Source organism: Pristiophorus japonicus, chromosome 24, assembly GCF_044704955.1.
Source record: "Pristiophorus japonicus isolate sPriJap1 chromosome 24, sPriJap1.hap1, whole genome shotgun sequence".
Classification (NCBI taxonomy): domain Eukaryota; kingdom Metazoa; phylum Chordata; class Chondrichthyes; family Pristiophoridae; genus Pristiophorus; species Pristiophorus japonicus.
The window spans coordinates 19,830,747-20,119,104 of record NC_092000.1 but is presented as its reverse complement, the minus strand read 5'-3'; the positions used below and the strand labels follow the sequence as shown (position 1 = coordinate 20,119,104).

The following is a 288,358-nucleotide window of genomic DNA, read 5'->3' as shown; positions in this document are numbered from 1 at the left end:
GGGCGCCTAGAAAAAGAGGTGCTCGACCTGGAAGCCCGTCTCGGTCAAGTCGTCCAGGACCCAGCCCTGCGGACGGTGTACGAAGCGAAGAGGGCCGCGCTGAAGGACCTGCAGCTCGTCGGGTCCCGAGGCGCGTTCGTGAGGTCGCGGATCCGGTTCCTGCGGGATCTGGACCGCGGCTCCCCCTTCTTCTACTCGCTGGAAAAAAGGCAGAGTGTCCGTAAGCAGCTCTTGACGCTGCTGGCCGACGACGGCTCTCTCGTCTCGGATCCGGAGGGCGTCAACAACAGGGCCCGTGAATATTACGGGGCTCTGTTCTCTCCGGATCCGTCCAGCGAGGAAGCGCGTAGAGTTTTGTGGGAGGACCTGCCGAAGGTCAGCCCGGAGGGCGCCGAAAATCTGGAAGCTCCGCTAAGCCTGGCGGAGCTGACCGGTGCCCTCGCCCGGCTCTCGAGGGGAAAATCTCCGGGGCTGGACGGGCTGACCGTGGAGTTCCACAGGGCATTCTGGGACGTCCTGGGGGGCGACTACGCGCGGGTCCTGGGGGAAAGTCTGGCGACCGGGGAGATGCCCCTCTCTTGCCGCAGGGCAGTCATCGTCCTGCTGCCTAAGAAGGGCGATCTCCGCCTCCTTAAGAACTGGCGCCCGGTCTCCCTCCTCAGCACAGACTACAAAATCTTCGCCAGGGCGATGTCTGCTCGCCTTGGTGCCGTGCTGGACCACATGATCCACCCCGACCAGTCCTACACGGTCCCGGGCCGGACAATCCACGATAACATCCATCTGGTCCGGGACCTCATCCATTGTTCCCAGGAGGCTGGTCTGTCGGTCGCCTTCCTATCCCTCGACCAAGAGAAGGCGTTCGACAGGGTAGATCACGACTATCTGCTCGGAACTCTGCGCGCTTTCGGGTTCGGGACGCATTTCGTCGCCCGGATCCGACTTTTGTACGCCGCCGCGGAGTGTCTGATTAAGGTTAACGGGTCCTTGACGGCGCCCCTTCGCTTTAGGAGAGGGGTGCGCCAGGGATGCCCCATGTCCGGCCAGTTATACGCCGTTTGCGTGGAGCCTTTCCTGCGCCTCTTACGGACGAGGTTGACGGGACTGGCTCTGCAAGGGCCGGGCGTGGAGGTCGTCCTCTCGGCTTACGCCGATGACGTGCTCCTCGCGGTAGAGGATCCCGCTGACCTGCGGAGGATGCGTGAGTGCCAGGAGATTTACTCGGCCGCGTCCTCCGCCAGGATCAACTGGGAAAAAAGTTCCGGACTCCTGGTGGGTCAGTGGCGGGTGGACTCCCTGCCGGAGGAGCTCAGGCCTTTTGCCTGGAGCACGACCCATCTCCTTTATCTGGGAGTCTACCTTAGCCCCGACGAGGGAGCCTGGCCGGCGAACTGGCAGGAGCTGGAGGCCAAGGTCGCCACTCGCCTAGGGCGCTGGACAGGACTGCTCCGAGTGCTGTCCTACAGGGGTCGAGCGCTAGTCATAAACCAGCTGGTGGCCGCAATGCTGTGGTACCGGCTGGTCACTTTGACCCCTCCCCCTGCGTTTGTCGCCAAGATACAGAAGAAGCTGGTGGACTTCTTCTGGAACAACAGGAAGCACTGGGTCTCTGCCGCGGTCTTGAGTCTCCCGCTTGAGGAGGGCGGTCAGTCGTTGGTGTGCGTCAGCGCCCAGCTCGCGACTTTCCGTCTTCAGACCCTGCAGAGATACCTTTACGTCGAGCCCCCTCCTACGTGGCGTGCTCTGGCGAGGTATTTCTTCCGCCAGCAGCGCGACCTCAATTATGACACGCAGCTCCTGTTTGTGAACTTGGGGGGTGCCAGGACCGCCCTCCGGGAGCTGCCTGTCTTTTACAGGGAACTCATCAGGGTCTGGAACAAAGTCTCCACCAAGCGCAGCTCTCCGCCGGCTGGAGTGGCGGCCGTCCTGCAGGAACCGCTGCTCGGGAATCCGTACCTCCACGGCCGAGGTTTTATGTGGCGGTCGGAAGAGAGGGCTGTGGCTGGTGAGGTGACCAGGGTCAGGGACCTGCTCGATGGCGGAGGAGCGGGCTGGATGGCGCCAGACACGCTGGCGCGGCGCCTAAATTCTGCCAACGTCCGCCACGCGGCCGATGCCATCGAGTCGCTAAAAACAGCTCTGGGCCCTGACTCCGTTAGGTGCATCGAGGAGGCTCAAGCACGTGGGGAGATCCCGTCCGAACTGACCCCCGTCCGGACGGAATTCCTCATCGGCGCCAAACCCCGGAACCTCCCTCGGGGGCCGGCGCCTCACAACTTGAGCCGCCTCGGGGAAATCCCCTCCGTGCCTTTCAGTTCCGCGCGGAGGGGTTTCCTGTACGGGCTGCTCCTGCACACCCTCAACTTTGCCATCCTCGCCGGCCGTCCGGACACGCCATGGCGTACCATCTTGCCGTCCGGAGGAGGCGGGGGTCCCCGATGGAGGGCACTCTACGCAGGGGTCCTCCCACTATTCATCGGGGACTTGGCCTGGAGGGTGGTGCACGGAGCAGTGCCGTGCAACAAATTTTTAAGCCGGTTCACGGACTCCCAGGCCGCCTGCAATTTCTGCGGTCTGGAGGAGTCCGTGTTCCATGTTTTTATTGAGTGCACAAGGTTGCAGCCCATGTTCCATTATTTGAAGGGGCTGCTCCTGAAATTCTGGCTGCACTTCAGTCCCACTCTCCTGATCTTTGGGCACCCTGTGCGGAGGGGAGCGGGTAGGTCCGAAGGCCTCCTCGTAGGACTGCTCCTGGGCACGGCCAAGGGTGCCATCAGCCGGTCCAGGCAGCGGGCGGTCGAGGGGGTCGTTCAACCTGACTGCCTGCCTCTCTTCCGCTCTTACATCCGGTCCAGGGTGTCCTTGGAGATGGAGCAAGCGGTGTCCACCGGTACGCTCGCGGCCTTCCGCGAGAGGTGGGCACCGGAGGGACTGGAGTGCATCATCACGCCCGGCAACCAAATTTTAATTTGATTTTACGTTTTTTAAGTTTAATTTGTTTTAATTGCCGGTGCTTTTAGTGTCCCCCTTCCCTTTTATAGGGGGCACTGGGGAAAATTGTGATTTTAGTGCCCAAAAAAAAACCAAAAAAAGAAAAACACAAAAAAAAACAAAAAAAAAAGGGGGGGAAAAAAAAAGGGCCTTGTAAATGTCTGGAGTGTCACCCAGGTCGGGTGGCACCGTTTAATGTTTTATGTTTTGCAGGTGAACTCCAAAAAGAGTTTCATGCACAAGGACCCCCAGGTCCCTCTGCACCACAGCATGTTGTAATTTCTCCCCATTCAAATAATATTTCCTTTTACTGTTTTTTTTCCCAAGGTGGATGACCTCACACTTTCCGACATTGTATTCCATCTGCCAAACCTTAGCCCATTCGCTTAACCTATCCAAATCTCCTTGTAGCCTCTCTGAGTCGTCTACACAACCCGCTTTCCCGCTAATCTTAGTGTCATCTGCAAATTTTGTTGCACTACACTCTGTCCCCTCTTCTAGGTCATCTATGTATATTGTCAACAGTTGTGGTCCCAGCACTGATCCCTGTGGCACACCACTAACCACTGATTTCCAACCGGAAAAGCACCCATTTATCCCGACTCTCTGCTTTCTGTCCGCCTGCCAATTCCGTATCCATGCTAATACATTTCCTCTGACTCCGCGTACCTTTATCTTCTGCAGTAACCTTTTGTGTGGCACCTTATCGAATGCCTTTTGGAAATCTAAATACACCACATCCATCGGTACACCTCTATCCACCATGCTCGTTATATCCTCAAAGAATTCCAGTAAGTTAGTTAAACATGATTTCCCTTTCATGAATCCATACTGCGTCTGCTTGATTGCACTATTCCTATCTAGATGTCCCGCTATTTCTTCCTTAATGATAGTTTCAAGCATTTTCCCCACTACAGATGTTAAACTAACCGGCCTATAGTTACCTGCCTTTTGCCTGCCCCCTTTTTTAAACAGAGGCTGCTTTCCAATCCGCTGGTACCTCCCCAGAGTCCAGAGAATTTTGGTAGATTATAACAAATGCATCTGCTATAACTTCCGCCATCTCTTTTAATACCCTGGGATGCATTTCATCAGGACCAGGAGACTTGTCTACCTTTAGTCCCATTAGCCTGTCCAGCACTACCCCCCTAGTGATAGTGATTGTCTCAAGGTCCTCCCTTCCCACATTCCTGTGGCCTGCAAATTTTGGCATGGTTTTTGTGTCTTCCACTGTGAAGACGGAAGCAAAATAATTGTTTAAGGTCTCAGCCATTTCCACATTTCCCATTATTAAATCCCCCTTTTCATCTTCTAAGGGACCAACATTTACTTTAGTCACTCTTTTCCGTTTTATATATCTGTAAAAGCTTTTACTATCTGTTTTTATGTTTTGTGCAAGTTTACCTTCGTAATCTATCTTCCCTTTCTTTATTGCTTTTTTAGTCATTCTTTGCTGTTGCTTAAAATGTTCCCAATCCTCTAGTTTCCCACTAACCTTGGCCACCTTATATGCATTGGTCTTTGATTTGATACTTTCCTTTATTTCCTTGGTTATCCACGGCTGGTTATCCCATCTCTTGCCGCCCTTCTTTTTCACTGGAATATATTTTTGTTGCGCACTATGAAAGAACTCCTTAAAAGTCTCCACTGTTCCTCAATTGTGCCACCGTTTATTCCTTGTTTCCAGTCTACTTTAGCCAACTCTGCCCTCATCCCACTGTAGTCCCCTTTGTTTAAGCATAGTACGCTCGTTTCTGACACAACTTCCTCATCCTCAATCTGTATTACAAATTCAACCATACTGTGATCACTCATTCTGAGACGTCTTTTACGAGGAGATCGTTTATTTTTCCTGTCTCATTACACAGGACCAGATCTAAGATGGCTTGCTCCCTTGTAGGTTCTGTTACATACTGTTCTAAGAAACAATCCCGTATGCATTCTATGAATTCCTCCTCCAGGCTACCCCGTGCGATTTGATTTGACCAATCGATATGTAGGTTAAAATCCCCCTTGACTACTGCCGTTCCTTTTTCACATGCCTCCATTATTCCCTTGATTATTGCCCGCCCCACCGTGAAGTTATTATTTGGGGGCCTATAAACTACGCCGACCAGTGACTTTTTCCCCTTACTATCTCTAATCTCCACCCACAATGATTCAACATTTTGTTCATTCGAGCCAATATCATCTCTCACAACTGCCCTGATATCATCTTTTATTAACAGAGCTACCCCACCTCCTTTCCCTTCTTGCCTATCTTTCTGAATCGTTAGATACCCCTGTATGTTTAATTACCAGTCTTGGCCACCTTGCAACCATGTTTCTGTAATGACCACCAAATCATACCCATTTGTAATGATTTCTGCCGTCAACTCATTTACTTTATTTCGAATGCTGCGTGCATTTAGGTAGAGTGTTTTCATCCTAATTTTTAAACCATGATTTTTAGTTTTGACCCCTCCTGCAGCCTTTTTATATTCAGTGGCCCTTTTTGCTTCTTGCCTTTGGTTTCTCTGCCCTCCACTTTTACTCATCTCTTTTCTGTCTTTTGTTTTTGTCTCCTTTTTGTTTCCCTCTGTCTCCCTGTATTGGTTCCCATCCTCCTGCCATATTAGTTTAACTCCTCACCAAAAGCACTAGCAAACACTCCCCCTTGGACATTGGTTCCAGTCCTGCCCAAGTGCAGACCGTCCAGTTTGTACTGGTCCCACCTCCCCCAGAACCTGTTTCAAAGACCCACGAATTTGAATCCCTCCCTGCTGCACCACTGCTCAAGCCACCTATTCTTCTGTGCTATCCTGCGATTCCTACTCTGACTAGCACGTGGCACTGGTAGCAATCCCAAGATTACTACTTTTGAGGTCCTACTTTTTAATTTAGCTCCTAGCTCCTTAAATTCGTCTCGTAGGACCTCATCCCTTTTTTTACCTATGTCGTTGGTACCAATGTGCACCACGACAACTGGCTGTTCTCCCTCCCCTTTTAGAATGTCCTTGACCCTTGCACCAGGGAGGCAACATACCATCCTGGAGTCTCGATTGCGGCCGCAGAAACGCCTATCTATTCCCCTTATGATTGAATCCCCTATCACTATCGCTCTCCCACTCTTTTTTATGCCCTCCTGTACAACAGAGCCAGCCATGGTGCCATTAACTTGGCTGCTGATGCTCTCCCCTGGTGAGTCATCTCCCTCAACAGCACTCAAAGCAGTGTATCTGTTTTGCAGGGGAATGACCAGATGGGACCCCTGCACTACCTTCTTTGTACTACTCTTCCTGCTGATCTTCCATTCCCTATCTGGCTGTGGATCCTTCTCATGCGGTAAGACCAACTCACTACACGTGCCACTTATGTCATTCTCAGCATCGAGGATGCTCCAGAGTGAATTCACCCTCAGCTCCAATTCCGTAACACGGTCCGTCAGGAGATGGAGACGGATACACTTCTCACACACATAGTCGTCAGGGACACCGGAAGTATCCCTGAGTTCCCACATGGTACAGGAGGAGCATATCACGTGACCGACCTCTCCTGCCATGCCTTAACCCTTAGATACACTTAAATTGGTAATAACAATGTTACAGTTTACTTACTGATATAAAAATAAAAAGAAAAGCTACTTACCAATCACCAGCCAATCACTTACCCCATTGGCTGTGACGTCACCTTTTGATTCCTTTCTACTTCATTTTTGCTTTCTCTCCCGCTGTAGCTGCACCAGTCCCGCCTTTTATAGGCCGCTCCGACGCTGCTCCCGCCTCTCCCCAACTGCCGCTGGTACTCGAGCTCCCGCTGGGCCTTTTATAGGCCGCTCCGACACTGCTCCCGCCTCTCGCCAACTGCTGCTGGTACTCGAGCTCCCGCTGGGCCTTTTATAGGCCGCTCCGACACTGCTCCCGCCTCTCGCCAACTGCCGCTGGTACTCGAGCTCCCGCTGGGCCTTTTATAGGCCGCTCCGACGCTGCTCCTGCCTCTCACCAACTGCCGCATTATGAAGAAAGGTTGAGTAGGTTGGGCCTCTACTCATTGAAATTCAGAAGAATGAGAGGTGATCTTATCGAAATGTATAAGATTATGAGAGGGGTTGACAAGGTGGATGCAGAGAGGATGTTTCCACTGATCGGGGAGACTAGAACCAGAGGGCATAATCTTAGAATAAGGGGCCACCCATTTAAAACTGAGATGAGGAGGAATTTCTTCTCTGAGGGTTGTGGATATGTGGAATTTGCTGCCTCAGAGAGCTGTGGAAGCTGGGACATTGAATAAATTTAAGACAGAAATAGACAGTTTCTTAAACGATAAGGGGATAAGGGGTTATGGAGAGTAGGCAGGGAAGTGGACCTGAGTCCATGATCGGATCAGCCATGATCTTATTAAATGGCGGAGCAGGCTCGATGGACCGTATGGCCTACTCCTGCTCCTATTTCTTATGTTCTTATGTTCTTATGATACTGCAGTGTATTTAAATCGGCTCCCCCCCTCCCCTATGGTTGAGTTGGTGAAGACAAACGACAGCTACACCATCAACACCAGGTGATTCCAGCTTTGATTCTCAGTCTGTGCCATGAAAATAAACAAAAGAAAGACTTGCATTTATATAGCGCCTTTCACGAGTGTAGTCGCTGTTGTAATGTGGTAAATGCAGCAGACAACTTGCGCACAGCAAGCTTCCACAAACAGCAATGTGATAATGAGCAGATAATCTGTTTTTGTTGTATTGATTGAGGGATAAATATTGGCCAGGACACCGGGGATAACTCCCCTGCTCTTCTTCAAAATAGTGCCATGGGATCTTTTACTGAGAGAGCAGAGTTGGTTTAAGGTCTCATCCAAAAGACGGCACCTCCGACAGTGCGGCACTTCCTCAGCACTGCACTGGGAGTGTCAACCTGGATTTATGTGCTCAAGTCCCTGGAGTGGGACTTGAACCCACAACCTTCTGACTCAGAGGTGGGAGTGCTGCCCACTGAGCCGCGGCTGTAGGGGGCATGGGGAAGGGCTACCTTTGGCCTCAGTGCCCTTGCGTGAGAAAGGTAAAGCAGTCATCCAGGGTTCCAAGTCCTACTTGTCGTCCAGTGACCAGCGCCAGAGAGTCTCGTGACATGGATGTCAGTCGAGGGCAAAGTCGAGATTGAATGCGATGCCTCATGTAGTCGAGCAGCCCTTCAAAGCTCAACTGGGCCCAGCTCGCGCACGGTGAACGGTTGCTGGGAGCGAGTTGCCGGAAGAAAGGTGGCTGATACTCCCAGGAACAAAGGGAAAAGTTTCAATCCTTTCGGGATGGGAGAAAATGAGGAACAAAACGGCAAAGAATACAAACCTCGGGAAACCGTGCATCAGGAAAGAGGTGTGTGCCAAGTTTCCACACCATAGGTCAGTGCTTTCATTGTGTCAGTGCATATTTAGAATGAATGGACGCAAAGCAGATGTTATCAGGCAAGCGAACAGAAAACTGCCTTTGGCAATGCAAAAAGATAGAGCCCAGTATAATATGCATTTGGCAGCGTAAACAAATCTCTGACCTCAGCGAGACATTTGTTTGCGCTTCTGTTTTCCTCTGACATTTATTGCATTTGGTTGTTCGGTTAATCTTATCCTGCACGAAGGTATTCAGAACGTTGTAGGAATTGGATGTCCCAGCCCCATCCCAACCAATTAGTTTATTTTAAAATGATTTGGGCGGAGAATTGAGGTCCGTTTTCCTGTGTTCCACCCCTGGGGAAGGCGCAGTTCCTGGGCGCAAGGCAGAGGAACAAAGGGGCGGAGTCCACCGATGGTCTGCTTGCATTGGCCTGGGGTTGCCGTGATTTCCCACGAGGTGAGGGTTAAGGGGCAGACGGGGGGAGGAAGGGTCCTGGCAGGGTAGGGGGTGGGAGCAAGTCTGCTTGTGCCGAAGCAGATGCAATGTCTTGAACCGCGTTTGAATGAGGCCACAGCTGGCAGAACATCGTCTCGCTCGTCAGTCAGTACAGCCGACGGGGGTGAGGTCAATACAGGGGCATGATATTAGAATAAGGGGCCGCACAATTAATACTGAGATGAGGAGGAATTTCTTCTCTCAGAGGGTTGTGGATCTGTGGAATTCGCTGCCTCAGAGAGCTGTGGAAGCTGGGTCATTGAATAAATTTAAGACAAAGATAGACAGTTTCTTAAGCAATAAGGGAATAAGGGGTTATGGGGAATGGGCAGGGAAGTGGAGCTGAGTCCAAGATCGGATCAGCCATGTTGGTATTAAATGGCGGAGCAGGCTCGAGGGGCCCTATGGCTTATTCCTGCTCTTATTTCTTAGGTTCTTAAATGGGCAGAAGCATGGCTGTTAAATGCAGAGAAGTGTGAAGTGATGCACTTTGGGAGGAATATGGCAGGACAATACACTACAAATGGCATGACACTAAAAGTGTAGATGAGCATGGAAACCGAGGTGTCCTTTTTCACAAATCCTTAAACGTGGCACGGCAAGTTGACAAGGTGGTTACAAAAGCGTATGGGTTATTTGGATTTATAAATTGAGGAATAGAACATAAAAGCAAAGCGATCATGCTCGAACGTTATGCCTCAGCTGGAGCATTGTGGGTAATTCTGGCACCACATTTCAGGAAAGATGTAAAGGCCTTAGCAAATGTCTGGAGGAGGTTTCCCAGGATGAGATGAGCGACTTCGGTTATGAGGCTGGAAAAATTCGGACTGTTCTCCTTGGAACGGAGACAGTTAAGAGGTGACCTAATAGAGGTTTTCAAGTTGATGTAAGGTTATGATAGAGTAGATCGAGAAAAGTTATTCCCTCTGGGTGAGTGGGTCAATAATCAGGGGTCATAGATTCAAAATCATTGGAAAAAGATCTCGAGGGCAGAGGAGGAGAGATTTTTTTCACTCGGAGAGTTATCGGGATCTGGAACGCTCGGCCTGCAAAGCCAATGGAAGCCGATTCCATAAATAATTGTAAAAGGAAGTTGGACATATGCTAGAGGGTGAGGATCGTCACGGGGTTGTGTGTGTGTGTGTGGGAATGTGGGGCTAAGGACAAAGGGTCTCCTTCCGTGCTTAGGGTATGGAGAGAAAGCAGGAAAGAGGTACTGAGGTGAATGATCAGCCATGATCTTATTGAATGGTGGTGCAGGCTTGAAGGGCCGAATGGCCTACTCCTGCACCTATGTTCTATGTTTCTACGTGCTGTACATTTCGATGATTCCCCAAAGACCACAGGAAGTGATTATCAGAGTAAGTCAAAAGGGGGCGAAATGGCCTCTCGCCCCGATTTTGGGCAGTAACCTCCCCGTGGTAGGGCTTTTATCGGCCAGCCCGGAAGTGCCGCGGAATTGGGCCGTGGGCCCCTCACAGGAAGCGGAGTGCAGTCTCCGGCGCTGTCTCCGTCGCTGTCTCCGGCGCTCCGCTTACGTTGAGGGGCGCTCCCGGGGTGGTAGAGCGGCACTGGGCACAGTACGTGGCGGAGCAGGCCAGTGCTGCACGGCTTAACGCGCTACAATGCCCCTCCCCCTCCATTAAAGGGGAGAGCCGCTGCACACTCTGCAGGTCCAATGGTGACCGCCACCGGGCCACCAGGGACACTTTAGACCGGGCCGGCACCCCAGCACCCGAGACGGAGTTCCCCGGCTGCACGATGGCGGCCCAATCAGGCCAACCCAAGAGTCGGTCGACCAGCAAAGATGGCGGCCCGAGGCGCGAAAGCCCTCCCCTTTAAAGAACGCACCGGGAGCGGAGGTCCTCCGGCTAGGCGACCCGCGAAGCTGACGTGGACATCCGCCTGCGCCAGTCTGGCGGTCCGCAGGGGAAATCTCACCCCTCCGCGGAGCGTTATGGGGTCGGCGGTGAGGGCTCAGTGGGCACGGCGACGATGTCATCGTTGATTGCGCGCCGGCCCAGGGCGCTAACCGCGGGACGTGGCGCTGCCAGGACAGTCCCCCTCCCAGCCCCCCCGCAAACCGCCGGGGCAATTTCCCAGGAGGCAGTAGCGCCCCCCCCCCCCGGCAAAAACTGTATTGCACCTCATTAGCACCCCTCAGAGACGCGAACAGGGCCCAAAAATGGGTCAATTACGCCCCCAAAGATTTACAGCATCAAGTCGTTTGAGAAATACTTAAAGCAAGAAACAACTGAAAGAACGAGAGAGCAATCTCTGTTACACAAATCTGTTACACTTTAAATATTTCAGTCTGATATCATAGGACAATAAAGGTTTTCAACATATTCGATCTCCCACCCTTGGAACTTGAGCACATAAAATCAGGCTGACGCTCCCAGTGCAGTGCTGAGGGAGTGCCGCACTGTCGGAGGTGCCGTCTTTCAGATGAGACGTTAAACTGAGGCCCTGTCTGCTTTTTCAGGTGGATGTAAAAGATCCCATGGTGACTATTTTGAAGAAGAGCAGGGGAGTTATCCCCGGTATCCTGGGACCAATATGTATCCCTCAATCAACATAAAAAAAACAGATAATCTGGTCATTATCATATTGCTGTTTGTGGGAGCTTGCTGTGTGCAAATTGGCTGCTGCGTTTCGCACATTACAACAGTGACTACACTCCAAAAAGTACTTCATTGGCTGTAAAGTGCTTTGAGACGCGCGGTCGCGGTGGTCGTGAAAGGCGCTATATCAATGCAGGTCTTTCTTAGTTTTTTTCTTTCAATCCCAATCTAATCCCACTGCCGCACTCTCTCCACATAGCCCTGTCTTAATCCCAAACTAATCCCCCTGCCCCCATTGAAAACTCAACGAAAATAAAAATGGGGAGAGATGTAAAACAGGCTGCCGACTCGCTGTCGTCCGTTTAACTATCGCACAAAGTCAAGGTCGACCCCACTGTGCAAAACAATTTCTCCTGACCCCTCTCCGGGATCTCTTCGGAACAATTTTAATTTGATGGTCCCTCATCACTTACTCCCCAAGCTGCTAGTCTTTGTCTAGTCACTCTATCAAAATCCTTTGTGGTTACTCTTCTCCAATCCAATGGAAATAGCCTTAATATCTCAGTCTTTCTCCTCATGGTTTTCATCTCTGGTGAATCTATATTGAATGTCTCTCTATGGTTTCATAGGCATCCATTGGGAGTATAGGCACACCAACGTCAGCATTCTTTCTCAGGTCAACATCCCCAGCATCGAAGCACTGACCACGCTCAATCAGCACCAATGGACGGACCACATCATCCGCATGCCCAACACGAGACTCCCAAAACAAGTGCTCTACTCCGAGCTCCGTCACGGCAACCGAGCCCCAGGCGGGCAGAGAAACGCTCTCAAAGCCTCCTTGAAAAAGTGCAACATCCCCACCCACACCTGGGAATCCCCGGCCCAAGACCGCCCAAAGTGGAGGAGAAGCATCCGGGAAGGCGTCGAACACCCTCGAGTCTCTTCTTCGCCGGGAGCACGCGGAAACCGAGCGTAAACAACGGAAGGAGCGCACGGCAAACCCAAGCACCCCACCCACCCGTCCATCCAACCGCCGTCTGCCCCACCTGTGACAGAGACTGCAGGTCCCGCATTGGTCTCATCGGTCACCTGAGAACTCCTATTAGTGCGGAAGCAAGTCATCCTCGACTCTGAGGGACTCTCGAAGAAGAGGAGATGGTTTCAGTGATATCTTTGTTGGATTATAGCACATTTGAACTGCCAAAACTTACCCAGTGTTAGGTAAATGTAGCTGGATCGCATGGTTCTTTCTCACCCTCTCCGTGGAGACTTCGCAGAGAGCCCGATGACACTTTCAGTTGCTCAGCGCTGGCAAAGATCCTCTTTAAACCCAGCTGTAAGTCACACCCAGGAACGATGGTTGTGGAGGGAGAATGAAAAATAAATGGAAAGAGATTGCACAGTTAGATATTGATTTTAATCTCGAGGTAAATGAGCTAATGCTTACTTCCTCATCACACACGTTAAATACAACAGAAAGGTAACCATAGCAACTTGCATTTATAGAGCACCGTTAATGTATAGCACCCGGCAGGCCACATTGTCCGCGTGCCAGACACGAGACTTCCAAAGCAAGCGCTGTACTCGGAACTCCTTCACGGCAGGCGAGCCAAAGGTGGGCAGAGGAAACATTACAAGGACACCCTCAAAGCCTCCCTGATAAAGTGCAACATCCCCACCGACACCTGGGAGTCCCTGGCCCAAGACCGCCCTAAGGGGAGGAAGAGCATCCGGGAGGGCGCTGAGCACCATAAGGAGATATTAGGACAAAGGTGGTAGGTTTTAAGGAGCATCTTGTTTGAAACTCGGGGGCGGGCGGGCGGGGGGGTGGGGTGGGGGGGAAGAAGCACTTTTCAAAACGGGTGCAATTTTGGTCGCAGTTTGCGCCGAAATCGCCGATTATGTCCACCGCCCCAAATATAATGTCTATTGGGGTCAAAGTTCACCCCGTCCCTCAGTGCTCACACCATCTGCAGCTTGTGAGTCAGAAGAGGATGTGGGACGAGGGAAGGAGGATTCGGCAGCTAGCTACCCTTATCATCATACCAGCCCCGCCAATGGCCACGACTTCAGCAACATCCCTTGCCCTGATGGCCAACATCGTCTCCTCCATGGGGAATAAGACATGCAAGCGCGTTTGTCCTCCTCCAGGTCTTTCCACTGTTTTTGCACTACCTTCTCCTGCTAGAAGAGGGAAGTGTGTCAGTGAGTGTCCTGCTATAATTTTGGGTGGTGTGGCTGTCATAAGAACATAAGAAATAGGAGCAGGAATAGGCCATTTGGTCCCTCGAACCTGCTCCACCATTCAATATGATCATGGCTGATCTGATCATGGACTCAACTTCACTTCCCCGCCCGCTCCCCATAACCCTTGACTTCTTTATCATTCAAAAACCTGTCTATCCCCACCTTAAATATATTCAATGACCCAGCCTCCACAGCTCTCTGGGGCAGAGAATTCCTAAGATTCACCACCCTCTGAGAGAAGAAATTTCTCCTCATCTCCGTTTTAAATGGGCGACCCCTTATTCTGAAACTATGCCCCCTAGTTCTAGATTCCCCCACAAGGGGAAACATCCTCTCTGCATCTACCCTGTCAAGCCCCCTCAGAATGTTATACTTTTCAATAAGATCGCCTCTCATTCTTCTAAACTCCAATGAGTAGAGGCCCAACCTGCTCAACCTTTCCTAATAAGACAACCCCTTCATCTCAAGAATCAACCTCATGCACCTTCTCTGAACTGCCCCCAATGCAAGTATATCCCTCCTTAAATAAGGAGATCAAAACTGTACGCAGTACTCCAGGTGTGGTCTCACCAATACCCTGTACAGTTGTAGCAGGACTTCCCTACTTTTATACTCCATCCCCTTTGCGATAAAGGCCAACATTACATTTGCCTTCCTAATTACTTGCTGTACCTGCGCACTAACTTTTTGTGTTTCATGTGTGTCATGGTTGAATAGTTACCAGTGTGTGCAAATTGTGAGATGTGAGGCTTCCAACAGCTAAGTGTGTGAGGGTGAGGAAAAGCATATAAACTGAAGGGTTGAGTGCTGATTGGTCGAGAATGTTGGTAGGTGAGTGAAGGGGTGGAGTGAATGGAGCAGTGGTTGAGGCTAATTCTGCAGTTGGTAGGATATGTCACTATGCCAGTTGAGGATGAACTCACTGCTCTTGTTTGGTACTCAGTAAATTTTGTGGGGAAAGTGCTTGTGAATAGGGTGAGGGCAGAATTGGGTTTGGAGCTGCCCCCGTAGTCAAAAAGTCCATCACTATTTACTGTTTCGGACTCACGCAATATCAATTTGGCCGTACGGGAGGGGAGCCTGTGGCTGCAAAGGGTACCATAGCAAGACACAGTGGGGGGAGAAATTGATTTCTGTAATGTCTGTTTTTTAGACGTTACGTAGCCTCCTCACGCTCGCAAATGGCGTCCAAGATGCGCGCGCGCACTTTCTATGGGCAGCACGCCGGACGCCATCTTGGTAAAGGGGTTTGTACACACAGGTACCTAACCATCACCGGCAGCATGCAAAGCAGGCAAATTATGATGTCAATCAGTCTGAAATGAGCTGTCAGATGTGGGTGTGAGACTTGTAATAGTGCTACGCGTGCGAGGCTGATATAAAACTTGCAAATTTTGGGGTTGAGTCCTGATTGAAACATAGAAACATAGAAAATAGATGCAGGAGTAGGCCATTCGGCCCTTCGAGCCTGCACCACCATTCAATAAGATCATGGCTGATCATGCAACTTCAGTATCCCTTTCCCACTTTCTCTCCATACCCCTTGATCCCTTTAGCCATAAGAGCCACATCTAACTCCCTCTTGAATATAGCCAATGAACTGGCAACAACAACTCTCTGCGGCAGGGAATTCCACAGATTAACAACTCTCTGAGTGAAGAAGTTTCTCCTCATCTCAGTCCTAAATGGCTTACCCCTTATCCTTAGACTGTGTCCCCTGGTTCTGGAACATCGGAAACATTCTTCCTGCATCTAACCTGTCCAGTCCCGTCAGAACTTTATATGTTGCTATGAGATCCCCTCTCATCCTTCGAAACACCAGTGAATACAGGCCCAGTCGATCCAGTCTCTCCTCATGTGTCAGTCCTACCATCCCGGGAATCAGTCTGGTGAACCTTCGCTGCAATCCTTCAATAGCAAGAACGTCCTTCCTCAGATTAGGAGACCAAAACTGAACACAATATTGCAGGTGAGGCCTCACCAAGGCATTGTACAATTGCAGTAAGACCTCCCTGCTCCTATACTCAAAACCCCTAGCTATGAAGGCCAACATACCATTTGCCTTCTTCATCGCCAGCTGTATCTGCATGCCAACTTTCAATGACTGATGTACCATAACACCCAGGTCTCGTTGCACCTCCCCTTTTCCGAATCTTCCGCCATTCAGATAATATTCTGCCTTCGTGTTTTTGCCCCTAAAGTGGATAACCTCACATTTATCCACATTATACTGCATCTGCCATGCATTTGCCCACTCACCTAATCTGTCCAAGTCATCTTGCAGCCTCTTAGCGTCCTCCTCACAGCTCACAACACCACCCAGTTTAGTGTCAGCTGCAAATTTGGAGATATTACATTAAATTCCTTCATCTAAATCATTAATGTATATTGTAAATAACTCGGGTCCCAGCACTGAGCCCTGCGGCACCCCACTAGTCACTGCCTGCCATTCTGAAAAGGACCCATTTATCCCAACTCTCTGCTTCCTGTCTGCCAACCAGTTCTCTATCCACATCAGTACATTACCCCCAATACCATGTGCTTTGATTTTTCACACTAATCTCTTGTGTGGGACCTTGTCAAAAGCCTTTTGAAAGTGCAAATACACCACATCCACTGGTTCTCCCTTGTCCACTCTACTAGTTACATCATCAAAAAATTCCAGAAGATTTGTGAAGCATGTTTTCCATTTCATAAATCCATGTTGACTTGGATTGATCCTGTCACTGCTTTCCAAATGCGCTGTTATTTCATCTTTAATAATTGATTCCAACATTTTCCCCACTACTGATGTCAGGCTAACCGGTCTATAATTCCTTGTTTTCTCTCTCCCTCCCTTTTTAAAAAGTGGTGTTAGATTAGCTACCCTCCAGTCCATAGGAACTGATCCAGAGTCGATAGACTGTTGGAAAATGATCACCAATGCATCCACTATTTCTAGGGGCACTTCCTTAAGTACTCTGGGATGCAGATTATCAGGCCCCGGGGATTATCGGCCTTCAATCCCATCAATTTCCCTCACACAATTTCCCGCCTATTTCATGAAGACAGAACCAAAATATTTGTTCAACTGGTCTGCCATTTCTTTGTTCCCCATTATAAATTCACCTGAATCTGACTGCAAGGGACCTGCATCTGCAAGGGATTGAGAGCTTTTTCTGGTAGGTATGTAGAGAATTGAGCCGGGGATGAGGCTAGTGGTCGATAGGGTATGACATTGGAAGATGAACTCACTCACCTTGACAACTCATATCAGATCGTTAAACTTCTTCCTGCACTGCATCCATGATCTTGGTGCAACAATCCGTTGCTACTTCTTCCCACTGCCTCCTGACCATCCGTCTGCAGGGTCTCCTGCCCCTCTGTGGATACCGGATGACACTCCTTCTCTCCACTTCTTGCATCAAGACCTCTAGTGCATTGTCAGAAAATCTTGTTGCTCGCTCTCTCTGCAGGTGGAGCCACTTTGAAAAAAATCATCAAAAGTAATTAACTTCCACTTCCAGCAGTCACAAGGCACCTCCCCTTTAAGAGGTGCAGGCTGCCTTTAAGTAGCACTAGCCGCTCACGGTATTGGGCCCCCTGCTGATGCGTGCTGCTGGCAACGCATTTACCGAGCGCGGGTTAATCGTGAACCGCAATCCCCACACCCATTTTTGGGTCTTAGCCAATTTAACCTCTAATTTGTTTTCAGTGGTGATGGTTGAGGGATAAATATTGGCTCGGACACTGGGGAGAACTACCCTTCTCTTATTCAAACAATGCCGTGGGGAATCCGTCCACTTGAGAGAGCAGACGGGACCTGGGTTTAACGTCTCATCCGAAAGACGGCACCTCCAACAGTGCAGCGCTCCTTCAGCACTGCACTGAAGTGTCAGCCTAGATTGTGTGTAGGAATCTCAAGAGTGGGACGTTCTGATTCCTACTACAATGACTGGACTCGAAAAGTACTTCATCGGCTCTTAAGCGCTTTGGGACATCCTGAGGTCGTGAATGGTGCTATAGAAATGCAAGTTCTTTCTTTCTTTGTCGACTGTCTTTCTCAATGCTTTGTGATCTGCAAATGTTGCAAATTTGCCCCTATTGTGGAAGTTTTAAGATCGCCTATTTCCACACGTAACATCGCCCGTCTCCACCCCTGCCTCAGCTCATCTGCTGCTGAAAGCCTCATCCGTGCCTTTGTTACCTCTAGCCTTGACTATTCCAATGCACACTTGACTGGCCTCCCTTTCTACCCTATGTAGACGAGACAAGATCCAAAACTCTGCTTGAATCAGATGAACCTGTTCTACAGTTCTAGCCCTTACACGGATCTTGGTATCATCGGCAAATTTGCAAATTGTGCTGCCAACCCCTGAATCCAGATCATTAATAAAAATAGTAAAAAGCAACGGTCCCAACACTGATCCACTGGTGACCGGTCTCCAAACAGATCCAAATCCATCGACAACTACTCTTTGCCTGTGTCCTGTCAGCCAGTTCCTTATCCAGCTCAATATATTTCCACTAATGCCAGAGGTTCTGATCTTTTAGAGAAGCCTCTCGTGCGGTGCCTTGTCAAAAGTGTCATGTATGTACATAATACGTTTTGTAGGCACTAGATGGCGTCATTGTTGGAGGCCTATGGGCGGCACGCTAATGGTGAAGCCCAAGTACAAAAGGCCAGCCATTTTGTGTGTTCGGCACTTTGGGCCTAATAAAGCTAAGCCAAGGTTGTACCTTTTGGAGTTAAGCAGTACTCAGTCTTACAGTTATTGCATACATAACATTTGGCGACGAGAGTACAAGAATCTTTGCATGAAAAATGAGCACGATTGATTTGCTAGAGCAATTCGTGGAGGGGGAAGATTGGACAGATTTTGTGAGCCGTTTGAGTCAGTACTTCGTGGCCAACAAAACAGAAAGGGTTGGCGACGCAGATCTGCGCCGGGCCGTGATCCTCACGGTGTGCGGTCCAAAGATTTATGGTCTAATAAGGAATCTACTCATGTCTGCGAATCCAATAGAGAAAACATATGAAGAATTGTGTACACTGGTACCGGACCACCTTAAGCCAGACGACGGCATCATCATCTCGAGATACAGATTTTATACACATATCCGATCGGAGGGCCAGAGCGCGGCGGAATTTGTTGCTGACCTGAGACGTCTAGCGGGACCGTGCAAGTTCTGGACGGTGTTGACAGACATGCTGCGGGGCTTCTTTATTATCGGCATCAACCACGAGGTGATCCTGCGCAAACTTCTGGCGGTGGAGGAGCTGAACTTAAAAAGAGCCATCCAGATCGCTCAATCGTGCAAGACAACGGACAGGAGTCTAAAGCAAATATCGGTTGAAAACCGAACCTCGGCAAGTACTGTAAATGTGATTGATTCGCCGTTCGGCAGAACGACACATGGCAGAGCCTATCCGGCTGTGTACGCAAAAAACCCAAAGTCCGCCAGCGGGAATTCATCTGATGTCTCCGTGTTGGCGTTGTGAGGGAAATCCCGGCACCAGCAGTGCCGATTTAAGCAATATAGTTGCAAGGGCTGTCTGAGAGTGGGGCATCTCCAGAGCAAGTGTCCGCAGATGAGCAAGCGTGCTGCTACATACCATGTGGAGGATGATGGTCAGACTAGCGCGGATCCGGATACGCACTCCGAGATACCAGAGGAGGAAGTGTATGGACTGTACTTGTTCCTAACCAAGAGTAAACCTCTAATGATAACTGTGAAGTTTAATGGGACACCAGTATCGATGGAACTGGACACGGGGGGGGAGTCAATCGATAATGAGCCAGAAAGCATTTGACAAACTGTGGGATACTAAGTCTGTGAGGCCCAGGCTGGGCCCAATAAATGCCAAGCTGCGTACGTACACCAAGGAACTGATAATGGTGATTGGCAGAGCAAACATTAATGTGTCGTATGACCGTGCGGTTCACGAGTTACCGCAGTGGATTGTTCCAGGCAATGGCCCAACGCTGTTCAGCAGGAACTGGCTTGCAAAACTCAGATGCGACTGGAACGACATAAAGGCGTTGTTGTCAGAGGAAGACACGTGCCCAAGTACTGAGCAAGCTCCCCTCGCTTTGAACGGGGTATCGGCAACTTCACGGGAGCTAAGGTGCAGATCCACGTTGACTCAGATGCAAGACCAGTCCATCGTAAAGCTCGGGCAGTTCCATATCTGATGAGGGAGAAGGTCGAAATCAAACTGGGCAGACTCCAACGTGGAGGGATCATATCACCGGTTGAATTTAATGAATGGGACAGCCCCATTGTTCCTGTGCTGAAAAGTGATGGCACAGTCAAAATCTCTGGAGTTTACAAGGTTACGATCAACAGAGTTTCGAAACAGGATCAGTACCCGTTATCAAAGGCTGATGACTTGTTTGCAATGCTAGCTGGGAGGAAGTCGTTCACAAAACTGGACTTGACATCGGCCTACATGACAGAGGAGCTGGTTGAGGCGTCGAAGAGACTTACGTGCATTATCACGCATAAAGGACTGTATACTTACCACAGGTGCCCTTTTGAAATTCGCTCGGCTGCAGCAATATTCCAGAGGAATATGGAGAGTCTACTGAAGTCCGTTCCCAGAACCGTCGTGTTCCAAGGTGACATCCTGATCACAGGTCTTGACTCCAAGGAACATCTGAACAAGCTGGAAGAGGTCTTACTTCGCCTGGACAGAGTGGGATTCAGACTGAAACGTTCGAAGTGCTTCTTCATGGCACCGGAGGTCGAATTCCTTGGAAGGAGAATTGCATCAGGCCTACAGACGTGAAAACCAAGGCCATCAAGAATGCACCCAAGCCGCAGAATGTGACGGAGCTGCGTTCATTCCTGGATCTACTCAACTACTTTGGTAACTTCCTACCTAAATTGAGCACCTTATTAGAACCATTGCACATGCTGCGAAGAAAAGACGACAACTGGGTGTGGGGCGCATTGCAAGGCAGAGCTTTTGAGAAAGCCACCAATCTGCTTTGCTCTAACAAGCTGCTGGTACATTATGACCCATGTAAATGTTTAGTATTGACCTGTGATGTTTTGTCATATTAAATTGGTTGCGTACTCCAACAAGCCAATGAGTCAGGGAAGCTTCAACCTGTCGCGTATGCTTCAAAAGGTTTGTCTAAAGCAGAAAGAGCCTACAGTATGTTCGAGAAAGGAGCTTTAGCGTGTGTGTATGGTGTAAAAAAGATGCATCAATACCTGTTCAGTCTTCGGTTTGAACTAGAGACAGATCACAAGCCGATTTCACAATTCTCTGAGGTCAAAGGTATCAATACCAACGCTTCATCTCGCATCCAGAGGTGGGCGCTGACATTATCTGCCTATAATTATGTTATTTGCCACAGACCTGGCACAGAGAATTGTGCCGGCGCTTTGAGCCGGTTGCCATTGCCCACACCGGAGGTGGAAATGCCGGCGGACTTATTGTTAATCATGGATGCTTTTGAGAGTGAAGGAACCCCTGTCACGGCTCAACAAGTTAAGACCCGGACCAGCCAGGACCCGATTTTATCGAAGGTGAAGGGTTGCATCCTCAAAGGTAATTGGTCTGCCATACCCAAGTAAATGTGCGAGGACACCAAACCTTACGTTCGTCGCAAAGACGAACTGTCTGTTCAATCGGATTGCATATTGTGAGGTTATCGCGTTGTCATGCCCAAGAGACGGAGAGAGAAATTTATACTTGAGCTGCGCAGCACACACCCTGGCATTGTAATGATGAAGGCCATCGCCAGGTCCCATGTATGGTGGCCGGGAATTGATTCTGAGTTGGAATCATGTGTGCATCAGTGCAACACTTGCATGCAGCTCAGCAAAGCACCAGCAGAATCGCCGCTGAGTCTGTGGTCATGGCCGTCTAAACCATGGTCCAGGATCCACATAGACTTTGCAGGTCCCTTCCTGGGGAGGATGTTTTTAATTGTGGTGGATGCACATTTGAAGTGGATAGAATGTACAATCACGCCATCCAGCACGTCCACAGCCACCATTGAGAATCTCAATGTCATGTTCGCGACACATGGTCTGCCTGACAGCGGTGAGTGACAACGGGTTGTGCTTCACCAGTCAGGAGTTTCAAGACATGTTCAGTGGAAACGGACTTTCAATCCCTGACATGGCCACTGCCACTCCCACCAGGTCCGCCACCCAGCCACCAGTCACAACAGACTCTGAACACTCACCCAATGCTGGGTTTCAACTGAGACGGTTAACCCGGGAGCGTAAAACACCGGACCGTCCAAATTTGTAAAAGACTGTGTTAATATCTCAGAGGAGGCTATTGTCATGTATGCACATAATAAGTTTTGTAGCCACTAGCTGGCGTAATTGTTGGAGGCCTATGGGCTGCACGCACATGGTGCAGCCCAAGTATAAAAGGCCAGCCATTTTGTGTGTTAGGCATTTTGGGCCGAATAAAACAAAGCCAAGGTTGTACCTTTTGGAGTTAAGCAGTACTCAGTCTTACAGTTATTGCATACGTAACAAAAAGCTTTGTGGAAATCTAAGTAGACAATGTCTACTGGGCTTCCCTCATCCACCAACTTTGTAACTTCTTCAAAAAATACCATTAGATTTGTGAGGCATGACACCTTTTTTATGAAGCCATGTTGTGTGCCCCGAATATGTCCCACCCTATCCAAGTGTTCATATATTGCATCCCTTATGATTCTTTCAAGCATCTTACCTAGTACTGATGTTAAACTGATGGGCCTATAGTTACCCGGGCCTGCCTTGTCACTTTAAAAAAAAATGAGGACTACATTAGCCTCCTTCCAATCTGTAGGAACCATTCCAGAGTGCAGTGAGCTGTTAAACATACAGCCCAGGGGTTCGCACAGCACGTGTCCCATCTCCCGGAGGGCCCTCGGTGGATATCGTCCGGCCCTGCTGCTCCGTCTATTTTTAAGTTCTTAAATCTTTCTAAAACAATAAGCTTATTTATGTGAATGTTACTGTTACATTTAGAATAACTCCACAAGACTGAGTACTGTAAGCTTAAACTGATGTGACCTTCGTCTCTTTATTGAAACTCCAGAGTGCCTGAGCAGCATGGCAGACAACCTTTTATATTCGTTTGTACGAGGTATGCAGGTGACCCTTGGGTCTCCAACAGGTGCGCCCTCTGGTGGCAAGTCTTACACAGTTATAATGTTTACATACATAACATGGCTCCCCCCCCCCCCAAAAGTCTTTGATATAAGTTATTTATAAGTTGAGGCAATCCGGTGCCCTTCGCTCCCTGGTTGATCGCCCGAGTTCAAACCCTGGCATGGGTGAGTTGGTCGGACCATTGCTGCACTGCAGCATGGCTGGTCTGACAGGACTGTTGGGCATCGTAGGTTCAGCCTCGTGATTGATGGCGAGGTCAATTGCTGGTTGGGTGTGTGTTGGTGGATCAATGATGGTGATGTCCTCTTCAAGTTGTTCCTGGTTGTCAGTGAATCGCAGATGGGTCTGATCCAAATGCTTGCTGCACGTTTGTCCATTATATAGTTTAACAATAAACACTCTATTCTCCTCCTTGGCTAAGGGACTGCCAGCAACCCATTTGGGACCATGACCATAATCAAGGACAAACACAGGGTCATCAACCTCAATGTCACGCGATGCAGCCGCGCGATCGTGGTACATGTTATGCTGGTGACGCCGGGTTTCCACATGATCATTGGACTAAGGAGAGCCTGGTTTTGAGTGCTCTCTTCATTAACAATTCTGCTGGCGGAACCCCGGTAAGCGAGTGGGGTCGCGTCCGGTAGCTGAGCAGAACCCGAGATAAACGGGTCTGCAGGGAGTTGTCCGTCATGCGTTTCAAGCTCTGCTTGATGGTTTGGACTGCCCGTTCCGCTTGACCATTGGATGCGGGCTTAAACGGGGCAGACCTGACATGCTTGATGCCATTGCGGGTCATAAACTCATTGAATTCAGAGCTGGTGAAATAGGGTCCATTGTCACTGACAAGGCCATGAGTGGTGAACATGGCCCGGAGGCTTTCAATGGTGGCCGTGGATGTGCAGGATGACATGATTACACATTCAATCCATTTAGAGTAAGTGTCCACTACTACTAAGAACATCTTTCCTAGAAAGGGGCCAGCAAAATCTACGTGGATCCTGGACCACGGTTTGTAGGGCCCTGACCACAGACTCAGTGGAGCCTCCCTTGGTGCATTGCTCAACTGTGAGCAAGTGTTACATTGGTGTATGCATGACTCCAAATCCGAGTCAATGTCGGGCCACCAAACATGCCACCTGTCGATAGCCTTCATCATGACTATGCCTGGGTGGGTACTGTGTAGGTCACATATAAATGTTTCCCTGCCTTTTTTTGGCAAAACCACGTGATTACCCCAAAGATACAATCTGACTGGATGGACATTTCGGTGAAATGGCTTAATTTCGTCTTGCATTTCCCCGGGAACAGCCGACCAGCTCCTCTTGAGGACGTAACTTTTTACTAGTGATAGCATAGCGTCCAGGCTAGTCCAGGTCCTGATCTGGCGAGCCATGATGGGTGACCCCTCGCTCTCAAAGTGGGTTGCGCCATTTCCACCCCGGTGGTGGGCACTGGTAGCCGACTGAGGGCATCAGCACAGTTCTCTGTGCCTGGTCTGTGGTGGATAACATCGTCATAAGCGGACAATGTTAGTGCCCATCTTTGAATGCGGGATGAAGCATTGGTGTTTATACCTTTGCTTTCTGAAAACAGCGGAATGAGCGGTTTGTGGTCGGTTTCAAGCTCGAACCGGAGTCCAAATAGGTATTGGTGCATTTTCTTAACCCCATTTACGCATGCTAATGCCTCTTTCTCGACCATATTGTAGGCTCTTTCAGCCTTAGATAGATGATATGTCCTTACTATACAGTATAAATGCACACGAGGCCCATACTTGAGAGAAGGTCACTCTGATCAGTTACCTTTATTACCAAGACCTCAAGTGATGAAGGTGGGTGGAGCTTCCCCTTTTATACCTGAAAGTCCAGGTTAGGAGTGTCTCCCACAAGTTCACCCCCTTGTGGTCAATGTTCTCAAGGTGTACAACTTAGGTCAGCTTATACATGGGTTACAATGATAGTTGAATACATGACAATAGACTTCTACACGCATATGCAACCGGTTGCAGTTTGCCTGATACATTGGTTTGCTGCAACACACACTTGACCCCGTACAAAGATGCATCATAAGCTAGCATTAAACGTTTACACGGGTCATACAGTGCGAGTAACTTGTTCGAGCATAGCAGGTTTCTGGCCTTCTCAAAGGCTGTCTTTTGCGATTTATCCCAAACCCAGTCATCACCCTTACATAGCAACATGTGCAATGGTTCCAGCAAAATGCTCAACCTGGGTAAAAAGTAAACAAAATAGTTGAGGAGTCCCAGGAACGAACGCAGCTCCATCACATTCTGTGGTCTGGGTGCATTCTTGACAGTCTCCATCTTTGAGTCTGTGGGTCTGATGCCGTCTGCCGCAATATTTCTCCCCAAAAATTCGACCTCTGGCGCTAGGAACACAAACTTGGAGCATTTCAGCCTGAGTCCCACTCTGTCTAGTCGACTTAGAACCTCTTCCAGGTTGTGCAGGTATTCGATGGTGTCACGATCGGTGATCAGAATGTCATCTTGAAACACCACGGCGCGCGCAACCGATTTCAGCAGATTCTCCTTGTTCCTCTGGAAAATGGCAGCAGCCGAGCGAATTCCGAAAGGGCACCTGTGGTACACGAACAGTCCTTTGTGCGTATTGATGCACGTCAATCTTTTCGAAGATTCAGCCAGCTCCTGTGTCATGTTAGCGGAGGTTAGGTCCAACTTGGTGAACGACTTCCCCCCTACTAACGTTGCAAACATGTCATCCACCTTGGGCAGTGGATATTGGTCCTGTAATGAGTCTCGGTTGATCGTTACCTTATAGTCTCCACAGATTCTGACCGTGCCATCGCTTTTCAACACCAGAACAATTGGGCTGGCCCACTCGTTGAACTCAACTGGCGATATGATTCCCGCTCGTTGAAGTCTGTCCAGTTCGATCTCGACTTTCTCCCTCATCATACATGGAACCGTTCGGGCCTTGTGATGAACAGGCCGTGCATCAGGCACTAGATGGATCTGCACCTTGGCGCCTGTGAAGTTGCCGATGCCTGGTTCAAATAGCGACGGAAATTTGCTCAGCACTTGAGTGCACGAGGCGTCATCCACCGAAGACAATGCTTTGATGTCATCCCAGTTCCATCGAATCTTTCCTAGCCAGCTTCTGCTGAACAGCGTTGGGTCACCGCCTGGTACAATCCACAATGATAGGTCATGCACAGCTCCATCGTATGATACCTTCACTGCCGCACTGGCATGAACTCTTTGGTGTAAATGCGCAGCTTTGTATAAATCAGGCTCAGTTTTGTTCCTTGTTGCCCCACAGTTTCTCAAAAGCCTTCTGCCTCATAATTGACTGACTCGCCCCCGTGTCCAACTCCATGGAAACTGGAATGCCATGCCATTTATTTTGACTTTCAGCATTATAGGAGGGCTCTTGGTGGTGAAAGTGTGTACACCTCTTCCTCGGCCTCGGGTTGAGTTGCCTCTCTTACTCGTTCAGTGTGATCCGCGCCGGATCGATCATCCTCTGCCGACTCTGCCACGTTTGCACATTCGCTGGAGGTGCCCCATTGTTTCGCAGCCTTTGCACACATAGTGCTTGAATCGACGTTGATGGGCTCTGTGATTAACCCTGCAGCGCCAACATGGTGTTAATGGATTCGCAGTCACGCCCCACGGCGGGCTGTGAGTCATCCTAGGTCTTGCAGCTGCAGACGTGAAGGCCCTGCCATGTACAGTTCTGCCTGCTAACAACGTTATTTTATGCACAGTACTTGCCGGTGAGCTTCGATGCTGAGAAGATATCTGTTTAGTATTGGCGTTCGTGGACATGAAAGCCTGGGCTATCGTGATGGCCTTGTTCAGGTCTGGGGATTCGGCAGACAGCAGCTTGCGAAGAATGACCTCAAGGCTGATTCCAAGCATGAAAAAGTACCGCAGCATTTCTCCCAAAAAACCAAGTCGCAAGGTCCCGCAAGGCGTCTTAGGTCGGCGACATAACTCGCCACGTCCTGATCCTCGGAGCGGCGGTGCGTATAGAAGCAATACCTGGCCATTAAGATGCTCTCCTTCGGCTTGAGGTATTGCCGAACCAGCGTACACAACTCTGCATATGTCTTTTCCATTGGTTTCATCGGTGCTAGCAGATGCTTGATGAGGCCGTATGTTGTAGACCCACAAACAGTGAGGAGAATCACCCTGCGCTTGATCGCTTTATCGACCCTATCCAGCTCGTTGGCCACGAAGTACTGGTCGAGGCGTTCAACAAAGGCTTCCCAATCAACACCCTCTGCAAATCGCTCAAGAATACCAACGGCAGCCATAACCACATGAAAGTTCGTGATCTGTTACTCGTCGCCAATTGTTACGTTTAGAATAACTCCACAAGACTGAGTACTGTAAGCTTAAGCTGATTGACCTCAGTCTCTTTAATAAAACTCCAGAGTGCCAAGGCAGCATGGCAGACAACCTTTTATACTCTCTTGCATGAGGTGTGCAGGTGACCTTTGGGTCTCCAACAGGTGCGCCCTCTGGTGGCAAGTCTTACACAGTTATAATGGTTACATACATAGCACTGGTCCTCTTCATTCTTGGGCTCCTGTGGAGGCTCTTGCTGGAAAGGCTCCTCTCCCAGTATTTGGAGAGGGGGGGGGGGGCGTCATCCCTCATCCCTGCCAAGCAGGTCTCTGCAGCCCACAGGCCTCCACTACCGAGTCAGACCTGAAAGTCCACCAAAGGTGTGTCAAGACCTCTGAGCAGCACTCAGCAGATTTAATGGAGCCAAAACAATAACAAGCTGTATTAGCGAAGAAACGGATCCGATCGCGGCAATACTCCAGCGGTGTCGCATGTGTGCACCGAGTGAAAGATGGCGCAAGCGGGGGTGGGGGGAAGGTGGGGGGGGCACTGCCTGAAAAAATCCTCGCTTTCTGCAGCTCAATATCGCTGGCGTTTTTCAGTGGCCCGCCCGCTGATGAGGTCACTGCGGCACAAATGCCTTTACCGCGGCTTCACCGCGCCGATTCCGGCGAAAGTGCGCACTGCTCAAACCGCCCCACCCCCCCACCCCCCGAGCTGAATATGGCTCGGGGAGGAAAAAACACCCGACTGTGGCGGCCAATCGATTCTGCCGATCGGCCGCCCAAACCCTGCGGTAACGGTCTCTTCAGGGTCACTGAATTTCGGCTCCAGGGTTTTGAATATAAAAATGAATGATTCAATTTCATTTTTCGATGTTTGAAAACTCTTACGCTGGTAAACGTAAGCTATGCGCCTACTTTAAACAGGCATAAGAGTTTGAAAGACATTCGCTAATCAAGAGTTGGGCAAGTAGCCCAATCTCTGCCTTCTCCCGGGGATGTGTGTGATCATTCAAAAGAAAATTTGACAGATCGGAAAAGCCGGTTCTCTCGGCGCGGCGCATCGCGCACTGATAAATCAGCATTTGTGAGAGCTCGCCAGGACTGTGCGCACATCGTACGCACCCAGAGAGGCCGCAATTCTCGGCCCAATACCTCTTTATGTGTCTCGGTGTCAAATATTGTCTGATTACTCTCCAGTGGAGCACTTTGGGACGTTTAACATGGCTGTATAACTGACACCTGGGAGTCCCTGGCCAAAGACCTCCCTAAGTGGAGGAAGAGCATCCAGGAGGGCGCTGAGCACCTCGAGTCTCGTCGCCAAAAGCAAGCAGAAATCGAGAACAGGCAGCGGAAGGAGCATGCGGCAAACCAGACTCCCCACCTGTTGTGTATGCAATAACTGTTGGACTGAGTACTGTTTACTGTATAACCTTGTCTCTGCTTTATTAAGGCCCAAAGTGATTAATATATAAAATGGCTGGCCTTTTATACTTGGGCTGCACACACATACATACATGACACCACCCTCCCTTTCCTTCAACCACTGTCTGCCCCACCTGTGACAGAGACTGTAATTCCCGTATTGGACTGTTCAGCCACCTGAGAACTCACTTTTAGAGTGGAAGCAAGTCTTCCTCGATTTTGAGAGACTGCCTACGATGATGATAAATGCAAGTTGTTGCTGATGTTCAGTGGTCCTGGGGAAAGAACACGCTAGAGTTGGAGACCACATGATTCACATCGTATTCAGAGGAGCTGCTCTCAGCCTGAGAATTGGAAGAGCGAGTTCAGATTAAGCAGCTATGCAAAGCAGCTGTTAATGAGGATATTATCCTCCAGCAATTACTCAGCTTTCTGTTAAATGAGGAACAGCTAGCCAATTCATGAGGCGAAGGTAGTTTTGCATATGCAAAATTAATAGCAGTACAACAGTGTTAAAGCCTGCCTTGCTGGATTGAAAATAGCATCATAGTCTGATGTAGCACAGAAGGAGGTCATTTGGCCCATCGTGCCTGTGCCAGCTCTTTAATGGAGCTATGCACTTAGACCTACTCCTCGGGTCTTTACCCATAACTTGATCTAAACCATTTATGATTCTTGTAATGTATTTGCTTCATGGGGTTCTTTGCTTAAGAATTCACAGCAACACATTGCTATTAAGAACTAGTTGGTTTATTAGCAAAAGGTTCAACAATCACACTACACATTACCAGTTCATCCACCAAGCTCACAACCACCGCTGATGGTCGAGAGGGAGAGAGAGAGAGAGAGTGTGTACACCTAGCAGCATGATAGCTCCTCTATTGTTCCGTAATTCTAACCAACTGGACTCTCTCTTTGACCCCTCAACTACATCATCCCTCTCCAGTGCTATAATAATTTCCTTGATCAATATTGCCACCTCTCCTTTTGTTCCTTCCCTTTCGTTCTTGAGTACTTTGAACTCTGAAAACTGGTGAATGATTAATGATGTAATGATCTCACATGCAAGACAAGAGGAGCGAGCGGAAGAGGCCAAATCAGTGCAACAGGAGCTGGGACACAAACCTGGAGTTGCACAAAGCAGACCTGGAGGTGTACACATTTGGCACATCGTAGGACTGAACAGGCTACGTGTGTGAGGCCTGTTGGGTGGGTTATGTTCATGACCTTCTAACGAAAGGTAATCAACCTGTAACTAACTTTGTTTCTCATTGAAAGAAAGAAAGACTTGCATTTATGTGGCGCCTTTCATGACCACTGTAATGTCTGTAAGCCTTGTAATGTTTGTAGCCCCACACTGTGGATGTGGACATATTGTGTACTACAACTGCAGAGTTAATAATAAACAGAACCAGGCAGATTTCCGGAGGCTTCCGAGAGAGCTGCCTGTCATGTAGGAAGCTGTGTGTGCTTGTGCTCTGTGAATATATCACATTTGGCGGCGAGATGGGATTTTTTCGGATGATTTAAAGCTTAAATTTTGTTGGTGAAGGATTCAGCCAGCCGACAGAGAGGCTTTGGAAGTTTCTGTCTTTGGAAAAAGCTAGAAAATCCGAGGTAAAATAAAGCACATGGTGTGAACAGCTACAGATTAAAATGGCAGGTGTAATCGGACATTTGGGGGAATATAGACATGACCAGGAACGTTTTAAAGCATATGTGGATCGGCTAGAAATGTACTTCACTGCAAATAACATAATCGAAGTTCCAGGCAATGCAGTCCAAAACCGGCTGAGTTGGAACATAAGAAAGCGATCTTCTTACCGGAGACGGGTCCGGGATTATACGAAACCCTTATAAATCTGCTTGTACCTGACGAGCCAAAGGACACAATGCTTAAAGAGATTTTAACAAAGCTGGAGCAGCACTATTACCCCAAACCGTTAGAAATTGCTGAAAGCTATCGTTTTGGGATTCGGAATCAAAAGACTGATGCTTGTATCAGTGATTACATCGTAGCATTAAAAAAGCTATCGATGCACTGTAATTTTGGAAACTTTCAAAACCAGGATCGTTTTGTTTGTGGGATGAAAAATGATGCGATCAGAAGGAAGTTATTAACGATGGATGACTTGACTTTTGAGATTGCTTGTCAGACAGTGAGGTCGATGGGCATGGCCGAACAATATTCCCGAGAATTAAATAATAATTACGGTCATCAGTCAACCGAGGTAAATCATCTGCAGGTTCAACGTAAAAGACGGTGGGGGCCCAAAGTCTCAGAAAGTGGAAATTCGAACAGAGCGTCGAAGTCATGCTATAGGTGCCTGGGACAACATTGCTCAAAGTTGTCCACACGTGAAGGCAGAGTGTTTCTTCTGCAGGAAGACTGGGCATCTTGCGAAGGCATGCCGACTGAAGGGTAAACCTGCTTCCAAAGCTATGAGTCCAGCGTTCAAAGCTATGAGTAGAAATCCCAAGAGACTACTTAGCATGGAAGAACAACAACAGGACGAGGAGATGTTAGAGTTACACGTCATTAGGAGCATGAGGTTAACGGACAGCGATTCGGAAAGCATCAAAATCCACATAGATGTTGCGGAATTCAAGATACCAATGGAAATTGACACGGGTGCATCTGTGAGTGTAGTACCAGAGTCACTGTACCTCGACAAATTGCGTGATTTTCAACTGGAGAAATCCAAGATAGAGCTGTGAGGCTACTCGGGAGAGAACATTCCTGTGGTAGGTCGTATCACCGTACCGGTGAAATATAAAGATCAATTTCAGAACTTGCCTCTAATAGTAGTGAAAGGAGAAAAGTCTGCCTTACTAGGAAGAAATTGGTTGAGCTCACTGAAGCCGGATATGAGAGATTTTCTGTGTGGAAGCGAGATTTTCATCAACGGATGAGGTTATCAAGAAGTATCCGAAGGTGTTCTGCGAATCGGGCAGTCCGATCCAAGGCTTCAAGGCGAGTGTCAGGGTACAGAAGGACGCTAGATCGGTTTACTTCAAGCCACGTCCCGTACAATATGCACTCAAGGAGAAAGTTGAGCAAGAGCTAAAAAGACTAGAGACTGAGAACATTATTTGTAAGATAGATCGATGTAATTGGGCTACACCCATTGTTGTTGTACCTAAGTCCGATGGTAAGGTAAGATTGTGTGGTGATTATAAAGTAACCGTAAACCAGGTTCTAGAGGGTAATGTCCCCAATACATTGCCGAATATAGAAGATTTGTTCACAACACTGACAGGTGGTCAGATCTTCTCAAAACTGGATCTTATGAATGCCTACTTACAGCTTGAACTAGATGAGGAGTCCAAGTCATGTTTGACTATAAATACTCATCTAGGTCTGTATCAATTTAATAGGCTACCATTTGGAGTGTCTTCCGCCCTTGCCATATTCCAAGGGGTGATGAACCAGATTTTGCAAGGTATTGAAGGGGAAGTATGTTATTTGGATGACATACTAATTTCAGCACCAAATAGGCAAATTCATAATAACATATTGAATGAAGTCCTCAAACGGCTAGAGAAGCACAGAGTATGAGTGTCTGCTCGTAAGTGTGAGTTATTTAAAAACTCAGTGGCGTACTTAGGGTACAGAGTAGACAAAGATGGTTTACATCCAACCATGGAAAAATTGGATGCAATTAGAAATGCACCCACTCCCAGGAATGTCACTGAACTTCGTTCATTCTTGGGTCTTTTGAATTATTATGGGAAGTTCCCACTAAATTTGGCTACAGTATTACATCCACTGAATGAACTATTGAAAAAACAGGTCCATTGGAAGTGGTCAAAAGAATGCGATACAGCATTCAAGGAGTGTAAAAGCAAATTGGTAGAGAGCACCATGTTAGTTCACAATGACTTAAGGAGATTAAGCTAGCATGTGATGTCTCTCTATATGGAGTTAGGGCAATGATTTCTCATGTATCAAGTAGTGGGGAGAAGAGACCAATTGCTTTTGCTTCACGCACTCTCAGTGCCAGTGAGAGTAATTATGCGCAAATTGAAAAGGAAGCTTTGGCATTAATTTTTGGGGTCAAGAAGTTTCATAAATTCTTGTATGGTCGTAAGTTTACCATCGTTACGGACCATAAGCCCCTAACAGCAATCCTCCATCCAAAGTCCCCAGTTCCAACATTAGCTGTAGCCCGAATGCAGAAATGGGTTTTGATTTTGTCAGCATATACATATGATATTGAATACAGATGATCAGCTGATCACAGTAATGCTGATGCAATGTCTAGATTGCCTTCCCCATCACAAGTTACACCCGATAGGGAAGAAGTGTTTTATTTTTCATACATTGATGAACTGCCAGTCACAGCTGAAGAGATTGGTAGAGCAACCAAACGTGACCCAGTGATGTCAAAGGTGTATGAGTATATTGCAAATGGATGGCCAAACCAGGTAACAGACAAAGATGCACATCCATTCTTCATTCGTAGGAATGAATTATCAGTCGATAAAGATTGTATCATATGGGGTACAAGAGTGGTTATACCAAATAAATTCAGGTCCAAATTATTAGGAGATCTCCATGACCAGCACCTGGGAATGTACTTGACCAAGAGTTTTGCACGCAGTTATTTATGGTGGCCAGGTCCCGATAAAGAGATAGAGTACATCATGAGTCAGTGTACGACATGTCAATTGGTAAGCAAGCAACCACCACCAGTACCATTACAGCCATGAAAGTGGCCTTCCAGGGTATGGCAAAGGCTACATATTGATTTTGCTGAGTTCGAAGGACAACAATTGTTCATTGTGATTAATAGCCATTCGAAGTGGGTTGAGGTGTTTCCAATGTGGAAAATAACAACAAATAAAACATTGGACATTTTACGAACATTATTTTCTTCATTTGGCCTCCCTGAAGAAATTGTTTCGGATAATGGACCACAATTTCGTTCAGAAGAATTTGCACAATTCACGAGCAAAAATGGTATGAAACATACCAAGGTTCCACCATACTATCCTGCTTCGAATGGAGCAGCAGAGCGCACTGTACAAATTGTAAAAGGTGTCCTCATAAAAAAATGTTAGATCCAAATCCAAGGAAACGACAGTTGTCATTGGATCACAAATTGGCTAATTTTTTGATTACATATCGAAATACTCCTCATACAACTACTGGTAGAACACCAGCAGAGTTGTTTCTCAAATGACAGCCACATTGTGAAAACCAAATTTGGCACAGTCCATAGAAGAGACACAATTAAGACAGAAAGAGAATCATGATAGAGGTAGAGTAAAAGAGAGAAGTGTGAAATTAAACCAGAAGGTGAGAGTGAAGAACCATCACCATAAATGGTTAAAGTGGTTACCAGGAAGAGTGCTGAAGATATGTGGTCCTCGCATATATTTGGTAAAGATGTTTGATAATGGACAGGTTAGGTTTGTTCATATTGATCATATTTTACCTACAGACATGGAAGGAGTTGAAGGTGGGAATGATTCAATTATTTCTGTCTCATCAGATATTTTTGATACACCAGTAGCAAATCCTAAATCCAATGTCCTGGAAACAAATCCAGGAGAGAATCAGAATGAAAGTCTGAGTCCGAGTCAGGAAAACAAAGAGCCTGAAGTTAGAGTGAGTTCAAATGAAAATCAAGGAAATTCCGTGGAGGAAAACATTCCTCAGGATGAGCCTCGAATGAGTTTAGATTCGAGACCATGTTTGGAAGATTCTGTTCGAGAGCGAAGGTATCCTCTTCGAAACAGAAAACAAGTGGTAAAGTTAAATTTGTAAATATGAAAAAAAAAAGTTTATATCCTGCGTTATGTAAAAAAATGAAAGTTATGTATGATGTTTGTTGTAATAACTTCTTCATTAAGGAGGGACAAGTGTAATGTCTGTAAGCTTGTAATGTTTGTAGCTCCACACTGTGGATGTGGACGTATTGTGTACTGCAACTGCATCGTTAATAATAAACAGAACCAGGCAGATTTCTGGAGGCTTCCGAGAGAGCTGTCTGCCATATAGGAAGCTGTGTGTGTTTGTGCTCTGTGAATATATCACAACCACCGAATGTCGCAAAGCGCTTTACAGACAATGAAATATTTTTCAAGTGTGGTCACTGTTGTAATGTGCGAAACGCGACAGCCAACTTGTGCTCAGCAAGCTCCCACAAACAGCAATGTGATAATGACCAGAGAGTCTGTTTTTGTTATGTTGATTGAGGGATAAATATATCGGCCAGGGCACCAGAGATAATTCCCCTGCTCTTCTTCGAAATAGTGCCACGGGATCTTTTACGTCCACCTGAGAGAGCAGACAGGGCCTCGATTTTAGAGGCAACAAAGGCATGGATGAGGGGTTCAGCAGCAGATGAGCTGAGGCAAGGGCGGAGACGGGCGATGTTGTGGAGGTGGAAATAGGCGGCTGTAGTTATGCTGCGGGTACGTGGTCGAAAGCTCATTTCAGGGTCAAATATGATACCAAGCTTGCGAACAGTCTGGTTCAGCCTCAGACAGAAGATGGGGAGAGGGATGGAGTCAGTATCTGGGGAACGGAGTTTGTGGCGGGGACTGAAAACAATGGCTTCGGTCTTCCCAATATTCAATTGGAGAAAATTTCTGCTCATCCAGAACTGGATGTCGGACAAGCAGTCTGGCAATTTCGAGACCCTGGAGGGGGTCGAGAGAAATGGTGGTGAGGGTGTCAGCAGCGTACAGCAGGGCTTGGGCCTCCAAAGGTCTGCGCTCTGCCTTGCAACGCAGATCAGCTCGTGTAGCCAGGTGGCCCACCCCAGCTTTGCCAATGACCCTGTCCCTGGGATGTGGATCAGGGCCTCTGGCCATGGTTGAGGGCTGAGCTTCTCTTCCTCACTGACAGAGAAAGACTGCAGGATTTCCCAGCCCTTGTACGAGACTCGAATTCAAAATACTGTCAGGGGTTCATTTGGGCTGGAGGAGGGAAGATACAGAGGGTGATAGAGAGAGAGAGAACGGAAGGGAATGGAGAAGAGGAGAAAGAGAAAAGTGATGATGGAAGAGAACTTGAAGGAAATATCGGGGATGACTATACAGAACAGAAAATGGCTTACTGCTGAAAATGATGCAAATGAGTTTTAATGTATTTAGTTACTATTTAATTAGCTGCCAGCAGCACTTACATGTCAATCATTCAATGAGGAAGTCGACTATACCTGCCATCAGACTCTGAGCTTTAATGTTAACTGTTGCATGATCAGCCATGATCATATTGAATGGGTGTGCAGGCTCGAAGGGCCAAATGGCCTACTCCTGCACCTATTTTCTATGTTTCTATGTTATCTCAGGGCTCCGATCAGTGCAGGTAGTTTCAAAGCAGAAGCAGGCCATAGATATTGAGCCTTGTGCAACAGAATGTTTACTGTTCCTGCCCCCCTCGTCCCCAGCCAGACATTGGCTTCCCTCACTGGTTTCATACACAACATTACCATACAGCACAGAAGGAGGCTATTCGGCCCATCGTGCCTGTTACGTCCATGTGATTGAGTACTGTAAACGTGAGTAAGTGTAACCTTAGTCTTTTTATTCGAACTCCAGAGTACTGGTACAGCACGGGAGACCTGCTTATATACAGTGCTCCCAAGGGATGCTGGGATCCCTTGGGACTCCAACAGATACGCCCTCTGGTGGCGGTAGAATGCTGGTTACATAGGGTTGTATACATAACATCACTCCCTCCCAAAGTCAATAGTACACTTATTTACAGAGTGAGACGATCTGGGACTTTTCGCTCCCTCGTCGATCGTCTCAGTATAAATGCAGGTGCAGGTGAGTTGGTTGGTTCTTCGCTGGGCTGCTGGGGATGATGAGTTCAACTTTGTGGTCACCTGTGATGTCGGTTGTCACTTGTGTGTGTGTCGGAGGGTCGAAGTTGGTGGTGTCCTCTTCAGGTTGCTCGTGGCTGTCTGTGAATCGCAGTTTGGTTTGGTCCAAATGCTTTCTGCATGTTTGTCCATTTGCGAGTTTGACCTGAAACACCCTGCTCCCTTCTTTGGCTATAACAGTGCCAGCAAGCCATTTGGGACCATGTCCATAGTTGAGTACAAATACAGGGTCATTGACTTCAATATCGCATGACAAATTTGCGCGATCATGGTACATGCTTTGTTGATGCCGCCTGCCCTCGACGTGATCATGGAGATCAGGGTGGACGAGAGAGAGCCTTGTTTTGAGCACCCTTTTCATGAGCGAGTGGGGTCTGGTGCAGCAGCTGAACAGGACTCGGGACAGGCGGGTCTGCAGGGAGCCTTCCGACGTGCGTTTCAAGCTTTGCTTGATGGTTTGGACTGCCCATTCTGCATGGCCGTTGGATGCGGGCTTGAACGGGGCAGATGTGACGTGCTTGATCCCATTGCGGGTCATGAATTCCATGAATTCAGCACTGGTGAAGCACGGCCCATTGTTGCTGACAAGGACATCAGGCAGGCCGTGCGTGGCAAACATGGCTCGTCGGTTTTCGATGTTGGCAGTGGACTTGCTTACAGACATTATTATACAGACATTATTACACATTCAATCCACTTTGAATAAGCATCTACAACAACCAAGAATATTTTGCCTAGAAACGGGCCAGCAAAGTCAACATGGACCCTAGACCACGGTTTGGAGGGCCATGACCACAAATTTAGTGGTGCCTCCCTGGGTGCATTGCTCATTTGAGAGCAAGTGTTGCATTGGCGCACGCAAGACTCCAAATCTGAGTTGATGCTGGACCACCACACATGGGATCTGGCTATAACTTTCATCATTACTATGCCTGGGTGGGTACTGTGTGGATCGCGTATGACCGTTTCGCTGCCTTTCTTGGACAAAACCACGCGATTACCCCACAAAAGACAATCCGCATGTATGGACATTTCATCTTTACACCGCTGGAATGGCTTGATCTCTTCCTGCATCTCCGCTGGGATGCTGGACGAGCTCCCATGGAGGACACAGCTTTTTACAAGGGACAGTAAAGGATCCTGGCTGGTCCAGGTCCTGATCTGGCGGGTCACAACGGGTGACTTTTCGTATTCCAAATGCATCCATCACCAAGAGCAATTCTGCAGGCTGTGCCATTTCCACCCCAGTGGTGGGCAATGGTAGCCGACTGAGAGCATCAGCGCAGTTCTCTGTGCCTGGCCTGTGGCAAATTACATAGTTAAATGCAGACAGCGTGAATGCCCATCTTTGGATGTGAGCGGAGGCATTGGTATTGATATGTTTGCTCTCTCAGAATAGCGTTATGAGCGGCTTATGGTCAGTTTCTAACTCGAACTTAAGCCCAAGCAGATACTGATGCATTTTTTTTACCCCGTAAACGCATGGCAGAGCTTCTTTTTCAATCATGCTGTCGGCCCTTTCGGCCTTGGACAAGCTCCTGGACGCATAAGCGACCGGTTGCAATGTTTCCGATTCATTTGCTTGGTGTAACACACCACCTGACTCCATACGAAGACACATCGCAAGCTAGCATGAAAGGTTCACAAGGATCATACAGGACAAGCAGTTTGTTGGAACATAACAGATTTCGAGCTTTCTCAAAAGCTGTCTCTCATGATTTCCCCCATACCCAGTCATCTCCTTTGCATAGCGATACATGTAGAGGTTCTAGCAAGGTGCTTAACCCGGGTAGGAAAGTACCAAAATAATTGAGGAGTCCCAGGAACGACCGCAGCTCCGTCACGTTCTGTGGTCTCGGCACGTTCTTGATGGCCTCCGTCTTGGCGTCGGTGGGTCTGATGCCGTTTGCTGCGATTCTTCTCCCTAAGAACTCGACCTCGGGTGCCAGGAAAACACACTTTGAGCCTTTCAACCTGAGTCCCACATGATCTAGCCGACTTAGAACCTCTTCCAGGTTCTGCAAGTATTCGATGGTGTCCCGACCTGTGATCAATATGTCGTCCTGGAAAACCACGGTGCGCGGAACCGACTTTAGCAGGCTCTCCATGTTCCTTTGAAAAATAGCCGCGGCTGATCGAATCCCAAACGGACATCTATTGTAGATGAACAGACCTTTGTGCGTGTTGATGCAGGTGAGGCCTTTCGAAGATTCCTCCAGCTCCTGTGTCATGTAAGCCGAGGTCAGGTCCAACTTAGTGAATGTCTTTTCTCCTGCCAGTGTTGCAAATAGCTTGTCTGCATTGGGTAGCGGGTCCTGCAGCGAAAAATGGTTAATCGTTACTTTATAGTCCCCACAAATTCTGACCATGCCATCGCCCTTGAGAACCAGAACAATCGGACTGGCCCACTCGTTGAACTCCACCGGCGCGATGATGCCTTCTCATTGCAGCCTGTCTAGCTCGATCTCCACTTTCTCTCGTATCATACCTGGCACCGCCCGTGCCTTCTGGTGGATGGGTCCTACACCAGGAATCAAGTGGATCTGCATCTTCGTCCCCGCGAAACATCCGATGCCTGGCTCAAACAACGACGGAAACTTGCTCAGAACCTGGGCACATGAGGCATCGTCGACAGACGAAAGTGCTCGGATGTCATCCCAGTTCCAGCGGATTTTTCCCAGCCAGCTTCTGCCGGACAGTGTGGGGCCATCTCCTGGTACTATCCAGAGTGGGAGTTCGTGCATTGCTCCAACATAGGAGACTTTTAGTACTGCGCTGCCAATAACAGGGATCAGCTCTTTTGTGTAAGTTCTCAGCTTGGTGTGAATGGGGCTCAGCTTGGGCCTTTGTGCCTTGTTGCACCACAGCCTGTCGAAGGCCTTTTTGCTCATGATGGGCTGACTCGCACCCGTGTCCAATTCCATGGATACTGGAATTCTGTTCAGTTCAACTTTTAACATGATCGGTGGACATTTTGTGGTGTAGGTGTGTACCCCGTACACTTCTGCCTCCTCGGTTTGAGTCTCTAGTTCAGTTTGATCTGCCATGGATCGGTCTTCCTCTGCAGCGTGCTAGTTTGCAGGGTTTGCAGCTCGTCTGCAGATTCGCTGGAGGTGTCCCATTGTTCCACAGCCTTTGGACACATAGTGTTTGAAGCGGCATTGATGGGCTCAATGATCACCTCCGCAGCGCCAACAAGGTGTTAACTGCCTCGCATTAACGCTTGATGGCGGATTCTGAGTCATCTGAGGTCGTGCAGCTGCAGGCGTGTACATTCCGCCATATGTATTCCTGCCTGAAAACAATGGTACTTTGTGTACAGTACTTGCCGAAACATCTTTATGCTGCGAAATTTGTTTGGTGTTATTGCTGGTGGACATAAATGCCTGGGCTATCGTTATGGCTTTGCTCAGGTTCGGTGTTTCAACAGTCAATAGTTTGCAAAGGATAACCTCATGGCCAATGCCAAGCACAAAAAAGTCTCTTAGCATTTGCTCCAGGAATCCATCAAATTCACAATGTCCTGCAAGGCGCCTTAGTTCGGCGACGTAGCTCGCCACTTCCTGGCCTTCAGACCGTTGACATGTGTAAAATCGATACGTGGCCATCAGAATGCTCTCCTTCGGATTTAGGTGCTCCCGGACCAGCGTACACAGTTCTTCATATGATTTCGTTGTTGGTTTCACCGGAGCAAGAAGATTCTTCATGAGGCCATCGGTTGTTGCCCCGCAGGCGGTGAGGAGGATTGCCCTTCATTTGGCAGCGTTCTCATTCCCTTGCACCTTGTTGGCCACAAAGTATTGGTCGAGTTGCTCCACGAAGGCCTCCCAATCATCTCCTTCTGAGAATTTCTCCAGGATACCAGCAGTTCTCTGCATTTTCGCATGATGGTTTGTTATCTCGTCGCCAGTTGTTCATTGAGTACTGTAGTCATGAGTAAATGTGACCTTAGTCTCTTTATTCTAACTCCAGAGTGTTGGTACAGCATGGGAGGCCTGCTTATATACAATGCTCCCAAGGGATGCTGGGATTCCTTAGCACTCCAACAGATACGCCCTCTGGTGGCAGTAGAGTGCTGGTTACATAGGGTTGCATACATAGCAGTGGCTGTGCCAACTCTTTGAAAAAACTGCCCACTTAGTCCCGCTTGCACGCACTTGTGTCAGCTGTGGCTCAGTGGGTAGCCCACTCAGCCCTGAGTCAGAAGGCTGTGGGTCCAAGTCCCACTCCAGGGATTTGAGCACAAAATCTAGGCTGACACTCCCAGTGCAGTGCTGAGGGAGTGCTGCACTGTCGGAGGTGCCATCTTTCAGATGAGACCTTAAACTGAGGTCCTGTCTGCTCTCTTACGTGGACGTAAAAGATCCCATGACACTATTTCAAAGAAGAGTAGGGGAGTTATCCCCAGTGTCCTGGGCCAATATTTGTCCCTCAAACGACATAACAGATTATCTGGTCATTATCACATTGCTGTTTGTGGGAACTTGCTGTGCGATAGTTGGCTGTCGCGTTTCCCACATTACAACAGTAACTATATTCCAAAAGTGCTTTGAGACATCCGATGGTCATGAAAGACGCTATGTAAATGCAAGTCTTTCTTTCTTTTCCCATAGCCCTGTAAATTGAAGTATTTATCCAATTCCCTTTAGAGAGTTACTATTGATTCAGCTTCTACCAACCTTTCAGGCAGCATGTTACGGATCATAACAACTTATGCTGTAAAAAAAATATTGGCCAGATATTGGCTCTCTCACTGGTCCCACAGACAACATTGGCCAGACATTGGCCAGACATTGGCCCCCTCACTGATCCCACTGCCAACATTGGTCAGACATTGGTCAGACATTGGCTCTCTCACTGATCCCACAGACAACATTGGTCAGACATTGGCCAGACATTGGCTCTCTCACTGATCCCACAGACAACATTGATCAGACATTGGCTCTCTCATTGGTCCCACAGACAACATTGGCCAGACATTGGCTCTCTCACTGATCCCACAGACAACATTGGCCAGACATTGGCTCTCTCACTGATCCCACAGACAACATTGGCCAGACATTGGCCAGACATTGGCTCTCTCACTGGTCCCACAGACAACATTGGCCAGACATTGGCCAGACATTGGCCCCCTCACTGATCCCACTGACAACATTGGTCAGACATTGGTCAGACATTGGTCCCCTCACTGATCCCACAGACAACATTGGTCAGACATTGGCTCTCTCATTGGTCCCACAGACAACATTGACCAGACATTGGTGAGACTTTGGCTCTTTCACTGATTCCACAGACATTGCAGATAGATGCTGTGCCTCTCTTGTAATACTTGGTTAGCCATCCATTGCTCTTCCTTTTCTTCTACCCGCCAATGGTCCCGGCCTGCTGATGGTCTTGCAGGCCGGGGCCGCCCCGATTTCCGGGCCCCTTGATTTCCTAATCTTCATTGATTAGATTGTCCCATCAAATTAATTCTTCACCAATACACAGTGGGTGTGGCACATTCATGTTGGCTTTTTTGTCACTTTGACTTTGGGCTGCAGTGCAAAGCGAGTGATGCCGAGTGATGGAAGGTCGACGGCTGTGAAGCCAGGTCGTTGATTGCAGTGCGGGGTGAAGGAGCGGCAAGAGTTTGTAGATGGAAGTGACCGGGGCCCAGGAGAGGTGAGTTTGTGGCTCAGAAGAGGCAAGGGCCCAGGGGTAGCACGGGCCAGCCCACACTGAGATATATGCGCGCGCGAGGTCCGTGCAGCAGACCTGGTCTCCAGTCATCTTGGTTAATCCTTGCCACTAGACCAAGACCGAGCTCTGTCAAGCCCGTGTGGTGGCCTGTGTGCAACAGGAAATTAGGGACACGTGCAATAAGGGTAGAGCAGTTATAATGGGTGACTTTAATCTGCAAATTGATTGGGTTAACCAAACTGGTAGCAACACTGTGGAGGAGGATTTCCTGGAGTGTATAAGGGATGGTTTTCTAGACCAATATGTCGAGGAACCAACTAGAGAGCAGGCCATCCTAGACTGAGTCTTATGTAACGAGAGAAGAATAATTAGCAATCTGATCGTGTGGAGCCCCTTGGGCAAGAGTGATCATAATATGGTAGAATTCTTCATTAAGATGAAGAGTGACACAGTTAATTCAGAAACTAGGGTCTTGAACTTAAAGAAAGGAAACTTCGACAGTATGAGACGTGAATTGGCTAGAATAGACTGGAGAATGATACTTAAAGGGTTGACGGTGGATAGGCAATGGCAGACATTTAAAGATCACATGGATGAACTGCAACAATTGTACATCCCTGTGTGGCATAGAATAAAAAAGGGAAGGTGGCTCAACCGTGGCTAACGAGGGAAATTGGGGAAAGTGTTAAATCCAAGGAAGAGACATACAAAGTGGCCAGAAAAAGCAGCAAACCTGAGGACTGGGAGAAATTTAGAATTCAGCAGAGGAGGACAAAGAGTTTAATTAGGAGGGGGAAAATAGAGTCTGAAAGTAAGCTGGCAGGGAACATAAAAACTGATTGCAAAGCTTCTGTAGATATGTGAAGAGAAAAAGATTAGTGACGACTAATGTAGGTCCCTTGCAGTCAGAATCAGGGGAATTCATAATGGGGAACAAGGAAATGGCAGACCAATTGAACAAATACTTTGGTTCTGTCTTCACTAAGGAAGACATGACTAACCTCCCGAAAATACTAGGGGACCGAGGGTCTAGCGAGAAGGAGGAAGTGAGGAAAATCCTTATTAATCAGGAAATGCTGTTAGGGAAATTGAAGGGATTGAAGGCCGATAAATCCCCAGGGTCTGATAGTCTGCATCCCAGAGTACTTCAGGAAGTGGCCCGAGAAATAGTAGATGCATTGGTGGTCATTTTCCAACATTTCATGGACTCTGGTTCAGTTCCTATGGATTGGAGGGTCGCTAATGTAACCCCACTTTTTAAAAAAGGAGGGAGAGAGAAAACAGAGAATTAGCTTGACATCAGTAGTAGGGAAAATGCTGGAATCAATTATTAAAGATGTAATAGCAGCGCATTTGGAAAGCGGTGACAGGATCAGTTCAAGTCAGCATGGATTTATGAAAGAGAAATCATGCTTGACAAATCATCTAGAGTTTTCTGAGGATGTAACAAGTAGAGTGGATAAAGGGGTAACCAGTGGATGTGGTGTATTTGGACTTTCAAAAGGCTTTTGACAAGTTCCCACATTAGTGTGCAACATTAAGACACATGATATTGGGGGTAATGTATTGACGTGGATAGAGAACTGGTTGGCAGACAGGAAGCAAAGAGTGGGAATAAACGTGACCTTTTCAGAATGGCAGGCAGTGACTAGTGGGGAACCGCGAGGTTCAGTGCTGGGACCCCAGCTTTAAAAATATACATCAATGATTTAGACGAAGGAATTGAATGTAATATCTCCAAGTTTGCAGATGACACTAAGCTGGGTGGCAGTGTGAGCTGCGAGGAGGATGCTAGGAGGTTGCAGGGGGACTTGGACAGGTTAGGTGAATGGGCAACTGCATGGCAGATGCAGTAAAATGTGGATAAATGTGAGGTTATCCACTTTCGGGTCAAAAACAGGAAGGCAGTTATTATCTGAAAGGTAACAGATTAGTAAAAGGGGAGGTGCAATGAGACTTGTGTGTCATGGTACATCAGTCCTTGAAGATAGGCATGCAGGTACACCAGGCAGTAAAGAAAGCAAATGACATGCTGGCCTTCATAGCAAGGGGATTTGAATATAGGAGCAGGGAGGTCTTAATGCAGTTGTACAGGGCCTTGATGAGACCACACCTTGAGTATTGTGTGCAGTTTTGGTCTCCTAATCTGAGGAAGGACATTCTTGACATTGAGGGAGTGCAGCGAAGGTTCACCAGACTTGTCATCGATGCAACTGTCATTGTAACCCATGTATAAGCTGACCTAAGTTGTACACCTTGCGGATGACACTGAGTTGGGCGGCAGTGTGAGCTGTGAGGAGGATGCTACGAGGCTGCAGAGTGACTTGGACAGGTTGGGTGAGTGGGCAAATGCATGGCAGATGAAGTGTGGTGTGGATAAATGTGAGGTTATCCACTTTGGTGATAAAAACAGAGAGACAGACTATTATCTGAATGGTGACAGATTAGGAAAAGGGGAGGTGCAACGAGACCTGGGTGTCATGGTCCATCAGTTATTGAGGGTTGGCATGCAGGTGCAGCAGGTGGTTGGGAAAGCGAGTGGCATGTTGGCCTTCATCGCGAGGGGATTTGAGTACGGGGGCGGGGAGGTGTTGCTGCAGTTGTGCATGGCCTTGGTGAGGCCACACCTGGAGTATTGTGTACGGTTTTGGTCTCCTAACTTGAAGAAGGACATTCTTGCTATTGGGGGAGTGCAGCGAGGGTTCGCCAGACTGATTCCCGGGATGGCGGGACTGACATATCAAGAAAAGCTGGATCAACTGGGCTTGTATTCACTGGAGTTCAGAATAATGAGAGGGGATCTCATAGAAACGTTTAAGGTTCTGACGGGTTTAGGCAGGTTAGATGCAGGAAGAATGTTCCCAATGTTGGGGAAGTCCAGAACCGGGAGTCACAGTCTAGGGATGGGGGGTGGGCCATTTGGGACCGAGATGGGGAGAGGCTTCTTCACCCAGAGAGTGGTGAACCTGTGGAATTCTCTACCACAGAAAGTTGTTGAGGCCAATTCACTCAATATATTCAAAAAGGAGTTAGATGTAGTCCTTACTACTAGGGGGATCAAGGGGTATGGCGAGAAAGCAGGAATGGGGTACTGAAGTTGCATGTTCAGCCATGAACTCATTGAATGGCGGTGCAGGCTCGAAGGGCCGAATGGCCTACTCCTGCACCTATTTTCTATGTTTCTATGTTTCTATGTGACACTGACCACAGGGGGCGAACTTGTGGGAGACACTCCTAACCTGGACTTTCCGGTATAAAAGGGGAAACTCCACCCACCGTCTGTCTCTTGAGGTCTTGGTAATAAAGGTAACTGGTCACAGAGTGATCTTCTCTCAAGTATGGGCCTCGTGTGCATTTATACTGTCGTGTAAGGACATATTATTGGCGACGAGAAGCTGGGATTTAAACCACGCGAGCATGGCCACTAGCAGCACAGAAGAGAGGTACTGTGTTGGTGATGATTGGGACGACTTTATTGAGAGACTACAGCAAAGTTTTGTCACTAAGGAATGGATGGGACAGGATTCGGCCGACAAACGCAGGGCTCATCTCCTGACGGTTTGTGGATCCAGAACGTACTCCCTGATGAAGGACCTTCTAGTGCCAGAGAAGCAGTAGGACAAGACGTTCGAAGAGCTCAGTAAGTTGATCGGGGAACACCTTAAACCAGCGAGCAGCATGCACATGGCGAGACACCGGTTTTACACACACTGGCGGCGAGAAGGGCAAAGCGTTCCTGACTTCATGGCAGATTTCCGGCGACTGGCGAGCCTATGTAAGTTCCCAGATGAATGCAGAGCGGAGATGCTGCGAGACTTTTTTATTGAGGGCATCGGGCATGCTGGGGTTTTCAGGAAACTGATTGAGACCAAAGACTTGACCTTGGAAGCGGCGGTTCTGATAGCCCAGACATTTATCTCAGGGGAGGAAGAGACCAAAATGATTTATGGCAAAAATCTTGGCTCAAATGCAGCAAACAACCAGGTAGTCAACATTGTTAACGCGGCACACAGTTCTCTAGGCAGACAAGGGCAATCGGACATGCCCCAGCATGTAGTCGAACCCAAAGGGGGAATTGAACAGAGACAATGGCTAGCTGAACGGCGATTCATGCCATCGCAATGGACAATGCGACCAGTAATGGGGCCATCAACACCTGTTAATGGTGCGCTTAAGGACAGTTACAGAGACAGTCAGAGATGATCGACTGGTAATGGACCTTTTGTTTCCAACAACGGGGCCTCTAGCTCATGCTGGAGGTGTGGAGGCAAACACCCAGCCAGAGCTTGCAGGTATTAGCAATATAGCTGCAGAAACTGCAACATCAGCGGTCATTTGGCACGTATGTGCAGGAAGCCTGCAGCCAGGCTGATGTACAAGGAGGACGGGCCCGATGTAAGCCCTACGAGGCCAAATGAATACTGGGGGAAATTGCTAGAAGCTGAAGTTCAGCGAGTTCATGTGGAGCACATAAACAGTTCATATACCAGGACGCCACCGATAATGGTGAAAGTGGTTCTCAATGGCATCCCAGTATTAATGGAGCTAGACATGGGGGCCAGCCATTCTCTGATGAGTATCAAATAGTTTGAAAGGTTGTGGGTGTCCAAGGCCAGGAGGCCAAAATTATTGCCGATTGACGCATTGCTACGGACGTATACAAAGGAGATCATTCCGGTGCTAGGCAGCGCCATGGTAGTCGTGACCCACAAAGATTCGGAGAACAGGTTGCCACTCTGGATTGTCCTGGGGAATGGTCCCGCACTACTGGGAGGAGTTGGCTTGCTGTCATGAACTGGAAATGGGGCAATGTCAATGCAATTTCTTCTATGGAGCGAGTATCATGCTCACAGGTCCTGGACAAATTTGACTCATTATTTCAACCTGGCATCGGCACTTTCATGGGGACCAAGGTATGATTCACATAAACCCGGATGCCAGTACACCACAAGGCCAGAGCAGTGCCGTACATGACGCGGGAAAAGATAGAATGCGAATTGGACCGCCTGCTGAGGGAAGGCATCATCTCGCCAGTCGAATTCAGTGACTGGGCAAGCCCGATTGTGCCAGTGCTCAAGGCGGATGGGTCAGTCAGGATATGTGGTGATTACAAGACCACCATCAATCGGGTGTCACTCCAAGACCAATATCTGCTACCGAGAGTGGAGGACATCTTTACGACGCTATCCAACGGCAAACTTTTTTCAAAATTGGACCTGATCTCAGCTTACATGACCCAGGAGCTGGTGAGTGAGTCAAAGAAGTTGACCACCATCACGAAACACAAGGGGTTGTTTGAGTACAACAGATGTCTGTTCGGGATTCGTTCGGCCGCCGCGATCTTTCAGCGAAATATGGAAAACCTCCTCAAGTCGATTCCAAGGACGGTGGTTTTTCAAGACGACATCCTCATCACAGGTCGCGATACTGAAGAACACCTCCACAACCTGGAGGAGGTGCTACACAGACTGGACCAGATAGGGCTGCGACTGAAAAAGGCGATGTGCGAATTCTTAGCTCCAGAGGTAGAATTCCTGGGGAGGAGGGTAGCAGCAGACGGGGTCAGATCTACTGCATCCAAAACGGAAGCGATCCAGAGAGCACCCAGACCCCGTAACACGACGGAGCTGCGGTTGTTCCTGGGGCTCCTGATCTATTTTTGCAACTTTATTCCCAAATTGAGCACACTGTTCGAGCTGCTACGCAAAGGTCGCGATTGGGTCTGGGGGGAAAGCCAGGAAAGGGCTTTTGATAGAGCACGCAATTTGTTATGCTCCAACAAACTGTTAACATTATATGACCCGTGTAAGAAACTAGTTTTAACGTTCGATGCGTCGTCCTATGGGATCGGGTGTGTGTTGCAGCATGTGAATGCCAATGGTCAGTTACAGCCAGTAGCTTATGCCTCGAGAGGTCTGTCCCGGGCAGTAAGGGGCTACGGGATGGTAGAAAAGGAAGAGCTAGCATGTGTATATGCAGTAAAAAAAATGCACCAGTACCTGTTTGGCAGGAAATTTGAGCCGGAGACAGATCACAAATCTCCCTTTTGACCGACAACAAGGCCATAAATGCGAATGCATCGGTCCGCATACAGAGGTGGGCACTTACGTTAGCCGCCTATGACTACACAATTCGGCACAGACCGGGCACTGAAAACTGTGCCGATGCACTCAGCAGGCTACCACTAGCCACCACTGAAGGGGCAGCGGAGCATGATGCTGAGATGGTCATGGATGTTGAAGCTTTCGAAAGTGAAGGCTCACCTGTGACAGCCTGTCAGATTAAAGTCTGGACAAGTAAAGACCTGCTACTGTCTTTAGTTAAGAAATGTGTCCTGAATGGGGACTGGGCAGAAACATATGGGGCATGCCCTGAGGAGTTTAAACTGTTTCATATGCGCAAGGATGAACTCTCGATTCAGGCCGATTGCCTACTGTGGGGAAACCGTGTAGTTATGCCCCAGAAGGGCAGAGAGATGTTTCTCAGAGAACTTCACAATGAGCACCCGGGCATTGTGATGATGAAAGCAATTGCCAGGTCACACGTTTGGTGGCCAGGGATAGATGCAGACCTGGAACTTTGAGTTCGCAGGTGCAACACGTGTGCTCAGCTGGGCAACACACCCAGGGAAGCCCTCCTTCGCCCCTGGCCATGGCCCGCCAAGCCATGGTCACGCATCCATGTGGACTACGCAGGTCCTTTCATGGGAAAAATGATTTTAGTTGTAGTAGACGCCTGCTCCAAATGGATTGAATGTGCCATTTTAAATTCAAGCACATCCTCTGCCACGGTAGAAAGTCTACGGCAATGTTCGCCACCCATGGTCTACCGCACGTCTTGGTCAGCGACTATGGACCGTGCTTCATGGCAGGCAATGGAATCAACCATGTCAGAACGGCACCGTTCAAGCCGGCCTCAAACGGCCAGGCGGAACGAGCATTGCAGATAATCAAACAGGGGATGCTAAGAATCCAAGGGGGTTCCCTACAAAGTTGCTTATCATGCCTCCTGTTGGCCAATAGATCCTGACCACACTCACTTGCAGGGGTTCCACCCGCAGAGCTGCTAATGAAAAGGATGCTCAAAACCAGGTTATCCCTTATACACCCTGCTGTGAAAGAAATTGTTGAGAGCAGGCGTCAGTCACAATGTGACTACCATGACAGGAATGAGAGGCCGCGATGTATTGATGTCAATTATCCTGTTTTTGTCCTTAATTACGCTGCAGGGCCCAAATGGCTTGCAGGCACTGTGATTGCCAAAGAGGGGAATAGGGTTTTGGTAGTTGAACTTACCAATGGACAAATCTGCTGCAAACACGTGGATCAAACTAAAAGGAGGTTCAGCAACCCCATAGAAGAAGCAGAGGAAGAACACGACATAAAGTTTACTCCATCACAGGTGACCAAACACCGGAACCAAGTGGAGGAGAGCCCAGTCACTGTGGGCAGTCCGGACAGGCCTGAGGCACCGCAAACAGCAGACACTCAGGCCAGCGCCCAACAACCGGAGCCCCAACTCAGGCGCTCTACAAGGGAGCATAAACCACCAGAGAGACTTAACCTGTGATCCCAATAAGACTTTGTGGGGGAGGCGATGTCATGTATTCAACTGTCATTGCAACCCATGTATAAGCTGACCTAAGTTGTCCAGCTTGAGAACACTGACCACGGGGCGAACTTGTGGGAGACACTCCTGGACTTTCTGGTATAAAAGAGGAAGCTCCATCTACCGTCTGTCTCTTGAGGTCTTGGTAATAAAGGTCACAGAGTGATCTTATCTCAAGTATGGGCCTCGTGTGCATTTATACTGTCTAGTAAAGACATATTAAGACTTATTCCCAGGATGGCAGGACTGACATATGAAGAAAGACTGGATCGACTAGGCTTATATTCACTGAAATTTAGAAGAATGAGAGGGGATCTTATAAAAAATATAAAATTCTGACGGGATTGGACAGGTTAGATGCAGGAAGAATGTTCCCAATGTTGGGGAAGTCCAGAACCAGGGGTCACAGTCGAAGGATAAGTGGTAAGCCATTTAGGACCGAGATGAGGAGAAACTTCTTCAGTCAGAGAATTGTGAACCTGTGGAATTCTCTACCACAGAAAGTTGTTGAGGCCAGTTCGTTAGAAATATTCAAAAGGGAGTTAGATGTGGCCCTTACGGCTATAGGAATCGAGGGATATGGAGAGAAAGCAGGAAAAGGGTACTGAAGTTGCATGATGAGCCATGATCATATTGAATGGTGGTGCAGGCTTGAAGGGCCGAATGGCCTACTCCTGCACCTACTTTCGATGTTTCTGTATTTCTATGTTAAAAAAATCTACGCAGCGGAAGAATCTTCCACCCTTCAGGATGTAGTTCGGGATCTGGAATATTAGTTCGGGATCTGGAACATTGAAACACCTGTGAACTCATCCCTTTTTGGCATGGACCGCCTATGATGATGATTTTCGTCTACCAAAAACCAGACATATAGGCTAATCCCTAATGGGAAGCCCATCATGCCCTGCATGAAACAATGAAGAGGAAATGACAATCCCATGACAAATGGCACAATTGCAGATGGGGCATTAGTTCCCAAAGCAAAACGAAATGCAAGTCGGAAAGCCCTCCATGAGTGGGCCAGTTACTGGACTCTTCAATTGCTATTCCCCTCTTAGTGGAGCATAAAAACAAGCGGGGTATAAGACAGGCCTGTGACCCAGACCCGTCCCGTTCCCAGCGGGCTAAAGTCAGAGTTCGTGACTTCCCCATTCTCGGGCTTACGATCCGAAGAAATGTGACGGGTGGAAGCCAAGTGGAAGGAAGTGTAAGATGATGTGAATCGCTGCCCCGTACGTCAGCCAAGAAATTTCACAAGATTCTTTCATGCTTTCACCGAGGCGGCTGTTGCAGAAGACACGATGTTTGAGGAAGTTTTGTTCGCCCATCACCCCTGTGGCCCCGGTCCGACAGCGTCACGACATTAAAATTCTCATCCTTATTTTCAAATCCCACCATGGCCTCTGCCCCTCCCTATCTCTGCAATCTCCTCCAGCCCTACAACCCCTCTGAGATCTCTGCGTTCCTCCAATTCTGGTCTCTTGCACATCCCCGATTTCTGTCGTTCCACCAGTGGTGGCCGTACCTTCACCTGCCTGGGCTCTAAGCTCTGGAATTCCCTCCCTAAACTTCTCCGCCTCTCTCTCCTCCTTTAAGGCGCTCCTTAAAACCTCCCTCTTTGACCTGCGTTAATATCTTCATCTGTGGCTCGGTCTGGTAACGCTGCTGTGAATTGCCTTGGGACATTTTACTACATCTAAGGTGCTATATAAATGCAAGTTGTTGCTGTTGTAGCCCACGAGTCTGGTCAATGGCATCTTTGCTGTTTGAGGGTACGGTAGCAGAGTGGTTATGTAAGTGGATTATTAATCTCAGAGGCCTGGACTAATGATCCAGAGACAAGAGTTCAAATCCCACCATGGCAGCTGGAGAATTTAAATTCAGCTCATTAAATAGATCTGGAATTTTTAAAAAACTAGTATCAGTTATGGTGACCATGAAACTACTGAGTTGGCGTAAAAACCTATCGGGTTCACTAATGTCCTTTGGGGAAGGAAATCTGCCGCCCTTACCCGGTCTGGCCGATTTGTGACTCCAGACCCACAGCAATGTGGTTGACTCTTAACTGCCCTCTGAAATGACCCTGCGAGACACTCAGTTGTACCAATCCGCTACAAACGAAGTCAGCACCTTGGGAGTACCTTCACCACGCGGACTGCAGCAGTTCAAGAAGGCGGGTCACCATCACCTTCTCAAGGGTGATTCGGGATGGGAAATAAATGTCGGCCTTGCCAGTGACATCCACATCCTGTCATGTATCTCACACTACTGTACATAACTGTATCTTACCATGCTATACATGACTGTAACTAGAGATGGCCTGTAACCACAAGTATACTTTACCACCGGGGGTGCACTTGCAGGAGACACTGGATACCTGTCCCAGACAGGTATATAAGGACAGGTCTCAGGCAAGTGTGGCATTCGAGAGCTGTGTAATAAAGGTGTAGGTCCTGAGGATTGCCGCTGATGGAATCCGGCCAACAGAGTCCAAAACCAAAGCAATTCGCCTGGCACACAGGCTGCGGAATGTCTCAGAACTGCGCGCCTTTCTCAGGCTACTCAATTACTTTGGGAACTTTATGCAGAATTTAAGCATGCTGCTGGAGCCTCTCCATGTGCTACTCAGAAAGGGGTGCGATTGGTTTTGGGGGGACACCCAGGAACACGTCTTCAATAAGGCACGCAACCTTCTGTGTTCCAACAGCATTTTGGTTTTCTTTGATCCAGGTAAAAAGCTAGTTCTTACATGTGATGCATCAGCATACGGGGTCGGGTGCATTTTACAACATGTCAATAGTGCGGGTAAATTACAACCCATAGCTTATGCCTCCAGCTCACTTTCGCGGGCGGAGCGCGGGTACGGAATGGTGGAGAAGGAGGCGCTCGCGTACGTGTACGGTGTCAAAAAGATGCACCAATACCTTTTCGGGGCCAAGTTCGTGTTAGAAACTGACCACAAGCCCCTCATGTCCCTACTATCCGAGAGCAAGGCAATAAACGCCAACGCCTCGGCGCGAATTCAACGGTGGGTACGCATGCTGGCGTCTTATGATTACACCATAAGGCACAGACCAGGCACAGACAACTGTGCCGACGCGCTCAGCAGGCTACCCCTGGCGACCACAGAAGGGTCTGACGAACAGGACTGTGAGATAGTCATGGCAATCAATGCCTTTGAGTCCACAGGTTCGCCCATGACGGCTCGCCAAATCAGAGCCTGGACGTCCAGCGACCCCGCATTATCCCGAGTAAAAAGATGTGTCTTAACTGGTGACTGGGCAGAGGCTCGTGATGCCTGCCCCGAGGAGATCAAACCTTTCCATAGGCGCATGCATGAGCTGTCACTACAAGCAGACTGCCTGATGTGGGGCAGCCAAGAAGTTATGCCTCTGCAAGGCAGAGAGGTATTTGTCCGGATGCTCCACCGCGAGCACCCGGGGATCATTCTCATGAAGGCCATAGCCAGATCCCACGTCTGGTGGCCTGGCATTGACGCAGATTTGGAGCTCTGCGTCCGATGGTGCACCATTTGTACTCAACTCAGTAATGCCCCAAGGGAAGCCCCCCTGAGCCCCTGTCACTGGCCCACCAAACCGTGGTCGCGGGTGCACGTAGACTACGCGAGCCCATTCATGGGCAAAATGTTCCTCGTAGTTGTAGATGCATTTTCAAAGTGGATCGAATGCACCATTTTAAACTCGAGCACCACCTCCACCACTGTGGAGAGCCTCGCAACCATGTTCGCAACGCACGCCATTCCTGACATATCGGTCAGTGATAATGGTCACCAGCGCAGAATTCCAAGATTTTATGAGTGACCACGGAATAAATCACATTAAGACGGCACCATTCAAGCCGGCCTCCAACAGCCAGGTGGAGCGAGCAGTGCAGATCATTAAACAAGGCATGCTCAAAATCCAAGGTCCCACGCTGCAGGGCCGCCTGTCGCGACTGCTGCTGGCTACAGATCTCGTCTGCATTCATTGACTGGAGTTTCCCCCACGCAGCTATTGATGAAATGGACCTTAAAGACAAGGCTCTCATTAATCCTCCCAGACATGCATGAAATCGTTGAGGCAAATCGCCGTAAGCTAACTGAGTACCATGACCGAAATTCAAGGGGGAGGTGGAATCAGATAGGGGACAAAGTGTTTGTGCTAAACTATGGCAGGGGTCCCAAATGGCTTGCAGGGATAGTAACAGGCAAGGAAGGAAACAGGCTACTGGTGGTACAAATGGACAATGGCCAAACCTGCTGGAGGCATGTAAACCAAGTCAAAAGTAGATTTACCAACAACACTGCTGAACCAGAAGCAAACTACAATGTGGAACTCACACCACACCTGGTGGACAGGCAGAGGGAACAACCTGAGGAAAGGGCAATCCCAACAGACAGCCCAGGCGAGATACCAGCAATCACACCAAAAGAAAAACAGGCACCAAGGCAAATAACTGAACCACAACTAAGACGCTCCATGCGAACTGTAGACCACCTGAGAGACTAAACCTATAAAGACAATAAGACCTTGGGGAAGGGTGATGTCATGTATCTCACACTGTACATAACTGTATCTTACCATGCTATACATGACTGTAACTAGAGATGACCTGTAACCACAAGCATACTTTACCACCAGGGGTGCACTTGCAGGAGACACTGGATACCTGTCCCAGACAGGTATATAAGGACATGTCTCAGGCAAATGTGGCATTCGAGAGCTGTGTAATAAAGGTGCAGGTCCTGAGTGACCTTGACTTCAGCATGTGCCTCGTGTGAGTCTGTACTGCAGGGACAGGACTTTACACATCCCATAAACAAATAAGTAATCAAAAATAACCATTCAGAGCAGCTTAAACAAATTACTTGCCTTTACAGCAGTTACGCAAGACCACCTGGGAGAGTCTGTGCATGCTATGCAAAGCACTACACCGCCACCACTCAGCCACCAAACATCTGCGCCCACTCAAACTCACATCCACATTTCACACCTTGTCTACAATCACAGCTATTCAACGACGCAGGCACGGGGCTGGACTCTGACTCACACACATTTGTTTCTTTTGCAGGCCAAGATGGACCACATTAGGAGGGGTTATCCATAAGGGTCCTGGCGTTCCAGGTCCCAGACTTCATGTTAGAGGAGTGGAAGATGTGCGTGAGTTCTTGTAACGTGGGGTGGTCGTTGCACACCGGCTACCACACGGGCTTAGCTGAGCGAGGTCTTGGTCTAGCGGCAAGGGGGTAGGAGGGAGCAGCAGAGGACGGCCGGGGGTGAACCCCAACTGCAGGAGCTGTCTGACCTGGAGGAGTGAGTGCTGTGGCTCATTGGCCCGCAGGTGGTGGGCGCCGTGGCCGTCAGCGACGTCGACCCCGCTGGGGGGACAACAACGGTATCTTCAGCCCCTCTCCTTTACTCATCCCACTTCCCCCTCACACCACAAGCCTTTCTCACTTTCCAGCTCCTGATACTGCCTGCATTCCTTTCTCCATTCCTGTCCCCCCACCCCCCCCCACCCTCCACCCCAGCCCTCACCTTAACGCGAACCTTGTGCCATTTATGTTTTCAGACAATCAGCAACCAGATGCCCAGCCTGTCTCTGAGTGAGGCAGGAGAAGAGGAGGGGCAAAACACTGAGTCGTTGCATCTCTCACCCGCAGGCACCACCTTCGAGACTGGCACTACGTGTTCGTTAAGGGCCAGTTTAGTAGAGGGGTCTGCACTGGGTGATGCACCGGGGTCGAGCGGGCTGCAGCAAGGCCAAGGGGAAAGAGTAGCGCGGGAGCCAGCTCCCCGGAGGGAGAGTTCACGCACGAGTTCTGCTGCACAGGACTCAGATGAGGACCTCGATGGGGAGACGTTCACAAGAAGGATGATGACCATGCACTCGGAAATGATAGGTGCAATGGTAAGGATGCCCGAGAGCCTCTCGGCGATGGTAAGGGGCATGGAGGAGTCCGCCTCCAGCATTGCACAGAGCTCTGTGCACAACATGGAGCCCATCGTTGCCAGTCTACAGATGATGGTGGACTCCGAGAGAGACCGTGGGGACCCAGACCTCATGGTGCGTGTCATGGGCGATGTGGCAGCTTCCATTACATCACAGGCAGAATCAATGCAACGTCTTAGTGCTGTAATACAGACAATGGCTGCTGGCATTGAGTCTCAGACTGCTCCCATGCAGTCTCAGCTTGATGTCACATGAGCTCTGACTGCTGCCATCGCCGCTGGGTCCACCACAGTGTTACAGCAGGCCACCAATCTGTGCTCCAGCAGATTGGTGGAGATGCTGAGGTGCTGCCCCGGGGGAGTGGCAGTGGGTTAGTGGAGCAGGAACTTGCTGTACTCTGTCAGGATGACAGCCATTCCTGACCCCACCGCTGGCACTCCGCCATTGCACTTGTCCCTGCCTGTCACCCAGCCAGCCCAGATTGCTGCCGCCCGGCCTGAGGTGGTGCAGTCTACAGCCGGGCCTTCCAGTCCCAGAGCTGGTCGCGGGCGGCCTGCAAGGCCATCTGTAGTCTCTGGCCCAGACACACAGCAGCCTTCCACCAGCCGTGCTGCATCCACTGGGGAGACACTACGTAGGAGCAGTAGATTAGATAAAGGCAGTGTTAAAGAGGGAAGTAAGGGTTTGCGCAATGGTGATTAGTAAATGTTGTTTTGTGTATATATATATATGTGGTTAATGTTTTTGGATAAATTTCTTCTTGGAATGTTACACATATAGTGGTCTCTCTCATTTCAGTTTTGGGGCTGTGGTATGGAAAGGGAAATTGATGTGCTGATGGGGACGTGCTGAGCCACCAGGAGGTGGCCTGGAATTCATCACGACCGAAGTCTGATGAGGCGGTCGCCGATTGAGCAGCTGCCTCCTCCATCACTGCTGTTCCCGCTCCTCCTCTTCCTCCTCTTCCTCGTCCTCATCTTCATCCTCCTCCCCCTCCTCCTCCTGCCGAGGTGGTGAAGCTATGCCGGGTGGCAATGGCTGCACTCTCATAGAAATGTAGAAACATAGAAAATAGGTGCAGGAGTAGGCCATTCGGCCCTTCGAGCCTACACCACCATTCAATATGATCATGGCTGATCATGCAACTTCAGTACCCCAGTCCTGCTTTCTCTCCATACCCCTTGATCCCTTTAGCCGTAAGGGCCACATCTAACTCCCTTTTGAATATATCTAACGAACTGGCCTCAACAATTTTCTGTGGTAGAGAATTCCACATGCTCACAACTCTCTGAGTGAAGAAGTTTCTCCTCATCTCGGTCCTAAATGGCTTACCCCTTATCCTGAGACTGTGTCCCCTGGTTCTGGACTTACCCTACATCGGGAACGTTCTTCCTGCATCTAACCTGTCCAATCCCGTCAGAATTTTATATACTTCTATGAGATCCCCTCTCATTCTTCTAAATTCCATTGAATATAAGCCTAGTCGATCCAGTCTTTCTTCATATGTCAGTCCTGTCATCCCATGAATCAGTCTGGTGAACCTTTGCTGCACTCCCTCAATAGCAAGAATGTCCTTCCTCAGATTAGGAGACACAATATTCAAGGTGTGGCCTCACCAAGGCCCTGAACAACTGTAGTAAGACCTCCCTGCTCCTATATTCAAATCCTCTCGCTATGATGGCCAACATGCCATTTGCCTTCTTCACCACCTGCTGTACCTGTATGCCAACTTTCAATGACTGATGTACCATGACACCCAGGTCTCGGTTCACCTCCCCTTTTACTAATCTGTCACCATTCAGATAATAATCTGCCTTCCTGTTTTTACCACCAAAGTGGATAACCTCACAATTTTCCACATTATACCACATCTGCCAAGTATTTGCCCACTCACCTAACCTGTCCAAGTCACCCTGCAGCCTTTTAGCATCCTCCTCACAGGTCACACTGCCATCCAGCTTAGTATCATCTGCAAACTTGGAGATATTACATTCAATTCCTTTGTCTGAATCATTAATGTATATTGTAAATAGCTGGGGTCCCAGCACTGAACCTTGCGGTACCCCACTAGTCACTGCCCGCCATTCTGAAAAGGACCTGTTTATTCCTCCTCTTTGTTTCCTGGCTGCCAACCAGTTCTCTATCCACGTCAGTACATTACCCCCAATACCATGTGCTTTAATTTTGCATACTAATCTCTTGTGTGGGAACTTGTCAAAAGCCTTTTGAAAGTCTAAATACACCACATCCACTGGCTCCCCCTTTGTCCACGCTACTAGTTACATCCTCAAAAAACTCTGGAAGATTTGTCAAGCATGGTTCCCCTTTCATAAATCCATGCTAACTTGGACCGATCCTGTCACTGTTTTCCAAATACGCTGCTATTACAGCTTTAATAATTGATTCCTACATTTTCCCCACCACTGATGTCAGGCTAACCGGTCTATAATTCCCTGTTTCCTCTCTCCCTCCTTTTTTAAAAAGTGGGGTTACATTAGCTACCCTCCAGTCCATAGGAACTGATCCAGAGTCTGCAGAATGCATCCACTATTTCTAGGACCACTTTCTTAAGTACTCTGGGATGCAGACTGTCAGGCCCTGGGGATTTATCGATCTTCAATTCCGTCAATTTTCCGAACACAATTTGCTGACTAACAAGGATTTCCTTTAGTTCCTCCTTCTCGCTAGACCCTCAGTCCCCTAATACTTCCAGAAGGTTATTTGTGTCTTTCTTAGTGAAGACAGAACCAAAGTATTTGTTCAATTGGTCTGCCATTTCTTTGTTCCCCATTATAAATTCGCCTGATTCTGACTGTAAGGGACCTACATTTGTCTTCACTAATCTTTTTCTCTTCACGTATCTGTAGAAGCTTTTGCAGTCAATTTCTATGTTCCCTGCAAGCTTACTCTCATATTCTATTTTCCCCCTCCTAATTATACCCTTTGTCCTCCTCTGCTGAATTCTAAATTTCTCCCAGTCCTCAGGTTTGTTGTTTTTTTTGGCCACTTTATATGCCTCTTCCTTGGACTATCCCTAATTTCCCTTGTAAGCCACAGTTGAGCCACCTTCCCCATTTTATTTTTACACCAGACTGGGGTGTACAATTGTTCAAGTTAATCCATGTGATCTTTAAATGTCTGCCATTGCCTATACACTGTCAACCCTTTAAGTATCATTCGCCAGTCTATCCTAGCCAATTCACGTCTCAAACCATCGAAGTTATCTTTCTTTAAGTTCAGGACTCTAGTCTCTGAATTAACTGTGTCACTCTCCATTCTAATGAAGAATTTTACCATATTATGGTCACTCTTCCCCAAGGGGCCTCGCACAACAAGATTGCTAATTAATCCTCTCTCATTACACAACACCCAGTCTAGGATGGCCAGCTCTCTAGTTGATTCCTCGACATATTGGTCTAGAAAACCATCCCTTATACACTCCAGGAAATCCTCCTCCACTGTATTGCTACCAGTTTGTTTAGCCCAATCTATATGTAGATTAAAGTCACCTATGATAACTGCTGTACCTTTATTGCACGCGTCCCTAATTTCCTGTTTGATGCCATCCCCAACCTCACTATAACTGTTTGGTGGTCTGTACACAATTCCCAATAGCGTTTTCTGCCCATTGGCGTTCCGCAGCTCTACCCATACAGATTCCACCTCATCCACGCTAATGTCCTTCCTTACTATTGCGTTAATCTCCTCTTTAAACAGCAACGCTACCCCACCTCCTTTTCCTTTCAGTCTATCTTTCCTGAATATTGAATACCCTCGGATGTTGAGTTCCCAGCCTTAGTCACCCTGGAGCCATGTCTCCGTAATCCCAATTACATCACATCCGTTAACAGCTATCTGCGTAGTTAATTCATCCACCTTATTACGAATGCTCCTCGCATTGAGACACAGAGCCTTTAGCCTTGTATTTTTAACACTCTTTTCCTTTTAGAATTATGTTGTAATGTGACCCTTTTTGATTTTTGCTTTTGATTTTTCTGCCCTCCACTTCTACTTTTCTCCTTTATACCTTTTGCTTCTGACCCCATTTTACTTCCCTCTATCTCCCTGCATGGGTTCCCATCCCCCCACCCTATTAGTTTAAATCCTCCCCAACAGCACTAGCAAACACTCCCCCTAGGATATCGGTTCCAGTCCTGCCCAGATGCAGACCTTCTGGTTTGTACTGGTCCCACCTCCCCCAGAACCGGTTCCAATATCCCAGGATTTTGAATCCCTCCCTCTTGCACCATTCCTTAAGCCACGTATTCATCCTAACTATCCTGCTATTTCTACCCTGACTAGCACGTGGCACTGGTACCAATCCTGAGACTACTACCTTTGAGATCCTACTTTTTAATTTAACTCCTAGCTCCCTAAATTCAGCTGGTAGGACCTCATCCCACTTTTTACCTATATCGTTGGTACCTATATGCACCATGACAACTGGCTGTTCACCCTGCCCCTCCAGAATGCCCTGCAGCCGCTCCGAGACATCCTTGACCCTTGCACCAGGGAGGCAACATACCATCCAGGAGTCTCGTTTGCAGCCGCAGAAAAGCCTATCTTTCCCCTTACAACTGAATCCCCTGCCACTATCGCTCTCTCACTTGTTTTCCTGCCCTCCTGCACAGCTGAGCCACCCATAGTGCCATGAACTTGGCTGCTGCTGCCCTCCCCTGATGAGCCATCTCGCCCAACAGTACCCAAGGTGGTATATCTGTTTTGGAGGGAGATGACCGCAGGGGACCCCTGCACTACCTTCCTTCCACTGCTCTTCCTGATGGCCAAATTTGTGCAGCATGCAGCAGAAGACGACGAATAGGGACACCCGCTCCGCCAAGTACTGCAGAGCTCCTAACGAACCGTCAAAGCAGCGGAACTGTTGTTTCAGCACTCGGATGGTTTGCTCGATGATGTTCCTGGTGGCAGCATGGCTCTCGTTATACGAGTGCTGGGCACAAGTCTTGGGGTTGCGGAGGGAAGTCATGAGCCAGGTGGAGAGCGGATAGCCCTTGTCTCCCAGCAGCCGGCCGCAAGCTTGATGGGGTGCCTGGAACAGAGTCGGCACATGAGTCTGGCGCAGGATGAAGCCATCGTGGTGATGAGGATTTGGCAGGTGTGATCGCACACCAACTGCACATTCAGTGAGCAGCAGCCTTTACGGTTATGGAATATCTCAGGATTGTAATGCGGTGCCCGCAAAGCGACGTGTGCAGTCGATGGCGCCCTGCACCATGGGGATGCCTGCTATCCCGGCAAAGCCACATGCACACTCATGTTGCTTCTCTCTGGTCAAGGGGAAGGAAATGTAGTCCCTTCTCCTTCTGTACAGAGCATCTGTGACCTCGCGGATGGAGCAAGGGATGCCAAAATCGGATATATTGAAGATGTCTCCTGTTGCACACTGGAAGCATCCACTGGTGTAGAATTTCAGTGCGATGGTGACCTTGACTGCCAGTGAGAGAGCTGTGGTCACCCTTGCCTGAGGCTCGAGGTCTGGTTGCAGAGCTGTGTGACCACGTCCTTGCTGAAGCACAGCTTTCAAACACACTGTTCCTCAGTGACATTATTGTAGGAGAACTGCTCCCAGAATACCCTGGCAGGATTAGGCCTCTTCTTGAGAGCCTTGTTGGCCCTCTTACCTATGGAAACAGCTTGCATTCTTTCTCAGTTGCCTCCGACGGTGATGCAGGCGGGCGAGGTCCAGTGCCAACACAGCCGAAGAAAGGATCCAAATGTTGGACTTTCAAATCTGCCCTCAATGAAACTCACGAATCTTCATGAGCCAGAACACTCCTTCAACTGCAAATCGCTCATATCGGTCAAAAGGCCTGCCTGCCTATGTGAAACTAATAAGGGAGCATTATTGGCCAACTGAAAGTAAACCGGTTTCTCGATTTTTATTTCCGTTGACTTCAATGGAGCAGCCGGCACAGGCATGATGGGCCGAATGGCCTCCTTCTGTGCTGTAAGACAGGGGCCAAAATTAATCAGCTTACCGCCCACTGTCGCCGATATTGCTCTTGCAGATCCGCCCGGTGCCACTTTCGGGGTGGCCGGGAGCGGGCGGGAGGGGGAGAGGCGCCGGGAACCGCCCGCTGACGTCAGCGGACGGCCGAGTGGCTCAACTGACCTCCCGCCCGCCCAGCTCCCAGATTCCTGCGGGCGGGAGTCGGCTGCAGAACGGGGATGGACCGCTGCGAGGCGGCTGGTCTGTGCCTGACGGTAAGTCTGAAGAACCTGAAAGAAAGGTAAGTGAACATTAAAAAAAAAAATGTCCACAGTGACTTACCTGGATGGAGTCCCCTGAAGGTCTTCCGACAGCTTTTTTTGTTTTTTATTTTCAGGCCTTTGACCCTCCGTGGGCCTGACTCCATCCTCGGCGGCACTTGGCCGGCAAGCACCTCTGCCGCCGAGAGTGCGACCTCCCACCTGCTGCCACACGGATTGGCGGTGTACGTCGTCCACTTACCGCCTGCTGACCTTCGAGGGACCTCGGCGATGAATATCCTGCCCAAAGTACCGTCCGGTACCTTGGCGGCCATCAGTGGCACTTTGGGCGGACGGAGGCTTTGCTGAAAATCGGCGCCTAAGAATATTATCGACCTGGAGAGGATACAAAAGGAAACATTGAGCTAATTTGGAAATGTACGTTCGAAGATAACTGAGAGAAGTTGGCATGCTTGCTTTGATAAAGGGAAGTTTTCAAGATGATGAAGCAGAACATCGAAGCTGCTTGTGGCAAGTAGCGGTGGTCAGGATGTGGACAAGGCCGCACTTATTGGCCATCTCTAGCCGCCCTGAGAAGGTGATGGCAGGACAGCTGTTGTCATGGCAGCTGTTGTCATGGCTCCTACCACTGAGAGGCTCGCTGCGCCACTTCAGAGGTCATGAAAGGTCAACCAGGTAGTGTGGGATTGGAGTCAGGTGTCGACCAAACCATGTCAGGTTCCCTCTGAAGGACATTAGTGAACCAAGTGGCTTTTTATGGCAATCTAACAGATTTCTTGGTCAGTGTTTGCTGGTACCTGCCCTAAAATACCAGAACGTGAGCAATATACTGCGGATGCTGGCAATTTGAAAGAAAAACAGAAAATGCTGAAACATTTTCTCTCTCCGCGGATGCTGCCTGACCTGCTGAGTGTTTCCAGCCTCCGCAGTATTTTGCCTTTGGCTTCATGTTTAATTCACGGCCACTTCTTGCAGCAATGCCCGCCTTGACGAAGTTCTGCCCTTTGCCCCGACAGGCTTACCATATGTCTCTTTCACCTTGCTCACCTTCATTGCCAAATCTCCAACTTTTTCCCGTTCTGGCAAAGCGTCAGCGAGCTGAAACACTAACTCTGACTCTCTCCCCGCGGATGCTGCCCAACCCACTGAGAGTTTCCAGCATTTGCTGTTTTTATCCCTAAAAATACCGGATTTATTGCATTGGGATATTGTCTCGAGTGAAGGGTTTAAGGGACACATGTTAAAACCAGGAAAGCTAAGAACAATAAGGCATGTCGGGTGGAACGTTCCAGGGAAGGCCACTGAAGCAAACCGAGCCCCTGGGTTCAAGAGGCAATGAGATGCATTTCAGGAGGGCGAAGAGATCGAAGGATAGAATAGAATAGAATAGAAATTTACAGCATGGAAGGAGGCCATTTTGGCCCATCATTTCCGCATCGGCAGATCAAGAGGCTATCCAGCCTAATCCCACTTTCCAGCTCTTGGTCCGTAGGTAGCCCTGTAGGTTACGGTACTTCAAGTGCACATCCAAGTACTTTTTAAATGTGATGAGGGTTTCTGCCTCTACCACCCTTTCAGGCAGTGAGTTGATGAGAGGGTGGGTGGGTGGGTCAATGATATTCTGAAAATGTGGGTGGGTGGGTCAGTGATATGGTGAGAGGGTGGGTGGGTGGAGCTGGGGGATATGGTGAGAGGGTGGGTGGGTGGGTGGGTCAGTGATATGGTGAGAGGGTGGGTGGGTGGGTCAGTGATATGGTGAGAGAGTGGTTGGGTGGGTCAGTGATATGGTGAGAGAGTGGTTGGGTGGGTCAGTGATATGGTGAGAAGGTGGGTGGATGGAGCTGGGAGATATGGTGAGAAAGTGGGTGGGTGGGGCTGGGGATATTCTGAGAAGGTGGGAGGGGCTCTAACAGATCCTAACAGTAGCACTAACAGGTTGACATTTCTGACAGTTTTTCTTCAGTTAAAAGGGTGAAAGAAACATTCTGATAATATCTCGCCGGCAATTCCTGATCCGAGTTGCTCATATCATTTTGTGGAAATGTTGAATATGTTGCTCAATAGAAGCTGGGCGACAGTATTCTCCCTGATCTGAGTGGTGACGGCCAAACGGTGAAGATGATTTTGCGGTGAGTCAGCCTGTGACGTGTTCAGCTCGGGTTCCTTCCTGTGCCGTTGAAGCAATTGCTTACCAAAGGGCTTGAGTAGATAAGATCCATCAGTGCTGCAGAGTCGAGGTCGTGGTGCAGAGCTTATTGATTTCTGACGGACCCAGACACCAGCAACATGAAAACAGCGCAACTCCCACCCTTACTGAGTAAGTCCCGCTTGTCAAAGGTGTGTGAGAGGCCAGTGGAAATGTGTATCAGCTGTTAGTTGTAGTCAGAGAAGGAATAGCTGGATCTGCGGGAATGATAAACCCATAATCGTGTTTCATTGCACAAGTTTGTACCTTGCTGGAAAGAAGGAACTGAGGAGTGGCTCTGTGGGTTGAGAGAAAAGAGAAAGAAATTAGCAGGAGAAAGGGACTTTGGAGAGGAAAGGGAGATTAGAGATAAGACTACATCTGGGGTCGTGTTCAGTTTTGCTCCCCATGTTACAAAAAATATACTGGAGAGAGTCCAGAGGTGATGACAGGGCTCTCTGTTATACTTGGAGGGGCAATCACTAACTAAAAGGCTGGATTGCTATGGGAGGGCACAGAAATGGTGAAAGAAGTGGGAGGTGCTCAGGAGGCCAGAATTGAAGGGACGCAGAGTTCTCGGGTGCTGGAGGAGGTCACAAAGAGAGGAAGCAGTGAATAACTGGCTAAATTTGATGGCTTTCATCTTCATCGTCATCATCATCATAGGCAGTCCCTCAGAATCAAAGAAGACTTGCTTCCACTCTTAAAATGAATCCTTAGTTGGCTGTACAGTCCAATGCGAGAGCCACAGTCCCTGTCACAGGTGGGACAGTTAGTCGTTGAGGGCAAGGGTGGGTGGGACAGGTTTGGGGTGGGACAGGTTTGCCGCACGCTCTTTCCGCTGCCTGCGCTTGGTTTCTGCATGCTCTCAGCAACGAGACTCGAGGTGCTCAGCGCCCTCCCGGATGCACTTCCTCCACTTAGGGCGGTCTTTGGCCAGGGACTCCCAGGTGTCGGTGGGGATGTTGCACTTTATCAAGGAGGCTTTGAGGGTGTCCTTGTAACGTTTCCTCTGCCCACCTTGGGCTCATTTGCCGTGAGGGAGACAATAGGCAAAATCAATTCAACTCCAATAAATACAGAGCAGATTCAGGGGACTGGTGTGAACCAGCCCAAAGTAAAGTGCACTGGTCCTTAACAGAAATAAGTTTGGCTAAGTTGGAGATTAAGCTCCATGGAGATCAGCGCTCAGGTAAAGAGGTCGGCTCAATTCTCAGAATACAAGCCCAAACCGCATTCTGATATATTTGGTAGTGACTTGCCACCTAATACCCAGCCGCTTCTCTTCATGGTCTAATAGGTTATGGGTTCCACTATGCAGCCTAAACCACGCAGGCCAGAGGAACGTAGGTTTGATTCTCAGTCTATGCTGAGTTGGATGATCGTGGCTGGGTCAGTGGTTGAAGAGGTCGCGACAGCTCGCCTTGGGCCCCCCGGATGAGGAAGGGGAAAACTGTCCAGGTTTCCTTCTTCTGCTCGCTATCCAATGATCCCGCCCGCTTGCGCAAACAGAGCGTGTGAGTGTGAAGATTGGGCGAGGGCACTATCAGGCTCTGACTGCGATGGTCTAAGTACCTACTGTCTCTCTGCTTTCAATGCTGGTGCTCGCGGATGGGACCGTGTAAGGAGGTTGTCACCCAGGGGCCAGCAAGAGTTAGACACTTCCGGGAAAGGTCAGAGAAGCTAAAAAAAAATACATTAATCTATTGCTGTTTAATAATAGCATCATTTCTATCGCATTCCCAGAGCCCCTCAGCCTTGTAACTCACTCCCAGTCATCAGATTCTGTATGCATTGAGTCCATGAAAGATAATAATTGTTTTTAAGCGCGTGAAGTAATTATTGAACTGAAGATGTCTAATGTTGAATTCTTTCTCTCCCACGCCCCTCCTCCACTATAGTTTTCTGCATTTGTACAATTTGGAGCCATAATGGGCTACTTTCCTCAGGGCAGAAAACTGGTAAGTAACTAACAATATACTGTTAATTAAGAAAATGTGATGTTGTTGTTACACATAATAATGTTTCCACATTTATGGAAAGTATAGAAATCTCTACTTTTGAATAGGAGTTGGTGAGGCCTAATGTTGACCACATGTTAAAGTCCATTAAGACAGCTCACCACCACCTTATCAAGGGCAATTAGGGAAATGCAATAAATGCCAGCCTTGCCAGCGACGCCTACATCCCATTAACAAATTTTTTTAAAATTAACTGTAAATAATGATATAAAATCTAAGTAGTCTATAAAAATAAGGACAGAATGCATGATTTCCGCCTGTACACCTTGGTCCAATTATCCCCCGCCCTCTGGTGACCTTTCACCTGGAGATTACACATGGTCTGGACTCGCCATGAGCAAAGACACAAAGGTCAATCAGTCCTCATGATACTGTGCCGGGTGAATCTATATTTGGGGAGGAAGGGCTAGACATTGATGTCACAATCAATGGGGCACAGGTCTGCCAACAATCGCACAGTCGACAGGACTTATACCTGTGACAGCGTCATCTCCCACCTTTCTGTCGGAGGTGCTGTCTTTCTGTGGAACCTCTCAGCTGCATGTGAAAGACCTTGTGGCAATATTTCGAAGAAGAGCAGGGGAGCTCTCACCAGTCAATATTTATCTCTCAACCCACATGAAAAACACAGCGTCATTATGACGGTGGTGTTTGTGGGAGCTTGCTGTGCTGTCGGGTGTTAGTTTTCCACTCTACTTTGATTGATAGATCTCGGGAATTGCAGGAAAGGACTCCACGTAACGCAAAGTTTAGGCTTAAACCCAACTGTTAGTTTATTACACAAAAAAACAGCTAAAAATTACAGAACAAGACTTCTTAGAGATTGATCGAAAACATACAATCACCCATCCAGCCAGTTGCTGCTGCTGTTGATTGTAGGCTCATGGAGCGAGGGAAGGTGTTGGGTCCCCACTGCTTGCTTTGTGGTCGTTGTTCCTTTTCCCTGCTGTTCTGAGGTGTTTCTTCGACCGGTTCCCCTGAGCTGTTGTTCCTAACTCTTCCTGTTGTTCCGAGCTCTTGTTCTCAGCCCTTATATATATATATCCATTTGATTATACACATCTCCCGCTGGGCTGCTTTTAGTTAATGCATCTGGATGAGTCTTGATGGCTGTGATGATGGGTCTGGATCTGTTTGGATGGCCACAATTCACACCTTGTTCTGTGCACGGAATCAACAGGGCAAAAGGTAACTCCTTATACAAAACCCGTTATACAAAAATGCACGCCTTGTGGGATCCTTTGTGGTCCTGGATTACCACAGACTTGTGGTCTCCATGGGGAATTGTTTTTTTCCCTCCGGCCAATTAATCCATGGGCTCCTCTGCTTGATTGTATCAAAACGCTTTGTCTCGATGTTAATCGGGTCTCGCTCCTGACCGCAGAAATTGCATTCATCAGTTATAGGTCACCACCTGCCCCAGGCTGGTGCTCTTTCTCCCGCCCAACAGTCCCACAGGTTTTCTTTTAAACCAGTTTAGTCCGTAGCCTCTTGCTGTGCCTTGATCATGAAATGTATAAACCTTACAGTGCCCAAATTGGCTGGCGCGTTTCCTACACTTCAAAAGTACTTCATTGGCTGCAAAGTGTTTTGGGGCATGCTGAGGATGTGAAAGGTGCTGTAGAAATGTAAGTTATTTCCGTTGTGTATGGAGAAAGAGTCAGACTGAACACTGTGAGCTCAAAATAAAGTGTGACCTTAGTCTTTTATTGCAGGTCTCCAACCTGTGAAGCCTCCTTAAATATCTGTGCTCCCAAGGAATTATGGGACCCCTTGGGACTCCCAGGAATGAGCCCTCTGGTGGCTGTACAGAGTAAATACAAGTTTATATATATATAACAACACTCTCCCACAAAGTCAATCGTGTAACTATTTACAATCTGAGTCGATCTGGTGCCCTTCTTGCCCTGGTTGATCGTCTCGGTGTGAAAGCTGGTATTGTTGAATCATTTGCTTGGCCTTTTGGCTAAGATCATGCGTAACTGACCTGACCAGCCACCATGACCTCCGGGTGGTTCTCCCTGGATCAGGAAGGTATATGCTTGCTTTTTTGGAAACAGGAGGTGGGTGGGGTGGCTTGACCCATCCACCTCCACGGAGGTGTGTGGGGGACCTGACCCATCCACCTCCATGGCACGAACCTGGTATTGCAGTACTTCCAGGAACGGTGCAGTGGCTCTAGGCCTTTTGGCTAAGAGCATTGGCGCAGAGTGATCCTTGGCGTGTGCAAGGTGACTTCTGGCGTTTGTGATTTGACAAAGAATTGGAACGATTGGCTACGAATTTCAAAAAAAAAAAAAAAAATTGTTGGGCCCTTGCTGGGCTGCCTGGCGTGTTGGGTCCTGCTGGGCTGCTGTGGATGATAGGTTCTGCTTTGTGGTCAACCGCGGTGCCGGTTGCCACTGGTGTGTATGTTGGCGGATCAAAAAAGGTAGGGTTCAAGGTGGGGTGCTCAGGATAGTCCGTGAATCTGAGATTGATTTGGTCGAAATGTTTCTGGTGACTGAGTCCATTTGAAAGTTTGACCCGAAACACCCTGCTCCCCTCTTTGGTCAAGACAGTGCCAGGAAGCCACTTGGGACCTTGTCCATAATTTAATACAAATACAGGATAATTGATTTCAATCTCGCGTGACACATTTGCGCTATCATGGTATGCACTTTGATGAAGCCGCCTGCTCTCTACCTGTTCATGTAGATCAGGGTGAACTAATGAGAGCCTTGTCTTAAGTGCTGTTTTCATGAGCAATTCAGCAGATGGGATCCCAGTGAATGAGTGGGGTCTCATGTGGTAGCTAAGCAGGACTCGGGATAGGCGAGTCTGCAGTGAGCCTTCAGTTACCCTCTTCAAGTCTTGCTTGATGGTTTGCACTGCTCTCTCTGCCTGACCATTGGACGCTGGTTTAAACGGGGCAGCTGTGACATATTTGATCCTGTTATGGGTCATGAATTCTTTGAACTCAGCACATGTAAAACATGGCCCGTTGTCGCTCACCAGGACATCGGGTAAGCCGTGAGTGGCAAACATGGCCCGCGGGCTTTCAGTAGTGGCAGCGGACGTGCTAGCCGACATTATCTCACATCCAATCCACTTGGAGTATGCGTCTACGACCACAAGGAACATTTTACCCAAGAACGGGCCTGCATAGTCGACATGTACCCTAGACCACGGTTTGGAGGGCCAAGACCATAAACTTAGCGGCGCCTTCCTGGGTACATTGCTTAACTGCGAGTATGTATTACATCTGTGAACGCAGGACTCTAAGTCCGCATCAATACCGGGCCACCACACGTGGGATCTGGCTATCGCTTTCATCATTACGATGCCTGGGTGGGTACTGTGGGGGTCATTGATGAAGGTGTCTCTGCCCTTCTTGGATACCACTATTCCATTGCCCCACAGAAGGCAGTCAGCCTGGATAGACATTTCATCTTTGCACCGCTGGAACGGCTTTATCTCTTCCTTCGTTCCCACTGGGACACTGGGCCAGCTCCCGTGAAGCACACAGCTTTTGACTCGAGATAATAAGGGGTCCTGGCTTGTCCAGGTTTTGATCTGCTGGGCAGTGACGGGTGATTGCTCACTCTCAAATGCTTCCATAATCATGGCTAGATCTGCGGGCTGCGCCATTTCCACCCTCATGGTGGGCAATGGCAGCCTACTGAGAGCATCGGCGCAGTTTTCCGTGCCTGGCCTGTGGTGGATGGCGTAGTTGTATGCGGACAATGTGAGCGCCCATCTATGGATGGCGGGCCAATGCATTGGTATTTACCCCTTTAGTCTCGGAAAACAGGGATATAAGTGGCTTATGGTCAGTTTGCAATTCAAATTTTAGCCCAAACAGGTATTGATGCATTTTCTTTACGCTATAAATACACGCTAATGCTTCTTTCTCAATCATGCTGTAGACTCTCTCAGCCTTAGACAGACTCCTGGATGCATAAGCAACTGGTTGCAGTTTCCCAAAATCATTAGCTTGTTGCAATATACATCCGACGCCATATGACGACACATCACATGCTAGTACCAAACGCTTACATGGATCATACAGCACCAAGCAATTTGTTTGAGCATAACAATTTTCTCACTTTTACAAAGGTATTTTCTTGGCTTTTGCATCCAAACCCATTTGTCCCCTTTTCGTAGTAAGACATGCAGTGGTTCTAACAGTGTGCTGAGACCCGGTAAGAAGTTACCAAAGCAGTTTAGGAGTCCCAGAAATGACCGCAGCTCCGTCACGTTCTGTGGACTTGGTACATTCTCGATTGCCTCTGTCTTCGCGTTGGTGGGCCTGATGCCATCCGCCACAATCATTCTTCCCAGGAACTCCATTTCAGGCGCCAGGTAAATGCACTTTGAGCGTTTTAACCTGAGCCCCACGTGGTTGAGTCGACTAAGAACCTCCTCCAGGTTTTGCAGATGCTCGACTGTGTTCCAACCTGTGACCAAGATGTCGTTCTGGAAGACCACGGTGTGCGGGACCGACTTCAGTAAACTTTCCATGTTTCTCTGGAATATCGTCGCTGCCGATCGGATTCCAAACGGGCATCTGTTGTAAACAAAAAGATCTTTGCGCGTGTTGATGCAGTTGAAGGCCTTCGATGATTTCTCCAGTTCTTGCGTCATATAGGCTGAAGTCAGATCCAGCTTCGTGAACCTCTTTTCTCCCGCCAGCATTGCAAAGAGGTCGTCGGCCTTTGGTAGTGGATATTGGTCCTGCAGGGAGAAACAATTGATAGTTACTTTGTAATCACCACAGATTCTGACGGTGCCGTCTCCCTTGAGGACTGGGATGATGGGACTGGCCCACTTGTTGAACTCGATCGGGGAAATGAGGCCCTCTCTTTGCAGCCAATTTAGCTCGATCTCTACCCTTTCTCTCATCATGTATGGTACTGCTCTCGTCTTGTGATGGATGGATTGCGCCCCCGGAATTAGGTGGATCTGCACTTTTGCTCCTTGGAATTTCCTGATGCCTAGTTCGAACAGCGAAGGAAATTTGTTTAAGACCTGGGCACACGAAGTGTCATTAGCGGGCGATAGCGCTCGGACGTCGTTCCAGTTCTAGAGTATCTTTCCCAGCCAGCTCCTGCCGAGCAGTGTGGGACCATCGCCCGGTACCACCCAGAGTGGTAGCTTGTGCACCGATCCATCGTAGGAGACCTTTACGGTAGCACTGCCGATTACAGGTATCAGTTCTTTCGTGTAAGTTCTTAGCTTCGTGCGAACTGGAGTTAAGACTGGCCTTGAGGCCTTGTTGCACCACAACCTTTTGAAAGTCATTTTGCCCATGATGGACTGGCTCGCGCCCATGTCCAGCTCCATTGACACTGGGAGTCCATTTAGTTCAACATTCAGCATTATCGGGAGACAATTCGTGGTGAATGTGTGCACCCCATGTACCTCTGCCTCCTCGATCCAAGTCTCTGGTTCACCATGATCCTCCGTGGATCTGTCCTCCTCTGCAACATGGTGGTTTGCAGGTTCAACAGGATTTGAAGATCGCCTGCACACTCGTTGGAGGTGTCCCATTGTTCCACAGCCCTTGCAAACGTACTCTTTGAATCAGCATGAATGGAAACGATGATCACCCCCGCAGCGAAACAAGGTGTTAATGGCCTTGCATTCATCACCCTTGATGGTGGACTCAGCCATCTGCGGATGTGTAGCTACAGGTATACGTGACCTGCCCTGTATGTTACGATTCGAAAACAACATCACTTTGTTCACAGTACTTGTAGCAGCACTTGTGTGCTGAAAGATTTCATTCGTATTGTCACTGGTGGCAATGAACGCCTGGGCTATCGCTATGGCCTTACTCAAGGTTGGGGTCTCTAGAGTCAAAAGTTTGCGAAGTATGGTTTCGTGGCCAATGCCAAGAACGAAAAAGTCTCTGAGCATGTGCTCCAAATGTCCGTCAAATTTGCAATATCCTGCAATGCATCTTCGCTCGGCACTTCCTGGCCTTCAGACCTTTTGTTGGTGTAGAACTGGTACCTCGCCATCAGAACGCTTTCCTTTGGGTTCAAATGCTCTCGGACGAGTGTGCACAAATCGTCGTACGATTTCTCCGTGGGTTTCGCTGGATGAGCAGATTCTTCATGAGGCCATACGTTGGTGCCCCACAGACGGTGAGGAGGATCGCCCTTCGTTTGGCAGCGCTCTCTTCCCCATCTAGCTAGTTGGCCACGAATTATTGGTCGAGTTGCTCTTCAAAAGTTTCCCAATCATCTCCCTCTGAGAATTTCTCCAGGATATCCACTGTTCTCTGCATCTTTGGTTTCGCTATCTGTATCTCATCGCCAGTTATTGTGTATGGAGAAAGAGTCAGACTGAACACTGTGAGCTCAAAGTAAAGTGTGATCTTAGTCTTTTATTGCAGGTCTTCAGAGTACGTCTCCAACCTGTGAAGCCTCCTTAAATACCTGTGCTCCCAAGGGATTATGGGATCCCTTGGGACTCCTAGGGGTGAGCCCTCTGGTGGCTGTACAGAGTAAATACAAGTTTATATATATAACACTTTCTTTCCTTTCTCCTTTTTAAAGTTGATCCTCATACAGGAGAAGGACCTGGGTGATATGAAGGCCTGAACAATATGGGGGCTAAAGACTGAAGGGAATGTTTGCTCCAGGAATGGAGTGGGAGGCAAGATTAATTGGCCTTCCCTCATTTTTCCAGAGTTCCTCCCTCCTCTTCCAGGGAAGTTACAGCAGACGAGCAGGAAAACTGCGTAGACATTCCCGCCCACCCCCGCAACATTTGAAGGAGACCCGGGAGTTGTCTCGGTGTCTCAGCTTCTGTCGGTCCCTCAGCCAACAACATCAGCGCCGCATCGACTGCTCATCTGTCTCAATGCTGTTGTTCAGGCAATCCCGCTGCAAAATGGCTGCCGCGGCTGCCTCGATATCAACAAGTCTCTGTGGGCCAAAAGTCATTTCTTGTGCGCAGTGCTAAAGCACGTTTTCACACAATAAGATAATCGTTCCATTCACACATGGAAAGGATTTGTATCTGTGTCTCCTAACATAACCTCACCTCAGAAGTTCTCGAAATGTTCTAGAAACAGGGGCAGGCCAGCGGCGAGAGACTGTAGAGGGACGTGATTGGGGCCCAGGGGAGGCGTGAGTTCGGGGCCGGGACCCAGGGACAGCACGAGCCAGGCCACACTGCGGTATGTGTGCGCACTAGGTCCGTGCAGCAGAGCTGGTCTCCAGTCGTCTTGAGTAACCCTTGCCACTGGATCAAGTCCTAGCTCTGCTGAGCCCGTGTGGTGGCTGGTGTGCAACGGCCACCAAACGTTAAAAACACAGGCATCTTCCACCCTTCAGGATGTAGTTTGGGTCCTTCATTGAAACATCTGTGAACGCGTCCTTTTTTGGCATGGAAGCAAGTCAGCCTCATTTCGAGGGACCGCCTATGATGATGATGGTGAGGCCATTCGGCCCCTCGATCCTGCTCTGCCATTCAATCAGAGAACAGCTGATCAGCACCTCACCTCTGTTGCTCTAAATCCCATGGTATCCTCAGCTAATACAAAAATCTATCAAGCTCAGTCTTGGAAGCTCCAATTGACCCCCAGCATCCACAGCCTTTTGTTGGGAGAGAGTTTCAGATTCCTACCAGCCTCTGTGTGAAAATCTGTTACCCGATTTTGTTCCTGAACGGCCTGGCTCTCATTTGAAGATGATGTCTCCCCCGCCCCACCCACCCCCCACCGCCCCCCCCGCCCTGCCCCGTCATTCTTGATTTCCCCCACCAGAGGAAATAATTTCTCCGAATCAAACCTGTCCATTCAACATTTCAAAACACCTCGCTCAGATCATCTCTCAATCTCCTAAACTCAAGGGAATCCAAGCCAAGTTAATGCAAACTATCCTCATAATTTAACCCCTGGTATCATGGATTTCAACGGCATGAAAATCGGGCGGGTTCTACATCAGACAGGTGATCCGCTCTGCCAGGCTGTTGACAAGGCGATGATGGTGAAAGTTGCCCCCCAGTAATTTCAAACAAATTCAGACCTTTTGTTGAAAGGTTCTGCAAGGTTCCTTAACTTATATTTCTCAACCTCTCCTGTGTGTTGAGCAAACATATTGCACCACTGTACAACCACCTCAGTTTCTCCTTTTTACAGCCTTTTCATGTCACCCTTTTGTAAAGAGTTTAAGGTCCTCGCATTGTACAATAACGGCATTTCACAGTTGGGGCAAAACAGGATGTTTCACCCCCGGAGCAGTACATCACTCGATCTCCCTGGGTTAGAGCAACAATTTCTTCCTTCCTCCAGCTCACTTTGATCGGCTTAAACACTGACTCGATCAAAGCAGCAGACACAGGGGCGGGGAGGGGATAGGAATAGCCCTCAGCCAGAAACGGGATGCACCGACCATTTTTGATGTGATCTGGCCGCCGCGATGGATGCGGCGAAATTCAGCTCCTCAGGGATTTTTTGGGAACGGGGCGGAAGTGGGTCATCATGGGGGCGGAGTGATTGTCACCAGCGGGATGGGGGTAGGGGTGGGGCGGAGTGATAGTCACCAGCGGCGCGGGGATGCGGGTGGGGAGGAGTCTGCCGCTGTCAGTCACCTCGCTGGCGTGTCATAACCCTTCAGTTAAAGAGGGGGGTCGTTGCGAGCTCTGCATTCATTTCACTTCAGTCCACTGGGCCACCAGGGTGGGTTTCTGCCGGGCCAGAGGCCTGCCACCCAAGAGGGGGATGCCGGGCTGCCTGTTGCAACTTCTATGTTCCATACTACACTGCCAATAAAATAAAATAACATGATGGCCGCAGCAGTGCACCCTCCCCTTTAAGGACAGCCGCACCGCCATTTCACAGAAAGGGCACCCACATAAACAGCTGACGGAGGCACCGGCCAGCGGTAGGACCACTCCCACGGGACAATTTCGGTAATGGGCAATTTTGGGAAATGGGCAATTTCAGGTAATGGCCAATTTCGAGTAATGGCCAATTTTGGGTATTGGGCAATTTCAGTTAATGGCCAATTTCAGGTAATGGCCAATTTTGGTTAATGGCTAATTTCGGGTATTGGACAATTTAAGGTAATGGCCAATTTCAGGTAATGGCTAAGTTCGGGCAATGGCCAATTTCAGGTAATGGCCAACTTCAGGTAATGGCCAATTTCGGCAAATGGTCAATTTTGGGAATTGGGCAATTTCGGGTATTGGACAATTTCGGGTAATTGCCAAATTAAGCTAATGGCCAATTTTGGACAATGGCCAAATTCGGGTATTGGACAATTACAGGTAATGGCCAATTTCGGGTAATGGCCAATTTCAGGTAATGGCCAATTTCGGGTATTGGGCAATTTCAGGTATTGGGCAATTTCAGGTCATGGCCAATTTTGGATAAAGGCCAATTTTGGGTATTGGGCAATTTCAGGTAATGGCCTATTTCAGGTAATAGCCATTTTCAGGTAATGGCGAATTTTGGGTGTTGGGCAATTTCGGGTATTGGGAAATTTCTGGTAATGGCCAATTTCAGGTAATGGCCAATTTCAGGTAATGGTCAGTTTTGGGTATTGGCCAATTTTGGGTAATGGCCAATTTCAGGTATTGGCCAATTTCAGGTATTGGCCAGTTTCAGGTAATGGCCAATTTCGGGTATTGGAAAATTTCAGCTAATGGCCAATTTCAGGTAATGGCCAATTTCTAGTAATGGCCAATTTCGGGAATTGGGCAATTTCTGGTAATGGACAATTTTGGGTGTCGGACAATTTCGGGTAATGGCCAATTTTGGGTATTGGCCAATTTCAGGTAATGCCCAATTTCTGTCATTGGCTATTTTCAGGAAATGGCCAATTTCGGGTATTGGCCAATTCCAGATAATGGCCAGTGTTGGGTATTGTCCAATTTCAGGTAATGCCCAATTTTGGATAATCGCCAATTTCAGGTAATGGCCAATTTCGGGTAATGGCCAATTTCAGGTCATGGCCAATTTCAGGTAATGGCCAATTTCGGGTAATGGCCTTTTTCAGGTAATGGTCAATTTCGGGTAATGGCCAATTCAAGGTAATGGCCAATTTCGGGTATTGGCCAATTTTGGATAGTGGCCAATTTTGGGTAATGGGCAATTACGGGAGGGGGTCCCTATCAGACGGTAAGGGGTACGCTGTGGCGGTGAAACGGGCAGAGCGATCCCGGACACCACTCCGCTGCTGAGGAAGGACAATTTCTAAAATGACGACCCCTCCAAGGAGAGTCGGTGACCATTCCGCACTGCCACCCCCGTGGCCGCTGCTTTTCGGCGGTCAGAGGCTTTATGGAAGGGGGAAATTTCTGCCCCAGGAGTTCAGCACAGGTGCATGCATCACAAAGAATCAATTCAAACCAATTGATCGCATTCAAAAGCTATTTAACGATGATCACTTTTGCATTGTAGTGTGGAATATAGAAATTGCCAGATGAGGAAAGATCAAGTTCCATCCAGTTCACTTTCCACCATCTTGCTAGTCGCACGGTACAACTATAATAGTCAATGACTGTTGACTAATTACAGTGATCAATCTCCAAAAATCAGTCTATAACAGACCCAGACATGAGGTGAGGAAAGTCTCCAGTGGTGGAGCACTTTGGAAACTATGGGCGGTTTCCCGTTGCGCCCCGTTTGGGTCTGATACCTCTTGAAATCGCCGAAAAGCTACTTTTTGCTCGCGGGAAATTCAGCTTTCGCGCTCCAAGAGGGAGTGTGGAATGCTAGGCCCAGCGCTAACCACTTCTCCGCAGGCGTTAAATGCGAGAGCAGGACGGTAGCGGCAGAGCGCTGAACAATGTGCAGTGTAATGCTAACGGCAGCAGAGGCTGCTCCCCTCGCTTAAAGGGAAAGGGCCACTAGTGCACAACATTCTTGTAGTCGGTTCTGCATTGCCAGGCAATCTGCGCGACTGTCAGAGAGCGGAGAGCTTGGTCATCGCGCACCATTGAGCCATCACAAACTTTCAGCCAGCACCAGACAGGTGCAAAGAATAAAGTTTGGCCAACATGACCGCCGCTGCCTTCAATCAGCGCTCCACCAAGCGGCCGGCTGAGCTGACCACGCCGCCTCTTGCTGCCGTTATTGACACCCGGTAGTACAGCAGGAGGCGGGGGGGCAATTTCAAGTCCGAAGCGGTACCCTTGATGACGTCACCATCTGCGGGGCGCTGGAGGCTGAGGTGGTGTTAACCAGCAGGGATGGTCGCGGGCGTCGGCGAATTCGGTGTGTCCAGTCGGTGACCGCTTAGCGCCCTGTTACTACTGCCCCCCCACCCCCCAGGCACAAACAGGAGGTGCAAAGCAGCCAAATATTCTCTCCCCATAGGGCCACCTGTCCCCCCCTAGCATCCTACACTCAAGTTTGGGAATTCTATACCATTCATGTTCTCTACAATTGTACAATTGCAGATTATTGTGTATTAGAACCCAGCATCTGTGGGTCAAATGCCAAGTGTTACTCAAAACTCGATGGGCACATTTGCATCTGCAAAGGAGAAAGACATGGTGGTAACATCAAACCCTGCACAGGTAATGGCTTATTTTGTACATGGTTCTCAACATTGAATTGAATGGAGTTGCTTCTCAGACCAGAAGGAGGGAAGTGGAGAGGTTTAGCGGGGGTAAGTGGTAACTACAATTCTGTTGTAAAACCTCTGGCTTGACTTTTATGACCAACTCACCCCTCTCCCAACCCCACCGATCCATCTTAAGGCACTGGGAGCGGGATCCCCCGAACATGGGCGTGGGGATCGCAGTGCATGTCTAACCCACGCCTGCTCATTGCGTTGCGGGTAGGGCGTTAAGTTTGAGCTGCCTGTTGCTTTACACGATTGATGCGTACAGGCTCTCCACGCAGTTCATAAGAGGAAATAGGAGCAGGAGTCGGCCATTTGGCCCCTCGAGCCTGCTCCGCCATTCAATAAGATCATGACTGATCTGATCCTGGGCTCAGCTCCACTTCCCTGCCCGCTCCCCAAAACCCTTTACTCCCTTATCATTCAAAAATCTGTCTATCTCCGCCTTAAATATATTCAATGACCCAGCCTCCACAGCTCTCTGGGGCAGAGAATTCCACAGATTCACCACCCTCTGAGAGAAGAAATTGCTCCTCATTTCCATTCTAAATGGGCGACCCCTTATTCTGAAACTATGCCCCCTAGTTCTAGATTTACCCCCACGAGGGGAAACATCCTCGCTGCATCTACCCTGTCAAGCCCCCTCAGAATCTTATATGTTTCAATAAGATCACCTCTAATTCTTCTAAACTCCAATGAGTACAGGCCCAACCTGCTCAAACTTTCTTCATATGACAACCCCCTCATCTCAGGAATCAACCTCGGGAATCTTCTCTGAACTGCGTCCAACGCAAGTGTATCCCTCCTTAAGTAAGGAGACCAAAACTGTACGCAGTACTCCAGGTGTGGTCTTACCAACGCCCTGTACAATTGTAAAAAATGTAATTCTCCTCATCTCTCTCCCGCCCCATCCCCCTCCCAAGGTTATTTTGCCATTTAACTCTGTGCCCTCGGGTTACCGACCATCCTGAAGAATCAGCGCCTTCTGGGGAGGAGTTGAACAGCTCCGAGTCCAGGAATATGGAAATACCTCCTGCGTTAGATGGGTTGGCTTTGTGAAGGCACTGGTCTCAATTGTATTCATTGCTTGGGAGAACTCGAGCCCTACACGGAATAAAACCCCAGTTGATTCATTCTTCGATTCTGTTCTCTTTGCAGAAATAGCCTGCCCTTCCAAACAGAAAGATATGGTCTCTGAAGAGTGTAAATCAGTGAAGGTATGTGACTGGTGCATCTCTGATTGATTCTGTGTCTATTTATTTCCGATTTTAGCCCTAGCATCGAAGCACTGACCACACTTGATCAGCTCCACTAGGCAGGCCACATTGTCCGCATGCCCGACACGAGACTCCCAAAACAAGCGCTCTAATCGGAACTCCTTCGCGGCAAACGAGCCAAAGGCGGGCAGAGGAAACGTTACAAGGACACCCTCAAAGCCTCCCTGATAAAGTGCAACAACCCCACTGACAGGAGGCCCTGGCCAAAGACCGCCCTAAGTGGAGGAAGTGCATCCGGGAGGGCGCTGAGCACCTCGAGTCTCATCGTCGAGAGCATGCAGAAATCAAGCGCAGCAGCGGAAAGAGCGTGCGGCAAACCTGTCCCACCCACCTTTTCTTCAATGACTCATATTGGACTGTTCAGCCACCTAAGGACTCATTTTTAGAGTGGAAGCAAGTCTTCCTCGATTCCGAGGGACTGCCTATGATGATGATGACCTTCCTCTGCTTCACATAATCTTCCGCTTTTCTCTCAAAATTTCAGCAGCCGAGGCCCCAAGCTCTGGAAACTCCCTTCCTATCCTCCCTGCCTCCCTACCACTCTCTTCCTTTAAGACGCTCCTTAAAACGTACCTTTTCGACCAAGCTTTGGGTCGCCTGTCCTAATATCCCCTTATGTGGCTCGGTGTCAAAATTGTGTTTGATAATCGCACCTGTGAAGCGCCTTGGGACATTGTGCCAAAGCCATTCCATGCTCTCACCATCCTCTGTGTGAAAAAATGTTCTTGTAAAAGAAAAAAAAGGAAGCTTTTTTCACACAGATGGTCTTTCACGACCTCAGAACGTCCCAAAGTGCTTTCCAGCCAATAATGCACCTTTACATTGTAGCCACTGCTGTAATTTAGGAAATGTCGCAGCCAATTTGAGCACAGCAAGCTCCCACAAACAGCAGCCTTTTTTAGTGATGTTGTTTGAGGGATAAATACTGAGCAGGACACTGGGGAGAACTCCCCTGCTTCTTCATAATTGTGCCGTGAGATCTTTTAGGTTCACCTGAGAGAGCAGACAGGGCCTCAATTTAACATCTCATCCGAAAGGCGGCACTTCCCACAGTGCAGCACTCCCTCAGCACTGCACTGGGTGTGTCAGCCTTTATGTGCTCAAGTCTCTGGTGTGGGACTTGAACCCACGACCTTCTGACTCAGAGGGTGAGTGCGCTGCCCATTGAGCCATGGCTGACAATTTGTTTAGTAGGAATTGCCCGTGAACCAGTTAACAATATTGCACAGAAAGTCGAGAGGAAATTGCACAAATCCCAACCGAACCAGAACATAAGACGGAAGCCAGGTTGACGTGGCAACTACAGTTAGGGCAGGCAAGGGCAGAGAGAGGACAGATCCACAGGGAACCCACATCAAGAGCATTAGCGGGCTTGATAAGGAAACAAAACACTGGGCCCATCCAAAATATTTAGAGCTTCATTGTTCACAACCGGTTTCAGTTTAAATGCAAATAAATATACGAACCAGACATTGCCGAAGTTTTTTTTAGATAACGTGTCTTTAGAACTACCATGATATCTCAACTGGTAAAAGAATGTGCCTCTGAGTCATACTGATCAGTAGGTCCAGGGTTTAATCATTGGCACCATGCTGGTATAGGTAAGAACATAAAAACATAAGAAATAGGAACAGGAGTAGCCCCTCGAGCTTGCTCTGCCATTCAATAAAATCATGGCTGATCTGATCATGGACTCAGCTCCACTTCCCCGCCTGCTCCCCATAACCCCTTATCGCCTTATCGTTTAAGAAATTGTCTATTTCTGTTTTAAATTTATTCAATGACCCAGCTTTCACAGCTCTCTGAGGCAGCGAATTCCATAGATTTACAACATTTTGAGAGAAGAAATTTCTCCTCATCTCTGTTTTAAATGGGTGGCCCCTTATTCTAAGATCGTGCCCTCTAGTTCTAGTGGAAACATCCTCTCTGCATCCACCTTGTCAAGCCCCCTCATTATCGTATACGTTTTGATAAGATCACCTCGCATTCTTCTGAATTCCAATGAGTAGAGGCCCAGCCTATTCAACTTTTCCTCATAAGTCAACCCCCTCACCCCTACAAAAGTGGGGTTGGTAGGGTCATTACCTGTGCGTCCTTGAGCTGTGAAGAGTGACGTCATCAAGATCCAGGTCGCTGATTGGAGCGTGGGCAGATACAGCAGGAGCAGCGAGGTCGGGCGAAGGAGCGGCGAGAGACTGTGGAGGGACGTGATCGGGGCCCAGGGGAGGCGTGAGTTTGGGGCCAGGGGCCCAGGGGCAGCACGGGCCAGCCCACACTGCGACATGTGTGCGCACTAGGTCCGTTCAGCAGAGCTGGTCTCCAGTTGTCTTGGATAATCCTTGCCACTGGACCAAGACCTAGCTCTGTCAAGCTCGTGTGGTGGCTGGTGTGCAACGGTCACCCCGCGTTAAAAAAATCCACATAAAGGCATCTTCCACCCTTCAGGATGTAGTTCGGGTCCTTCATTGAAACACCTGTAAACTCGTCCTTTTTTTTGGCATGGAAGCAAGTCATCCTCATTTCGAGGGACCGCCTATGATGATGGTGATGTCCTTGAGCTGGAGAAGTCCAAACAAGCCAACATTCCTAGTCCTGTTCTAGTGACTTATCTTGGGAGGTGGGTGGTGAGGACAGTATGACGCTTGGCAGTAATGGTCCCTCACGACCATTATGGACAATCACACTGCTCCCAAATTCCAGGAAGATATTGTAATGTGTTTGCTTCATGGGTCCTTTGCTTAAGAATTCATAGCAGCACATTGCTATTAAGAACTAGTTGGTGTATTAACAAAGGTTTAACAACCACACTACACATTACCAGTTCATCCACCAGGTCCACAACCACCTGCCTCATCGTGGATCTCCCGAACCCAACTGGCTGGGGTTTTATTGAGTCTTGTGAACATCATGTGACTGGCTAAGCCACTCCCAACTCAACAGCTCTACAACTATTTTAGATCGGACTTTAAATCAAGTGCCCCCTTTTAGTAAGGGCACTAGAACCCATAACTTTCCAAATCAACTGGGAGCCTTATCCAAATCAAGTTAAAATTTCCAACAGCTCTACAACTATTTTGGTGTAAAACCATAAATCAAGTGCCCCCTTATTAATGGTGGGGGGGAGGCACTAAAACCCATAATTTAACCAATTAACGTTTTACCTGAAACTTAAATCAAATCAAAATTTGGTTGCCGGGGGTGATGATGCACTCCAGTCCATTCGGTGCCCACCTCTCATGGAAGACCGCGAGCGTACCGGTGGACACCACGTGCTCCATCTCCAGGGACACCATGGCTCTCCAATAGCTCTACAAACCTGTGAGCATACTCACAGGTGCATACATTACAGATATTGCACACCATTCCATCTTTCTGACTCTCCATCCAATTCCATCTTCCGTGTACTGGCGCATTGCACCACCTCTACTTACCCGGCCGGTCGTCCATGCATCCCCTCCTCTCTGTGAAAAATCATTAAACTCCACTCTCCTGTTTAAGTCCGTGGCCCTTCTCCCAGAGTGTACCTCAGTCACATGATAGAAACCTAGAAACATAGAAAATAGGAGCTGTAGAAGGCCATTCGGCCCTTCGAGTCTGCACCTTCATTCAATATGATCATGGTTGATCCTCTATCTCAACACCATATTCCCGCTTTTTTCCCATACCTCTTGATGCCTTTTGTTTCTGGAAATCTATCTATCTCCCTCTTAAATGTATTCAGTGACTTGGCCTCCACAGCCTTCTGTGGTAGAGAATTCCACAAGTTCACCACCCTCTGAGTGAAACAATTTCTCCTCACCTCGGTCCTAAATTTCCTACCCCGTATCCTGAGATTGTGACCCCTTGTTCTCGACTTCCCAACCAGGGGAAACATCCTCCCCGCATCCAGTCTGTCCAGCCCAGTCAGAATTTTATACGTTTCAATGAGATCCCCTCTTATTCTTCTAAACTCCAGTGAATACAGACCTAATCGACCCAATCTCTCCTCATACAACTGTCCTGCCATCCCAGGAATCAGTCTGGTGAACCTTCGCTGCATTCCCTCTATGGCAAGTATATCCTTTCTTAGGTAAGGAGACCAAAACTGCACACAATACTCCAGGTGCGGTCTCACCAAGGCCCTGTATAACTGTAGTAAGACATCCTTGTTCCTGTACTCAAATCCTCTTGCAATGAAGGCCAACATACCATTTGCCTTCCTAACTGCTTGCTGCACCGGCATGTTTGCTTTCAATGACTGGTGTACAAGGACACCCAGGTCCCTCTGTACATCGACACTTCCCAAGCCATCACCATTTAAATAATGAGGGCTGAAGCATGTTGGAGTCTTTTAGTCTACACTAGCAGCTCCAGTGTCAAATTGCGACTTTTCATATCCCCTCCTCATAACTCAGGTGCCTCATTCCAGGTACCAATTCAGTCGCCCTTTGCTACACCCTCCCCAAAGTAAAGATGTCCCGACTGCAGTCTTGGGATCAGAATGGTCAACATCGGTCCAGCTGGGGTGGGATCAATATGCAAACACAAGTGCTGGCACAACACCTCCATCCTTTTAATATTGTTAAATTCTCACCCTTGTGTTCAAATCCATTCATTTTTTTTGCAATCGTTCCTGGGATGTGGGCCATCGCTGTCAAGGCCAGCACTTATTGCCCATCCCTAATTGCCCCTTGAGAAGGTGGTGGTGAGCCGCCTTCTTGAACCGCTGCAGTCCGTGTGGTGAAGGTGCTCCCACAGGGAGTTCCAGGATTTTGACCCAGCGACGATGAAGAAGCAGCCGATATATTTCCAAGTCAGGATGGTGTGATCATGGCCTCCCTCTCCTTATCTCTGTAACCTACAACCTTCTGAGAATTCTATGCTCCTCCAACTCTGGTCTCTTGTGCATCCACCACCCCCTTTGCCCCGTGCCGCCAGCCTCTCTACCTCTCTCCTTTAAGACACTGTTTAAAACCTATCTCTTTGATCAAGCTTTTGGTCACATTGCTTAACATCTCCGTCTTTGGTTCGGAGAAAGATCACATAGGATTACATGGGATATACGGCACAGAAACAAGCCATTCGGCCCAACCAGTCCATGCTGGCATTTATGCTCCACTCGAGGCTGCTCCCGTCTTTCCTCATCTAAATCTATCAGCATAACCCTCTATTCCCTTCTCCCTCATACACTTGTCCAGCCTCCCCTTAAATGCATCGATATTATTCGCCTCAACCACTCCCTGTGGTAGCGAGTTGCACATTCTCACCACTCTCTGGGTAAAGAAGTTTTTTCTGAATTCCCTATTGGATTTCTTGGTGACTATCTTATATTGATGGCCTCTGGTTATGCTCTTCCCAACAAGTGGAAACATTCTCTCTGTATAATTAGACATCGAGCCATGTAAATAGAAATTAGTGCAGGTGACCAAAAGCTTGGTCAAAGAGGTAGATTTTAAGGAGCGTCTTGAAGGAGGAAAGAGAGGTAGAGAGGCGGAGAGGTTTAGGGAGGGAGTTCCAGAGCTAGGGACGCAGGCAGCTGAAGGCACGGCCACCAATGGTTGAGCGATTATAATCAGGGATGCTCAAGAGGGCAGAATTAGAGGAGCGCAGACATCTCTCGGGGGGTTGTAGAGTTGGAGGAGATTACAGAGATAGGGACGGTCAAGGCCATGGAGGGATTTGTAAACAAAGATGAGAATTTTGAAATCGAGACAATGCTTAACCGGGAGCCAATGTAGCTCAGCGAGCACAGGGGGTGATGGGTGAGCAGGAATTGGTGCGGGTTAGGACACGGGCAGCTGAGTTTTGGATCACCTCTAGTTTGTGTCGGGTAGAATGTGGAAGGCCAGCCAGGAGTGCGCTGGAATAGTCAAGTCTGGAGGTAACAAAGGCACAGGTGAGGGTTTCAGCAGTGGATGAGCTGAGGCAAGGGGCGGAAACGGGCGATGTTACGGAGGTGGAAATAGGCGGTCTTAGTTATGCAGCGAATATGTGGTCGGAAGCTCATTTCAGGGTCAAATAGGACGCCACGGTTGCGAACAGTCTGGTTCAGCTTCAGACAGGAGTTGGGGAGAGGCATGGAGTCAGAGGCTCGGGAACTCACTACCACATAGGTGAATAGCATAGATGCTTTTAAGGGGGAAGTTAGATAAGCACATAAGGGAGAAAGGAACCGAAGTATATGCTGATAGGGTGCGATGAAGTAAGGTGGGAGGAGGGCTGAATGGCCAGTTTCTGTACTGTACACCTATGCATGATTGTCAACTCGTGTGGTAGTTCACTATAGTGGTCTATATCCAGCCATCTAATCTCCAATCACATTCCCAACCCGAGCGTTATTCAGCTACTGTTTACATAGGGACACCCTCAAAGCTTCCCTGATAAAGTGCAACATCCCCACTGACACCTGGGAGTCCCTGGCCAAAGACCACCCTAAGTGGAGGAAGAGAAACCGGGAGGGCGCTGAGCGCCTCGAGTCTCGTCACCGAGAGCATGCAGAAACCAAACCCAGGCAGCGTGCGTCAAACCAGACTCCCCTCCGACCCTTTCACTCAACGACTATCTGTCCCACCTGTGGCAGGGACTGTGGCTCTCGTATTGGACTGTTCAGCCACCTAAGGACTCATTTTAAGAGTGGAAGCAAGTCTTCCTCGATTCCGAGGGACTGCCTATGATGATGGTTTACATAGGATGTACAGCACAGAAACAGGCCATTTGGCCCAACTGGTCCATGCTGGCGTTTATGCTCCACTCGAGCCTCTCTTCACCTAATCCTAGTCCTTTCTCCCTTGTGTGTTTTTCAAGCTTCAATGCATGTTTGGAGGAGTTACTCAAACGGGCGGCAACTTGCCTGATCCGCATTCACTCTCTGTCTAACGGTTTCTGTTAACCTGTAACGTTACAACTCATTTTCTGTTCATTCTGTGTCTCCTTTACATTTAGCTCATGAAAAAGAATCACAACAGAAAGCACGAGAATGAGGGCAACCAGCATTTCTTTTGTGACATCTCTGACTGGGTCTCTAACGTCAATTCTAATTGTCACACGTATAAAGACGGAAGTAATGTCAACGAACTTTCACTGATGGTGAGTCTTCTCAGTGTTTAGTTGAAGGGTGGTCTGTCATTGGATACTTTGGCTGATTGGCCTTGGTTAATCCATATCCTGCTCACGGGGCCACTTGTTTTGGCTTGCACACTCCAATCAGACTCTTTTCTCAGGGGTCAGCAGGGTCACAGAAACAAACACTTATATGAACACGGATATACAGCACTGAAAGAGGCCATTCGGCCCAACCAGTCCACGCTGCCGTTTATGCTCCACTCGAGCCTCCTCCCGTCTTTCCTCATCTAAATCTATCAGCGTAACCCTCTATTCCCTTCTCCCCCATATACTTGTCTCTCCCATATCCTGTACTCTGATTCTCAGACCTCGGAACTTATAGTGGGAAAAGGACAACACGTGACACAGCATTTTAGGCTTAACCCAGTGTTAATTTTATTACGCTACAAAAACCCGACGATTAACTACAGGACGAGACTGCTGAGAGAAATTTGACTTTAGACATACAATCACCATCCCTGGCTTGTAGCTCTTCTTCTGCCCGTTCTCTGCAGTGCCTGTTCCTTTTGTGTCCTTCTGTCTCTTCCTCCTGCATCTCTTTAGCTGTCTTCTCTACTCCTTGTTGCCTGTTTTCCTTGCTTGAATATATCCAGGGTTTGAATACGTTTCCCACTGTGACGAGATTCGATTTAACAATCCATTGAACTGTTTTGGTGATGTGGTTGAATATGTATGCAGAAGATACTTCCATATGCTGAAATGCTGTTAGCCCAAAAAATTTGCACCTTGTGGGCGGGTCCTTTGTTGTTACAGACTCGATATTGTCAAAGGCTCCTTCCCCACCCTGGTTAATCGAGTTCAGGGCTTCATGTAACATTCCATTGTTGTTATGCATGAAGTTATGCATGAAGTCAGGTTTTTTTTCCTGTTCACAGGGTGTTCTTAATTGTCCAGATTAAGTTCACAGCTTGTATCAGTTTTATTAGTTCATAATGGTCTGTGTTTTTTTCCCTGAAGATTAGTAACCTTACACTCCCCTTAACTGCATCTTATCATCATCATCATCGTCATATGCGGTCACTCGTATCGAGGATGACTTGCTTCTATGCCAAAAAAGGATCAGTTCACAGGTGTTTCAATGAAGGACCTAATATTTTGGATCCCGAACTACATCCTAAATGATGGAAGATGCCTGTGCGTGGATTTTTTTAACGTGGGATGGCCGTTGCACACCAGCCACCACACGGGCTTGACAGAGCTAGGTCTTGGTCCAGTGACAAGGGTTAACCAGGACGACTGGAGACCAGCTCTGCTGCACGGACCTAGTGCGCACACATATCGCAGTGTGGGCTGGGCCCGTGCTGCCTCTGGGCCCCTGGCCCCGAACTTAAATGCATCGATACTATTTGCCCCAACCACTCCCTGTGGTAGCGAGTTCCATACTCTCACCACTCTTTGCACAGAGGTTTCTTCTGAATTCCCAATTGGATTTCTTGGTGACTATCTTATATTGATGGCCTCTAGTTATGCTCTTCTCCACAAGTGGAAACATTCTCTCTGTATCCACTCTATCAAAACCTTTCATTATTTTAAAGACCTCAATTAGGTCACCCCTCAGCCTTTTTTCAAGAGAAAAGACACCCAGCCCGTTCATCCTTTCCTGATATTTATACCCTCGCATTTCTGGTATCATTGTTGTAAATCTTCTCCGCACCCTCTCCAGTACCTCTATATCCTTATTATAATATGGCGAACAGAACTGTACGCAGTGCTCCAAGTGTGGTCTAACCAAGGTTTGATACAGGTTTGGTGTAACTTTTCTACTTTTCAATTCTATCCTTCTAAAAATAAACCCTAGTGCTTGGTTTGCTTATTTTCTGGCCTTGCTGATCTGCGTTTAGTGACTTGTGTATTTGTACGCCAGACCCCTTTGCTATTCTACCCCATTTAGATTCTTATTTTCCAAGTAATATGTGACTTCAGTGGTCAACAGACGAAGGTGCTCATCATTGGCTGAAGGGGTACTGAAGGAAGGCTGACCCTTGCTGGTTGAATGCAGAGGATATCTTGAGGTACTTCACATAGCTGCCAAAGCCAAGAGCAGCCCAAGCAGGAACAGGAGTAGGAACAGGGTTAGGCCATTCAGCATCTTCCCTCTGGTCCAGACCCAACTTTGACTCCATGCGCTGTGCACCCTGTATCAGTTGGACCCAGACCCTGCACCCGACCCAAGTCAGCCTGCCCCAATCTACAATCTGCCTATACCGTGTTCCTCGTCCCCACCCTGTGCTGATCATGGGCTCTGCACCAATCTGCACATATGGGTGTTGGACCTGAGCTACACCAGCTATCCTTTTATGGGCGATACCCAACCTGAGACACTGTTGGAACTAGCCTGTGTCCATGGGCTGTCCTGAACATAAGAAATAGGAGCAGGAGTCGGCCATTTATCCCCTCAAGCCTGCTCCGCCATTCAATAAGATCATGGGCTCAGCGCCACTTCCCTGCCCGCTTCCCATAACCCTTTACTCCCTTATCGCTCAAAAATCTGTCTATCTCCGCCTTAAATATATTCAATGACCCAGCCTCCACAGCTCTCTGGGGCAGAGAATTCCACAGATTTACAACCCTCTGAGAGAAGAAATTTCTCCTCATCTTAGTTTTAAATGGGCGGCCCCTTATTCTGAGACCATGTCCCCTAGTTTTAGTTTTCCCTATGAGTGGAAATATCCTCTCTGCATCCACCTTGTCGAGCCCCCTCATTATCTTTTAAGTTTCATTAAGATCACCTCTCATTCTTCTGAACTCCAATGAGTAGAGGCCCAACCTGTTCAACCTATCCTCGTAAGTCAACCCCTTCATCTCCGGAATCAACCTTGTGAACCTTCTTCGTGATCATGGCTGATCTTCTACCGCAATGCCATTTGAGCTGGGAAGGTTAATCTTTCGAAGAGGAGAAGCAGAATAACGCTCACTAGGAACATCGACCATAATCACATCTACATGGAAATCGGGCGGACAGATGTTGGGGCACTTGTGAATGCCATGTATGTGTTACCATTTGGTTTCATCTTGTGCCGAAACCTATCAAGGGATTTTGAATCCTTGATTCCCTTAATATCCAAAAATCTATCGATCTCAGCCTTGAATACACGCAAAGACTGAGCCTCCACAGCTCTCTGGGGTAGAGAATTCCAAAGATTCGCCACTCTCTGGGTAAAGAAGTTTCTCCTCAGCTCAGTCCTCAATGGGCGACCCTGGGATGTGGGGGAGCCAGATTAAGCCTGCCCCCTCATTGCCGCTCGTGAAACTACGGCATTTGGGATGGGGCGAGTGACCACCTGCCCAATCCCAACCTTTGAGGAGATCACAAGGGCAGGTTATAAGTGGTTTTGCCCTTGGTCGTTTCGAATCACCTCCCCTTACAACAGTTCTAGACACCGTAATTATAGCGGTGAACAGAATACACAGTTATAGACAGCTCTTTTGGTCTCAACAGTCACAATGCTTTTATTCAAGTTAAAGCACACACACCTGTACCCAGTAAAACACACCCTGATGGTGTATAATAAACAAACACAGTACAACACACGGTCTGGCCCATCTGAACAGGCCCCTAACGCGAAGTACCCACAACTAAAACACCCCAGCTTGGATTGAAAAGTGCACCACCGAATATGTCCAACAGAATGTGCATACACTTATGATCTTTGCAAAACCTTCCCGCTAAAACCCCTAAGGCTTGGTTGGGACACACGACACCCTTTCGCACTATGCGGTGGTCTTAAAGGTGTGTGGGCTGGGGAAAATGCTCACCAATTACCCCTCTGGCTTACTCGCTGCTTCTCCCGATGAGGCATATCTTCTGGGTCCGTACCAAACTGTGGTGTTCAAGTCAAGTCTTAAGGTCAGCTTCCCCGTCAAAATAGCGAGACTCTCTTTACTCGTAGATGGTGTTTCTTCTCTCCATCCCAGATGGAGTGTTCGGCCCTTGTCCGTTGAATGATGCAAGCGGGCGGAGAAGAGAGGAGAGAGAGAGATGGCTGCAAGCTGCCGTCTCTTATCTCTGCAAAAATGCTTCTTCTTGCGCCAAAAGTCCAATTGTTCTTTCTTCTGAGGCAGTGCAACTGAAAGAACAAAATCAACGTCCTCGGCCGGTTCCTTTGTAACTGGCTGTTTCCTCGTTTCAGCTCCGACAAATCTGTGTGGTCAAATCGCTTTCCTTGTGTCATGAGCACCAACCATTCTTGATGATCTCTCACTGATTTCATGACAAAGGGCCCGCCCATCAACCATCTGATCTATGTCCACCTGATGTGTATTCCTGTGGGACATGTTTGGACCTGACCCACTTCATGCTGCCCTGCTCCTCTGCAGTAACAGAAAATGTGTCCAAGCAATGTCCAAAACTTAAAGTCCAAAAGTATGTTTTCGCAGAATTCTTACAGGTTCTTCTACCTCCACAGAATGTCTCCCTCAAAATCAACCAGTTGCTCCAAAAGACCTCGGAGTGGAAGAGTATGGAGAAGCGCGAGCGGCAAGAAGCCACGGCATTACTCCTGGATTGTATGGAGAGCACCGTGATCGTGGCCGCGGCAACGATGAACCAAGGGAAATACAACTTAGCAACAGCTAATCTCGGTAAGGATCCCCCTTACAAAGAGCTTGTAGGCCTTTGTGCGATCTTAGTGAATGCTGCGCTCAATGGGAGTCACGCAGACCAGAAGGTCCTGGGCTTGACTTCTTCTCTGTACTCAGATGGCAGAAGTAGAGAGTCTCATAATTGGTTTCAACGTCCCTTAACTAGAACCTGGGATTTCCAACCATGATTACCATGGTGAAGAAGCATTTGCATTTCATAGAGACAGTCCAAAGTGCTCTGTGGCCAATTAGGTACTTTTCAATGTTGTCGCTGTTGTAATGTGTAGGAAACCCGGCAGCCAATCTGCGCATAGCAAGATCCAACAAACAGCAATATGATAATGACCAGATAATCTGTTTTTAGTCATGTTGGTTGAGGGATAAATATTGGCCAGGACACTTGCATAACTCCCTGCTCTTCTATATTTTTCGCCCACCTGAGGGCAGACGGTGTCTTGGTTTAACGTCTCATCCGAAAGACGGCACCTCCGACACGGCGGCGCTCCCTCAGCACTGCACTAGGAGTGTCAGCCTAGATTCGTGTGCTCAAGTCCCTGGAGTGAGACTTGAAGCCACAGCCTCCTGACTCACACCCACTGAGCCACAGTTGACACAGCACGACCTCGCATTTTATTAATAGCAACGTTTAAGGATGACAGTACGACCCCTAAATTTCCCGCTGGCCACTGACTGCGGTGTTAGGGCCAGGATCTGCCCACTGGGAACCTTTGCCACTGATCCCCAGTAGGGATGGATGGGAGGAAGAGTCCTTACTTGAAATACTCCCATCGGGCATCTCCACCACAAGGGGCACATCGCAGGTCTCTTCCTGCTCAGCATGGCGAGAGGCTTCATCAGCAGAGTCCCCATCATTTCAGTGGACGCCAACAGGCTCATTCTTATGGTCAAGGCCTATCAACCCTCTTGCCTGAGTCATCACGGGACTAGGCCAAGAGCCAGGCCTGGGTCACCAGGTCAGCCTCACGGTTCAAGCACGAGCGGGGCGGAGGGACTCCGCGAAGGCTGCGGTGGGACGCGTATAGCGCTGTCACGTGGACAGGGCTCCTCCTCTTTCATTAAAGGGGAGGGGCCAGGCTGCCGACACTGCGGGCAGGAAGCGGGGGTGTTCCTGGACCACCGGGGAGCGCGGGATAGGGGGCGCCGTAGGACATCAGCCCAGCACACGGGCGGAGAGCGTGGCAGCAAGGTGGCGACACGGACCCCGCGACCACGGAGGAAGAAGAGCGCGACCGGTAAGTCGGCCATTTTAAGAAAAAAATTTGGCCCGCCTTTTCATTTTCGGCTCGGTCCCGTGAAGCTGTCGCGGGAATTGTCCAGCGCACCTGCAGGGGGCGATACAGAATTTTCCCACACTGGGGCGAGCACAGGTCACGGCACACGGTGATGACATCATCAGCGCCGGCGCAGCGGAGCAGGCCGCTATCGGTTACCGCCGCCTCTAAACTCCCATGGAATATTGCCGGAGTCCGTAGTGATTTGCGCCTCGTTAGCGCCCCCCCGGGCTCTACAGACTCAGGTATCTGCCTTGTGGCGTCCATTCTACACAGACGGTTCACGCAGTGTAATTGATGAAATCCTCAGTCCCAGAGATACAGCCACTCTCTTTCTGAAGGCAGTTGTTTGCATTCACTGAGGGGAGTGGGAATGGGATGATTATGGGTTATATAAAGACTAACCTCCTTCAGAGAAAGAAATCTGCCATCCTTACCCGGTCTGGCCTATATGTGACTCCAGACCCACAGCAATATGGTGGAATCTTAACTGCCCTCTAAAATGGCACAACAAACCACTCAGTTTTATTCAACTTAGAGCCCGGGGGCTCTAACTGGAGGCACAAATGCCCTGAATTTCCCCCCCCCCCCTAATTGACTTTTGTTAGGCCAGGGCATTAAGGATTGTAGAACCCAGGGCGGGTAACTGGAGTTAAGATACAGATCAGCCGTGATCTAATTGAATGGCGGAACAGGCCTGAGGGACAGAATGGCCTCATCCTGTTCTCCTGTTCTTCCTGGAATAGAATCAGTGAATCCAATCATATCTCGAATAGAAACAGAAAACGCTGGAAATACTCAGCGGGTCAGGCAGCATCTGTAGAGAGAGAAACAGTTAACGTTTCAGGCCGAAGAGCTTTCGTCAGAACTAGAATAGGTTTTATTTAAAGTGCGCGTCTATCAGCTTATACTGAGTGAGCCACGATTCAGGCTCCAGTTATGGTGGACTATATACAAAGGGTTAAGGGAGGCAGCAACCTTACCGAGTGTTATCAGTTCTTATTCACATTTCATTTCAGATCTCCAAATCCAAGTTCTTCAAAATAGAAACATCTCCACACATGGAACTGTGAAATTATTGGCAAAAGAAAACGAGATGGACTTTACTTGGGAAACGCTTGGTTCTGGTAACATTTTTTCCCTCTTATCTATGGCAAATATCCCTCTTGGCACAGGTTAAATACAGTAGCCCCAAACCCAACAAAGGGCCTTGTAACTAAGGCTGTGGGCCCCAAGTCTAACAGTGGGCCTTGTAACTAAGGCTGTGGGCCCAAGCCTATTGATGGGCCTTGTAACTAAGCCTATGGGCCCAAGCCTATTGATGGGCCTTGTAACTAAGGCTGAGGGCCCAAGCCTATCAATGGGCCTTGTAACTGAAAGAGAGGGCCCATGCTTAGCAATGGGCCTTGTGACTAAGTCTGGTAAGTGAGCGCAGGGAAATTTCCATGGATGCCATCAACAATGTACAAAAAGATGCCTTTGACCATTGTGCAAACAAACTTTGTTCAGACATGATTCCTCCCTTCCCTGAGCTCAACAGGACTCAAATGAACACTTTCACGGAGTATGGGAAATTCACTCCCCTCCTTTTCTGCTAGTTTTCCTCGGTACTGATCCCAGGTAGCAGCTGAAACACAGATGCAACACAGAGGAAAAATGGGGATTGATAAAAGCAAAGAGATCACGCGGGAACTTAATAAATCACTGGCTCGGCCTCAGCTGGTGAATTATGGACAATTCTGGGCACACACTTCAGGAAAGATGTAAAGGCCTTAGAAATGGTATAGAGGAAGTTTACCAGAATGTTACCATGGGGAGAGGTTGGAAAAGTTAGGACTGTTGTTCTTGGAACAGAGAAGGTGAACTATTGGAGATTTTCTAGATGATGCGAGGTTTTGGTAGAGCAGAAAGAGAGACATTATTCCCTTTGGTGACTGGGGCAATAACTAGATTCAAAATCATTGGCTAAAGATCTCGATGGGCGATGAGGAGAAATGTTTTCGCTCAGGGAGTGATGAGGAACTTTTGTCAGCAGCACCTCCCAACCCACGACCTCTACCACCTCGGAGGACAAGGGCAGCAAGCGCATGGGAACATCGCCACTCCCAATTTCCCCTCTATTGCGTCTGTAGGCACTCTAGTAATGACACCACGAAGCAAGGGATTGTACTTAAACTGTGGTGACCTGAATCCATTTATTACAGCTCATAAGTGAGGGTACTGCATGGTGAGCTCCCTCTTATACCTGTTTACCTGTCATGTACAGGTGACCCCTAGGTCTCCACCAGTTGCACCCTCTGGTGGTACAGGCGTAGTGTGTACAGTGTGAAGGTACATCCAGTGGTCTTATGTAACTGTACACTGAGTGTACAGGGAGTATACTTATATTATACATACACATCACCCTCCAAGCCACACATCATCACGACTTGGAAATATATCGGCCGTTCCTTCATGGTGGCTGGGTCAAAATCCTGGAACTCCCTCCCTAACAGCACAGTGGGAGTACCTTCACCACACGGACTGCAGCGGTTCAAGAAGGCGGCTCACCACCACCTTCTCAAGGGTGATTAGGGATGGGCAATAAATGCCGTCCTTCCCATGAATGAATTGTTAAAAAACTTTTAAGTGTAGGACTAAGCACGACTTTTCTTTTAAAGTGCCAGCACAGGCACGACAATCGAATGGCCTCCTTCTGTGCTGTAGGTTTCTATGATTCTATGATCCATTTCCTCCATTCTGCACCAGAATATCACTGCTCGTGTACTTCCTCTAGAAGGGCTTCAGGTGTCTGCATCTGATAAGGGTGCAAGTTATGTAAATTAGATGCAAATAAATGTCAAATAGCTCAACTCACAAATTTCCTCTCATAACTCAGTACTTGGAGTTACTGTGCACATTTCTGGGGTATGGAGTATAAAAGTAGGGAAGTCCTGCTACAGTTGTACAGGGCGTTGGTGAGGCCACACCTGGAGTACTGCGTACAGTTTTGGCCTCCTTATTTAAGGAGGGATATATTTGCATTGGAGGCAGTTCAGAGAAGGTTCAGGGAGGTTGATTCCTGAGAAGAAGGGGTTGTCTTATGAGGAAAGGTTGAGCAAGTTGAGCCCACACTCATTGGAGTTTAGAAGAATGAGAGGTGACCTTATTGAAACATACAAGATTCTGAGAGGGCTCAATCGACAAGGTAGATGCAGAGAGGATGGTTCCCCTCGTGGGGGAATCTGGAACTAGGGGGCAGAGTTTCAGAATAAGGGGTCGCCCATTTAAAACGGAAATGGAGGAATTTCTTCTCTCAGAGGGACGTGAATCTTTGGAACTCTCTGTCCCAGAGAGCTGTGGAGGCTGGGTCATTAAATATATTTAAGGTGGAGATAGACAGATTTTTGAACGATAAGGGAGTCAAGGGTTATGGGGAATGGGTGGGGAAGTAGAGTTGAGGCCAAGGTCAGATCAGCCGTGATCTTATTGAATGGCGGAGCAGGCTCGAGGGGTCAAATGGCCGACTCCTGCTCCTATTTCTTATATTATGTTTTTATGTACCGGTCTCCATATTATTGAAAGGATATAGAAGCACTGGAGAAGCTGCAAAAAAGATTTACAAGAATGATACCAGAATTGAGAGGGTGCACATATCAAGAAAAATAAGAACATAAGAACATAAGAAATAGGAGCAGGAGTAAGCCATACGGCCTCTCGAGCCTACTCTGCCATTCAATAAGATCATGGCTGATCTGATCATGGACTCTGGTCCACATCCCTGCCCGCTCCCCATAACCCCTTATTTCCTTATCGGTTAAGAAACTGTCTATCTCTGTCTTAAATTTATTCAATGACCCAGTCTCCACAGCTCTCTGAGGCAGCAAATTCCACAAATTTACAACCCTGTGAGAGAAGAAATTCTTCCTCATCTCAGTTTTAAATGGACGGCCCCTTATTCTAAGATTATGCCCCCTAGTTCTAGTCTCCCCTATCAGTGGGAAACATCCTCTCTGCATCCACCTTGTCAAGACCCCTCATAATCTTATAGGATTATAATCATAAAGGGTGAACCGGCTGGGTGAAGGTTGGGAGGTGACCTGACAGAGGTCCTTAAGGTTATGTAAGGGTTTGGTCGGGTAAACGCAGAGGCCTAGAAATTGGTCTCGGGCTGTGATTGGCCACCCGTTATACGCAGTCAATGGAACTGACTATCAGCCGCTGTGTATAACGGGAGCCGATTCGATACCGCCCATTTCGAGCCTGTGCCCAAGACCAATTCCTGGGCCTAGTTTCCACCTGTTGGGGAGATCAAAACTGGAGCCCATCCATATAAGATAGTCACTAATACATCCAGCAGGGAATTCAGGATATAAAAACGGAAAATACTGGAAATCTCAGCGGGTCAGGCAGCATCTTTTGAGAGAGAAACAGATTAAACGTTTCTGATCGATGACCCTTCGTCAGAATCTGAAGACCCTCCAGGCCCTTGAGCCAAAACCTTTCTCTCTCCACAGACGCTGCCAGGCCTGCTGAGATTTCCAGCATTTCTCTGTTCTTATTTCAGATTCCAGCATCCGCAGTGTTTTCCTTTTGGGAATTCAGGAGAAACCTCTTTACCCAGAGAGTGGTGAGAATATGGAACTCACTGCCACAGGGAGTGGTTGAAGCGAATAGTATCGATGCATTTAAGGGGAGGCTGGATAAGCACATGAGGGAGAAGGGAATAGAAGAATATGGAGACAGGGTGAGATAAAGAGGGGCGGGGGGAGGCACGTGTGGAGCATAAACACCGGCACGGACCAATTGGGTCGAGCGACCTCGTTCTGTGCTGTAAATTCTACTTGGCATAGACTGTTCCCCTAAAAAGCAGGCCGCTATTCCCTCCTCAGACACAGTGCAGTCAGTTACACTACCTCTGCCAGAAGGTAAATCACAAATTTACAGCAGCTTCAGGGAACAATGCAGTCAGTCAGTCATAGGCAGTCCCTCGAAATTGAGGAAGACTTGCTTCCACTCTAAAAATTAGTTCTAAGGTGAGTGGGAATTACAGTCCCTGTCACAGGTGGGACAGTCAGTGGTTGGAGGACAGGGTGGGTGGGTCAGGTTTGCCGCACGCTCCTTCCGCTGCCTGCGCTTGGTTTCTGCACGCTCTCGGCGACGAGACTCGAGGTGCTCAGCGCCCTCCCGGATGCTCCTCCTCCACTTCGGGCGGTCTTTGGCCGGGGACTCCCAGGTGTCGGTGGGGATGTCGCACTTTATCAGGGAGGCTTTGAGGGTGTCCTCGTAACATTTCTTCTGCCCACCTGGGGCTCGCCTGCCGTGTAGGAGTTTCGAGTAGAGCGCTTGCTTTGGGAGACTTGTGTCGGGCATGCGGTACAATGTGGCCCGCCCAACGGAGCTGGTCGAGTGTGGTCAGTGCTTCGATGCTGGGGATGTTGGCCCGATCGAGGCCAACATTGCAAAGTCGTAACAAATGGCGTAATGTTTATATTTCGACCACAAACGGGCTGGGTTTTCGGTGGTCAGCGCTCAGAGGGGCATTTGGAAGAAGAGCAGGGGAGTTATCCCCGGTGTCCTGGGCCGATATTTATTCACTCATATGTCGGTTGAGTGATAAATTTACCCCAGGGGAGCTTCCGTTTTTCTTCTTCAAATAGTTCATGGGATCTTTTACACCTATTTGCGAGGGGGCCTGGGTTTGGTATCTCTCCCTCAGCACTGCACTGGGAGTGTCAGCCTGGATTTTGTGCTCAGGTCAGTGAAGTGGGACTTGAACCCACAACCTTCTGAGGCAGAATGGAGTGTGTTGGCAACGGAGTCAGATCGACATGATTTGCATTTTCTAAAGTGTTGGCCCAGACGACCCTGCTTCTTGTTCCCGCGGGCGTTCGACTAAAAATTGGAGAGAAGATGCGCTGACCTGAAGCCGCAGCAGCCATGTGAAATCCCGGTCCAGAGGCCCCCACTGACTGCGTGTCGCAGCGCGTGCACATCGGGACATGCGCAGGCCTGGAGCTGCAGTCACATGGCTCAGGGCAGCCAATCAGGTGCAGTATATTCTCATTCATAATAATGGGAACTCCGTAAGTCTGAAACTCCTGTTACTATGAATGAGAAACGCCCCCAAAAACATTAATAAAAGAGTGAAAACATGCACAACATATTTTTATTAAATTAAAGTTATTAATGTATTTAAAAAATATATATTTTCCCAATTTAACATTTTTTTTAAATTATGCTTTAAAATAAACTTACGGTAGTGGGGAGGGTTTTAAACAATGAAATGCGTTTTTATAACTTTATTTTTAAATGTTTTTGTGTATTTTAAAACTCTTACGCCTGTATAAGTGGGCTATGCACCTGCTTTTATCAGGTGCAAGAGTTTTCAAGACATTTGCTGGGCAAGAGATGGGTAAATCCCGCAATCTTGCCCATGCAAATGTCCTCACTGCTGAGATGCGGAGGATCTGTTAAGCTCCAACTTGACAGATCGGAAAAGCAGGTTTTCAGCACATACGGGTTCGTACACACTCCGTACACACTCCGTCCAGGCCCAGGGGAGGTGGGATTTCAGGGCCAATACTTCAAGGCTTAGGAGCAGTGTGCCAGTGATGGCCCCCCTCCGCCTCCACATGGAACAAGTTTGGGCTTGAAATAACAACACAAACCTTACTTCCTGACAGATTTTGCAGCGGTTTCCCTCATCGCCTACACACAGATGGAGACTATTATGGACACAAATGATTTGGAAATGGAGAACAAGAAGTATGGAGAAGAGTATTTAGAGCTGAACTCAGATGTGCTGACGGCCACAATCAACAGCAACAAACCTTCTCTCCAAAACGTCAATTTTACCATCAAAAATAGACAGGTGTGTACAATGAGAAATCCTCACCCTGTTATAAGGCACTCACATAAAACACTCTCTGTGTGAGGTCTGTGGGGTATATCAGAGTGTTACAGTGAGGGGTATGGGGTATATCAGAGTATTACAGTGAGGGGTGTGGGGTATATCAGAGAGTTACAGTGAGGGTTGTGGGGTATATCAGAGTGTTACAGTGAGGGTGTGGGGTGTATCAGAGAGTATTACAGTGAGGAGTGTGGGGTATATCAATGTGTTACAGCGAGGGGTGTGGGGTATATCAGAGTGTTTCAGTGAGGAGTATGGGGTATAGCAGAGTATTACAGTGAGGAGTGTGGGGTATATCAGAGTGTTACAGCGATGGGTGTGGGGTAGATCAGAGTGTTAGTGAGGGGTGTGGGGTATATCAGAGATTTACAATGAGGGATGTGGGGTATATATCAGAGTGTTACAGTGAGAGATGTGGGGTATATCAGCGAGTGCTACAGTGAGGGGTGTGGGGTGTATCAGAGTGTTACAGTGAGGGTGTGGGGTATATCAGAGAGTGTTACAGTGAGGGATGTGGGGTGTATCAGAGTGTTACAGTGAGGGATGTGGGGTGCATCAGAAAATGTTACAGTGAGGGGTGTGGGGTGTATCAGAGAGTGTTACAGTGAGAGGTGTTGGGTATATCAGTGAGTGTTACAGTGAGGGGTGTATCAGAGTGTTACAGTGAGGGGTGTGGGGTATATCAGTGAGTGCTGCAGTGAGGGGTGTGTGGTGTATCAGAGTGTTAAAGTGAGGGTGTGGGGTATATCAGTGAGTGCTACAGTGAGGGGTGTATCAGAGTGCTGCAGTGAGGGGTGTGGGGTATATCAGAGTGTTACAGTGAGGGTGTGGGGTGTATCAGAGTGTTACAGTGAGGGTGTGGGGTATATCAGAGTTTTACAGTGAGGGGTGTGGGATATATCAGAGTGTTACAGTGAGGGGTGTTTTGTATATCAGAGTGTTACAGTGAGAGATGTGGGGTATATCAGCGAGTGCTACAGTGAGGGGTGTGGGGTGTATCAGAGTGTTACAGTGAGGGTGTGGGGTATATCAGAGAGTGTTACAGTGAGGGGTGTGGGGTATATCAGAGTGTTACAGTGAGGGTGTGGGGTGTATCAGAGAGTATTACAGTGAGGAGTGTGGGGTATATCAGAGTGTTACAGCGAGGGGTGTGGGGTATATCAGAGTGTTACAGTGAGGGGTATGGGGTATATCAGAGTGTTACAGCGAGAGGTGTGGGGTATATCAGAGTGTTACAGTGAGGGGTGTGGGGCAGATCAGAGTGTTAGTGAGGGGTGTGGGGTATATCAGAGAATTACAATGAGGGATGTGGGGTATATCAGAGTATTACAGTGAGGGATGTGGGGTGTATCAGAAAATGTTACAGTGAGGGGTGTGGGGTGTATCAGAGAGTGTTACAGTGAGAGGTGTTGGGTATATCAGTGAGTGTTACAGTGAGGGGTGTATCAGAGTGTTACAGTGAGGGGTGTGGGGTATATCAGTGAGTGCTGCAGTGAAGGGTGTGGGGTGGATCAGAGTGTTACAGTGAGGGGTGTGGGGTATATCAGAGAGTGTTACAGTGAGGGGTGTGGGGTATATCAGAGTGTTACAGTGAGGGTGTGGGGTGTATCAGAGTGTTACAGTGAGGGATGTGGGGTATATCAGAGTGTTACAGTGAGGGTGTGGGGTGTATCAGAGTGTTACAGTGAGGGTGTGGGGTATATCAGAGTGTTATAGTGAGGGTGTGGGGTGTATCAGAGTATTACAGTGAGAGTGTGGGGTATATCAGAGAGTGTTACAGTGAGGGTGTGGGGTATATCAGAGTTTTACAATGAGGGGTGTGGGGTATATCAGAGTGTTACAGTGAGGGGTGTGGGGTATATCAGAGTGTTACAGCGAGGGGTGTGGGGTATATCAGAGTGTTACAGTGAGGGGTATGGGGTATATCAGAGTGTTACAGCGATGGGTGTGGGGTATATCAAAGTGTTACAGTGAGGGGTGTGGGGTGGATCAGAGTGTTAATGAGGGGTGTGGGGTATATCAGAGAGTTACATTGAGGGATATGGGGTATATCAGAGTATTACAGTGAGGGGTGTGGGGTATATCAGAGTGTTACAGTGAGGGGTGTGGGGTATATCAGAGTGTTACAGTGAGGGTGTGGGGTGTATCAGAGTGTTACAGTGAGGGATGTGGGGTATATCAGAGTGTTACAGTGAGGGTGTGGGGTGTATCAGAGTGTTACAGTGAGGGTGTGGGGTATATCAGAGTGTTATAGTGAGGGTGTGGGGTGTATCAGAGTGTTACAGTGAGAGTGTGGGGTATATCAGAGAGTGTTACAGTGAGGGTGTGGGGTATATCAGAGTGTTACAGTGAGGGTGTGGGGTGTATCAGAGTGTTACAGTGAGGGATGTGGGGTATATCAGAGTGTTACAGTGAGGGTGTGGGGTGTATCAGAGTGTTACAGTGAGGGTGTGGGGTATATCAGAGTGTTATAGTGAGGGTGTGGGGTGTATCAGAGTGTTACAGTGAGAGTGTGGGGTATATCAGAGAGTGTTACAGTGAGGGTGTGGGGTATATCAGAGTTTTACAATGAGGGGTGTGGGGTATATCAGAGTGTTACAGTGAGGGGTGTGGGGTATATCAGAGAGTTACAGTGAGGGTTGTGGGGTATATCAGAGTGTTACAGTGAGGGTGTGGGGTGTATCAGAGTGTTACAGTGAGGGTGTGGGGTATATCAGAGTGTTATAGTGAGGGTGTGGGGTGTATCAGAGTGTTACAGTGAGAGTGTGGGGTATATCAGAGAGTGTTACAGTGAGGGTGTGGGGTATATCAGAGTTTTACAATGAGGGGTGTGGGGTATATCAGAGTGTTACAGTGAGGGGTGTGGGGTATATCAGAGAGTTACAGTGAGGGTTGTGGGGTATATCAGAGTGTTACAGTGAGGGTGTGGGATGTATCAGAGAGTATTACAGTGAGGAGTGTGGGGTATATCAGAGTGTTACAGCGAGGGGTGTGGGGTATATCAGAGTGTTACAGTGAGGGGTATGGGGTATATCAGAGTGTTACAGCGATGGGTGTGGGGTATATCAAAGTGTTACAGTGAGGGGTGTGGGGTGGATCAGAGTGTTAATGAGGGGTGTGGGGTATATCAGAGAGTTACATTGAGGGATATGGGGTATATCAGAGTATTACAGTGATGGGTGTGGGGTGTATCAGAGTGTTACAGTGAGGGATGTGGGGTGTATCAGAGTGTTACAGTGAGGGATGTGGGGTGTATCAGAAAATGTTACAGTGAGGGGTGTGGGGTGTATCAGAGAGTGTTACAGTGAGAGGTGTTGGGTATATCAGTGAGTGTTACAGTGAGGGGTGTATCAGAGTGCTACAGTGAGGGGTGTGGGGTACATCAGTGAGTGCTGCAGTGAGGGGTGTGGGGTGTATCAGAGTGTTACAGTGAGGGGTGTGGGGTATATCAGAGTTTTACAGTGAGGGGTGTGGGATATATCAGAGTGTTACAGTGAGGGGTGTTTTGTATATCAGAGTGTTACAGTGAGAGATGTGGGGTATATCAGCGAGTGCTACAGTGAGGGGTGTGGGGTGTATCAGAGTGTTACAGTGAGGGTGTGGGGTATATCAGAGAGTGTTACAGTGAGGGGTGTGGAGTATATCAGAGTGTTACAGTGAGGGTGTGGGGTGTATCAGAGAGTATTACAGTGAGGAGAGTGGGGTATATCAGAGTGTTACAGCGAGGGGTGTGGGGTATATTAGAGTGTTACAGTGAGGGGTATGGGGTATATCAGAGTGTTACAGCGAGAGGTGTGGGGTATATCAGAGTGTTACAGTGAGGGGTGTGGGGCAGATCAGAGTGTTAGTGAGGGGTGTGGGGTATATCAGAGAGTTACAATGAGGGATGTGGGGTATATCAGAGTATTACAGTGAGGGATGTGGGGTGTATCAGAAAATGTTACAGTGAGGGGTGTGGGGTGTATCAGAGAGTGTTACAGTGAGAGGTGTTGGGTATATCAGTGAGTGTTACAGTGAGGGGTGTATCAGAGTGTTACAGTGAGGGGTGTGGGGTATATCAGTGAGTGCTGCAGTGAGGGGTGTGGGGTATATCAGAGTGTTACAGTGAGGGGTGTGGGGTATATCAGAGAGTGTTACAGTGAGGGGTGTGGGGTATATCAGAGTGTTACAGTGAGGGTGTGGTGTGTATCAGAGTGTTACAGTGAGGGTGTGGGGTATATCAGAGTGTTACAGTGAGGGTGTGGGGTGTATCAGAGTGTTACAGTGAGAGTGTGGGGTATATCAGAGAGTGTTACAGTGAGGGTGTGGGGTATATCAGAGTTTTACAGTGAGGGGTGTGGGGTATATCAGAGTGTTACAGTGAGGGGTGTGGGGTATATCAGAGAGTTACAGTGAGGGTTGTGGGGTATATCAGAGTGTTACAGTGAGGGTGTGGGATGTATCAGAGAGTATTACAGTGAGGAGTGTGGGGTATATCAGAGTGTTACAGCGAGGGGTGTGGGGTATATCAGAGTGTTACAGTGAGGGGTATGGGGTATATCAGAGTGTTACAGCGATGGGTGTGGGGTATATCAAAGTGTTACAGTGAGGGGTGTGGGGTAGATCAGAGTGTTAATGAGGGGTTTGGGGTATATCAGAGTATTACAGTGAGGGTTGTGGGGTATATCAGAGTGTTACAGTGAGGGGTGTGGGGTATATCAGAGTTTTACAGTGATGGGTGTGGGGTGTATCTGAGTGTTACAGTGAGGGATGTGGGGTGTATAAGAGTGTTACAGTGAGGGATGTGGGGTGCATCAGAAAATGTTACAGTGAGGGGTGTGGGGTGTATCAGAGAGTGTTACAGTGAGAGGTGTTGGGTATATCAGTGAGTGTTACAGTGAGGGGTGTATCAGAGTGTTACAGTGAGGGGTGTGGGGTATATCAGTGAGTGCTGCAGTGAGGGGTGTGGGGTGTATCAGAGTGTTAAAGTGAGGGTGTGGGGTATATCAGTGAGTGCTGCAGTGAGGGGTGTGGGGTATATCAGAGTGTTACAGTGAGGGGTGTGGGGTATATCAGAGAGTGCTACAGTGAGGGGTGTGGGGTATATCAGAGTGTTACAGTGAGGGTGTGGTGTGTATCAGAGTGTTACAGTGAGGGTGTGGGGTATATCAGAGTTTTACAGTGAGGGGTGTGGGGTATATCAGAGTGTTACAGTGAGGGGTGTATCAGAGAGTGTTACAGTGAGGGGTGTGGGGTATATCAGTGAGTGCTGCAGTGATGGGTGTGGGGTGTATCAGAGTGTTAAAGTGAGGGTGTGGGGTATATCAGTGAGTGCTACAGTGAGGGGTGTATCAGGGTGTTACAGTGAGGGGTGTGGGGTATATCAGTGAGTGCTGCAGTGAGGGGTGTGGGGTATATCAGAGTGTTACAGTGAGGGGTGTGGGGTATATCAGAGTTTTACAGTGAGGGGTGTGGGATATATCAGAGTGTGACAGTGAGGGGTGTTTTGTATATCAGAGTGTTACAGTGAGAGATGTGGGGTATATCAGCGAGTGCTACAGTGAGGGGTGTGGGGTGTATCAGAGTGTTACAGTGAGGGTGTGGGGTATATCAGAGAGTGTTACAGTGAGGGGTGTGGAGTATATCAGAGTGTTACAGTGAGGGTGTGGGGTGTATCAGAGAGTATTACAGTGAAGAGTGTGGGGTATATCAGAGTGTTACAGCGAGGGTTTTGGGGTATATCAGAGTGTTACAGTGAGGGGTATGGGATATATCAGAGTGTTACAGCGAGAGGTGTGGGGTATATCAGAGTGTTACAGTGAGGGTGAGGGGTATATCAGAGTGTTACAGTGAGGGGTGTGGGGTATATCAGAGAGTGTTACAGTGAGGGGTGTGGGGTATATCAGAGTGTTACAGTGAGGGTGTGGTGTGTATCAGAGTGTTACAGTGAGGGTGTGGGGTATATCAGAGTTTTACAGTGAGGGGTGTGGGGTATATCAGAGTGTTACAGTGAGGGGTGTGGGGTATATCAGAGTGTTACAGTGAGTGGTGTGGGGTGTATCAAAGAGTGTTACAGTGAGAGGTGTTGGGTATATCAGTGAGTGCTACAGTGAGGGGTGTATCAGAGTGTTACAGTGAGTGGTGTGGGGTATATCAGTGAATGCTGCAGTGAGAGGTATGGGGTGTATCAGAGTGTTACAGTGAGGATGTGGGGTATATCAGTGAGTGCTACAGTGAGGGGTGTATCAGAGTGTTACAGTGAGGGGTGTGGGGTATATCAGAGTGTTACAGTGAGGGGTGTGGGGTATATCAGAGTGTTACAGTGAGAGATGTAGGGTATATCAGCGAGTGCTACAGTGAGGGGTGTGGGGTATATCAGAGAGTTACAGTGAGGGTTGTGGGGTATATCAGAGTGTTACAGTGAAGGTGTGGGGTGTATCAGAGAGTATTACAGTGAGGAATGTGGGGTATATCAGAGTGTTACAGTGAGGGGTATGGGGTATATCAGAGTGTTACAGCGATGGGTGTGGGGTATATCAAAGTGTTACAGTGAGGGGTGTGGGGTAGATCAGAGTGTTTATGAGGGGTGTGGGGTATATCAGAGAGTTACATTGAGGAATATGGGGTATATCAGAGTATTACAGTGAGGGGTGTGGGGTATATCAGAGTGTTACAGTGAGGGGTGTGGGGTATATCAGAGTTTTACAGTGATGGGTGTGGGGTGTATCAGAGTGTTACAGTGAGGGATGTGGGGTGTATCAGAGTGTTACAGTGAGGGATGTGGGGTGTATCAGAAAATGTTACAGTGAGGGGTGTGGGGTGTATCAGAGAGTGTGACAGTGAGAGGTGTTGGGTATATCAGTGAGTGTTCCAGTGAGGGGTGTATCAGAGAGTGTTACAGTGAGGGGTGTGGGGTATATCAGTGAGTGCTGCAGTGAGGGGTGTGGGGTGTATCAGAGTGTTAAAGTGAGGGTGTGGGGTATATCAGTGAGTGCTACAGTGAGGGGTGTATCAGGGTGTTACAGTGAGGGGTGTGGGGTATATCAGAGTTTTACAGTGAGGGGTGTGGGATATATCAGAGTGTTACAGTGAGGGGTGTTTTGTATATCAGAGTGTTACAGTGAGAGATGTGGGGTATATCAGCGAGTGCTACAGTGAGGGGTGTGGGGTGTATCAGAGTGTTACAGTGAGGGTGTGGGGTATATCAGAGAGTGTTACAGTGAGGGGTGTGGAGTATATCAGAGTGTTACAGTGAGGGTGTGGGGTGTATCAGAGAGTATTACAGTGAAGAGTGTGGGGTATATCAGAGTGTTACAGCGAGGGGTGTGGGGTATATCAGAGTGTTACAGTGAGGGGTATGGGATATATCAGAGTGTTACAGCGAGAGGTGTGGGGTATATCAGAGTGTTACAGTGAGGGGTGTGGGGCAGATCAGAGTGTTAGTGAGGGGTGTGGGGTATATCAGAGAGTTACAATGAGGGATGTGGGGTATATCAGAGCATTACAGTGAGGGATGTGGGGTGTATCAGAAAATGTTACAGTGAGGGGTGTGGGGTGTATCAGAGAGTGTTACAGTGAGAGGTGTTGGGTATATCAGTGAGTGTTACAGTGAGGGGTGTATCAGAGTGTTACAGTGAGGGGTGTGGGGTATATCAGTGAGTGCTGCAGTGAGGGGTGTGTGTTATATCAGAGTGTTACAGTGAGGGGTGTGGGGTATATCAGAGAGTGTTACAGTGAGGGGTGTGGGGTATATCAGAGTGTTACAGTGAGGGTGTGGTGCGTATCAGAGTGTTAGAGTGAGGGTGTGGGGTATATCAGAGTGTTACAGTGAGGGTGTGGGGTGTATCAGAGTGTTACAGTGAGAGTGTGTGGTATATCAGAGAGTGTTACAGTGAGGGTGTGGGGTATATCAGAGTTTTACAGTGAGGGGTGTGGGGTATATCAGAGTGTTACAGTGAGGGGTGTGGGGTATATCAGAGAGTTACAGTGAGGGTTGTGGGGTATATCAGAGTGTTACAGTGAGGGTGTGGGATGTATCAGAGAGTATTACAGTGAGGAGTCTGGGGTATATCAGAGTGTTACAGCGAGGGGTGTGGGGTATATCAGAGTGTTACAGTGAGGGGTATGGGGTATATCAGAGTGTTACAGCGATGGGTGTGGGGTATATCAAAGTGTTACAGTGAGGGGTGTGGGGTAGATCAGAGTGTTAATGAGGGGTGTGGGGTATATCAGAGTATTACAGTGAGGGGTGTGGGGTATATCAGAGTGTTACAGTGAGGGGTGTGGGGTATATCAGAGTTTTACAGTGATGGGTGTGGGGTGTATCAGAGTGTTACAGTGAGGGATGTGGGGTGTATCAGAGTGTCACAGTGAGGGATGTGGGGTGCATCAGAAAATGTTACAGTGAGGGGTGTGGGGTGTATCAGAGAGTGTTACAGTGAGAGGTGTTGGGTATATCAGTGAGTGTTACAGTGAGGGGTGTATCAGAGTGTTACAGTGAGGTGTGTGGGGTATATCAGTGAGTGCTGCAGTGAGGGGTGTGGGGTGTATCAGAGTGTTAAAGTGAGGGTGTGGGGTATATCAGTGAGTGCTGCAGGGAGGGGTGTGGGGTATATCAGAGTGTTACAGTGAGGGGTGTGGGGTATATCAGAGAGTGTTACAGTGAGGGGTGTGGGGTATATCAGAGTGTTACAGTGAGGGTGTGGGGTGTATCAGAGTGTTACAGTGAGGGTGTGGGGTATATCAGAGTTTTACAGTGAGGGGTGTGGGATATATCAGAGCGTTACAGTGAGGGGTGTGGGGTATATCAGAGTGTTACAGTGAGGGGTGTGGGGTGTATCAGAGAGTGTTACAGTGAGAGGTGTTGGGTATATCAGTGAGTGTTACAGTGAGGGGTGTATCAGAGTGTTACAGTGAGTGGTGTGGGGTATATCAGTGAATGCTGCAGTGAGAGGTGTGGGGTGTATCAGAGTGTTACAGTGAGGATGTGGGGTATATTAGTGAGTGCTACAGTGAGGGGTGTATCAGAGTGTTACAGTGAGGGGTGTGGGGTATATCAGAGTGTTACAGTGAGAGATGTGGGGTATATCAGCGAGTGCTACAGTGAGGGGTGTGGGGTATATCAGAGAGTTACAGTGAGGGTTGTGGGGTATATCAGAGTGTTACAGTGAAGGTGTGGGGTGTATCAGAGAGTATTACAGTGAGGAATGTGGGGTATATCAGAGTGTTACAGTGAGGGGTATGGGGTATATCAGAGTGTTACAGTGAGGGGTATGGGGTATATCAGAGTGTTACAGCGAGAGGTGTGGGCTATATCAGAGTGTTACAGTGAGGGGTGTGTGGTAGATCAGAGTGTTAGTGAGGGGTGTGAGGTATATCAGAGAGTTACAATGAGGGATGTGGGGTATATCAGAGTATTACAGTGAGGGGTGTGGGGTATATCAGAGTGTTACAGTGAGGGGTGTGGGGTATATCAGAGTATTACAGTGAGGGTGTGGGGTGTATCAGAGTGTTACAGTGAGGGTGTGGGGTATATCAGAGAGTGTTACAGTGAGGGTGTGGGGTATATCAGAGTTTTACAGTGAGGGGTGTGGGGTATATCAGAGTGTTACAGTGAGGGGTGTGGGGTATATCAGAGAGTTACAGTGAGGGTTGTGGGGTATATCAGAGAGTGTTACAGTGAGGGTGTGGGATGTATCAGAGAGTATTACAGTGAGGAGTGTGGGGTATATCAGAGTGTTACAGCGAGGGGTGTGGGGTATATCAGAGTGTTACAGTGAGGGGTATGGGGTATATCAGAGTGTTACAGTGAGGGGTGTGGGGTATATCAGAGTTTTACAGTGATGGGTGTGGGGTGTATCAGAGTGTTACAGTGAGGGATGTGGGGTGTATCAGAAAATGTTACAGTGAGGGGTGTGGGGTGTATCAGAGAGTGTTACAGTGAGAGGTGTTGGGTATATCAGTGAGTGTTACAGTGAGGGGTGTATCAGAGTGTTACAGTGAGGGGTGTGGGGTATATCAGTGAGTGCTGCAGTGAGGGGTGTGGGGTGTATCAGAATGTTAAAGTGAGGGTGTGGGGTATATCAGTGAGTGCTACAGTGAGGGGTGTATCAGGGTGTTACAGTGAGGGTGTGGGGTATATCAGTGAGTGCTGCAGTGAGGGGTGTGGGGTATATCAGAGTGTTACAGTGAGGGGTGTGGGGTATATCAGAGTTTTACAGTGAGGGGTGTGGGATATATCAGAGTGTTACAGTGAGGGGTGTTTTGTATATCAGAGTGTTACAGTGAGAGATGTGGGGTATATCAGCGAGTGCTACAGTGAGGGGTGTGGGGTGTATCAGAGTGTTACAGTGAGGGTGTGGGGTATATCAGAGAGTGTTACAGTGAGGGGTGTGGGGTATATCAGAGTTTTACAGTGATGGGTGTGGGGTGTATCAGAGTGTTACAGTGAGGGATGTGGGGTGTATCAGAAAATGTTACAGTGAGGGGTGTGGGGTGTATCAGAGAGTGTTACAGTGAGAGGTGTTGGGTATATCAGTGAGTGTTACAGTGAGGGGTGTATCAGAGTGTTACAGTGAGGGGTGTGGGGTATATCAGTGAGTGCTGCAGTGAGGGGTGTGGGGTGTATCAGAATGTTAAAGTGAGGGTGTGGGGTATATCAGTGAGTGCTACAGTGAGGGGTGTATCAGGGTGTTACAGTGAGGGTGTGGGGTATATCAGTGAGTGCTGCAGTGAGGGGTGTGGGGTATATCAGAGTGTTACAGTGAGGGGTGTGGGGTATATCAGAGTTTTACAGTGAGGGGTGTGGGATATATCAGAGTGTTACAGTGAGGGGCGTTTTGTATATCAGAGTGTTACAGTGAGAGATGTGGGGTATATCAGCGAGTGCTACAGTGAGGGGTGTGGGGTGTATCAGAGTGTTACAGTGAGGGTGTGGGGTATATCAGAGAGTGTTACAGTGAGGGGTGTGGAGTATATCAGAGTGTTACAGTGAGGGTGTGGGGTGTATCAGAGAGTATTAAAGTGAGGAGTGTGGGGTATATCAGAGTGTTACAGCGAGGGGTGTGGGGTATATCAGAGTGTTACAGTGAGGGGTATGGGGTATATCAGAGTGTTACAGCGAGAGGTGTGGGGTATATCAGAGTGTTACAATGAGGGATGTGGGGTATATCAGAGTATTACAGTGAGGGATGTGGGGTGTATCAGAAAATGTTACAGTGAGGGGTGTTTTGTATATCAGAGTGTTACAGTGAGAGATGTGGGGTATATCAGCGAGTGCTACAGTGAGGGGTGTGGGGTGTATCAGAGTGTTACAGTGAGGGTGTGGGGTATATCAGAGAGTGTTACAGTGAGGGGTGTGGAGTATATCAGAGTGTTACAGTGAGGGTGTGGGGTGTATCAGAGAGTATTACAGTGAAGAGTGTGGGGTATATCAGAGTGTTACAGCGAGGGGTGTGGGGTATATCAGAGTGTTACAGTGAGGGGTATGGGATATATCAGAGTGTTACAGCGAGAGGTGTGGGGTATATCAGAGTGTTACAGTGAGGGGTGTGGGGCAGATCAGAGTGTTAGTGAGGGGTGTGGGGTATATCAGAGAGTTACAATGAGGGATGTGGGGTATATCAGAGCATTACAGTGAGGGATGTGGGGTGTATCAGAAAATGTTACAGTGAGGGGTGTGGGGTGTATCAGAGAGTGTTACAGTGAGAGGTGTTGGGTATATCAGTGAGTGTTACAGTGAGGGGTGTATCAGAGTGTTACAGTGAGGGGTGTGGGGTATATCAGTGAGTGCTGCAGTGAGGGGTGTGTGTTATATCAGAGTGTTACAGTGAGGGGTGTGGGGTATATCAGAGAGTGTTACAGTGAGGGGTGTGGGGTATATCAGAGTGTTACAGTGAGGGTGTGGTGTGTATCAGAGTGTTACAGTGAGGGTGTGGGGTATATCAGAGTGTTACAGTGAGGGTGTGGGGTGTATCAGAGTGTTACAGTGAGAGTGTGGGGTATATCAGAGAGTGTTACAGTGAGGGTGTGGGGTATATCAGAGTTTTACAGTGAGGGGTGTGGGGTATATCAGAGTGTTACAGTGAGGGGTGTGGGGTATATCAGAGAGTTACAGTGAGGGTTGTGGGGTATATCAGAGTGTTACAGTGAGGGTGTGGGATGTATCAGAGAGTATTACAGTGAGGAGTGTGGGGTATATCAGAGTGTTACAGCGAGGGGTGTGGGGTATATCAGAGTGTTACAGTGAGGGGTATGGGGTATATCAGAGTGTTACAGCGATGGGTGTGGGGTATATCAAAGTGTTACAGTGAGGGGTGTGGGGTAGATCAGAGTGTTAATGAGGGGTGTGGGGTATATCAGAGTATTACAGTGAGGGGTGTGGGGTATATCAGAGTGTTACAGTGAGGGGTGTGGGGTATATCAGAGTTTTACAGTGATGGGTGTGGGGTGTATCAGAGTGTTACAGTGAGGGATGTGGGGTGTATCAGAGTGTCACAGTGAGGGATGTGGGGTGCATCAGAAAATGTTACAGTGAGGGGTGTGGGGTGTATCAGAGAGTGTTACAGTGAGAGGTGTTGGGTATATCAGTGAGTGTTACAGTGAGGGGTGTATCAGAGTGTTACAGTGAGGTGTGTGGGGTATATCAGTGAGTGCTGCAGTGAGGGGTGTGGGGTGTATCAGAGTGTTAAAGTGAGGGTGTGGGGTATATCAGTGAGTGCTGCAGGGAGGGGTGTGGGGTATATCAGAGTGTTACAGTGAGGGGTGTGGGGTATATCAGAGAGTGTTACAGTGAGGGGTGTGGGGTATATCAGAGTGTTACAGTGAGGGTGTGGGGTGTATCAGAGTGTTACAGTGAGGGTGTGGGGTATATCAGAGTTTTACAGTGAGGGGTGTGGGATATATCAGAGCGTTACAGTGAGGGGTGTGGGGTATATCAGAGTGTTACAGTGAGGGGTGTGGGGTGTATCAGAGAGTGTTACAGTGAGAGGTGTTGGGTATATCAGTGAGTGTTACAGTGAGGGGTGTATCAGAGTGTTACAGTGAGTGGTGTGGGGTATATCAGTGAATGCTGCAGTGAGAGGTGTGGGGTGTATCAGAGTGTTACAGTGAGGATGTGGGGTATATTAGTGAGTGCTACAGTGAGGGGTGTATCAGAGTGTTACAGTGAGGGGTGTGGGGTATATCAGAGTGTTACAGTGAGAGATGTGGGGTATATCAGCGAGTGCTACAGTGAGGGGTGTGGGGTATATCAGAGAGTTACAGTGAGGGTTGTGGGGTATATCAGAGTGTTACAGTGAAGGTGTGGGGTGTATCAGAGAGTATTACAGTGAGGAATGTGGGGTATATCAGAGTGTTACAGTGAGGGGTATGGGGTATATCAGAGTGTTACAGCGAGAGGTGTGGGCTATATCAGAGTGTTACAGTGAGGGGTGTGTGGTAGATCAGAGTGTTAGTGAGGGGTGTGAGGTATATCAGAGAGTTACAATGAGGGATGTGGGGTATATCAGAGTATTACAGTGAGGGGTGTGGGGTATATCAGAGTGTTACAGTGAGGGGTGTGGGGTATATCAGAGTATTACAGTGAGGGTGTGGGGTGTATCAGAGTGTTACAGTGAGGGTGTGGGGTATATCAGAGAGTGTTACAGTGAGGGTGTGGGGTATATCAGAGTTTTACAGTGAGGGGTGTGGGGTATATCAGAGTGTTACAGTGAGGGGTGTGGGGTATATCAGAGAGTTACAGTGAGGGTTGTGGGGTATATCAGTGAGTGTTACAGTGAGGGTGTGGGATGTATCAGAGAGTATTACAGTGAGGAGTGTGGGGTATATCAGAGTGTTACAGCGAGGGGTGTGGGGTATATCAGAGTGTTACAGTGAGGGGTATGGGGTATATCAGAGTGTTACAGCGATGGGTGTGGGGTATATCAAAGTTTTACAGTGAGGGGTGTGGGGTATATCAGAGTGTTACAGTGAGGGGTGTGGGGTATATCAGAGTTTTACAGTGATGGGTGTGGGGTGTATCAGAGTGTTACAGTGAGGGATGTGGGGTGTATCAGAAAATGTTACAGTGAGGGGTGTGGGGTGTATCAGAGAGTGTTACAGTGAGAGGTGTTGGGTATATCAGTGAGTGTTACAGTGAGGGGTGTATCAGAGTGTTACAGTGAGGGGTGTGGGGTATATCAGTGAGTGCTGCAGTGAGGGGTGTGGGGTGTATCAGAATGTTAAAGTGAGGGTGTGGGGTATATCAGTGAGTGCTACAGTGAGGGGTGTATCAGGGTGTTACAGTGAGGGTGTGGGGTATATCAGTGAGTGCTGCAGTGAGGGGTGTGGGGTATATCAGAGTGTTACAGTGAGGGGTGTGGGGTATATCAGAGTTTTACAGTGAGGGGTGTGGGATATATCAGAGTGTTACAGTGAGGGGTGTTTTGTATATCAGAGTGTTACAGTGAGAGATGTGGGGTATATCAGCGAGTGCTACAGTGAGGGGTGTGGGGTGTATCAGAGTGTTACAGTGAGGGTGTGGGGTATATCAGAGAGTGTTACAGTGAGGGGTGTGGAGTATATCAGAGTGTTACAGTGAGGGTGTGGGGTGTATCAGAGAGTATTAAAGTGAGGAGTGTGGGGTATATCAGAGTGTTACAGCGAGGGGTGTGGGGTATATCAGAGTGTTACAGTGAGGGGTATGGGGTATATCAGAGTGTTACAGCGAGAGGTGTGGGGTATATCAGAGTGTTACAATGAGGGATGTGGGATATATCAGAGTATTACAGTGAGGGATGTGGGGTGTATCAGAAAATGTTACAGTGAGGGTGTGGGGTATATCAGAGTGTTACAGTGAGGGTGTGGGGTGTATCAGAGTGTTACAGTGAGAGTGTGGGGTATATCAGAGAGTGTTACAGTGAGGGTGTGGGGTATATCAGAGTTTTACAGTGAGGGGTGTGGGGTATATCAGAGTGTTACAGTGAGGGGTGTGGGGTATATCAGAGAGTTACAGTGAGGGTTGTGGGGTATATCAGAGTGTTACAGTGAGGGTGTGGGATGTATCAGAGAGTATTACAGTGAGGAGTGTGGGGTATATCAGAGTGTTACAGCGAGGGGTGTGGGGTATATCAGAGTGTTACAGTGAGGGGTATGGGGTATATCAGAGTGTTACAGCGATGGGTGTGGGGTATATCAAAGTGTTACAGTGAGGGGTGTGGGGTAGATCAGAGTGTTAATGAGGGGTGTGGGGTATATCAGAGTATTACAGTGAGGGGTGTGGGGTATATCAGAGTGTTACAGTGAGGGGTGTGGGGTATATCAGAGTTTTACAGTGATGGGTGTGGGGTGTATCAGAGTGTTACAGTGAGGGATGTGGGGTGCATCAGAAAATGTTACAGTGAGGGGTGTGGGGTGTATCAGAGAGTGTTACAGTGAGAGGTGTTGGGTATATCAGTGAGTGTTACAGTGAGGGGTGTATCAGAGTGTTACAGTGAGGGGTGTGGGGTATATCAGTGAGTGCTGCAGTGAGGGGTGTGGGGTGTATCAGAGTGTTAAAGTGAGGGTGTGGGGTATATCAGTGAGTGCTGCAGTGAGGGGTGTGGGGTATATCAGAGTGTTACAGTGAGGGGTGTGGGGTATATCAGAGAGTGTTACAGTGAGGGGTGTGGGGTGTATCAGAGTGTTACAGTGAGGGTGTGGGGTGTATCAGAGTGTTACAGTGAGGGTGTGGGGTATATCAGAGTTTTACAGTGAGGGGTGTGGGGTATATCAGAGTGTTACAGTGAGGGGTGTGGGGTATATCAGAGTGTTACAGTGAGGTGTGTGGGGTGTATCAGAGAGTGTTACAGTGAGAGGTGTTGGGTATATCAGTGAGTGTTACAGTGAGGGGTGTATCAGAGTGTTACAGTGAGTGGTGTGGGGTATATCAGTGAATGCTGCAGTGAGAGGTGTGGGGTGTATCAGAGTGTTGCAGTGAGGATGTGGGGTATATCAGTGAGTGCTACAGTGAGGGGTTTATCAGAGTGTTACAGTGAGGGGTGTGGGGTATATCAGAGTGTTACAGTGAGGGGTGTGGGGTATATCAGAGTGTTACAGTGAGAGATGTGGGGTATATCAGCGAGTGCTGCAGTGAGGGGTGTGGGGTATATCAGAGATTTACAGTGAGGGTTGTGGGGTATATCAGAGTGTTACAGTGAAGGTGTGGGGTGTATCAGAGAGTATTACAGTGAGGAATGTGGGGTATATCAGAGTGTTACAGTGAGGGGTATGGGGTCTATCAGAGTGTTACAGCAAGAGGTGTGGGCTATATCAGATTGTTACAGTGAGGGGTGTGTGGTAGATCAGAGTGTTAGTGAGGGGTGTGAGGTATATCAGAGAGTTACAATGAGGGATGTGGGGTATATCAGAGTATTACAGTGAGGGGTGTGGGGTATATCAGAGTGTTACAGTGAGGGGTGTGGGGTATATCAGAGTTTTACAGTGATGGGTGTGGGGTGTATCAGAGTGTTACAGTGAGGGATGTGGGGTGTATCAGAAAATGTTACAGTGAGGGGTGTGGGGTGTATCAGAGAGTGTTACAGTGAGAGGTGTTGGGTATATCAGTGAGTGTTACAGTGAGGGGAGTATCAGAGTGTTACAGTGAGGGGTGTGGGGTATATCAGTGAATGCTGCAGTGAGGGGTGTGGGGTGTATCAGAGTGTTACAGTGAGAGATGTGGGGTATATCAGCGAGTGCTACAGTGAGGGGTGTGGGGTGTATCAGAGTGTTACAGTGAGGGTGTGGGGTATATCAGAGAGTGTTACAGTGAGGGTGTGGGGTATATCAGAGTTTTACAGTGAGGGGTGTGTGGTATATCAGAGTGTTACAGTGAGGGGTGTGGGGTATATCAGAGTGTTACAGTGAGGGTGTGGGGTATATCAGAGTTTTACAGTGAGGGGTGTGGGGTGTATCAGAGTGTTACAGTGAGGGATGTGAGGTGTATCAGAGAATGTTACAGTGAGGGGTGTGGTATGTATCAGAGTGTTACAGTGAGGGATGTGAGGTGTATCAGAGAATGTTACAGTGAGAGGTGTGGGGTATATCAGAGTGTTACAGTGAGGGGTGTAGGATATATCAGAGAGTGTTAAAGTGAGGGATGTGGGGTGTATCAGAGAATGTTACAGTGAGGGGTGTGGGGTATATCAGAGAGTGTTACAGTGAGGGTGTGGGGTATATTAGAGTTTTACAGCGAGGGGTGTGGGGTATATCAGAGTGTTACAGTGAGGGGTGTGGGGTATATCAGTGTGTACAGTGAGGAGTGTGGGATATATCAGAGAGTGGTACAGTGAGGGGTGTGGGGTATATCAGAATGTAACAGTGAGGGGTGTGGGGTATATAAGAGTGTTACAGTGAGGGGTGTGGGGTATATCAGAGTGCTACAGATAGGGGTGTGGGGTATATCAGAGTGTTACAGTGAGGGGTGTGGGGTATATCAGAGTGTTACAGCGAGGTGTGTGGGGTATATCAGAGTGTTACAGTGAGGGGTGTGGGGTATATCAGTGTGTACAGTGAGGAGTGTGGGATATATCAGAGAGTGGTACAGTGAGGGGTGTGGGGTATATCAGAATGTAACAGTGAGGGGTGTGGGGTATATCAGAGCGTGCAGTGAGGAATGTGGGATATATCAGAGAGTGTTACAGTGAGGGTGTGGGATGTATCAGAGAGTATTACAGTGAGGAGTGTGGGGTATATCAGAGTGTTACAGTGAGGGTGTGGGGTGTATCAGAGTGTTACAGTGAGAGTGTGGGGTATATCAGAGAGTGTTACAGTGAGGGTGTGGGGTATATCAGAGTTTTACAGTGAGGGGTGTGGGGTATATCAGAGTGTTACAGTGAGGGGTGTGGGGTATATCAGAGAGTTACAGTGAGGGTTGTGGGGTATATCAGAGTGTTACAGTGAGGGTGTGGGATGTATCAGAGAGTATTACAGTGAGGAGTGTGGGGTATATCAGAGTGTTACAGCGAGGGGTGTGGGGTATATCAGAGTGTTACAGTGAGGGGTATGGGGTATATCAGAGTGTTACAGCGATGGGTGTGGGGTATATCAAAGTGTTACAGTGAGGGGTGTGGGGTAGATCAGAGTGTTAATGAGGGGTGTGGGGTATATCAGAGTATTACAGTGAGGGGTGTGGGGTATATCAGAGTGTTACAGTGAGGGGTGTGGGGTATATCAGAGTTTTACAGTGATGGGTGTGGGGTGTATCAGAGTGTTACAGTGAGGGATGTGGGGTGCATCAGAAAATGTTACAGTGAGGGGTGTGGGGTGTATCAGAGAGTGTTACAGTGAGAGGTGTTGGGTATATCAGTGAGTGTTACAGTGAGGGGTGTATCAGAGTGTTACAGTGAGGGGTGTGGGGTATATCAGTGAGTGCTGCAGTGAGGGGTGTGGGGTGTATCAGAGTGTTAAAGTGAGGGTGTGGGGTATATCAGTGAGTGCTGCAGTGAGGGGTGTGGGGTATATCAGAGTGTTACAGTGAGGGGTGTGGGGTATATCAGAGAGTGTTACAGTGAGGGGTGTGGGGTGTATCAGAGTGTTACAGTGAGGGTGTGGGGTGTATCAGAGTGTTACAGTGAGGGTGTGGGGTATATCAGAGTTTTACAGTGAGGGGTGTGGGGTATATCAGAGTGTTACAGTGAGGGGTGTGGGGTATATCAGAGTGTTACAGTGAGGTGTGTGGGGTGTATCAGAGAGTGTTACAGTGAGAGGTGTTGGGTATATCAGTGAGTGTTACAGTGAGGGGTGTATCAGAGTGTTACAGTGAGTGGTGTGGGGTATATCAGTGAATGCTGCAGTGAGAGGTGTGGGGTGTATCAGAGTGTTGCAGTGAGGATGTGGGGTATATCAGTGAGTGCTACAGTGAGGGGTTTATCAGAGTGTTACAGTGAGGGGTGTGGGGTATATCAGAGTGTTACAGTGAGGGGTGTGGGGTATATCAGAGTGTTACAGTGAGAGATGTGGGGTATATCAGCGAGTGCTGCAGTGAGGGGTGTGGGGTATATCAGAGATTTACAGTGAGGGTTGTGGGGTATATCAGAGTGTTACAGTGAAGGTGTGGGGTGTATCAGAGAGTATTACAGTGAGGAATGTGGGGTATATCAGAGTGTTACAGTGAGGGGTATGGGGTCTATCAGAGTGTTACAGCAAGAGGTGTGGGCTATATCAGATTGTTACAGTGAGGGGTGTGTGGTAGATCAGAGTGTTAGTGAGGGGTGTGAGGTATATCAGAGAGTTACAATGAGGGATGTGGGGTATATCAGAGTATTACAGTGAGGGGTGTGGGGTATATCAGAGTGTTACAGTGAGGGGTGTGGGGTATATCAGAGTTTTACAGTGATGGGTGTGGGGTGTATCAGAGTGTTACAGTGAGGGATGTGGGGTGTATCAGAAAATGTTACAGTGAGGGGTGTGGGGTGTATCAGAGAGTGTTACAGTGAGAGGTGTTGGGTATATCAGTGAGTGTTACAGTGAGGGGAGTATCAGAGTGTTACAGTGAGGGGTGTGGGGTATATCAGTGAATGCTGCAGTGAGGGGTGTGGGGTGTATCAGAGTGTTACAGTGAGAGATGTGGGGTATATCAGCGAGTGCTACAGTGAGGGGTGTGGGGTGTATCAGAGTGTTACAGTGAGGGTGTGGGGTATATCAGAGAGTGTTACAGTGAGGGTGTGGGGTATATCAGAGTTTTACAGTGAGGGGTGTGTGGTATATCAGAGTGTTACAGTGAGGGGTGTGGGGTATATCAGAGTGTTACAGTGAGGGTGTGGGGTATATCAGAGTTTTACAGTGAGGGGTGTGGGGTGTATCAGAGTGTTACAGTGAGGGATGTGAGGTGTATCAGAGAATGTTACAGTGAGGGGTGTGGTATGTATCAGAGTGTTACAGTGAGGGATGTGAGGTGTATCAGAGAATGTTACAGTGAGAGGTGTGGGGTATATCAGAGTGTTACAGTGAGGGGTGTAGGATATATCAGAGAGTGTTAAAGTGAGGGATGTGGGGTGTATCAGAGAATGTTACAGTGAGGGGTGTGGGGTATATCAGAGAGTGTTACAGTGAGGGTGTGGGGTATATTAGAGTTTTACAGCGAGGGGTGTGGGGTATATCAGAGTGTTACAGTGAGGGGTGTGGGGTATATCAGTGTGTACAGTGAGGAGTGTGGGATATATCAGAGAGTGGTACAGTGAGGGGTGTGGGGTATATCAGAATGTAACAGTGAGGGGTGTGGGGTATATAAGAGTGTTACAGTGAGGGGTGTGGGGTATATCAGAGTGCTACAGATAGGGGTGTGGGGTATATCAGAGTGTTACAGTGAGGGGTGTGGGGTATATCAGAGTGTTACAGCGAGGTGTGTGGGGTATATCAGAGTGTTACAGTGAGGGGTGTGGGGTATATCAGTGTGTACAGTGAGGAGTGTGGGATATATCAGAGAGTGGTACAGTGAGGGGTGTGGGGTATATCAGAATGTAACAGTGAGGGGTGTGGGGTATATCAGAGCGTGCAGTGAGGAATGTGGGATATATCAGAGAGTGTTACAGTGAGGGTGTGGGATGTATCAGAGAGTATTACAGTGAGGAGTGTGGGGTATATCAGAGTGTTACAGCGAGGGGTGTGGGGTATATCAGAGTGTTACAGTGAGGGATATGGGGTATATCAGAGTGTTACAGTGAGGGGTGTGGGGTATATCAGAGTGCTACAGATAGGGGTGTGGGGTATATCAGAGTGTTACAGTGAGGGTGTGGGGTATATTAGAGTTTTACAGTGAGGGGTGTGGGGTGTATCAGAGTGTTACAGTGAGGGATGTGAGGTGTATCAGAGAATGTTACAGTGAGGGATGTGGGGAATATCAGAGTGTTACAGTGAGGGGTGTAGGGTGTATCAGAGAATGTTACAGTTAGGGGTGTGGGGTATATCAGAGAGTGTTACAGTGAGGGTGTGGTGTGTATCAGAGAGTGTTAAAGTGAGGGGTGTGGGTTATATCAGAGAGTGTTACAGTGAGGGGTGTGAGGTGTATCAGAGAGTGTTACAGTGAGGGGTGTGGGGTATATCAGAGTGTTACAGCGAGGTGTGTGGGGTATATCAGAGTGTTACAGTGAGGGGTGTGGGGTATATCAGTGTGTACAGTGAGGAGTGTGGGATATATCAGAGAGTGGTACAGTGAGGGGTGTGGGGTATATCAGAATGTAACAGTGAGGGGTGTGGGGTATATCAGAGCGTGCAGTGAGGAATGTGGGATATATCAGAGAGTGTTACAGTGAGGGTGTGGGATGTATCAGAGAGTATTACAGTGAGGAGTGTGGGGTATATCAGAGTGTTACAGCGAGGGGTGTGGGGTATATCAGAGTGTTACAGTGAGGGATATGGGGTATATCAGAGTGTTACAGCGATGGGTGTGGGGTATATCAAAGTGTTACAGTGAGGGGTGTGGGGTATATCAGAGTGTTACAGTGAGGGGTGTGGGGTATATCAGAGTTTTACAGTGATGGGTGTGGGGTGTATCAGAGTGTTACAGTGAGGGATGTGGGGTGTATCAGAGTGTTACAGTGAGGGATGTGGGGTGTATCAGAAAATGTTACAGTGAGGGGTGTGGGGTGTATCAGAGAGTGTTACAGTGAGAGGTGTTGGGTATATCAGTGAGTGTTACAGTGAGGGGTGTATCAGAGTGTTACAGTGAGGGGTGTGGGGTATATCAGTGAGTGCTGCAGTGAGGGGTGTGGGGTGTATCAGAGTGTTAAAGTGAGGGTGTGGGGTATATCAGTGAGTGCTACAGTGAGGGGTGTATCAGGGTGTTACAGTGAGGGTGTGGGGTATATCAGTGAGTGCTGCAGTGAGTGGTGTGGGGTATATCAGAGTGTTACAGTGAGGGGTGTGGGGTATATCAGAGTTTTACAGTGAGGGGTGTGGGATATATCAGAGTGTTACAGTGAGGGGTGTTTTGTATATCAGAGTGTTACAGTGAGAGATATGGGGTATATCAGCGAGTGCTACAGTGAGGGGTGTGGGGTGTATCAGAGTGTTACAGTGAGGGTGTGGGGTATATCAGAGAGTGTTACAGTGAGGGGTGTGGAGTATATCAGAGTGTTACAGTGAGGGTGTGGGGTGTATCAGAGAGTATTACAGTGAGGAGTGTGGGGTATATCAGAGTGTTACAGCGAGGGGTGTGGGGTATATCAGAGTGTTACAGTGAGGGGTATGGGGTATATCAGAGTGTTACAGCGAGAGGTGTGGGGTATATCAGAGTGTTACAGTGAGGGGTGTGGGGCAGATCAGAGTGTTAGTGAGGGGTGTGGGGTATATCAGAGAGTTACAATGAGGGATGTGGGGTATATCAGAGTATTACAGTGAGGGATGTGGGGTGTATCAGAAAATGTTACAGTGAGGGGTGTGGGGTGTATCAGAGAGTGTTACAGTGAGAGGTGTTGGGTATATCAGTGAGTGTTACAGTGAGGGGTGTATCAGAGTGTTGCAGTGAGGGGTGTGGGGTATATCAGAGTGTTACAGTGAGGGTGTGGGGTATATCACTGAGTGCTGCAGTGAGGGGTGTGGGGTATATCAGAGTGTTACAGTGAGGGGTGTGGGGTGTATCAGAGTGTTACAGTGAGGGTGTGGGGTATATCAGAGTGTTACAGTGAGGGTGTGGGGTGTATCAGAGTGTTACAGTGAGAGTGTGGGGTATATCAGAGAGTGTTACAGTGAGGGTGTGGGGTATATCAGAGTTTTACAGTGAGGGGTGTGGGGTATATCAGAGTGTTATAGTGAGGGGTGTGGGGTATATCAGAGAGTTACAGTGAGGGTTGTGGGGTATATCAGAGTGTTACAGTGAGGGTGTGGGATGTATCAGAGAGTATTACAGTGAGGAGTGTGGGGTATATCAGAGTGTTACAGCGAGGGGTTTGGGGTATATCAGAGTGTTACAGTGAGGGGTATGGGGTATATCAGAGTGTTACAGCGATGGGTGTGGGGTATATCAAAGTGTTACAGTGAGGGGTGTGGGGTAGATCAGAGTGTTAATGAGGGGTGTGGGGTATATCAGAGTATTAAAGTGAGGGGTGTGGGGTATATCAGAGTGTTACAGTGAGGGGTGTGGGGTATATCAGAGTTTTACAGTGATGGGTGTGGGGTGTATCAGAGTGTTACAGTGAGGGATGTGGGGTGCATCAGAAAATGTTACAGTGAGGGGTGTGGGGTGTATCAGAGAGTGTTACAGTGAGGGGTGTGGGGTATATCAGTGAGTGCTGCAGTGAGGGGTGTGGGGTGTATCAGAGTGTTAAAGTGAGGGTGTGGGGTATATCAGTGAGTGCTGCAGTGAGGGGTGTGGGGTATATCAGAGTGTTACAGTGAGGAGTGTGGGGTATATCAGAGAGTGTTACAGTGAGGGGTGTGGGGTATATCAGAGTGTTACAGTGAGGGTGTGGGGTGTATCAGAGTGTTACAGTGAGGGTGTGGGGTATATCAGAGTTTTACAGTGAGGGGTGTGGGGTATATCAGAGTGTTACAGTGAGGGTGTGGGGTATATCACTGAGTGCTGCAGTGAGGGGTGTGGGGTATATCAGAGTGTTACAGTGAGGGGTGTGGGGTATATCAGAGAGTGTTACAGTGAGGGGTGTGGGGTATATTAGAGTGTTACAGTGAGGGTGTGGGGTGTATCAGAGTGTTACAGTGAGGGTGTGGGGTATATCAGAGTGTTACAGTGAGGGTGTGGGGTGTATCAGAGTGTTACAGTGAGAGTGTGGGGTATATCAGAGAGTGTTACAGTGAGGGTGTGGGGTATATCAGAGTTTTACAGTGAGGGGTGTGGGGTATATCAGAGTGTTATAGTGAGGGGTGTGGGGTATATCAGAGAGTTACAGTGAGGGTTGTGGGGTATATCAGAGTGTTACAGTGAGGGTGTGGGATGTATCAGAGAGTATTACAGTGAGGAATGTGGGGTATATCAGAGTGTTACAGCGAGGGGTTTGGGGTATATCAGAGTGTTACAGTGAGGGGTATGGGGTATATCAGAGTGTTACAGCGATGGGTGTGGGGTATATCAAAGTGTTACAGTGAGGGGTGTGGGGTAGATCAGAGTGTTAATGAGGGGTGTGGGGTATATCAGAGTATTAAAGTGAGGGGTGTGGGGTATATCAGAGTGTTACAGTGAGGGGTGTGGGGTATATCAGAGTTTTACAGTGATGGGTGTGGGGTGTATCAGAGTGTTACAGTGAGGGATGTGGGGTGCATCAGAAAATGTTACAGTGAGGGGTGTGGGGTGTATCAGAGAGTGTTACAGTGAGGGGTGTGGGGTATATCAGTGAGTGCTGCAGTGAGGGGTGTGGGGTGTATCAGAGTGTTAAAGTGAGGGTGTGGGGTATATCAGTGAGTGCTGCAGTGAGGGGTGTGGGGTATATCAGAGTGTTACAGTGAGGAGTGTGGGGTATATCAGAGAGTGTTACAGTGAGGGGTGTGGGGTATATCAGAGTGTTACAGTGAGGGTGTGGGGTGTATCAGAGTGTTACAGTGAGGGTGTGGGGTATATCAGAGTTTTACAGTGAGGGGTGTGGGGTATATCAGAGTGTTACAGTGAGGTGTGTGGGGTGTATCAGAGAGTGTTACAGTGAGAGGTGTTGGGTATATCAGTGAGTGTTACAGTGAGGGGTGTATCAGAGAGTGTTACAGTGAGGGGTGTGGGGTATATCAGTGAGTGCTGCAGTGAGGGGTGTGGGGTGTATCAGAGTGTTAAAGTGAGGGTGTGGGGTATATCAGTGAGTGCTACAGTGAGGGGTGTATCAGGGTGTTACAGTGAGGGGTGTGGGGTATATCAGTGAGTGCTGCAGTGAGGAGTGTGGGGTATATCAGAGTGTTACAGTGAGGGGTGTGGGGTATATCAGAGTTTTACAGTGAGGGGTGTGGGATATATCAGAGTGTTACAGTGAGGGGTGTTTTGTATATCAGAGTGTTACAGTGAGAGATGTGGGTATATCAGCGAGTGCTACAGTGAGGGGTGTGGGGTGTATCAGAGTGTTACAGTGAGGGTGTGGGGTATATCAGAGAGTGTTACAGTGAGGGGTGTGGAGTATATCAGAGTGTTACAGTGAGGGTGTGGGGTGTATCAGAGAGTATTACAGTGAAGAGTGTGGGGTATATCAGAGTGTTACAGCGAGGGGTGTGGGGTATATCAGAGTGTTACAGTGAGGGGTATGGGATATATCAGAGTGTTACAGCGAGAGGTGTGGGGTATATCAGAGTGTTACAGTGAGGGTGTGGGGTATATCAGAGTGTTACAGTGAGGGGTGTGGGGTATATCAGAGAGTGTTACAGTGAGGGGTGTGGGGTATATCAGAGTGTTACAGTGAGGGTGTGGTGTGTATCAGAGTGTTACAGTGAGGGTGTGGGGTATATCAGAGTTTTACAGTGAGGGGTGTGGGGTATATCAGAGTGTTACAGTGAGGGGTGTGGGGTATATCAGAGTGTTACAGTGAGGGTTGTGGGGTGTATCAAAGAGTGTTACAGTGAGAGGTGTTGGGTATATCAGTGAGTGCTACAGTGAGGGGTGTATCAGAGTGTTACAGTGAGTGGTGTGGGGTATATCAGTGAATGCTGCAGTGAGAGGTATGGGGTGTATCAGAGTGTTACAGTGAGGATGTGGGGTATATCAGTGAGTGCTACAGTGAGGGGTGTATCAGAGTGTTACAGTGAGGGGTGTGGGGTATATCAGAGTGTTACAGTGAGGGGTGTGGGGTATATCAGAGTGTTACAGTGAGAGATGTAGGGTATATCAGCGAGTGCTACAGTGAGGGGTGTGGGGTATATCAGAGAGTTACAGTGAGGGTTGTGGGGTATATCAGAGTGTTACAGTGAAGGTGTGGGGTGTATCAGAGAGTATTACAGTGAGGAATGTGGGGTATATCAGAGTGTTACAGTGAGGGGTATGGGGTATATCAGAGTGTTACAGCGAGAGGTGTGGGCTATATCAGAGTGTTACAGTGAGGGGTGTGTGGTAGATCAGAGTGTTAGTGAGGGGTGTGAGGTATATCAGAGAGTTACAATGAGGGATGTGGGGTATATCAGAGTATTACAGTGAGGGGTGTGGGGTATATCAGAGTGTTACAGTGAGGGGTGTGGGGTATATCAGAGTGTTACAGTGAGGGTGTGGGGTGTATCAGAGTGTTACAGTGAGGGTGTGGGGTATATCAGAGTGTGTTACAGTGAGGGTGTGGGGTATATCAGAGTTTTACAGTGAGGGGTGTGGGGTATATCAGAGTGTTACAGTGAGGGGTGTGGGGTATATCAGAGAGTTAGAGTGAGGGTTGTGGGGTATATCAGAGTGTTACAGTGAGGGTGTGGGATGTATCAGAGAGTATTACAGTGAGGAGTGTGGGGTATATCAGAGTGTTACAGCGAGGGGTGTGGGGTATATCAGAGTGTTACAGTGAGGGGTATGGGGTATATCAGAGTGTTACAGCGATGGGTGTGGGGTATATCAAAGTGTTACAGTGAGGGGTGTGGGGTAGATCAGAGTGTTAATGAGGGGTGTGGGGTATATCAGAGAGTTACATTGAGGAATATGGGGTATATCAGAGTATTACAGTGAGGGGTGTGGGGTATATCAGAGTGTTACAGTGAGGGGTGTGGGGTATATCAGAGTTTTACAGTGATGGGTGTGGGGTGTATCAGAGTGTTACAGTGAGGGATGTGGGGTGTATCAGAGTGTTACAGTGAGGGATGTGGGGTGTATCAGAAAATGTTACAGTGAGGGGTGTGGGGTGTATCAGAGAGTGTGACAGTGAGAGGTGTTGGGTATATCAGTGAGTGTTACAGTGAGGGGTGTATCAGAGAGTGTTACAGTGAGGGGTGTGGGGTATATCAGTGAGTGCTGCAGTGAGGGGTGTGGGGTGTATCAGAGTGTTAAAGTGAGGGTGTGGGGTATATCAGTGAGTGCTACAGTGAGGGGTGTATCAGGGTGTTACAGTGAGGGGTGTGGGGTATATCAGTGAGTGCTGCAGTGAGGGGTGTGGGGTATATCAGAGTGTTACAGTGAGGGGTGTGGGGTATATCAGAGTTTTACAGTGAGGGGTGTGGGATATATCAGAGTGTTACAGTGAGGGGTGTTTTGTATATCAGAGTGTTACAGTGAGAGATGTGGGGTATATCAGCGAGTGGAACAGTGAGGGGTGTGGGGTGTATCAGAGTGTTACAGTGAGGGTGTGGGGTATATCAGAGAGTGTTACAGTGAGGGGTGTGGAGTATATCAGAGTGTTACAGTGAGGGTGTGGGGTGTATCAGAGAGTATTACAGTGAGGAGTGTGGGGTATATCAGAGTGTTACAGCGAGAGGTGTGGGGTATATCAGAGTGTTACAGTGAGGGGTGTGGGGCAGATCAGAGTGTTAGTGAGGGGTGTGGGGTATATCAGAGAGTTACAATGAGGGATGTGGGGTATATCAGAGCATTACAGTGAGGGATGTGGGGTGTATCAGAAAATGTTACAGTGAGGGGTGTGGGGTGTATCAGAGAGTGTTACAGTGAGAGGTGTTGGGTATATCAGTGAGTGTTACAGTGAGGGGTGTATCAGAGTGTTACAGTGAGGGGTGTGGGGTATATCAGTGAGTGCTGCAGTGAGGGGTGTGTGTTATATCAGAGTGTTACAGTGAGGGGTGTGGGGTATATCAGAGAGTGTTACAGTGAGGGGTGTGGGGTATATCAGAGTGTTACAGTGAGGGTGTGGTGTGTATCAGAGTGTTAGAGTGAGGGTGTGGGGTATATCAGAGTGTTACAGTGAGGGTGTGGGGTGTATCAGAGTGTTACAGTGAGAGTGTGTGGTATATCAGAGAGTGTTACAGTGAGGGTGTGGGGTATATCAGAGTTTTACAGTGAGGGGTGTGGGGTATATCAGAGTGTTACAGTGAGGGGTGTGGGGTATATCAGAGAGTTACAGTGAGGGTTGTGGGGTATATCAGAGTGTTACAGTGAGGGTGTGGGATGTATCAGAGAGTATTACAGTGAGGAGTCTGGGGTATATCAGAGTGTTACAGCGAGGGGTGTGGGGTATATCAGAGTGTTACAGTGAGGGGTATGGGGTATATCAGAGTGTTACAGCGATGGGTGTGGGGTATATCAAAGTGTTACAGTGAGGGGTGTGGGGTAGATCAGAGTGTTAATGAGGGGTGTGGGGTATATCAGAGTATTACAGTGAGGGGTGTGGGGTATATCAGAGTGTTACAGTGAGGGGTGTGGGGTATATCAGAGTTTTACAGTGATGGGTGTGGGGTGTATCAGAGTGTTACAGTGAGGGATGTGGGGTGTATCAGAGTGTCACAGTGAGGGATGTGGGGTGCATCAGAAAATGTTACAGTGAGGGGTGTGGGGTGTATCAGAGAGTGTTACAGTGAGAGGTGTTGGGTATATCAGTGAGTGTTACAGTGAGGGGTGTATCAGAGTGTTACAGTGAGGTGTGTGGGGTATATCAGTGAGTGCTGCAGTGAGGGGTGTGGGGTGTATCAGAGTGTTAAAGTGAGGGTGTGGGGTATATCAGTGAGTGCTGCAGGGAGGGGTGTGGGGTATATCAGAGTGTTACAGTGAGGGGTGTGGGGTATATCAGAGAGTGTTACAGTGAGGGGTGTGGGGTATATCAGAGTGTTACAGTGAGGGTGTGGGGTATATCAGAGTGTTACAGTGAGGGTGTGGGGTGTATCAGAGTGTTACAGTGAGAGTGTGGGGTATATCAGAGAGTGTTACAGTGAGGGTGTGGGGTATATCAGAGTTTTACAGTGAGGGGTGTGGGGTATATCAGAGTGTTATAGTGAGGGGTGTGGGGTATATCAGAGAGTTACAGTGAGGGTTGTGGGGTATATCAGAGTGTTACAGTGAGGGTGTGGGATGTATCAGAGAGTATTACAGTGAGGAGTGTGGGGTATATCAGAGTGTTACAGCGAGGGGTTTGGGGTATATCAGAGTGTTACAGTGAGGGGTATGGGGTATATCAGAGTGTTACAGCGATGGGTGTGGGGTATATCAAAGTGTTACAGTGAGGGGTGTGGGGTAGATCAGAGTGTTAATGAGGGGTGTGGGGTATATCAGAGTATTAAAGTGAGGGGTGTGGGGTATATCAGAGTGTTACAGTGAGGGGTGTGGGGTATATCAGAGTTTTACAGTGATGGGTGTGGGGTGTATCAGAGTGTTACAGTGAGGGATGTGGGGTGCATCAGAAAATGTTACAGTGAGGGGTGTGGGGTGTATCAGAGAGTGTTACAGTGAGGGGTGTGGGGTATATCAGTGAGTGCTGCAGTGAGGGGTGTGGGGTGTATCAGAGTGTTAAAGTGAGGGTGTGGGGTATATCAGTGAGTGCTGCAGTGAGGGGTGTGGGGTATATCAGAGTGTTACAGTGAGGAGTGTGGGGTATATCAGAGAGTGTTACAGTGAGGGGTGTGGGGTATATCAGAGTGTTACAGTGAGGGTGTGGGGTGTATCAGAGTGTTACAGTGAGGGTGTGGGGTATATCAGAGTTTTACAGTGAGGGGTGTGGGGTATATCAGAGTGTTACAGTGAGGGTGTGGGGTATATCACTGAGTGCTGCAGTGAGGGGTGTGGGGTATATCAGAGTGTTACAGTGAGGGGTGTGGGGTATATCAGAGAGTGTTACAGTGAGGGGTGTGGGGTATATCAGAGTGTTACAGTGAGGGTGTGGGGTGTATCAGAGTGTTACAGTGAGGGTGTGGGGTATATCAGAGTGTTACAGTGAGGGTGTGGGGTGTATCAGAGTGTTACAGTGAGAGTGTGGGGTATATCAGAGAGTGTTACAGTGAGGGTGTGGGGTATATCAGAGTTTTACAGTGAGGGGTGTGGGGTATATCAGAGTGTTATAGTGAGGGGTGTGGGGTATATCAGAGAGTTACAGTGAGGGTTGTGGGGTATATCAGAGTGTTACAGTGAGGGTGTGGGATGTATCAGAGAGTATTACAGTGAGGAGTGTGGGGTATATCAGAGTGTTACAGCGAGGGGTTTGGGGTATATCAGAGTGTTACAGTGAGGGGTATGGGGTATATCAGAGTGTTACAGCGATGGGTGTGGGGTATATCAAAGTGTTACAGTGAGGGGTGTGGGGTAGATCAGAGTGTTAATGAGGGGTGTGGGGTATATCAGAGTATTAAAGTGAGGGGTGTGGGGTATATCAGAGTGTTACAGTGAGGGGTGTGGGGTATATCAGAGTTTTACAGTGATGGGTGTGGGGTGTATCAGAGTGTTACAGTGAGGGATGTGGGGTGCATCAGAAAATGTTACAGTGAGGGGTGTGGGGTGTATCAGAGAGTGTTACAGTGAGGGGTGTGGGGTATATCAGTGAATGCTGCAGTGAGGGGTGTGGGGTGTATCAGAGTGTTAAAGTGAGGGTGTGGGGTATATCAGTGAGTGCTGCAGTGAGGGGTGTGGGGTATATCAGAGTGTTACAGTGAGGAGTGTGGGGTATATCAGAGAGTGTTACAGTGAGGGGTGTGGGGTATATCAGAGTGTTACAGTGAGGGTGTGGGGTGTATCAGAGTGTTACAGTGAGGGTGTGGGGTATATCAGAGTTTTACAGTGAGGGGTGTGGGGTATATCAGAGTGTTACAGTGAGGTGTGTGGGGTGTATCAGAGAGTGTTACAGTGAGAGGTGTTGGGTATATCAGTGAGTGTTACAGTGAGGGGTGTATCAGAGAGTGTTACAGTGAGGGGTGTGGGGTATATCAGTGAGTGCTGCAGTGAGGGGTGTGGGGTGTATCAGAGTGTTAAAGTGAGGGTGTGGGGTATATCAGTGAGTGCTACAGTGAGGGGTGTATCAGGGTGTTACAGTGAGGGGTGTGGGGTATATCAGTGAGTGCTGCAGTGAGGAGTGTGGGGTATATCAGAGTGTTACAGCGAGGGGTGTGGGGTATATCAGAGTTTTACAGTGAGGGGTGTGGGATATATCAGAGTGTTACAGTGAGGGGTGTTTTGTATATCAGAGTGTTACAGTGAGAGATGTGGGTATATCAGCGAGTGCTACAGTGAGGGGTGTGGGGTGTATCAGAGTGTTACAGTGAGGGTGTGGGGTATATCAGAGAGTGTTACAGTGAGGGGTGTGGAGTATATCAGAGTGTTACAGTGAGGGTGTGGGGTGTATCAGAGAGTATTACAGTGAAGAGTGTGGGGTATATCAGAGTGTTACAGCGAGGGGTGTGGGGTATATCAGAGTGTTACAGTGAGGGGTATGGGATATATCAGAGTGTTACAGCGAGAGGTGTGGGTATATCAGAGTGTTACAGTGAGGGTGTGGGGTATATCAGAGTGTTACAGTGAGGGGTGTGGGGTATATCAGAGAGTGTTACAGTGAGGGGTGTGGGGTATATCAGAGTGTTACAGTGAGGGTGTGGTGTGTATCAGAGTGTTACAGTGAGGGTGTGGGGTATATCAGAGTTTTACAGTGAGGGGTGTGGGGTATATCAGAGTGTTACAGTGAGGGGTGTGGGGTATATCAGAGTGTTACAGTGAGGGTTGTGGGGTGTATCAAAGAGTGTTACAGTGAGAGGTGTTGGGTATATCAGTGAGTGCTACAGTGAGGGGTGTATCAGAGTGTTACAGTGAGTGGTGTGGGGTATATCAGTGAATGCTGCAGTGAGAGGTATGGGGTGTATCAGAGTGTTACAGTGAGGATGTGGGGTATATCAGTGAGTGCTACAGTGAGGGGTGTATCAGAGTGTTACAGTGAGGGGTGTGGGGTATATCAGAGTGTTACAGTGAGGGGTGTGGGGTATATCAGAGTGTTACAGTGAGAGATGTAGGGTATATCAGCGAGTGCTACAGTGAGGGGTGTGGGGTATATCAGAGAGTTACAGTGAGGGTTGTGGGGTATATCAGAGTGTTACAGTGAAGGTGTGGGGTGTATCAGAGAGTATTACAGTGAGGAATGTGGGGTATATCAGAGTGTTACAGTGAGGGGTATGGGGTATATCAGAGTGTTACAGCGAGAGGTGTGGGCTATATCAGAGTGTTACAGTGAGGGGTGTGTGGTAGATCAGAGTGTTAGTGAGGGGTGTGAGGTATATCAGAGAGTTACAATGAGGGATGTGGGGTATATCAGAGTATTACAGTGAGGGGTGTGGGGTATATCAGAGTGTTACAGTGAGGGGTGTGGGGTATATCAGAGTGTTACAGTGAGGGTGTGGGGTGTATCAGAGTGTTACAGTGAGGGTGTGGGGTATATCAGAGTGTGTTACAGTGAGGGTGTGGGGTATATCAGAGTTTTACAGTGAGGGGTGTGGGGTATATCAGAGTGTTACAGTGAGGGGTGTGGGGTATATCAGAGAGTTAGAGTGAGGGTTGTGGGGTATATCAGAGTGTTACAGTGAGGGTGTGGGATGTATCAGAGAGTATTACAGTGAGGAGTGTGGGGTATATCAGAGTGTTACAGCGAGGGGTGTGGGGTATATCAGAGTGTTACAGTGAGGGGTATGGGGTATATCAGAGTGTTACAGCGATGGGTGTGGGGTATATCAAAGTGTTACAGTGAGGGGTGTGGGGTAGATCAGAGTGTTAATGAGGGGTGTGGGGTATATCAGAGAGTTACATTGAGGAATATGGGGTATATCAGAGTATTACAGTGAGGGGTGTGGGGTATATCAGAGTGTTACAGTGAGGGGTGTGGGGTATATCAGAGTTTTACAGTGATGGGTGTGGGGTGTATCAGAGTGTTACAGTGAGGGATGTGGGGTGTATCAGAGTGTTACAGTGAGGGATGTGGGGTGTATCAGAAAATGTTACAGTGAGGGGTGTGGGGTGTATCAGAGAGTGTGACAGTGAGAGGTGTTGGGTATATCAGTGAGTGTTACAGTGAGGGGTGTATCAGAGAGTGTTACAGTGAGGGGTGTGGGGTATATCAGTGAGTGCTGCAGTGAGGGGTGTGGGGTGTATCAGAGTGTTAAAGTGAGGGTGTGGGGTATATCAGTGAGTGCTACAGTGAGGGGTGTATCAGGGTGTTACAGTGAGGGGTGTGGGGTATATCAGTGAGTGCTGCAGTGAGGGGTGTGGGGTATATCAGAGTGTTACAGTGAGGGGTGTGGGGTATATCAGAGTTTTACAGTGAGGGGTGTGGGATATATCAGAGTGTTACAGTGAGGGGTGTTTTGTATATCAGAGTGTTACAGTGAGAGATGTGGGGTATATCAGCGAGTGGAACAGTGAGGGGTGTGGGGTGTATCAGAGTGTTACAGTGAGGGTGTGGGGTATATCAGAGAGTGTTACAGTGAGGGGTGTGGAGTATATCAGAGTGTTACAGTGAGGGTGTGGGGTGTATCAGAGAGTATTACAGTGAGGAGTGTGGGGTATATCAGAGTGTTACAGCGAGAGGTGTGGGGTATATCAGAGTGTTACAGTGAGGGGTGTGGGGCAGATCAGAGTGTTAGTGAGGGGTGTGGGGTATATCAGAGAGTTACAATGAGGGATGTGGGGTATATCAGAGCATTACAGTGAGGGATGTGGGGTGTATCAGAAAATGTTACAGTGAGGGGTGTGGGGTGTATCAGAGAGTGTTACAGTGAGAGGTGTTGGGTATATCAGTGAGTGTTACAGTGAGGGGTGTATCAGAGTGTTACAGTGAGGGGTGTGGGGTATATCAGTGAGTGCTGCAGTGAGGGGTGTGTGTTATATCAGAGTGTTACAGTGAGGGGTGTGGGGTATATCAGAGAGTGTTACAGTGAGGGGTGTGGGGTATATCAGAGTGTTACAGTGAGGGTGTGGTGTGTATCAGAGTGTTAGAGTGAGGGTGTGGGGTATATCAGAGTGTTACAGTGAGGGTGTGGGGTGTATCAGAGTGTTACAGTGAGAGTGTGTGGTATATCAGAGAGTGTTACAGTGAGGGTGTGGGGTATATCAGAGTTTTACAGTGAGGGGTGTGGGGTATATCAGAGTGTTACAGTGAGGGGTGTGGGGTATATCAGAGAGTTACAGTGAGGGTTGTGGGGTATATCAGAGTGTTACAGTGAGGGTGTGGGATGTATCAGAGAGTATTACAGTGAGGAGTCTGGGGTATATCAGAGTGTTACAGCGAGGGGTGTGGGGTATATCAGAGTGTTACAGTGAGGGGTATGGGGTATATCAGAGTGTTACAGCGATGGGTGTGGGGTATATCAAAGTGTTACAGTGAGGGGTGTGGGGTAGATCAGAGTGTTAATGAGGGGTGTGGGGTATATCAGAGTATTACAGTGAGGGGTGTGGGGTATATCAGAGTGTTACAGTGAGGGGTGTGGGGTATATCAGAGTTTTACAGTGATGGGTGTGGGGTGTATCAGAGTGTTACAGTGAGGGATGTGGGGTGTATCAGAGTGTCACAGTGAGGGATGTGGGGTGCATCAGAAAATGTTACAGTGAGGGGTGTGGGGTGTATCAGAGAGTGTTACAGTGAGAGGTGTTGGGTATATCAGTGAGTGTTACAGTGAGGGGTGTATCAGAGTGTTACAGTGAGGTGTGTGGGGTATATCAGTGAGTGCTGCAGTGAGGGGTGTGGGGTGTATCAGAGTGTTAAAGTGAGGGTGTGGGGTATATCAGTGAGTGCTGCAGGGAGGGGTGTGGGGTATATCAGAGTGTTACAGTGAGGGGTGTGGGGTATATCAGAGAGTGTTACAGTGAGGGGTGTGGGGTATATCAGAGTGTTACAGTGAGGGTGTGGGGTGTATCAGAGTGTTACAGTGAGGGTGTGGGGTATATCAGAGTTTTACAGTGAGGGGTGTGGGATATATCAGAGTGTTACAGTGAGGGGTGTGGGGTATATCAGAGTGTTACAGTGAGGGGTGTGGGGTGTATCAGAGAGTGTTACAGTGAGAGGTGTTGGGTATATCAGTGAGTGTTACAGTGAGGGGTGTATCAGAGTGTTACAGTGAGTGGTGTGGGGTATATCAGTGAATGCTGCAGTGAGAGGTGTGGGGTGTATCAGAGTGTTACAGTGAGGATGTGGGGTATATTAGTGAGTGCTACAGTGAGGGGTGTATCAGAGTGTTACAGTGAGGGGTGTGGGGTATATCAGAGTGTTACAGTGAGAGATGTGGGGTATATCAGCGAGTGCTACAGTGAGGGGTGTGGGGTATATCAGAGAGTTACAGTGAGGGTTGTGGGGTATATCAGAGTGTTACAGTGAAGGTGTGGGGTGTATCAGAGAGTATTACAGTGAGGAATGTGGGGTATATCAGAGTGTTACAGTGAGGGGTATGGGGTATATCAGAGTGTTACAGCAAGAGGTGTTGGCTATATCAGAGTGTTACAGTGAGGGGTGTGTGGTAGATCAGAGTGTTAGTGAGGGGTGTGAGGTATATCAGAGAGTTACAATGAGGGATGTGGGGTATATCAGAGTATTACAGTGAGGGGTGTGGGGTATATCAGAGTGTTACAGTGAGGGGTGTGGGGTATATCAGAGTATTACAGTGAGGGTGTGGGGTGTATCAGAGTGTTACAGTGAGGGTGTGGGGTATATCAGAGAGTGTTACAGTGAGGGTGTGGGGTATATCAGAGTTTTACAGTGAGGGGTGTGGGGTATATCAGAGTGTTACAGTGAGGGGTGTGGGGTATATCAGAGAGTTACAGTGAGGGTTGTGGGGTATATCAGAGAGTGTTACAGTGAGGGTGTGGGATGTATCAGAGAGTATTACAGTGAGGAGTGTGGGGTATATCAGAGTGTTACAGCGAGGGGTGTGGGGTATATCAGAGTGTTACAGTGAGGGGTATGGGGTATATCAGAGTGTTACAGCGATGGGTGTGGGGTATATCAAAGTTTTACAGTGAGGGGTGTGGGGTATATCAGAGTGTTACAGTGAGGGGTGTGGGGTATATCAGAGTTTTACAGTGATGGGTGTTGGGTGTATCAGAGTGTTACAGTGAGGGATGTGGGGTGTATCAGAAAATGTTACAGTGAGGGGTGTGGGGTGTATCAGAGAGTGTTACAGTGAGAGGTGTTGGGTATATCAGTGAGTGTTACAGTGAGGGGTGTATCAGAGTGTTACAGTGAGGGGTGTGGGGTATATCAGTGAGTGCTGCAGTGAGGGGTGTGGGGTGTATCAGAATGTTAAAGTGAGGGTGTGGGGTATATCAGTGAGTGCTACAGTGAGGGGTGTATCAGGGTGTTACAGTGAGGGTGTGGGGTATATCAGTGAGTGCTGCAGTGAGGGGTGTGGGGTATATCAGAGTGTTACAGTGAGGGGTGTGGGGTATATCAGAGTTTTACAGTGAGGGGTGTGGGATATATCAGAGTGTTACAGTGAGGGGTGTTTTGTATATCAGAGTGTTACAGTGAGAGATGTGGGGTATATCAGCGAGTGCTACAGTGAGGGGTGTGGGGTGTATCAGAGTGTTACAGTGAGGGTGTGGGGTATATCAGAGAGTGTTACAGTGAGGGGTGTGGAGTATATCAGAGTGTTACAGTGAGGGTGTGGGGTGTATCAGAGAGTATTAAAGTGAGGAGTGTGGGGTATATCAGAGTGTTACAGCGAGGGGTGTGGGGTATATCAGAGTGTTACAGTGAGGGGTATGGGGTATATCAGAGTGTTACAGCGAGAGGTGTGGGGTATATCAGAGTGTTACAATGAGGGATGTGGGGTATATCAGAGTATTACAGTGAGGGATGTGGGGTGTATCAGAAAATGTTACAGTGAGGGTGTGGGGTATATCAGAGTGTTACAGTGAGGGTGTGGGGTGTATCAGAGTGTTACAGTGAGAGTGTGGGGTATATCAGAGAGTGTTACAGTGAGGGGTGTGGGGTATATCAGAGTTTTACAGTGAGGGGTGTGGGGTATATCAGAGTGTTACAGTGAGGGGTGTGGGGTATATCAGAGAGTTACAGTGAGGGTTGTGGGGTATATCAGAGTGTTACAGTGAGGGTGTGGGATGTATCAGAGAGTATTACAGTGAGGAGTGTGGGGTATATCAGAGTGTTACAGCGAGGGGTGTGGGGTATATCAGAGTGTTACAGTGAGGGGTATGGGGTATATCAGAGTGTTACAGCGATGGGTGTGGGGTATATCAAAGTGTTACAGTGAGGGGTGTGGGGTAGATCAGAGTGTTAATGAGGGGTGTGGGGTATATCAGAGTATTACAGTGAGGGGTGTGGGGTATATCAGAGTGTTACAGTGAGGGGTGTGGGGTATATCAGAGTTTTACAGTGATGGGTGTGGGGTGTATCAGAGTGTTACAGTGAGGGATGTGGGGTGCATCAGAAAATGTTACAGTGAGGGGTGTGGGGTGTATCAGAGAGTGTTACAGTGAGAGGTGTTGGGTATATCAGTGAGTGTTACAGTGAGGGGTGTATCAGAGTGTTACAGTGAGGGGTGTGGGGTATATCAGTGAGTGCTGCAGTGAGGGGTGTGGGGTGTATCAGAGTGTTAAAGTGAGGGTGTGGGGTATATCAGTGAGTGCTGCAGTGAGGGGTGTGGGGTATATCAGAGTGTTACAGTGAGGGGTGTGGGGTATATCAGAGAGTGTTACAGTGAGGGGTGTGGGGTATATCAGAGTGTTACAGTGAGGGTGTGGGGTGTATCAGAGTGTTACAGTGAGGGTGTGGGGTATATCAGAGTTTTACAGTGAGGGGTGTGGGGTATATCAGAGTGTTACAGTGAGGGGTGTGGGGTATATCAGAGTGTTACAGTGAGGTGTGTGGGGTGTATCAGAGAGTGTTACAGTGAGAGGTGTTGGGTATATCAGTGAGTGTTACAGTGAGGGGTGTATCAGAGTGTTACAGTGAGTGGTGTGGGGTATATCAGTGAATGCTGCAGTGAGAGGTGTGGGGTGTATCAGAGTGTTAAAGTGAGGGTGTGGGATATATCAGTGAGTGCTACAGTGAGGGGTGTATCAGGGTGTTACAGTGAGGGGTGTGGGGTATATCAGAGTGTTACAGTGAGGGGTGTGGGGTATATCAGAGTGTTACAGTGAGAGATGTGGGGTATATCAGCGAGTGCTACAGTGAGGGGTGTGGGGTATATCAGAGATTTACAGTGAGGGTTGTGGGGTATATCAGAGTGTTACAGTGAAGGTGTGGGGTGTATCAGAGAGTATTACAGTGAGGAATGTGGGGTATATCAGAGTGTTACAGTGAGGGGTATGGGGTATATCAGAGTGTTACAGCAAGAGGTGTGGGCTATATCAGAGTGTTACAGTGAGGGGTGTGTGGTAGATCAGAGTGTTAGTGAGGGGTGTGAGGTATATCAGAGAGTTACAATGAGGGATGTGTGGTATATCAGAGTATTACAGTGAGGGGTGTGGGGTATATCAGAGTGTTACAGTGAGGGGTGTGGGGTATATCAGAGTTTTACAGTGATGGGTGTGGGGTGTATCAGAGTGTTACAGTGAGGGATGTGGGGTGTATCAGAAAATGTTACAGTGAGGGGTGTGGGATGTATCAGAGAGTGTTACAGTGAGAGGTGTTGGGTATATCAGTGAGTGTTACAGTGAGGGGAGTATCAGAGTGTTACAGTGAGCGGTGTGGGGTATATCAGTGAATGCTGCAGTGAGGGGTGTGGGGTGTATCAGAGTGTTACAGTGAGGGTGTGGGGTATATCAGTGAGTGCTACAGTGAGGGGTATATCAGAGTGTTACAGTGAGGGGTGTGGGGTATATCAGAGTTTTACAGTGAGGGTGTGGGGTGTATCAGAGAGTGTTACAGGGAGGTGTGTGGGGTATATCAGAGTGTTACAGTGAGAGATGTGGGGTATATCAGCGAGTGCTACAGTGAGGGGTGTGGGGTGTATCAGAGTGTTACAGTGAGGGTGTGGGGTATATCAGAGAGTGTTACAGTGAGGGAGTGGGGTATATCAGAGTTTTACAGTGAGGGGTGTGGGGTATATCAGTGAGTGCTGCAGTGAGGGGTGTGGGGTGTATCAGAGTGTTAAAGTGAGGGTGTGGGGTATATCAGTGAGTGCTACAGTGAGGGGTGTATCAGGGTGTTACAGTGAGGGGTGTGGGGTATATCAGTGAGTGCTGCAGTGAGGGGTGTGGGGTATATCAGAGTGTTACAGTGAGGGGTGTGGGGTATATCAGAGTTTTACAGTGAGGGGTGTGGGATATATCAGAGTGTTACAGTGAGGGGTGTTTTGTATATCAGAGTGTTACAGTGAGAGATGTGGGGTATATCAGCGAGTGCTACAGTGAGGGGTGTGGGGTGTATCAGAGTGTTACAGTGAGGGTGTGGGGTATATCAGAGAGTGTTACAGTGAGGGGTGTGGAGTATATCAGAGTGTTACAGTGAGGGTGTGGTGTGTATCAGAGAGTATTACAGTGAAGAGTGTGGGGTATATCAGAGTGTTACAGCGAGGGGTGTGGGGTATATCAGAGTGTTACAGTGAGGGGTATGGGATATATCAGAGTGTTACAGCGAGAGGTGTGGGGTATATCAGAGTGTTACAGTGAGGGGTGTGGGGCAGATCAGAGTGTTAGTGAGGGGTGTGGGGTATATCAGAGAGTTACAATGAGGGATGTGGGGTATATCAGAGCATTACAGTGAGGGATGTGGGGTGTATCAGAAAATGTTACAGTGAGGGGTGTGGGGTGTATCAGAGAGTGTTACAGTGAGAGGTGTTGGGTATATCAGTGAGTGTTACAGTGAGGGGTGTATCAGAGTGTTACAGTGAGGGGTGTGGGGTATATCAGTGAGTGCTGCAGTGAGGGGTGTGTGTTATATCAGAGTGTTACAGTGAGGGGTGTGGGGTATATCAGAGAGTGTTACAGTGAGGGGTGTGGGGTATATCAGAGTGTTACAGTGAGGGTGTGGTGTGTATCAGAGTGTTAGAGTGAGGGTGTGGGGTATATCAGAGTGTTACAGTGAGGGTGTGGGGTGTATCAGAGTGTTACAGTGAGAGTGTGTGGTATATCAGAGAGTGTTACAGTGAGGGTGTGGGGTATATCAGAGTTTTACAGTGAGGGGTGTGGGGTATATCAGAGTGTTACAGTGAGGGGTGTGGGGTATATCAGAGAGTTACAGTGAGGGTTGTGGGGTATATCAGAGTGTTACAGTGAGGGTGTGGGATGTATCAGAGAGTATTACAGTGAGGAGTCTGGGGTATATCAGAGTGTTACAGCGAGGGGTGTGGGGTATATCAGAGTGTTACAGTGAGGGGTATGGGGTATATCAGAGTGTTACAGCGATGGGTGTGGGGTATATCAAAGTGTTACAGTGAGGGGTGTGGGGTAGATCAGAGTGTTAATGAGGGGTGTGGGGTATATCAGAGTATTACAGTGAGGGGTGTGGGGTATATCAGAGTGTTACAGTGAGGGGTGTGGGGTATATCAGAGTTTTACAGTGATGGGTGTGGGGTGTATCAGAGTGTTACAGTGAGGGATGTGGGGTGTATCAGAGTGTCACAGTGAGGGATGTGGGGTGCATCAGAAAATGTTACAGTGAGGGGTGTGGGGTGTATCAGAGAGTGTTACAGTGAGAGGTGTTGGGTATATCAGTGAGTGTTACAGTGAGGGGTGTATCAGAGTGTTACAGTGAGGTGTGTGGGGTATATCAGTGAGTGCTGCAGTGAGGGGTGTGGGGTGTATCAGAGTGTTAAAGTGAGGGTGTGGGGTATATCAGTGAGTGCTGCAGGGAGGCGTGTGGGGTATATCAGAGTGTTACAGTGAGGGGTGTGGGGTATATCAGAGAGTGTTACAGTGAGGGGTGTGGGGTATATCAGAGTGTTACAGTGAGGGTGTGGGGTGTATCAGAGTGTTACAGTGAGGGTGTGGGGTATATCAGAGTTTTACAGTGAGGGGTGTGGGATATATCAGAGTGTTACAGTGAGGGGTGTGGGGTATATCAGAGTGTTACAGTGAGGTGTGTGGGGTGTATCAGAGAGTGTTACAGTGAGAGGTGTTGGGTATATCAGTGAGTGTTACAGTGAGGGGTGTATCAGAGTGTTACAGTGAGTGGTGTGGGGTATATCAGTGAATGCTGCAGTGAGAGGTGTGGGGTGTATCAGAGTGTTACAGTGAGGATGTGGGGTATATTAGTGAGTGCTACAGTGAGGGGTGTATCAGAGTGTTACAGTGAGGGGTGTGGGGTATATCAGAGTGTTACAGTGAGAGATGTGGGGTATATCAGCGAGTGCTACAGTGAGGGGTGTGGGGTATATCAGAGAGTTACAGTGAGGGTTGTGGGGTATATCAGAGTGTTACAGTGAAGGTGTGGGGTGTATCAGAGAGTATTACAGTGAGGAATGTGGGGTATATCAGAGTGTTACAGTGAGGGGTATGGGGTATATCAGAGTGTTACAGCAAGAGGTGTTGGCTATATCAGAGTGTTACAGTGAGGGGTGTGTGGTAGATCAGAGTGTTAGTGAGGGGTGTGAGGTATATCAGAGAGTTACAATGAGGGATGTGGGGTATATCAGAGTATTACAGTGAGGGGTGTGGGGTATATCAGAGTGTTACAGTGAGGGGTGTGGGGTATATCAGAGTATTACAGTGAGGGTGTGGGGTGTATCAGAGTGTTACAGTGAGGGTGTGGGGTATATCAGAGAGTGTTACAGTGAGGGTGTGGGGTATATCAGAGTTTTACAGTGAGGGGTGTGGGGTATATCAGAGTGTTACAGTGAGGGGTGTGGGGTATATCAGAGAGTTACAGTGAGGGTTGTGGGGTATATCAGAGAGTGTTACAGTGAGGGTGTGGGATGTATCAGAGAGTATTACAGTGAGGAGTGTGGGGTATATCAGAGTGTTACAGCGAGGGGTGTGGGGTATATCAGAGTGTTACAGTGAGGGGTATGGGGTATATCAGAGTGTTACAGCGATGGGTGTGGGGTATATCAAAGTTTTACAGTGAGGGGTGTGGGGTATATCAGAGTGTTACAGTGAGGGGTGTGGGGTATATCAGAGTTTTACAGTGATGGGTGTGGGGTGTATCAGAGTGTTACAGTGAGGGATGTGGGGTGTATCAGAAAATGTTACAGTGAGGGGTGTGGGGTGTATCAGAGAGTGTTACAGTGAGAGGTGTTGGGTATATCAGTGAGTGTTACAGTGAGGGGTGTATCAGAGTGTTACAGTGAGGGGTGTGGGGTATATCAGTGAGTGCTGCAGTGAGGGGTGTGGGGTGTATCAGAATGTTAAAGTGAGGGTGTGGGGTATATCAGTGAGTGCTACAGTGAGGGGTGTATCAGGGTGTTACAGTGAGGGTGTGGGGTATATCAGTGAGTGCTACAGTGAGGGGTATATCAGAGTGTTACAGTGAGGGGTGTGGGGTATATCAGAGTTTTACAGTGAGGGGTGTGGGATATATCAGAGTGTTACAGTGAGGGGTGTTTTGTATATCAGAGTGTTACAGTGAGAGATGTGGGGTATATCAGCGAGTGCTACAGTGAGGGGTGTGGGGTGTATCAGAGTGTTACAGTGAGGGTGTGGGGTATATCAGAGAGTGTTACAGTGAGGGGTGTGGAGTATATCAGAGTGTTACAGTGAGGGTGTGGGGTGTATCAGAGAGTATTAAAGTGAGGAGTGTGGGGTATATCAGAGTGTTACAGCGAGGGGTGTGGGGTATATCAGAGTGTTACAGTGAGGGGTATGGGGTATATCAGAGTGTTACAGTGAGAGATGTGGGGTATATCAGCGAGTGCTACAGTGAGGGGTGTGGGGTATATCAGAGATTTACAGTGAGGGTTGTGGGGTATATCAGAGTGTTACAGTGAAGGTGTGGGGTGTATCAGAGAGTATTACAGTGAGGAATGTGGGGTATATCAGAGTGTTACAGTGAGGGGTATGGGGTATATCAGAGTGTTACAGCAAGAGGTGTGGGCTATATCAGAGTGTTACAGTGAGGGGTGTGTGGTAGATCAGAGTGTTAGTGAGGGGTGTGAGGTATATCAGAGAGTTACAATGAGGGATGTGGGGTATATCAGAGTATTACAGTGAGGGGTGTGGGGTATATCAGAGTGTTACAGTGAGGGGTGTGGGGTATATCAGAGTTTTACAGTGATGGGTGTGGGGTGTATCAGAGTGTTACAGTGAGGGATGTGGGGTGTATCAGAAAATGTTACAGTGAGGGGTGTGGGATGTATCAGAGAGTGTTACAGTGAGAGGTGTTGGGTATATCAGTGAGTGTTACAGTGAGGGGAGTATCAGAGTGTTACAGTGAGCGGTGTGGGGTATATCAGTGAATGCTGCAGTGATGGGTGTGGGGTGTATCAGAGTGTTACAGTGAGGGTGTGGGGTATATCAGTGAGTGCTACAGTGAGGGGTATATCAGAGTGTTACAGTGAGGGGTGTGGGGTATATCAGAGTTTTACAGTGAGGGTGTGGGGTGTATCAGAGAGTGTTACAGGGAGGTGTGTGGGGTATATCAGAGTGTTACAGTGAGAGATGTGGGGTATATCAGCGAGTGCTACAGTGAGGGGTGTGGGGTGTATCAGAGTGTTACAGTGAGGGTGTGGGGTATATCAGAGAGTGTTACAGTGAGGGAGTGGGGTATATCAGAGTTTTACAGTGAGGGGTGTGGGGTATATCAGTGAGTGCTGCAGTGAGGGGTGTGGGGTGTATCAGAGTGTTAAAGTGAGGGTGTGGGGTATATCAGTGAGTGCTACAGTGAGGGGTGTATCAGGGTGTTACAGTGAGGGGTGTGGGGTATATCAGTGAGTGCTGCAGTGAGGGGTGTGGGGTATATCAGAGTGTTACAGTGAGGGGTGTGGGGTATATCAGAGTTTTACAGTGAGGGGTGTGGGATATATCAGAGTGTTACAGTGAGGGGTGTTTTGTATATCAGAGTGTTACAGTGAGAGATGTGGGGTATATCAGCGAGTGCTACAGTGAGGGGTGTGGGGTGTATCAGAGTGTTACAGTGAGGGTGTGGGGTATATCAGAGAGTGTTACAGTGAGGGGTGTGGAGTATATCAGAGTGTTACAGTGAGGGTGTGGTGTGTATCAGAGAGTATTACAGTGAAGAGTGTGGGGTATATCAGAGTGTTACAGCGAGGGGTGTGGGGTATATCAGAGTGTTACAGTGAGGGGTATGGGATATATCAGAGTGTTACAGCGAGAGGTGTGGGGTATATCAGAGTGTTACAGTGAGGGGTGTGGGGCAGATCAGAGTGTTAGTGAGGGGTGTGGGGTATATCAGAGAGTTACAATGAGGGATGTGGGGTATATCAGAGCATTACAGTGAGGGATGTGGGGTGTATCAGAAAATGTTACAGTGAGGGGTGTGGGGTGAATCAGAGAGTGTTACAGTGAGAGGTGTTGGGTATATCAGTGAGTGTTACAGTGAGGGGTGTATCAGAGTGTTACAGTGAGGGGTGTGGGGTATATCAGTGAGTGCTGCAGTGAGGGGTGTGTGTTATATCAGAGTGTTACAGTGAGGGGTGTGGGGTATATCAGAGAGTGTTACAGTGAGGGGTGTGGGGTATATCAGAGTGTTACAGTGAGGGTGTGGTGTGTATCAGAGTGTTAGAGTGAGGGTGTGGGGTATATCAGAGTGTTACAGTGAGGGTGTGGGGTGTATCAGAGTGTTACAGTGAGAGTGTGTGGTATATCAGAGAGTGTTACAGTGAGGGTGTGGGGTATATCAGAGTTTTACAGTGAGGGGTGTGGGGTATATCAGAGTGTTACAGTGAGGGGTGTGGGGTATATCAGAGAGTTACAGTGAGGGTTGTGGGGTATATCAGAGTGTTACAGTGAGGGTGTGGGATGTATCAGAGAGTATTACAGTGAGGAGTCTGGGGTATATCAGAGTGTTACAGCGAGGGGTGTGGGGTATATCAGAGTGTTACAGTGAGGGGTATGGGGTATATCAGAGTGTTACAGCGATGGGTGTGGGGTATATCAAAGTGTTACAGTGAGGGGTGTGGGGTAGATCAGAGTGTTAATGAGGGGTGTGGGGTATATCAGAGTATTACAGTGAGGGGTGTGGGGTATATCAGAGTGTTACAGTGAGGGGTGTGGGGTATATCAGAGTTTTACAGTGATGGGTGTGGGGTGTATCAGAGTGTTACAGTGAGGGATGTGGGGTGTATCAGAGTGTCACAGTGAGGGATGTGGGGTGCATCAGAAAATGTTACAGTGAGGGGTGTGGGGTGTATCAGAGAGTGTTACAGTGAGAGGTGTTGGGTATATCAGTGAGTGTTACAGTGAGGGGTGTATCAGAGTGTTACAGTGAGGTGTGTGGGGTATATCAGTGAGTGCTGCAGTGAGGGGTGTGGGGTGTATCAGAGTGTTAAAGTGAGGGTGTGGGGTATATCAGTGAGTGCTGCAGGGAGGGGTGTGGGGTATATCAGAGTGTTACAGTGAGGGGTGTGGGGTATATCAGAGAGTGTTACAGTGAGGGGTGTGGGGTATATCAGAGTGTTACAGTGAGGGTGTGGGGTGTATCAGAGTGTTACAGTGAGGGTGTGGGGTATATCAGAGTTTTACAGTGAGGGGTGTGGGATATATCAGAGTGTTACAGTGAGGGGTGTGGGGTATATCAGAGTGTTACAGTGAGGTGTGTGGGGTGTATCAGAGAGTGTTACAGTGAGAGGTGTTGGGTATATCAGTGAGTGTTACAGTGAGGGGTGTATCAGAGTGTTACAGTGAGTGGTGTGGGGTATATCAGTGAATGCTGCAGTGAGAGGTGTGGGGTGTATCAGAGTGTTACAGTGAGGATGTGGGGTATATTAGTGAGTGCTACAGTGAGGGGTGTATCAGAGTGTTACAGTGAGGGGTGTGGGGTATATCAGAGTGTTACAGTGAGAGATGTGGGGTATATCAGCGAGTGCTACAGTGAGGGGTGTGGGGTATATCAGAGAGTTACAGTGAGGGTTGTGGGGTATATCAGAGTGTTACAGTGAAGGTGTGGGGTGTATCAGAGAGTATTACAGTGAGGAATGTGGGGTATATCAGAGTGTTACAGTGAGGGGTATGGGGTATATCAGAGTGTTACAGCAAGAGGTGTTGGCTATATCAGAGTGTTACAGTGAGGGGTGTGTGGTAGATCAGAGTGTTAGTGAGGGGTGTGAGGTATATCAGAGAGTTACAATGAGGGATGTGGGGTATATCAGAGTATTACAGTGAGGGGTGTGGGGTATATCAGAGTGTTACAGCAAGAGGTGTTGGCTATATCAGAGTGTTACAGTGAGGGGTGTGTGGTAGATCAGAGTGTTAGTGAGGGGTGTGAGGTATATCAGAGAGTTACAATGAGGGATGTGGGGTATATCAGAGTATTACAGTGAGGGGTGTGGGGTATATCAGAGTGTTACAGTGAGGGGTGTGGGGTATATCAGAGTATTACAGTGAGGGTGTGGGGTGTATCAGAGTGTTACAGTGAGGGTGTGGGGTATATCAGAGAGTGTTACAGTGAGGGTGTGGGGTATATCAGAGTTTTACAGTGAGGGGTGTGGGGTATATCAGAGTGTTACAGTGAGGGGTGTGGGGTATATCAGAGAGTTACAGTGAGGGTTGTGGGGTATATCAGAGAGTGTTACAGTGAGGGTGTGGGATGTATCAGAGAGTATTACAGTGAGGAGTGTGGGGTATATCAGAGTGTTACAGCGAGGGGTGTGGGGTATATCAGAGTGTTACAGTGAGGGGTATGGGGTATATCAGAGTGTTACAGCGATGGGTGTGGGGTATATCAAAGTTTTACAGTGAGGGGTGTGGGGTATATCAGAGTGTTACAGTGAGGGGTGTGGGGTATATCAGAGTTTTACAGTGATGGGTGTGGGGTGTATCAGAGTGTTACAGTGATGGATGTGGGGTGTATCAGAAAATGTTACAGTGAGGGGTGTGGGGTGTATCAGAGAGTGTTACAGTGAGAGGTGTTGGGTATATCAGTGAGTGTTACAGTGAGGGGTGTATCAGAGTGTTACAGTGAGGGGTGTGGGGTATATCAGTGAGTGCTGCAGTGAGGGGTGTGGGGTGTATCAGAATGTTAAAGTGAGGGTGTGGGGTATATCAGTGAGTGCTACAGTGAGGGGTGTATCAGGGTGTTACAGTGAGGGTGTGGGGTATATCAGTGAGTGCTGCAGTGAGGGGTGTGGGGTATATCAGAGTGTTACAGTGAGGGGTGTGGGGTATATCAGAGTTTTACAGTGAGGGGTGTGGGATATATCAGAGTGTTACAGTGAGGGGTGTTTTGTATATCAGAGTGTTACAGTGAGAGATGTGGGGTATATCAGCGAGTGCTACAGTGAGGGGTGTGGGGTGTATCAGAGTGTTACAGTGAGGGTGTGGGGTATATCAGAGAGTGTTACAGTGAGGGGTGTGGAGTATATCAGAGTGTTACAGTGAGGGTGTGGGGTGTATCAGAGAGTATTAAAGTGAGGAGTGTGGGGTATATCAGAGTGTTACAGCGAGGGGTGTGGGGTATATCAGAGTGTTACAGTGAGGGGTATGGGGTATATCAGAGTGTTACAGCGAGAGGTGTGGGGTATATCAGAGTGTTACAATGAGGGATGTGGGGTATATCAGAGTATTACAGTGAGGGATGTGGGGTGTATCAGAAAATGTTACAGTGAGGGTGTGGGGTATATCAGAGTGTTACAGTGAGGGTGTGGGGTGTATCAGAGTGTTACAGTGAGAGTGTGGGGTATATCAGAGAGTGTTACAGTGAGGGTGTGGGGTATATCAGAGTTTTACAGTGAGGGGTGTGGGGTATATCAGAGTGTTACAGTGAGGGGTGTGGGGTATATCAGAGAGTTACAGTGAGGGTTGTGGGGTATATCAGAGTGTTACAGTGAGGGTGTGGGATGTATCAGAGAGTATTACAGTGAGGAGTGTGGGGTATATCAGAGTGTTACAGCGAGGGGTGTGGGGTATATCAGAGTGTTACAGTGAGGGGTATGGGGTATATCAGAGTGTTACAGCGATGGGTGTGGGGTATATCAAAGTGTTACAGTGAGGGGTGTGGGGTAGATCAGAGTGTTAATGAGGGGTGTGGAGTATATCAGAGTATTACAGTGAGGGGTGTGGGGTATATCAGAGTGTTACAGTGAGGGGTGTGGGGTATATCAGAGTTTTACAGTGATGGGTGTGGGGTGTATCAGAGTGTTACAGTGAGGGATGTGGGGTGCATCAGAAAATGTTACAGTGAGGGGTGTGGGGTGTATCAGAGAGTGTTACAGTGAGAGGTGTTGGGTATATCAGTGAGTGTTACAGTGAGGGGTGTATCAGAGTGTTACAGTGAGGGGTGTGGGGTATATCAGTGAGTGCTGCAGTGAGGGGTGTGGGGTGTATCAGAGTGTTAAAGTGAGGGTGTGGGGTATATCAGTGAGTGCTGCAGTGAGGGGTGTGGGGTATATCAGAGTGTTACAGTGAGGGGTGTGGGGTATATCAGAGAGTGTTACAGTGAGGGGTGTGGGGTATATCAGAGTGTTACAGTGAGGGTGTGGGGTGTATCAGAGTGTTACAGTGAGGGTGTGGGGTATATCAGAGTTTTACAGTGAGGGGTGTGGGGTATATCAGAGTGTTACAGTGAGGGGTGTGGGGTATATCAGAGTGTTACAGTGAGGTGTGTGGGGTGTATCAGAGAGTGTTACAGTGAGAGGTGTTGGGTATATCAGTGAGTGTTACAGTGAGGGGTGTATCAGAGTGTTACAGTGAGTGGTGTGGGGTATATCAGTGAATGCTGCAGTGAGAGGTGTGGGGTGTATCAGAGTGTTAAAGTGAGGGTGTGGGGTATATCAGTGAGTGCTACAGTGAGGGGTGTATCAGGGTGTTACAGTGAGGGGTGTGGGGTATATCAGAGTGTTACAGTGAGGGGTGTGGGGTATATCAGAGTGTTACAGTGAGAGATGTGGGGTATATCAGCGAGTGCTACAGTGAGGGGTGTGGGGTATATCAGAGATTTACAGTGAGGGTTGTGGGGTATATCAGAGTGTTACAGTGAAGGTGTGGGGTGTATCAGAGAGTATTACAGTGAGGAATGTGGGGTATATCAGAGTGTTACAGTGAGGGGTATGGGGTATATCAGAGTGTTACAGCAAGAGGTGTGGGCTATATCAGAGTGTTACAGTGAGGGGTGTGTGGTAGATCAGAGTGTTAGTGAGGGGTGTGAGGTATATCAGAGAGTTACAATGAGGGATGTGGGGTATATCAGAGTATTACAGTGAGGGGTGTGGGGTATATCAGAGTGTTACAGTGAGGGGTGTGGGGTATATCAGAGTTTTACAGTGATGGGTGTGGGGTGTATCAGAGTGTTACAGTGAGGGATGTGGGGTGTATCAGAAAATGTTACAGTGAGGGGTGTGGGGTGTATCAGAGAGTGTTACAGTGAGAGGTGTTGGGTATATCAGTGAGTGTTACAGTGAGGGGAGTATCAGAGTGTTACAGTGAGGGGTGTGGGGTATATCAGTGAATGCTGCAGTGAGGGGTGTGGGGTGTATCAGAGTGTTACAGTGAGGGTGTGGGGTATATCAGTGAGTGCTACAGTGAGGGGTATATCAGAGTGTTACAGTGAGGGGTGTGGGGTATATCAGAGTTTTACAGTGAGGGTGTGGGGTGTATCAGAGAGTGTTACAGGGAGGTGTGTGGGGTATATCAGAGTGTTACAGTGAGAGATGTGGGGTATATCAGCGAGTGCTACAGTGAGGGGTGTGGGGTGTATCAGAGTGTTACAGTGAGGGTGTGGGGTATATCAGAGAGTGTTACAGTGAGGGTGTGGGGTATATCAGAGTTTTACAGTGAGGGGTGTGTGGTATATCAGAGTGTTACAGTGAGGGGTGTGGGGTATATCAGAGTGTTACAGTGAGGGTGTGGGGTATATCAGAGTTTTACAGTGAGGGGTGTGGGGTGTATCAGAGTGTTACAGTGAGGGATGTGAGGTGTATCAGAGAATGTTACAGTGAGAGGTGTGGGGTATATCAGAGTGTTACAGTGAGGGGTGTAGGATATATCAGAGAGTGTTAAAGTGAGGGATGTGGGGTGTATCAGAGAATGTTACAGTGAGGGGTGTGGGGTATATCAGAGAGTGTTACAGTGAGGGTGTGGGGTATATTAGAGTTTTACAGCGAGGGGTGTGGGGTATATCAGAGTGTTACAGTGAGGGGTGTGGGGTATATCAGTGTGTACAGTGAGGAGTGTGGGATATATCAGAGAGTGGTACAGTGAGGGGTGTGGTGTATATCAGAATGTAACAGTGAGGGGTGTGGGGTATATAAGAGTGTTACAGTGAGGGGTGTGGGGTATATCAGAGTGCTACAGTGAGGGGTGTGGGGTATATCAGAGTGTTACAGTGAGGGTGTGGGGTATATTAGAGTTTTACAGTGAGGGGTGTTGGCTATATCAGAGTGTTACAGTGAGGGGTGTGTGGTAGATCAGAGTGTTAGTGAGGGGTGTGAGGTATATCAGAGAGTTACAATGAGGGATGTGGGGTATATCAGAGTATTACAGTGAGGGGTGTGGGGTATATCAGAGTGTTACAGTGAGGGGTGTGGGGTATATCAGAGTATTACAGTGAGGGTGTGGGGTGTATCAGAGTGTTACAGTGAGGGTGTGGGGTATATCAGAGAGTGTTACAGTGAGGGTGTGGGGTATATCAGAGTTTTACAGTGAGGGGTGTGGGGTATATCAGAGTGTTACAGTGAGGGGTGTGGGGTATATCAGAGAGTTACAGTGAGGGTTGTGGGGTATATCAGAGAGTGTTACAGTGAGGGTGTGGGATGTATCAGAGAGTATTACAGTGAGGAGTGTGGGGTATATCAGAGTGTTACAGCGAGGGGTGTGGGGTATATCAGAGTGTTACAGTGAGGGGTATGGGGTATATCAGAGTGTTACAGCGATGGGTGTGGGGTATATCAAAGTTTTACAGTGAGGGGTGTGGGGTATATCAGAGTGTTACAGTGAGGGGTGTGGGGTATATCAGAGTTTTACAGTGATGGGTGTGGGGTGTATCAGAGTGTTACAGTGATGGATGTGGGGTGTATCAGAAAATGTTACAGTGAGGGGTGTGGGGTGTATCAGAGAGTGTTACAGTGAGAGGTGTTGGGTATATCAGTGAGTGTTACAGTGAGGGGTGTATCAGAGTGTTACAGTGAGGGGTGTGGGGTATATCAGTGAGTGCTGCAGTGAGGGGTGTGGGGTGTATCAGAATGTTAAAGTGAGGGTGTGGGGTATATCAGTGAGTGCTACAGTGAGGGGTGTATCAGGGTGTTACAGTGAGGGTGTGGGGTATATCAGTGAGTGCTGCAGTGAGGGGTGTGGGGTATATCAGAGTGTTACAGTGAGGGGTGTGGGGTATATCAGAGTTTTACAGTGAGGGGTGTGGGATATATCAGAGTGTTACAGTGAGGGGTGTTTTGTATATCAGAGTGTTACAGTGAGAGATGTGGGGTATATCAGCGAGTGCTACAGTGAGGGGTGTGGGGTGTATCAGAGTGTTACAGTGAGGGTGTGGGGTATATCAGAGAGTGTTACAGTGAGGGGTGTGGAGTATATCAGAGTGTTACAGTGAGGGTGTGGGGTGTATCAGAGAGTATTAAAGTGAGGAGTGTGGGGTATATCAGAGTGTTACAGCGAGGGGTGTGGGGTATATCAGAGTGTTACAGTGAGGGGTATGGGGTATATCAGAGTGTTACAGCGAGAGGTGTGGGGTATATCAGAGTGTTACAATGAGGGATGTGGGGTATATCAGAGTATTACAGTGAGGGATGTGGGGTGTATCAGAAAATGTTACAGTGAGGGTGTGGGGTATATCAGAGTGTTACAGTGAGGGTGTGGGGTGTATCAGAGTGTTACAGTGAGAGTGTGGGGTATATCAGAGAGTGTTACAGTGAGGGTGTGGGGTATATCAGAGTTTTACAGTGAGGGGTGTGGGGTATATCAGAGTGTTACAGTGAGGGGTGTGGGGTATATCAGAGAGTTACAGTGAGGGTTGTGGGGTATATCAGAGTGTTACAGTGAGGGTGTGGGATGTATCAGAGAGTATTACAGTGAGGAGTGTGGGGTATATCAGAGTGTTACAGCGAGGGGTGTGGGGTATATCAGAGTGTTACAGTGAGGGGTATGGGGTATATCAGAGTGTTACAGCGATGGGTGTGGGGTATATCAAAGTGTTACAGTGAGGGGTGTGGGGTAGATCAGAGTGTTAATGAGGGGTGTGGAGTATATCAGAGTATTACAGTGAGGGGTGTGGGGTATATCAGAGTGTTACAGTGAGGGGTGTGGGGTATATCAGAGTTTTACAGTGATGGGTGTGGGGTGTATCAGAGTGTTACAGTGAGGGATGTGGGGTGCATCAGAAAATGTTACAGTGAGGGGTGTGGGGTGTATCAGAGAGTGTTACAGTGAGAGGTGTTGGGTATATCAGTGAGTGTTACAGTGAGGGGTGTATCAGAGTGTTACAGTGAGGGGTGTGGGGTATATCAGTGAGTGCTGCAGTGAGGGGTGTGGGGTGTATCAGAGTGTTAAAGTGAGGGTGTGGGGTATATCAGTGAGTGCTGCAGTGAGGGGTGTGGGGTATATCAGAGTGTTACAGTGAGGGGTGTGGGGTATATCAGAGAGTGTTACAGTGAGGGGTGTGGGGTATATCAGAGTGTTACAGTGAGGGTGTGGGGTGTATCAGAGTGTTACAGTGAGGGTGTGGGGTATATCAGAGTTTTACAGTGAGGGGTGTGGGGTATATCAGAGTGTTACAGTGAGGGGTGTGGGGTATATCAGAGTGTTACAGTGAGGTGTGTGGGGTGTATCAGAGAGTGTTACAGTGAGAGGTGTTGGGTATATCAGTGAGTGTTACAGTGAGGGGTGTATCAGAGTGTTACAGTGAGTGGTGTGGGGTATATCAGTGAATGCTGCAGTGAGAGGTGTGGGGTGTATCAGAGTGTTAAAGTGAGGGTGTGGGGTATATCAGTGAGTGCTACAGTGAGGGGTGTATCAGGGTGTTACAGTGAGGGGTGTGGGGTATATCAGAGTGTTACAGTGAGGGGTGTGGGGTATATCAGAGTGTTACAGTGAGAGATGTGGGGTATATCAGCGAGTGCTACAGTGAGGGGTGTGGGGTATATCAGAGATTTACAGTGAGGGTTGTGGGGTATATCAGAGTGTTACAGTGAAGGTGTGGGGTGTATCAGAGAGTATTACAGTGAGGAATGTGGGGTATATCAGAGTGTTACAGTGAGGGGTATGGGGTATATCAGAGTGTTACAGCAAGAGGTGTGGGCTATATCAGAGTGTTACAGTGAGGGGTGTGTGGTAGATCAGAGTGTTAGTGAGGGGTGTGAGGTATATCAGAGAGTTACAATGAGGGATGTGGGGTATATCAGAGTATTACAGTGAGGGGTGTGGGGTATATCAGAGTGTTACAGTGAGGGGTGTGGGGTATATCAGAGTTTTACAGTGATGGGTGTGGGGTGTATCAGAGTGTTACAGTGAGGGATGTGGGGTGTATCAGAAAATGTTACAGTGAGGGGTGTGGGGTGTATCAGAGAGTGTTACAGTGAGAGGTGTTGGGTATATCAGTGAGTGTTACAGTGAGGGGAGTATCAGAGTGTTACAGTGAGGGGTGTGGGGTATATCAGTGAATGCTGCAGTGAGGGGTGTGGGGTGTATCAGAGTGTTACAGTGAGGGTGTGGGGTATATCAGTGAGTGCTACAGTGAGGGGTATATCAGAGTGTTACAGTGAGGGGTGTGGGGTATATCAGAGTTTTACAGTGAGGGTGTGGGGTGTATCAGAGAGTGTTACAGGGAGGTGTGTGGGGTATATCAGAGTGTTACAGTGAGAGATGTGGGGTATATCAGCGAGTGCTACAGTGAGGGGTGTGGGGTGTATCAGAGTGTTACAGTGAGGGTGTGGGGTATATCAGAGAGTGTTACAGTGAGGGTGTGGGGTATATCAGAGTTTTACAGTGAGGGGTGTGTGGTATATCAGAGTGTTACAGTGAGGGGTGTGGGGTATATCAGAGTGTTACAGTGAGGGTGTGGGGTATATCAGAGTTTTACAGTGAGGGGTGTGGGGTGTATCAGAGTGTTACAGTGAGGGATGTGAGGTGTATCAGAGAATGTTACAGTGAGAGGTGTGGGGTATATCAGAGTGTTACAGTGAGGGGTGTAGGATATATCAGAGAGTGTTAAAGTGAGGGATGTGGGGTGTATCAGAGAATGTTACAGTGAGGGGTGTGGGGTATATCAGAGAGTGTTACAGTGAGGGTGTGGGGTATATTAGAGTTTTACAGCGAGGGGTGTGGGGTATATCAGAGTGTTACAGTGAGGGGTGTGGGGTATATCAGTGTGTACAGTGAGGAGTGTGGGATATATCAGAGAGTGGTACAGTGAGGGGTGTGGTGTATATCAGAATGTAACAGTGAGGGGTGTGGGGTATATAAGAGTGTTACAGTGAGGGGTGTGGGGTATATCAGAGTGCTACAGTGAGGGGTGTGGGGTATATCAGAGTGTTACAGTGAGGGTGTGGGGTATATTAGAGTTTTACAGTGAGGGGTGTGGGGTGTATCAGAGTGTTACAGTGAGGGATGTGAGGTGTATCAGAGAATGTTACAGTGAGGGGTGTGGGGAATATCAGAGTGTTACAGTGAGGGGTGTAGGGTGTATCAGAGAATGTTACAGTTAGGGGTGTGGGGTATATCAGAGAGTGTTACAGTGAGGGTGTGGTGTGTATCAGAGAGTGTTAAAGTGAGGGGTGTGGGTTATATCAGAGAGTGTTACAGTGAGGGGTGTGAGGTGTATCAGAGAGTGTTACAGTGAGGGGTGTGGGGTATATTAGAGTGTTACAGCGAGGTGTGTGGGGTATATCAGAGTGTTACAGTGAGGGGTGTGGGGTATATAAGTGTGTACAGTGAGGAGTGTGGGATATATCAGAGAGTGGTACAGTGAGGGGTGTGGGGTATATCAGAATGTAACAGTGAGGGGTGTGGGGTATATCAGAGCGTGCAGTGAGGAATGTGGGATATATCAGAGAGTGTTACAGTGAGGGTGTGGGATGTATCAGAGAGTATTACAGTGAGGAGTGTGGGGTATATCAGAGTGTTACAGCGAGGGGTGTGGGGTATATCAGAGTGGTACAGTGAGGGATATGGGGTATATCAGAGTGTTACAGCGATGGGTGTGGGGTATATCAAAGTGTTACAGTGAGGGGTGTGGGGTATATCAGAGTGTTACAGTGAGGGGTGTGGGGTATATCAGAGTTTTACAGTGATGGGTGTGGGGTGTATCAGAGTGTTACAGTGAGGGATGTGGGGTGTATCAGAGTGTTACAGTGAGGGATGTGGGGTGTATCAGAAAATGTTACAGTGAGGGGTGTGGGGTGTATCAGAGAGTGTTACAGTGAGAGGTGTTGGGTATATCAGTGAGTGTTACAGTGAGGGGTGTATCAGAGTGTTACAGTGAGGGGTGTGGGGTATATCAGTGAGTGCTGCAGTGAGGGGTGTGGGGTGTATCAGAGTGTTAAAGTGAGGGTGTGGGATATATCAGTGAGTGCTACAGTGAGGGGTGTATCAGGGTGTTACAGTGAGGGGTGTGGGGTATATCAGTGAGTGCTGCAGTGAGGGGTGTGGGGTATATCAGAGTGTTACAGTGAGGGGTGTGGGGTATATCAGAGTTTTACAGTGAGGGGTGTGGGATATATCAGAGTGTTACAGTGAGGGGTGTTTTGTATATCAGAGTGTTACAGTGAGAGATATGGGGTATATCAGCGAGTGCTACAGTGAGGGGTGTGGGGTGTATCAGAGTGTTACAGTGAGGGTGTGGGGTATATCAGAGAGTGTTACAGTGAGGGGTGTGGAGTATATCAGAGTGTTACAGTGAGGGTGTGGGGTGTATCAGAGAGTATTACAGTGAGGAGTGTGGGGTATATCAGAGTGTTACAGCGAGGGGTGTGGGGTATATCAGAGTGTTACAGTGAGGGGTATGGGGTATATCAGAGTGTTACAGCGAGAGGTGTGGGGTATATCAGAGTGTTACAGTGAGGGGTGTGGGGCAGATCAGAGTGTTAGTGAGGGGTGTGGGGTATATCAGAGAGTTACAATGAGGGATGTGGGGTATATCAGAGTATTACAGTGAGGGATGTGGGGTGTATCAGAAAATGTTACAGTGAGGGGTGTGGGGTGTATCAGAGAGTGTTACAGTGAGAGGTCTTGGGTATATCAGTGAGTGTTACAGTGAGGGGTGTATCAGAGTGTTACAGTGAGGGGTGTGGGGTATATCAGAGTGTTACAGTGAGGGTGTGGGGTATATCACTGAGTGCTGCAGTGAGGGGTGTGGGGTATATCAGAGTGTTACAGTGAGGGGTGTGGGGTATATCAGAGAGTGTTACAGTGAGGGGTGTGGGGTATATCAGAGTGTTACAGTGAGGGTGTGGGGTGTATCAGAGTGTTACAGTGAGGGTGTGGGGTATATCAGAGTGTTACAGTGAGGGTGTGGGGTGTATCAGAGTGTTACAGTGAGAGTGTGGGGTATATCAGAGAGTGTTACAGTGAGGGTGTGGGGTATATCAGAGTTTTACAGTGAGGGGTGTGGGGTATATCAGAGTGTTATAGTGAGGGGTGTGGGGTATATCAGAGAGTTACAGTGAGGGTTGTGGGGTATATCAGAGTGTTACAGTGAGGGTGTGGGATGTATCAGAGAGTATTACAGTGAGGAGTGTGGGGTATATCAGAGTGTTACAGCGAGGGGTGTGGGGTATATCAGAGTGTTACAGTGAGGGGTATGGGGTATATCAGAGTGTTACAGCGATGGGTGTGGGGTATATCAAAGTGTTACAGTGAGGGGTGTGGGGTAGATCAGAGTGTTAATGAGGGGTGTGGGGTATATCAGAGTATTAAAGTGAGGGGTGTGGGGTATATCAGAGTGTTACAGTGAGGGGTGTGGGGTATATCAGAGTTTTACAGTGATGGGTGTGGGGTGTATCAGAGTGTTACAGTGAGGGATGTGGGGTGCATCAGAAAATGTTACAGTGAGGGGTGTGGGGTGTATCAGAGAGTGTTACAGTGAGAGGTGTTGGGTATATCAGTGAGTGTTACAGTGAGGGGTGTATCAGAGTGTTACAGTGAGGGGTGTGGGGTATATCAGTGAGTGCTGCAGTGAGGGGTGTGGGGTGTATCAGAGTGTTAAAGTGAGGGTGTGGGGTATATCAGTGAGTGCTGCAGTGAGGGGTGTGGGGTATATCAGAGTGTTACAGTGAGGAGTGTGGGGTATATCAGAGAGTGTTACAGTGAGGGGTGTGGGGTATATCAGAGTGTTACAGTGAGGGTGTGGGGTGTATCAGAGTGTTACAGTGAGGGTGTGGGGTATATCAGAGTTTTACAGTGAGGGGTGTGGGGTATATCAGAGTATTACAGAGAGGGGTGTGGGGTATATCAGAGTGTTACAGTGAGGGGTGTGGGGTATATCAGAGTTTTACAGTGATGGGTGTGGGGTGTATCAGAGTGTTACAGTGAGGGATGTGGGGTGTATCAGAAAATGTTACAGTGAGGGGTGTGGGATGTATCAGAGAGTGTTACAGTGAGAGGTGTTGGCTATATCAGTGAGTGTTACAGTGAGCGGTGTATCAGAGTGTTACAGTGAGGGGTGTGGGGTATATCAGTGAATGCTGCAGTGAGGGGTGTGGGGTGTATCAGAGTGTTACAGTGAGGGTGTGGGGTATATCAGTGAGTGCTACAGTGAGGGGTATATCAGAGTGTTACAGTGAGGGGTGTGGGGTATATCAGAGTTTTACAGTGAGGGTGTGGGGTGTATCAGAGTGTTACAGTGAGGGGTGTGGGGTATATCAGAGTGTTACAGTGAAGGGTGTGGGGTCTATCAGAGAGTGTTACAGGGAGGTGTGTTGGGTATATCAGAGTGTTACAGTGAGAGATGTGGGGTATATCAGCGAGTGCTACAGTGAGGGGTGTGTGGTATATCAGAGTGTTACAGTGAGGGGTGTGGGGTATATCAGAGTGTTACAGTGAGGGTGTGGGGTATATCAGAGTTTTACAGTGAGGGGTGTGGGGTGTATCAGAGTGTTACAGTGAGGGATGTGAGGTGTATCAGAGAATGTTACAGTGAGAGGTGTGGGGTATATCAGAGTGTTACAGTGAGGGGTGTAGGATATATCAGAGAGTGTTAAAGTGAGGGATGTGGGGTGTATCAGAGAATGTTACAGTGAGGGGTGTGGGGTATATCAGAGAGTGTTACAGTGAGGGTGTGGGGTATATTAGAGTTTTACAGCGAGGGGTGTGGGGTATATCAGAGTGTTACAGTGAGGGGTGTGGGGTATATCAGTGTGTACAGTGAGGAGTGTGGGATATATCAGAGAGTGGTACAGTGAGGGGTGTGGGGTATATCAGAATGTAACAGTGAGGGGTGTGGGGTATATAAGAGTGTTACAGTGAGGGGTGTGGGGTATATCAGAGTGCTACAGTGAGGGGTGTGGGGTATATCAGAGTGTTACAGTGAGGGTGTGGGGTATATTAGAGTTTTACAGTGAGGGGTGTGGGGTGTATCAGAGTGTTACAGTGAGGGATGTGAGGTGTATCAGAGAATGTTACAGTGAGGGGTGTGGGAATATCAGAGTGTTACAGTGAGGGGTGTAGGGTGTATCAGAGAATGTTACAGTTAGGGGTGTGGGGTATATCAGAGAGTGTTACAGTGAGGGTGTGGTGTGTATCAGAGAGTGTTACAGTGAGGGGTGTGGGTTATATCAGAGAGTGTTACAGTGAGGGGTGTGAGGTGTATCAGAGAGTGTTACAGTGAGGGGTGTGGGGTATATCAGAGTGTTACAGCGAGGGGTGTGGGGTATATCAGAGTGTTACAGTGAGGGGTGTGGGATATATCAGTGTGTACAGTGAGGAGTGTGGGATATATCAGAGAGTGGTACAGTGAGGGGTGTGGGGTATATCAGAATGTAACAGTGAGGGGTGTGGGGTATATCAGAGTGTGCAGTGAGGAATGTGGGATATATCAGAGAGTGTTACAGTGAGGTGTGTGGGGTATATCAGAGTGTAACAGTGCGGGGTGTAGGGTATATCAGAGTGTTGCAGTGAGGGTGTGGGGTGTATCAGAGAGTGTTAAAGTGAGGGGTGTGGGGTATATCAGAGTGTTACAGTGGGGGGTGTAGGGTATATCAGAGAGTGTTACAGTGAGAGGTGTTGGGTATATCAGTGAGTGTTACAGTGAGGGGTGTATCAGAGTGTTACAGTGAGTGGTGTGGGGTATATCAGTGAATGCTGCAGTGAGAGGTGTGGGGTGTATCAGAGTGTTACAGTGAGGATGTGGGGTATATCAGTGAGTGCTACAGTGAGGGGTGTATCAGAGTGTTACAGTGAGGGGTGTGGGGTATATCAGAGTGTTACAGTGAGGGGTGTGGGGTATATCAGAGTGTTACAGTGAGAGATGTGGGGTATATCAGCGAGTGCTACAGTGAGGGGTGTGGGGTATATCAGAGAGTTACAGTGAGGGTTGTGGGGTATATCAGAGTGTTACAGTGAAGGTGTGGGGTGTATCAGAGAGTATTACAGTGAGGAATGTGGGGTATATCAGAGTGTTACAGTGAGGGGTATGGGGTATATCAGAGTGTTACAGCGAGAGGTGTGGGCTATATCAGAGTGTTACAGTGAGGGGTGTGTGGTAGATCAGAGTGTTAGTGAGGGGTGTGAGGTATATCAGAGAGTTACAATGAGGGATGTGGGGTATATCAGAGTATTACAGTGAGGGGTGTGGGGTATATCAGAGTGTTACAGTGAGGGGTGTGGGGTATATCAGAGTTTTACAGTGATGGGTGTGGGGTGTATCAGAGTGTTACAGTGAGGGATGTGGAGTGTATCAGAAAATGTTACAGTGAGGGGTGTGGGGTGTATCAGAGAGTGTTACAGTGAGAGGTGTTGGGTATATCAGTGAGTGTTACAGTGAGGGGTGTATCAGAGTGTTACAGTGAGGGGTGTGGGGTATATCAGTGAATGCTGCAGTGAGGGTTGTGGGGTGTATCAGAGTGTTACAGTGAGGGTGTGGGGTATATCAGTGAGTGCTACAGTGAGGGGTATATCAGAGTGTTACAGTGAGGGGTGTGGGGTATATCAGAGTTTTACAGTGAGGGTGTGGGGTGTATCAGAGTGTTACAGTGAGGGGTGTGGGGTATATCAGAGTGTTACAGTGAAGGGTGTGGGGTGTATCAGAGAGTGTTACAGGGAGGTGTGTGGGGTATATCAGAGTGTTACAGTGAGAGATGTGGGGTATATCAGCGAGTGCTACAGTGAGGGGTGTGGGGTGTATCAGAGTGTTACAGTGAGGGTGTGGGGTATATCAGAGAGTGTTACAGTGAGGGTGTGGGGTATATCAGAGTTTTACAGTGAGGGGTGTGTGGTATATCAGAGTGTTACAGTGAGGGTGTGGGGTATATCAGAGTTTTGCAGTGAGGGGTGTGGGGTGTATCAGAGAGTGTTACAGGGAGGTGTGTGGGGTATATCAGAGTGTTACAGTGAGAGATGTGGGGTATATCAGCGAGTGCTACAGTGAGGGGTGTGGGGTGTATCAGAGTGTTACAGTGAGGGTGTGGGGTATATCAGAGTTTTACAGTGAGGGGTGTGTGGTATATCAGAGTGTTACAGTGAGAGGTGTTGGGTATATCAAGAGTGTTACAGTGAGGGTGTGGGGTATATCAGAGTGTTACAGTGAGGGGTGTGGGGTATATGAGGGTGTTACAGTGAGGGGTGTGGGGTATATCAGAGTGCTACAGTGAGGGGTGTGGGGTATATCAGAGTGTTACAGTGAGGGTGTGGGGTATATTAGAGTTTTACAGTGAGGGGTGTGGTGTGTATCAGAGTGTTACAGTGAGGGATGTGAGGTGTATCAGAGAATGTTACAGTGAGGGGTGTGGGGAATCTCAGAGTGTTACAGTGAGGCTTGTAGGGTGTATCAGAGAATGTTACAGTTAGGGGTGTGGGGTATATCAGAGAGTGTTACAGTGAGGGTGTGGTGTGTATCAGAGAGTGTTACAGTGAGGGGTGTGGGTTATATCAGAGAGTGTTACAGTGAGGGGTGTGAGGTGTATCAGAGAGTGTTACAGTGAGGGGTGTGGGGTATATCAGAGTGTTACAGTGAGGGGTGTGGGGTATATCAGAGTGTTACAGTGAGGGGTGTGGGGTATATCAGTGTGTACAGTGAGGAGTGTGGGATATATCAGAGAGTGGTACAGTGAGGGGTGTGGGGTATATCAGAATGTAACAGTGAGGGGTGTGGGGTATATCAGAGTGTGCAGTGAGGAATGTGAGATATATCAGAGAGTGTTACAGTGAGGTGTGTGGGGTATATCAGAGTGTAACAGTGAGGGGTGTAGGGTATATCAGAGTGTTACAGTGAGGGTGTGGGGTGTATCAGAGAGTGTTAAAGTGAGGGGTGTGGGGTATATCAGAGTGTTACAGTGGGGGGTGTAGGGTATATCAGAGAGTGTTACAGTGAGAGGTGTTGGGTATATCAGAGTGTTACAGTGAGAGATGTGGGGTATATCAGAGTGTTACAGTGAGGTGTGTAGAGTATATCAGTGTTACAGTGAGGGTGTGGGCTGTATCAGGGAGTGTTACAGTGAGGAGTGAGGGGTGTATCAGGGAGTGTTACAGTGAGGGGTGTGGCTTGTATCAGAGAGTGTTACAGTGAGGGGTGTAAGGTATATCAGTGTTACAGTGAGGGTGTGGGCTGTATCAGGGAGTGTTACAGTGAGGGGTGAGAGGTGTATCAGAGTGTAACAGTGAGGGGTGTAGTTAATATCAGAGTGTTACAGTGAGGGTGTGGGGTGTATCAGAGAGTGTTAAAGTGAGGCGTGTGGGGTATATCAGAGTGTTACAGTGGGGGGTGTAGGGTATATCAGAAAGTAAATGGGTACTTTTCAGAATGGCAGGCAGTGACTAGTGGGGTACCGCAAGTTTCTGTGCTGGGGCCCCAGCTGTTTACACTGTACATTAATGATTTAGATGAGGGGATTAAATGTAGTATCTCCAAATTTGCGGATGACACTAAGTTGGGTGGCAGTGTGAGCTGCGAGGAGGATGCTGTAAGGCTGCAGAGTGACTTGGATAGGTTAGGTGAGTGGGCAAATGCATGGCAGATGAAGTATAATGTGGATAAATGTGAGGTTATCCACTTTGGTGGTAAAAACAGAGAGACAGACTATTATCTGAATGGTGACAGATTAGGAAAAGGGGATGTGCAAAGAGACCTGGGTGTCATGGTACATCAGTCATTGAAGGTTGGCATGCAGGTGCAGCAGGCGGTTAAGAAAGCAAATGGCATGTTGGCCTTCATAGCGAGGGGATTTGAGTACAGGGGCAGGGAGGTGTTGCTACAGTTGTACAGGGCATTGGTGAGGCCACACCTGGAGTATTGTGTACAGTTTTGGTCTCCTAACCTGAGGAAGGACATTCTTGCTATTGAGGGAGTGCAGCGAAGGTTCACCAGACTGATTCCCGGGATGGCGGGACTGACCTATCAAGAAAGACTGGATCAACTAGGCTTGTATTCACTGGAGTTCAGAAGAATGAGAGGGGACCTCATAGAAACATTTAAAATTCTGACGGGGTTAGACAGGTTAGATGCAGGAAGAATGTTCCCAATGTTGGGGAAGTCCAGAACCAGAGGTCACAGTCTGAGGATAAGGGGTAAGCCATTTAGGACCGAGATGCGGAGGAACTTCTTCACCCAGAGAGTGGTGAACCTGTGGAATTCTCTACCACAGAAAGTTGTTGAGGCCAATTCACTAAATATATTCAAAAAGGAGTTAGATGAGGTCCTTACTACTAGGGGGATCAAGGGGTATGGCGAGAAAGCAGGAATGGGGTACTGAAGTTGAATGTTCAGCCATGAACTCATTGAATGGCGGTGCAGGCTAGAAGGGCCGAATGGCCTACTCCTGCATCTATTTTCTATGTTTCTATGTTTCTATGTATCAGAAAGTGCTGTTACAGAAAATACAGTAAGTGTTAATTGCTCTGATCTCACTCTGTCGGTTTGTGTTTTGCAGATTGATGATGTTGAAGATTACACAGTCTGTGTGCACTGGCGTGAGGAAGAGAACAGGACGTTCTGGTCAACCAACGGCTGTAAAAAGTTGCCCTCCAATCGCACTCACACCATCTGTAACTGCAAGCACCTCAGTAACTTTGCAGTGCTGGTTGCTCTGTACAAGGTGGAGGTAGGAGCCTGTGTGCAATGGGAAGGCCTGTACAAAGCAGGTTCTGGGAGATATTGGGACTGGCCCATTGTTTGGTGATAGCAGCTCACTTATCTTCACTGCTTCTCTCTGCGAGTTTTGTTAACCAGTGTGGGTGACGTTTAACAAAATAAGATAATGTCGATTTAATTGGAAAGAAAGACTTGCATTAATATAGCGCCTTTCACAACCATCGGCTATCTCAGCCAATGAAGTACTTTTGGGGTGGAGTCGCTGTTGGAATGTCAGAAAAGCAGCAACAGGGCGGGTGGGTCGGGGCGGGGGAGGGGCTGGCGGGTTGGGGGTGGGGCAGACGGGTCAGGGACAGGGGAGGGGCAGGCGGGTTGGGGGGCGGGGCAGATGGGCCGGGGACGGGGGAGGGGCGGGCGGGTTGGGGGCGGGGCGGTGCGTCGGGGGGCGGGGCTCTGCACGCTGGGCCGTGTAGCACTGCTGTGTAGGAGGGGCTCGTCCCTTCATTAAAGAGGAGGGTTCAAGCGGCAGACTCTGCAGGATAAAAATGGGCCTCCCTGGACCCCCGGGGAGCGAGGGTGCCCCTGCCAACAGACTGGCACTCAAGCTGACCACAGCATTATTTTACTTGTAATGGCCCATACTGTAACTTTCCCGGCTGCTCGGTGCGTTGTCATCACCTGGCACAGCTTCGGGGGGGGCGAGACCCAATTTAGCATCCGGGGCGCTGTGCACGGTGATTGTCATTGCCGGCGGAGTGGGTCGTTCAGGGTTACCACTGCCGCTAAAGTAAAGGAGTAAGTCCTGAGGATACGAATGGAGGCACAAACGACCTAAATTTTGAGGCCGGTGACAATTAGGGACAAACGTCACAATTTCCAATGAACACAACCGGCCCCGGCCCCCCAGCTCTATCTCAATTTGGAACTTTTTTCTGTTGTCTGATAATCACTCCTGTGAAGCGCCATGAGACGTTTTACTACGTTAAAGGCGCCATATAGATGCAAGTTGTTGATATGGCGATTCATTCTACTTTCTCGCTGTCCTTTGAATCACCTGCCTTTCCAACACAGAGCCCAGAAACCCAGGGTCCCTACAACATGAGCACGACATTTACCAAGGGTGCATCTCCAAAAAGGACAATTCCAGGTTCTTGCAAATAATGTGTTGGTCATTGTTGGCCTTCTCAAGCAGTTGTGTACTGCCATCTACTGGGCGAGCTGGGTACTGCCTCCTTGAACCAGCTCTGGATACTGCCCCCTACTGGACCAGCTGTGTACTGCCCCCTACTGACCCAGCTGGGTACTGCCCCCTACTGGACCAGCTGGGTACTGCCCCATACTGGACCAACTGGGTACTGCCTCCTACTGACCCAGCTGGGTAATGCCTCCTACTGACCCAGCTGGGTACAGCCCCCGACTGGGCCAGCTGGGTACTGCCCCCTACTGGGCCAGCTGGGTACTGCCCCCTACTGGGACGCTCGATACTGCCCCCTACTGGGAGAGCTGGGTACTGCCCCAACTGGGTACTGCCCCCTACTGGACCAGCTGGACACTGCCCCCTACTGGACTAGCTGGGTACTGCCCCTTACTGTAACAGCTGGTTAATGCCCTCTACTGGGCGAGCTGGGTACTGCCCCCTACATGGACCAGCTGGGTACTGCCCCCTACTGGGCCAACTAAGGACTGCCCCCTACTGACCCAGCTGGGTACTGCCCCCTACTGGACCAGCTGGGTACTGCCCCCTACTGACACAGCTGGGTAATGCCTCCTACTGTCCCAGCTGGGTACAGCCCTTTACTGGGCCAGCTGGGTGCTGCCCCCTACTGGGAGAGCTGTGTACTGCCCCAGCAGGGTACTGCCCCCTACTGACCCAGCTGGACACTGCCCCCTACTGGAACAACTGGTTCATGCCCCCTACTGGACGAGCTGGGTACTGACCCCTACTGACCCAGCTGGTTACTGCCCCTTACTGTAACAGCTGGTTAATGCCCCCTACTGGGCGAGCTGGGTACTGCCCCCTACATGGACCAACTAAGGACTGCCCCCTACTGACCCAGCTGGGTACTGCCCCCTACTGGACCAGCTGGGTACTGCCCCCTACTGACACAGCTGGGTAATGCCTCCTACTGTCCCAGCTGGGTACAGCCCCTTACTGGGCCAGCTGGGTGCTGCCCCCTACTGGGAGAGCTGTGTACTGCCCCAGTAGGGTACTGCCCCCTACTGACCCAGCTGGGCACTGCCCCCTACTGGAACAACTGGTTCATGCCCCCTACTGGACGAGCTGGGTACTGACCCCTACTGACCCAGCTGTTTACTGCCCCTTACTGTAACAGCTGGTTAATGCCCCCTACTGGGCGAGCTGGGTACTGCCCCCTACATGGACCAGCTGGGTACTGCCCCCTACTGGACCAACTAAGGACTGCCCCCTACTGACCCAGCTGGGTACTGCCCCCTACTGGAACAGCTGGGTACTGCCCCCTACTGACACAGCCGGGTAATGTCTCCTACTGTCCCAGCTGGGTACAGCCCCTTACTGGGCCAGCTGGGTGCTGCCCCCTACTGGGAGAGCTGTGTACTGCCCCAGCAGGGTACTGCCCCCTACTGACCCAGCTGGGCACTGCCCTCTACTGGACCAGCTGGGTACTGCCCCCTACTGACCCAGCTGGTTACTGACCCCTACTGACCCAGCTGGGTACTGCCCCCTATTGGATGAGCTGGGTACTGCCCCCTACTGGCCCAGCTGGTTACTGCCCCTTACTGTAACAGCTGGGTACTGCCCCCTACTGGACCAGCTGGGTACTGCCCCCTACTGGACCAACTGGGTACTGCCCCCTACTGGACCAGCTGGGTACTGCCCCCTATTGGAACAGCTGGGTACTGCCCCCTTCTGGAACAGCTGGGTACTGCCCCCTACTGGAACAGCTGGGTACTGCCCCCTACTGGACGACCTGGGTACTGCCCCCTATGGAACAGCTGGGTACTGCCCCCTACTGGACGACCTGGGTACTGCTGGATGCTCTTTCATGTTACCAGCGGGTGACAGGTTCAGCACCAGTTCTAAAGTCTGGTCCAAAGTTGGAGATCCCAATAAAATGGACGGGGTATTCGAAACTGTCGACAGCTGCCAGAGCGATGTCTGTCTGGTCCCGATGGGGAGGGGTATTGTCCAACAGAGTCGACCCTTTACATCCGTCCCGCCCCTGACTTTAATGCTGGTGTTTGACCAGCTATAGCTAGAGGCTGACCAATGGGCCCATTGGCCTCACTGCCACAGTGCTAGTTGCAGCAGGTGAGCCCCCAGTACCTTCCGATCGAGGAATGAGCTTCTCTCCGTGTTTCCGCAGGGCCCCGGTCTCACCACCATTACGTACATCGGGATCATCACCTCGCTGGTGGCTCTCTTCATCGCCATCATCACCTTCGCCACGTGCCGGGCCATTCAAAGCACACGCACCACCCTCCACACCCACCTGTGTCTGTGCCTGTTCGTGGCAGAGCTGCTGTTCCTCATCGGGATATCCGCCACCGGAAACACGGTAAGATCGGGAGCCGCGCCCCTCAGGGCGAGTGCCGGAGGCCCCACCGAACCCGTGCTCACGGTCATCTCCAAAACAAGCTGCGGATGGGTCGGCGAACATAGCAACAGAAGGAGCCAATCAGCCCTTGATAAGAAACAGGAGCAGGAGTCAGCCATTCGGCCCCTCGAGCCTGCTCCGCCATTCAATAAGATCATGGCTGATCTGATCTCAGCTCCACTTCCCCGCCCGCTCCCCATAACCCTGGACTCCTCAATTGTTCAAAAATCTGTCCATCTCCACCTTAAATATATTCAATGACCCAGCCTCAACAGCTCTCTGGGGCAGAGAATTCCACAGATTTACGACCCTCTGAGAGAAGAAATTCCTCCTCATTTTCGTTTTAAATGGGCGATCCCTTATTCTGAAACTATGCCCCCTAATTCTAGATTCTCCTCACGAGGGGAAACATCCTCTCTGCAGCTATCCTGTCAAGCCCCCTCAGAAGCTTACATGTTTCGATAAGATCACCTCTCAGTCATCTAAACGCCAAGCCTCGTGCCTGCAATTAGATCCTGGGTGATCTGTAGCTGACCTCCATCTACCCACCATTGCTCCGTGTCCCCGTGATACCCTTACCCAGCAAACATCTATCAGCCGCAGCCTTGAAAGCTTCCTATTGTTTCCCCCCCCCCCCCCCCCCCCCAACCTTTTGGTCAGACCCCCACCTGGCCTCAGAGTGGGTACGGCACAGATCCACCTGAACGATCCTGAGGCTCAGAGATATAGGCGAGGGTTTAACGGACCGGAGCCACTGCCAGGAAGGTAGGTCTCGGCGGTGCGGGGGGAGGAGACTTTCGATCGTGGAGGCTGGGTGTCCCGGGGCGGCCTGCACTCCTGCCCGCAGAAATAATTCGACACCTGCCCACGCTGGGCCCTGTTCGGCTCCATCGCCCGAGAAGCTGATGCACGCTCCCACCAGTTCCTGCCCAAAGTGATAGTCGGGCTCCCAGTCATGTCCGCGGACCCGGAGTTCCATGTGAAGAAGGGGCCTGCCGCCTGAAACAGGCTGGTGTGCTTTGGATGCTAGGGATACGGTGACACAGAGGATATGTTACTGGGCCAGCAAACCAGAGGCCTGCATTCATGATGGATGTGTTTATTTGCACTAGCAAATGCTCTGATTGGCTCTCCATGAACTCCAGCTACAGCTCCCAACACATGCTCCAACGGCCAGTGTTGGGGGCAGAGTCCAGGGCGTGCATGTGCAGAAGGACGCTCAAAAAACGAGTGCAAATAATCACTCCGATTAAGAATCCGGCAGACATGAGTTCAAATCCCACCATGGCAGCTGGGGAATTTAATTTCAGTTAATTAGATTAAAATATAAGTTGGAATTTAAAAAAAAATGCTCGTATCAGTAATGGTGACCATGATTATCGGAAAAAACCCATCGGGTTCGCTAACGTCCTTTAGGGAAGGAAATCTGCCGCCCTTACCCGGTCTGGCCGATATGTGACTCCAGACACACAGCAATGTGGTTGAGTCTTAGCTGCCCTCTGAAATGGCCCAACGAGACACTCCGTTGTACCAAATCGCTACTACACAGTCAGCGCTGTGGGAGCACCTTCACCACACGGACTGCAGTGGTTCAAGAAGGCAGCTCACCACCACCTTCTCAAGGGGCAATTAGGGATGGGCAATAAATGCTGGCCTTGCCAGCGATGCCCACATCCCAGGAACAAATAAATAAAAAAGACGTCCTCCAAACGGCCCATTTTCAAAATGGCGTGGTCATATCGTCGGCGGTAACGGGCGCTCAGTCTACCGACTCCATTTTGGGGCCTTTAACGCCAGGCGAAGCCAATTCAAAATGGGTGCCATTGCACGGGACAATTTAACAGGGCGACTGTTGGGGAGTGAGACTGAAACTACTCTTTATTCCCCCCCTAGGCTTTCTGTGGGGTCATCGCTGGATTCCTTCATTACCTCTTTCTAGCGTGTTTCATGTGGATGCTTCTGGAAGGCATCCAGCTCTACCTGATGGTGGTGAAGGTCTTCCTGGCCCAGAGTCTCCGAGGGAAGTACACCTACCCAGCCGCCTACGGCGTCCCAGCCCTGATCGTCATTCTGTCGGCCATAATAAATCCGAAGGGATACGGCACCAGGGAATAGTGAGTGAGCCACTGCCTGTCCTCTTTCTGTCCTTCCCGGCCCTGGTGGCTTCATGGCTCCCTGATGTAGTATATTCTTTCATCATCATCAACATAGGCGGTCCCTCGAAGTGAGGATGACTTGATTCCACGCCGAAAAGGGATGAGTTTACAGGTGTTTCAATGAAGGACCCGACATTCCAGGTCCCGAACTACATCCTGAAGGGTGGAAGATGCCTGTGCGTGGAATTTTTTAGTGTGTGGTGGCCGTTGCACACCAGCCACCACCCGGGCTTGACAGAGCTAGGTCTTGGTCCAGTGGCAAGGGTTAACCAAGACTACTGGAGACCAGCTCTGCTGTACGGGCCTAGTGCGCACACATATCGCAGTGTGGGCTGGGCCCGTGCTGCCCCTGGGCCCTCGCCTCTTCTGTGCCCCGAACTCACGTCTCTCTTGGCCTCGATCGCGTCCCTCCACAATCACTCGTCACTTCTGCGCCCCAACCTCACCGCTCCTCTGCTGTACCTGTCCAAGCTCCAATCACCGACCTGGACATAGAAACATAGAAAATAGGTGCAGGAGTAGGCCATTCGGCCCTTCGAGCCTGCACCACCATTCAATAAGATCATGGCTGATCCTTCACCTCAGTACCCACTTCCCGCTTTCTCTCCATACCCCTTGATCCCTTTAGCCGTAAGGGCCACATCTAACTCCCTCTTGAATACATCCAATGAACTGGCCTCAACAACTCTCTGTGGCAGGGAATTCCACAGGTTAACAATTCTCTGAGTGAAGAAATTTCTCCTCATCTCAGTTCTAAATGGCCTACCCCTTATCCTAAGACTGTGTTCCCTGGTTCTGGACTTCCCCAACATCGGGAACATTCTTCCCGCATCTAACCTGCCCCGTCCCGTCAGAATCTTATATGTTTCTCTGAGATCCCCACTCATCCTTCTAAACTCCAGTGTATAAAGGCCCAGTGGATCCAGTCTCTCTTCATATGTCAGTCCAGCTATCCCTGAAATCATTTTGGTGAGCCTTCGCTGCACTCCCTCAATAGCAAGAACGTCCTTCCTCAGATTAGGAGACCAAAACTGAACACAACATTCCAGGTGAGGCCTCACCAAGACCCTGTACAATTGCAGTAAGACCTCCCTGCTCCTATACTCAAATCCCCTAGCTATGAAGGCCAACATACCATTTGCCTTCTTCACCGCCTGCTGTAACTGCATGCCAGCTTTCAATGACTGATGTACCATGACACCCAGGTCTCGTTTCACCCCCCTTTTTCCAAATCTGCCGCCATTCAGATAATATTCTGCCTTCGTGTTTTTGCCCCCAAGTGGATAACCTCACATTTATCCACATTATACTGCATCTGCCATGCATTTGCCCACTCACCTAACCTGTCCAAGTCACCCTGCAGCCTCTTAGCTTCCTCCTCACAGCTCACAACGCCACCCAGTTTAGTGTCATCTGCAAACTTGGAGATATTACACTCAACTCCTTCATCCAAATCATTGATGTATATTGTAAAGAGCTGGGGTCCCAGCACTGAGCCCTGCGGCACTCCACTAGTCACTGCCTCCCATTCCGAAATGGATCCGTTTATCCCGACTCTCTGCTTCCTGTCTGCCAACCAATTCTCAATCCACATCAGTACATTACCCCCAATACCATGCGCTTTGATTTTGTACACCAATCTCATATGTGGGACCTTGTCAAAGGCCTTTTGAAAGTCCAAATACACCATATCCACTGGTTCTCCCTTGTCCACTCTACGAGTTACATCCTCAAAAAATTCCACAGGATTTGTCAAGCATGATTTCCCTTTCATAAATCCATGCTAACTTGGACCGATCCTGTTACTGCTTTCCAAATGCGCTGCTATTTCATCCATAATAATTGATTCCAACATTTTCCCCACTACTGATGTCAGGCTAACCGGTCTATAATTACCCATTTTCTCCCTCCCTCCTTTTTTAAAATGTGGTGTTACATTAGCTACCCTCCAGTCCATAGGAACTGATCCAGAGTCGATAGACTGTTGGAAAATGATCACCAATGCATCCACTATTTCTAAGGCCACTTCCTTAAGTACTCTGGGATGCAGACAATCAGACCCCGGGGAATTATCGGCCTTCAATCCCATCAATTTCCCCAACACAATTTCCCGCCTAATTCCTCATTTTCACTAGACCCTCGGTCCCCTAGTACATCCGGAAGGTTATTTGTGTCTTCCTTCGTGAAGACAGAACCAAAGTATTTGTTCAATTGGTCTTCCATTTCTTTGTTCCCCATTATAAATTCACCCGAATCTGACTAGAAGGGACCTATGTTTGTCTTCACTAATCTTTTTCTCTTCACATATCTATAGAAGCTTTTGCAGTCAGTTTTTATGTTCCTGACAAGCTTCCTCTCGTACTCTATTTTCCCCCCTACTAATTAAACCCTTTGTCCTCCTCTGCTGAATTCTAAATTTCTCCCAGTCCTCTGGTTTGCTGCTTTTTCTAGCCAATTTATATGCCCCTTCCTTGGATCTAAACTATCCTTAATTTCCCTTGATAGCCACGGTTGAGCCACCTTCCCCGTTTTATTTTTACTCCATACAGGGGTGTACAATTGTTGAAGTTCATCCATGTGATCTATAAATGTTTGCCATTGCCTATCCACTGTCAACCCTTTCAGTATCACTCACCAGTCTATTCTAGCCAATTCACGCCTCATGCCGTCGAAGTTAGTTTTCCTTAAGTTCAGGATCCTAGTCTCTGATTTAACTGTGTCACTCTCCATCTTAATAAAGAATTCTATCATATTATGGTCACTCTTCCCCAAGAGGCCTCGCACAACAGGAGTGCTAATTAGTCCCTTCTCATTACACATCACCCAGTCTAGGATGGCCAGCTCTCTAGTTGGTTCCTCGACATATTGGTCAAGAAAACCATCCCTAGTACACTCCAGGAAATCCTCCTCCACCGCATTGCTACCAGTTTGGTTAGCCCAATCTATATGTAAATTAAAGTCGCCCTTGATAACTGCTGTACCTTTATTGCACACATCCCTTATTTCTTGTTTGATGCTGTCCCCAACCTCACTACTACAGTTTGGTGGTCTGTACACAACTCCCACCAGCGTTTTCTGCCCTTTGATATTCCATAGCTCCACCCATACCGATTCCACATCATCCAAACCAATGTCCTTCCTTATTATTGCATTAATTTCCTCTTTAACCAGCAACGCCACCCCGCCTCCTTTTCTTTTCTGTCTATCCTTCCTAAATGGTGAATACCCCTGGATGTTGAGTTCCCAGCCTTGGTCACCCTGGAGCCATGTCTCCGTGATGCCAACTACATCATATCCATTAACTGCTGTCTGCACAGTTAATTCATCCACCTTATTCCGAATGCTCCTCGCATTGAGGCACAGAGTCTTCAGGCTTGTCTTTTTAACACACTTTTCCCCTTTAGAATGTTGCTGTAATGTGGCCCTTTTTGTTTTTTGCCTTGGGTTTCTCTGCCCTCTACTTTTACTATTCTGTTTCTACCTTTTGCCTCTGTCTCCCTTTTATTTCCCTCTGTCTCCCTGCATAGGTTCCCATCCCCCTGCCATATTAGTTTAACTCCTCCCCAACAGCACTAGCAAACACTCGCCTTCAGACATTGATTCCGGTCCTGCCCAGGTGCAGACCGTCCGGTTTGTACTGGCCCCACCTCCCCTAGAACCAGTTCCAATGTCCCAGGAATTTGAATCCCTCCTTTCTGCACCACTCCTCAAGCCACGTATTCATCTGAGCTATCCTGCGATTCCTACTCTGACTAGCATGTGGCACTGGTAGCAATCCTGAGATTACTACTTTTGAGGTCCTACTTTTTAATTTAGCTCCTAGCTCCCTAAATTCATCTCGTAGGACCTGATCCCATTTTTTACCTATATCGTTGGTACCTATATGCACCATGACAACTGGCTGTTCACCCTCCCTTTTCAGAATGTCCTGCACCCGCTCCGAGACATCCTTGACCCTTGCACCAGGGAGACAACATACCATCCTGGAGTCTCGGTTGCGGCCGCAGAAACGCCTATCTATTCCCCTTACAATTGAATCCCCTATCACTATTGTTCTCCCACTCTTTTTCCTGTCCTCCTGTGCAGCAGAGCCATGAATGGTGCCATGAACTTGGCTGCTGCTGCCCTGCCCTGATGAGTCATCCCCCTCAACAGTACTCAAAGCGGTGTATCTGTTTTGCAGGGGGATGACCGCAGGGAATCCCTGCACTACCTTCCTTGCACTGCTCTTCCTGTTGGTCACCCATTCCCTATCTGGCTGTGTACCCTTTACCTGCGGTGTGACCAACTCGCTAAACGTGTTATTCACGTCATTCTCAGCAACATGGATGCTCCAGAGTTCATCCACCCGCAGCTCCAGTGCCGCAATGCGGTCTGTCAGGATCTGCAGGCAGATGCACCTCCCGCACACGTAGTCGTCAGGGACACTGGAAGCATCCCTGAGTTCCCATTTAGTACAAGAGGAGCATAACACATGTCCAAGCTCTCCTGCCATGACTTAACCCTGAGATTAACCTAATTGGGCAACAACAATGTTTAAAGGTTACTTACTGATAAAGAAAGAAAAAGAAAAACTACTTACCAATCCCCAGCCAATCACTTACCCCCTTGGCTGTGACGTCACCTTTCGATTTCTTTCTACTTCTTTTTTGCCTTCTCACCCTGCTGCACCAGCTAGCCTCAGTGACGCACCTCCGGAGCCTCTCTGACACGTTGGGCCTTTTTATAGGCCTCAGCGACGCACCTCCGGAGCCTCTCCGACACGTTGGGCCTTTTTATAGGCCTCAGCGACGCACCTCCGGAGCCTCTCCGACACGTTGGGCCTTTTTATAGGCCTCAGCGACGCACCTCCGGAGCCTCTCCGACACGTTGGGCCTTTTTATAGGCCTCAGCGACACACCTCCCGAGCCTCTCCACCCACCTGGAATTCCCGACCTTGGTGACGTCCAATCCACAATATATCCATCCCTTAAGCACTGACCCTAACCACAATATCAGGTTCTGACACTCCAAAAAATTCAATGGCGAAGCTGGGAAAGGCAAATCAAAGTTCAGATCTTAAAAGTACAAGAACGGGGCAGAAAAGTTTACTCCAAAACAGTTGACAAATAGAAACATAGAAACATAGAAACATAGAAAATAGGTGCAGGAGTAGGCCATTCGGCCCTTCTAGCCTGCACCGCCATTCAATGAGTTCATGGCTGAACATGAAACTTCAGTACCCCATTCCTGCTTTCTCGCCATACCCCTTGATCCCCCGAGTAGTAAGGACTTCATCTAACTCCCTTTTGAATATATTTAGTGAATTGGCCTCAACTACTTTCTGTGGTAGAGAATTCCACAGGTTCACCACTCTCTGGGTGAAGAAGTTTCTCCTCATCTCGGTCCTAAATGGCTTACCCCTTATCCTCAGACTGTGACCCCTGGTTCTGGACTTCCCCAACATTGGGAACATTCTTTCTGCATCTAACCTGTCTAAACCCGTCAGAATTTTAAACGTTTCTATGAGATCCCCTCTCATTCTTCTGAACTCCAGTGAATACAAGCCCAGTTGATCCAATCTTTCTTGATAGGTCAGTCCCGCCATCCCGGGAATCAGTCTGGTGAACCTTCGCTGCACTCCCTCAATAGCAAGAATGTCCTTCCTCAAGTTAGGAGACCAAAACTGTACACAATACTCCAGGTGTGGCCTCACCAAGGCCCTGTACAACTGTAGCAACACCTCCCTGCCCCTGTATTCAAATCCCCTCGCTATGAAGGCCAACATGCCATTTGCTTTCTTAACCGCCTGCTGTACCTGCATGCCAACCTTCAATGACTGATGTACCATGACACCCAGGTCTCGTTGCACCTTCCCTTTTCCTAATCTGTCACCATTCAGATAATAGTCTGTCTCTCTGTTTTTACCACCAAAGTGGATAACCTCACATTTATCCACATTATACTTCATCTGCCATGCATTTGCCCACTCACCTAACCTATCCAAGTCACTCTGCAGCCTAATAGCATCCTCCTCGCAGCTCACACTGCCACCCAACTTAGTATCATCTGCAAATTTGGAGATACTGCATTTAATCCCCTCGTCTAAATCATTAATGTACAATGTAAACAGCTGGGGCCCCAGCACAGAACCTTGCGGCACTCCACTAGTCACTGCCTGCCATTCTGAAAAGTACCCGTTTACTCCTACTCTTTGCTTCCTGTCTGACAACCAGTTCTCAATCCACATCAGCACACTACCCCCAATCCCATGTGCTTTAACTTTGCACATTAATCTCTTGTGTGGGACCTTGTCGAAAGCCTTCTGAAAGTCCAAATATACCACATCAACTGGTTCTCCTTTGTCCACTTTACTGGAAACATCCTCAAAAAATTCCAGAAGATTTGTCAAGCATGATTTCCCTTTCACAAATCCATGCTGACTTGGACCTATCATGTCACCATTTTCCAGATGCACTGCTATGACATCCTTAATAATTGATTCCATCATTTTACCCACTACTGAGGTCAGGCTGACCGGTCTATAATTCCCTGTTTTCTCTCTCCCTCCTTTTTTAAAAAGTGGGGTTACATTGGCTACCCTCCACTCCATAGGAACTGATCCAGAGTCAATGGAATGTTGGAAAATGACTGTCAATGCATCCGCTATTTCCAAGGCCACCTCCTTAAGTACTCTAGGATGCAATCCATCAGGCCCTGGGGATTTATCGGCCTTCAATCCCATCAATTTCCCCAACACAATTTCCCGACTAATAAAGATTTCCCTCAGTTCCCCCTCCTTACTAGACCCTCTGACCCCTTTTGTATCCGGAAGGTTGTTTGTATCCTCCTTAGTGAATACCGAACCAAAGTACTTGTTCAATTGGTCCGCCATTTCTGTGTTCCCCGTTATGACTTCCCCTGATTCTGACTGCAGTGGACCTACGTTTGTCTTCACCAACCTTTTTCTCTTTACATACCTATAGAAACTTTTGCAATCCGCCTTAATGTTCCCTGCAAGCTTCTTCTCGTACTCCATTTTCCCTGTCCTAATCAAACCCTTTGTCCTCCTCTGCTGAGTTCTAAATTTCTCCCAGTCCCCAGGTTCGCTGCTATTTCTGGCCAATTTGTATGCCACTTCCTTGGCTTTAATACTATCCCTGATTTCCCTAGATAGCCACGGTTGAGCCACCTTTCCCTTTTTATTTTTACGCCAGACAGGAATGTACAATTGTTGTACTTCATCCATGCGGTCTCTAAATGTCTGCCATTGCTACTGGGAAAGCAAATGTAACAAATTTTAAGGGAAAGCAGCAGACTGGAACCCAGAGGAATCAGTCAGCTGGAAATGCTCCTTGAATACACTCCTGCACAGTGCCCTTCACCTCCCTGTTCGGTGAGCTTCTCCTGCTCTCTCCTGTCTTTGCTGCTCCTGTCATCCTCTGGCCACCCGCACGACCTCTTAGCCATAGGAAGCACACGGCCCAGTAAAAACAAATGGGACGAGAATTTTTTTTTAAAAGAGAGTGAAATCATAACCACAAAATAAAACTAACTGCAGGGGAGGTGGAAGAAATGATGGAGTGGATCAGACACTGGCTCTGTACCATGTGGGCTGCCCCGACCTGTGTGTGAACACCACCGCAGGTCGGAGCTATAAATAGAGCTGGAGCGCCGGGCCCTGGAACATCGCGGGCGAAGGTGCGGCGAATGAGGGTTCGGGGCCCAGAAGAGCCGAGGGCCCAGGGGCAGCACGGGCCCAGCCCACACTGCGCTATGTGCGCGCACTAGGTCCGTGCAGCAGAGCAGGTCTCCAGTCGCCCTGGTTCAACCCTTGCCACTGGATAAAGGCCTAGCTCTGTCGAGCCCGTGCGGTGGCTGATGTGCAACGGTCACCACACATTAAAAAAACCCACGCACAGGCATCTTCCACCCCCAGAGTTCAGGACTGGAACATCGGGTCCTTCATTGAAACATCTGTGAACTCTCGTGGAAGCAAGTCATCCTCGTTCAAGGGACCGCCTACGGAGAGTCCCAAAGAGAGCCCTACTAGACCACCCATGACTGCAGCACAACAGCTGTGAAGGAGGCCCAGTCCACTACAGCACCAGCAAAAACTTTTCTCACCAGTCAGAATTAAGTTTGCAGAGTCAGAAAACAGAACCCAAAACACCCAGAAAAAACCAGCAACCTCAAATGCCAAACCAGAAACGAACCAGCATGTAGTATTTTAACCCTTTGATCATCATCATCATCATAGGCAGTCCCTGGGAATCGAGGAAGACTTGCTTCCACTCTTAGCATGAGTTCTTGGGTGGCTGTACAGTCCAATGCGAGAACCACAGTCTCTGTCACAGGTGGGACAGATAGTCGTTGAGGGAAAGGGTGGGCAGGGAGCCTGGTTTGCCGCACGCTCCTTCCGTTGCCCTTTGAGCAGCATTGATGAACGGTCCTTTCTGCCTCCCAGCACCATAAGTTGCTGGGCAAGTTGATTATGCGGCAAGTCAGGCACTGGGGCAGCCCAATATCAGAAAGTTGATTATGCGGCAAGTCAGGCACTGGGGCAGCCCAATATCAGAAAGTTGATTATGCGGCAAGTCAGGCACTGGGGCAGCCCAATATCAGAAAGTTGATTATGCGGCAAGTCAGGCACTGGGGCAGCCCAATATCAGAAAGTTGTCTTGCAACAAGCGTCGGACTCTTACCCAACATTTGAATTATCAAACCAGTGGATGAATTCAATAAAACTGAAAAGCAGTTGCTGTTAAAGTTAATAAGGGGGACACAATTGTTGATAAGGGAGTGGGGGAGGCCTTTACTCCCTTATCCATGAGCAACAATGTGGAATATCACTGGTTAATTAATGATCAATAGCAAAACAGGAACTGGAGCAAGGTGTGAGTGCACTCATAATTGTGATAGGCCAAAGATATCTCGGTCTAACAGCTCAAGGATCTATCTCTGGCTCGGAGGGAGAGGCAGAGAGAATTAAACTTTACAACATTACTAACACACACACATTCTACGAGATGGCTCCAATACAACAAATGACTTTTATTGTATTTACAGCAGCAGTTGCAGTACCGCAGTGGTCCACTAGGTGGAGCAGTAGTCCACTAGGTGGCGCTCTCTATTACACCCGGGTTACCTGCCAGCCCTTCGCCCTCTGGCCCAGGTGCCTGCCCCTTTACCTTTGACCCTGGACAATGAGCACCAGTTTGGGCTTTTCGGCTGGGAGTGCAGTTGGGGTCAATCCTGGCCTCACCCCACCAGATACCATCTTCTAGCCCAATGGATACGAGAAGAGTTAATCAACGGTTTTTCAAAATTAGGAAGGAGGGAAGAGGGAAAGCTTCTGTTTCCTGTGGTTGAAAATGAGAAAAAGGGTTCGGAGTAAGGAGAGAAAAAAGACTTGCATTCATATAGCGCCTTTCATATCCACCAGCCATCCCAAAGTGCTTTACAGCCAATGAAGTACCTTTGGAATGTAGTCACTGTTGTAATGTAGGAAACACGGCAGCCAATTTGTGCACAGCAAGCTCCCACAAACAGCAATGTGATAATGACCAGAGAATCTGTTTTAGTGATGTTGATTGAGGGATAAATATTGGCCCAGGACACCAGGGATAACTCTCCTGGTCTTCTTCAAAAACAGTGCCATGGGATATTTTACATTCACCTGAGAGGGCATATGATTCTGAGGGGGCTGGACAGAATAGATGCAGAGAGGATGTTTTCCCTTCACGGGGCAATCTAGAACTAGGGGGCATAGTTTCAGCCTCGGTTTTAATGTCTCATCTGAAAGGCCACGCCTCCAACAGTGCAGCACTCCCTCATTGGGAGTGTCAGCCTAGATTTATGTGTTCGAGTTCCTGGAGTGGGATTTGAACCCACAACCTTCTGACTCAGAGGCGAGAGCTCTGCCCACTGCACCACGGACACACTGGGCACAATGAGAGACTGTGAGTCCGGTTGGAAGGGAGAGGGTGAAAGAGGCACTAGGTGAAGTATTGTCGATTCCGATGCCTTCTTAAAATGACGGCATTTCTCTTGTTCTCGCAGTTGCTGGCTGACAATGGAGAAAGGGTTTCGATGGAGCTTCGTGGGGCCTCTGTGTGTCATCTGTCTGGTACGTTTACAATCATCTCCACCCATCTTTACCGTGTTACCTGTGACCCTGTGGGCAAGAGTGAGGTCGGCAGGTAGTGACAACTTCAACAACATCTTGCATTTGTATAGCGCCTTCAACATAGTATAACGGCCCGAATGTAATCGAACCATTGCCAGCAAGCTAAGGAGGGATATACTTGCATTGGAGGCAGTTCAGAGAAGGTTCACGAGGTTGATTCCTGAGATGAAGGGGTTGTCATATGAAGAAAGGTTGAGCAGGTTGGGTCTATACTCATTGGAGTTTAGAAGAACGAGAGTTGATCTTATTGAAACATATAAGATTCTGGGGGGGTGGATGCTTGACAGGGTAGATGCAGAGAGGATGTTTCCCCTCGTGGGGGTAAATCTAGAACTAGGGGGCATAGTTTCAGAATAAGGGGCCGCCCATTTAAAACGGAAATGAGGAGGAATTTCTTCTCTCAGAGGTCGTGAATCTTTGGAATTCTCTGCCCCAGGGAGCTGTGGAGGCTGGGTCATTGAATATATTTAAGGTGGAGATAGACAGATTTTTGAACACTAAGGGAGTAAAGGGTTATGGGGAGCGGGCGGGGAAGTGGAGCTGAGCCCAGGATCAGATCAACCATGGTCTTATTGAATGGTGGAGCAGGCTCGAGGGGCCAAATGGCCGACTCCTGCTCCTATTTCTTATGTTCTTATTAGGACAGGTGATGAAATGCTTGGTCAAAGAGGTAGGTTTTAAGGAGTGACTAAAAGGAGGAAAGAGATAGAGAGGCAGAGAGGTTTAGGGAGGGAATTCTAGAGCTTAGGGCCCAGGCAGCTGAAGGCACGGCCACCGATGGTGGAGCGATTAAGTGAGGGTGCAAGAGACCAAAATTGGAGGAGCGCAGATATCTCAGAAAGTTATAGGGAGTGCAGGAGGATACAGAGATAGGGAGGGGTGAGGCCATGGAGGGATTCGAACACAGGGATGAGAATTTTAAAAGTGAGGCGTTGCTTGCCCGGGAACCAGTGTCGGTCAGTGAGCACAAGGGCTGATGGATGAGCAGGACTTGATGCGAGTTAGGACATGGGGCAGCGAGCACAGGGGGTGATGGGTGAGCGGGACTTGGTGCAAGTTAGGACACAGGGCAGCGAGCACAGGGGGGTGATGGGTGAGCGGGACCCGGTGCAAGTTAGGACATGGGGCAGCGAGCACAGGTGGTGATGGGTGAGCGGAACTTGGTGCGAGTTAGGACACAGGGCAGCGAGCACAGGGGCGATGGGTGAGCGGGACTTGGTGCAAGTTAGGACACAGGGCAGCGAGCACAGGGGGGTGATGGGTGAGTGGGACTTGGTGCGAGTTAGGACACAGGGCAGCGAGCACAGGGGCGATGGGTGAGCGGGACTTGGTGCGAGTTAGGACACAGGGCAGCGAGCACAGGGGGTGATGGGTGAGTGGGACTTGGTGCGAGTTAGGACACAGGGCAGCGAGCACAGGGGCGATGGGTGAGCGGGACTTGGTGCGAGTTAGGACACAGGGCAGCGAGCACAGGGGCGATGGGTGAGCGGGACTTGGTGCGAGTTAGGACACAGGGCAGCGAGCACAGGAGGTGATGGGTGAGCGGGACTTGGTGCGAGTTAGGACACAGGGCAGCGAGCACAGGGGCGATGGGTGAGCGGGACTTGGTGCGAGTTAGGACACAGGGCAGCGAGCACAGGAGGTGATGGGTGAGCGGGACTTGGTGCGAGTTAGGACACGGGCAGCGAGCACAGGGGGTGATGGGTGAGCGGGACTTGGTGCGAGTTAGGACACGGGGCAGCGAGCACAGAGGGTGATGGGTGAGCGGGACTTGGTGCGAGTGAGGGTACGAGTTTTGGATGAGCTGAGATTTACGGAGGGGAGCAGGGTGGGAGGCCGGCCAGGGGAGCATTGGAATCGCTGAGCCTGGAGGTAACAGGGGCACGGATGAGGGCTTCAGCAGCAGATGAGCTGAGGCAAGGGGCGGAGCTTGGGAGACAAGCAAAATGCGGAGGATGATTCGGTGAGTTTAGTCAGTGAGCCGCTGACTTGGTCCTACGTTTGACACCCGGTCTGTGCTGGTCCAAACCATGCACACAGCCCCAGTGGACCCAGCACCCTTGGGGATGGGCTGATACTCACCAGGATGCCTGCTCCCGGTCACTGATCCTTTCCTCTCCCCCCCGTCGCCCCCCCAAATTTCTGCATCTTCCCCGATTCTGGAAACACTCACACGCCCGACTGATTCCCATCCACCGCATCACTGTGGAGCGGATAAACAAGTCAGACACTGTGTCATCACCCATCATCATCATTGTCATCATAGGCAGTCCCTCGAATCGAGGAAACATAGAAACATAGAAACATAGAAAATAGGTGCAGGAGTAGGCCATTCGGCCCTTCTAGCCTGCACCGCCATTCAATGAGTTCATGGCTGAACATTCAACTTCAGTACCCCATTCCTGCTTTCTCGCCATACCCCTTGATCCCCCTAGTAGTAAGGACCTCATCTAACTCCTTTTTGAATATATTTAGTGAATTGGCCTCAACAACTTTCTGTGGTAGAGAATTCCACAGGTTCACCACTCTCTGGGTGAAGAAGTTCCTCCGCATCTCGGTCCTAAATGGCTTACCCCTTATCCTTAGACTGTGACCTCTGGTTCTGGACTTCACCAACATTGGGAACATTCTTCCTGCATCTAACCTGTCTAACCCCCTCTGAAAGTGAGTTCTCAGGTGACTGTACAGTCCAATACACTCTCTGTCACAGGTGGGACAGACAGTGGTCGAGGGAAAGGGAGGGTGGGACTGGTTTGCCGCACGCTCCTTCCGCTGCCTGCGCTTGATTTCTGCATGCTCTCGGCGACGAGATTCGAGGTGCTCAGCATCCTCCCGGATGCACTTCCTCCAGTTAGCGCGGTCTTTGGCCAGGGACTTCCAGGTGTCAGTGGGGATGTTGCACTTTATCAGGGAGGCTTTGAGGGTCTCCTTGAAACGTTTCCTTTGCCCACCTGGGGCTCATTTGCCTTGTAGGAGTTCCGAGTAGAGCGCTTGCTTTGGGAGTCTTGTGTCGGGCATGCAAACAATGTGGCCTGCCCAACGGAGCTGGTAGAGTGTGGTCAGTGCTTCAATGCTGGGGATGTTGGCCTGGTCGAGGACGCTAATGTTGGTGCATCTGTCCTCCCAGGGGATTTTCAGGATCTTGCGGAGACATCATTGGTGGTATTTCTCCAGCGATTTGAGGTGTCTACTGTACATGGTCCACATCTCTGAGCCATACAGGAGGGCGGTTATCACTACAGCCCTGTAGACCATGAGCTTGGTGGTAGATTTGAGGGCCTGGTCTTTGAATACTCTTCACCACATGATACCTAGCAACAGGAGGAGGCCATTCAGCCCCACGAGCCTGTTCCACCATTCAATGAAAGCAAAGAAAGATGTGCGTTTATATAGCGTCTGCCATAAGAACATAAAAATTAAGAGCAGGAGTAGGCCATATGGCGCCTCGAGCCTGCTCCGCCATTCAATAAGATCATGGCTGATCTGATCACGTAATTCCACGACCACCGGATGCCGCAAAGCGCTGTACAGCCAATGGAATACTTTTTGAAGTGTAGTCACTGTTGTACTGTGGGCAACATGTTGGCCAATTTGCGCAAAGCAAGCTCCCACAAACAGCAATGATTGGATAATCTGTATTAGTGATGTTGATTGAGGGATAAATATTTGCCAGGACACCGGGGATAACTCCCCTGCTCCCTTCCCCTGATCTCATACTTTATGTGCGTTGAAATCCATTTGCCGCTGTTTTCCCCACTCACGTAATCTGTCAAAGTCCCTTCGTTATTTTTCTGCTCCCATCTGCACTACATGCCACTAATCTTTGTGTCGTTGGAAAACTTGGGCATGTTGCGTTATCTAAGTCATTGATGAAGATAGTGAATAGTTGAGGCCCCCGCACAGATCATTCAGGGACACCACAGGTCACTTCCTTACAGTTGCCTCGGGCAGGAGAGCCATATTGTATTCATAGAATTATAGAAATTTACAACACTGAAGAAGGCCAATACAAGAGTAGTAGGGGGGTGGGGGGGGTTATGCTTGAATTGTATAAAACACTAGTTAGGCCACAGCTGGAGTACTGCGTGCAGTTCTGGTCACCACAATACATGAAGGATGTGATTGCACGAGAGAGGCTACAGAGGAGATTTACGAGGGTGTTGCCTGGACTGGAGAATTTTAGCTATGAGGAAAGATTGGATAGGCTGGGGTTGGTTTCTTTGGAACAGGGGAGGCTGAGGGGAGACCTTATTGAGGTGTATCAAATTATGAGGGGCCTGGATAAAGTGGATAGGAAGGACCTATTAGCAGAGGGGTCAACAAACAGGGGGCATAGATTTAAAGTAATTGGTCGAAGGTTTAGAGGGGATTTGAGGGGAACTTTTCTCACCCAGAGGGCGGTGGGGGTCTGGAACTCACTGCCTGAAAGGGTGGTAGAGGCAGAAACCCTCACCACATTTAAAAAGTACTTGGATGTGCACTTGAAGTGCCGTAACCTGCAGGGCTGCGGACCAAGAGCGGGAAAGTGGGATTAGGCTGGATAGCTCTTTGTCGGCTGACACGGACATGATGGGCCGAAATGGCCTCCTTCCGTGCTGTGAATTTCTCTGATTCTCTGATTCTGTCTGTCGTGTCTGTGCCGGATTTTTGGCCACCGGACAAGTTTGCCTTCCAATCACCAGGAGAGCCATCAGTATTCAAAAAATAGAGAAAAGCACATCAACCCACGACTTTCATAATGGCCCAGACTGCAAAGAGTGGTACCGATAGGTGGACTGTCCCTTTAAGACCGTCCTTGTTTGGGTTTTGCCAGTCATGGGGTTTCCCCCCCCCCCCCCCACTCACCATAGCTTGAATAAGATTTCCACAATGCAGTCTGCACTTCTGCCCAATCCTGAGGACACACATTGTGCACAAACCCCAGGTACGAATCAGTGAGTAAATACAAAGTGCTGCAGTAGCTGTTTCCACCACTAGAGGGAACTCGCTGATTCAGTTGTTCGCTGAGGCCCTCTTGTGGCAGCAAGCTGGTCATGCAGCATGGCAACACCTTTGTCGACAAGAGTGAGCGGCAGGAACTGGGTCAATGAGCACAGGTCAGCAACTTTCATAGAACCATAGAAATTTACAGCATGGAAGGAGGCCATTTCGGCCCATCGTGTCCGTGCCGGCCGACAAAGAGCTATCCAGCCTAATCCCACTTTCCACCTCTTGGTCCATAACCCTGTAGGTTACGTCACTTCAGGTGCACACCCAAGTACTTTTTAAATGTGGTGAGAGTTTCTGCCTCTACTACTCTTTCAGGCAGCGAATTCCAGACCCCCACCACCCTCTCGGTGAAAAAATGTTTCCTCAAATCCCCTCTAAACCTTCAACCAATTTTTTAAAACTTTGGTTGTTGACCACTTCAGAAAGTACTTCATTGGCTGTAAAGCACCTGAGGTTGTGAAAGACACTGCATAAATGTCAGCATGGATTAAGTGCTTAAGTCTCTGAAGTGGGACTTCAACCCATAACCTGCTGACTCAGAGACTGGTATCACTAAGCCACCACTCACACCTTATATATATATGTATACACAATGTATGTATGTATGCACACTCACACACACCACACACACCACACACACACGCACACTTACACATACACAGCCACATACGCACCCACACACACACAAACACGCACGCACACACGTACCCACACAATCACACACATGCACACACACACTATAACTCATACACATACACTTTTACACACAAATGCACACTCACGCACACTAACTCACATACATACAGATACAATCACACACTCACTCACATGTACACCACACACACACACAACACAGACACACACATGCACACACACACAATAACTCATATACATACAGATAAAATCACACACTCACTCACATGTACACCATGCGCACACACAACACACACACACATGCACACACACACACAATAACTCATATACATACAGATAAAATCACACACTCACTCACATGTACACCACACGCACACACAACACATGCACACACACACACACACACACATGCACACACACACACACAATAACTCATATACATACACGTACAATCACTCACTCACACACAAACACACACTATTGTAGAGAATTATAACTCATCTCTAACTTTTACTCTCAATGCTTTGTAGGCAAACCTTTTTTTCCTCATCTTGACGATATGGAAACTGATGCAGAAGTTTCACACCATCAATATGGATCTCGCGTTTTTAAGCAAAATCAGGTACTGGATCACACACCACACTATTCCTTTATTCAACGAACGTCCTTGGGATTTCTGCACCTTGAGTTTAGATAATATTATTCTAAGCCACTTGGATACAACCCCAACATTGGGCGAACTCCAATGTCTGTAACTCGAGGGCCCAGCGACCCACGTTACATTTACTGTATCACAGTCACTGGCAGCTGATTTTGGGCATTCTAATAAATTGACGATTGGAATGTGGGCTGTGCTGAATGTGGGCTGAGGGATTTGTTTCCTATTTAGTGAGGTCACTTCAGTTACACAAGCTCCCAAATAGATACAGGCGAGGGAGGACATTTGGCCCATTTAGCTCACTGATTCCGAGAAATCCGACTGTCCACCATTCCTGGCATGCGACTGATTCTCCAATGGATTCAGGCTTTGTGCTCCAGGATTCCACACAGGGGTCTACGCCATGTATTGATCACTCATTGTGTGAAGAGTAGCTTACTGATATCGATCTATTAACGGGGTCACCCTTCCTGTACTACTTACTACAGTGTATCTCTCTGAGGTTACAGCTTACTCATCACCTCGCTTGGCTGCAAACTCTCATCTTTCCTCATGAAACAATCCAACTTCCCACCCCCTCACACACACACTGTACCTCATCCAACTCCCAACCCTCACACACACACTGTACCTCATCCAACTCCCCACCCCCTCACACACACTGTACCCCATCCAACTCCCCACCCCCTCACACACAGAACCCCATCTAACTCCCCATCCTCACACACACTGTACCCCATCCAACTCCCCACCCTCACACACACACTCTACCCCATCCAACTACCCACCCCCTCACACACACTGTACCTCATCCAACTCCCCACCCTCACACACACACTGTACCCCATCCAACTCCCCACCCCCTCACACACACTGTACCCCATCCAACTCCCCACCCTCACACACACTGTACCCCATCCAACTCCCCACCCCCTCACACACACTGTACCCCATCCAACTCCCCACCCCCTCACACACACAGTACTTCATCTAACTCCCCACTCTCTCACACACAGTGTACCCCATCCAACTCCCCACCCTCATACACTGTACCCCATCTAACTCCCCACCCCCGCACACACACTGTACCCCATCCAACTCCCCACCCCCGCACACACACTGTACCCCATCCAACTCCCCACCCCCTCACACACACACTGTACCCCATCCAACTCCCCACCCCCTCACACACACAGTACCCCATCCAACTCCCCACCCCCTCACACACAATGTACCCCATCCAACTCCCCACCCCCTCACATACACAGTACCCCATCCAACTCCCCACCCGCTCACACACACTGTACCCCATCCAACTCCCCACCCCCTCACAATCACAGTACCCCATCTAACTCCCCACCCCCTCACATACACAGTACCCCATCCAACTCCCCACCCTCACACATTGTACCCCATCCAACTCCCCACCCCCTCACACACACTGTACCCCATCCAACTCCCCACCCCCTCACACACAGTGTACCCCATCCAACTCCGCACCCTCACACACTGTACCCCATCTAACTCCCCACCCTCACACATACTGTACCCCATCCAACTCCCCACCCCCCCTCACACACACTGTACCCCATCCAACTCCCCACCCCCTCACACACACTGTACCCCATCCAACTCCCCACCCTCTCACACACACTATACCCCATCCAACTCCCCACCCCCTCACACACACTGTACCCCATCCAACTCCCCACCCTCACACACTGTACCCCATCTAACTCCCCACCCTCACACACATTGTACCCCATCCAACTCCCCACCCTCACACACTGTACCCCATCCAACTCCCCACCCTCACACACTGTACCCCATCTAACTCCCCACCCCCTCACACACACACTGTACCCCATCTAACTCCCCACCCTCACACACACTGTACCCCATCCAACTCCCCACCCTCACACACACTGTACCCCATCCAACTCTCCACCCCCTCACACACACTATACCCCATCAAACTCCCCACCCCCTCACACACACAGTACCCCATCCAACTCCCCACCCTCACACACTGTACCCCATCCAACTCCCCATCCTCACACACTGTACCCCATCCAACTCCCCACCCTCACACACACTGTACCCCATCCAACTCTCCACCCCCTCACACACACTATACCCCATCTAATTCCCCACCCCCTCACACACACTGTACCCCATCCAACTCCCCACCCCCTCACACACACTGTACCCCATCCAACTCCCCACCCTCACAAACTGTACCCCATCCAACTCCCCATCCTCACACACACACTGTACCCCATCCAACTCCCCACCCTCACACACTGTACCCCATCTAACTCCCCACCCTCACACACACTGTACCCCATCCAACTCCCCACCCTCACACACTGTACCCCATCCAACTCCCCACCCTCACACACTGTACCCCATCTAACTCCCCACCCCCTCACACACACACTGTATCCCATCTAGCTCCCCAACCCCTCATACACACACTGTACCCCATCCAACTCCCCATCCTCACACACAAACTGTACCCCATCCAACTCCCCACCTCCTCACACACACTGTACCCCATCCAACTCCCCACCCCCTCACACACACACTGTACCCCACCCAACTCCCCACCCCCTCACACACACACTATACCCCATCTAACTCACAACCCTCACACACTGTACCCCATCTAACTCCCCACCTCCTCACACACACACTATACCCCATCCAACTCCCCACCCTCACACACACACTGTACCCCATCCAACTCCCCACCCCCTCACACACACTGTACCCCATCCAACTCCCCACCCCCTCACACACACACTGTACCCCATCCAACTCCCCACCCCCTCACACATACACTGTACCCCATCCAACTCCCCACCCCCTCACACACACACTATACCCCATCCAACTCCCCACCCACACACACACTGTACCCCATCTAACTCCCCACCCCCTCACACACACACTGTACCCCATCTAACTCCCCACCCCCTCACACACACTGTACCCCATCCAATTCCCCACCCCCTCACACACACTGTACCCCATCCAACTCCCCACCCTCACACACACTGTACCCCATCCAACTCCCCACCCCCTCACACACACACTGTACCCCATCCAACTCCCCACCCCCTCACACACACACTGTACCCCATCTAACTCCCCATCCCCTCACACACACTGTACCCCATCCAACTCCCCACCCTCACACACACTGTACCCCATCCAACTCCCCACCCCCGCACACACACTGTACCCCATCTAACTCCCCACCCTCACACACACACTGTACCCCATCCAACTCCCCACCCCTTCACACACACTGTACCCCATCCAACTCCTCACTCCCTCACACACACTGTACCCCATCCAACTCCCCACCCTCACACACACTGTACCCCATCCAACTCCTCACCCCCTCACACACACTGTACCCCATCCAACTCCTCACCCCCTCACACACACTGTACCCCATCTAACTCCCCACCCTCTCACACACAGTGTACCCCATCCAACTCCCCACCCTCATACACTGTACCCCATCTAACTCCCCACCCCCGCACACACACTGTACCCCATCCAACTCCCCACCGCCGCACACACACTGTACCCCATCCAACTCCCCACCCCCTCACACACACACTGTACCCCATCCAACTCCCCACCCCCTCACATACACAGTACCCCATCCAACTCCCCACCCCCTCACACACAATGTACCCCATCCAACTCCCCACCCCCTCACACACACAGTACCCCATCCAACTCCCCACCCCCTCACACACACTGTACCCCATCCAACTCCCCACCCTCACACACTGTACCCCATCCAACTCCTCACCCCCTCACACACACTGTACCCCATCCAATTCCCCACCCCCTCACACACAGTGTACCCCATCCAACTCCCCACCCTCACACACTGTACCCCATCTAACTCCCCACCCTCACACAAATGTACCCCATCCAACTCCCCACTCTCACACACACTGTACCCCATCCAACTCTCCACCCCCTCACACACACTATACCCCATCCAACTCCCCACCCCCTCACACACACTGTACCCCATCCAACTCCCCACCCTCACACACTGTACCCCATCTAACTCCCCACCCTCACACACATTGTACCCCATCCAACTCCCCACCCTCACACACTGTACCCCATCCAACTCCCCACCCTCACACACTGTACCCCATCTAACTCCCCACCCCCTCACACACACACTGTACCCCATCTAACTCCCCACCCTCACACACACTGTACCCCATCCAACTCCCCACCCTCACACACACTGTACCCCATCCAACTCTCCACCCCCTCACAATAACTATACCCCATCAAACTCCCCACCCCCTCACACACACAGTACCCCATCCAACTCCCCACCCTCACACACTGTACCCCATCCAACTCCCCACCCTCACACACTGAACCCCATCCAACTCCCCACCCTCACACACACTGTACCCCATCCAACTCTCCACCCCCTCACACACACTATACCCCATCCAATTCCCCACCCCCTCACACACACTGTACCCCATCCAACTCCCCACCCCCTCACACACACTGTACCCCATCCAACTCCCCACCCTCACACACTGTACCCCATCCAACTCCCCATCCTCACACACACACTGTACCCCATCCAACTCGCCACCCTCACACACTGTACCCCATCTAACTCCCCACCCTCACACACACTGTACCCCATCCAACTCCCCACCCTCACACACTGTACCCCATCCAACTCCCCACCCTCACACACTGTACCCCATCTAACTCCCCACCCCCTCACACACACACTGTACCCCATCTAACTCCCCAACCCCTCATACACACACTGTACCCCATCCAACTCCCCATCCTCACACACACACTGTACCCCATCCAACTCCCCACCCCCTCACACACACTGTACCCCATCCAACTCCCCACCCCCTCACACACATACTGTACCCCACCCAACTCCCCACCCCCTCACACACACACTATACCCCATCTAACTCACCACCCTCACACACTGTACCCCATCTAACTCCCCACCCCCTCACACACACTATACCCCATCCAACTCCCCACCCTCACACACACACTGTACCCCATCCAACTCCCCACCCCCTCACACACACTGTACCCCATCCAACTCCCCACCCCCTCACACACACACTGTACGCCATCCAACTCCCCACCCCCTCACACACACACTGTACCCCATCCAACTCCCCACCCCCTCACACACACACTATACCCCATCCAACTCCCCACCCTCACACACACAATGTACCGCATCTAACTCCCCACCCCCTCACACACACTGTACCCCATCCAACTCCCCACCCTCACACACACTGTACCCCATCCAACTCCCCACCCTCTCACACACACACTGTACCCCATCCAACTCCCCACCCCCTCACACACACACTGTACCCCATCTAACTCCCCACCCCCTCACACACACACTGTACCCCATCCAACTCCCCACCCCTTCACACACACACTGTACCCCATCCAACTCCCCACCCCCTCACACACACACTGTACCCCATCCAACTCCCCACCCTCACACACACTGTACCCCATCCAACTCCCCACCCCCGCACACACACTGTACCCCATCTAACTCCCCACCCTCACACACACACTGTACCCCATCCAACTCCCCACCCCTTCACACACACTGTACCCCATCCAACTCCTCACTCCCTCACACACACTGTACCCCATCCAACTCCCCACCCTCACACACACTGTACCCCATCCAACTCCTCACCCCCTCACACACACTGTACCCCATCCAACTCCTCACTCCCTCACACACACTGTACTCCATCCAACTCCTCACCCCCTCACACACACTGTACCCCATCCAACTCCCCACCCCCTCACACGCACTGTACCCCATCCAACTCCCCACCCCCTCACACACACAGTACTCCATCTAACTCCCCACCCCCTCACACACAGTGTACCCCATCCAACTCCCCACCCTCATACACTGTACCCCATCTAACTCCCCACCCCCGCACACACACTGTATCCCATCCAACTCCCCACCCCCGCACACACACTGTACCCCATCCAACTCCCCACCCCCTCACACACACACTGTACCCCATCCAACTCCCCACCCCCTCACTCACACAGTACCCCATCCAACTCCCCACCCCCTCACACACAATGTACCCCATCCAACTCCCCACCCCCTCACACACACAGTACCCCATCCAACTCCCCACCCCCTCACACACACAGTACCCCATCCAACTCCCCACCCCCTCACACACACTGTACCCCATCCAACTCCCCACCCCCTCACACACAGTGTACCCCATCCAACTCCCCACCCTCACACACTGTACCCCATCTAACTCCCCACCCTCACACATACTGTACCCCATCCAACTCCCCACCCTCACACACACTGTACCCCATCCAACTCTCCACCCCCTCACACACACTGTACCCCATCCAACTCCCCACCCCCTCACACACCATGTACCCCATCCAACTCCCCACCCTCACACACATTGTACCCCATCCAACTCCCCACCCTCACACACTGTACCCCATCCAACTCCCCACCCTCACACACTGTACCCCATCTAACTCCCCACCCCCTCACACACACACTGTACCCCATCTAACTCCCCACCCTCACACACACTGTACCCCATCCAACTCCCCACCCTCACACACACTGTACCCCATCCAACTCTCCACCCCCTCACACACACTATACCCCATCAAACTCCCCACCCCCTCACACACACAGTACCCCATCCAACTCCCCACCCTCACACACTGTACCCCATCCAACTCCCCACCCTCACACACTGTACCCCATCCAACTCCCCACCCTCACACACACTGTACCCCATCCAACTCTCCACCCCCTCACACACACTATACCCCATCCAATTCCCCACCCCCTCACACACACTGTACCCCATCCAACTCCCCACCCCCTCACACACACTGTACCCCATCCAACTCCCCACCCTCACACACTGTACCCCATCCAACTCCCCATCCTCACACACACACTGTACCCCATCCAACTCCCCACCCTCACACACTGTACCCCATCTAACTCCCCACCCTCACACACACTGTACCCCATCCAACTCCCCACCCTCACACACTGTACCCCATCCAACTCCCCACCCTCACACACTGTACCCCATCTAACTCCCCACCCCCTCACACACACACTGTACCCCATCTAACTCCCCAACCCCTCATACACACACTGTACCCCATCCAACTCCCCACCCTCACACACACACTGTACCCCATCCAACTCCCTACCCCCTCACACACACTGTACCCCATCCAACTCCCCACCCCCTCACACACACACTGTACCCCACCCAACTCCCCACCCCCTCACACACACACTATACCCCATCTAACTCACCACCCTCACACACTGTACCCCATCTAACTCCCCACCCCCTCACACACACACTATACCCCATCCAACTCCCCACCCTCACACACACACTGTACCCCATCCAACTCCCCACCCCCTCACACACTCTGTACCCCATCCAACTCCCCACCCCCTCACACACACACTGTACCCCATCCAACTCCCCACCCCCTCACACACACACTGTACCCCATCCAACTCCCCACCCCCTCACACACACACTATACCCCATCCAACTCCCCACCCTCACACACACACTGTACCGCATCTAGCTCCCCACCCCCTCACACACACTGTACCCCATCCAACTCCCCACCCTCACACACACTGTACCCCATCCAACTCCCCACCCTCTCACACACACACTGTACCCCATCCAACTCCCCACCCCCTCACACACACACTGTACGCCATCTAACTCCCCACCCCCTCACACACACACTGTACCCCATCCAACTCCCCACCCCTTCACACACACACTGTACCCCATCCAACTCCCCACCCCCTCACACACACACTGTACCCCATCCAACTCCCCACCCCCTCACACACACTGTACCCCATCCAACTCCCCACCCTCACACACACTGTACCCCATCCAACTCCCCACCCCCTCACACACACACTGTACCCCATCCAACTCCCCACCCCCTCACACACACACTGTACCCCATCTAACTCCCCACCCCCTCACACACACTGTACCCCATCCAACTCCCCACCCTCACACACACTGTACCCCATCCAACTCCCCACCCCCGCACACACACTGTACCCCATCCTACTCCCCACCCCCTCACACACAGTGTACCCCATCCAACTCCCCACCCCCTCACACACACTGTACCCCATCCAACTCCTCACTCCCTCACACACACTGTACCCCATCTAACTCCCCACCCTCACACACACACTGTACCCCATCCAACTCCCCACCCCTTCACACACACTGTACCCCATCCAACTCCTCACTCCCTCACACACACTGTACCCCATCCAACTCCCCACCCTCACACACACTGTACCCCATCCAACTCCCCACCCCCTCACACACACTGTACCCCATCCAACTCCCCACCCTCACACACACTGTACCCCATCCAACTCCTCACCCCCTCACACACACTGTACCCCATCCAACTCCTCACTCCCTCACACACACTGTACTCCGTCCAACTCCTCACCCCCTCACACACACTGTACCCCATCTAACTCCCCACCCTCACACACACTGTACCCCATCTAACTCCCCACCCCTTCACACACACACTGTATACCATCCAACTCCCCACCCCCTCACACATACTGTATCCCATCCAACTCCCCACCCCCTCACACACACTGTACCCCATCCAACTCCCCACCCCCTCTCGCACATTGTACCCCCTCCAGTTCTCCCAGTTTATACTGAGACGCTTCTTCCATCTTAACTGAAGTCAGTTCTCTACTTACATTCATGTTGGAATTCTTCTTCTCTTCTGTTGGCATTCTTACTGACCCTCTCTTTCCCCATACCTGTCATGTATGTAGACCATGTATACTAACTGTATGGTCATATAATGTGTGCCACCAGAGGGCACTGCGGTGGGAGGCCTGAGGGTCACCTGCACAGGTGTGCAGGGCTCAGTATAAAAGGCTGCCCACCATGCTTGTGCCTCATTCTGGAGTTACAATAAATGGGACTAAGGTCACAACAGCTCAAGTACAATACTAGACCTCGTGGAGTTATTCGTAAGAGTATTAAAGACACAATACCTAAAATACCACTCCCATCACCTACCTCCTCCCCTCTGCTGGTCTCCCAATGCTTGCCCCATCTCCCAGGGTATCTACTGCTCTCCCACCAGAGAATCCCCACACCTTTTCTAGGTGCTGGTATCTGCCAGGAGTTACTTGATGGTCAAATGTTTGATTCCGTTTTCCATTTGCCCTTTACAGGATGTTTACTGTCACTGCGATCGCACAGTTGGTTTTGTTGGGCTGTACCTGGATATTTGGAATATTCCATTTCCAGGCCAGAACCATCGCTCTGGCTTATATATTCACCATAATTAACAGCTTCCAGGGAGCATTCATTTTCATCCTGCACTGTCTCACCAACAAGCAGGTAAGGGTCATTGAACCATAGAAAGAAAGACTTGCATTTATAGAGGACCTTTCACGATCACCTGATGTCGCAAAGCGCTTGTACAGCCAATTAAATACTTTTGGAGTGCAGTCACTGTTGTAATGTGGGAAACACAGCAGCCAATTTGTGCACAGCAAGCTCCCACAAACAGCAATGTGATAATGAGCAGGTAATCTGTTTTAGGGATGTTGTTTGAGTGATAAATATTGGCCCAGGATACCAGGGATAACTCTCCTAATCCTCTTGGAATAGTGCCATAGGATCTTTTATGCTCACCTGAGAGAGCAGACGGGGCCTCGGTTTAACATCTCATTCAAAAGACAGCACCTCCGACAGTGCAGCACTCCCTCAGCACCGCACTGGAGTGTCAGCCTAGATTTTTGAGCTCAAGTCCCTGGAGTGGAACTTGAACCCACAACCTTCAGACGGAGAGGCGAGGGTGCTGCCCACTGAGCCACAGCTGATAATTTACCATAGGGCATCATATGGTGCTGTAATGCACAATGTATGTGTGACAGGACTGAGTGTCCCAGCATTGACTGTGTCACCATCATCATCATAGGCAGTCCCTCGGGATCAAGGAAGACTGGCTTCCAGTCTAAAAATGAGGTGGCTGAACAGTCCATTATGAGAACCACAGTCCCTGTCACAGGTGGGACAGATAGTGGTTGAGGGTAAGGGTGGGTGGGACTGGTTTGCCGCACACTCCTTCCACTGCCTGCACTTGATTTCTGCATGCTCTCGGCGATGAGACTCGAGGTTTTGTTTCCAAAAATATACTTTATTCATATAAAATTTTCACAATACATTGGAAAATAGTTCAGTCCCTTGCGGTCAGCAATTCCATACAATTGGTTTGGAGGCTGACAGCAGTTCCATACAATGCACTAGTGTGCATTTCATTTCAAGGTACAGTTTAGTACAATCCTTAAATCACGTTATATGTAGTACTGTGCAAATAAGGGTATTACATGGAGCAGATGGGAACAGGTTTACATTACATTCCAGAATACATTTCAATACCGATCACCAATCACGTTACATGTAACACCATGCAGATAAAAGCAGTACACGGAACGGATGAGAATACATTTACATTTCATTACAAATGATTAAACAGTGCAGAGACTTTCATTATACATGGCACAACACAGGTGTTTTTCAGTACATGGTGCTCTATGTGTACAAGCAAATTAACAAGAACAACCCGAGGGGGTTCTGATTCCATCTCCTGGGTTAACCGTGGCGGAAGGACCTTAAACTCTGGCCCTTCCCCATCGTGCCTTTGCAGCGACTGCACCGATCTTTAGTGTGTCCCTCAGCAGGTATTCCTGGACCTTGGATTGCGCCAGTCTGCAACACTCGGCCATGGATATCTCCTTGCTGTGGAAGACCAGCAAGTTTCGGGAAGACCAAAGTACATCTTTCACCGAGTTGATGGCTCTCCAACAGCAGATGATGCCTGTCTCAGTGTGCGTCCCTGGGAACTGTCCGCAGAGCACAGAGTCCTGTGTTACGGAGCTGCTTGGGATGAACCTCGACAGCAACCACTGCCTCTCCTTCCAGACCTGCCTTTCAAAGGGGAAATCCCAAAGGAGATGGATGATAGTCTCGTCTGCACCACAGCCAACTCGGGGTCAGAGTGCCGTGTCTCTGAAACCCCGGCTGTGCATGAAGGATCTGACGGGTAGGGCCCTCCTCACCGCCAACCAAGCTACGTCTTGGTGCTTGTGTGAAAGCTCTGGCAATGAGACATTCTGCCAAACGAGTTCGACAGTCTGCTCAGGGAACCGTCTGACAGGATCCATCGTCGCTTTCTTTTGTAGGGCATCCAGGACCTTGCGTGCCGACCACTGCTTTATGGTCTTGTGGTCAAAGGTGTTTTTCTTGAAAACTTTTCCACGAAGGACAGATGCTGAGGCATGGTCCAACTGGTTGGAGTGTTCCGTGGCAGCCTGGCCAGACCCATCCTTCGCAATACCGGGGAAAGATAGAATCTCAGCACGTACTGACACTTGGTGTTTGTGTACAAAGGGTCTATGCACAGCTTGATTCAGAGATTTGTACATCGTGTCTCTGCGGACATGGTCCATTTTTGATCTCTAGATGAAGTGGAAGACGGCTCGGGTGACTACCACGGCACAGGAGCGGGGTATGGATCAGACCTGCGTCACGTACAACAACAGCGAGAGCACCTCACTCCCGATGACCAGGTTCTTTCCTGCAATGGAGAGGGAGCGCAGCTTCCACCATCCCAGTTTATGTTAGCTTTAGCGATACGCTCCTTCCAGTTTTTGACGCACGCCCCGTCCACTCCGAACCATATTCCCAAAACCTTCAGGTAATCTGACTTCACGGTGAAGGGAATAAAGGATCGGTCGGCCCAGTTGCCAAAGAGCATGGCCTCGCTCTTGCTGCGATTTATCTTCGCTCCCGAGGCCAGTTCAAACTGGTCACAGATTGTGAGCAATCCGCGGACTGACTGCGGATCCGAGCAAAAGACGGTGACGTCGTCCATGTACAGGGAGGTCTTGACCTGAGCGCCTCCGCTGCCTGGGATTGTCACCCCGCTAATACCCGCATCCTTCCTGATAGACTCGGCAAAGGACTCGATACAACACACAAACAAGACAGAGGAGAGAGGACAGCCTTGCCTGACTCCAGATCTGATCGGAAAGCTTTCAGTTTCCCACCTATTGATTAGGACTGTGAAACTGATGTCTGTGCAGAGCAGTTGGATCCAATTGCAGATACCCTCCCCAAACCCCATCTTGGAAAGCACGTCCATCAGGTACGTGTGCGATATCCTGTCAAAGACCTTCTCCTGGTCTGATTAAGCAGGTGTCCACCCCCCTGTCCCGCACGTAGGCGATCGTATCCCTGAGTAGCGCGAGGCTATCAGAGATCTTCCTGCCGGGGACAGCGCAGGTCTGGTCCGGGTGGATCACCAGCTCCAGAACAGACTTGACCCTATTGGCGATGACCTTTGACAGGATCGTGTAGTCCACATTGAGCAGCGAAATGGGCTGCCAGTTTTTGATTTCCTCCCTCTCCCCCTCCTGCTTGTAGATGAGGGTGATGATGCCTTTCCTCATCGATTCTGACATGCTGCCGGCCAGAAGCATACCCCTGTACACTTCCAGCAGGTCTGGGCCTATCCAGTCCCACAGAGCCGAATACAACTCGACCGGTAAGCCATCGCTTCCGGGAGTTTTACTCGTCGCAAGGGACCGGACGGTCTTTGTCAGCTCGTCCAGAGTTAGCGGGTGGTCCAGACTCTCCCACTTGCCGGATGCAGTTCCTCCACTTAGGGCGGACTGGTCTTTGGCCAGGGGCTTCCAGGTGTCGGTGGGGATGTTGCACTTTATCAGGGAAACTTTGAGGGTGTCCTTGTAACGTTTCCTCTGCCCACCTTTGGCTCGTTTGCCGTGAAGGAGTTCCGAGTAGAGCGCTTGCTTTGGGAGTCTCGTGTCAGGCATGCGGACAATGTGGCCCGCCCAGCGGAGCTGATCGAGTGTGGTCAGTGCTTCGATACTGACTGTGTGTAAAACAAGACTGAGTGTCGCTGACTGTGTGTATAAGAGGGAGAGAGAGGTTGATGTGTTTTGATAGAGCTGATAATATATGCAGCTTACTTACTGTTTGTGTTCCCCTCTGTGTCTGACAGGTGCGTGATGAATACCGGAGATGGATTGCAAGTTCCTTCAGTGCAATAATGACACCAAAATACTTGGCCTTCTCCGAATCCTCCCGGCCCTCCGCCTCGACCCAAGTACCTGCGTCTACCAGCTCCGTGTAACACATCTAACCAAAGTAATTATCATTGTGGGCTTGGAGGAGTGGGTTCATGGTCAAATGCCTCCTGTGTGTCAAGCTCATAGAATCATAGAATGGTTATGGCACAGAAAGAGGCTATTGGGCCCCTTGAGCCCGAGCTGGCTCTCAGCCAGTCCCACTCCCACCGCCCTTTCCCCATAGCCCTGCAAATTTTTATTCCTTCAGATACTTATCCAATTCCCTTTTGAAAGCCACGATTGAGTCTGCCTCCACCACCCTCTCAGGCCATGCATTCCAGATCCCAACCACTCGCTGCGTCAAAACGTTTTTCCTCGTGTCGCCTTTGGTTCTTCTGCCAATCGCCTTAAATCTGTGTCCTCTGGTTCTCGACCCTTCCGCCAATGGGAACAGTTTCCCGCTATCTACTCTTTCCAGACCCCCTCGTTGGAGAGGTTTTGCCTCACATAGCTTTGATCAAGAATAAGTTGGAGAATAGGGGGCTGAAATTGACCCCTCCCCCCGCCCGCCCACCTGCCCGAAACAGGGCGCACGCACCCCGTGTCAATGGTTTTACCGCAACTGTGGTTAAGGTCGCCTCTTGAGCGAAATTCCGCTCTTTGTTGTTTTTTTTTTATTGGGATCCAGAAGTTGCTCTCAATGGGGGCGCTGAGTACACGAGAAGGGCGGACACACGGCGGTGACATCACCTAAGGGGCGGATACGGGGCGGTGACATCACCTGAGTGGCGGATATGGGGCGGTGACATCACCTGAGGAGCGGATACGGGGCGGTGACATCACCTGAAGGGCGGATACAGGGTGGTGACATCACCTGAGGGACAGGTACGGGGCGGTGACTACACCTGAGGGGTGGATACGGGGCGGTGACATCACCTGAGGAGCGGATATAGGGCGGTGACATCACCTGAGGGGTGGATACACGGCGGTGACATCACCTGAGGAGCGGATACAGGGCGGTGACATCACCTGAGGGACAGGTACGGGGCGGTGACTACACCTGAGGGATGGATACGGGGCGGTGACATCACCTGAGGAGCGGATACAGGGCGGTGACATCACCTGAGGAGCGGATATAGGGCGGTGACATCACCTGAGGTGTGGATACACGGCGGTGACATCACCTGAGGAGCGGATACAGGGCGGTGACATCACCTGAGGGGTGGATACAGGGCGGTGACATCACCTGAGGGGTGGATACGGGGCGGTGACATCACCTGAGGGGTGGATACGGGGCGGTGACATCACCTGAGGGGTGGATACACGGCGGTGACATCACCTGAGGAGCGGATACAGGGCGGTGACATCACCTGAGGGGTGGATACGGGGCGGTGACATCACCTGAGGGGTGGATACGGGGCGGTGACATCACCTGAGGGGTGGATACGGGGCGGTGACATCACCTGAGGAGCGGATACGGGGCGGTGACATCACCTGAGGGGCGGATACGGGGCGGTGACATCACCTGAGGAGCGGATACGGGGCGGTGACATCACCTGAGGAGCGGATACGGGGCGGTGACATCACCTGAGGAGCGGATACGGGGCGGTGACATCACCTGAGGGGTGGATACGGGGCGGTGACATCACCTGAGGGGTGGATACGGGGCGGTGACATCACCTGAGGGGTGGATACGGGGCGGTGACATCACCTGAGGGGTGGATACACGGCGGTGACATCACCTGAGGGGTGGATACACGGCGGTGACATCACCTGAGGGGTGGATACGGGGCGGTGACATCACCTGAGGGGCGGAAGTTGGGGGCGGTGCAGAGTGACTGCTGCGATGACATCATCATGGCGCCTCGTCGCTACGGCTCTCCCCTCCGCGATCTGTAAAACTTCAGTCCACTGGGCCACCAGGGAGGGTTCCCGCCGGGCCAGCAGCCTGCCACCCAAGACGGGGTGACATCCTTCCTGTTGGTGGCCCGGCCGAACCCAAGGGGGCATAATTGTCGGGCCAACCTGCCAGCCCTTAAGGAGAGGGGCAATTTCGGCCCCTAATTCTGTTATAGTGACATAGCATGCTTAGAATCCTAATGCATGTGTTCACCAGTCATTTCCCAGACAGGAAAGTGGTTTGAACCCAATGCTGCATCTGGTATTCCAATTGGCACCCCATCCACCACCTTCAACATTCATTCCCTCCACCACCGGTGCACCGTGGCTGCAGTGTGCACCATCCACAAGATGCACTGCAGCAACTCGCCAAGGCTTCTTCAGCAGCACCTCCCAAACCCGCAACCTCTACCTCCTAGGAGGACAAGGGCAGCAGGCGCATGGGAACACCACCATCTCCACATTCCCCTCCAAGTCACACACCATCCTGACTTGGAAATATATCGGTCGTTCCTTCATCATAGCTGGGTCAAAATCCGGGAACTCCCTCCCTAACACCACTGTGGGAGCATCTTCACCACACGGACTGCAGCGGTTCAAGAAGGCGGCTCACCACCACCTTCTCAAGGGCAACTAGGGATGGGCAATAAATGCTGGCCTTGCCAGCGACGCCCACATGCTGGAACGAATAAAAAAATATCCCATTAGCTTATGATTCCTTGGAAATGAACTGGCCATATATCAACCCACAAGTCAAACACCTTGCCATTTGTCTGCGCTCCAGAACATAGGAACAGGAGAATGCTATTCAGCCCTTTGATCCTGTTCCGGTATTCAATTAGACCATGGTTGATCTGCACCTCGACTGATCGGGTGGATAGAGAGACAGTATTCCCACTAGTCTAAAAATTAGAGGCAGGAATGAAGGAGTGAAGTTCGGAAAAATGTTTACACACTAAGTGTGGTAGAAATTTGGAACTCTTCCGCAAATGGTAACAGATACGTAGACCATCCAACAACTAGATGCATGATGATATTGCTGAGATGTATGGTAATTGTCATCATCATCAAAGGCAGTCCCTCATATCGAGGATGACTTGCTTCCACGCCAAAAAGCGATGAGTTCACAGGTGTTTCAATGAAGGACCTAATATTCCGGATCCCGGATGGTATTGAAGGGTGGAAGATTCCCGTGCGTGGATTTTTTTAACGTGTGGTGACCGTTGCACACCAGCCACCACACGGGGCTTGACAGAGCTAGGTCTTGGTCCAGTGGCAAGGGTTACCCAAGATGACTGGAGACCAGCTCTGCTGCACGGGCCTAGTGCGCACACATATCGCAGTGTGGGCTGGGCCCGTGCTGCCCCTGGGCCCTCACCTCATCTGGGCCCCGAACTCTCGCCTCTCCTGGGCCCCATCACGTCACTCCACGAACTCTCGTCACTCCTTCGCCCCGACCTCGTCGCTCCTGTGGTACATCGCCACGCTCTTTTAAGTCCCCAACCTGCCTCTGGTGTTCCTCACAGGTCGGGGCCGCACTGGTGAATGTTGTACACTGATAGCATCATTGGCTCCCGTCAGTTTCTGCATACCATGCATTAAGTGGCAATGGGCAAGTGCACATTGGTTGAGGAACCCCTCGGCTAAGGGCCAATTACAGAAAAAAATAATACATTTTAGAGATTTCTTTTCACATGTAAATCTCACCTTGGGGAGAACGAAATAACTTCTATTAATTTAGTTTCAGTTACAGGTTGTTACTCAATGTTGCACTCAACTTCAAAGGAGGTCGGTAATTGTATATCGTTAGTTGAACACGAGATCATTGAACATTATTCGCTAACAGGAGGAACAGATTAGTAATTGCAATCCAGGAAACACTTCTAGATGGAAAGCAGGGTAGAACTCTCTTCTGCAAATGGTAGATGCTAGGTCAATTGTTAATTTTAAATCGAAAAGTGATAGATTCTTGCTCGCCAAAGGTATTAAGAGATATTGGCGGGGTATATGGAGTCAGGTCGCAGATCAGCCATGATCTCATTGAATGGCCGAACAGGCTCGAGGGGCCGTATGGCCCACTCCTGCTCCCATACTCCAATGTTCAACTCCATTTACTCGCTTTTGCTCCACGTCCCTTGATACCCTCACCCAAAAAAACTCTATCGCTCTCAGTCGTGGAAGTTCCACTTGTGCACCAACATCTACAGCCTTTTGGGGCAGACAGGTCCAGCTTTCCTCGACCCTATGTGTGAAGAAATGGTTACTGATTTTCCCCTGGAACGACCTAGCTTTAATTTTGAGATTGTGTCCCCTTGTTCTGGATTCCCCCACACCAGAACAGATAGTTAATCTCGCCAATCGAATCCTTTCACCATTTTCAACGCCACGATCAGATTCCACACCCGCCTCCCAACCCCCCCCCGCCCCCACCCACCACACCACACCCGCCCCCCCGCCCCCTCCATTTTCTACATTGAAGGGAATTCAAGCCAGGTTTATGCAACCTGCCTTCATAATTTAACCCTTTTAGCCCCGGTATATGGCAGGTATATCCTTCCTTCGGTAAGGAGACCAAAACTGCACTCAATACTCCAGGTGTGGCCTCACCAGGGCCCTGTATAATTGCAGGACCTCGACATTAGGCCCTTCTACCAATCCACCAACGAACCTCACCTCTCCCAACTTGGCCAATATCACCACCTGCAGATGAGTATGTGATAAGAGTAGACATTGTGAATTATTCCACCCCTTCCACTTGCAATATCTTTCTCGCCAGTGGTCCCAGCCTAAGCGCTAAGAATCAATAAATAACAACAACAACTTGCATTTATATAGCACCTTTAACGTATCCCAAGGTGTTTCACAGGAGTGTTATCAGGAGAAATTAGTGCAGGAAAGAGGTAGGCTTTAAAGAGCATCTTGAAGGAGGAAAGAGAGGCGGAGAGGTTTAGGGAGGGGGTTCCAGAGCTTGGGGCCCAGGCAACAGAAGGTACGGCCACCGATGGTTGAGCGATTATAATCAGGGATGCCCAGGAGGGCAGAATTAAAGGAGCGCAGACATCTCGGGGGGGGTTGTGCGAGATGGGGGGGGGGGGTTGTGGGGCTGGAGGAGATTACAGGGATAGGGAGGGGCAGTTGGGCTTGGTTTTGAGGTGGTCTAATTAAAGTCTTCATGAATATTACTGGGGACTTGGCCTGGAGGGTTGTGCACAGGGCAGTCCCGTGCAATAGGTTATTAAGTCAGTTCACGGACTCCCAGGCCGCCTGCAATTTCTGCGGTCTGGAGGAGTCCGTGTTCCATGTTTATGTACATTGTGTGAGGTTGCAGCCTCTCTTCCATTATCTGAAGGGGCTGCTCCTCAAATTCTGGTTGCACTTCAGTCCCACGCTCCTGATCTTTGGGCACCCTGTGCGGAGGGGAGCGGGTAGGTCCGAGAGCCTCCTCATAGGACTGCTCCTGGGCATGGCCAAGGGGGCCATCAGCCGGTCCAGGCAGCGGGCGGTCGAGGGGGTCGTTCAGCCCGACTGCCTGCCTCTCTTCCGCGGTTACATCCGAGCCAGCGTGTCCCTGGAGATGGAGCACGCGGCCTTCCGCGAGAGGTGAGCGCTGGAGGGACTGGAGTGCATCATCACCCCCCGGCAACCAAATTTTAATTTGACCATATTTGAAAAAGTTTAATTTGTTTAATTTGTTGGTTATCGTGCCCCTTTAATAAGGGGGTAATTGTATTAACGTTTTACAAAAATAGTTGTGGAGCTGTTGCACTGTGAGTGGCTTAGCCAGTCACGTGATGTTCACAAGACTCAATAAAACCCCAACCAGTTGAGTTCAGGTTCTCCACAATGAGGCGTGCAGTTGTAAGCCTGGTGGATGAACTGGTTGGGTTCGGTTTCATTGTTAAACCTATGCTCATAAACCAGCTCGTTCTTTACAGCAAATGTCTAGCTGTGAATTCTTAAGCAAAGAACCCATGAAGCAAATACACTACAGGCAGGGCCTCAGTTTAAGGCCTCATCTGAAAGACGGCACGTCTGACAGTGCAGCACTCCCTCAGCACTGTCCTGGGAGTATCAGCCAGGATTATGGGCTCAAGTTTATGGAGAGGGTCACTGACCCAGAGAGTGAGAATGCCACCCACTGAGCCACAGACACAGCGCTAGCAACTCCTGTAATCATCTTCAACATTTCAATCAGATCACCCTTTAACCTTTTAAATGCAATGGAATGCAAGCTGAGTCTGTGCAACCTATGCTCGTAATTTAACCCTTCAACCCCAGTATCATTCTAATGCGTCTGGGCTCCTCCAACAATGCAGCACTCCCTCAGCACCGCACTGGGCGTGTCAGTCTAGAGTTTTGTGCTCAAGTTCCTGGAGTGGGACTTGAACCCACAACCTTCTGACTCACAGGCGAGAGAGTGCTGCCCACTGAGCCACAGCTGACGTTATATATCCCCAATATATCCTTCCTGAGGTGCGGGGGCCCAGCACTGAGCTTATTACGTGTTAGTTAAAGAGTTAGTACAACCTCAGTGTGCCTGTACTTTGGGCTTCAGTAAACCGTATCATTTTGTTCACATTTATTCAGGCACGGCGAAAGGAATCACTCTAGTCTGTGCGATGTCTGTCACTGCCACAAGATGGCGCCATCACATATAGCGACCAGTGGCAAGTGTGGAAAGGCCTGCTGCTCCGGATGGTCGGGCTCTTTGCCCTTTGCCCTATGACCTTGCGTGTGTGACTGAATTCCTTTGGCACCGCGGCCCATGGAGGGGTCAGTACAGCAGACTGCAGCTTGAGAAATATTTCCGGACCTGCCCAAGTGGGAGTCAGCCGTCCTCGGAGGCCCAAAAGAATCGCTTGAGCTTCGATTCACATCTCCCCCACCACCCCCCCCCCCCACCCCGTTCACCCCCAAAGGGACTGCTGCAGCTTCTCCTCCGCCTTCCGTGTCTGAATAGCAGCAGCAACGCTCTGCGCTCTGCTTCTTCCGCCCGTGCACCGTCTCTGCTGCAGCTGGGGCTGGGTGTCTTGCACAGAAGCCAAATCACCGAGTGCAGTTGGCCAGAATTGTTTATATTCATTCACAGGATCTAGGCATCGCTGGCAAGGCCGGCATTTATTGCCCATCCCTAATTGCCCTTGAGAAGGTGGTGGTGAGCCGCCTTCTTGAACCGCTGTCCTTTAAGAACATAAGAAATAGGAGCAGGAGTAAGCCATACGGCCCCTCGAGCCTGCTCCGCCATTTAATACGATCATGGACTCAGGTCCATGTCCCATAACCCCTTATTCTCCCATTGGTTAAGAAGCTGTCTATCTCTGTCTTAAATTCATTCAATATCCCGGCTTCCATAGCTCTCTGAGGCAGCGAATTCCACAGATTTACAACCCTCTGAGAGAAGAAATTCCTCCTCATCTATGTTTTAAATGGCCAGCCCCTCATTCTAAGATCATGCCCCCTAGTTCTAGTCTCCCCCATCAGTGGAAACATCCTCTCTGCATCCACCTTGTCAAGCTTCCTCATAATCTTATACGTTTCAATAAGATCACCTCTCATTCTTCTGAATTCCAATGAGTAGAGGCCCAACCTACTCTCATAAGTGGTCTAGAGGGCAGTTAAGAGTCAACCATATTACTGTGGGTCTGGAGTCACATATAGGCCAGACCGGTTAAGGACGGCAGATTTCCTTCCCTAAAGAACATTAGTGAACCAGATGGATTTATACGATGAAATGATAGTTTCATGGTCACTTTTTAATTCCAGATTTATTTAATTAACAGAATTTAAATTCCCCAGTTGCTATGTGGGATTTGAATTCAGGTCTCTTGTCTAGGCCTCTGGATTATGGGTCTAGTAACATTACCACCACCATGCTAACATCCCCTTGCTGGAGAATGCAACATGGGCAACCAGTGATTATCCGGCAAGCCCTGTGAAAAGCCTGTGTGAGTGTGTTTCCGAGACAAATTCATGACCCATCTGCTTTTGCTGGCATCCTACTTCACCCACTAGCACATGAACAAATTCCTCACCATCTCAGCTGCCAACCATTCGGACCACCAGAACAAGGAAAGACCACTTGTCGGGTCTGCGTACCGCGAAACCCCTCGGGCCCTCGCAATAAAGAATGCCACTTGAACGGAGGCTTTGTGCCTGGTCCACACTGCAGGCAGAATCTGAGAGCACCACATTTGCTGTTATCGAGTATGCAAATTGATTTTTACTGTGCATTGCATTGAATAATCACACTGTTGCTCACCATTTCTTTATTTTTTCAATAAAACTATTATACTGTGCGATATTTCAATGTTGAGTGTTTAATTCAGAGGATTGTGGAACTTGGACTAACGGAAAATCTCTTCACCATGTTACATTTATGTTCTGATTGTTAACTTATTCCCCCCCATCCCCCCACCTTCCAATACCTCCCCCTATCTCTCCTGAAGGTGCTGCCTGTTGCAATGATCAGGTTCCTCGCTCCATTCGACATTTGTTAACCTAGACGGGCATTTCACCATCGGCAGCAGCACAGGTGAGCCTATCCTCTGCTGGTGGCCACCCACACAGACACACACACACTCACACACGCACACACACTCTCACACACTCTCACATATACTTGCACACACTCACACACCCCGCACACACACACACTTACACTTACACACTCACACGCACGCACACACACTCTCACACACTCTCACATATACTTGCACACTCACACACCCCGCACACACACACACACTTACACTTACACACTCACACACCCCGCACACACACACACTTGCACTTACACACTCACACACATACACACTCACACACTCACACCCACACACTCACACACACTCTCACACACATACACACACTCACACACTCACACTCATACACTCACACTCATACACTCACACCTCGCACACACACACACTTACACTCACACACTCACACACACACACACTCACACACTCACACTCATACACTCACACTCATACACTCACACCTCGCACACACACACACTTACACTTACACACTCACACACACACACACACACTCACACACTCACACTCATACACTCACACCTCGCACACACACACACTTACACTCACACACTCACACACATACACACTCACACTCACATGCGCACACTCACACACACACACACACTCACACCCACACACTCACACTCACATACTCACACACACACTCACACATACACACTCACACACACTCACACACTCACACGCACACACACTCACACACACACATTCACACATACACACTCGCACACAGAAACACACACTCGCGCGGCACACAAACATGTACGTGGACACCTGCGGAAGCCGACCCACACACGTGCACACACACATAACCAACCGTATGCACACTCCCGTCATCATCATAGGCAGTCCCTCAAATCGAGGAAGACTTGCTTCCACTCTAAAAGTGAGTTCTCAGGTGACTGAACAGTCTAATACGGGAATTACAGTCTCTGTCACAGGTGGGACAGACAGTGGTTGAAGGAAAGGGTGGGTGGGACTGGTTTGCCGCACGCTCCTTCCACTGCCTGCGCTTGATTTCTGAATGCTCTCGGCGATGAGACTCGAGGTGCTCAGTGCCCTCCTGGATGCTCTTCCTCCACTTAGGGTGGTCTTTGGCCAGGGACTCCCAGGTGTCGGTGGGGCTGTTGCACTTTATCAAGGAGGCTCTGAGGGTGTCCTTTAAAAGTTTCCTCTGCCCACCTGGGGCTTGCTTGCCATGTAGGAGTTCCGAGTAGAGCACTTGCTTTGGGAGTCTCATGTCAGACATGTGAACAATTGACCCACCCAACGGAGCTGGTCGAGTGTGGTCAGTGCTTCGATACTGGGGATGTTGACCTGATCGAGAACACTGACATTGTCTCTGAGTCATACAGGAGGGCGGCTATCACTACTGCCCTGTAGACCATGAGCTTGGTGCCAGATTTGAGGTCCAGGTCTTCAAACACTCTCTTCCTCAGGCGACCGAAGGCTGCACTGGCGCACTGGAGGCAGTGTTGGACCTTGTCGTCGATGTCTGCCCTTGCTGATAGTAGGCTCCCGAGGTATGGAAAATGGTCCATGTTGTCCAAGGCTGATGACCAGTGGGCAGTTAGGGTTAAGGTTCAGATTGGTGGAGGACCTTTGTCTTACAGATGTTTAGTACAAGGCCCATACTTCCGTACACCTCGGTGAAGGTGTTGACTGTTATGTATGAATAAAGATACTGTGAGCTCGAAGTAAAGTGTGACCTTAGTCTTTTATTGCAGGTCACCAGAGTGCCTCTCCAGCCTGTGAGGCCTCCTTAAGAACAGATCCTCCCAAGGGATTATGGGATCCCTTGGGACTCCAGGGGATGAGCCCTCTGGTGGCTGTACAAGGTATATACAAGTTTACATATAGAACAACACTCCCCCCCTGCCCCTCCCCCAAAGTCAATAGTGTAACCATTTACAAGGTGAGTCGATCTGGGGCCTTTCTTTCCCTGGTTGATCGTCTTGGTGCAAATGCTGGTATTGGTGAGTCGTTTGTTGGGCCCTCGCTGGGCTACTGTGCAGCTGGCCTTGCTGGGCTGCCTGGTGTGGTGAGTCCTGCTGGGCTGCTGTGGGTGATGGATTCTGCTTCATGGCCAATCGCGGTGTTGGTTGCCACTGGTGTGTATGTTGGGGGGGCTCAAAGAAGGTCGGGTCCAAAATGGGTTGCTCTGGATAGTCCGTGAATCTGAGTTCGATTTGGTCCACGTGTTTCCGGGGAATGAGTACATTTGAAAGTTTGACCCGAAACACCCTGCTCCCCTCTTTGGCTACAATAGTGCCGGGAAGCCACTTGAACCAATGCTCCGATCACTGAAAAGGCCTAAGGGCCCAGTGGGTGCCTCCTTCTCGGCTTGTTCTCTGTTGAATTGTGACTGCATGATATTGCCTGAGTTAATCCACCTTGATCATAGAAACATAGAAACATAGAAAATAGGTGCAGGAGCAGGCCATTCGGCCCTTCAAGCCTGCAACACATTCAATATAATAATGGCTGATCATTCCTGCCTTCTCTCCATACCCCCTGATCCCTTTAGCCGTAAGGGCCACATCTAACTCCATTTTGAATATATCCAACGAACTGGCCTCAACAACTTTCTGTGGTAGAGAATTCCACAGGTTCACAATTCTCTGGGTGAAAAAGTTTCTCCTCATCTCGGTCCTAAATGGCTTACTCCTTAACCTTAGTCTGTGACCCCTGGTTCTGCACTTCCCCAACATCAGGAACATTCATCCTGCATCTAACCTGTCCAATCCCGTCAGAATTTTATATGTTTCTATGAGATCCCCTCTCATTCTTCTAAATTCCAGTGAATATAAGCCTAGTCGATGCAGTCTTTCTTTAGATGTCAGTCCTGCCATCCTGGGAATCAGTCTGGTGAACCTTCGCTGCACTCCCTCAATAGCAAGAATGTCCTCCCTCAGGAGACCAAAACTGCACACAATACTCAAGGTGTGGTCTCACCAAGGCCCTGTACAACTCCCTGCTCCTATACTCCAATCCTCTCGCTATGAAGGCCAACATTTACTTTCTTTACTGCCTGCTGTACCTGCATGCCAACTTTCAATGGCTGATGTACCATGACACCCAGGTCTCGTTGCACCGCCCCTTTTCCTAATCTGTCACCATTCAGATAATAATCTGCCTTCCTGTTTTTGCCACCAAAGTGGATAACCTCACAAATCCACATTATACTGCATCTGCCATGCATTTACCCACTCACCTAACCTGTCCAAGTCACCCTACAGCCTCTTAACGTCCTCCTTACAGCTCAGATTGCCACCCAGCTTAGGGTCATCTGCAAATTTGAAGATATTACACTCAATTCCTTCGTCTAAATCATTAATATATACTGTAAATAGCTGGGGTCCCAGCACTGAACCTTGCGGTACCCCACTAGTCACTGCCTGCCATTCTGAAAAGCACCCGTTTATTCCTACTATTTGCTTCCTGTCTGCCAACCAGTTCTCTATCCACGTCAATACATTACCCCCAACACCATGTGCTTAATTTTGCACACTAATCTCTTATGTGGGACCTTGTCAATAGTCTTTTGAAAGTCCAAATACACCACATCCACTGGTTCTCCCTTGTCCACTCTACTAGTTACATCAAAAAATTCTAGAAGATTTGTCAAGCATGATTTCCCTTTCATGAATCCTGTGAGTTTAATTTGTGAAAAGAATAAAGAACTTGCATTTATATCGCACCTGTCTCATCCTTGGGCCATCCTCAAGCCCTTCCCAGCCAATGCAGCACTTTTGAAGTGTGGTCACTGTTGTAATGTAGGGAAGAGCTCTCTAATGATAATGTCTGATGGCTTCTCAACCTCTGAGCCTCACCCTCTCTTAAGGTGCTGAGAAGGTCTGTGCCAAAGCAGATTGACCTTGCTTGTCACGGGTGCCGGAAGGGGTTTAGGATAACCTTTACCCGAGGGACATCCTCGCTGAGCAAAAATCTCTCTGCTCTCTCAGGTGGATGTAGACGGTCCCATGGCACTATTTAGAAGAATAGCAGGGGAGTTATCCCCAGTATCCTCGGCCAATATTAATCCCTCAACCCAGCATCATCAAAATGGATTATCTGTTCATTGTCTCATTACGGTTTGTGGGAGCTTGCTGTGAGCGAATTGGTGGCTGCGTTCCCTCACTAGAGGCCAGCATTATAAGATAGTCACTGAGAAATCCAAAGGGAATTCAGAAGAAACTTCTTTACCCAGAGAGTGGTGAGAATGTGGAACTCGCTGCCACAGGGAGTGGTTGAAGTGAATAGTATCGATGCATTTAAAGGGAGGCTAGACAAGTGTATGAGGGAGAAGGGAATAGAGGGTTTTGCTAATAAATTTAGATGAGGAAAGACGGGAGGAGGCTCGAGTGGAGCATAAACGCCGGCATGGACTGTTTGGGCTAAATATATCCTGTGTATGTAATCCTATATTACAACAGTGATTACACTTCAAATAGTACTTCATTGACTGTAAAGTGCTTTGAGGCATCCTGAGGTCATAAAAGGCGCTATAGAAATGCAAGTCTTTCTCTTTCTTTGAGGGGAAGGTGAGTCCATTGTATAAGGTTACTAATCTTCAGAAAAACACAGACCATGAACTAAAAATTGATTAATCCAAGCTTTTGGAATTAAGCTTTTGCAATTAAGGACATTCTGTGGTCAAGAACATAAAACTGACTTCATGTATAACAACAATGGAGTTGTTACATGAGGCCCTGAACTTGATTGACCAGGGTGGGGAAAACAGCCACTGGAGACATTGAGACCGAAAAACAAAGGACCCCACGGAATGCAAATTTTTGGATAACAGCATTCAATATAAGGAAATATCTTTTGCACTGCCGACTCCATGTGCAAATTAGTAGCCATTCAACCTCATCATCACAGTTAAACAGATCACTACCTCGATAATCGGATCTTGGAAGCAAGAAACTTATTCATACTATGGGTATAAATATTCAGACACAGAGACACACAGGAAGGCAACAGAAGAAGGACAGGAAGACAGAAGAAGCAGCAGAAAGGAGCAGAAGCTGCAGAGAATGGCCGGAAGTAGAAACAGCAGGTCACGGAATCAATGACAATGAATCTCTAGCAATTGTATATCTAAAGTCAAATTTCTCTCAGCAGTCCAGTCCTCTAGTTTTAATCGGTTTTTGTTATGCAATAAAACGGACACTGGGTTAAACCTAAAATTTTGTGCCACGTGTTGTCCATTACCTCTCTACATTCCAAGGTCTAAGAATCAGAGCAGAGTGAAAAACCACGGCGACCACGGCAGGACCTCGGCATTGGGAATAAGATCGCGGACACAAAACCAGGGCAAGCACTCCAAGGGAGGCTTGGTTAAGTCTAAGGTCGGCTAAGCTAGTTGAAAGTTATCTTCTCAGGGCAGCTAGGGCGACCAGGAGAGAAACAGTCTCTGACAGGCAGGAGTAGTCTCAGGTCGACTAGGGTAGCCACGGAGAAAAGAAGTTGCAGGTAGTCTGCGCAGGGATTTCAGGGAGACCATAGTAATCTCACGGACAGCCAGGGCAGCCAGAGGAAGGAAACAGTCTCGGATAGGCTGGAGTAATCCCGGTTGACTGGGGTAGTCACTGAGAGAAGCCAAAAGATAGTCTGCGAACAGGGGTCTCAGGGTGATATCAAGGGTGATCTCAAAGGCGACTAGGGGACCAAGAGAGAAACAGTCTCGGACAGGCCGGAGTAGTCTCGGGTCGACTAGAGTAGCCACAAGAGAAGCCTGAGTAACAGGAACCACAGGTCACTGTGAGGTGGTCTCAGGGGAGACCAAGGTAGTCAGGGAGAATTTCTCAGCCAGAGGCACTGGAAGTGGACTCACCGCAGCAAAACGTGGTAGAGCCAGCAAGTAAGAGCAGTCGAAGGAAGTCCATGGAGGCTCAGGTAACTGCATATTTGTGCAACAAACTGGACATTTCAGAGCCATGGACACGGGAAATGCTGCACTCTGGGAATCCGCAGAGTGGACAGCTAATGTAACCCCACTTTTTAAAAAAGGAGGGAGAGAGAAAACAGGGAATTATAGACCGGTTAGCCTGACATCGGTAGTGGGGAAAATGTTGGAATCAATTATTAAAGATGTAATAGCAGCGCATTTGGAAAGCAGTGACAGGATCGGTCCAAGTCAGAAACATGGAAACATAGAAACATAAAAAATAGGTGCCGGAGTAGGCCATTCGGCCCTTCGAGCCTGCACCACTATTCAATAAGATCATGGCTGATCATTCACCTCAGTACCCCTTTCCTGCTCAGCATGGATTTATGAAAGGGAAATCATGCTTGACAAATCTTCTAGAATTTTTTGAGGATGTAACGAGTAGAGTGGACAAGGGAGAACCAGTGGATGTGGTGTATTTGGACTTTCAAAAGGCTTTTGACAAGGTCCCACACAAGAGATTAGCGTGCAAAATTAAGGCACATGGTATTGGGGGTAATGTACTGACGTGGAGAGAGAACTGGTTGGCAGACAGGAAGCAGAGAGTAGGAATAAACGGGTCTTTTTCAGAATGGCAGGCAGTTCAGTCTGGGCCCCCAGCTATTTACAATATACATTCATGATTTGGACACAGGAATTGAATGTAATATCTCCAAGTTTGCAGATGACACTAAGCAGGGTGGCAGTGTGAGCTGTGAGGAGGAAGCTAAGAGGCTGCAGGGTTACTTGGACAGGTTAGTTGAGTGGGCAAATGCATGGCAGATGCAGTATAATGTTGATAAATGTGAGGTTATCCACTTTGGTGGCAAAAACAGGAAAGCAGAATATCATCTGAATGATGATAGATTAGGAAAAGGGGAGGTGCAACGAGACCTGGGTGTCACGGTGCATCAGTCATTGAAAGTTGACATGTAGGTACAGCAGACGGTGAAGAAGGCAAATGGCATGCTGGCCTTCATAGCGAGAGGATTTGAGTATAGGAGCAGGGAGGTCTTACTGCAGTTGTACATGGCCTTGGTGAGGCCTCACCTGGAATATTGTGTTCAGTTTTTGTCTCCTAATCTGAGGAAGGACATTCTTGCTATCGAGGGAGTGCAGCGAAGGTTCACCAGACTGATTCCCGGGATGGCAGGACTGACATTTGAAGAAAGACTGGATCGACTAGGCTTATATTCACTAGAATTTAGAAGAATGAGAGGGGATCTCAGAGAAACATATAAAATTCTGACGGGACTGGACAGGTTAGATGCAGAAAGAATGTTCCCGATATTGGGGAAGTCCAGAACCAGGGGTCACAGTCTAAGGACAAGGGGTAAGCCATTTAGGACCGAGATGAGGAGAAACTTCTTCACTCAAAGAATTGTGAACCTGTAGAATTCTCTACCACAGAAAGTTGTTGAGGCCAGTTCGTTAAATATATTCAAAAGGGAGTTAGATGTGACCCTTAAGGCTAAAGGGATCAAGGGGTATGGAGAGAAAGCAGGAATGGGGTACTGAGGTTGCATGATCAGCCATGATTATATTGAATGGTGGTGCAGGCTTGAAGGGCCGAATGGCCTACTCCTGCACCTATTTTCTATGTTTCTATGTTTCTAGCAACCACAAAGGGTCAAAAGAGAAGGCGGTTTGGCTCATGTAAGCAGGCACAGCTGTTAAGAGAAAAGGAAAACGAGCTGGAGGCGGAGAATAAAAGTTTAAAAGACGAGGGAGCCAGTTTCAAGAAGAAAGGCAGAACCAGGTGATAGAGAATTCAAGCTCTGCAGCCTGGCTGCAGTTTTTGAGAAAACACAGACCACATTGCATTAAGTCATCAATCAACTTGACATTTTAGGACCTTGGGTAGCGAGCCAATTAAAGGTTAAAAGACTATCAGTTGAGCCAATAAGGTCAAAGAAGGCGAGTTCTTTTCTGTAAACTGATCAGGTATATAAGTACAGCCATTTTGGCCATGTGGTCTCAGAAGGATAAAGGCCTGGCTTAAAGCCAGAAGCTTGTTGCTGCTGCCAGAATAAAATTACATTAAAACTACAACCGGAGTTCGTATTTCATTGGAAATTAAGAGATCTAACAATTTTGGCGTCACGAACACGATCGCTGAGGGAAGAAACTGAATTTTGGACATCGGACCTACATACTGAGGTAAGGACTCCTCTTTAAAAAGTCCTCAGTCAAAAGTCTAAATTCGCCTCTCCTTCTACGCAATTCCGAAAGCCTCCGGTTTGAGAACCCTCCGGTTGGAGGTCGGCTCGAGGTCCCATAGACGTCTAACTTCGGCGGTGTGTTAGTTAATTAATCACCAACCCACTGATCGGCTGGAAAGCCTACGACTCGAGACCCCAGTCAAGAAATCAGTATTATGGCAGCAGGAGATAAGAGCAAAGAATTGCCTATAACTGTTAAAGGTAGGCAGGCACCACCTAAGGTTTCGATAGATGAAATCCTCCAACAATTGAAAGAATACATAGAGCAAAAATTCAACTTATCTAAAATCTGTATTAAGATCGAACAAAAGTACGGAACCTCCAAAGGACAATGGTCCTTGGACGAGATTAAAAGGGTCTGGGGAAAAACGACCCGCATGAAAAATAAAGAGCGAACTAGATGGCCCCTAGCCGTTATGGGACAGATCCGAAAGCAGAATGGAATTATAATGTGTTCCCAACATGATCGAGAACTGACCAGTACAAAGGACCAATTGCAAGCAGTTTGTGCACAGCTGCGACAGAAAAGATTTGAACTTGAAAAGTCGGAAGCGGAAGTTAAAGATCTTAAAGGTGAAATTAAAGAATGGAAAAAATCATTAGGTCAAGAGACAGTAATAGGAAAAGGAAAATGTATCGGTCAATTCCCAGGGTACCCATGTTTGGATAAAGTAAAAGCGCAAACCCGAAGACACGACCAAGAAATAGATACGGATTCTGAATCCTCCGACGATACAGGGTCGGAGGATGAAAGGACGAGTTGTAGTCAAATCAGAAGAGACTGCGGATGAGGGCGGAACCAAAAAAACAAAGAGAAGGGTGTACGAAGAGTACTTAGTTCATGCTCCGGCAGACCCAGAGAAAATTGATAAATGGTCCAAGGAATTGCCCAATCCAAAGAAAGGGGGAGTAAAAACGTGGGACAATTGGACCGCTTAAGAAATATATATCAACTTCATCCCTGGGACAGAGTGCAAATTTTGACCATAATGGTGCCAAAAACACAGGGAAGAAAATTGCACGACAAGGTAGAAGAAGCTTTGGGGCAGGATGAGCAAGAATTAGACGCAGGATGGGAGGCGATTAAACACTGGCTGCAAGCCTTCAGTCCAGCTAAGACAGACTGGGGAAAAATTGCAGCCTGCCAACAGAAAGGAACAGAGGAGGTCCTGGAGTATGACGAGCGGTTTAGATGCACGTGGCTAGAACATTCGGGTATGAATAATACGGATGAGGAAATGGATGAACAAGTGTTTGGACCCCTGAAAGCAGCTTTCGTGGCAGGTCTAAAGCCAGAATTGTCCAAAATGCTTAAGGTAGTATTACCGGACTGGGAAGGTAGAGGAACTACCTTTGCAGCATTGGTGGATCGATGTAACCAATTAGATCGGGATATGGGAGCTAAAGTCCGAGCTGTACAGGCTATGGAATGGAAATCCCAGGACTCCGATAAACAGTTATTAGGAAAATTACCCGGAAAATGTCATTATTGTGGGAAAGAAGGTCACTGGGTCAAGACGTGCAGGGCAAAACAGCAAGGTCGTGGCTGGGGAAGAGGACGCAGCCAGGGATACAATTCAGCCAACAAGCCAGGCTTGTCACAAGATAACGACCTCATAGAAGCATTTAAGCGACTGACAATACAACAACAGAAGGAGTTACTTGGGATAGCAAAAAACGATTAGAGCCCACCCTGGCCCCCCTCCTCGCACTAATACAACAAAGGGGAGATGGGCTATATATAACTGTGAGGGTGGGCGATAAGGATGTGGACTGTCTTTTAGACACAATGGCAGAATTAACATGCTTACCCCTACAATAGGGAGACTTTTTGCCGTTGGATGGTAGGGCACGTACAGCCTATGGAGTTGGGGGCCATAAAATGGAAATTAAAAGGACAACACCGGTACTTATAGGGCTGGGTCCACATGAACTAACCACGCCGGTCTGGATAGGTCCAGTAGATCAACCCCTTTTGGGAATGGACGTTCTAATCCAAGTAGATTCATCATTACATTTTGAGGATGGTCGAGTGACATGGTCAATTAGAACTTTGAAGAAAGAAGAATTGAAGGAACACCCGATATGAGCTAAAGATAAGAACGATTGTGGCCTACTCCAGATGGAGCCTGCGTCATTTAACGGAACCAAGCCTCCATGCACTAAACAGTATCCCATCAGTCCAACTGCCATCGCGGGAATCTTACCGGTTATTCAGCAATTGGAGAAACAAGGGGTGCTTATTAAAACGCATAGCTCCTCCAATAGCCCCATGTGGCCGGTACAGAAATCTAATGAGACTTCGCGTTTGACTGTCGATTATAGGAAAGCTAAGCAGTGTATTGATCAAAAAGCTGCTTTGGTCGCAGATCCCTCCACCACTTTTAATGCCCTCAAACCGGAACATAAATATTTCTCGGTTATAGATATGGCCAACGGATTTTGGTCGGTGCCTCTGGCACCGGAGGTTCGACAGTGGTTTGCTTTCACGGTCCAAGGACAACAGTATACTTGGACCCGGTTACCGCAGGGTTTCCACAACAGCCCTACAGTATTCCACATGGCTTTACAAAGCCATTTGCGAGAATTACCTCCCCTGTCATCCACAGTCATCCAATATGTAGACAATATCCTGCTAGCTTCAAACATGGAAGAATAGCATGAACAAGATTTACGAGCTTTGCTGGACCACCTTCGGCTGAAAGGACATAAAGCCAGCATCGACAAAGCACAAATATCCCAAGAAAAGGTTGTACACCTGGGACAAAAGATTTCACAAGGAAAGAGAGAACTTACCCAGGATAGAACTGCAGCCATTCGGGCTGCTAAAAAACCCACCACTATTCAGGAACTAAGGTCTTTTTTGGGATTGTGTAACTTTAACAGAAATTGAATTGACTCCTTCACACAGCTTGCTCAGCCATTGAATGATATCGTAAAGGGGAAACGTGCCTCTAAAGAAGCCATCACCCTCACTAAAGAACAGCAAGAGGCCTTCCCGAGTTTGAAAAAGGCTTTGTGTTCGGCACCGGCTCTGGGAATCCCCGACAGTGGTAAGCCATTTACCCTGTTTGTCCATGAGAAAGAAGGATATATGACAGCTATACTGACACAAGAACATGGGGATCGGCAAAGACCTATTGGCTATTATTCGGCAAAACTGGATGCGGTAGCCCTCGGATGGGGAAGTTGCCTAAGGGCTATGGAAGCTACATGTCGAGCGGTAATGATCACTGCGGGTCGAGTCCTCGACCAAAAGCTGATTGTCAAGTGTCCCCACACCGTACATGCTTTGCTGTCTATGAAAAGAATGTCTCAGATGACGGCAGCTAGATGGACTCGCTGGACAGCAGTTTTGGAAGCTCCTAATCTCCATATCATCCGGGCCAGCCCGGTTAATCCCGCAACTATGCTCCCGATGTCAGAATCGAGGGAGCAAGAGGGGGGAGAATGTGAAGAGCATGACTGCGTGGAGATTTTAAAAGAAACAGAAGAAGCAGCCTTAGCAGCAGAGGAGCCTCTGCACAACCCAGACCTCATCCTGTTTACAGATGGTTCTTCCTTTGTTGACAATGGTACCAGAAAAGCAGGATGGGCAGTTACAACCTTATATGAGGTAGTGGCAAAAGGATGTTTACCCTCAGGAACATCAGCACAACAGGCCGAGTTACGGGCCCTGTCAGAAGCATGTCGAATAGCAGAAGGACAGACAGCTAATGTCTACACAGATTCGCGTTATGCTTCTGGAGTCGCTCACGACTTTGGTCTGTTATGGCGGAAAAAGGGATTCCTCACTGCTGCTGGTACATCTATCCGAAATGGAAAAGAAGTCCGAGACTTACTAGAGGCCATACAATTACCTCAGGAAGTGTCCATCCTGAAGTGTAAGGCCCATACCAAGGAAAATACCATGGAAGCACAGGGAAATGCCCTAGCCGACCAGGCAGCTAAAGATGCCACCTCACAGGGCGTTCCCTCAGAAGAACCAACACAAATGTGCAGATTGAAAGCACTCAGGACTCTGACACGAGACCTTCAAACAATACAAGGCGAGTGCTCCCGAGCGGAAAAATGGACATGGATTGAGGCAGGAATTAAGCTATGCGAAGATGGTGTCTGGAGACAAAGAGTTACCGACAAGCCAGTCGCGCCACAAGCGCTTATGCCTTTTTTAGCCCAACAGATCCACTCGTGGGGACACTTGGCCTCACAACAGATGACGGCACGGTTCCAGAAAAACTGGTGGGATCGGGGATTTAAAAAACATGCCCAGCTGGTAGCAGACCGCTGTGTGGTCTGCCAGAAAAATAATTCTGGACCCATCACGGTAATGCCCCAACGGAGCGCCCCTGCTCCTTTCGGACCATTCCAGCATCTGCAGGTTGATTATATATCTCTTCCTTCATGCCAAGGATACACTAACATTCTTGTCATGGTTGACAGATTCTCTAGATGGGTAGAAGCTGTCCCAATTAAAAGAGCCACAGCCAATCACACTGCAAAGGTCTTGTGTAAAGATTACATTCCCCGATGGGGAGTCCCGAGTAGCATTGACTCAGATCAGGGAACACACTTCACAGGTGCTGTCTGCCAAGAAGTCTGTAGGTTATCATCCACATCATCATGACAAGTAGAGCGAATGAATTGACCTCTGAAACAACATCTTGCCAAATATCACCAAGAAAGAACACCAGGGCCCCAGGCACTACCAATAGTGCTATGTAGTATTAGGGCAACCCCGAACAGAACTACAGGTCTAAGCCCATTTGAAATTATAACAGTAAGACCCATGTCGCTGCCAGGAACTATTGATTTCAGGAAAGCTGATGTTCACTTAATGAGTGACACTTTGTTTTAATACTGTCAGAACCTAACCAATGCTATTAGTTCTGTTTCCCGACAGGTATCGGCAGCTTGGGGTAATCCACCCGAAGGAGGACACGACATCATCCCGGGAGTCTGGGTGTATGTGAAAAAGTTGCATAAAGAACCTTTGGGTGCCAAGTGGGAGGGACCTTATCAAGTGTTCTTGACCACCCAGGCAGCTGTTAAAGTTCAAGGAAAGAAAGCTTGGATCCACGCTTCACACGTTAAACGAGCATCCGTAACTGAAGCTGAAAACTAATAAGGACAATTACTTTATGCCAAAATGTATAAATTTACTGTATTACTGATTGTAGGTATTCTAGGCATTTGCCTATTTCTTACTAGCCGACCCTCTGCACCAAAGGGAAATAGTAGGGTAGCAAGGGAATTATAGTAACTGCTCCCGGAATTCTGAAAAGGGAGGTACTTGCACCTTACTCGGAACTGAGTGTTGCACATATATCCCAGATAGCTCCGAAGAAATTACCCACTTAGCGGAGCATATCCAAAAGGAGGTAGAAAAAGTTAAGCAACCCCCATCATTCACTTTGTGGAGTGGAGCCACTGAATGGCTAGGTTCAATAGGAACTTAATTGGTGGAAGATTTAATTCTAGTTGTTGTAATTATTTTACTTTTATATTGTTTGTTTATGTTGATTAAATGTTGTTGCGACCAGGCGGCTGTAGCTGCCGTCCCGCAGGTGAGACACCTTGCAGGTCCCAGCAGACCGTCTGTACATGGCACAGGGGTATGTTATGCTTAAGGAAAGGTTGTTCACTGGTTGAATTTAGATATTGATTTGGATTAAATTGGAATAAGGTTCATTAACCTACTAAAACCAGACTTCCATTGTGGCCATGATGGAACTCGGGTTGGTGTAAATTTGTGTGGAAGTTACTAGTCCGGACATGTGGCGAAACACATCAACAAATTTTAGAAGGAAACTCTATTAACATGTATGAAATTATTTTGTAGAATGTTTAATCAGTGATAGCTGATATTTTATGATTCAGTTTGTGAAAGAATCAAAGGGGGATTGATAGAGAATTCAAGCTCTGCAGCTTGAAACATAGAAACATAGAAACATAGAAAATAGGTGCATGAGTAGGCCATTCAGCCCTTCTAGTCTGCACCGCCATTCAATGAGTTCATGGCTGAACTTGCAACTTCAGTACCCCCTTCCTGCTTTCTCGCCATACCCCTTGATCCCCCGAGTAGTAAGGACTTCATCTAACTCCCTTTTGAATATATTTAGTGAATTGGCCTCAACTACTTTCTGTGGTAGAGAATTCCACAGGTTCACCACTCTCTGGGTGAAGAAGTTTCTCCTCATCTCGGTCCTAAATGGCTTACCCCTTATCCTTAGACTGTGACCCCTGGTTCTGGACTTCCCCAACATTGGGAACATTCTTCCTGCATCTAACCTGTCTAAACCCGTCAGAATTTTAAACGTTTCTATGAGGTCCCCTCTCATTCTTCTGAATTCCAGTGAATACAAGCCCAGTTGATCCAGTCTTTCTTGATAGGTCAGTCCCACCATCCCGGGAATCAGTCTGGTGAATCTTCGCTGCACTCCCTCAATAGCAAGAATGTCCTTCCTCAAGTTAGGAGACCAAAACTGTACACAATACTCCAGGTGTGGCCTCACCAAGGCCCTGTGCAACTGTAGCAACACCTCCCTGCCCCTGTACTCAAATCCCCTCGCTATGAAGGCCAACATGCCATTTGCTTTCTTAACCGCCTGCTGTACCTGCATGCCAACCTTCAATGACTGATGTACCATGACACCCAGGTCTCTTTGCACCTCCCCTTTTCCTAATCTGTCACCATTCAGATAATAGTCTGTCTCTCTGTTTTTCCCACCAAAGTGGATAACCTCACATTTATCCACATTATACTTCATCTGCCATGCATTTGCCCACTCACCTAACCTATCCAAGTCACTCTGCAGCCTCATAGCATCCTCCTCGCAGCTCACACTGCCACCCAACTTAGTGTCATCCGCAAATTTGGAGATACTACATTTAATCCCCTCGTCTAATGTACAATGTAAACAGCTGGGGCCCCAGCACAGAACCTTGCGGTACCCCACTAGTCACTGCCTGACATTCTGAAAAGTACCCATTTACTCCTACTCTTTGCTTCCTGTCTGACAACCAGTTCTCAATCCACATCAGCACTCTACCCCCAATCCCATGTGCTTTAACTTTGCACATTAATCTCTTGTGTGGGACCTTGTCGAAAGCCTTCTGAAAGTCCAAATATATCACATCAACTGGTTCTCCTTTGTCCACTTTACTGGAAACATCCTCAAAAAATTCCAGAAGATTTGTCAAGCATGATTTCCCTTTCACAAATCCATGCTGACTTGGACCTATCATGTCACCATTTTCCAAATGCGCTGCTATGCGCTGCAGTTTTTGAGAAAACACAGACCACATTGCCATTAAGTCATCAATCAACATGACATTTTAGGACCTTGGGTAGTGAGCCAATTAAAGGGTAAAAGACTATCAATTGAGCCAATAAGGTCAAAGAAGGCGAGTTCTTTTCTGTAAACTGATCAGGTATATAAGTATAGCCATTTTGGCCATGTGGTCTCGGAAGGACAAAGGCCTGGCTTAAAGCCAGAAGCTTGTTGCTGCTGCCAGAATAAAATTACGTTAAAACTACAACCGGAGTTCGTATTTCATTGGAAATTAAGAGGTCTAACACCAGGGTAGGAAGGAACGCCGCGGAATCACTTAGTGTATTTACAGTGACAGATTACCGAGGCTAAGTCCAACGAGCAAGAGCTCTGAGAAGAAAATTCCCGACCAGCAGAGAAGGCTGAGGGTCAGTTAAAAGGTATAAAGGTGGCATACAGGGTAGCTCAAAATCAGGTGTGTGAAGAGGCCGATCATGGGCCCTGTAATGAAAAAATCAGTAAGGTGACCCTAGCATTATCCGGGCCCAGACGTATGGCTTGTCTTATGACACCGGGGGAAGTTGGGATGGACTGGGATGAGGAGAGAAAGGAGCCTAATGATGGGACCCAGTATAGTTAGGATCGGCCAGCTCCCGAAGCACTGGGACCATCGGGACCGATCAATAACTGTGGTGAGGACGAACTGGCGGCATTGAGCGGGATATAAGCCCCATTAACTCCACGGATAGTCCGCTGGATGTTAAGAGACATGGGCGGATTTTTGGAGGGGTAACCCGGAGTTGGGGGCTGTGAACTTGAAGCAGATCCTCCTCAGTAGCTGCAAAAGCAGTTTTAGAAATTTGAAAGCTGACAGTAAGGTGACGGAAGAAAAGGTGAAACAAGGTGAGCAGAAGGACCCTGCGGAATCCAAAAGGAAGCACAAAGCATGGCAGGGAAGCAGGGTAGAAACTCTGCCGTCCCGGGCCCGTTAGAAGTTTCTCCAGACCCAGAAGGCAACAGAAAAGCCGGTTTTCAGCGCACAATGCGCATGCGCTGTAAACTGGCTTTTCCGATCTGCATCTCGGGAGCAAGGACACTTGCACAGGCAAGATTGCGGGATTTACCCATAACTTGCCCAGCAAATGTCCTCAAAGATCTTGTGCCCGAAAAAGCTGGCGCATAGCCCACTTTGACAGGCGCAAGTGTTTAAAAACATACAGAAACACAATAAAGTGAAATAAAATAAACCCATTGTATTATTAAAAACTCTGCCCACTAAGGTAAGTTTATTTTTAACCCGAATTACAAAACTTAAAAAAAAATCGAAAATAAATTGTTTTTTTCTAAGGCATTTATTAACTTTAATTTCAATTAATTTTAATTATGTGTGGTCTGTTTTTTATTTTTTAATAGTGTGTGTTTGGCTTTATTCCCATTAATAGCACTGAGAACTCGTAGATACGTGCGTCTCCGTGCTATTAATGGGAACCTGTGAAATACTTACCTGATTAGCTGAGCAGTCACACGTGACTGCATCTTCTGCGTGGGAACCCTCCGGACAGGAGCAAGCTTCCCAGCGTGGGAAGAGAAGACCTCCGACCAGAATTTTCGGGCCATGGTGTTTAAGAGACGAAAAAAATAGAAAAGCATTTCCATGAGTCTGAGAAGGTAAAAGCTTCTAACTTTCGTGCAGAGAAAAATCAAACATAGAATTTGCTACTATGGGTGTTTGAAAAGCTATGAAATATATTGTGGGTGATGCTTCAGTGGGAATGGTAAAGTTAATAACATGTGAATGTTTATTTGTCTGTGTGTACTCCTATTATGCGTGCAAGAGAGAACCATTGTAATGTGTAAGCTTTTGGTATGCGTGGTGTTGCTTTACAGATGTGTGGTACCATTGTGAAGAGTTGAATAAATATTCTGAGCATTTGTAAAATGTTTAAGAAAATTTTAAGTTTGGAATTCGAGTGGCTGTTTTCCCTCAGTAACAGAAAGGGGGTCAGAATTGGTGAATTAACCCATTGGGCAGGCAGAAAAGCCACAATGGATGTTCTTTTCTTTTAAGCAGGAGTGCTGTCACCAAAAGAGGTCCTTTAATATGGAAATGACCCGACAGTGTTACCGAACTTGAACTTTGAGACGGAAACCTTGATCGTAAAAAGGTGTTATGCAAATATGTGAATAACTGAAGATGGACCTGTGAGAGGGAGGCGCCACAGAGCAATAGAATTTTCTTTCTTTTTTTATCTTAATAGGAGCGAATGGAGCCAGGGATACGAGACGAGGTGGACATTTTGGATAAGCTTGTGGATGACCGTTATTATTAAAGGATTGGGAGATCGGGGAGATACCGAGACATTCCTTACACACGGGTGTATGGGAGGAACCTGCCCCACTGTAATGCAAGGGGCAGCCATACAGAGCAACAAGGGCACAAATGCCTATGCTCACACTGGGAGTTGGCCAGGGTGGTTAGGGTCAAATTTGACCAAGTACTCCAGACAAACCAGTGGTAAACTTGGGGAGGTGTCAGTGTCCTGCCCCAGTCTAAACATCACGATCAGGAAGGTACATCCTGGGTTGCCCCGACCTGTGTGTGGGCAACACCATCGCAGGTCGGGGCTATAAATAGAGCTGGAGCGCCGGGCCCTGGAACATTGCGGGCAGAGGTGCGGCGAATGAGGGTACGGGGCCCAGAAGAGCCGAGGGCCCAGGGGCAGCACGGGCCCAGCCCACACTGCGATATGTGTGCGCACTAGGTCCGTGCAGCAGAGCAGGTCTCCAGTCGCCTTGGTTAACCCTTGCCACTGTATAAAGGCCTAGGTCTGTCAAGCCCGTGTGGTGGCTGGTGTGCAATGGTCACCACATGTTAAAAAAATCCACACACAGGCATCTTCCACCCCCTCAATTGGAGTTCAGGACTGGAACATTGGGTCCTTCATCAAAACATCTGTGAACTCATGTGGAAGCAAGTCATCCTCGTTCGAGAGACCGCCTTTGATGATGATGATGATGGGTGAGAGAGGGGTAGACGAGTTTGTCCGGAATGTAAAGGGGTTACCCCCATGGGAGGATGGTGGTGGTTACAGAAAACAGACAGGGGAAAGGTAATGCATCCACAGAATGGGAGAAACTGGGTAATAGTTCCAACAGGCGAGTCGCAGGAACAAAAGAAGGGGCGAAATTGTGTTGGGGAAAGTGATGGAAGGAGGAACAAGGGATTTATGTCTGTGTGGTTGAATCAAGCCACAAGTGCAGGGGAGGTGTGGGGATTGACCTTAAAAGGCAATGGCAGGATTCTGGGTCAGGAATGAATTGGACGCAGGGTTTTGATTCCTGTGTAACCTTGAACCCGCCAAAAACAGTCAATGCAACCGAGCTGATCGCGAGCAAATTCAAACCTCTCCCTAAAATGCTGGAGATTCCAAACCAAGAAATTCCATGTCCAATCCTAAAACCCAGGCCTAAGAATGGGCTTGTGTCAATCCCAACAGAAAAATGTTGTATCATTCAGTATATTATGAAGTAGTGTTGGTTATTCTAAATTTAACAGAGTGACAATTACCTCGGTGGTGCCCACCAGAAATGGAAAAGTTATATGAAAAATTGTTGAAGGAAATGTTTAAACAATTCTAGCAAAAGAATTACGGGGACGAGAGTCAGGGGGAAGCATACAAACCGAGACAGAAAAGGGGGTTAATGAGTGATGTAGCTACAGCATTTAATACTGGGACATCACTGGTAAATAGTGTGGACAACGCGCAGTTGCAAGTCCAAGTGAATACCTTAAGGGACCAGTTAAAGAAGATACTGGAGGAGGGTAGTGACATAGAGGGTAACGAACTACAGGAGGACCAGGTAATGACAATCCATTTGAAGGGGATGATAGCTGAGGTGGATACACACGCTCAGACCATCAACGCTTTAATCAAGGAGGGTAGAAACGCGTCAGATCAAGCTGCTCAGAATGACGTGTGTGTCATATACAGAGCTTGGTTGTTAAATGAAGGACACAGTAGTTTGGAGGATTTAAAACAAGGCCACATACTGTCGTGGGAAAGTAACAAGCATCTAAAAGCATTTAGTGTCTATAACAACCTCCTGAATTCGTGCCAGCTATGGTCAGCCTCCGAAGCGTATCCAGTCCTGGTCAACTGTGGTCAGAGTAAACAGTCTATAATGGGGATAATGCTTCGGATACCGGTGATGGATCAGTCACAATGACCCGTACCGGTATACCAGGTGGAAAACACTGGGGTAATTTGGAATGGGGTACATGTAAAGCATCATAAAACCCCGCAGTATGTGGTGAAATTGGTGGACTCAATAACTGGTGCTAGTCTGGAGCGATGCCAGAGAGGGGGTACATATGTTATATTGTGCCCCTATCATCTGAACCCTTTCGACCAGCCGGTCTGTGGGTTCAAGTACGGGGACGGGCAACCTATAAGCTGTATCATGGAAGTGATGGCTCACGACCATGTTTCACCACAGGTTGTGGATAAGGGAAAAGAGACATATTGTGTCACCACCAGCAAAAGTCGGTATAGCCCAGTGAGGGATTCTACCTTTTGTTTCAAACCCCAGGTGGAGACACAAGTCACACAAGAAAGGATAATTTCTATCTCAGACCACAAACACATAAGTATCACAGTCAGCGATATTTTACCGAACCTCCAGGAATACATATCGCGTTTTGGATACGATATCCCGCCATTACCCGAACATCTGAATGAATTATTAAAGAACATCGAGCTGTCCCATAAACATTATTACACGTTACACCAGGAGAATGATAAAGTAAGGGGAGAAATCAAGGAAATGATGGCCCCTCCACGATGGCATCTGGGACTCAATATTGAAATCCCCTCCTGGGTTCGAATCGTATCACACTCATTAGTAATTTACAGTGGGTAATAGTGTTGTATCTACTTGTCCTATCCTGTAAATTACAGAAAAGGACGAGGGAAGGGAATCTGAAAAGTTTATTAAAGTTAACCCAGGCCGAAGTGTTTGTAAAAAGGGTATAAACCGAAATCAGATTGAAGGCCAAACATGGTTTTGTTGTAAGAAACACTGTTGTATTGTAAAAACATTGGGTTTTGTGTGTAAAAAGAAATGTAATGGAGAGATTTGACTGAAGGCAGCAATCACCCAAAATGCTCGTGGAAAAAGAAGACGCCACCCAGAATAATGTTTATCTATGAGTTTATTATAAGAGACATTAAAAGGAGGGATTATAAGGTTACTAAGCTTCAGAAAAACACAGACCATGAACTAAAAATTGATTGATCCAAGCTTTTGGAATTAAGCGGGACAATTCAGGATGTTCTGTGGTCCAGGACATAAAACTGACTTCATGCAGAACAACAATGGAGTTGTTATGTGACACCCTGAACTTGATTGACCAGGGTGGGGGAAACAGTCACTGGGGATACCGAGTCTATAAAAAGACCGGACAACAAAGGACCACATGGATTGCAAATTTTTGGATAACAGCATTCAGCATAAGGAAATATCTTTTGCTTTGTCGACTCCGCGTGCAAATTAGTAGCCTTTCAAACTCATCGCCACAGCCAGTTAAACAGATCATCACCTTGATAATCAGATCTTGGCCCAGCGGGAAACTTATTCATGCTATGGATATAAATATTCGGACACAGAGACTCACAGGGAGTAAACAGAAGCAGGACAGGAAGACAGAAGAAGGACAGGAAGACACAAGAAGGACAGGAAGGAACAGAAGCTACAGGGAACAGCCAGACAAAGAACAAACAGGTCACGGAATCAAGGACCACGAATCTCTGGTGATTGTATGTTTAAAGTCAAATTTCTCTCAGAAGTCTAGTCCTGTAGTTTTAGTCATTTTTTTTGTTGTGTAATTAAACTGAAACTGAGTTAAGCCTAAAATTTTGTGCTGCATGTTGTCCTTTCCCACTATATGTTCATAAGAACATAAGAAATAGGAGCAGGAGTAGGTCATATGCCCCCTCGAGCCTGTTCCGCCATTTAATACGATCATGGCTGATCCGATCATGGACTCAGGTCCAACTCCCTGCCCACTCCCCATAACCCCTTATTCGCTTAACATTTAAGAAACTGCTTATTTCTGTCATAAATTTATTCAATATCCCAGCTTCCACAGCTCTCTGAGGCAGCGAATTCCACAGATTTACAACCCTCTGAGAGAAGAAATTTCTCCTCATCTCAGTTTTAAATGGGCAGCCCCTTATTCTAAGATCATGCCCCATAGTTCTAGTCTTCCCTATCAGTGGAAACATGCTCTCTGCATCCACCTTGTCAAGCCCCCTCATAATCTTATACGTTTCGATATGATCAACTCTCATTCTTCTGAATTCCACTGAGTAGAGGCCCAACCTACTCAAGCTTTCCTCATAAGTCAACCCCCTCATCTCCGGAATCAGCCGAGTGAACCTTCTCTGAACTGCCTCCAAAGTAAGTATATCCTTTCATTCCATTGTAAGTTGCTTTGTGCCCATATTTGTGGGGCGAAGTTGGGCACTGCGGCCGGTTGCATGGAGGAATTCGGGGTCCGTGCCGTGACCTGCCAGCCTTGCACTCTGTTTGACCACTGGGCCAATGCCAGGACACCCCAGGATGCTCCCCAGTGGTCCAGGTAGGGACCCGCAGAGTGGGCAGCGTGGCCCGCCCCTTTAATGAAGGCCAGGGCCCTATCCACGCGGCAGTGCTACGCGTACCAACACGTAGCACCCCACCCCTCTCTGTGTGCTTCTGTCCCGCATACGCCCCACAGAGGCATTATTTTGCACTGCACCCCCTCTCGGGACGGGGGGGAGCGATAATCCCCAATATTGCGCGTGGGGCTGGGACTCCTGGGCCCGGCGCAGGAACTCCCGCCTCGCGGCTATTACCCTCCCCAAACGGGGCACTACGCAATCTTCCCACCTTACTGCAAACTGCCTCTGTGAACTTGCCATGCTGTAATTCTAGCCTTGTGCCTGTGGGGGCAGTGTAGCGCCTCAGATTTTCCTCTCCCTTGCCCTCAGCTTGCACTGCAGTGAAATCCCAATACACCAATCAATTTATTCCCAAATTGCCCATTGTTTTGCTGTTTAACACAACCAAACTGTTAGGTAAGATGAAGGGCAGAATACATGATTTTTTAAATGGGGAATTAATTCACCTGCACTCCCTGCTCCAATTGACCCTTGCCCTCTAACCCCTCTTCGTTTGGTCTTGACTCCCCATGCACCAAGCCAGGGGAGATCGATGAGTAACACAGCAGAAACAAAGGCTCTTTTTGCTATTTATTGTGCATGCGCTAGCCATCAGCAAACCACTTTCCCAGTGCATGCAGACCGATGTCCTGTTAATGTATCGCTTCGTGTTACTGGACCTGCTGAGCACTGTTGTCAATCGGAGGTGAGGTCGGGTTATAAATACATCTTGGGGTTCTTGAAGTGGAGACTGCAAAAAGTGCTGATGGTTCTCATCTTGCAGGCTGCAAAACAGCCACCGCACGCTGTTGTGTGTGAGCTAAGCTGCTCCCTGGCGTGGGGAAGGGCATGCAGAAGGAGCCTTTCCTTCCGGCCATCAGCAGTGTGGGAGTTTCTCCATCAGTACCCTAATTACAGGGGGTGGGGGCTATCTTGATGCAAGGCCCCAATTACAGAGGATTAAAAAACCCACAATCACAGTGGGAGTCTCTCCATCCAGATCCTTACTAACATAAGTAGAGATACGGTCAGTAGCCTCGGGTGCTGTGTGGGTGGTTTTTTCAGAGCCTGATGGTGTGTGGGAGCTGGATCAACATTCAGGGGCTGCAAGGCTCACCCAAGTGCCACCCACCGATGGCCGGCGAGAGACCGGTACTTTGCCTGAAAAATTCCGACGGCAAAATAACGGCTCAAGCCGTCAATCTGGGCGGCAGCAGGCAGGAGCTCTCCATCTCGGCGGCAAAGGCGCTTGCCACTCGAGTGCCGTCGAGGGTGAAGTCGGGCCCAGGGAGGGTGGAAGACCTGCAAATAAAAAACATTACCAAAAAAAAACCACGGAACAATTTCAGGGGACCCCCATCCAGGTAAGTCGCTGTAAAGAAACAAAATTTTAATTACGTTTACTAACCTATTTTTCCCCTTTCTTCTTCGTACCTACCGTCGGGGTTAGACCTGCCTCCACGCAGCGGCCCTTCCCCTTGCCGACTCCCGCCTGCACCAATCTGGCATCTCGGCGGGTGGGAGGCCACTTGGCCATCAGAGGTCGTCGGTGTGTGGCTCCTGGCGGTGCTCCTCTTCCGCTCGTTCCAGCCCAAGTGGAAACTGGGAGAGAGAGAAAACCGGAGGCAAAACTTGGCGGCAGTCGGCGGCAGCAGGTGGCAGTGGGCGGTAAGGCCACCAATATCGGCCCCTTGGAGTCTGCTGTAATGTGCTGAGTGCCTCATTTTGTCTGTGTACATGAATTCAATAACCGACGCAGAGAGCAACCATGTCCGGCCAGTAACACCCGGACACGTTCGCACCGACCCAGGGTTACTCAAATAATTGCACTGTGCGTGCTGGGAGCAGGGCCCAAGGGGTGTGAGCAGCACCCTGAGACGTCTCCCGTTGTTTGGGACTGAAGGTTTCCGGGATTCACAGGCCCGAGAGTCAGGTTAGCTTTCCCTTGCGCACACAGTCAGGATATATGTCAGCTTTCCATGGCTGTTTCTGGACATCAGAATCTATGGCAAGCTCTCCCTGGACAGTCTCCAGGATTTTGGAATGATTAATGAGCCTGTTAAACTCAGAGGGCTTGGGAATGTTTAGAAAAGTCTATGACCAAAGGCTCATCACTAGGCCATTCCTGTCTGTCTGTTGTCTCTCTGTCTAGCTATCTATCTCTCTTTCTATCCATCTATCTATCTATCTGTCTATCTATCTGTCTCTGTCTAACTATCTGTTTGTCTGTCTATCTATCTATCTCTCTTTCTATCTTTCTATCCATCTATCTATCTATCTTGTACATATTTATTTATGTTAATTGTTTGTGGGTGATGCTGTGGAGATATTAATAGCCCTTAAAAAACTTGCAGACTTTTCATGTTCCGCTTACATTTGAGCTATTTCTCAACAAATCTGTTTTAACTAAATATTAATGTCCACTACAAGCAGAATGTGACAATTGTTGGGCAAATGCATTAAGAACGAAATTGGCATGGCCAGCAATGGTGGAACGATTAAAATCGGGGATACACAAGAAAGAAAGATTTACATTTATATAGCGCCTTTCACGACCACCGAACAGCTCAAAGCGCTTTACAGCAAATGAAGTACTTTTGGAGTGTAGTCACTGTTGTAATGTGGGAAATGCGGCAGACAATTTGCACACAGCAAGCTCCCACAAACAGCAATTTGATAATGACCCAGACAATCTATTTTTAATGATGTTGATTGAGCGATAAATATCGGCCAGGACACCGGGGAGAACTCCCCTGCTCTTCTTCGAAAGAGTGCCGTGGAATGTGTCGGGGGAGGTTGAGTGTGACCTTGCAGTAACGTTTCGTGATCCACTGAGATCATTGAAAGGTTTGCGTCACTGCAGCCTGGTCCTCCTGATGATGTCCCTGCTTGTGTCCTCTTGTGCAATGTGTAACTAGGCTGCGTTGGTCTCCTGGGGAGGACTCGTCTGCCCATTGGAAGGGAAGAGAAACTCCCTGCATGCTGTGACTCCCTCCATAAGCATCTGGAGGGAGTTATGGGAGAGCCCGGGTGCTGCCCTGTACCTCTGTGCTGATTGTCAGTGTGTGCAGCACCTCAATGCAGCAGAACACTGACAGCACAACTGTCAAAATCAATGTGGGCATGGTCCCTTTAAGGAAACCCGGCTGAGGACGTGTCATCAAATGATGTCATCAGACCCGCTTCCTTTTAATTGGCCAGAAACCTTGCAAGGCAGGCTTAACAAGCCCAATCATAAAGAAAGAATTGCATTTATATAGTGTCTTTCACGACCACCGGACATCTCAAAGTGCCTTACAGCCAATGAAGTACTTTTGGAGCGTAGTCACTGTGGTAATGTGGGAAAGGTGGCAGCCGATTTGTACACAGCAAGCTCCCACAAACAGCGATATAATAATGATCAGATAATCTGTTTTTTTAATTGAGGGACAAATATTGGCCCCAGGACACTGGGGCTAACTCCCCTGCTCTTCTTCGAAATAGTGCCCGTGAGATCTTTAACATCCAGCTGAGAGAGCAGACAAAAGACATCACCTCCGACAGCGCAGCACTCCCTCAGCACTTCACTGGGAGTGGCAGCCTAGATTTATGTGCTCAAGTCCCTGGAGTGGGACTTGAACCCACAACCTTCTGACTCAGAGGCGAGTTGTGCTGCCCACTGAACCACAACTGGCACTGACTATCACTTCAACAGAGTGGGACGGAAACGGCAGTGGGGTCCCAATCCACACCAGAAGTTGCCCGCCTCTCTCCCAACCCGGATCGGAAAAGTGGCAGCCTCTGAATCCAGTTCGAAGGCACCGAACTCACCATCCGGTAACATTTGAGAAAACGGCCAAGGTTAGTGAGGGCACCGGAGATGTTTGGTGCGAGGTGACATGTTGTGAAGTGGCAGTGGAACCGAGTTCCAAGAAAGAACAGTCGTGAGGGGTCAGGAGAAAGAGAACAAGCGAGACGCTGTGCTCCTCTCCAAAGAGTCTCTGAGGTGGGCGATGTGAGGCGGGTGAGGGCAGTGATCACAATTTGGAGGTTAAATGGAGCGTTATGGTTTTTTTATGTGGGTAAGAATGAGGCCTGGTTAAAGTGGTAATCAGCCTGCAATGACTTAAGATTGTGGTTTGAGGTGTGGCCCTGGTTTCTATTGTCAGAAACAGATCGTGTTTCTCATCTACCTCTCAGTCCCGCTCAGAATCCTATATGTTCCAGTGAGATCACCTCTCATTCTTCTAAACTCCAGAGAGTATCGGCCCAACCTACTCAATCACTTATGCAGAATTTACCCTCAGAAGACTAGTTAGGTGTGGTATGTAGGTAATAAGGAGCGTGCCTTTTCCTGACGTTGCAGTGTTCATGGATTAACCAAGATGACTGGAGAGCTGCTGTGCTGCACATAGGGAATGGCTATTCTTCCACAGTGTGCACTGGGTGTCGCCATGCTGCTCCTACGTTCCCCGGCCTGCTCCGATGCTGCTCGCAGGCCGAGGACCGCTCAGCCTGATAGAAGGAGCAGTGTGGCGGCCTAACCACTCCAGGGAGCAGTACGTGCTGGAGCAGGAGAGCAGCAGCAGCGAAGAGTGACGTCACCAAGGTTCAGGTCGGTGATTGGAGCGCGGGCAGGTACAGCAGGAGCGGCGAGGTCGGGGCGAAGGAGCGGCGAGAGTTCAGAGAGGGACTTGATCGGGGCCCAGGAGAGGCGTGAGTTCGGGGCCCAGAAGAGGAGAGGGCCTAGGGGCAGCACGGACCAGCCCACACTGTGATATGTGTGCGCACTGGGTCCGTGCAGCAGAGCTGGTCTCCAGTCGTCTTGGGTGATCCTTATCACTGGACCAAGGCCTAGCTCTGTCAAGCCCGTGTGGTGGCTGGTGTGCAACGGCCATCTCACGTAAAAAAATTCCACGCACAGGCATCTTCCACCCTTCAACATGCAGTTCGGGATGTGGAACATTAGGTCCTTCCTTGAAACACCAGTGAACTCATCCCTTTTTTGGTGTGGAAGCAAGTCATCCTCGATATGAGGGACTGTCTAAGAAAGAAAGAAAGAAGTGTTCATGACTCCGGGAATTATCGGCACATACACACGATGTCGGATTAACCGTGAAGACGTTTATTTGCACAACTAATGTTAAATCTCACACCGAGGCCATAATTATCCTTAGCTAAACACAATTCGGCACAACACATACAGAGTAAATACCTAAGGGCTCCCTTTTTATGCCACCCAGACACAAGTGCTGGTCAGGCTTACGTTGTCCCGGGTAACCGTACCTCGGTGACCAAACCAAGGCCTTGTTCATGACTGCAGCAAAAGTTATCTCGTCCTACCCTCACAGTTATGTCCTGAATTACCGTGGGCCTCCAGGCCGGAGGCTACTTGATTGTTTTCACCTAACTTCGTTCATTAAGCAGCCTGCCCACAAAGCAGTTGTCAGGGGCGTTGTGGCCTTGCATTGTCTCGTTTAGGTTTTACGCCATTGTTTTTGCAAGCCTCTTACCTTTTGCTTTTTTAATCACATTTTTGTCAGGCTTCACTCATCTTACATGTCCCAAGTTATAGCCTCCATCTTATAGTTTCCCAATTCCGGCAGCCATCTTACACGTCGAGTCCCTGAAGGTGTAGACTGTACAGTGGTCTACAGAAGACATTTGATGCACTAGAAATGGGATTGGGAGAATAATAAGAACATAAGACATAGGAGCAGGAGTCGGCCATTTGGCCCCTCAAGCCTGCTCCACCATTTGATAAGATCATGGCTGATCTGATCTTGGGCTCAGCTCCACTTCCCTGCCCGCTCCCCATAACCCTTGACTCACTTATCAATCAAAAATCTGTCCATCTCCACCTTAAATATATTCAATGACCCAGCCTCCACAGCTCTCTGGGGCAGAGAATTCCAAAGATTTATGACCCTCTGAAAGAAGAAATTCCTCCTCACCTCCGTTCTAAATATGCGGCCCCTTATTCTGAAACTATGCCCCCTAGTTCTAGATTCCCCCACGAGTAGAAACATCCTCTCCTGCATCTACCCTGTCAAGTCCCCTCAGAATCTTATACATTTCAATAAGATCACCTCTCATTCTTCTGAACTCCAATGAGTATAGGCCCAACCTGTTCAACCTTTCTTCATAAGACAACCTTCGGGATATGGTTTTCTGATAGAAATTTAGCACTAGAAACATAGAAACATAGAAACATAGAAACATAGAAACATAGAAACATAGAAACATAGAAACATAGAAACATAGAAACATAGAAACATAGAAACAGAGAAACAAAGAAACATAGAAACAGAGAAACATAGAAACATAGAAACATAGAAACATAGAAACATAGAAACATAGAAACATAGAAACATAGAAACATAGAAACATAGAAACATAGAAACAGAGAAACATAGAAACATAGAAACATAGAAACATAGAAACATAGAAACATAGAAACAGAGAAACATAGAAACATAGAAACATAGAAACATAGAAACATAGAAACAGAGAAACATAGAAACATAGAAACATAGAAACATAGAAACAGAGAAACATAGAAAATAGGTGCAGGAGTAGGCCATTCGGCCCTTCTAGCCTGCACCGCCATTCAATGAGTTCATGGCTGAACATGCAACTTCAGTACCCCATTCCTGCTTTCTCGCCATACCCCTTGATTCCCCTAGTAGTAAGGACTTCATCTAACTCCTTTTTGAATATATTTAGTGAATTGGCCTCAACAACTTTCTGTCGTAGAGAATTCCACAGGTTCACCACACTCTGGATGAAGAAATTCCTCCTCATCTCGGTCCTAAATGGCTTCCCCCTTATCCTTAGACTGTGTCCCCAAGTTCTGGACTTCCCCAACATTGGGAACATTCTTCCTGCATCTAACCTGTCTAACCCCGTCAGAATTTTAAACGTTTCTATGAGGTCCCCTCTCATTCTTCTGAACTCCAGTGAATACAAGCCCAGTTGATCCAGTCTTTCTTGATAGGTCAGTCCCGCCATCCCGGGAATCAGTCTGGTGAACCTTTGCTGCACTCCCTCAATAGCAAGAATGTCCTTCCTCAGGTTAGGAGACCAAAACTGTACACAATACTCCAGGTGTGGCCTCACCAAGGCCCTGTACAATTGTGGCAACACCTCCCTGCCCCTGTACTCAAATCCCCTCGCTATGAAGGCCAACATGCCATTTGCTTTCTTAACCGCCTGCTGTACCTGCATGCCAACCTTCAATGACTGATGTACCATGACACCCAGGTCTCTTTGCACCTCCCCTTTTCCTAATCTGTCACCATTCAGATAATAGTCTGTCTCTCTGTTTTTACCACCAAAGTGGATAACCTCACATTTATCCACATTATACTTCATCTGCCATGCATTTGTCAAATCACCTAACCTATCCAAGTCGCTCTGCAGCCTCATAGCATCCTCCTCGCAGCTCACACTGCCACCCAACTTAGTGTCATCCGCAAATTTGGAGATACTACATTTAATCCCCTCATCTAAATCATTAATGTACAGTGTAAACAGCTGGGGCCCCAGCACAGAACCTTGCGGTACCCCACTAGTCACTGCCTGCCATTCTGAAAAGTCCCCATTTACTCCTACTCTTTGCTTCCTGTCTGACAACCAGTTCTCAATCCATGTCAGCACACTACCCCCAATCCCATGTGCTTTAACTTTGCACATTAATCTCTTGTGTGGGACCTTGTCGAAAGCCTTCTGAAAGTCCAAATATACCACATCAACTGGTTCTCCCTTGTCCACTTTACTGGAAACATCCTCAAAAAATTCCAGAAGATTTGTCAAGCATGATTTCCCTTTCACAAATCCATGCTGACTTGGACCTATCATATTACCTCTTTCCAAATGCACTGCTATGACATCCTTAATAATTGATTCCATCATTTTACCCACTACTGATGTCAGGCTGACCGGTCTATAATTCCCTGTTTTCTTTCTCCCTCCTTTTTTAAAAAGTGGGGTTACATTGGCTACCCTCCACTCCATAGGAACTGATCCAGAGTCAATGGAATGTTGGAATGTTGGAAAATGACTGTCAATGCATTCACTATTTCCTTAAGTACTCTGGGATGCAGTCCATCAGGCCCTGGGGATTTACCGGCCTTCAATCCCATCAATTTCCCCAACACAATTTCCCGACTAATAAGGATTTCCCTCAGTTCCTCCTCCTTACTAGACCCTCCGACCCCTTTTATATCCGGAAGTTTTTTGTGTCCTCCTCAGTGAATACCGAACCAAAGTACTTGTTCAATTGGTCCGCCATTTCTTTGTTCCCCGTTATGACTTCCCCTGATTCTGACTGCAGGGGACCTACATTTGTCTTTACTAACCTTTTTCTCTTTACATATCTATAGAAACTTTTGCAATCCGTCTTAATGTTCCCTGCAAGCTTCTTCTCGTACTCCATTTTCCCTGCCCTAATCAAACCCTTTGTCCTCCTCTGCTGAGTTCTAAATTTCTCCCAGTCCCCGGGTTTGCTGCTATTTCTGGCCAATTTGTATGCCACTTCCTTGGCTTTAATGCTATCCCTGATTTCCCTTGATAGCCACGGTTGAGCCACCTTCCCTTTTTTATTTTTACGCCAGACAGGAATGTACAATTGTTGTAGTTCATCCATGCGGTCTCTAAATGTCTGCCATTGCCCATCCACAGTCAACCCCTTCAGTATCATTCGCCAATCTATCCTAGCCAATTCACGCCTCATACCTTCAAAGTTACCCTTCTTTAAGTTCTGGACCATGGTCTCTGAATTAACTGTTTCATTCTCCATCCTAATGCAGAATTCCACCATATTATGGTCACTCTTTCCCAAGGGGCCTCGCACAACGAGATTGCTAATTAATCCTCTCTCATTACACAACACCCAGTCTAAGATGGCCTCCCCCCTAGTTGGTTCCTCGACATATTGGTCTAAAAAACCATCCTTTATGCACTCCAGGAAATCCTCCTCCACCGTATTGCTTCCAGTTTGGTTAACCCAATCTATGTGCATATTAAAGTCACCCATTATAACTGCTGCACCTTTATTGCACGCACCCCTAATTTCATGTTTGATGCCCTCCCCAACATCACTACTACTGTTTGGAGGTCTGTACACAACTCCCACTAACGTTTTTTGCCCTTTGGTATTCTGCAGCTCTACCCATATAGATTCCACATCATCCAAGCTAATGTCCTTCCGAACTATTGCCTTAATTTGCTCCTTAACCAGCAATGCTACCCCACCTCCTTTTCCTTTTATTCTATCTTTCCTGAATGTTGAATACCCCTGGATGTTGAGTTCCCAGCCCTGATCATCCTGGAGCCACGTCTCCGTAATCCCAATCACATCATATTTGTTAACATCTATTTGCACAGTTAATTCATCCACCTTATTGCAGATACACCTTGCATTAAGACACAAAGCCTTCAGGCTTGTTCTTTTAACACCCTTTGTCCCTTTAGAATTTTGCTGTACAATGGCCCTTTTTGTTCTTTGCCTTGGGTTTCTCTGCCCTCCACTTTTCCTCATCTCCTTTCTGTCTTTTGCTTTTGCCTCCTTTTTGTTTCCCTCTGTCTCCCTGCATTGGTTCCCATCCCCCTGCCATATTAGTCTAAATCCTCCCCAACAGCACTAGCAAACACTCCCCCCAGAACAGTGGTTCCGGTCCTGCCCAGGTGCAGACCGTCCGGTTTGTACTGGTCCCACCTCCCCCAGAACCGGTTCCAATGCCCCAGGAATTTGAATCCCTCCCTGCTGCACCACTGCTCAAGCCACGTATTCATCTGCGCTATCCTGCGATTCCTACTCTGACTATCACGCGGCACTGGTAGCAATCCCGAGATTACTACTTTTGAGGTCCTACTTTTTAATTTAGCTCCTAGCTCCTTAAATTCGTTTCGTAGGACCTCATCCCTTTTTTTACCTATGTCGTTGGTACCAATGTGCACCACGACAACTGGCTGTTCTCCCTCCCTTTTTAGAATGTCCTGCACCCGCTCCGAGACATCCTTGACCCTTGCACCAGGGAGGCAACATACCATCCTGGAGACTAGACCCCAAAATTCTTGGCTTCCTGTGCACATTGCATCGTGACAGACAAGACCAAGCAGGCTCCATTCTTCTGCTACTTGAAGCTGTGCCAACTCTCGTCAGAACATTCTCTGCAATATGATCAGGAAGGATATTGAGATCTCCCAGAACTGATTCCTTCCTCTATGATACTTGTGCATGACGAAGAGAGTGTTTGAAGAACAGGCACTCAAATCTGGCACCAAGCTTCTGGTCTTCAGGGCAGTAGTGATACCCGCCCTCCTGTATGGCTCAGAGACGTGGACCATATACAGTATATCGCTGGAGAAATACCACCAACGATGTCTCCGAAAGATCCTGCAAATCCCCTGGGAGGACAATCACACCAACGTCAGTGTTCTCGCTCAGGTCAACATCCCCAGCTTCGAAGCACTGACCACACGCGACCAGCTCCGTTGGGCGGGCCACATTGTCCGCATGCCCGACACAAGACTCCCAAAGCAAGCGCTCTACTCGGGAACTCCTATATGGCAGGCGAGCCTCAGGTGAGCAGAGGAAACATTACAGGGACACCCTAAAAGCCTCCTTGATAAAGTGCAACATCCCCACTGATACCTGGGAGTCCCTGGCCCAAGACTGCCCTAAGTGGAGGAAGAGCATCCGGGAGGGCGCTGAGCACCTCGAGTCTCGTCGCCGAGAGCATGCAGAAACCAAGCGCAGGCAGCGGAAGGAGCGTGCGGCAAACCAGACTCCCCACCCACCCTTTCCTTCAACCACTGTCTGCCCCACCTGTGACAGAGACTGTAATTCCTGTATTGGACTGTTCAGCCACCTGAGAACTCGCTTTTGGAGTGGAAGCAAGTCTTCCTCGATTTCGAGGGACTGTCTATGATGATGGTTGTCGGTTATGATATGAAGTGTACTGAAACATGCAGAAAGGCAAGACGTATGCAATGAGAAGCAATGATGAAGTTGCACAACAAGGTGCGTGGTTTGAGATATTTGGGGAGATAGTGAGAGATAATATTGCCTACACAGTGTCCTGTGGTACAAAAACATAATTCTCTAACAGTGCTGCATTACTGAGAAAGCTAAAAGAACCTACGTTTATATCGTGCCTTTCACGATGTTCCAAAGCGCTTTATAACCAGCAGCATACATTTTGAAGTGAACTCACTGTAATATTGAAAACGCAGCAGCCAATTTGCGCACAGCAAGCTCCCTCAAACAGCAATGAGATAAATGAGCAGATAATCTGTTTTTGTGAGGTCTATTGAGGGATAAATATCGGCCAGGCACCAGGGGGGGGGGGCGGGGATCTCAAAAGCAAAATATTTCCAATGCTGGAAATACTCAGCAGGTCAGGCAGCATCTGTGGAGAGAGAAACAGAGTTAACGTTTCAGGTCTGTGACCTTTCATCAGTACTGGAAGAAGTTGGAGATTTAGCAATGAAGGTGAGCGAGGAAAAGGAGACTTCTGCTTTTCTTTAAAATACAACAGTGGGATTTTTTGCGTGTACCTGAGAGAGTGAACAAAGATTATAACCCACAGCCTTCTGAGTTAGAGGCATGAGTGTTACCCATTTTTTTTTTTTAAATGTGGAATTATCCAACATTGAAAACATTTACAAGATTCGGCCTCAACTGGAATATTGGGCGGGATTTTCGGTTTTCGACGAAAACGGTAGTTTTACGTCAAAATTGCCGTTTTCGTTGCGCCACTGTTTTTAGGCCGATCTTTTGGCATTATGTCTGCGCCAGAGGTGCACAAGCATTCACGGCACAAAACACAAGTTTTGGCTACTTTAGTTCGTGGTCGTTTGTGCAACGATAGAGGCCTTAGGAGGGGCAAAAAAAAAAACAAATCGCAAAAAAAATTCAAAAAATATTGACAAAACATTGACAAAACCCTTAGCTACTAAATCATTGAATAATAATTTTAAAATAAAAAACTTAACTTACCTTTTTTTGCAGGTTTAGGGCTGCCCCGACATGTATGACCCTGTCGGTATTGTAGGCATGGCGTAAGGGTCAGGGAAGCGCAGAAAGTACGACGGTAACGTATTTCGCGTCGGTACACGTCCGGCGCACCTCTCCTCAGCGGTACGTCCCATCGCCTCCGCAAACAACAAGCCCAGGACCCCGCCCGTGCTTTGCGACCGGGTTTCCGCCAAAAAGCCGATTGCAAACCAGCCGAAAATGTCTAATTCTGCAAACCGCACTTTAGGAAGGATGTGAAGGCCTTAGAGCGGGTGCAGAAAAGATTTACGAGAATGGTTCCAGAGGTGAGGGACTTCAGTTACGTGGATAGACTGGAGAAGCTGGGGTTGTTCTCCTTGGAACAGAGAAGGTTGAGAGGAGATTTGATCGAGGTGTTCAGAATCATGAGGGGTCTGGACAGAGTAGGCAGAGAGAAACCGTTCCCATTGGCGGAAGGGTCGAGAATCAGAGGACACAGATTGAAGGTGATTGGCAGACATGAGGAAACACTTTTTTACGCAGCGAGTGGTTGGGATCTGGAATGCGCTGCCTGAGAGGGTGGTGGAGGCAGACTCGATCGTGGCTTTCAAAAGGGAATTGGATAAGTACCTGAAGGAAAAAAAATTGCTGGGCTATGGGGAGAGGGTGGGGGAGTGGGACTAGCTGAGGTGCTCTTGCAGAGAGCCAGCACGGGCTCGACGGGCCGAATGGCTTCCTTCGGTGCTGTAACCATTCTGTGATTCTATAACATCGTGATCATTGCATTGTATCATGCAAATTAATTCCGCCACTCTGCACAGTCATTCCTCCAAGACATGTTATCCTCAAAAAACGCAACTTAATTTGTCTCCCGTGACGTATACCAATCTATTGTACTTTAAGGACAAATCATGAAATACTATCTTTAAATTCCTTTCTGAATACAACATCCTCAGAGTTTTATAATAATACAATATCAGCTGTGGCTCAGGAGGCAGCACACTCCCCTCTGAGTCAGAAGGTTGTGGGTTCAAGTCTCACTCCAGGGACTTGAGCACAAAATCTAGGCTGACACTCCTGGTGCAGTGCTGAGGGAGCGCTGCACTGTCGGAGGTGCCGTATTTTGGATGAGACGTTCAAACCGAGGCCCCGTCTGCTCTCTCGGGTGCACATAAAAGATCCCATGGAACTATTTCGAGGACGAGCAGGGGAGTTATCCCATTGTTCTTTAGCATACCAGATGTGTTTACGACAATCCGGTAGTTTCATGGTCACTGTATTGTATGCCCTTGTGAGTATGCTCACAGGTTTGTAGAGCTGGTGCATTGTGAGTGGCTTAGCCAGTGTTCACAAGACTCAATAAAACCCCAGCCAGTTGGGCCTAGGTCATCCATAATGAGGCATATACTTGTGAGCCTAGTGGATGAACTGGTAATGTGTAATGTGATTGTTAAACCTTTGTCACTAAACCAACTAGTAACATCTCAATACCAATGTGTTGCTATGAATTCTTAAGCAAGAACCCTTGAAGCAAATACATCACAGTTACCATTACTTATTATTCCAGATTTATTTAATTAACTGGAATTTAAATTCCCCAGCTGCTGTGGTGAGATTTGAACTCACGTCTCCCGATCATTAGTCCAGGCCTCTGGATTACTGGTCCAGTAACATAACCACTATGCTACCGTACGCTTAATGTCTCATTCGAAAGACGGCACCTCCAACAGTGCAGCACTCTCTCACTAGGGCACTGGGAGTGTCAGCCGAGATTACGTGCTCAATGTCTCTGGAGCAGGACTTGAACCCACAACCTTCTGACTCAGGCAAGAATGCTTAGTAACAAGAATGCAATGCTTAGTAAAAACTTTGGAGCAGGTTCTAATGCAATCAAAGGCCATAATGGCTTAAAAATTGCCCCAACAACAAAATGAATCAGCAGAGGCCAGAGGAGACACACTCCTACTCTGAAAAAATGGTTTTAATTTATCTTTCAGCAGAATAAAGGCAAGACACAGGAAAGGAAACAGATAAGATTCAATAAAATATTTGAAAATATCAAATTAAGTTCAAAATAAGATTCAGTGATGTAGAGAACATGTAAAATGAAGATTAACTTAATAAACACAGGACAGAATGGAGAGAGAGAGCAGGGTTAGTGAAGACAGGATGGATCATACAGTATTTAATTTTTAAATTTTAATTTAGAATTGCGTTTGAGATGTTGATTTGTCAGCCTTTGCTCAGTGGTTAGCACTGTGATGTCTGAGACAGGAACTTGTGGGTTTAAGCCACACTCCAGAGACTGAGCTCAGAATCTACGTGGCAGTACAGTACTGAGGAAATGCTGCTATGGTGGAGGTGCCATCTTTCAGATGAGACTTTAAGCCCGAGACTGCCCTCTCAGGTGGACGTAAAAGATCCCAGGGCACTATTTCGAAGAAGAGCTGGGTGAGTTCTCCCCGGTGTCCTGAGTCAATATTTATCCCTCAGTCAATATTTCGCCCTCATCCAATATCACTACAATCCGTTTATCGAGTAATTGATCTTATTGTTATTTGCGGGACCTTGCTGTACATAAACTGGTGGCCATGTTGCTCTAGATTACAATTGTAGCTACACTTTTGGACATCCTGAGGCCATGAAAGATGCAATCTAAACACAATCTCTTTCTATTTGAAGCCCAGGTTTTTAATTGCAGTAACACCTCAGGTTTTTTTTTTATTCGTTAATGCGATGTGGATATCGCTGGCAAGGCCGGCATTTATTGTCCATCCCGAGTTGCCCTTGAGAAGGAGGTGGTGAGCCGCCTTCTTTAACCACTGCAGTCGGTGTGGTGAAGGTGCTCCCACAGTGCTGTTAGCGAGGGAGTTTGATTTGGGGTAGTCCACCCGGCTTTATTCTTATTATTGTTTACATAGCCGTATTTTACAACTGAGTGGCTCGCTGGGCCATTTCAGAGGGCAGTTAAGGGTGAACCACATTGCTGTGGGTCTGGAGTCACATATCGGCCAGACCGGGTAAGGGCGGCAGATTTCCTTCCCGAAAGAACATTAGTGAACCAGATGGGTTTTTATGATAATCCAATAGTTTCATGGTCACCATTACTGATACTACCTTTTCATTCAATTAACTGAATTTAAATTCCTCAGCTGCCCTGGTGGGATTTGAACTCACGTCTCCGGATTACTCGACCAGTAACATCAGCACTGTGCCACCATTCCCATGTCAATTGATGATGGCAATATTAGGGGGTTTGCCTCAGCTCCACAATCTGGGAAACGAATAACATTAAAAACCATGACTGACTTTGCAACTTCAGCTGTGGCTCAGTGGGCAGCACTCTTGCTGCCAAGATTGGCAGCTGTGGGTTCAAGTCTCACTCCAGAGAACTTGAGCATGAAAACCTAGGCTGACATTGCAGTGCAGTGCTGAGGGAGTGCTGTACTGTTGGCCGGTGCTGTCCTTTAAATGAGATGTTAAACTGAGGCCCTGTCTGTTCTCTCAGGTGGATGTAAAATATCCCATGGCACTATTTCACAGAAGAGCAGGGGATATCTGGTCAAAATTTAACCCTCAAGCCACATCACCAAAACAGATTAGCTGGTCATTATCAAGTTGCAATTTGTGGGAGCTTGCTGTGCACAAATTGGCTGCTGCGTTTCTGACATTACAACAGTGACTACACTTCAGAAGTACTTCATTGGCTGTAAAGAAATGTGGGACATTGTGAAAGGTGCTATATAAATGCAAGCTTTTTTTTGGAATTCCTTGGGACTGTTGGTAATGTCTGAACTGATTGGATCCGGGATAGATTGTGTGCTGTTGCACAGGTAAATCTATGGAAGGATCGTGACCCCTGTCACTATCCTTCCTGATAGGTATTTGCAGTGCCTGGAGTTTTTTTTTTCCAGCAAGTAGTATAATATCAATGATTTACACTTAAATGTAGGGGGCACGATAAAGAAATTTGCAGATGGTACAAATATTGGCCGTGTGATTGACAGTGAGGAGGAAAGCTGTAGACTGCAGGAAGATATCAATGAACTGGTCAGGCGGGCAGAACAGTGGCAAATGGAATTCAATCCGGAGAAGTGTGAGGTAATGCATTTGGGGAGGGGCAACAAGGCAAAGGAATACACAATATAGGAAGATACTGAGAGGTATGGAGGAACAGAGGGACCTTGGAGTGCATGTCCACAGAACTTAAAGATAGCAGGACAGGTCGATAAGGTAGTTAAAAAGGCATATGGAATACTTGCCTTTATTAGCTGAGGCATCAAATATAAGAGCAGGGAGTTTATGCTAGTTTATACAACACTAGTTAGGTCACAGCTGGAGTACTGCGTGCAGTTCTGGTCATCACATTTCAGGAAAGAGAGGATATAGAGGAGATTTACGAGGATGTTGCCTGGACTGGAGAATTTTAGCTATGAGGAAAGATTGGATAGGCTGGGGTTGTTTTCTTTGGAACAGAGGAGGCCGAGGGGAAACCTGATTGAGGTGTATAAAATTATGAGCAGCCTGGATAGAGTGGATAGGAAGGACCTAGTTCCCTTACAGAGAGGTCAACAACCAGAGGGCATAGATTTAAAGTAATTGGTTGAAGGATTAGAGGTGGGTATAAGGAAAATGTTTTTTACCCAGAGAGTGTGGGAGTCTGGAACTCACTGCCTGAAAGGGTGGTCAAGGCAGAAAACCTCACCGCATTTATAAAGTACTTGGATGTGCACTTAATGAGCCGTGACCTACAGGGCTACTGACCTAGTGCTGGTAGGTGAGATTAGGCTGGATTGCTCTTTTTTGCGACTGCCACTGACATGATGGGCTGAATAGCTTCTGTGTCGTAAATTTTTCTATGGTTTGATTTTATGAAGACGACATCATTTGGGCTAAAATTGGCTGCACTGTATTGTGCATACAGTTCCACTCTTGCGCTGACTTGTATAATTCCATGTTATCACAACAAGGTCCATGATCCCTGAAGTCCTCCTCTGGTGTCCTGTTCGAGAAATTTCATTGGTTGAATGGCCAGTTACTACTGGCATTTGACAATGGGTAGACATCTGGGCAACTGGAAGATTGACCCACTAATATTCCACAAAGATCATTGTAATGTGTTTGTTTCATGGGTTCTTTACTTAAGAATTCATAGCAACACATTGCTATTAAGAACTAGTTGGTTTATTAACAAAGGTTTAACAATCACACTACACATTACCAGTTCATCCACAACTGCATACCTCATCGTGGATGACCTAGATCCAACTGGCCGGGGTTTTATTGAGTCTTATGAACATCATGTGACTGGCTAAGCCATTCACAACTCAACAGCTGCACAACTATTTTAATGTAAAACCATAAATCAAATGCCCCTTATTAGGCATCGACCTGAAACGTTATCTCTGTTTCTTTCTCCACAGATACAGCCTGACCCGCTGAGTGTTTCCAGCATTTTCTATTTTTATTTCACCGAGATAAGACCTAGGGCCCAAATTTGTTGAAGGCCTCCGCCCACCCAAGTGCCGCCCAAAGGGCCGCCGATGGCCACCGAGGTCCCTGACGGTTCTTTCGGCGGGAGAGGTCCCTCGAAGGTGGGCAGGCGGCAAATGAGTGACTTACGCCGCCAATCTGGGTGGCAGCGGGCGGGAGCTCTCATTCTCGGCGGCAGAGGCGCTTGCCGCCCAAGTGCCGCCGAGGATGGAGTCGGGCCCACGGAGGGTCGAAGACCATAAAAAAAAAATGTTTGAAACCATCTGAAGACCTTCAGGACACCCCATCCAGGTAAGTCACAAACAAAAAAAAAAATTTTTAAAAATGTACTAACCTTTTTCCCACCATCTTCCTACCTACCATCGGGGACAGACCAGCCCCCAGCCAGCGGTCCGGCCCAGTTCTGCCGCCGACTCCCGCCCGCATCAATATCGCAGCTCGGCGGGCGGGAGGTCAGTTGCGCGACTCGGCCGTCCGCTGACGTCGGCGGGCGCTTCCCGGCGGCTCTCCCCTCCCGCCCGCTCTAGGCCACGCCGAAAGTGGCACTGGGCGGCTCGAGCAGAGGAATGTTCGCGGCAGTGGGTGGGTGTGGGCGCTAACGCCATCAATTTCAGGCCCCGAAATGAGCTTCACGCCGCCCTCTCTCCACCGGATATGGGCTGCAGGGAGCTGCCTGTTGCTGAAGTGAGGCTTGAAGCAAGATCTTTCACAAGACCATTCAGTCTCAGCAAATACATAACCTCATGGGCTCCTCACGTGCTGCTCAGTGCCACATGTTTGCCGTCAAGAGGCGAGCTTATGACCACCTGAGCCACAGCTGACATTCACAAGGCAAGACTGTGAGAAATGTTCAGTTCTCTTGGCATTGAAAACCAGAACCAGAACCTTGTTCGCTGCCAATTCATTTCTGTAATTTCGACATTTCACAACTTCATTGCCCCATGACTGCATTTCCTCTGGTCACCCATTGTGTCTCGTCTCGCAGAAAGTGTGAATCTTTCTGTCCGTAGCACCCATCCTGTTCAAATGTCTGTGGTGCTACTATGCTGGGAACAACAGTATTAATTCCGCACTAGAATTCAGACAGTCTGCACTAGACCAGACATCACAACTGTGTACATTAAACTGGCCCAGGAGTGGGTGTCATGTGTAGGTCACACATGGACTATGTACAGTAGACACCTCAAGTTGCTGGAGATATAGCACCAAGATCCACAAGATCCTACAAATCCCCTGGGAGGACAAACGCACCAACATCAGTGTCCTCACCCAGGCTAACATCCCCAGCATTGAAGCACTGACCGCACTCAATCAGCTCCGCTGGGCGGGCCACATTGTCCGCATGCCAGACACGAGACTCCCAAAGCAAGCGCTCTACTCGGAACTCCTTCACGGCAAACGAGCCAAAGGTGGGCAGCGGAAACGTTACAAGGACACCTTCAAAGCCTCCCTGATAAAGTGCGACATCCCCACCGACACCTGGAAGTCCCTGGGCAAAGACCACCCTAAGTGGAGGAAGTGCATCCGGGAGGGCGTTGAGCACCTTGAGTCTCAACACCGAGAGCATGCAGAAATCAGGCGCATGTAGCGGAAAGAGCGTGCGGCAAACCTGTCCCACCCACCCCTTCCCTCAACGACTATCTGTCCCACCTGTGACAGAGTCTGTGGCTCTCGTATTGGACTGTTCAGTCACCAAAGAACTCACTTGAGGAGTGGAAGCAAGTCTTCCTCGATTCCGAGGGACTGTCTATGATGATGACATCTCTGCAATCTTAACCAGTGATCTTTGGAGATTTGGTGAACACTTACTGAGTGATTCCTTCAATATAAAGAGAGCAAAAGATTCCCAAAACTTTGATCACGCTCGCTGATCTCCTCTGGACTTTCTCATGGTGAGTCAGGGAAAAAAATAAAAGAAATATAGTGCTTTTCATAATGTCCTGAAGCACTTTACAGCCAATGAAGTACTGTTGAAGTACAGGTTGAATCTCCCTTATCCGGCACCCTTGGGACCTGGCCTGTGCCGGATGAGGGATTTTGCCGGATGAGGGGAGGTCATTGGCCCGAGGATGTGGGGGGGGGAGGAGGTCGACAGCCCCAGTGGGCCCCAAAGTGTCGGAGGACCCCGGGTTGTCGGCAGGCCAAGGTTGAAGGGGTTTCTGCTACTGCAAGTGTGTTGATTTTCTGCTTAGCTGAATGATTTAATTAAATCATAAAGGAAAGGTATCACCGTTGTGCCTAAAATGGGAATGGTAAACTTGGGGGGTGGGGTGGTGGGGGGAGGTGGGTGGGTAGGTCGGAGTTCTGCGTATGCGCCACCCAGTGGCCGGGAATGGTGCCGGTCGAGGGGTGGTGCCGATAAGGGAGTCCCGGATAAGAGAGGTTCAGCCTGTATAGTCACTGCTGTAATGTAGGAAACACAGCAGCCCATTTGTGAACTGCAAGCAGTGAGATAATCACCAGGTCATCTGTTTTTTGGGTGATGTTAGTTGAGGAAAAAATATTGGCCAGGGCACCGGGGAGAACTCTCCTGCTCTTCTTCAAGATGCCCTGGGATCTTTTATGGTCACCTGAAAGGGCAGGCGGGGCCTCAGTTTAACATTTCATCCAAAAGGTCGCACCTCCGACAGTATAGCATTCCCTCAGTACCATCACCGGGATTGTCAGCCTAAATTTTCTTGTGCTCAAGTTTCTGGAGTGGGGCTTGAACCCGCAACCACTGACCGGGAAGTGAAAATGCTACCCATGGAGCCACGGCTAACACCAAGGATAGACTGTTATGCTAAGTCATCATCATCATAAGCAGTCCCTCTACCATGCCGAAAAAGGGCTGAGCTCGCAGGTGTTTCAATGAAGGACCTAATATTCCAGGTCCTGAACTACATCCTGAAGGGTGGAAGATGCCTGCACGTGGATTTTTTTTAACGTGTGATGACCATTGCACACCAGCCACCACACGGGCTTGACAGAGCTCGGCCTTTATCCAGTGGCAAGGGTTTACCAGGACGATTGGAGATCAAGCTCTACTGCACGGACCTAGTGCGCGCACATATCGCAGTGTGGGCTGGCCTGTGCTACCCCTGGGCCCCTGGCACTGAACTCACGACTCTCCTGTTATGCTAAGTAGTATTAAGAACATAAGAACATAAGAAATAGGAGCAGGAGTAGGCTATATGGCCCCTCGAGCCTGCTCCGCCATTTAATATGATCATGGCTGATCCGATCATGGACTCAGTTCCAGTTCCCTGCCCGCTCCCCATAACCCCTTATCTCCTTATCATTTAAGAAACTGTTTATTTCTGTCTTAAATTTATTCAATATCCCAGCTTCCACAACTCTCTGAGGCAGCGAATTCCACAGATTTACAACCCTCTGAGAGAAAAAAATTCTCCTCATCTCAGTTTTAAATGGGCGGCCCCTTATTCTAAGATCATGCCCTCTAGTTCTAGTCACCCCCATCAGTGGAAACATCCTCTCTGCATCCACCTTGTCAAGCCCCCTCATAATCTTATACATTTCGATAAGATCACCTCTCATTCTTCTGAACTCCAATGAGTAGAGGCCCAACCTCCTCAACCTTTCCCCATAAGTCAACCCCCTCATCTCCGGAATCAACCTCATGAACCTTCTCTGAACTGCCTCCAAAGCAAGTATATCCTTTCATAAGTATGGAAACCAAAACTGCACGCAGTATTCCGGGTGTGGCCTCACCAGCTGTATCAAGAGTTTAATACTCCATCCCCTTTGCAATAAAGGCCAAGATTCCATTGTCCTTCCTGATCACTTGCTGTACCTGCATACTATCCTTTTGTGTTTCATGCACAAGTACTCCCAGGTCCCGCTGTACTGCAGCACTTTGCAATCTTTCTCCATTTAAATAATAATTTGCTCTTAGAATTTTTCTGCCAAAGTGCATGACCTCACACTTTCCAACATTATACTCCTCCCGCTAAATTTTTGCCCACTCACTTAGCCTGTCTTTGTCCTTTTGCAGATTTTTTTGTGTCCTCCTCACACATTGCTTTTCCTCCCATCTTTGTATCATCAGCAAACTTGGCTACGTTACACTCAGTCCCTTCTTCCAAGTCATTAATATAGATTGTAAATAGTTGGGGTCCCAGCACTGATCCCTGCGGCACCCCACTAGTTACTGATTGCCAACCTGAGAATGAACCATTTATCCCAACTCTCTCTTTTCTGTTAGTTAGCCAATCCTCTATCCATGCTAATGTATTATCCCCAATCCCGTGAACTTTTATCTTGTGCAGTAACCTTATATGTGGCACCTTGTCAAACCCTTCTGGAAGTCCAAATACATCACATTATGAGGGCCAGTGATTTCTCAGCTTTGGAGATGGGCCGGGGATCGCTGTGAATGGGGCCCTGTGTAGTGGGATGGGGGTCTCAGAATCTGGCCATATTTAGGAGGAATGTCCACATCTCCTGCACCTGAACTGAGAGAGAGGGACAAGGGGGAGCTTTCAGAGTCAAGGGAGAGCAGAGAGAGAAGCGGCCGGTGAATGCATCTTCAGTTTGTCCTGCAGTGTAGGGCGAGATAGAAGGAGGAAGGTAAAATGGCGGATAAAGGGTGAAGAAACCCTGTATGACGTCTCCTCTGGCAATGCCAGTTGCCACGGCATTGACTCTGCCCCTGCCCCTGCCCGCAATGGCCAGCACCCAATCTTCGAGGGGGGGGGGGAGAATGGGGAGGGGAGGGGGGGGAAACAGGCGGGCTCGACCTCCTCCACTGGCAGCCTCCTGTTTGGTGTTGTGGCCGACCTTCTCCTGGGGGAAAGAAGCAAGTGTGTTGGTCAGCATTGTGTGAAGGGTTTAGAGAACGCGTCCGTCATGGTGGAGCGTCTGGTATGCAGTGCGTCAGGTGTGAGGTGCGGATTAGTGAAGGTTGCGAAAGAGGTGAGAGTAGGAAATGCAGAGAGCGCGAGCCGGAGGGAGAGCAGGTTTTTAAAAAATTCAGTCACAGGATGTGAGCGTCGCTGGCAAGGCCGGCATTTATCGCCCATCCCTAATTGCCCCTTCAGAAGGTGATGGTGAGCCGCCTTCTTGAACCGCTGCAGTCCGTGTGGTGAAGGTGCTCCCACAGTGCTGTTAGGGAGGGAGTTCCAGGATTTTGACCCAGCGACGATGAAGGAGCGGCCGATATATTTCTAATTCACTTGGAGGGGAACGTGGAGGTGGTGGTGTTCCCTTGCACCTGCTGCCCTTGTCCTTCTGGGAGGTAGAAGTATCGGGTTAGGGAGGTGCTGCCGAAGAAGCCTTGGCGAGTTGCTGCAGTGCATCTTGTGGTGAAGTGAGGTGCAGCGATTGTAGGAAGAGTGAGGGGAAACAGGGGAGGTGGTGTATCGTGTGGGCAGTGAGGTTGGGGTTGGTGGGGGTGTGAGCATAGAGTAATAGAACAATATTGTTAACTTGGTGAGGTCATTGAACTTCTTCCAGCACTGCAGTCATGTCCTGGGACCTCCTCTGCAATGTCTTCCCATTTAATGAGATCACTGGAGCCCGATCTGCATATTTAAAGAGGACCCCGTCGGCTTGAGACAAATGTCCTTGTAGGTAGTCTGATCGGCAGTCAGTGTGTAATTCCCCCTCGCTCTATTTTAACTGCTTCACGCCCCGCCAAACCCGGCCTGCTTTGTGCCAAGCAGGAAGAGTTAAAATCGAGGCCCATGTCAATTTTATTTTAAGTTCAGGCAGAACGAGAGAGGAAAGTTGAGAGAGACACTGACCAGAGTAGCATCAACAGAGACGAGAAATATTGGTGGCGATTTTAACTTGACTGGGGTCACAGTCTAAGGATAAGGGGTAAGTAATTTAGAACCGAGATGAGGAGAAACTTCTTCACTCAGAGAATTGTGAACCTGTGGAATTCCCTACCACAGAAAGTTGTTGAGGCCAGTTCGTTAGATAGATGCAAAAGGGAGTTAGATGTGGCTCTTATGGCTAAAGGGATCAGGGGGTATGGAGAGAAAGCAGGAATGGGGTACTGAAGTTGCATGATCAGCCCTGATCATATTGAATGGTGGTACAGGCTCGAAGGGCTGAATGGCCTACTCCTGCACCTATTTTCTATGTTTCTATGACTCGCTCAGCAGAAACCTGGCGGTGGGCGGTTAAAATCGCCCCGGCTCTTACCTGTCCGAATGCCACCACGATCACAACATGATTTTAACCTGCTCTACTGAGCGGGCAGCAAGGACACCTGCCCGGAGCCAACAGGGTCCTTCTTTATATATGCATGTCGCAACCCAATGACATCACTGAGGCTGGAATTTTAACTCAGGCCTGAGCGGGGAATCTACCTGGAGGTAACACAGTGAGGGGAGTTACCGATTGACCAATCAAGTTTTTCTTGTATTCTATCTAAGAACACGGCAGTAGTGGCAGAAGATGTTGAGATGAACACCTTAAAGAGAAGGTCCCCCATTGGTCAATGTGAACATTTCCCTCTTAATGAGCAGCAAAAATGCATTGTCAAAGGAGTTACAAAGAAGTATCATCAACTTTACATCCATCTGTTGATATTTAAAATAAATATTTTTAAGCCTTGAATCAACACTTTTTTCGAACCACAACTGTGGAACCACAAATTGGGGGCTGATGGTGAGACAGAGGGAGAGAGTGAGAGAGAGGAACCGAATCGTTTGCTGAGGTGACTGGGGGAGTACGCAGTGTGGTGACTGAAGTGTCACTTCTGCTGACCACCGAGCTTGAAACTGCATGGTCTGCGATTCCAATTTTTATCCCTCAATCAAGCAAAAACAGATTCTTTGGAAATTATCACATTGCTGTTTGTGGGAACTTGCTGTGCACAAATTAGCTAGCGCATTTCCCACATTACAACAGTGACTATGCTTCAAAAGTACTTCATTGGCTGTTTGGAACATCCGGTGGTCGTGAAAGGCACTATATAAATGCAAATCTTTCTTTTTATTTATAAAGTGTTGACTTGGTTCCAATTGGACAGGTGTGTCATGTTGCAGACATTTTGACCAAAAAGAGAGGACCTCTCTCTCACTTAACACTCCAACAAAGAGGATGGTCACCAGTTGGTCATTGGGCAACTGAATTCTATTGTTTAGTTCCATTCCAGTGGGGAGCATGTTGAGAGTGAGATGGAGTATTGCAGCACGGAAGATCGAGAAGAGCATTGCTGCGATGACACAGCCATAGTTGACCCCGGTCCAGACGTGGATTGGGTCTGTGGTGGATCATAGAAACATAGAAACATAGAAAATAGATGCAGGAGTAGGCCATTCGACCCTTTGAGCCTGCACCACCATTCAATAAGATCTTTGGCTGATCATTCACCTCAGTACCCCTTTCCTGCTTTCCCTCCATACCCCTTGATCACTTTAGCCATTAGGGCCATATCTAACTCCCTCTTGAATATATCTAACGAACTGGCATCAACAACTCTCTACGGCAGGGAATTCCACAGGTTCACAACTCTCTGAGTGAAGACGTTTCTCCTCAATTCGGTCTAAATAGCTTACCCCTTATCCTTAGACTGTGACCCCTGGTTCTGGACTTTCCCAACATCAGGATCATTCTTACTGCATCTAACCTGTCCAGTCCCGTCAGAATTTTATATGTTTCTATGAGATCCCATCTTATTCTTCTAAACGCCAGTGAATACAGGCCCAGTCGATCCAATCTCTCCTCATATGTTAGTCCTACCATCCCGGGAATGAGTCTGGTGAACCTTCGCTGCACTCCCTCAATAGCAAGAACGTCCTTTCTCAGATTAGGAGACCATGATCTTGTTGAATGGCAGAGCAGGCTCGAGGGGCTAGATGGCCTACTCCTGTTCCTAATTCTTATGTTCTTATGTTCTTATATTCTTATGTTCAAAACTGAACACAATATTCCAGGTGAGGCTTGCATGTCGTCGTGGAGCAGGCGGAGAATGGTAACAAACTTTTGGGGGCAGCCGAAACGGAGGAGGGCGCTCCATAGTACCTCATGGTTGACAGTGTCAAAGGCCTTTGTGAGGTCAAAGAAGGCTACGTATAAGGGTTGGGCGGGCCACATTGTCCACATGTCCGACACAAGACTCCCTAAGCAACGCTCTACTCAGAATTCCTGCACGGCAAACGAGCTCCAGGTGGCAGAGGGAATGCTTCAAGGACACCCTCAAAGCCTCCTTGATAAAGTGCAACATCCTGGGAATCCCTGGCCCAAGACCACCCAAAGTGGAGGAACAGCATCCGGGAGGGCGCTGAGCACCTCGAGTCTTGTTGCCGAGAGAATGCAGACAGCAAGCGCAGACAGCGGAAGGAGCATGCGGCAAACCAATCCCACCCACCCTTTCCCTCAACCACTGTCTGTCCCACCTGTGACAGAGACTGTAATTCCCGTATTGGACTATTCAGTCACCTGAGAGCTCCTCACGATTGGCATGATAAGGTATAGAAGCAGGAGTCGGCCATTCAGCCATTCACCAAGATCATGGCTGATCTTCCATCTCAACTCCACTTTCCTGCACTGTCCCCATATCCCTTGATTCCCTTAATATCCCAGAATCTATCAATCTCTGTCTTGAATATACTCAAAGACTGAGCCGAGCCTCCACAGCCTTCTGAGGTAGAGAATTCCAAAAATTCATCAGTCCTAAATGGCCGACTCCTTATCCTGAGACTGTGACCACTGGTTCTAGACTCTCCAGCCAGGGGAAACATCCTCTCTGCATCTACCCTGTCAATCACCTTCAGAATCTTATATGTTTCAATGAGATCACCTCTCATTCTGCTAAACTCCAGTGCTGTTAGAGAGGGAGTACCAGGATTTTCACCCAGCGACGATGAAGGAACGCTGATATATTTCCAAGTCAGGATGGTGTGTAACTTGGAGGGTCATCATCATCATCATAGGCAGTCCCTCGAAATCGAGGAAGACTTGCTTCCACTCTAAAAGTGAGTTCTCAGGTGGCTGTACCGTCCAATACAGGAATTACAGTCTCTGTCACAGGTGGGACAGACAGTGGTTGAAGGAAAGGGTGGGTGGGGAGCCTGATTTCCCACACGCCCTTTCCGCTGCCTGCGCTTGCTTTCTGTATGCTCTCAGCGACGAGACTCGAGGTGCTCAGCGTCCTCCCGGATGCTCTTACTCCACTTAGGTCGTTGGCCAGGGACTCCCAGGTGTCGGTGGGGATGTTGTACTTTATCAAGGAGGCTTTGAGGGTGCATGGAGGGTAACGTGGAGGTCATGGTGTTCCCATACACCTGCTGCCCTTGTCCTTCTAGGCGGTAGAGGTCGTGGGTTAGAGAGATGCTGCCGAAGAAGCCTTGGCAAGTCGCTGCAGTGCATCTTGTGGTGAAGTGAGGTGCAGCGATTGTAGGAAGAGTGAGGGGAAGTGGGGGGTGGAGTCCTGTGAGCAGTGAGGTTGGGGGTGGTAGGGGTGTGAGCATAGAGTAATAGAACAATATTGTTACCTTGGCAAACGTAGTGAGGTCATTGAACTTCTTCCGGCACTGCAGTCACATCCTGGGAGCTAAGCTCCTGACCTTGACCTCCTCTGCAATGTCTTCCCATTTAATGAGATCACTGGAGCCCGATCTGCATATTTAAAGAGGAGCCCGTTGGCTTGAGGCAGATGTCCTTGTCGGTGGTCAAATCGGGGCGGAAAAGTAGTGTGTAAGTCCCCCCGCTCTCTTTTAACTGCTCCACCCCCCCAAACCCGGCCTGGTTTATGCCAAGCGGGAAGAGTTAAAATCGAGGCCCGTGTCAATTTTATTTTGAGTTAAGGCAGAACAAAGGAGGAAAGTTCAGAGAGACACTGACCAGAGTAGCATCAATCGAGACGAGAAATGTTGGTGGTGATTTTAACCCGACTCGCTCAGCGGAAACCTGGCGGGTGGGCGGTTAAAATCGCCCCTGGCTCTTACCTGTCCGAAAGCCATCACGATCGCAACATCGGCAACATTTTAACCTGCTCTCCTCAGCGGGCAGCCAGGACACCTGCCCGGAGCTTCTTTATATATGCATATCGCAGCGCAATGACATCACTGAGGCTGGAATTTTAACTCAGGCCTGAGCGGGGAATCTACCTGGAGGTAACACAGTGAGGGGAGTTATCGATTGACCAATCAAGTTTTTCTTGTATTCTATCTAAGAACATGGCAGTGGTGGCAGAAGATGCTGAGACTGAACACCTTAAAGAGAAGGTCCCCCATTGGTCAATGCGAACATTCCCCTCAATGAGCAGCAAAAATGCATCGTCAAAGGAGTTACAAAGAAGTATCATCAACTTTACGTTCTTCTGTTGATACTCAAAATAAATATTTTTAAGCCTTGAATCAACACTTTTTCGAACCACAACTGTGGAACCACAAGTTGGGACTGGTGGTGAGACAGAGGAAGAGAATGAGAGAGAGGAACCGAATCGTTTGCTGAGGTGACTGGGGGAGTACGCAGTGTGGTGACTGAAGTGTCACTTCTGCTGACCACTGAGCTTGAAACTGCATGGTCTGCGATTCCAATTTTTATCCCTCAATCAACATAGCAAAAACAGATTCTTTGGAAATTATCACATTGCTGTTTGTGGGAACTTGCTGTGCACAAATTAGCTGTCCCGTTTCCGACATTACAACAGTGACTACACTCCAAAAGTACGTCATTGGATGTTTGGAACATCTGGTGGTCGTGAAAGGCACTATATAAATGCAATTCTTTTTTTTTATTGATAAAGTGTTGACTTGGTTCCAAATGGGCAGATGTGTCACCTTGCAGACATTTTGACCAAAAAGAGAGGACCTCCCTCTCACTTAGCGCTGCAACAAAGAGGATGGTCACCAGTTGGTCATTGGGCAACTGAATTCTATAGTTGAGTTCCATTCTAGCGGGGAGCATATTGAGAGTGAGATGCAGCATTGCAGCAAGGAAGATTGAGAAGAGCGTTGTTGCGATGATGCAGCCGTGGTTGACACCGGTCCAGACGTGGATTGGGTCTGTGGCGGATCCGTTGGTCAGGATCACGACTTGCATGTCGTCGTGGAGCAGGCGGAGGATGGTGACAAACTTTTGGGGGCAGCCGAAACGGAGGAGGACGCTCCATAGTCTCTCATGGTTGACACTGTCAAAGGCCTTTGTGAGGTCAAAGAAGGCCATGTATACGAGTTGGGTGGGCCACATTGTCCATATGTCCGACACGAAACTCCCATAGCAAGCGCTCTACTTGGAACTCCTACACGGCAAGCGAGCTCCAGGTGGGCAGAGAAAACCCCCAACGCCTCCTTGATAAAATGCAACATCCCCACCTGGGAATCCCTGGCCCAAGACTGCCCAGGGTGGAGGAAAAGCATCCGGGAGTGTAAGGTTCTGCAAATCCAACACGGAGACATGTGGCAGGGAGAATGGGAAGATGTTTAAAACGACCAACTGCAGCCAACGGCCTGTAAACCGCAGAGGATGATGGGACTCTGGCCACCCTGCACAGTAACAGACAGTGTTGCAGGGGCACGGAACCGGATAGGGGATGAGCCAGCTACCGTAAGGGGGAAGAGTGTACATTTGGTTCTTCCAGAAAAATGGATACAAGGCAACTTTATATTTTAAAAGGACATTTCTCCAGCTTTTCATGTAAAACCCTCACAGAAGAGGCAACATGTTCAGGCAAAATCTCCCCAGTAATACACAAGGCAACACAAAGGGTATCAGTTTGAAGAATTAAACAAAGGCCCACAGGTCTGATGCAATCATTTTGGCCAGCCCAGAGAGAGTGTCACCTCGGTCAAGACAGTGAACAATTATCTTCATTCACCCCATCAGCGAGCGACAGGATACAGGAGGTGTGACTAATCTCCCATTCCAGACAGATTGATACACATCGAACTGCCATTCACACCCCATTTTATTCAGGGAAGACCCAAGACAATGGCATGTAGTTTTGGTGCAAAGATGAGCGGACTATAAGAAAAAGCTGCAAAAACACACAAGGGTGTTGGAGGTTGGAAGTTGAAGTTTGGAGATTGGAGTCAGCTTTTTGCACTGAGTTGTAGAGTTGAGTTAAGAAGGTGGGAGTCAGTTTTTGTTGTGGTTGAGTTGAGTTAAAGGGAAGTTGAGTCAGCTCTTCACAGGGCCCTCGCTCTGGGAAAGGTGTGCTTAACTCCAGCAGCTTTTTGCTTAGGAGCCAACAGAGAGGCAAATAGAAGAAACCAACGCAACATCGAGGAGGAAAACCGAACCGACCAACAACGTAAAACCCACCCCAGAGGGACCCGAGCTGAAATAAGCACCCCCCAGAACCCCGGAGTTGATAGGATTGTGAGTATAGCCTAAACCCCCTCACAGACTCAATTTAGGATCGGAATTGGTAAGAAGGGTGGAAGTGGGAAGTGTGGTTGTGTGTGAGTGGAATGTTTTAACCTCTTATTTTCCCCTTCCCTGTTACGAGATTTTTCGTGTTGTTGAGTGAGATTATGCCATTACTGCTATTTATGACCTCTTCCTATGCCCTCTATCTTGGTGTTTGCTATTCTAAATAAACAACATTAGCCATTTTGCACTCTTACCCACTGTGCCTGGTGTCTCATTACTCACCCATCCTCATAAATCGCACGTACTGAACCCAAGGGGAGTGTGGATTCGAACCCACACCCCAAGCTCCCCTTACAGGGAGGGCAATGTGCACCTTGAGACTCGTCGCCGAGAGTATGCAGAAACCAAGTGCCTGCAGCAAAAGGAAACTCACCACCCACCCTTTCCCTCAACCACTGTCTGCCCCACCTGTGACAAAGACTGTAATTCCCTTATTGGAGCTGCTCACGATTGGCATGATAAGAAATAGGAGTAGGAGTTGGCCATTCGGCCCCTCGAGCCTGCTCCACCATTCAATGAGATCATGGCTGATCTTCTACATCAACTCCACTTTCCCGCCCTATCCCCATATCCCTTGATTCCCTTAATATCGCAAAATTTATCGATCTCTGTCTTGAATATGCTCAAAGACTGAGCCTCTACAGCCCCCTGGGGTAGAGAATTCCAAAGATTCATCACCCTCTGAGTGAAGAAGTTTCTCCTCATCTCAGTCCTAAATGGCCAACCCCTTATCCTGAGACTGTGACCCCTGGTTCTAGACTCTCCAGCCAGGGGGAAACCTCCTCCCTGCATCTACCCTGACAATCATCTTCAGAATCTTATATGTTTCAATGAGATCACCTCTCATTCTTCTAAACTCTAGAGAATATTGGCCTCGTCTACTCAATCTCTTCTAATAGGACAATCCCCTCATCCCAGTTGTAATGTATGCACCTGTGAGCTGTGAGGATGCTCACAAGTTTGTAGAGCTGTCGTAAAGTTTAAAGTTTAATTTGTTTAAATTGTCGGTTTTAGTGTCCCTTAACAAGGGGGCATTTGATTTACAGGTGCAACCAAAATAGTTATAGAGCTGTTGTACTGTAAGTGGCTTAGCCAGTCATGTGATGTTCACAAGACTCAATAAAACCCCAGCCAGTTGGGTCTAGGTCATCCATGATGAGGTAAGCAGTTGTGAGCCTTGTGGATGAACTGGTAATGTGTAGTGTGATTGTTAAACCTTTGTTAATAAACCAACTAGTTCTTAATAGCAATGTGTTGCTATGAATTCTTAAGCAAAGAACCCATGAAACCAATACATTACACCATTGCACTCCTTCTAAGGCAAGTACCAGTTGTATCTTTCCAGTCCGGGACGCTTTGGTCCAGTAACATCCCTGGTCTGGCATCATTCCCAGTTGGGGGGAGGGGTGTCGCGACCCACGCTGTGTTCTGGGGCTGGCTGCTCCTCTTCTCCTCGCTGCTCTCCCTGTGTTCCCTCCTAGGTCAGGGGGGGTCGGGCGCGGAGAGGGAGCGAGTCCCGAGTATTGCCGCCGGAATGCGGTGGGGGCATTCAGGAGCCCGAGCGCTGTCACCAGGACACGGCAAGCCTAAGGTCGGCGTGACCTCCCGTGGTCCAGAAAATTCTCTGGTCCGGCACTGGTCAGGACGCCAGGGTGCCGGACTGGAGAGGTACAACCTGTATATCCATCCGTCGGCGTGGTTGCCGGGAGCGGGGTGCGGTAGGAAGTGTCTCGTCAGGATGCTCCAGACAGCGTGAGTGTTGGGGCAGGCTTGACAGACCAGCTGGACCTTCTCTGCCCGACATTGTTATATGTTGATGTAACTGTCCAAGAAAAACTGCAGTGGTTGGAAAGTATGTAAATATACAGCTGTAGTCAAAGCCTTTGCTGAAGCCTCTTGGTTTTCCTGCGGATATTAATGTATTGCTCCCCTTGCAGTCTGTGCTCAGTAAGCTGGGTCACAAAGACCAAGCCCTGATGTCACCTGCGTACAGTGTTTATCTTCTGTTAAATGAACGGAAGGCCGAAAAGAAAATCAACAGAGGCATAAACACAACTTATTGGATCTGCTCTGAATATTTTTTTTTAAATGTCAGCGACAGAGGAGGCGTGCGGGGTCTCGAACCTCCGCCGCGCTTGTTTTTGTGACAGCCGCGGCTCAGTGGGGCGCACGCCATCGCCTCTGAGTCAAAAGGTTGTGGGTTCAAGTCGCACTCCAGAGACTTGAGCACAAGATCAAGGCTGGCACTCCCACTGCAGTGCTGAGGGAGTGCGGCATTGTCAGGAGATGCCGTCTTTCGGATGAGACGTTAAACCGAGGTCTGTCCCTCTCAGGTGGATGTAAAAGATCCCATGGCACTATTTTGAAGAAGGGCAGGGGAGTTCTCCCCGGTGTTGTAACGTATACTTACATTGGAGGCTGTTCAGAGAAGGTTCACTCGGTTGAATCCGGAGATGAGGGGGTTGACTTATGAGGTTGAGCCTATACACATTGGAGTTCAGAAGAATGAGAGGTGATCTTATTGAAACTTATAAGATAATGAGGGGCGCGACAAGTTGGATGCAGAGACGATGTTTCCACTCATAGGGGAAACTAAAACTCGGGAACATAGTCTTAGAATAAGGGGCCGCCAATTTAAAACTGAGATGAGGAGAAATTTCTTCTCTCAGGGGGTTGTAAATCTGTGGAATTCTCTTCCCCAGAGAGCTGTGGAGGCTGGGTCATTGAATATATTTAAGGCGGAGATAGACAGATTTTTGAGCGATAAGGGAGTTAAAGGGTTATGGGGAACTGGGCAGGGAAGTGGAGCTGAGTCCATGATCGGATCAGCCAAGATCTTATTAAATGGTGGAGCAGGCTCAAGGGGCTAAATGGCCAACTCCTGCTCCTATTTCTTATGTTCTTATGTTCTTATATATGCACCTGTGAATATGCTCACAGGTTGGTAGAGCTTCTGAGTTGGGAGCAGCTTAGCCAGTCATGTGATGTTCACAAGACTCAATAAAACCCCAGTCAGTTGGGTTCGGGGGATCCACGATGAGGTATGCAGTTGTGAGCCTGGTGGATAAACTGGTAATGCGTAGTGTGATTGTTAAACCTTTGCTAATAAACCAACTAGTTCTTAATAGCAATGTGCTGTGATGGATTCTTAAGCAAAGAACCCATGAAGCAAATGCATTGGAGGTGACCTGACCAATATTTATCCCTCAAGCAACATAACAAAAACAGATTTTCTGATCATTACCTCAATGCTGTCTGTGCGCAAATTGGCTTCCGTGTTTCCTACAGTGAGCATATTACTTCATTGGCTGTGAAGCAGTTATGGACGTACTGTCGCTGTAGAAATGCAAGTTCCTTTATCTTTTTTACAAAGCCTTGTTTCATAAGTTTAATAGCAAAGGAGTTCAAAAGCCTCGTCCTGCACAGCAATAATACATGATAAGTGATCCCTCACTCACCAATACACTGCAAGCTCTCTCTTTCTCTCTCTCCCTCTCTCTATTTTATTAATACTACGACATTCTGTTGAAGCCAGATATATAAAGGGTTGGGAGGGTTTCTCAGGACCTAATCTAGGACTTGTAACAAGGGAGAGAGATAGTGAGAAAAGCCATGTAACATTTTTTGAGGACATTTTCCCCTATTCCCTTGAAATGTGCTTTGTGCTGCACGCAGCTCCTGTACACAAACTGCACATCACCCACCCCGATTGAAATTGCTGGCACAACTGGGAACAAAAAGTCAGCCTATTTGGATAAACATGGTTATATTTAGGCATAATTATTGTGTCTGATTGTGTGTTATGCTCGCCGGTCTATGACCTGACCGATCTGCCAGCTGTTTGTAAAAATACAGAAACATCATTGTTGAACTTCCTCTGCTCCCCAAGGTTGAATCCAACTCAAAAACACATCACCAGTCTGAACGATAACCTCACCCTGCCCCTGAGGCAGGCTTGATGAGGAAGGTCTGTACCTGTCCGTCATTGTTCGTAGGTTGGGCACAGATGAGAACTAGCTGTCACTGGATGGTGAAACGTTCTAGAATATATCAGGAACTATGCAGTGAGAGGTGTGGAGTATATCAGAGTGTTACAGTGAGGAGTGTGGGGTATATCAGTGTGTTACAGTGAGGGGTGTGGGGTATATCAAAGTGTTACAGTGAGGAGTGTGGGGTATATCAGAGAGTTACAATGAGGGTGTGGGGTGTATCAGAGTGTGTTACAGTGAGGGGTGTGGGGTCTATCAGAGTGTTACAGTAAGGGGTGTGGGGTATATCAGGGTGTTATAGTGAGGGGTGTGGGGTATATCAGAGTGTGTTACAGTGAGGGGTGTGGGGTATATCAGAGTGTTACAGTGAGGGGTGTGGGGTATATAAGAGAGTGTTACAGTGAGCGTGTGGGGTATATCAGAGTGTTACAGTGAGGGGTGTGGGGTATATAAGAGAGTGTTACAGTGAGCGTGTGGGGTATATCAGAGTGTTACAGTGAGGGGTGTGGGGTATATAAGAGAGTGTTACAGTGAGCATGTGGGGTTTATCAGAGTGTTACAGTAGTGGGTGTAGGGTATATCAGAGAGTGTTACAGTGAGGGGTTTGGGATATATCAGGGTGTTACAGTGGGGGATGTGGGGTATATCAGAGAGTGTTATAGTGGGGTGTGGGGTATATCAGTGTAAGGGGTGTGGGGTCTATCAGAGAGTGTTACAGTGAGATGTGTGGAGTATATCAGAGTGTTACAGTGAGGGGTGTGGGATATATCAGAAGTTACAGTGAGGGGTGTGGGGTATATCACTGTGTTACAGTGAGGGGTGTGGGGTATATCAGAGAGTGTTACAGTGAGATGTGTGGAGTATATCAGAGTGTTACAGTGAGGGGTGTGGGGTATATCAGAGGGTGTTACAGTGAGGGGTGTGGGATCTTTTACGTCGACCTGAGAGAGCAGACGGAGCCTCGGTTTAACGTCTCATCCAAAAGATGAGAAGCAAGGGAGTGAAGGGTTATGGGGAGCGGGCGGGGAAGTGGAGCTAAGTCCATGATCAGATCAGCCATGATTGAATGGCGGAGCAGGCTCGAGGGGCCGAATGGCTTACTCCTGCTCCTATTTCTTATGATCTTATGTTCTTATTCCAACAGTGGCTCCAAAGATATTTTGTTGGCCGGGGGTTGCTTTGGGACGTCCTGAGGCGCTATATAAACAGAAGTCCTTTCCTTTCTCTGAACTTGCATCAGCTTGCCATGGACCTATCTTATCCCACTTTCATTGGGCATCCTTTCTCTCTGGGCCAGACGCAAACGCTGAAAGGAAAGGCCGTTATCTAACTCACAATCACACCTAACGTTCGCTGCCCAGCAAAAGAGGAAGCAGACTGTCTGAAAATATCCATTACTTTTCTTTCGCTGCACCTTTCATCTCTCAGGAGATCTGTCAGCTCAGCTCTTTCAATGGCGCAAAAAACAATAAAAGGAGGAACTTTGGATTGTTGATGGCCGAACACAAGACAGACACGGGATCCGCTGAAGAGGATCCACTCCCAGAGAAAACCGTTGAGCGAGGCTGTCAGGTGATTTCAGATATTCCCGGAGCTTTCTCTTGGAAAAGTTTGTAAACACGGAAACACACGGAAGGATCAAGGAAATGCAGGGAAACATGCTTAGACTGGAAGAGATATCTGATCTATATATATATATAGCAGCGCTTGCAATACCAGTGTGTTCTGCTGAACTAAGAAAGTCCTTCACCCTTCCATACCCCCACATCCCCTGCAACACCACCCACCCGCCCAATGACCCCCCCAGGGTGAGTCACCAGCACTGCCCTCAGAGGAAATTTACAGGCAGCCTACAAGGGGCCTGAATTCGCGGACCCGATGGGTGTGTACGAGTTGCGCATGCGCCCATAGGGGCCCCCGTTCGCATGCGCCCAAACCCGGAACTTGCGAGCTGTCAACAAACCTCCTGACAGATCGCACGCGTCTAAAGGCAGAGGGCCCCCGCGGATGGAGAGTTGACCGATTTGCCCAACCCCTGCCCAGAGAATGCCCTGTGAAATTTTTCCTCCTGACTCGCTTCTGTGCTGGTGGTTGGTGGGACGGCACCTTGGGGTGCAGTGCTGTCTCCCGCCAATCTCGCGGCGATGCCCGCAAGGCATGGATGGCGGCGGTCTGCTCACGCATCTCCCGGATCATCTGCTCCACATCCTCCGACATGCGAGCAGACATCCGGGGCATGTTCCCCACGTACAAATCAAACGCCCGGAGGAGGTCGCGACTTATCGCGACGCTCTCCACGCACAGTCTGGTCAAGCCCTCAATCCCATCGGCTGGTGGAGGCGTGTGCTGACCTTGCTGACTCGACCTCCGTGGGGTCGGCGTGAGCACTAAACACTTTGGCGTCGCTGGCAATAAGCCGCTTGGTCCAGCCACTTCTTCTGACGAAGACGACAAAGAAGTGGCCACAGGTACAACTGCAAGAGGGATGCAAGGGGCATCCTCCTCTGTTACCATCTCATCCTCAGGCTCAGTGGTTTCATCCTCCTCCTCCTCCTCACCACCAATGGTGCTGGTGCAAGTCCAGTTGAAGGTGTGGCCTCCCTTTGCGCCTCTGGGGCTGGGCAACCTGCAAAACACAATTGAGCTTATTGAGCTTATTAGAACAGAAGGGTACACATGAATCTTGCGCTGTGCTGGCATGCGTAGGAGGAGAAGCACTACTACTACGAGAGATGTTACAAATTGATGCATCATATAGTACAGGCACAACCTCCCAAATCCGGAGTTCCAAAAACCAGAATGTTCAGAAATCCGGACATTGCGCAGATTGGAGGAGGGGTCGTCCGAGATCCGGCAATATGTTTCGAAAACCGGATTTTTTATTTTCAAGGGCAAAGTAACTCCCTGCTATCTCTGGTGTACCCTCCATGGTCGGGTCGGTGTGCTGTTGGAAAATACAGGTAAAGGAAAGTCGGCCCAGGCGTTTCCGGATTACAGAGGTTCCGGATTATATCTGTTCCGAAATCCGGAAATGCCCGAAATCTGGAAAGGCCTTGGTCCCGAGGTTTCACCCGTAGTACATATGTGTGATGGCAGCGAGGAGTGACGTCATCAAGGTCCAGGTCAGGGATAGGAGCGTGGGCAGATACAGCAGGAACAGCAAGAGACTGTGGAGGGACGTGATCGAGGCCCAGGAGAGGTGTGAGTTCAGGGGCCCAGGGGAAGCTCAGGCCAGCCCACACCGCGATATGTGTGCACACTAGGTCCGTGCAACAGAGCAGGTTTCCTTCCAGTTGTCTTGGTTAACCCTTGCCACTGGACCTCCAGTGCAATGGCCACCACACGTTAAAAAAATTCACACACAGGCATCTTCCACCAGTCAGGATGGAGTTCGGGATCTGGAATACTAGGTCTGTAAAGTCCTGTCCCCTCAGTACAGATTCACACGAGGCACGTCATGAAGTCAAGGTCACTCTGGACCTGCACCTTTATTTCACAGCTCTGGAATGCTGCAGTTGCCTGAGACCTGTCCTTATATACCTGTCTCTTGCAAATGCACCCCTGGTGGTAAGGTATGCTGGTGGTTACAGGTCATATTTTATTACAGTCATGTATAGCATGTTAGGATACAGTTATATATAATAATGTAAGATACATGACAAGGTCCTTCATTAAAACACCTGTGAATTCATCCTTTTTTGGCGTGGAAGCAAGTCATCCTCGTTTCGAGGGACTGCCTATGATGATATGGTAGTACTGCAGCGCAACAGCTGCAGGAAAAATGCAGAGAACAACGCCAGCCCTTATACATGGCCTTCTTCAATCTTACAAAGGCCTTTCTGTCACTGTCAACCGCGAGGGTCTATGGAGCGTCCTCCTCCGTTTTGGACATACGTCACCATTATCCGCCTGCTCCACGATGACACCAGGCCATGATCCATACCAACGGATCCATCACAGACCCAATCCACGTCCGGACCGGGGTCGAGCAGGGCTGTATCATCGCCCCAGCCCTCTTCTCGATCTTCCTCACTGCCATGCTCCACCTCACAGTTGACAAGCTCCCCGCTGGAGTGGAACTAAACTACAGTACCAGTGGGAAGCTGTTCAACCTTTGTCATCTCCAGGCCAGGTCCAAGACCACCCCAACCTCTGCTGTCGAGCTACAGTGCGCGGATGATGCCTGCATCTGTGCACACACAGAAGCTGAACTCTAGGACATAGTCAACGTATTTACCGAGGTGTATGAAAGCATGGGCCTTAAACTAAACATCAGTAAGACAAAGGTCCTCCACCAGCCTGTCCTCGCTGCACAGCACTGCCCCCCAGACATCAAGATCCACGGCGCGGCCCTGGACAATGTGGCCCACTTTCCTTATCTCGGGAGCCTCCTATCAACAAGACCAGGCATTGATGAGGAGATCCAACACTGCCTCCAGTGCGTCAGTGCAGCCTTCAGCCACCTGAGGAAAAGAGTGTTTGAAGACCAGGCCCTCAAATCTACCACCAAGCTTATGGTCTACAGGGCTGTAGTAATACCCGCCCTCCTGTATGGCTCAGAGACATGGACCATGTATAGTAGATACCTCAAGTCGCTGGAGAAATATCACCAACAATGTCTCCGCAAGATTCTACAAATCCCCTGGGAGGACAGACTCACCAACATTAGTGTCCTCATCTACACCAACATCCCCAGCGTTGAAGCACTGACCACACTTGATCAGCTCCGCTGGGCGGGCCACATAGTTTGCATGCCAGACACGAGACTCCCAAAGCAAGTGCTGTACTCGGAACTCCTTCACAGCAAACGAGCCAAAGGTAGGCAGAGGAAACGTTACAAGGACAACCTCAAAGCCTCCCTGATAAAGTGCGACATCCCCACCGACACCTGGCTGAAGACTGCCCCGAGTGGAGGAAGTGCATCCGGGAGGGCGCTGAGCTCCTCGAGTATCGTCGCCGAGAGCACGCAGAACCCAAGCGCAGACAGCGGAAGGAGCGTGCGGCAAACCAGACTCCCCACTCATCCTCCCCTTCAACCACGGTCTGTCCCACCTGTAACAGAGACTGTGATTCTTGTATTGGACTGTACAACCACCTAAGAACTCATGCTAAGAGCAGAAGCAAGTCTTCCTCGATTCCGAGGGACTAACTATGTGGAATTCAGTGCCCCAGAGACAATGTTATGTTGCTCCTGCTGATACCTCCAAGCCTCAGGTTTCGAGAGGTCAGGTAGCCTTTTCAAACAAGAGCTATTTAAAGGGGATCTGTAGCTGACACCAGCTACTTCAGCAACTTTGTTTTGCATGCTGCAAATATTTTGTAGATAATTTGAAGCACTCTGCATGTCAAGGGGGGGTTTGTGGGAGGGAATGTGGTGTGATCATTTCGGCACATGACATGTCCACCGTGTCTCAGTGGGTAGCACTCTTGCAGCTAATATCTAGAGCTGACACTTCAGAGCTGAGGCACTGCTGCAACTTCAGAGGCGCTGTTTATTACATGAGATGTTAAATTGAGGCCTGTAGGTAGAGTTATCCACGGTGTCCTGGGGCCAATATTTATCCCTCAACCAACATCACTAAAACAGATTATCTGGTCATTATCACAGTTGCTGTTTGTGGGAGCTTGCTGTGCGCAAATATGGCTGCTGCGTTCCCTACATTACAACAGTGACTACACTCCAAAAGTGCTTCATTGGCTGTAAAGTATTTTGGGATTCCTCAAGGTCGTGAAAGGCGCTATAGAAATGCGATTCTTTCCTTCTTTACTTGCACTCTGTGAATCCCATTGGGCGACAAGGAAGAAAATGAGGATGAGGATGTTGAGGTGAACTTGAGGGAAAAAAATTCTCAAATCATGAGTATTATTGAAGAAAATATCTGCTTGAAATCCTTCCTCAAGATTAGAATCCAGCGTTGTGGGATTCGATGCCAGTGGCTTGGCGATGCACAGAGAGCCCCCGATTGTATTGAAGTGAGGAGGATGATAAGAGGCTGTAGGGTGACTTGATATTCACAAGACTCAATAAAACCCCAGCCAGTTGGTCTAGGTCATCCACAATGGGGTATGCAGTTGTGAGCCTAGTGGATGAACTGGTAATGTATAGTGTGATTGTTAAACCTTTGCTAATAAACCAACTAGTTCTTACAAGAACATAAGAACATAAGAATTAGGAACAGGAGTAGACCATCTAGCCCCTCGAGCCTGCTCCGCCATTCAATAAGATCATGGCTGATCTGGCCATGGACTCAGCTCCACTTACCCGCCCTCTCCCCATAACCCTTAATTCCCTTATTGGTTAAAAATCTATCTATCTGTGACTTGAATACATTCAATGAGCTAGCCTCAACTGCTTCCTTGGGCAGAGAATTCCACAGATTCACAACCCTCTGGGAGAAGAAATTCCTTCTCAACTCGATTTTAAATTGGCTCCCCCATATTTTGAGGCTATGCCCCCTAGTTCTAGTCTCCCCTACCAGTGGAAACAACCTCTCTGCCTCTATCCTGTCTATCCCTTTCATGATTTTAAATGTTTCTATAAGATCACCCCTCATCCTTCTGAACTCCAACGAGTAAAGACCCAGTCTACTCAATCTATCATCATAAGGTAACCCCCTCATCTCCGGAATCAGCCTAGTGAATCGTCTCTGTACAAAACCTCCAAAGCCAGTATATCCTTCCTTAAGTAAGGTGACCAAAACTGCACGCAGTACTCCAGGTGCGGCCTTACCAATACCCTGTACAGTTGCAGCAGGACCTCCCTGCTTTTGTACTCCATCCCTCTCGCAATGAAACATTCCATTCGCCTTCCTGATTACCTGCTACACCTGCAAACTAACTTAATAGCAATGTGTTGCTATTAATTCTTAGGCAAAGAACCCAGGAAGCAAATACATTACATTGCTGCATTATTGCATCGTGACTTTCGTATGACTCCTAATTGACTCCATAATCACAAACCTAAGACCGTGTAAGGGAGGCCACTGGGTCCATTGAGCTCACGGGAACAGAGGAGCAGTCCATTCAGCCCATGAGAGACTGCTCTGCTATTGAGTTAGATCATGGCTGATCTGTATCTGAACTCCATTTTCCTGCCTTTGCTACAGATCCCTTGAAAACCCCTTCCCCAACAAAAATCTGTCTATCTCAGTCTTGAAGGTTCCATTTGCCCCGCCCCCCCTCCCCCCCCAGCATCCGCAGCCTTTTGCGGGAGAGTTCCAGATTGTTACTGCCCTTTGCATGAAGAAGTGCTCCCTGATTTCCCTGCGAATTGGCAGAGCTCTCATTTTTTTTTAAGTGGTGAGCGATTGGGAAGTGTTGGTGTTCAGAGGGACCCTGGGTGTCCTTGTACACGAATCACTGAACATTAACATGCAGGTGCAGCAAGCAATTTAAGAAGGCAAATGGTATGTTGGCCTTTATTACAAGCGGATTTGAGTATACGAGTAAGGACATCAGGAAGATGGAGTTGCGGTGGAAGATCAGCCATGATCGCATTGAATGGCGGAGCAGGCCCGAGGGGCCGAATGGCCGACTCCTGCTCCTTTTTCTTATGTTCTTATGAAAGGCGCTATAGCAGTTCAAGTCTTTCTTTCTTCTATCAATCACCTTGGTGACTGTGAGGAGGAGTGAGATTGTGAGTGAGTGAATGAACCAATATGATTGGCAATACGTGTGGTTTGGGAATTAACATAACTGTGAATGAATGATTGCGATTGCGTGTGATTGAGAGCGAGTGGAACTGAGAATTAATGTGATTGTTGTTGGACAGCTTTCTTGCTCTTTTGGCTTCTTTGCTTTAAACGTCGGAATGACACACACACACTCAGTTGTAGTAATGGCAGGATCAGGTCTTGTATTTTAAACATTCATACTATACAAACCCAGTATGAGCGTTACTGAGACACCTCACAAAGCCAGCTCTCTGCATGTGAGGCACACACCTTCCAATTTCGAGCCTCTCTCACATCTCATACAAAATTAGGCCCTTGAACTCTATGTTCCATACATAGTATCCGCAAGATCCTGCAAATCCCCTGGGAGGACAGACGCACAACCATTAGCATCCTCGTCCAGGCCAACATCCCCAGCATCGAAGCACTGACCACACTCAATCAGCTCCGCTGGGCAGGCCACATAGTCCGCATGCCAGACACGAGAGTCCCAAAGCAAGCGCTCTACTCGGAACTCGTCCACGGCAAACGAGCCAAAGGTGGGCAGAGGAAACGTTACAAGGACACCCTCAAAGCCTTGATAAAGTGCGACATCCCCACTGACACCTGGGGCTCCTTGGCCATAGACCGCCCTGAGTGGAGGAAGTGCATTCGGGAGGGTGCTGAGCTCCTCGAGTATCGTCGCCGAGAGCATGCAGAAATCAAGCGCAGGCAGCGGAAGGGGCGTGCGGCAAACCAGGTTCCCTGCCCAACCTTTCCCTCAACCACTGTCTGTCCCACCTGTGACAGACTGTGGTTCTCGTCTTGGACTGTACAGCCACCTAAAAACTCATGCTAATAGTGGAAGGAAGTCTTCCTCGATTCTAAGGGACTGCCTATGATGATGATGGTGGTACAAACAAATAATTAACATACAGACAATGTAGGCTTAACAACCATTGTCCTGAAATCACATCTAACTGCTTCATGAATTACTGTACAGAAACCAGGTGATCAGCAGGAGTTTCTTTGATCCCTTGCATCATCATCATCATAGGCAGTCCCTCGGAATCGAGGAAGACTTGCTTCCACTCTAAAAGTTAGTTCTTAGATGACTGAACAGTCCAATATGGGAATTACAGTCTCTGTTACAGGTGGGACAGACAGTGGTTGAGAGAAAGGGTGGATGGGGAGTCTGGTTTTCCGCACGCTCCTTCCACTGTCTGCGCTTGATTTCTGCATTTTTTTAAATTTCAAAATATACTTTATTCATAAATAAAATCTGTACAGTACATTCAAAGGCATTTCAATACTTTTAGCTGCGGTCAGCATGCTCTCGGCGATGAGACTCGAGGTGCTCAGCGCCCTCCCGGATGTACTTCCTCCACTTAGGGTGGTCTTTGGCCAGGGACTCCCAGGTGTCGGTGGGGATGTTGCACTTTATCAGGGAGGCTTTGAGGGTGTCACTGTAATGTTTCCTCTGCCCACCTGGGGCTCGCTTGTTGTGTAGGATAGTATCAATGATTCCTACAAATAATTGACATACAGACGATGTAGACTAAATGACGAGCTACCCAATCAGGTCTCACTGCCACAATTGATCCACAAACACACAGGTGATCAGATTGACACATTTGAATGGTTAAATGTAGCAGCCTGTTTTTTGAGACATCCTGCTTTGATCCAAACTTTAATCAGAAAGCTGCTTCATCTCCAGACTGCACCGAAAGCAAAGCATGACAGAAATACAGGCGTTTGCTCCCACAATTATGATTTAATGTGACTGTGAGTGTGTGACTGTGAGTGAGTGTGACTGTGAATGAATATGATTGTGAGTGATTATGACTGAATGAACATGATTGTGATTGTGATTGAGTGAGAATGAATATGATTGTGATTGTGTGTGATTGGGAGTGAGCGCGAGTGTGAATGAAAGTGATTGTGATTGAATGTGATTGTGAAAAGTGTAATTCTCAGACATGTGAGAGTGTGAGTCCGTGTCAGAGTTTGCCAGTATCTCAGAATTGCAGGGCTGTTGTGCGTCCAGTGGCATTAACCGTGTTAGGATCCGTGTCCTCGGGGTGCGATTGTTTAGGGTAGAGACGTCGCAGAGGAACGCACAGCAAATCGGGCTGGAAATCCAGTCGTGCCTCAGTTGGGGCGGTGGCCCAGGCGGAGCGGTAAGTTTTGCGCCGGCAAATGGGTTGCGTCTGCAGCCACAAAATTCACCAGCTGGGCCCAGCCCGGAGTTTGGGCGGAGCGCTAAGGGAGGTGTTGCACGCCTCTTTTAGATAACTCACACTGCCACAACATAAATCGCAAAAAAAAAAACAATAACACTTACCTCAGGTCGACATGACTGACCTCACTGCGGCCGCTACAGCTGGTACCGCCAGCACCTACAGGCGTTCCCACCAGGGGGCGCCACGTATAGTGCAACGGATCGGGCAGGAGCCAAAAAACGAACCGGTGTCGCAACCAGCGGCGTTGCAAACCATCTCGCCTCTCCCGAGCTCCACGTCCCGGTCGATACCGGCACCGAATGTCCCGGCGAGGCGCTGGGAGCTGGCCGGTTGGGCGCAAGTGCTTTCCGCCGCCTCCGGGGCGCTAACCGGGGCAGCAGGAGGCAGAAAATCCAGGCCATTGTGTTTTATTTTAGCTGATCTTTCATTTTAATTCACTGCGGTTATTCTTCAGGACCAGTCTCATGCTATCACATGGCTGCGGTTGGGGTGGAGTGTTGAATGTTTCAGCGTAAGGGGTGTCGCAATTGTGTGGGTCGCACTGGGTGCTCTTTACCTTTCCGCCATTGTTCATTGTTCATAGGTTTGTATGTAACCTTCAGGGCTGCTGGCCGAGGGCCGTGCGGCTCTTTGCCGGCCGGCGTGGACAGGATGGACCGAAATGGCCTCCTTCTGCGCTGTAAATTTCTACGTTTCTATGTTTCTATTGTGTGTTTGTAGTGGGTAGCGCGCGAAGCCCTGCTCTTGCTGGGTGCGGTCAGAGTAAGAGGCTGATTCTAGAGCGTGAAGGATTCTGGTGGCTTTTGGTTACAGTAGCTCTGGGTTTACCATGGTTGGGTGGCGCTAAATCGGGTCTGTGGTCAGATGGCAGTATGAGCTTTCGAGATTGGGTTAGGTTAGTGAGAAGGTGATATCAGTGGGAGGTGTGTGAACATATCCCTCCACTTTGCTGGCTTCTTTCTGATGGTTTCATCTTCCAATTCTTGCTCAGTCCCGATACTGCGTTTTTCTTTCCACCATCGCTGAGTCAAACGGGAGCCTCACACATTCAGACAAGCCGTGGTCAACTGAGGTCAATAGGAACCAGAAGCAATCTCTACCCAGAAGTAAGTGGGGCGACAGCGGAAACCTGGCCAGCCGAAGAGGCCTTTCCAGGTGAAGCGTGGCCAGGGAGGGGCAGGAGAGCTTCTCTGGACCCCACAAGGAGTATGTAGGCCTTCCCAGCCCAGACTTAATTTATTCATTGCCCATCCCTAATTGCCATCCACTGCTGAAGCCCTCACCCATGCCTTTGTTACCTTTAGACTTGACGCACTCCTGGCTGGCCTCCCACATTCTACCTACGTAAACTAGAGGTGATCCAAAAGTCGGCAGCCCGTGTCCTAACTCGCACCAAGTCCCGCTCACCCATCACCCCCTGTGCTCGCTGATCTACATTGGCTCCCAGTTAAGCAACACCTCGACTTCAAAATTCGGCTCCTTGTTTTCAAACCCCCCATGGCCCTCGCCCCTCCCTATCTCTGTAATCTCCACCGACCCCACAACCCCCCGAGATGTCTGCGCTCCTCTAATTCTGCCCTCTTGAGCATCCCTAATTATAATCGCTCAACCATCGGTGGCCGTGCCTTCTGTTGCCTGGGCCCCAAGCTCTGGAACTCCCTCCCTAAGCCTCGCAGACATCTCTACCTCTCCTTCCTCCTTTAAGTCGCTTCTTGAAACCTACCTCTATGTCACCTGCCCCAATGTATCCTTATGTGGCTCGGTGTCAATTTTTTAATCTCATAACACTCCTGTGAAGCGCCTTGGGAGGTTTCACTACGTTAAAGGTGCTATATAAATACAAGTTGTTGTTGTTGTTGCCCTGAGCTGGTGGTAGTGGGCCTTCCTCTTAATACAGTGGTTTAACACATTCACCACCGTGGGAGCACCTTCACCACACGAACTGCAGCGGGTTCAAGAAGGCGGCTCACCACTGCCTTCTCAAGGGGCAATTAGGGATGGGCAATAAATGCCGGCCTTGCCAGCGACGCCCACATCCCGGAAATGAATTTTAAAAAGAAGTGGCTTGTTTGGTCACTTCAGACAATCACGTTGGTGTTGGACTGGAGTCACGTATAGGCCCAGACTGGGTAAGGACGGCAGGTTTCTTTCCCTAAAGGACATTAGTGAACCAGATGGGGTTTTTTTTCCATGGCGCCAATGATATCGACAGATTTTTTAAACTGAATTCAAATTCTCAAGCGTGCCGTGGTGGGTTTTGATCTCACGCTCTGCTGAATATATTGGCTACCTAGTCCAGGCCTCTGGATGACTATTCCAGTAACACATAACAATTAACTACCCTTCAGAATAATTACTTGTAAGTGAAGTGACACTGGATGAAATGCTGCATTAATGCAAGCTCCATCTGTGGCTCAGTGGGTTCGCACCCTTGCCTCTGAGTCAGAAGGTTGTGGGTTCACGTCAGGGACATTAGCACCAAAATCTTAGCTGACATTGCCAGTGCAGTGCTGAGGGAGTGCTGCAATGTTGGTAGGTGCCATCTTTCAGATGAGGTGTTAAACCAAGGTCTGCTCTCTGAGGTGGATGTAAAAGATCTCATGTCACTATTTCGAAGAAGAGTGGGAGAGTTATAGAAACATAGAAAATAGGTGGAGTAGGCCATTCAGCCCTTCTAGCCTGCACCGCCATTCAATGAGTTCATGGCTGAATATGCAACTTCAGTACCCCCTTCCTGCTTTCTCGCCATACCCCTTGATCCCCCGAGTAGTAAGGACTTCATCTAACTCCCTTTTGAATATATTTAGTGAATTAGCCTCAACTACTTTCTGTGGTAGAGAATTCCACAGGTTCACCACTCTCTGGGTGAAGAAGTTTCTCCTCATCTCGGTCCTAAATGGCTTACCCCTTATCCTTAGACTGTGACCCCTGGTTCTGGACTTTCCCAACATTGGGAACATTCTTCCTGCATCTAATCTGTCTAAACCCGTCAGAATTTTAAACGTTTCTATGAGGTCCTCTCTCATTCTTCTGAACTCCAGTGAATACAAGCCCCAGGTGTCCTGGTCAATATTTATCCCTCAATCAACATAACAAAAACAGATTATCTGGTCATTATCACATTGCTGTTTGTGGGAGCTTGCTGTGCACAAATTAGCTGCTGTGTTTCCCATGTGACTACACTTCAAAAAGTACTTCATTGGCTGCAAAGCACTTTGAGAAGTCTGGTGGTCATGAACGGCACTATAGAAATGTAAGTCTTTTGTTCTTCTTCTTAGTCAAGCACAGAGGACGTCAGAGTTGAGCTTGAAGCTGTCCTCCACATGGAGAGGCGAGAACCCGAGCTGGCAGCCAATTGGGATTCAAACACGAGCCTTCCCGGCCTATATTGGGGACATTAAGTGTCAATCTCTGTCTCCTTGACTGAATGGTGCTTTAGGTACAAATATCTCTTAAAACTGTTTGTTTAGGAAAGAAAAACAAAGACTTGCATTTATATAACACCTTTCACAACCTCAAGGTGTCCCAAGATCTTTACAGCCAATGAAGTGCTTTTTGGAGCTTAGATACTGCTGTAATGTGGGAAACACCACAGAGAATTTGAGCACAGCAAGCTCCAATACACAGCAATGTGATAATGACCAGATAATCAATGTTTGTCAAGTGATAAACATTGGCCATGACACCAGGGAAAACTCCCCTGCTTCTCTTTGAGATATTACCATGGGATCTTTCATGTCCACCCAAGAGAGCATACAGGGCCTCAGTTTAACGTCTCATCCGAAAGACAGCACCTCCGACAGTGCAGTACTCCACTGGAATGTCAGCTGAGATTTTGTGTTTGAGTTGCTGGAGTGGGACTTGAACCCACAACACTCTGATTTAGAAGGTGAGAGTGCTACTCACTGTGCCACATCCTTAGCCATGCATTGACAGTTTCAGGCAGGTGATGGCCATTGATCGACCGAGCCCGTTGATACACAATAAGAGGACAAAAGGCTAGAGAAGAGGAAATGTGACCATCTTTGCTCCAACCTGCCTTGTATGGGCGAGGTACCCCAACACGTTCATTGCCGAGAGCACACGACCACTCGTGGAGACCGCGATCTCACACTATTAACGTGCCTCCATGTCCGCCACTTGCCATTAACCACAAGGCGAGCAGTATTATGATGGGATCTCTCCCCAATCGCCCACTGCTTGTGCCGTTTCTCTGGATTTTCCACCAAAGACATAGGAGATCGGGAGAGCCCCCACACAGAAATTCCAGGCGAGACTCTCGTAAGATGGGCTACAGTGACTAACAAGTGCCAACCGTCGCTCTGCTGGTCTTCAGATGCTGAAGAAGTCAAAACACTGAACAAATGTAACACCTCCCACTCTCTGACACTGACTCAGGAAGCTCGTTCTATTTTTACCTGGAACTGATTTTCCTGAGTATCTCAGCTCTTCAGCTTCATTGTGTCTCGTTATGAGTCAACGCCTCATCTATTCCGGCTTACAGACTCATTTCCTAACCATACAATCTCATCGCCATTATCCGATTTGATGTGCTGGTCACAATTTCAGCAGAACTGGAGATTTCACTGTTTGCAAGGCAAAATGCTTTCTACGTCCCAAGTAACTTAACGAGCAAACGCACGGTCCAAAGTGGAACTAAACCACTGCTCGTCATCAAACAGTGACATGGGATCTTTTATATCCAGCTGATGGGGCAGACGGCGCCTCGGTTTAACAGTTCAGAGGTGCCGTCTTTTGGATGAGACGTTAAACTGAGGCCCCATCTGCTCTCTCAGGTGGACATTAAGATCCATGGCACTATTTCAAAGAAGAGCAGGGGAATTATCCCCGGTGTCCTGGTCAATATTTATCCCTCAATAGACATCACAAAAACAGATTATCTGGGTCATTGTCACATTGCTGTGGGTGGGAGCAAGTTGGTTGCCACATTACAACAGTGACCACACTCCAAAAAGTACTTAATTGGCTGTAAAGCACTTTGAGACGTCTGGTGGTCATGAAAGCCACGATATAAATGTAAGTCTTTCTTTTTTCTTTCTCATCTGAAAGACCGTGCAGCACTCCCTCAGCACTGCCCTGAAGTGTCAATCTAGATTTATGTGCTCAACCCTATGGACAGGGTCCTTGAACACACAACCTTCTGACTCAGAGGCAAGAGCGTTACTTCTGAGCTTCAGATGACATTGAATAAAGTTACGCCTCTAATAAGAGTTGAGGGAGAACAGGATCGGGCTGGGGTGCGATACTCGCCAAGGCGTGCGCATGAGACTGGGCGGTTGCTGGTGCTTTGGAATTTTATCCCAGTAAGTCAGCGCCTTCAGGGGGAAAGGGGAAAAGGCAGCGAAAGCTCTGATCACTCTGTTGGCCATTTAGGACTGAGATGAGGAGAAATGGAGAAATTTCTTCACTCAGAGTGTTGTGGATCTCTCTGCCCCAGAGAGCTATGATGCTGAGTCGATGAGTATATTCAAGGCTGAGATCGAGATTTTTGGATGCTAAGTTAATCAAGGGATGTGGGGATTGGGCGGGAAAGTGGAGTTGAGGTCGAATGGCGGAGCAGGCTCGAAGGGCCGAAGGGCCTATTCCTGCTTCTATTTCTTATATTAGTTGAAATGCTTATGCTTTCATGGTAGCTCAACTCTAAAGTGTACCAACAAAAAGATAAAGCACAATGTTAGATTTCATGAGAAAAATAGATGTGTTTTTCTCTAAGCCTGACAGCCCAGAGGTGTTAAGATTTATCAGTGTGATATAGATCAGTGTGATATCAACAATAGCTCACGCCCAAATTGAAATACAATTATCGAGCTTTGATCTCCGCAGCTCGCTGGTAAAAGGGTGCAGTTCAGAGCAATCCCACCTCTCTCACTGACAGTTAGCTCTGAGGAGCAGGATGCTTGACTTTTTGGATCATTTCCAAGCCCTCAGTTTCAGGTCGAGACGTTGAACCAAGGCCCCGTCTTCCCCCTCAGGTGGATGGAAAAGATCCCACAGAATGATTTGGAAGAGGAGCGAGGGAGTTCTCCCCGGTATCCTGGCCAACATCCTTCAACCAACATCACTGAAAAATTAGATTAACTGGGTCATTGTCAGATTGCGGTTTGTGGGAGCTTGCTGTGCACAATCGGCTGCCATGTTCCCCACATTACAACAGTGACTACACTTCAATAATACTTCACAGGCTGTGATGTGCTTTGGAATGCCTTGACCACCCGAAAGATGCTATATAAATGCAAGTTATTTCGTTCTTCATCTCATACACCCCAAAAGTACTTCATTGGCTGTAAAGCGCCTTGAGAATTTCGGTGGCCGTGGAAGTCGCTATGTAAATGCAAGACTTGCTTTCTTTATATCAATGCTTAGAAAAGTACAGCTTAACCTGATATTTAAAGTCCCAAATCAGATGTAGCTACAACACGGTTTATTGGTTACAGCACAGCTCATCGGTAACACTGTACAGCCTGCACTTTGAGACGTCCGGTGGTCGTGAAAGGCGCTATATAAATGCAAATCTTTTTTTTCATACCTTTCTTAGCTGTAACTTCCAACTTCTCTCCATCACTACGTTTGCGCGACACCTTTAAACCTCCCGTTCTTGTTCCTCCTAATTCCACAAATGCCCAGTCATACATACCTAGCTTGTGGCCTTCACCCTCACTATTCTGAGATCAGGACTCACTGAACTGTATCCCACTTGAGTCATTCTTTCTCAGGGTCTCAGCATTGTGTAACTCCTCCATCTCCTCTTCCTCTACTAAAAACCCACATTTAGCCGCAACCTTGTGATTGATTTAATTTTCTCTTTTACTCATTTGAACTTTCCTGGCATCCTGCCCGATGATCCGTAGCCCTGCTCCAAACATATTTAACCATAAAGGGCGCGAAGATGGAGTCCCTTTTAATGGGATAACTTGCAGCACCATTTGAAGAATTGAACAATATCATTTGAGCCGTCCGTTCAGTTAGAACCAACGGCTGATTCGATAGCCGTCAGCTCATTGAAAGCAGCATTGCTACTGTTTGAGGGGAGCGGGTGAGTGCCATTTCCTTCAGAACCATCGCTTCTTGTCCGCTGGGTAAGCTTCATGAGAGGCAGCTCCCCTCCCCCCACCGCTCGCTCCCCTCCCTCCCCTCACCCCCACCCTCCACCATCCCGCTACTAACCCTGGAATCACTGAGCTAAAAATTCGTTATAGCCCGGTTTGGGGCGGTGAAACCTCCTGGTCACTAACGTTAGCGCCGGGCAATGTTTACCGCCTCCAACCGGGATATTCACTTTTAGCGCCCCAAGAGGGGAGTGGAGCGCTAAGGGAAGCGTTCCCCACCCCCACCCCCCTCAGGGCGCTAACCCTGATTCCTGGGGCGCTATCGCGGGAATGCTGCTGGAGTTCTGGCGCTAGGAAACCGGCATCCCAGCGCCTAACCGGGAGGTCAGCTGACCACCCAAAAGGTTACAGAAAAGCCAAGGCAGCTAAACCACCTTGTGCAGCATCCAGGAGAGACGCATTAATGAGGGAAACAAATCGTTTTAACTGCCCAGCGGCTCCCCCCGCTCAGACATATTGCCCCGGCAGCTTCTCCGCGATGCCTGCTCTCCCTGTCAGGAGTTGCGCTGAGTACTACGGCAGGCCAAAGCAGACAAGTTCGCGACCGCGCTACGGGGGGGGGGGGGGGCGTTGCGTACTCACTGACGTCACCTAGTGGGCGGGGCTAGAGTGCGCAGCGCTAACTGTCAGCGCCGCCGCTAAACCTCCACTGGAGTTCACGGGAAGCGCTGACAGCGTGTCGCTCGGGCGGTAAACGCTTAGCGGCCTGTTAGCGCCCATCTCGGGCACTAAACAAATGAATTTATGCCCAAGGTCTCTGGCCAGGAGACGGTTCTAGAGATGCTGACAACATTGGAATAAAAGAAGAAAACAAACAGGATGCGGCTCAACTCCGATGATCCATCATCCCTGCCTTGGGCAAGGTGTTGGAGCGTGACCAGACCCAATTTTACTGTACGCCAGCAAGATTCGATAGTCCCCGGGAGAGAAAGACAGATCACAATTGGAACGACAAAAAATTAGAATTGTATTCAGATTACAATTGCAAAACAGCTTTAGTGAGACATCTCCCAGAGCGTTAACACTCAGTGCAACAGTAACTGGGGAGAGTCAACAGTTCCCTGTTATCTCTCCTCTTTGTCAGGCGTTATCGAGTCTTCATCCTGTCTGCAAGATTTTCTCCTTACTCATTGCAGCTTTGTGCTTGTGAACTCCTCCTCCTTTTCCTGTCTGGGTTCTGTTTATTTGATGAGCAACTGACCTCTGCAGCGATTGTCATCTCTGTCCCGGGCGTTGGCCCAGAAAAGGCGGCCAGATGGCTTAAATTATCGGTGTGGGCTTCTGGCCACTGAGATGGACACAAGCGGTAATGTTCAGACCCACTGCACTGAAGAGCTATGAGCAACCTAGAATCATGATTGGGGAAAATGGCGTTTTTTTAAACTTAAGTTGGTTTTTCTGGCGTAAGTTTAAAAAAAGGCCATTTTCCCCAATAAACTTCCCCAAGTAACTCCGTTTGGGACGATTTTTTTTTAGTTAAGTTTTTTTTTTCAAAAGGGGGCGTTCCCAGCCATTTATGCCAGTTTTGGCCATTTATGCCACTTTGGCCAGTTAAAACTTACTCCAAATCGACTTAGGTCAGTGTATGTGGCCAGCTCTGAAAAACATTGCGGGCAGTTAAGAATTCAGCGCAGGTTAGTACATTTAAAGCACCCCAGTTCCGAGCTTCACACCATTTATTCTGATCGACCTTTCTTGGGTCCAAAGTGGATAATCTCAGCCAGGGGAAACAGCCTTTCAACATTTAATCATCTTAGCTTATAGTTTTTTAACTCATTACTTGATCTAGTTTAAGTTATAGGTAGATTATATGAAATATTTAAATATATAACGTGAACCACTACAAGTATTGAAGCCAAAAAACAGAACCTCCTTCCCCTCTCTGCACCGAATTCCCACTTACCAAATTCCCAACTTTTGCAACTCCGTTTCTGACAACTCTGAGCGACCCTGAATAAATATTGCAGGATATTCCCCACTCACCAGGCGAACATCAGGGCGTCCCTTCGGCCGGGGATAGGGGCTGCGAGCATCGGGGCATCCCTTCGGCCAGGGATAGGGGCTGCGAGCATCGGGTCCTGCTCACAGCCCGCAGGGCACGCTGGGAGGGCGATGAGAATGCACGCAGACTCCACTGCGCATGCGGACAGCTGCTGGCAGTCTTTTCTGCACTGGGCTGTTGCTCCGCCCCCCCCACTGCGCTATGTATGCCGCACTAGGACACGGGAGACTCGGCAGAGCGGGCAGGATGGTGCCACTTATTTTCGGCACCATTTCCAGCGCGCAAAGTCGCCGCATTTAGGGTAAGTGCGCCGAAAAAAGGGGCTGGGTAAAATTGGGCCCATGGGAAGCACCAGCTCAGAATCGAAACTGCCAATCTCATGCAGGAACCCCCACAGGATAGACGCGGTCTACACTGTCCACCCCCACCCCCGGGCAATAACCCGCGGAGTTACCGCCCGCCCGTTGTATAACCCGCCCCATTTTCATCCTATTCATTAATGCCCAGCCACTGTGGGTGAAAATAACTCGCACCTGGTGGGAAATGGAAGGGATTTCACACTGGGTGGCACTCTTCTGATTTCGGCGCTGGGATTGGTGGCACAGGATAAGAACAGAGGGAGGTTAACTCTGTATCTAATCCCGTGCTGCACCTGTCCCTGGATGTGTTTGACGGGACAGTGTAGAGGGAGCTTTACTCTGTACCTAACCCAAGCTGTTCCTGCCTGTGAGTGTTTGACAGGATAGTGCAGAGGGAGCTTTATTCTGTATCTAACCCATGCTATACCTGCCCTGGGGTGTTTGATGGGACAGTGTAGAGGGAGCTTTATTCTGTATCTAACCCCATGCTGTACCTGCCCTGGGAGTGTTTGATGTGACAGTGCAGAGGGAGCTTTACTCTGTATCTAACCCGTGCTGTACCTGCCCTGGGAGTGTTTGATGGGACAGTGTAGAGGGAGATATACTCTTTATCTAACCCGTGCTGTACCTGCCCTGGGAGTGTTTGATGGGACAGTGTAGAGGGAGATATACTCTTTATCTAACCTGTGCTGTACCTGCTCTGGGAGTGTTTGATGGGACAGTGTAGAGGGAACTTTACTCTGTATCTAACTCGTGCTGTACCTGCCCTGGGAGTGTTTGATGGGACAGTGTAGAGGGAGCTATACTTTTGGTCGCCTGTCAGAATATCTCCTTATGTGGCTCGGTGTGAAAGTTTGTTTGATTACACTCCAGTGAAGCGCCTTGGGATGTTTGGTTCTGATAAAGGCGCTACATAAATGCAATTTATTGCTGCTGTGCTTCTGAGATTTAATACTTGATGCTCCAGGTCAGAGATGACTGTCTAGCCACTTGAAGGATCTCCTAATAAATTGGCGGTTTAGGGGTTAATCTGGTATCTGGTTTGCCTCAATTGGCGAGCTGATAGTTTGCTGGAAACCACACATAACTGCGATGGTAATCGGAATCTCTAAGAGAGAAGAGCAGGGTTTAAGTGCCAATTTAATACATGTGAATTGAATTGCAGCCCCAAGCAAGGTCAACGCAGCCTAAAGTAAGCTGAACTTCTTTTCCTGAGCCCGGTGACACATTTAATCATGGATCAGCGAGAGAAGAAACACAGCCAACAATGTTTGGTTCTCTTAAAGTGCTCAGCTCCAGAGACAACTACAGCTTGCATTTATATAGCGCCTTTAACATAGTCAAACATCTCAAGGCGCTTCGCAGGAGCGTAAACTGCCCAAATTGACACCGAGGCGTACAAAGAGATATTACGACAGCTCTACCAATGAGCCGGCACAGGCACGATGGGCCGAATGGCCCCCTTCTGTGCTGTATGGTTCTGAGATACAATGGAGAGTAAAACCAATGTCGCACCTGATTCCAGTCCGTTTCCCGATGGCAGGTTAATTTAAAAGAAAGACTTGCATTTATATCGCACCCTTCACAACCTCCAGTCGTTTCAAAGCGCTTTCAGCCAATGAAGTACTTTTTGGAGTGTCGTCACTGTTGTAATGTGGGAAACGCGGCAGCCAACTTATGCACAGCACAGCAATAAATATTGGCCAGGACACCGGGAATAACTCCCCTGCTCTTCTTCGAAATAGTGCCGCGAGATCTTTTATATCCACCTCAGCGTGCAGACGGGGCCTCGGTTTAACGTCTCATCCGAAAGACAGCACCTCCGACAGTGCAGCACTCCCTCAGCACTGCACTGGGAGTGTCAGCCTAGATTTATGTGCTCGAGTCCCTGGGGTGGGACTTGAACCCACAACTTTCTGACACGGAGGTGAGTGTACTGCCCACTGAGCCACGGCTGACATGTTTGCTCCCATAGAACGCAAGTCGTGATCCCAGCGTTTGACTTGATTCACTCAACTTTTGAACTTAGCCCAGAGAAGCTATTCTTACGAAGAATCCCTCCATGTTCTATAATTGTCAAATTTGTTCAGTACACATAGGACGTTTGACATACATTTGACAGTCCCGTTCACATCTACAAGGAAGCGGTTGTGGGTTGGGGGAGCGCCTGCAACGGCCTGCCAGTTTCTGATAGGCACGGGTGACTGAGCAACCTTTTATATCAGCCCGGAGACTGTGCAGCCGTGGGGCGTGAATGCGAGATTTCTATTAGCAGTGCTTCAGCCTGGGTCAATGTCGGACCTGATAGGGTTCGGCACAGCGCAGCAGCAGTGGGGGGGAGGGGGGGGGAAAGGAGGTGACTGGGTTCCGAGCTCCCTACACGGTCTACACCGTCACCCCCGGGCAATAGCCCGCGGAGTTAACACCCGCCCGTTGTTTAACTCGTCCCATTTTCATCCTATTCATTACTGCCCAGTCACTGTGGTTGAAAATAACTCCCATGTGCTGGGAAATGGAGGGGGGGGGGGGATTTCACACTGGGTGGCACTCTTCTGATGTCGGCGCTGGGATTGTTGGCACAGGATAAGAACAGAGGGAGGTTAACTCTATATCTAACCCCGTGCTGTACCTGCCCTGGGAGTATTTGATGGGACAGTGTAGAGGAAGCTTTACTCTGTACCTAACCCCTTGCTGTACCTGCCCTCGGAGTGTTTGATGGGACAGTGTAGAGGGAGCTTTACTCTGTATCTAACCCCTTGCTGTACCTGCCCTCGGAGTGTTTGATGGGACAGTGTAGAGGGAGCTTTACTCTGTATCTAACCCCGTGCTGTACCTGCCCTGGGAGTATTTGATGGGACAGTGTAGAGGAAGCTTTACTCTGTACCTAACCCCTTGCTGTACCTGCCCTCGGAGTGTTTGATGGGACAGTGTAGAGGGAGCTTTACTCTGTATCTAACCCCTTGCTGTACCTGCCCTGGGAGTGTTTGTTGGGATAGTGTAGAGGAAGCTTTACTCTGTATCTAACCCCGTGCTGTACCTGTCCCTGGGAATGTTTGATGGGACAGTGTAGAGGGAGCTTTACTCTGTATCTAACCCGTGCTGTACCTGCCCTGGGAGTGTTTGATGGGACAGTGTAGAGGGAGCTTTACTCTGTATCTAACCCCCTGTACCTGCCCTGGGAGTGTTTGATGGGACAGTGTAGAGGAAGCTTTACTCTGTATCTAACCCCGTGCTGTACCTGTCCCTGGGAATGTTTGATGGGACAGTGTAGAGGGAGCTTTACTCTGTATCTAACCCGTGCTGTACCTGCCCTGGGAGTGTTTGATGGGACAGTGTAGAGGGAGCTTTACTCTGTATCTAACCCCCTGTACCTGCCCTGGGAGTGTTTGATGGGACAGTGTAGAGGGAGATATACTTTTGGTCGCCTGTCAGAATATCTCCTTATGTGGCTCGGTGTGAAAGTTTGTTTGATTACACTCCAGTGAAGCGCCTTGGGATGTTTGGTTATGATAAGGCGCTACATAAATGCAATTTATTGCTGCTGTGCTTCTGAGATTTAATACTTGATGCTCCAGGTCAGAGATGACTGTCTAGCCACTTGAAGGATCTCCTAATAAATATTCAGTTTAGGGGTTAATCTGGTATCTGGTTTGCCTCAATTGGCGAGCTGATAGTTTGCTGGAAACCAACATGACTGCGATGGTAATCGGAATCTCTAAGAAAGAAGAGCAGGGTTTAAGTGCCAATTTAATACATGTGAATTGAATTGCAGCCCCGAGCAAGGACAAAGTGGCCTAAAATAAGCTGAACTTCTTTTCCTGAACCCGGTGACACATTTAATCATGGATCAGCGAGAGGAGACACACAGCCAACAATGTTTGGTTCTCTTAAAGTGCTCAGCTCCAGAGACATCTACAGTTTTCATTTATATAGCGCCTTTAACCCAGTCAAACATCCCAAGGTGCTTCGCAGGAGCGTAAACTGCCCAAATTTGAGACTGAGCCACACAAAACGATATTAGGACAGGTTGGCGGGTTGGCTTGAAGGGCCAAATGGCCTACTCCTGATCCACTTTTTTATGTCCTTATGGTAGGTTTCAAGGAGTGTCTTAAAACTGGAGGGAGAGACTAACTGTGATTTTTTAAAGTTATTTATTCGTTAATGGGATGTGGCAAGGCTGGCATTTATTGTCCATCCCTAATTGCCCCTTGAGAAGGTGGTGGTGAACCGCCTTCTTGAACCGCTGCAGTCCCTGAGGCGAAGGTACTCCCACAGTGCTGTTAGGGAGGGAGTTCCAGAGTTTTGACCCAACGACGATGAAGGAACGGCCGATATATTTCCGAGTCAGGATGGTGTGTGACTTGGGAGGGGAACGTGGAGGTGGTGGTGTTCCCATGGGCCTGCTGCCCCTGTCCTTCTGGGTGGTAAAGGGTTTGTGAGGTGCTGCCGAAGAAGCCTTGGCGAGTTGTTGCAGTGAATCTTGTAGATGGTGCACACTGCAGCCACGGTGGAGGGAGTGAATGTTGAAGATGGTGGATGGGGTGCCAATCAAGCAATTTTAGACGAGTATTTAAGACTGTGTTTTTTATTAACTCGGCCTAAAGAAACGCAATCATTTTTCCTTAATGCAACCCCACTACCTCCATCTTATCACCGTATTCCACGTAACCTCCTCACTCCAATTGATATATACATGGGTACAAGCTGTAGCTCAGTGGGTAACATTTTTACCTCGTAGTCAGAAGGTTGTGGGATGAAGTACCGCTCCAGAGACCTGAGCCCAACATCTAGGCTGATGTTGCCAGTGCAGTACTGACGGAGTGTTACATTAGCCACTAAGTCAACCCGACCTGCGAGAGGACACCTCCGCAGGTCAGATGTATAAGAGCTGGATTGCGGCCACTGCAACTTCCAGCGCGAGCCGTTCCAAGTGTGTGACAACTTCGAGGTGGGCGACTGGGTGACGTCGCCAAAACCCAGGTCGCCGTTTGGAGCGTGGGCAGGAACATCAGCGGGGCCCAGGTACAGCGGAGGAGCGGGCTGGTCGGGACGGATGAGCGGCGAGAGATCATGGCGGAGGTGCGGCAAATGATTGGTGCGGAGGAGCGACGAGAGATCGTGTCGGGGGAGCGGTGGGAGATTGTGACAGAGGCGCAGCAAATGAGGGTGCGGGGCCCAGAAGAGCCGAGGGAAACTACTGATGTAAATACTAAAAGGGTCATGTGACACAGTCACATGATGACAGTTCCTGTTGGAGCCATCTTGTGTGTGTATGTGTGTTTGTTAGTGATTTTCAAAAGTTCGTTGGCTGAGTTGTTCGAAGAAGTATTTCCCACACATCAGTTTGAGGGCCACAAGGTGATTGGTGCGTGGACAGATACAGCAGGAGCGGCGAGGTCGGGGCGAAGGAGCGGCGAGAGATTGTAGAGGAATGAAATCGGGACCCAGGTGAGGCGTGAGTTCGGGGCCAGAAGAGGCGAGGGCCCAGGGGCAGCATGGGCCAGCCCACACTGCGATATGTGTGCGCACTAGGTCCGTGCAGCAGAGCTGGTCTCCAGTTGCCCTGGTTAACCCTTGCCACTGGATAAAGGTCTAGTTCTGTCAAGACCGTGCGGTGGCTGATGTGCAACGGCCACCACACGTTAAAAACATCCACGCACAGGCATCTTCCACACCCTCAATTGGAGTTCAGGACCGGAACATCAGGTCCTTCATTGAAACATCTGTGAACCCATGTGGAAGCAAGTCATCCTCGCTCGAGGGATCGCCTATGATGATGATGATGACATTGTCGCACGTGAAATCTTTTGAATGAGATGTTAAACCAGGACCTGTCTACCCTCTCAGGTGGACGTAAAAATAGTGCGCATAGCCATATTAATCCCTCACCAAACATCACTAAAACAGATTATCTGACCATTATCCCAATTCAGCTCGATTATAATGCTGTTTCTTCTCTCGATGATCCAGGATTAAATGTGGCACCGGGTTCAGGAAAAGGAGTTCAGCTTATCTTAGGTCATGCTCACCTTGCTTGGGGCTTCAATTAAATTCAAAAGTATTCAAACAGAACTTAAACCCTGCTCATCTCTCTTAGAGACTCTTATTAGGATCATGCTAAATTATTAAAATGGTTTGTGTCCTAACTCGCACCAAGTCCCGCTCACCCATCACCCCTGTGCTCGCTGGCCTACATTGGCTCCCGGTTAAGCCACACCTCGATTTCAAAATTCTCATCCTTGTATACAAATCCCTCCATGGGCCTCGCCCCTCCCTATCTCTGTAATCTCCTCCAGCCCCACAACCCCCCGAGATGTCTGCGCTCCTCTAATTCTGCCCTCTTGAGCATCCCTGACTATAATCACTCAACCATCGGTGGCTGTGCCTTCAGCTGCCTATGCCCCAAGCTCTGGAACTCCCTGCCTAAACCTCTCCGCTTCTCTACCTCTCTTTCCTCCTTTAAGACACTCCTTAAAACCTACCTCTTTGACCAAGCTTTTGGTCATCTGTGCTAATTTCTTCTTATGAGGCTCGGTGCCAAAGTTTTGTCTTACAACTCTCCTGTTAAAAGCCTTGGGACGTTTTGCTACGTTAAAGGCACTATCTAAATACAAGTTGTTGTTGTTATCACACTGCTGTTTGAGGAACCTTGCTCTGCGCAAAGAAGCTACTGAGTACTCCAAAGAAAGTATTGATTATATAGCACCTTACACAAACTCCGGACGTCTCAAAGTGCTTCACAGACAATAAATTACATCTGAAATGCAAATGTTGTTGTAATGTAGGAAACACAGTGTAATGTATGCACCAGTGAGGATGCTCAGATTGGTGGAGCTGTTGAGTTGGGAGTGGCTTAGCCAGTCACATGATGTACACAAGACTCAACAAAACCCTAGCCAGTTGGGTTCGGGGGATCCACGATGAGGCAGCTAGTTGTGAGCCTGGTGGATGAACTGGTAATGTGTTGTGTGATTGTTAAACCTTTTGCGAATAAACCAACTAGTTCATAATAGCAATGTGTTGCTATGAATTCTTAAGCAAAGAACCCATGATACATTACAAACGGCATCCAATTTGTGCACAGCAAACTTCCACACACAGCAATGACTGGAAAATCTGCTTTGTGCTGTTGCCTGAGGGATAAATATAAGCATTGGCGTCAGGAGAAGCTTCTTTTCCCAGAAAGTGGTTAGAATGTGAAATTTGCTACCACAGGGAGTGGTTGTGGCGAATAGTCTTGATGCATTTAAGAGGAAGCTGGATAAACACATGTGGGATCAAGCAATATAAGAAGAGAAGAAATAGGAGCAGGAGTCGGTCATTTGGCCTCTCGAGCCTGCTCTGCCATTCA

The 288,358-nt window shown here is 48.8% G+C and overlaps 1 protein-coding gene and 1 pseudogene across 1 annotated transcript; both read left to right on the top strand.

Annotated features, from left to right (window-relative positions):
- The first annotated feature begins 64,055 nt into the window (after positions 1-64,055).
- On the top strand, positions 64,056-205,439 carry LOC139237829 (adhesion G protein-coupled receptor E2-like). The gene is made up of 16 exons (XM_070867058.1): positions 64,056-64,173; positions 65,943-66,002; positions 77,463-77,582; positions 78,788-78,846; positions 85,828-85,971; positions 90,414-90,588; positions 92,900-93,007; positions 98,546-98,733; positions 161,590-161,760; positions 165,095-165,286; positions 167,219-167,439; positions 177,523-177,589; positions 183,823-183,914; positions 193,324-193,492; positions 197,181-197,326; positions 203,734-205,439. The coding sequence occupies exons 1-15, from the start codon at positions 64,143-64,145 to the stop codon at positions 197,310-197,312; spliced, it is 1,929 nt and encodes a 642-aa protein (XP_070723159.1). The 5' UTR covers positions 64,056-64,142; the 3' UTR covers positions 197,313-197,326; positions 203,734-205,439.
- On the top strand, positions 68,008-68,240 carry LOC139238047 (U2 spliceosomal RNA; annotated as a pseudogene).
- Positions 205,440-288,358: the final 82,919 nt, after the last annotated feature.

Bases quoted from the DNA above. Each gene is read 5' to 3' on its own strand.
- LOC139237829 (XM_070867058.1), top strand. From the start codon at position 64,143: ATGAAAACAGCGCAACTCCCACCCTTACTGA. The intron at 66,003-77,462 runs GTAAGTAACTAA...GTACAATTGCAG, and splicing joins TTCCTCAGGGCAGAAAACTG to ATTATTGTGTATTAGAACCC. The intron at 161,761-165,094 runs GTAGGAGCCTGT...GTGTTTCCGCAG, and splicing joins TTGCTCTGTACAAGGTGGAG to GGCCCCGGTCTCACCACCAT.